Source organism: Gavia stellata, chromosome 3 (assembly GCF_030936135.1).
Source record: "Gavia stellata isolate bGavSte3 chromosome 3, bGavSte3.hap2, whole genome shotgun sequence".
NCBI classification, from domain to species: Eukaryota; Metazoa; Chordata; class Aves; order Gaviiformes; family Gaviidae; genus Gavia; species Gavia stellata.
In genome coordinates, this window is record NC_082596.1 from 66,453,294 (window position 1) to 66,741,651 (window position 288,358).

The 288,358-nt window shown below is 42.1% G+C and overlaps 2 protein-coding genes across 2 annotated transcripts; both read left to right on the top strand.

Moving 5' to 3' along the window:
- Nucleotides 1-37,765: 37,765 nt before the first annotated feature.
- CARMIL1 (capping protein regulator and myosin 1 linker 1) lies at nt 37,766-238,575 on the top strand. Its single transcript, XM_059836225.1, has 37 exons — nt 37,766-37,805; nt 41,844-41,941; nt 122,220-122,270; nt 126,688-126,747; nt 129,016-129,137; nt 131,126-131,223; nt 131,580-131,650; nt 131,780-131,853; nt 136,996-137,071; nt 139,648-139,736; nt 144,723-144,817; nt 148,573-148,659; nt 152,406-152,509; nt 154,095-154,172; nt 154,288-154,364; nt 155,317-155,421; nt 160,307-160,376; nt 164,683-164,764; nt 166,105-166,204; nt 166,292-166,346; nt 173,858-174,030; nt 176,349-176,417; nt 180,789-180,882; nt 183,168-183,266; nt 185,706-185,834; nt 186,098-186,229; nt 191,564-191,739; nt 193,801-193,888; nt 196,520-196,669; nt 214,390-214,456; nt 214,754-214,950; nt 218,996-219,102; nt 220,481-220,895; nt 225,864-225,873; nt 229,039-229,206; nt 231,907-232,041; nt 237,578-238,575. Exons 1-37 carry the CDS (start codon nt 37,766-37,768, stop codon nt 237,712-237,714), a joined length of 3,978 nt encoding a protein of 1,325 aa, XP_059692208.1. The 3' UTR covers nt 237,715-238,575.
- An 11,246-nt stretch (nt 238,576-249,821) lies between these two features.
- SCGN (secretagogin, EF-hand calcium binding protein) lies at nt 249,822-282,560 on the top strand. Its single transcript, XM_059815597.1, has 11 exons — nt 249,822-249,894; nt 250,625-250,695; nt 263,615-263,707; nt 263,984-264,073; nt 264,749-264,805; nt 267,898-267,975; nt 278,342-278,397; nt 279,894-279,939; nt 280,057-280,116; nt 280,992-281,060; nt 282,432-282,560. Exons 1-11 carry the CDS (start codon nt 249,822-249,824, stop codon nt 282,558-282,560), a joined length of 822 nt encoding a protein of 273 aa, XP_059671580.1.
- The last annotated feature ends 5,798 nt before the right edge of the window (nt 282,561-288,358 follow it).

Here is a 288,358-nt window from a genome sequence, read left to right on the forward strand (position 1 = left end):
GAGTAGAGAGCAAATTCAGGAGAGGGGCTCTTTGGGGCTGTGCAGAAGGGCAGCTCTCCCGTTCTTCTTCTGTGGAAGGCTGTGCGCCCTCCCAGAGCACCCCCTCCCATGGGTGCACCCGCCGGAGCACCCTGCTAGCCCCTCAGTGCACACAGCACCTGCTGCCAGCACGTCCACCTCACTCACATTACTGTCATACCTACACACCGAGCCCATGCTGGAAGAAAACTTAAGCTTAGAAGAGACATGAAATCTGTTGTTGCCACTGTTTGGTTTTTTTTTAAAGTAAATTACATTTAGTGAAAATACCTGAGACATGAAGTACCTTGCTTTCATTTTAATTAGCAATTATGATTGCTAATTAAAGCCATACCAAAATAATTGTGTCATAGTACAGAAGTAATGCACTTATTTCTCTGTGCCAGAAAAATAAGATTATGACCTCCAGTCATAGTTTCAGGAGAGATAATGCTTTACTAATACCTTTACAGGCTTAATTCAACGTGCATATGAGAGAGAACTGTGTACCTTTTGATGTATGGTGCAGGACACTATGTCACGTAAAGATGCAGAGAGAGATCGCAACAGTCCCTTTTCTTAGAGTTGCAACACAATCAGCCAAAGAATCAGCTTCAAGTGATCTCACATTTCTCACTTTCTTTGTTTTTCAAATCTTCTTTGTATTTTAAAATATAATCTGTAATTCTGTTAGCATGGATTTTCTTTGCCTAGTGCCTTCATATAGACACATCTTTGTTTTTCAAATCTTCTTTGTTTATCAAATCTTCTTTGTATTTTAAAATATAATCTGTAATTCTGTTAGTATGGATTTTCTTTGCCTAGTGCCTTCATATAGACACATCTTTGTCCGTTTACTCAGGGAAGCACTCATTGGACAAGACTGATTTCCTGCAACCAACTAAATAGTCTTTTTTCAAGAATAAAAGAAAGGCATATCCTCCACAAAAGCTAATTCATGTGGCATGACTCTTTGAATATACAGTATAGCAATACACAACTGTTGGAAGTGGCACAAAGGATCCTCGAAAACATTTCTAATTGATTAATTCAGCAGGGTAGCACAGTGGAAATGATTGATCTTAGTCTACCAGACCTCCCTCTGACCTTTTCAGAGACTCTGTTGATTGGTACTTGAATGGACGAATTTGAATACAAATGGCAGTATGACAATAGCACCCAATTCTTTAAAGTGAAGTTTTCCCATCATTTTCATGTATCAAATTGACTGCAACAGGTTAAAGATGCCCCAAAGACCAAAGCATTTTTAAAAAAATGTATCTTTCAAATAGTGACAACATTAACGTCAGTAGTAATGACTGATCTCAAATGACTGATCTGATCGACAAGTAATAGGTGACTGTGTTGTTAGACAATGATGAGGCATAACAAACACGTTCATAAGGACTATTAGAAAGGGTAGATGAAAGCACAGTAGTAGATTTTTTTGAGGTCATCAAGTTAGTTTCCTGTTTTAGCTGGATTTGATACAGCCTTTGCAAACCAAGGGTGTGTACATCACCAATGCTTACTTAAACTTAAGCTGCCCTTACTTTGCTAATCAGTGTAAAAAATATTAGTGATATGGCCCGATATTTCTGCTGCTCAGCTGGAGTTTGGGGGGCAGGTGATAGCTGCACTGATGACATACAATTATGAAATACCGAAATGAGAAATGAGAAGGACTATTTGTAGGTGCTTGATCCTCCAGGATTGGCTCGGCTCAGGCAAGCTCTCACTGCAGCTCCGACCCACCTTCAGAAGCCATGCAGACCTGCTGCAAAGAGAGGTGGTTTTACTGCCCTTCCTTCGGCAGAATAACGTTTGAACACAGCTCATGACTTTAGAAATAACCATTTCATTGTGTTTCCAGAGCATTTATGTGAAATATTGACATGCTGATGGCAAAAGGAGGCAGGCAGTGGCTGTGAAGGAGCCCCTCGCTCCATGGGAGGATGATCACTGCTGTCTCCTGCTCTGAAGGAAACCTCTACTTGATGAACTTACGGCTTTTTGGAAGCTCCTTGGCTTCCCTGCACCCTTGTCCTGAGCCAGGGCTGTGGGGGTGACATGGATTTCACACATGGACATCTGCAGGGGCAGTTGAGCAGTTGAGGGCTCAGCAGGGTAAGCAGGACACAACCTGGCGCCTGGTTTGAGAGGGAAGGCAGCTTTTCTCCTTCCTGACATCCCCAATATGAAGTTAAATACATGGTTTGCTTGTGCATGGTGGGACTTGCCTAGATTGCCGAGTGCTGCAAAAGGGGAAGCATGCAAACTCATGCAAAGGTACTTAGGTACCTTCTGCTGGTATTTGCAAAGGGACTTTGGTACTTTGACATCTTTTGAGGGTCTGAGCCTGCTGATGTGGTTTCTCTTCACAGCTTCCAGCGGTCACTGGCTTAGATCAGCTCAGCAATCAGACCCAACCCGTGCCATCAGGCCCTGAAACTGTGGAAAATTTCACTGAACAAGTTACAGGTGTTTCTTCAGATATCGTGGTCGGGACTTATTCAGGCTGGCTGGGACTCAGTTTTACATGCATTTGTTTGTCTCAAAATTTACCGACTTGTTCTCTGCAATCTTAGCTCATATTTACATATGTATTCAAAATCTCTTCACCTTGTCACTGTAACATAAACTGTGAAATTATTCACAGAGTGTAACCAAGCAACATCTGCCTAAGCTATGAGCTACTTGAGGGAGGTATCAGTACAGACGTTCCTGGTGAGTACCAAGAGGTCCTCTCTCCGCTGCCCCACAGCCTGCAGAAACACATAGCTATGGAGGGGAGAGGGTCACCTTGTATGCAACTAAAAATGTTTCCTAGCAAATGACCTAAGCAGGTGGCATTTCACTTTGGAGCAGAGTGTCAGCTCCTGGAGAAGTCCATCCTTCCCCTCCACCAGCTGGCCCATCAGTCAGAAGGGAAGGTCAGCACAGCAGGTTTGCACAGGACTGCTCCAGACTGGGAACCAAGCATCTCCCGTGGAGACTCCTCCCTGCACATCTGCAGCCTTTCCCTATGGCTATTGGTCACCATGCAGGGGGTCCACATAGCCATGATGCTTTTCTCCTTATCCTCCACCCCTGACAATTTGCAGGTTTTTGTCTGCGTGTCAGAGGGAGCTGAGTCCAGTTGGGCAGGACTGATTAGCTCTGCATCCCACCTGTGTATCGCATAGAAATGGCATTTTTGTGCAATCCCCCTTCAGTCTCTTCTGCTAGGGCCGTGGCAGCACACCTCTCATTATTCAGCATCTCTGTCTTTTTGAGGTAGCAATAATTTCTTTTTTTCCATTACAGGTGCATAGGAAGCACCACAAATGTATGCACCTAAGTGAAGCTCCCAAGTGTTGTTAGTCCCTGTTAGCAGTCAGACACATTCTTGAAATTGTACACAGGGCAATCGGAAATGGCTTAACCAAGCCTATTACCACAAGCAGAGCATTAATGAGCAATAATTAGTTCACTCAAGAGCTGTGGGCTTACCTCGTGCTAAAAAAGGAGTGGGTTTCTAATACAATGCCAATTTTCATTACAGAGATATCATCAGCTAACGCTCATCTCAGTGTCAAGCAGATGCTGCAGTTTCTCAATTCCTGCTGAAAAACTTGCTGAAATACTTCGGTGTTTCTAAAGAGCATCTGGGTGCATTAAAAAGACCCCATATGCATATGTAGGTAAAATATTAATTACTTAAGTTTTGAGCCATACTGGATTTATCCAGCACTCTTGCAGTAGAAAAGCAAAGGAAATACAAGCAATTACAGGCAAAGTGAATTGCCCTGTCTACATTCTTCTTAGAAGTTTTTTTTCCCACTTCAAGGTGATTTGACATTTTTGGGTTAGACTTTAGGAACTCAATGCGGGAGCCTGGCTTTGTACTGCCGCTCCAAACAAGAAATGATTCAATTATGCATCAGCCCACCCCTTCCCCAAAACTAAACCCTCTCAGATCCTGAACTCCCTTCAGCACAGGTTTTAAATAGAAAGGGTAAGTAGGATAAAGCTGGTTGTGGGAGCAACTTTATCATCTTCCATATTTTCCATCAGATGATTCCTCTGACCTGGCCAGGCTCTCAGGTCCATGGCTGTGTTTTCTCCAGCTGGGAGATGCCAATCTCCTTGTGATCTGTGGATGATCAGGAGTGGGAAACGGGGACACTTCTGCACTGCAGAGCTCTCCTACATAACTGTGGGTCTATCCACCGTTGTGCCAAGATTTGGTGAATGCAACAGATGTTGTTTTAATATAAGGGTTCAAGTTTTATCTCAGATTTTATATTAAATAAAAGGGCCTAGTTTCACTGAAGCATGGTTGGTGAAAGCATTCTAAGGCTGTTCATCTTATGCAAAAGTATAAAACAGATACTCCCGCTAAGCAATTTTGCAAATGTGGTGACAAGCTTATTGCTATTATTTTACTGCACACTGCTTCCTTAATACTTGGAATATGTTAATCTTTTTTCCGTTTTGTCTTGGTGTCTAAAATCTGGATGTTAAAAACAAAATTGGAAATTTGAGCTTAATTTCTTTGTTGTTATCCACCCAAGGGTACTGAGGGAGCTGGCAGAGGAGCTTGCCAAGCCACTCTCCATCATTTGTCAACAGTCCTGGGTAACAGGGGAGGTCCCAGACAACTGGAAGCTTGCCAATGTGACGCCCATCTACAAGAAGGGCCAAAAGGAGAATCCGGGAACTACAGGCCTGTCAGCCTGACCTCGGTGCCGGGGAAGATTATGGAGGGGTTCATCCTGAGGGCGCTCACAGGGCACGTGCAGGACAACCAAGGGATCAGGCCCAGCCAGCACGGGTTCATGAAAGGCAGGTCCTGCTTGACCAACCTGATCTCCTTCTATGACCAGGTGACCCGCCGAGTGAATGAAGGAAAGGCTGTCCATGTTGTCTACCTGGACTTTGGTAAAGCCTTCGACACTGTCTCCTGCAGTATTCTCCTGGAGAAGCTGGCAAATCGTGGCTTAGACAGGTGAACTCTTCGCTGGGTTAAAAACTGGCTGGATGGCCGAGCCCAGAGAGTTGTGGTGAACGGAGTGAAATACAGTTGTCGGCCCGTCACAAGCGCAGTCCCACAGGGCTCAGTTTTGGGGCCGGTCTTGTTTAATATCTTTATTGATGATCTGGATGAGGGGATTGAGTGCTCCCTCAGCACATTTGCAGACGACACCAAGTTGGGTGGGAGTGTTGATCTGCTGGAGGGTCGGAAGGCTCTGCAGAGGGATCTGGACAGGCTGGATCGATGGGCCGAGGCCAATTGGATGATGCTTAACAAGGCCAAGTGCCGGGTCCTGCACTTGGGTCACAACAACCCCATGCAACGCTACAGGCTTGGGGAAGAGTGGCTGGAAAGCGGCCCAGCAGAAAAGGACCTGGGGGTGTTGGTTGACAGCTGGCTGAATATGAGCCAGCAGTGTGCCCAGGTGGCCAAGAAGGCCAATGGCATCCTGGCCTGTATCAGAAACAGTGTGGCCAGCAGGAGTAGGGAGGTGATCGTGCCCCTGTACTCTGTGCTGGTGAGGCCGCACCTCGAATCCTGTGTTCAGTTTTGGGCCCCTCACTCCAAGAAGGGCATTGAGGTGCTGGAGTGTGTCCAGAGAAGGGCGACGAAGCTGGTGAGGGGTCTGGAGCACAAGTCTGATGAGGAGCAGCTGAGGGAACTGGGGTTGTTCAGTCTGGAGAAGAGGAGGCTGAGGGGAGACCTTATCGCTCTCTACAATTACCTGAAAGGGGGTTGCAGAGAGGTGGGTGTTGGTCTCTTCTCCCAAGTGACTAGTGACAGGACGAGAGGAAATGGCCTCAAGTTGCGCCAGGGGAGGTTCAGGTTGGATATTAGGAAAAATTTCTTTACTGAGAGAGTGGTGAGACAGTGGAATAAGCTGCCCAGGGAAGTGGTTGAGTCACCATCCCTGGAGGTGTTCAAGGAACGTGTGGACGAGGCATTGTGGGACATGGTTTAGTGGGCATGGTGGTGTTGGTTGATGGTTGGACTTGATGATCTTACAGGTCTTTTCCAACCTTAATGATTCTGTGATTCTGTGAAATATGCTAGTTTGCATCCAGAGAATTTACCCCAGCAATTTGACTTCTGCATCAGAGCAAGCAGTGTAACGCTTTTGAAAGTGGAGAGTTCTGATTGTCACAAACATGAGAGCACCTTTTGGTGGGTATGTTGGAGAATAACTGATATGAAAATTAGAAACGAAGAGCTCACTTTAAAAAAAATTTGGCAGCTCTAAGTAAAATGAAAAGTATTTTTCCATTTTAATAGCGCAATGGTAATATTTCACTGGAGGTCTGTGTTCCTCCCAGAATTTGTGTGATGCATACTGATATTTCCTATAGCTGTCCATCACTTAAAAAGTAGCTGCTTTCCATTATTTAATACAGACACTTTACAAATACTTCTGCAATTCCTTTTCTCCTCAAGAGAAACACCCAGCTCTTGCAGAGCTACTGGAGTTCAGCCGTGGGCGACTACAGCCCACACCAGCTTTTGAAGGTGACTTGCAAAGAAGACCTCAAGATCCAGTGGCAAGGGATTAAAAACCATTTCATCATAAACACCATGCCACAGCATCTACCCTGATGACATATTTATCCTGCTTGGGTTTAAGTCTTCATCTGACAAAACCTAAGTTTGGTTCTTTCTCATCTTTTAGTTACATGCTTTCATCTGGAATTCTCAAACTAGATGCTCAGGGTAGTGACCACTCCATGCCCAGTGACTGTACTATTGCTTTTAAGGTTTTTACGTGTCTTTTGCATTACTTTAGCCCTGATGTCCTCCACTCTGTGCAGGCATAATCTGTTGTTCCTTTTCATCACTTTCTCTTTGCTTTCCAGCTCAGTTTCCCAACATGTCACTCCTTACTCAGATCAAAAGGATTAACAGAGCTAAAAAGCTTAAGTAAAGCAGTCATTGTATTTGGCACAGGTTTGCTAGTGCCTATGCTGTGGACACTGTAACCACTCTGTTTAAATGACCAACTTTGGACCACCTCTTTTTTTTTTTTTTCAGCTGACTGCTAAGTCCTTACCCCTTTTGAAAAAAGTTAGGGTTGAAACCCTCTTTAGAAGATCACTAAGAGTGGGATTTATCTTGACTAATTTTATCCATCTAAAAGTTTTGGGACTAGCTTAAGCCCATACCGTTCTTAGGGAGGAGAGGGGAGGAACCGAGGATCATCAGCGGGGTAATTCAGCAGGAGGCAGTGATATAGCAATACAATATGTCTAGACGGCTCCATTCCCTTTGTCTTCAGAGCAGGAGCCGAGGGTGTTACGCTGAGAGACGGAGGCCGTGCTGCACCCTCTGCTTGGGAGAAGATGCTCCGGGGCAGTTCCCATCTCCCCAAGGCTCACGCACCTCCTCAAAGTACGGTCTAAGTGGGATTTAAGTGAGATTGGCCCGAGGCCCACTCGGGCATTTAACTCCTTGGATTTTAAGTAAGCAGTTACCAAAGCTATTTAGCGCAAGGCATTAGGTAATGTAGCCTGCTCTGAAGATGTGGGGCTTGTGGGTTTTGCAGATGTTCAGCAGAATGGTGAAGTTCTTGGTTTATGAACATAAGAGTTTTAATGCAAAAAAAAAGGGAAACATTTGGCTGTTGGACAGAGTTGTATCCTTACACTGCCCCCAGTTTTTGCCAAGTATTGTTTTATGACCAAATGAAACTTGTGGTAAGTCCCACAAGCGGTGGACGAAGTTTGGTGGCAGAACACCTTCCTTTCATTCAGCAATTGTCTCCTAAGGTCAAGGCATCTTTGACAAGGCTTCACAGAACATGTGTAAACTTTGTTATATGAGAGTGAGGAGCAGTAGTGCCGTTCCAGCAAGGGCTATTGCATCAGCATGATACTTTTTAACTGATGCTGAGTGTGAGACCGCTATCACTCTGTGTGAGAGTTATCAGATTTGCTGATAATTCAGCTGAGAATTGCTAAAGTTTTGTTGTGTCCAAAACAATGAAATGGAGAAGGGTTTGTATGCTAAGTCTATAATTATAAAGCAGAGTATAGACCTCCAAAGGAAGGGGGAAAACACAACAAACAAAATAACTATTGCTACTCGTTTAAGTTACAAAAGTTTTTGTCTGTCTTGCTCAGGCAATTGTAATTATCACCCGTTTCCTAGGAATTCTTAATATCGGCACCTGTGAATTATTGCATGTTATACAAACGTATCTACTACATTTTCATTGCCAACTGCCCTGCCAGGGGTCTGCTGCAGCCTCACCATTAAGCTGTCAGGTTCCCTGGTTGTAATGAGTAATGACAAAGCAGTTCCAGCTTCTCTGAAATGCACCTAAAAATGAATGGTTGGGGAGGTGATATTAAGAAAAAGAAAACAAACCATGCAAATGTTCTTGAGGTTGTTTTCAAAGACTTATTGATGTGAAATTCTCAGGATTTTAATTGGCATTCAAAATGTACCTAGAAACCCATTATGATTTTCCAGTCACTGAAGTATCGAGTCTAAGCATCGCATGGGTACAGCGCTCACAAAGGCTCAGTGGGAAGAGGTTTTGCACAGCAATGGGTGACCGTTAGTCATACTTGCATATTCTTCCTTCCACACGTCAAAGGTCTGTGAAGACAAAGAGCTGTGCCTTGGACGGTTTTGAAATCCATCAATCTCCCTTGGTCCTGAATGGACCCCTCCGAGTGGAAAGGCTTTTTGCCCATGCAAGTATCACAGTGCTGCATGGGGCATCATGCCTCCGGGTACGTTACAGTATGTTTTCCAAAGAACACTTCCCTCAGGTAAGAGGCAAAATATAGCTCTTGTATGCGATATTGCATGAATTCTACACCTCTGCAGGAAACCAATCTCCTCCTCCCTTCCCAAAACAAAAACACCATTTAAAACTACATTATTACCAAGAATGAGCAGGACAAACAGCATACTTTTTTATTGCCATTTAAGGGTAGTTTAAAGCTTTCCCTAACACCAGTGACTTGTATAATTTTTTTTTCCTCTATGAACCGATTACATGTACCATGAAATAAGGTAGGTTTCAATATTGTGTGAGGCTATGCAGTTCATGTACAAACTGTGCTTTTGCTATTTTTCTTTCCCAGATGACATTTTTGCTCCTGGTTTCTTGCTTTTCTCTGACTTTTGGTGGCAATTGACTTTTTTTCACTTTGAAACAAATCAAAATACACAGCAGACATTTTCCTGTCTAAATTGCACAGCCAGTTTGCAGCAGAAACAATAAAGTGCTGTTCACAACACTACTCTAGTAGGCCTTGCTGGTGAGGAGAAAAAGTGCCTGACAACAAATACTTAATGAGATTTGATCAAAGCTTGCCATTGATTCCTTGCCCTAAAGGTTATGGGTTGTGAAAGCTACATTAGCACCAGAAGGATATAGCTTTTTAGGCCCGCCCTTGCTGAGCAAATGCTACGGCTGGACCCCTGATACCTGGCAATGCCCCAGGATGGGTTTGTGGTGGTGATAGGCAGTGCTGCCAAGGGCTGGACCCAGACCTGGACCCGGACCCGGACCCGGACCCAGACCCAGACCCAGACCCAGCACAGTGCTGCAGGTGGCCGGTGCTCATGGTATGAGAGTGTGGATGGGCACCCCGTGTCTTGCCTCCCAGGCCCAGCTGGGATTATGGTTCTAAACAAGTTGCTTAATGTTTCTGCTGCAGCTTCCCCACTTCTTCCCTTTCACCAAATGCTTACAGTGGTATGTGAAGTGATATGGACGGGTCCAACCCAGCAGAACAGCTGCAGAGACCTCCCAAGACCAGGGGCCTCGCAACCTCTGAGCACCAGGCTGCCATGGCAAGCCAGCAAAAGCCATCCAAAATGCTCCTCAGCCACACAGCCAGCAAAATTTCCCAACTTGCCATCCTGCATCAGGGACATACAATCCTTTTTCTTCATGTGAAGTCTTAACCTTTTTTGTGCAAACCCCATCTGTTAAATTTCAGGAAAACCCAGAGAAACCTCCTCCTCACAGATCTCCAGGGCTTTAACATGCGTTGGTGGCCAGAAGCCAAGTACATTTTGGGGAGCAACAGCAAACAGCTGCTTTTCAGACTTCCCAATGCAGTTTTAATACTTGCTCCATGCAGTTATTACTAGCATGATTCAAACTCAGCTTCCAGCCCTGGTGCGAACAGGACCTTTTAGCCTGCTGTCCTAAGGGAACATTGTACATGTGACGACGCTCTGATCAGTCTTTCCATTAGTATTTTTGAACCCACTGGCCAGCTTCAATCAAACCTAGCAGCCAGGAAGCAGTCTTGGAGACTCCAAGTTCTTACAAGTTTCATGAACCATTTGTGGCTGGGTCAAGGGAAATGAAAGAAAAAGCAGGTCAACCTGTATGAGACCCCAGATTGCCCAGGGAGAGGGAGATGCTCTGGATGCCCAGCTCCAGGAAAGCTTCGCAACGTTTTTCATCTGCGTGGACATGGAAGCATCCTCTGCGTGGACATGGGAGCATCCAGCAGGAAAGCAGATTTCCTTAGTTCCAGTATTGGTTTTTACAGCAGTATCATGAACTTATGCTCCCTGTCCAATGTCTCCCACAGTATTGGAACCAGCCCTTGCTGTGAGGTGAAAATGGAAAGTCAATTTTGCGAATGTCAAAAGCATCTCAGAGGGCTTCTCTGGTGCAGTTGTTTTCCCTCGGCCGGAGGGACAGCCACATCCAGCAAGGCAGAGAGGAAAGCATCACTCTCCATTTGAAAACGTGCCTTTGCTCAAAGCAGCGCTTTTGCCATGAGCACAGGTCCCTGCAGGGAGCTTCCTTCAGCGACTCAGCTGTGAAATGGGGCCACAAGGACAGGCACAGAAGGACTGCAAAGTGCTCCGGCTGTTCCTTTGAATGACTGCTTTAACAAGAAGGTACAGTGACAGCCTGTGCTCACAGGGACTTCAGAAACCAGCCGGTTTCCATACTAGATTTTTTTTTTTTCAATTCTAAACTGCACATTAATAAACAGAAAAGCAGCGCATCTCCTGTAATAGCAGCAGTTTTGCTGCAGCACCTCAGAAGAAGGCAGCTAGGGGGGACAAGTTGTGTCTGGACACGAGGAACTTGCAAGGACCAGACCCTTACGACTGGCCCCAGCATCGGTCACAGAAAGCCGTGCTCCTTCACTGATGCAGGCTAAAGCAATCTAATTAAAGATGCCAGAAGTTATTTCTAGTAACAAAGCCAACAAACACTCTTCTAAGTGATTAGCATTTTTCAGACTCACTAAGAAATAAAAATAAAAAATCTTTATCCCTCTTTTTCTTTCTGTTAAGTGCTGCAATGTTTCCGTAAGCCAGAGGCCAGATAAAAAGAGAGGCGCTGAGAGATGTGCAAAGATAGCACCATTGTCAACCAAAGAAACCTCCTTCAATTATTCAGAGTATCTGCCGTTCTCAAATTTCCCATTCTGACAGCTTGAGCTAAGTGTTGCTGCATGCATTTGGCAGTAGTTCTTATTAAGTCAGAAGACAGCCCAAGTAAGGAACATATGTATTCATAGGATAATTAATGTTTAAAGTGAATGTTGTGGTAAGAAGTTTCCATATACATTCCCAAACTATCTGCCAAATATGTATTTGTGGAGAGTAAGGGACTTCAAATGGAAAAGATAAATGTAATCCTAAGTAGACATGAAACAGAACTGCTTCTTTTTTCCTACTTCATTAACGACCAGAAAATTGATCATAAAACTGTGGCACACCAAAATACTCACAAAACTGCAAGCATTGAAAACCAGTGAGCAACTGAGCACAGTCAACTGACAACTAGGAAAATCAGTCTTTCTGACATCCACCAGTAATATTTTGAACCTGAAAGGCAAACTAGAGTTGAATTCACAACAACACGATATTTAAGAAGGTAACTGTGAAAGCTTCGTGTCTATGCTGCAATGCTATGAGTTAGAAAAATTCAAACAGACCTTGGTATCTCCATGGATAAACTAGGATAGTGAAATGACATGAGCTCTGGACAGAGGTGTTGACAGACAGCATGTTCATTTTATCATATTTATCCTTTTGCAGTGTGCTCTGAATGGCATTCTCATTTCAAAATCCCTTTTACAATGTATCACCCGCTTGACAGGGGAAAGGATGCTTCAGTTTGCCAGCCAACCCAGCCCATCCTCCCGAGCCACTGCACTGCATCTTCTTAGGAGCGATTAGATGCTACAGTTGCCTCAACCAAAGAAATCCCCGCTGTTTCCCCAGTTTGTCATGGATGCATTACCCTTGCTGAGTCTCTGCAGAACCACTGGCAGCATTTCTTTCCGAGGTGCCAGCTGAAAGGGAGCCTGAATAAATCAGCTAGAAGTGGCTGGATCTCTGTACAGTGGCACCCAGTGCAATATATAAGGACTGTCACAGAAAGCGAGTGACCTACCTCCACTAAAACCATGCTGAAATGGTGACTAATGTACTCCATCAACTTCCAGCAAGGCTATATACATATTAGTTCAGTGATGTGCACGGCTCCTACCAGCCAACGGAGCAGGAAGGCTCAGGATGTTGTCTGCACTGTGACATTTCACAAGCCACCCATCTGGTTATGTACTTTTCAATCAAACTTTTTTGATTCATGCAGCTGGTCAAAAAAAGAGGGCCAGGTATTATTCTGCATTTTTCCATATACCCCTTCCAACACACAAACCATCTCCACTTAAAACTCTATTAGAAATGTGAAAAAGTGCCTGGGTGCGTTAAGAAGGGACCCTTTCAAACCAACCTCTCCCAAAGGTGGTACACCAGCCGCAGGGCTTTGCTCAGCAGGGGCTCCCCTGTCTCAGGGCTGTAGCGGACAGATGGACTGCCGTGGCTATGCCCCTGCCCTTCCACCGTGTCCTCAGCGGCCAAGCAAAGAGCCTTGGACCCAGGGTGGGCAGTCATGGGGCTCTGCTCCCTGCTGGTCCCATCCATGTGTCAGGATGGGTGTGAGCTGGCGAGGGCAAGGGCATGGAGGCAGGAAAGGGGAAGGGGCACGGGGGGATCAGACGCGACACTTACTGCAGAACCGCCGCCGCCTGGCCCCACATCGCCAGAGCCGCATTCGCACCCAGCGCAGGCACGGGGAGAGGTCCATGACACGAGGGGCTGCCCGCCCTCGGGGCTGCCTGGGATGCCCTGCTCCCCACCGGGCAAACCTGCGGCAGCCCAGGGCTGCTGGGAGGATGCGGTGGGCAGCTGCCGAGGCCCTGCCGTCCTTCTGTTGCGGTTGCCATGCCATGTTTTATGCATCAAGGTGACGGCACGTAATTTCATCCTGATTCTCTGCGCCTGGTGTGTACGTGAGCTCCTGCGACATGGAGGAGCCATGGCATTGGTCCCTGGGGAAAGCAAACTCAGGGGGAGGCAAGGATCGTGCAGCGCTCCCAGGGTGGGGGAAGGTGCCCATTGGAGAAACGGGGCCTTTTTCAGCCTCTGTGGTATTGGCTGAAGTTCATCCATCTGCAGGTCTACAGGTGCTGCGCTCTGTGTGGACCCCAGAGCGAGAAGGGTCTCAAGGATATTAGGATGCCCTACAGAAACCCATGTGCACTCCAGTCACAAAACCATGGCCTGTGTTTGAAACCTCAACCCTGCTGCTGCAATGTGAGGAAACGGGTGCTGAGAGTGTTTGAGCGCGATAAAGCTTTAGCGTGTCCATGTCAGTACCGGACTGGTAGGGGTGGTCAGCATTTCTTACTTATATTCTAATTTCACTTTTGATATTACAGTAATCACCAGATTGCCACTCATAAACCCATCACCGCTGTCCGAGGCACTTCTTTTGTAGCGTGACAAAATGTCCTCTCCACCAGTAAGTTGACAGTTTAGGCCCCTGGTCTCATACCTATAAGCTTTGCCTCAGCAAATACATTTGCGGTTTTTACCTTAAACGTTCCCTAGATCACAAGAAAGAGGTTACCGTACACACACACCCCAGCACACCCTTTACCAGGCAAAAGCAAAGCTAAGAAGTGGATCATGTGAGCTGTGTTGCAAATGCATAGGCAGTGCCCTCCCTGCCAGGACCCCTGAAGCCTTCCCCTATGGCAGATCCTGCCGTGAGACCGCTGAAGGCTGGACTGGAGGGCGGCAAGCCCTGCCACACGCACCGGCGTAACTGGAGAGCGGTGGCTGGCAGTGTTTCAGGTTTCCTTGCCATTTGAATCTCATACTAGGGTCATCTAAAGGGCTGTTGTTGATTTTTTTGGTCTGATGCAGGCAGGTAAATCTTGCGCTCTCATTGCAATGATAGATAAAACCCAGCAGATGCATTTGAGCTTCATTTTAAAGTTCGTTGGATTCATCCTGGTCTGGACTGAGTAGCGTTTTGAATCCCTGTTGGGCATATGAAAAAACTTGGTGATATCTGCCCCTGAAGTTTGTGCTAAAGCCCATGCATAGCTCATCCTGACTGGGAATTCACACAGGATTCAGTATGACAACCCCAAACAGTCTGGAAATTTAAAACCAAACCCACAAATCACTGTCAAGGGAAGATATGAAATTCCACAGACCCCCATTAAATTTTGCCAGCCAACAGTCACGTCAGATTATTCATTTGGAGCTGATCAGAAATGAAAGTAATGGGTGGTGCAGAAACACTTTGAAAAACATGAAGAATTTGCTTTGAGCCTTGAGTCATTGCGCAATAACTTCATTTTGAGACCAGTCAGAGTGAATTAGCTACATACTGTGGTGGGCAACACTGCTGGCGTAACAGGGAGTAGCTGACCCAGGTTGTTTTCTCCACTGACAAGCTTCTGGCATTTCAATGGGCACCATCACCTATTTCTGTTCCTGTCAGGAAGGACTCATCACATGATGCTTTGGGTCTGCTGAAACCATTGCTGTACCAGACTGGAAGAGAGTCCTGGGTCACCACGTCCAGTCTCCAGCTGCCTTAGGCAACCCCAGCATATTTCCAGTCTTTAATAAATTATATCTCAGAATTAGGCTTCCTGTCCTCTTTTACTTGAGGAATAAGGAAATACGGGCTGAGGGAACTTTAAGTGACGAAGAGTCACTTTTTGATTAGAATTCAGCTGTGATCTCAGTGTCACCAGCTACTTGCAGTGACTCTGATGCACATAATTTACAGCAATAAATGAGATATAACAGCAGGTACGTGTGGGCTGGAAATAGAAATTAGATCTGAAATGAGAAAGGTATGATGGCTTTGGTGTATTTTATGCTTAAATAGTGCTTATAATTGTCTTTTTAGAATCATACAGACAAATAAATAAGAATCATGTAAGAGACTAGCTATGTAGCATTCAATTTTGCTTGCTTAAGGAAAATACATTATGATAAGTATATTTGTGCTGATGATAGCTTGTTTTCGTCAGTATTTGATGTTTGTCCTCCTCCTTTTTTGTTCTTTTTTTGAACGCAAACACACCTAACCTTTGAATAAGGTATTTGTAGATATATTTTTACCTTAGAGTGGGCAGAAGTCATCATTTTTACATTTGATTTCTTCTAATTCATTATTATTTTCTTCATAACACTCTGGGTGATTTGCATGCAGTCATCTGACACCAAAGCACAAAGGAGACGTTCAGAAAAGCTTGATTATGCATGTCATTTTCTACCCCTCACCTTCAATTTTCCTCCAATTCATTTTCTGTAAATGAATGAGGACATGTCAGAGTCACAAGGCAGGGAACCCAGTACATATGTCTTTCTGCATTTTACTTTAAAATCTTGGTGGAGAGGAAGAGACATGCAGTTGCGCAGTAGAAATAGGAACCGCTGAGCCTGTTCGCACCCAGTCATGTTGCTCCTGTAACTCCAATCAGCAAGTAAAACCTTGGCAACAGCCAACGAAGGCAACAGCCTTCAGTCATCACAGAGTTTCCAAGGTTAAATATAACCACTCAATCCGATGCTCATCATTGACCTCCCAGCGCAATGTGGTTTTCTAGTGGCTGCTGCGATTCCTCCAGAAAGACCTCCTGCAGATCGTGATGGCCACAAATTTTGCCTCAAGCCCTGACATGTGGCTCTACTAGTTTTTCCCTAACATGCTGCTGACAAACAAACAGTTAATGAACCTTTCCCATCAGCAGAAGGGATCTGTTGTGGGGCTATGTTCCCCCATGTCTCTTAAAGGCTTTGAGATGCTCTGATTGCAATATAAGCAACAATTTTTTCAAGTTAGCAAACCACAAGCCTGCTAAATGTCAGAGCATTGTAATTCAGCATTTCAGATGTCTATTTTGACATACAGTGGAATTTAATCTTATTTAATGCTTGAACGCAGTTCATAAGGTGTAGTGATGTTAGCGGATGTCAGGAGTACACAGTGCACTCAGGGATGGAGTAACTAGCGTTTCAAGGAGCACTTCGACTTAAGCCACTCACTCCCTGTGATTCAGCGCAATGATTGAGTTAGTTAAATCACTGGGTAACGGGGTTTAGAAATACTGTAGGGGAAAAAAAGTCAGCATTGATGGCTCGGGATACAACCCCGGTGGCTCAGCTCTCATACTGCAGCACAGTCCTGTGCTGTTCTTGTGCCACCTACTGACCAGTTCCTCCTATTTTTAAATGCAAGTATTTGATGTTGGATTTTGCCCAAGAAATTAATAGCTAGTGAATACAGTCAGTCTGTAACGATAATAAGCTCTAATTTAGAGCTGAACCACACCATCCTGCACCTGCTGGCTCAGTAGAAGAACTGGGTGGGATGGGATGGGACAGGATGGGACTGGGTGGGATGGGATGGTCTGTGTTATTCAGCATGTCAGATCCAAGGGTGCTTTCTGTCCTTAAATACGTAATTCCCTGCTGAAATCATTACGATTGCACAGATGTTCAAAAGCAGAAGCTACCTGGAGAATTTGCTGTCTGTCCATAGGTGCTTTTCCTGACACAGCTGAGCAACGGCAAGGGGTTGACCTCTCTTTCCCATATCAGAGGGAGGTACTGAAATGCAGGCTGCAGGTCCTCAGCCCCAGACAGAGAAGTGCTTTTCTTTTGGCTTTCCAACCCCCTGAAATCAGGAACTACCCCACACAACTAAGAAAATACTTTCAACTTTGTTATCAAAAGTCAAGGCAATCGCTTGGATGTGTGTCCCGTACCTGGGACATTCCTGAAGTGCTTACAAGGTGGAAAACACATACCCTATTTTAGCTGTAAAGCTATGTGTTTGCACCTATCTTGGGTAGATAAACCACAGATTGGCCTAACACTGTGAGTTGCTCTGCCAGCTGGTGAAATGATGGCTTTAACAATTGTCAGTAGGCTGGGTATTGCCATTGTTCTGCAAATGTTTCTGACAGCTGCTGCAGCAGTTAACCCTCTGAAGCGTTCAGGTTAAAAAAAGTTATTCCAGCCCCCATCTGAGAACCGACTGAAACCTGTAAAGAGTGGTATATGGCTGTGACAAGCCTGGGATTGAGGGTCTTAGATGACTGTGGCATCAATAAATAATTTCTCCAGAATAACAGCATCAGTGGACTATCCAGGCTGCTATTAGAACGGGTAGTCCTTCCAGAGCTTCTCATAAGGAAAAGGGTGATCAGAATGGCACCCTTTTCTACACGTGGTCTTAAATGATCACTTCACTGTAGGGCCAATGCAACCTTGGCCAGGCCAAGGCGTGTCCCAGGAGAAGTTACTTCCAGCTGCAGCTTCTGCCTCCCACTTGTGCTCTCCTCCAGCTGCACATTTCAGTGGGGCCAAAACCTCGCTGTGTATTTTTTAAAATATGTGGAAAATAAGCTTTCAACGTTCTTCATTGCTTAATGGGCTGCCTCTTGCAACTCTTTATTCAGTAGAAATGTAAAAATCAGAAGATGGGGTGATAGGCTTCTTCACCCTAATTTAAAGGATGGTGAAAATTTCTTACACTCTTTAAAAGCGATGATGACAAAGGGGTCATGCATAAATTTTGTGTTTGGGGACACAATATTTTCTTTTTAATTATCTAAAGTGCAGCATGTGATCTTAATTATTTTTTTCCTTGCATTTTACTTGTTGGCCTGTGGGCAATTTCTTCTAAAATTAATTGGATTAATCGTTCCAGAAATCTCAACCGGATGATCACGTATTTACTAAATATTTTTAGAAATGGTTTCAGAGATTGGCAAGCATTTGGATTATGCTATCTGTGAACTTGGCACGTGGAAGAAAGTTTTTTAGGTTACTATGATAGCTTGCTTGTTCTATGCTCAACTATCCTACAGGACCTGCCACAAAGCATCAAGCGTTTAGGATTTAGAAATAACCCAATGCTTCCCCCTTGCATACATAGATTTGGGTCAGGAACAGTGCAGAAAGCTCACCTGTGACAAAAAAGCTTTCAGAATAGATTGCTGGCCCAGAATAACAGCAGGAGAGATAGCAGTTATACCTCTTGAAATATTTATCTTAGCATTTTCCCACCAAACACTGAAAATACAGCTGCACCACTTATGGGTCAATAAATAAATATTGTACTCAAGGCACAGTTCTGTTGTTCCCTTAATGTTTTCCCAAACTTTCTTGTTTTCACTTGCAGACAGCTACCCGGTGCAGTAAAGCCAGCTCATTAAGCCAGGTTTTCAGGCTACTCAGACTTCCACAGGTGTGAGAGCTAAACCCTTTCAGATGGATAAACTCAGCATGGATAGGATTACGTTTCTGCAAAGGAAGTTGCCTAAAATGGGAGCTGCTGTGAGAGTGGAGCTCATATGAAAGCTCCCAGCATGACTTTACCATAGTCTTTCTCCTTGAAAAGGTGCACCCAAGCAAAACACTGAGAAGTACACAGAAGATTTGTAACTGTTAAGAACCTTTGCAACAATTTATTACAATGATATTGCAGCTATGCTTTAATTAGATAAGTAGGTTTCACTGTAAAAGCCTCTTAATCAAGAATAAGTATGCTTTTTAAGTGATAGCCATTCCCAAATTTACTGAGCTGCTTTCTGTCTTTTCCTTTGAAGCCCACTCCCCTACTTACTCATTTAAAGTATCATTTCTGATAGCCCTTTTAATTATTTCTACTAATTTTGTCTCATATTTCCTGGTTTTAGCTCTACTCAGTATCCTCCTAAATATTTTTTCTCTTTTTTTCTTTTTCTTTTTAAATACATGGAGATTGTTAACACATTGCTATTTTCCATAGCCCTGACTATTTTTTTATTATTCTGAATCTTTCTCTTTGAAGTTACTTTTTGGCAGTTGTGACTCCCGCACCAAAGGAGTGCTCCAGGAGCTTCACAAGGACTATATGGGCTGGAACTTTATGTCGTTTTGTGTAGTGATGCTTTTGCAATTGCCTTGGTATATAGCCCCATATCAAAAAGGAACCCTGTTTGTTTTTCAGTCTTCATAATTGACTTTCTGTAAGTAAATTTATTTCTTAGGATTCTGATTTTGTATTTATATAAAAGTGATTATTACTATGCTTCAATAATTTTTAATAATATGCCATAAAATAAGGAATGCTTAGATGTCTCATATAACTATAACATATCTGGTTACCTTAAACCAGAAAGAGAGGTAGAACTTTTAGACTACTAAGATTTTTAAAGATGAGTTATTAATTTACCTTCCACTACCCCTTAAGATAAATTATCTCTTCTAATAAGCCTGTCAGAAGGTGCAGCTCACCTCTTGGAATGGACTGTTGCAGCTAATGTTATTTAGAGTCCCAGGGCAGTCATTTGCCTTTGTGATTTCTGACTTTGTAAAGCTGATAGGGACCCTAACAGCATGTTTCAAAGCCAAAAAGAAAAGTGTAAAATTGTATCCTAACTTATTGTGTTTTCAAACCAAGGATGCACAAGAGATCTGGTAGGAGAGAAATACGTTCAAATTACTCTCTAGTCTGATAGAAAACTTCTCTTCCATTTGTTCATGACTCAGATGCTTTTACTTACCGACTGTCTGAGAAAAGCTTGTCTTATGAAACACTTCTGGGCATTGCTTCTTCCCCCCTCCAAAACAAATGACTTTTTTAAAAGAACCTTTTAGGCTTATTCCAGGGACTACTGCAGAGCATCAAAGACTTTAACTCAGTGCACTGCTGTGAAGACGCAGCCGTTGTCATCCAGAAAACACAAAAAAACCGTTAAGCCTGTAAAGTCATGTTTCAAAAATACTTTTCCTCAATTCCATAGACCATAGGTACATCCATTTTCTTTTGAAATTCTGAAACTTCCAGGCTTCAAAAGCTGAAACTTGAAAATTGTATCCCAAATACTTGTAATAAAACTGCAAAATGAGAAATCCTGTATCTCCAGTGGAGATGTAGCATTTACATCACGATGTAAATAAAATGTGAGTTAGGCCTGAGCTTCTATTCAAAGTGAAAGACGCTGACCACGACTTTGTTGAAAGCTTTCTAGTCTGAGGCTTGGTTTGACATGTCACACAGCTTGCTGGGATATCTATAACTTGGAGAATGATAGAAAAACTGAGGTTGGACAGGGCTTCTAGAGGTCACCTGGTCCAACTCCATGCTAAAAGCATGGTCAACTTCAGAATCAAGTTGGGTTTCTCAGAGCCCTCTCCAGCTGAGCTTTGAAAGGATTCCAACAATTAAGCTATGAAAGCAGTGCCAAGTACCTAAGATCCTCTGCCTACATTAAATAAAGACAGGCCCCCAGATTTTCAGTCCTGAAAACTAACAATTCCTGGTTCTTGTCCTAGACCCATTTTCTGAAATGCTAGGGCTCCTTGCCCTTCAGGTTTGGCCATAACCAAAATTATACCCAAACCTCACATCAGTACATTTTCCCTGGGCTGGTCATCAAGAGGTGTCTCATCTTTTGTCCTCCTTTTGGAGCATAACTATGTGTGACACCTCTCCTATGGGGCACGGTAGCACAGCCTCGGGTGCATTCTGCTGCCGCCAGCTAGTTTGGTGCTGAATCAATGCATCTGACACCCTCTGGACAGACTGACAGAAATATAGTTGTGCATGCAAATCCTACAAATTTACATTGACATGAGATTCAGCATATGCAAAAGCATGACCCCTCTCACACAGCGTTGGAAACGTCCAGTTCATTGCAGCTGAATAGCCTTGTGCTGGCATCAGCCTTTATCGGAGGCTCCAAAATTTTAAACAGCTCCTGAGCAGAGGTAGCTCCAGCCAGGAGGACTGACTTGGTTGATGCGATAGCAGTGGAGAAAGAGCTGACATCACCTAACAGAGAGAAAATAAAGGGCATGACATGCAAGGTGATGCACACAAGACCTGCAGACAGAGTTTTTACTGCTACCAACCTGGTTGGTGTATACTGGGAGGACACATGTCCAGGAAGGCTCCTGCACAAACTAAATGTTCATGCAAAGCAAATTCTCTGAAACTGGAGAGTTCAGAAGAGGCATTGGTCTTCACTTAGGAAAGAGGTTTACATGAGACTGTCAGCTCTTAAGTTCATAAAGGGTCACACACAAGTGATCTTACAGCCCATACAGCAACAGAGCTGGGAATTTGTATCACTCGGGCTTCAATTTGTTGTATGAGTTAAAGTGTCTTTGACATTGTCACCATGGGCAAATGGTCATTTGCATCACTGTAATGGTGAAATGAAAAGGTGAGTGAATGTTTTTCCTGGGCATCTTCAAGAGATGACTGTTATACTTTGTGAGAAATTGTGCACTCTGCACAAGCAAAACAGACTGACCTTGAGTCAGGTAACACTTTCATTGCGAGCCTCTGAACTAGCCCAACTTTTCAAGAGCAGGAAGATGCTTTGCATTTCCTTCCTCACTATCTTCCATTCTTGGGAAAAGCTTTCAGTCAAAATCTGACATCTCTGCTCAAAATTCACCTTTCCCTTGCTGATATACAAATTCTCATCTGACATCACCTAAACTCAGTGGATGAGCAGGAATGTCTCTTTTTTCCCCCCTTTCACTCTATTGTCTTGTCTTCCCAGCTCACATCCCTGCCTTTAATCTATTTTGCCTAGATGATGCTTCTCCACTATGTAGAGAATGAGGATATGAGGCAATGTCTAACTACCCTTTGAGTGTTTTGTTAGTACAAACCCCAGCACATTTAGTTTCTAGGAGTTAGTGCAATTTAAACAATAAAAATAAATCTCCATGTAGGAGAAAACATTGGGTTGGAGTGAAGGGTGTTCCAAGCCCCTTCCACTTCCCTTGAGCTACAAGATTTTCAGAATTTTGTTTTTTGCTAATATGGCAATTAAGAAAGCAGAGATTTTAAGAGACTCTCAAAGTTTATGTGAAAGTTTTATGGCAGAAGCAGAAACAACATCCTGAAGTAAGAAAACTCATCCTGTCTGTAAATTATGGTGGCACTTTCACACAGTTCTTCTGCTCCCTATGCTGACGTCTGTCCTGAAACAGACTGATGTGGGGTTGGGGACACATGGCTAACAGTCTCAGCGTGCAAGATCATACTACTCATGCTCGCCCAGGTCTTAGAATGCTTCCAGTGGAGAAAAATTATTCCTCAATTTCCAGCAAGGGATTGGGGGTGAAGTCTCCCAGTGAGATGATCCTTGAGCTATCCTCTCCCTAAAGGGTAGTCTGGCTGGAGCAGAAACCCCCTACCTGGCTGCTAGAGGAGCAAATCCTCCAAAGGTTTTTTCTCTCCCTGGAAGATGGGAAGTTTAGTCATTCTTAGCCATATAAAAACATAAGGGAAAGAGAAGAAACCCATACTTATGCTGATATTTCAGTCGCTCTTTAAAGAGTGAAATAAATGATGGTTAAAGAAAACTTTGCCCTATAGGGAATGGCCAGATGATTCAAAATGTAAGATTATTTTTTCTTTAGCACTCTCTGGCCACAAGGTGTCAATCCTTACTCACAAGAAGAACTAATGGCTGGTATATTATTCTCAAGCAGAGCTGTAGCAAAGTTTACAGCTTTTCCAGGAGCAATGGCAGTTAGGGAAATAGAAAATGAAAAGCCAGTAAATGCAAAGGATGAGCGTAAACCTCAACTGCAAAGTCTTCTCCTTTCATCTTGTAAGGAGAACACATACATGCTTTGTAGTATTAGATATGCAGCTGCACCTGCATAGCTAATGGATTAAATCAAAACTCAATTCCATTATTATTTTTCTACAATATTTCATTTTTGATGAGATACGTTAAAGAGTTTTACTCTCCTCAACATGTTTCTACTTAACGAAGATGTGAAAAAGATCACCAAAAAAGAGAAAGCTCTAGGGAAACATCCAGAAACACTTAACACTTCTGAATAACAAGTGACAGAAGAAAAAAAGTGAGAAAAACGAAAAGGGAAAGCCAGGCTTTCAAAAAGCTCAGCACCATTTAAATGTCTGATAAATAGCCAGATTTTTCAACAGTGCTTTAATAATGAAACACCTCCTTGCCAAATGATGCTGTATAAACAACATTTTTGTCTTAAAAAATCCTAGTACTAATAGTCCAGCTGAAATTTAGCAAAGACATTTTTCCCTTTTACCACAGCTAACGGACATTGAATTCTCTCTGGGTTCCCTGGGTGAATTTTGTTTGCTCCAAGTGGCAGTTCTGCATTCAAGTACTCACCCCGAGTGCTAGCGGGAGAGAATAGTGCTGATTTGCCGAAGAAGAAAAATACAAATTACATGGCACATGTAATTTAGTGGTATTCTGAACTGTCTCTTTCAGCGCTGCTATATTATTTTTCCCTGCAAGCAAGATCATGTGTCAATATGTATGAATTTATGCTCCATGGTGTCATATTAGGGGGGCAGGGAGGCATTTTGGTCTCCCTTTAGGGATTTTTTTTTTTCCAGGTTTGGAAAAAAATGAAAACTGGAGAAAAATCTTTGTGTCCAGTTCACAGCAAAATAATCTCCTAGTGCATCCACACTCCGAAAAATTGATTGACTAAAGACAGCACCTTTTTACCCATGTGGGTATCTCCTGACCTTAGTCAGTTAGTCCTTAGTACTTCTCTATGCTGCTTAGCACTACTCTGCAGCACGCATAGCCACCAGGTCTTCAGCTTCCATCTTCATTGCAGTGGGTTTCCCCATGCGACTGTACCAGAGCCACCGGAGCCAGCAAGCTGTTGCTGAGAGTGTCAACTGATGGTCACACAGCGGCAGCCGGGGACCACAGCTTGTCGGCAGGACCCTTGATTACTAGTGATGTTGCTTAAGATGGAAAAAATCCAGCTCAGCTGCTGGAGACTTGACTGAGTTGGCAGCTCAAGAAAACACTTTCTCTTTCAAACCAAGCCTACTTCATGTTGAAATCATCATTAGAGAGTAAACACCGCAAACTCTGTGAAGGGTCTCTGGGGAGAGCAGAGCTGCAGTTCAGCAAGGGAATTTGCAAAAACTAGGTGGGTCTTCCAAGGGAATGAGAAGAAAATTATAATTTAATGCCCTTGGAAAAAAGCAAGGAGGCTCCTAGGTCTGGTGAAGCAGGGAGTGGCTCCAGGAGGGATTGCTTTGTGTAAGTGCTATAAGGAACTCAAAAGATGTCACTGGGCAGCTTCCACCCCCTGCCATTTCCCTCTGCCCATAACTGGCCACAGTCTCCATGCTTGGAGGGGTGAGCATCTCCTGCTGCCTCACAGCTTTGGCACATATTGCACTCAGTGCTCTGGCATGTGTTGCATTTAATACATTGGCATGTATTGTGTCTCCCCAAACTAACTGGTGTATGTAGTCTGCTAGTGTCTGGGCTGGTCCCCTTTCTGTGTGTGGCGAGGACATCTGGCACATTTTCCCCGACACAGAGGCAAAGGTTTTGTGGCTGAACATCCTTGTTTTGGAAATACGGCATCACGGGAACCTAATTCCTTTGCTGAGAAAGGAAATGAGTCGATTGGGTGTGTGCAACTGGGAAGAGTGAGGAGGAGTGAAGTCTTTGTGTTTGCAGCAGTTTTTCCCCTTTTTGTTGAATCACAGCTAAATAAATAAATCAAACAATCCAGGACAGCCATGGGACAAAATCTGAAGAGCACTCTTAGGCGCAGGTGAAGCATAAATGAACTCTGCCAAAGGTCTAATTGTATCTGTGTTCACCCTGAGATGCTGACAACACACATTTTGCTGCTTATTAAAGAACATTAATTTCAGATGCCATCTGATGTAAAACTGGAAATAGATACAGCTACTCCCAGGGCAGCAGCAATAAACTAAAGGTTCACAGAGCTCCTAGTTTGCTGGGAAATGTGCCTACAAGACTTCCCTTGGAAAGGGCTGCCCAGCAGCCAACCCGCTTTGTGTCAGGCTGTTCCTTCTCAGCCCAGGGGAGGACGTGCCCATACCCCTCTCCGGGAGCCCTGCAACGCTCCCTGGGGTGGCATGAAGCCATGATGGCAACTGTGGCTGCTCTGTTTGCCGTTGGGGTAGAGGCAAGCTGGATCTCCTCAACATTTTCAAAATACTGGTTTTCTTTCTCATGTGTACCTCTCCCCCAAACGAACAGGTTTCTCTTCTCCAAACCCTGTCCTTGAGCGTCCTGCTGGTTTCTCCATCAGGGCCCTGACTGTGCTGAAGTGAATGCTGAATTAGCTCTTCAACTTCTATTTTCACCCCAAACCACAGTTTGCCACCTCTGCTTCCCCCCAGCCCTATCTGCAAATACTGCAGTATGCATATTGTACTGCATGCTTACTGTTTGGGATATTTTTAACAAGGTTATTTCCAGCTCTCATTCTCCATATTTTGGTTTTGAGTTATTGCAAGTTTCACTCTTTGTATTTAAATGTGCTGCAGTTGAAAGAGAGGTAGGAAAAACCCAGGACCATCTGTCTGCTTGCAGCATGAGGAGCAGCACTGCCAGCTTCATGCTGCCTTGAATTGAGCTGGTCAGCCCAGTTCTGCTTCAAAGCCTGGGCACCTCAGTGGGGCCAATGCAGCCCCTCGCTCTGTACGCACCCCCTCCGTCAGCTACCAGGCATATTGAAGGTCATATTTGTAATCTGCCTGTACACCCACCAGAAACGCAACTGTGCTCACCGAACAATTTAATGCAAGTTGTCTGACAAAGATTTTAGGCTTCTGTTATGCTGAGTGAAAATGAGCGTGTGTAACACTGACCAAGGTTGCCTGTTGTGAAGCTACCTGAGGATAAGGGAACTCACTTGTCTACCCAGATAAGCTCATCTGTACAGAAAACTGAATAAAGCCATGCCTTGTATACAGAAACAGTGCAGGTACATATTTTTTCCTATTGAGGTACATAATATGTTATAATTTTTTACTGGCCGCATGATAGTGTATCAAGTCAGTGTGAACACCTTGTGGATGTTATAGAGGTGACCTTTACTATTTGCATCAAGTTAGGTAGGTCTTGTCTCCGCTAAGATTTTACATAGATTTGGCTGCTAACTTGTAAAACCAGATCCTTTTACACTTCAAAAAAGCCTACAACAACATTTAGCTATCACTTTTTCAAAGCCAGTAAAATGATGCCAGGAGCCTCTGTGTGCACACTGAAACAAAGAGGGTTTCTTAAAAGCAGTAAAAAAAAAAAAGGCAAGTAATCAACCAGGCAAAGCCTGTGGTAGACCACAGTCCTCTCTAGGAAAGATTCTTGGCTGCCTGCATCACTTGGGATCTCACAGCAAACCCTCTTCCCTTGTGTGCCACCTGAGGCAACGGCCTAGGTCTTTGACATCAGAGAGCAATGGAATTTTCCAAAGAACAAAATTTAATGGGTTTTTACAAAACAAAAATCGGGTTTGACCTCTTGCTGAAGAATGGGGAACTAATGCTTTCTATCAGCAGAGAGCTGTTAATGCGTTGAAAAGATGACGCTGATTCCTTGATGGTGGCACAAATGAATTAGAATGAGGGAAGGAAAATTGTCATCTTGCACTGAGCATCTCATAATTTTGCTGTCAGTTGAAGAGCTAAGATTACTGTCAGCAGCAGATAATACACAGTGAAAGGAACCAAAAGCATCAAGTTGCAGAATAAAAAAAAAGAGACGAACATGTGTGCAGTGAGGCAGGGAAGGAAGAAAGGGTAATAAAAAACTGTTCTGAGCAGTAAATTAACCACTTAGGGGCAGACTGAAGACTGCTGAATGCTACTGGATCCTTTCTGTTGAAATGAAGATGAAAAAATTAAATATGAACTCATCCCTGACATCCCTTTAGTTTACTGTACATAATCATAATAAACTGACATATTTGTGCTTTGAGAAATTGCCTTACAGAAAATGACAGCCAAGGCTGACGACTGGAGAAAAGGCTTCCAAAAATCTCTAATCAAATTCATGAGTAGATTTTGAGTCCACTGGGGGAGTAACCATTTCGTAATTGTTTTCAGATATCATTTGAACACTTGAACTTGATGAGAACTGGCGCTCGTATGCTAAAAGCAAACTTCAGGCTGATTGTGAAATATGCTGTTCTTGTTGTGCTAGTTTATTATGTAAATCATCCAGAGGGGGAACAGAAATAATACCATTTGACCTATATCACTGACTGAAAAGCACAGCTTGCAAATTGTGACTGTTACAGCCAGCCATACAGTTCCCTATTTGCCATCTTTATGTCCCAGCCTAGATAATGTGGTCTTTTTTCTGCTCTCCTAGCTGGGAGGCATCTGTAACTGAGATCAGAATGTGAGCTGGAGATTAGAAACTGCAAATAGTTATTCATAAAGTTGTGCTTTGCAGATTGCTGATTATTTTCTGAAGAAGTATGTGGGTAATTCTTTTTTAATAACAAATTCAGTAGGTGTGTAGTCTTTCCAAGGTGATTTGAGATTAGACAAATAGAACAGTAGTCTAAAGCATTCACAGCAAGTTAAAATATCAGCTGTGATTTTTCTGGAGCATCTGCCTTTTATGAGTATGATCTCAATATCATGATATTCTGACTTGGTTTTCTCTTGGATCTTCTCACTTGGTTTACAGTACAGCCCTACAAAGAGTTGTAATGGCCCGCTGTTGTGCGTTAACCCCAGCAGGTAGCTAAGCCCCACAGAGCTACTTGCTCACCTCCTGCCATAGGATGGGGGAGAGAATAGGAGGGGCAAAAGTGTGAAAACTCATGGGTTGAGAAAAATACAGTCTAATAAGTAAAAAAAGGAAACAAACAAACAAACAAAAAAACCAAAACCAAGAAAAACAAGTGATGCAAAAGACCGCAATTGCTCTCTACCAGCTGACTGATGCCCAGACAGTCACTGAGCAACAGCAGCCCTGGCAAACTGCCCCCCCAGCTTTTATTGCTGAGCATGTTGTTGTATGGTATGGGATGTCCCTTTGGTCATTGGGGTCAGCTGTCTCGGCTCTGTTCCCTCCAAACCTCTTGCCCATCCCCAGCCTACTCGCTGGTGGGGCTGTGTGAGAAGCAGAGAAGGCCTTTATGCTGTGTAGGCACTGCTCAGCGATAGCTACACATCCCTATGTTATTATCAACACTGTTTTCCTCAAAACCACAAAACACAGCACCGTACAGGCTGCTACAAAGAAAATGAACTCTGTCCCAGCCAAAACCAGTGCTCCCAGTCAAGTGACTATGAAATGTGGCAATAGGGTGAGCAGAAAGATCTTAGGCTGGTTTTGTTGATGGCATACCATGGAACTGCAAGGCAAGCTTTACTTCTGCGACCTCCTCATATTTGTGGCTTATCTCAGGAATTTTACAAGTGTTTTTCCTTCTACTGTTCTCAAAGTGCTCCTTTGGCACTGCTGGCTTGAGGTCATTGCCTCTGCAGCAAAACATCCAGTTATTTCATTGTGCTGGAGAAGTTCTCTGAGTACCCTTCATCACACAGGGGAGGAAAGGCAGAGCATGCTGAGGCTAAGTCTATACTTGAGAAATAAACTGTGCCAGGAACCATACCCAGCCCCTGGAAAGCAAACATCTGCACTAAAAAGCTGTTCCCTGGTGTGAGCCTGCCGAGTGCCACCTAGCAAACAACTCTCCATCACTGCATAGTAACTAAGGTGCTCCACGGACACCTCTGAAGGCTAAAGGAGCTCATTAGCACAGATACAAGCTACACCATGCTTATCATCCTCAGCACCCAGCAACATCACTGGGCCATTCAGTTTACTAATAGAAATACAGCATTTCTCTTCACGTACCTGGCGTGGCAGTGTTTCTCCTGCTTTTTTAAAGCTACTGATGTGAATTTTGCCTCTCCTTTGCTGGGGAGCAGAACACCTAACTGGAGTGCAAATTGAGGCTAGTCTGTTGTTGGTGGGCTTCCCTGCGGTACCCTGAGGGCCACAATGAATGGCAAGAACTGTTTCTTGCCCCTTCAGCAAACCAAAACTTCTCACCACATTCGGTTCAGTGGTGGCATTTGCTCTCCGATACCAGCCAATTTAGGAATTAGAAATAGGGCTTGGAATTAATAGTCTAAAGATACTAGTTTTCAGTAAGACTGAGTAAATGGCCATACATGGAGGCAAATCTACGCAGAGGAATATATGCATGTACACTGATGAAAGGAGGTTGTGTGTGTTGGTGATAATCTTATTGCACAGAATTTTTCTTCAGATCTGAAAAGTGATGATTTGAACCTAAAAAGTAGCACTTCTAAAATAATTTGCTCCAAATCATTGGTGACATATACACATCCAGAAGAAGTGGTGTGACCTCAACTTTGCTGTGTTAGCCAGATCTTATGTTAACATCCTGTTACGGCCAGCCCCAGAAATGGCAACCTCATTTTGCCAGTAAATTCCTGCTACATTGCAATATCACATCTGATGCTGTTTTATATTAGGGTGAGGTGGGTTGACCTCGGCTGGACGCCCGGTGTCACCAAGCCACTTTATCACTCCCGTCCTCAGCAGGACAAGGTGGGAGAAAATAAGAAAAAAACTTGGGGGTGAAGGTAAAGGCAGTTTAACACAGCAAAAGCAAAGGCCGCACATGGAAGCAAAGGAAAACAAAAGATTTATTCTCTACTTCCCATCAGCAGCTGATGGCCAGCCACTTCCCAGGAAGCAGGGCTTCACTACACGTAGTGGTTGCTCCGGAAGACAAATGTCATAAATAACGAATGCCCCCCACTTCCTCCTTCTTCTCTTAGCTTTTATTGCTAAGCATACGTCATACGGTATGGAATATCCCTTTGGTCAGTTTGGGTCAGCTGTCCTGGCTATGTCCCTTCCCAAGACCTTGCCCACCTCCAGCCTACTGGTGAGGGGGGAATGTTGGAGAGACAGCCTGGATGCTGTGTGAGCACTACTCAGCACTAGCCCAAACTGGAGTGTTACCAACCCCTTTCTAGCTACCACTACAAAGCACAGCACTACGAGGGCTGCTGTGGGGAAAATAAACTCCATCTCAGCCAGACCCAATACATAAGGACATGCAGCTAGGGTGTTCATGCTGTTTGCTCACATTGCTTTCCCTGCTTGCTAATTCCTCAATATGTTATTTGTAAAACATATGGGATGACTGATGTTCTTTATTTTACAAAACATCTAGGACAACTCTGGACACTATGGAAATGGCAAGGAAATTCTCTAGAAGGATCTCATCCTCACATGGAGGACTCACATGGAGCTCTCTTGAAGTCGGAGGTAACCGTGGATTTCGCAACGTGGGTGCAAGCCTGAGTGCAAAAAAGTGAGTCTCCCAAAATAGTACTGAACCATGCCTAACAGTACTCCAGTCTGTGAAAAAAAGACCAACAGGTTTTTGATCTTGAACACCATTCAGCCAAAGCTCTGTAAATGGTTTATCAACTTAAATGGGTACAGGGTCTCCGACTGTATTATGCAGGAGAAAGCTTCTGCAGAGGGAGCAAAGTACCATACAAAATATTACTGCCACAGCTCATATCAGAGTTCACATCTTCTGTGTGAAAGGGGAGTCCTGCAGTTTTATGTTCTAGACATATCCCAGTCTTTTCCTAATGGTGGCTGAAATTCAGAAGGCTGGTATCTCAATGTAGCTAAAAAGCTATTTGGTATTTAAAATTCACCTGTAATTGCTGCCAGTCTTCTCTATATTTACCATATATTAATCTTTTTCTGCTCCCAAGGCAGTATAGTCCAAGAACACTTTTCCTCCACACTTCTCACCCTCTCTTCCCTGTCTCTTGGGCTACCATGTTGTGAGCTGGAGGCTTATGTGTCTTGCCATTTAGGCTTAGCACACTCTCTTAAAGACTCTTGTTGACATACCACATGGTCAATGACCTCTCCAGAATGTGCTGCTTCTGAGAAAGCTTTATGAGATCTAAAGAACACATTTGTTGCAGCAGAGGTTACTAGGTTCAATGAAAGGTGTTGGTATTGATGAGAGGCTGCTAGTAGTTTCTGGGGGGGGGAAGTCGTAAGAATAGTAAAGGCTGAGAGAGAAGCTCAAACTTTTATAAAGGAGAGTGAGAATCATGTTCAGTTTGAAATTTAGGTCAGAACTACTCCAGAGTTATTTTTGTATGGGTTCTTTTCATCTTCTTCACTGGCCACAAATAAAATCTGACTTCTTCTTTAGTTATTTCAGACAGTCCAAAAAATGTCTATGGAGCATGTTTCACTACCTCAATTCCAAGGGGTAGTTAATCTCACTTGGCTGACAGAAACCCAATCATGGCATGTTGTTTGATTAAGTTGGAGTCAATGGTAAGAAAAAGAGTCTTGCTGAGACATCTGACATAATGAAAGCCTCTAGTGGAGAAGAAATGGGATTTCACAGACCCTGAAAATGGTACAGCTTGACTTAATGACAGGTGAGCTGAGGAGCTGCAACACTTGTATATCTGTTCTAAATGCTTTAAGATGTTGCATTTCCATTTGGTATCTTGCTAAGTGTATTCCACATGTCTCTAGTAATGGCTGGTAGAGAACAGAGAAAACTAGGATGCCAGTTTAGGCTGCATGTTTAAGACATGTCTATATGTGAAGTCATAAAAATTGTAACAGTTTCTAACTAAATGTGATGGGATATGCAGAGGATTATGCTTTCATGTGAGAGCTAAGTAGCAGAAGCAGGTGAGCTCTTAAGAAACAATGATCCTGGTTTTATGCAAATATTCCTGCTAAAAACATGCGGGAAGAGGAATATGGAAATAGATGATATAATAATACAGTAGAGTAACCAGAATTATTCTGAATAGATTTCTCTTATTAAGATTTTCATGAGGCATCAGCTGCTCTTTGTAATTCTCGTCTTAACACCACCATCAAAGTATGCCTTATCAAAATATACATCTTTGCTGCTGCATTTATATTCACCCTATTTAAAATCGAGACAAAATAGGTTTTTTTGTGCAGGGTACTGAAATAATCATAAGAGCATACAACAACCGAGAACAGAGGGTTTGAAAAGACTCAGTCACAGATAAGAACAGGAGACTACTTACAAGTATGCCATTTCTTTTGCCAAACTAGCGATTGATGGAGGACACACACTTTTTCCTATCAATTTTGTCTCAACTGGTGAATTCAAAAGCGGGCATCCAATCATTCAGCAATATAAGATGTAGTTATTATTGTGCATTTAGCTAGCTACTTGTTTTCTGCTCTTTTTCTAATTAATGTTTCATGTCAAAACATCCCTATGTCCTGGAACATCTACAGGTTTCTGAATAGATGTGATCAATGTGAAGGGCCCAAATATCACATTTAATTATATCACCACACACAGACAATGAACACAAAGATATTTACTGGGTAAAAATAATAACAAACAAACAAAAAAATGGAAAGAAACCAAAATTGGAAGTGCTGTAAATTATTGTTAAGCTGAGTGGCAATAAAGCTGGCATGGATGGCTCGACTTCATGAACTTCTGAGCTCAGCCGTAATTGGAAACATGTGTCTTAATTGTACTTGACATACTTCCACAGAGTGGCAGATTAGCTGCCTCTCAGTCTTTAAAATACCCCTAATAATTGCAGTGATTGAAAAGTAACAGTTCCTTAAACCATACCGCTCTTGGAAACGCCTGACTGGCTGGTATTGTGGCATATGAGACAGTATGGCCCCATTCTGTCTGCATTCAACCAGGGCAGTAAACAGTACCTATGGGGTTGCAAAGGCATAGCTGGGGAAGCATTCACCCCTTTGAATTTGTTCTTCGAAATGCAACTGGCCAGGCTGGGTCATTTATATCGAGAGCTGCTTTCTGTTCCATCTCTCATGACACATTCTGAGCTTTTGCTGCACACTGCAAGGCAGCTTTGCAAATCAGATTTGATCATCTGGTTCCTCCCACCATGATGCTGCTCTGCAGCAGGATGACTCCAGGGTGTGACTTGAATGTCAGTCTGACACCTGCTCTTGGTAACCAAAATCTTTTCACTGGCTGCAGCAGGAGTAGGAACATGTGACTGATGACATAACATTGATGACATCATACTACTGCTTCTCAGGAAAAAAGACTGAGATTCTTCTCTGCCAAGTGGCAGAGAAGTTGGCAGGGAGGACATGCAGCAGTTGAGACTACGAATACCCTACCTTATGACAGTGTGCATGGCTTGGCACCAAGTCATATTGACACCTGCCTTATCTGCTGGAGAAGACAGGATTTAGGCTGAGAAGGACAAGGGCAACAGACAGGATGGAAAACACAAATATATTATACCGCATGTCAACACAGGGTGTGAGGTGCCATGATAACATAGACCTGTGAGAGGTGATCAGAAGCTCCTCAAAAGTTACTTCATGCAATTAATGGTTAATCTTATGCATGAAGGCTGCAGTTTTGAGGACGTTTCCCCCCCACATGCCTTTCTGTGTCAAATATCTCCCCGTTCAATGTCTTCTGAAGCTCCTAGTTCGCCCCTGCTCTGTTACTGTCAGTTAAATATTAGCTGTGGATGCTGCAACGTTCCCTGCAGCCACCTAACTCACACACAACCCAGCCCACTACTCTCATCAGTATTTCTGTCATTCCAGAAACTACACCAACTTGAGCAGTCTTTAGAGAAGAAATATCTCCAACAAAACCACACAGATCCCATTCCTGTGGCAGGCAAATTGGTTACCCTTTGGATGATTTTTAAAATGACTTCATAGATTTTTCACTCTGGCAGAAGACAATGTAGCCGCTTTCCATTCTCCACATGCCTGCTGCATGTGTGATATGCAATGTTGCACTACTACTGGAGCGTGATCCTAGCTAGGGCACCCAAGGTGCGATCATTTGCACCAATGCAGGTAACGTGAGGTTAGGAGGCCCTGCTCACGTAGCAAGGACTGCTCAGGAGCAGCTCAGGGCATGAGCTGCCCCAGAGAGTTACGGGAATGCCACTGAGGTCAGGCAGGAAACCCAGCTGAGTCTGCCCCAGTTGTCCCAGTTTAAATTGGGCACCTCTGTTCTCCTCAGCTGTGCCGATGTGCCTCTATCAGTGGTCGAGGAGGGATAAAAGATGATTAAAATTCAGTTACTGAAATGACAAAAATCCCCTTTCTGACCCTCTTCACTGAATCAGGTTACAAGACAGTATCACAATTTCTCACACTGGCACAACATGGCAAATGGTAAACAGCCACAAGCGGGTACAGATGACTTGCTGTAGGGGGCTGAACGTCTTCAAGTGTCCTTGCCGCTGGGGAAGATGTCTGTGACAACTGCATCCCTGCTGAACTGACTAGTGGAGAGTAAGGATGTAAGCAAAGGATGAAAATCACACCTCCTTACAAAGCCAGCAAACTCCCCACGGTGTGGCTTTGCCTGTAAACTGCAGAGAAGAGTCTCAGTTCAGGAGGCTCTGGGAGTCGATTGTTTGGGAACCCTGAGAAGGTGGTCCAGCCCTCTCTGTGCTGGGAGGCAGACCCTTGGGATTGGAAACACCCTTCTTTTCACAGTGCAGACTGACATTGTGATAGCGCCAATATCTAGGCATTACTGTAGTTGGAGGAGCAGGGAGCAGCAGCCTGCTTCGGTAATCAATGTTCTGCCTTCTGTCCAGGGAACAAGCAATGGGAAACAATGCATTTTGCTGATTGAACCTGGCCTTGGGAGCACTAATCCACCTGAGTTTAGTCGGTACCTCCCCTACCTTGAGCCAGGTCCAGTCTCCTAGGTGCCAAAGCAGGAATTAGACAGTAGCCTTGGCAGTGCTACTTCATTAGCCTAGAGTGCTGGTGATTAAAAAAAACCAAACCAAAACAAAAAGCCCTGCCTGCTGCCATCATTCATTGTTTTTTTTTTTTCCCCTTTACACATCCTGGGCTCATGGTGCTGGCCAGCTCATGTGGTAGGAAGCTGGGTGGGAGGAGGTGCTAGCAGTATGCCAGCAGAATGCTGCAGGCGGGCAGGCAGGCAGGTGCAGGCAGGCCTGGAAGAAACACATCGTTTTTGCAGCTGATGCCTGCTGAGAGGCCTGTGGTCATCTGGCAGCAGCCAAGGAAGCAAAGTCCATGCTTCAGACACTGTTTCAGACAGAAACGATGCAGTGGTTTAGTGCAGCATGAGAAACTGTCATGCTTCATGTATAAGCTGTCATGGATCCAAAAATGTACATTTTTTGCAGAGCAGGTGAATAGTCATGGAAAAGAAGGTATCTTTCTGGAAGTTTTAGCTGAACACAGGGCATTAGACTCAATACGGAAGTAACTGCATGAAATTACATGGACTTTCTTATACAGACTTAATGATCTGATTTTTCCCTCCTGGTTATTAGAAAAGATGTGAACTTCTCAATTATTTTTTCATTTCCTGATGAAAGATGCCCATGTTCCTCAGTGGAAGTAAGCTTGCGTGTATACAGCGAACAAGAAACGCAGTTTTCTGCTAAGCTGTGAGGAAAGATTGGCAGAAAGGAAAGGAAGAGGTCAGCAGGTATTCTCCATACGTGAGAAAAGGGTGCAGATTCAGTAAGAAAAAGAGAGCAAAGGACTGTCAATGGAAAAGGAATACAGTGCATTCTATACATAAATATATATACACATTCACATCCAGATAAGATTTGATTGACATTGCTATATATTAAAAACAGCTTCTTTACTGTATTCTTTTACTAATATATTCACTTTTTGTTTATTTTCTTTAAAGGATATTCTTATTTGTTACACGTAAACAGCAAACTGGAAAGAGAGCAAATTGTAGCCTTTTTGTTAGCAATCGTATCTGTGTTGGTAAAATAATCTCCGACATTATTTAGAGATCTGGTTGGTGGCATGGGGAATCATAATAAAACTGTTTGACAAGTCACATCAATTTCAGACTGCTAGTCATGTTTCTTCTGAAGACCAGGGTATGCAGTAGACCTCGAGACACAGAGTGCAGCAGTATGGTATTGCACCAGCAAAATAACTCTCCTTGGACTTACGTTGTTGCTCTCACGGAATACTTTTCAGACTTCTTAATTAAACATAAATGACTTTGATCTCCCAGATCCGTCACTCACTTGTAGAGTGCTTGAAATATGAGGTTTATGCAGTAATCCACCCCTTTAGGATGGAGGACGACCAATCACAGTCCTGCTGCAGTGAAAATGATGCTTTCATTGAAACTAGGCATCGCTACCAGAAGCAAGCTAAAGGATTTCCCGAGCTGCTGAGCCTCTTCCTTCGCTCTCATCCAATAAGCATCTTTCTGTCCTTATTTTTATAGGCGCAATGAGGCAGCTCACGTGCTGAGTTTCTGTAACGTGGCCGTCACCCACGACAAAAATTCTCAGCAGTAAAGTGCAACAAGCAAAACGCTGCCATTTGTGGATTTTTCTTTGGTCTTGGGAAAGGAGGCATGTTCGACTCCCTTCCACCTAGCACAAGCTCGGAGACTTGCCTCTCCCTGCAGGAGTTTGCTAAGCAATCTCTAGCCAGGGCGTTATCTCAGAACAGGTGCTGAAGCGGCTGCCGTCCCTATGGAGATAAGGGGGGGGAGTGAGGGAGAGGCAGATAAGTTCTGGATCAAAGGTTACCCTCTTCCAGGGCTTGAAGTGATCCGGCCTGGGCAATCCCCTTCCCAGGCAGCGAGGACTGGCTTGACGATGACAACCACCCCCTTCATACCGTGCACCTTTTTTAATGTCATGAGCCCGGAGGAGAATTCCCGCGGTGCAAAGCCTGATGGCGCGTCTGCGAAAGGCAGAGCGCTGAGGAGGGCTGGTGCTGGTGCTGCTACCAGAGACCTCGGCGGCGGCCGGGGCCTGCGGCGGCGGGAGGGCCGAGCCGGGCCGGTTGAGCCGCGCCACTCGCGGCCGCCGGCAGATGGCCCCCGCCGCCGCCCTGCCGGGCCCGCCGCAGCGCCGGGGGCTGATCGAGCGAAGGAGGGGCCGGCCTCGCCGCGCTGAATTTCCCAGCCCGCTGCCCTCCTCCTCCTCCTCCACCTCCTCCCGCTCCGCGGTGGGGCGGGCGCGATGGCTGCCTGAGGGCGATGCTCCCGGCCGCCGCCACCTCTTCCTCTGCCGCCGGGTGCTCGGTGGAGGCAGGCGGGCGGCTCCCGGCGGCTCTCGCGAGGTGAGGAGGCCGGGCCGGGGTGAGGGCGCCAGCCCTCCCGGGGCGGGGGCAGCCGCCGCCGCCTCCTCCCGCCCGCGCCTGAGCCGCCGGTGCCGGGCGGGGGGAGCCGGGCGGCGCGGAGGGGCCGGCTGTGTGAGGGGGAAGGAGGGAGCCGGCGCAGGGGCCCGCCGTGAGCCCGGCCCCCCGCGCCTGACGGCTGCCTGCGGGCGGTTGCTTCCCTGGAAATGCCCCTCCTGGCCGCGCCGGCAGCCGGGGGCGTCATGTAGCGCGGAGAGAGCGGGATCCGCGGGGCGGGAGAAGCTCCTTCCCTCCGTCCGCGCTCACCGCACGCACGCCGCAGAGAGGCGCACGGCCGGCCCTCTTCCCCCGCCCCGCTGGTTGCATGCCCGCCTCGCCTGGCGGAGGGACGGCGCGCCGCTGAAGCAGCCCCGCCGCCGGGCACCCCCGGGCGCCGGGCAGCGCCACCATGGCCGAGGAGAGCTCCGACGTCCCCAAAGAGTTGATCGGTAAGGGACGGGGCATGGCGGCGGGGACGGGGGTGTCCTGGGGGAAGGTGTTGCGGGGGGGGCAAGTTTGGAGGTCGCCGTGCGCCACCCCGGGCTGCAGCGCTGCTGGTGGGGGCGGTGTGGCGGGAGGCGGGGGGGCCGCGGCGACGGGGGGCGGCCTGTGGAGTTGGGGGGAGCTCCGCGGAGGCTGGCTGGGGGAGCCGAGGGGGCTCTGCGGGTGCCGGAGGGGGCTGCGCGGGGGGTCGGGGGGGACTCTGAGGAGCCGGCGGGGGGCGGTGAGGCCGCGCCGCCGGCGCTTGGTCCCGCTGTTGCCTGCGGGGAATGGGCGGGGGGGGGGGCGGTGCTGCGGGCCTGTGGCGGGGAGGGGATGTAACCGTGTAACCGTCCCCGGGCAGCGCGGGGCTCCCCCGCGGCCTCCGGCTCCGCGGCGGGCGGTGACAGGCGGCCCGGGCCCGACGCCCAGTGTGCCCGCCCTCCGGAGGGGTCTGCCGGCGGGCAGAGCCGGAGGGCATTCGGGGCCTGCGGGGGCTGGCAGACGGGCGGTGAAAGTGCCCCGGCCCGCCCGTGCCTCCCGCACCACCGCGCGGCCGGGGCAGGTCCTCCGAGCATCTCAGCCTGGCGGCACGGGCTGAGGCTCCCAGCTGTAGCTCCGGCCGTTTGTTTTTCCCCTGGGCTTTCCGGGGTTTGACTCATTTTCCGATGCGTGTACAAGAATGCAAGGATATTTGTAATCAAAGTTTCATAGCCACATGCACGCAAACCCCCATGTTACATGGTACACGCTTAGGAAATCGTAGGTGATGGTGAGGTCCATGAAAACGCTGTCATCGCTATTGGGGAGCCTTCGATAAACGGATCATTAACGTGGTAACCAGGGTCATTTAGGGGTAGCGGGTCTGATGCTTTAAGGCCTGGTCCTCAGCTACCTTGCTTAGGCCATACTTCCTTTGGGTTTAGTTGCAGTTTTGGTTGTTGAAGAGAGATCTAAGGCTCTCACTAACATTAGAATAATTTAAAGTCTTGCCTCGATGACAGATGGGAACAGAAATTTGTCAGGCAACAAGGTACACGGTGTGTTGAATACAGTCCTTACAAACCTCTCCTAGTTCATTTACACTGTTGCATTTCCTTGAGTTTCATCAGCCAGTGCTATTGGTGGGAACTGGTTTTAACATTTATAAAATATTGGTAAAAATCTGGATAGAAAATTGCAGATGTCACAGATTTTTTTTCTGTATAGACAAAATAGCTCTATTTTGCAATCCTTTTAGTGCGCAAACCGTGGGTTTACTAACTTTAGTCTATAGCTTGCTACTAAGAAATGATGAGCTGGGAAGTGTGCCAGGAGTAGCTATGGTCAAAACTGTGAACCTTTTTTAAAATGGCCAGGTATGTTTTAAGTGCTAAATACATGGTACTTCTTACTGTGGATCTGCACTGTACTGTAGTGTGTCGTAGGTGGGGTGCGATGCATATTACGGGGAAGAGCAAAGTAAGCATCTTCACACATCCCATCCCCTGGTGGCTTTGGATGATTTTAAGAATTACCCCTCAGTCCTGGCGCCCTGCACCCACCCAGCTTGCTTTGTCAAGGGCTCTTCTGGGGCATATGGATCTGTTCATGTAGATTGGTTGATTTCAAGCAGTAATTTCGTGTCTGCATGTTAAATTTTAACCTTTTAAATAGACTTTTTGAAGTGACCCTACATTTTGAGAACAGGATGAAAGGATGTGCCTTAGCACTTAGTGACTGGAGTGTGGAATAGGAGTAGTGATTGGGGTAGGCGTGTTTGAGCTGCAGTTTTTGTTTCGTTACTCACTTCCCGTGCAACCTTTGTCAGGTCTCGTAAGTCATAATCCTGAAAAAACCCTCTCTTACTGTTGGCTTACCTGGATCCATTCCTCCAAGGTGTGGGTGTTTGAAGGCAGGCACTCACAGGCTGCAGTGTTAAAAATGAATGAGCACTTGTCAGTATGAACCTTAACGTTGTGTTTCCAGCTCTCAATCTGAAAACTGCTTTGCAAGTCCACTTGCCACCGATGTGTAAGGAAGTGTCCTCAGTCACATGGGGAATATCTATGAAATCTGTATCTTAACTCTTTGAAGAAGCATTTCTAGCCCTTTCTGGCAGATAGAGCCTTGGAGGGAGCTGACATCCTGACGCTCTGTGGAGGAGTCTCGGGCCCCAGGCCCCTTCTCTGCCTATCGCTTGTTGAAGTACGAGCGCTGGAGCTGAGGGCCTGCGGTCGTTCCCACTGCTGTTGTGTGGGACCTGTGAGACAGTGAAGGGAAGCGGGTCTCCCTCACGCTGGCACCTCAGGAGGAAGTCCCTTGCTGGATGCAGGCACTTGGAGCTGTTTGTGGGAGAGGAGAAACCAAAAGGCAGAGGCTGGGGGTGGAGGTAAAATAGCAGAGACAGCTGCAATACCTTTCCTTCTGCAAAGTGGTAGGACTTTATGAAAAAGACTGAGTGGTTACTTGCTTCTGGGTTCCCAAGCAGGGACAGAAAGACCAGAATTAGTCATTACCCATGGGAGAGGAAGCCTCGGGAAGACAGTTCACATCGGGCTGGACTTTCCCCGGGGCTTTGCTTACCTGGCTGCTCAGGGACCTTGCAGCCCAGCTCTTGACCAAGTGGTTGCCTGGGGAGCCGTCTGCGCTGGCTGTCTGCCACGGGGCTGCCGCGGCTTGGGGCAGGCTTCAAGCGCGCTGCTACCGAGGAGCTTTTGTTTCCTGATAGGAAAATTAAAATTCCTGGGGAAAACATGCCGATTCTGCAGAAAGAGCTCTTTCTGGTGGAGAGTCACTCTGACCAGGCGTGTTTCTGACTTGCACACCCTCCTGCCCTGCAGGCAGAACGCCGTGGTCTGGGCAAAACGTCCAGGCTTAATAAATGGTGTGTTGTTTGCACTAACACATTCTGACTACTGGCTGAAAATTGCGCAGAAAAGTGCTAAACAGAGCACTATAATTAAAAGTCTTGGGAAGAGCCAATTATCTTCAATTTTAGCCTTTAAACTTTAGCGTGCATGAGGGCAAAGTGTGTGTGTCTGGGGAGGGTGGAGACTTGCCTTTTGCAGATGCCAGTTGTAGTGCTGGAAATAGGTTAATGTGTTTAAAAGATTGCTTTCTCATTCCTTTTCTGTGGGGGCTGGGGAGTGGAACTTAAGGAAGGTGCCAAATTGGCTCTTCTAGATGAACTCCTCTGTTTATCTCCCAATTACATCAGTGTCAGTAGTTGTATAAGCTTTCTGACAGGGTTCTCTGTGTATGTTCCCTTCAGGCCAGGGTGCAAACATTTAGGGGGAAGGCTGGTTCATTCATTTGGTACTTGACAGAGACTGTGTATACATGTGTATGCATATATGTATTAAAACATTATGGCAATTAATGTAACTTTGGTGTTGGCACTATGAGGTGGATACATTGTCATTGGGACTTGGACCCAGACTTAATGTTGCCTTCCGTAGCATCCACTGAATAGCTGCCAGGTGTTGGTATCTGGAGGTCTGCTCAGTTTGCTTTCCAACTTAAACGTGCAGAGTGCAAAATGTGTGAACACTGGCTTTTCCATTATCTGACCCGTTTAACCTTCCTGATACTAATAGCAACAGAGTAAAATTTTTGTAGTGCAAGAAGCTAATTGGCTTTAGGAAGCTTTTCAGGTACAAATAATAGCAAGTGAGGAATTTGTTATATTTTCCCAGAGTAGAGCTAAGCAGTGCTGGGGCTTGTCTTGGGAATGCTTTTGATGTGTAAGTAGCACTGGAAAGAAATACCAAATTATGTTTAGAATTCTGGCACATGAAATCGATAATCCTATCATAGCAGACATAACTTATTGTGCAGATGACATACTTAGAAAAGTTGTACTTGTGTTAGGTTGTGTTTAGTACTGGTGTGTGTGCATGAGACTTCTATGACTGCAAGCGGTTGAACAACATAGCTCTGAGTCTTCCTGAAAATGTGACAGTGGTGACTTTCTTTCTCATGTTGTCACTGAAGGTATTTAATGAAGGTATTTTCTTTTATTTCAGAAAGTGTCAGGGATGTTATTGGGAGGAAAATCAAAATTTCGGTTAAGAAGAAAGTAAAGCTGGAAACCAAGGGAGATAAAGTGGATAACAAAATATTGGTAAGTATGATTGACTGTGATTAAATTTCTGGAGGAAAAGCCAATATCTTCTCAGAAGGCATTAATTCTCCTCTTGAAGGATTCTTTGAACTTTGTGTGTACCATGAGATAGACATATCACTTATTTTCCTACTTCCTTGCTATTCTGCACAGCGAGTTGATGTGCAGGTGTGCACACGTACATGTGTGTTTATTACTGTGTTACTCTTCAGAGTTTAGGGTTTTGTGTTGTGCACTGATGCTAAAGCAAGATATTATTAGAGCCTGTTCTAAAATAATTTGCTGCCTTTGCTGGTTAGGTTTCCCGTTTACATCTGTAGGAATTTGAGTGGACAAGAAATGCAAAATGAAGCATGTAGAATTACTTATCTTTTGAGAATCTTTGAAAGCTGTTATGCAGTGAAGAGTAACAGTAAAACTATTGTGCTTTTTGAACTCAAATGACTATTTGTACTTTTGAGTATTCTCTGTTGTCGCACATCTGCAATTTAAAAGAAATGCTGTGTGGGATCCTCCATTGTCACTCCTAAAACTGCAGTGGAGGCAAGTGTCAGATTAATCTCACTTAAGTATGCTTTCCTGTTTTCTCAAGAATAGTTTTGCTGGCCTCTCTTGATAAGAAGCAAGCTGTGGTAATGAGTTGGTATGCTTGCATACTATCTTGAATACTTGGATATGGAAAAAAGAGATGAAACTTTATTTCTTCCTTCTTTTGATACCTCTGTATCAGGAGAACTAGAGTAACACAAGTAACTACAGTGCTGCTATAATATTTTGCAATAACTACAGTGCTGCTATAATACTTTGCAAGATATTTGAAATTTGGTGCTTTCTGTCAGTAAGAATACTATTGCGTATTTGAAAGTTTCATTGCCAAGACTGTTGTTACAGATTTTAGGTACATTCCCTATGTAGATATTCTATTTTGTCTTTAAAAACTGCAAGTTATTAATCAGTTCTGAATTATCTTCATAAAGTACATGTTGATTATCCCAGGGTAGTAAGACTGTTGATAATGGTCTACTTTTCAGCGAGAGCAGCTACTTAAGGAATTTGAAATATTTTCTGCATAATATCTACCCGTGTTATATGTAGCTCCTAGGTTTACAGTTCCTGTTTCCCTACTGGAAATAGGTTGAGTATGTGAATGTTGATTGATTGTCTCTATTTGAAAGCCATGTTTATAGGGAAGGCTGACAGTTTCACTGAAGCAGTAACACTTGATTGAGTTTTTGACTTACACAGAATCATTACAGTTATCAATAGTGAAATATACTGTGGAAGTACTGAAATACTGTTCTGATCTGATGGGACCAAAAGAATGTCAAGTTTGATTTGTGAGTGAAGTTTCTGAGGGATGTACTACTTGGCAGTAAAATGCCTAAATGTGATGACTCATGTTTTTTCTCTCCTGAGCCCTCAGGTGGGGGACTTCAACCTTCTATGACTGAAGAGGTACTGAAAGGGAGGGAACCTGCTTAAAGGGTTCACAAGTTAGTGAGCAGTTCTTGTGTGAATGCATGTTGTCTTCAGCGTGCAGTATAAGTCTTTCAAGGGGATGAATTGCTGAAGGGGGTGTTGTCTGGTAGAACCATTTGTTCTTTGATGCAAAAATGCAGAGGATTTATATTGCAAAAGAAGAGAATGTTTTCATGGTTTGGGAAATTGACTGTTGACTGCCAGGGTTGGATTTTGTGTTTTCTTCTGTCACAGATGAGAATGCCTTGTGTGAAGCTATGCAAATCACTAATGGCATTTTTTTACAATGTTTCTCTAATTGCGTATGTGTCTTTATTTTATGTGGGGTTTTTTTGCAGAAGTGCTGAGTGTGGTCTGCTGTGGCAGAGGCCAGTGGAGACTGTGGTTCCTTCCGAGGATGCAGAGTCCTCTGAAGTGCAGAGCACTCTGAAAAACTTGACACCAGCGACACCTTAAGTTGGGTACCTCAAATTAGCGGAGACTTTTTGGCCTTACTGTGTCTACATGCTCTCATTTCTTACCTGTGAGGTAGAGGAGATATACCCTCCTCTCCTCAAGAGTGATGCTGTAGATAAATAACTTTGCTTCAGAAAAATGCAGGTGCTTAATGCTAAACACCACAGGAAAGCTGCCAATGAAATTAAGAATTTTTGTCCAAGCTGGGACTTAACAGTATTCAGTAAATAACGCATATGGCCGCATTCTGAGCAGGGTGCCTAAAACTGAATGCTGAATTGCTATGCCTTGGGTGAGCATGTCAAACTCAATGCTGAATGAAGTGTTGGTGACAAAAGCAATTTAGTAATTAAAGACTATACCCTTGATTGCATGCACCAGAGGGCTCAAATGTGATTGCATGGGCAACCTTCATGCCAGCACTCCTGGACTTCTGAGAGCTTAGTTTTGAGATGTTAATGTTCTTCTGAGCAGTCTCTTGAGTGCACGTGTAGCAGTGAATTGTTTTGAGACTTTGTTTTAAATTTTATTAGTAGTTGGGTGTTTACAAGCAAATTAGGTAGCATGCATTGGGTCCAGCACTTAATAAGGAGAAAATACCAGTTGCTTTCAGTCTAGGTAACCCCAGAGCCGTGGTGGAATGTGCTTAAGGTTTTAGAGGAGGTTGATCGCAGAGGTTGGCACTGAACCCTGACACCCAAATCTGTGCTTTAATTAAATGATCTCTCATCCTTCCTTCCTTCCTTCCTTCCTAGGAAAATCCAGCAAAATCAGTAGCACTTTGAGAAATGGAGATTATTTAAAAATGACTGTACTTGGCAAGTAACTATAAAAGCACTTGACCTCTGGCCCTGTTGTTCAGTGTATTCAAGGTGCAGAGTACTGGAATATAACCATCTACTTAAGTCACTGTGCTCTATGAAATTCCTCTGATAATTAAGAAGGAAATTGGAATCTGAGACTAAAGAAAAAACAGTGCAAAAAAAAAAAAAAGTGTTGCTTGAAATAAGGTCCCTATGTTAAAGTGGTGAAATTGGTAAGTAAACTGCATACTAGTCATAAGCTGCTTTAGGATCTCAGCTCTGGATGCTAGAGTTTGAAAATTATGACTGGGTTTTGATGTGACAGATTCTTTAGTTTTTTTTTCAGTCTGCACAATAAGCTTGCTGCCTCAGTAATCTCAATTTGCAGTTGTTTAGTTTTTCAATTAGTCATAATGATACAAACCAGTAAATGTGGGGAGGTGCTCAGCTGCCTCTGGTCTGCTGGTACCAGGTCTCAGGTGTGCAGGCAGCAAACCGGTATCCAACCCTGAAAAGCCAATAACCAGCTTGAATGGGCAGAAGATCAGTCCTTGAGTAATGAGAGCCAAACCCCACCCTTATCCAAGTCTTCTTGATATTCTAGCAGAGCAAAGCTGCCATTAGGGAGGGTGAGGAAATACCCAGGCATAGAGGAAACCTTGAATGGTGACAAGTCACCACGGAGGAGCTGCCCCATGGGGCAAGGGGGGCAGGCATTGCAGGGCTCCCCGATGGGGCGCAGGCTCACTGTGCGACCGCAAGGCAAGCAGAGCAGGACTGGGGCTGGTAGCTGGGAGCAGCTGTGCTCTGGTGATCACCAGCTGGGCCATAGGGCCGAGGCAGACCTGAGGTCGAGCCAGAGGGTTGGGTCGGTGGGGCAGGCTCAGCCAGGAAAATGGCTGGGCACAGGTGTTGCTGTGCCATTGCTGAGGGTGGGGCTGAGTGCTGGAGCCCTGGAGCATTGTGGGGAGCCCCAGTTAAGGCTTCTCCCAGCTCTTTGGGTCACAGACCTGCACCATGTCAGAGCTGGCCTTGGGTGCAGGCAGCCAAACTCCTGCAGAACCCTTGATGAGCAGGCCACCCTAGCTGGCTCCCAGGTGACCCTCAGCCAGAGGCAGAGTACCACTGCAGTAGTGGACCCCTGTGTTTGGCTTCGGTATGGTTCTCGCAACAGTATTCTCATTGGGTTAAAATAGATAAGGTCCTCACTATTTTGTAATCAGGTCAAGGATTGCTTTGGTTTTATGGGATTGTTTTGTTTAAACCTGATTTCTTATGAGGACAAGCCTTCAGGCATCATGCTGAGTGGCTGCTGTGTTCCTCCTCACACTGACAAAGTCTGATCTTGGCTGGTTTCAATTTAAGCTGATGGGTATGTAGAGGTCTCAGTTGTAATGATAATAGGGCCCCACCTTTTGGCACCATAAGTGATCAGATGGAATGCCCTGTCCATGAGAAAGATTTAAGTGTTTTGTCTTGTTTTTTAACCTAGAAGCCTCGGTGATTATCAGATTATCACCTACAGACAAATCCCAGTAGGAAATGGTATTTGGTGTTTGTGGTGCTGCTTTTTTCTCCCCAAAACACCCAAGATATCTTTATCATGTTTTTCTGAATATTTCCCATTGCAGTTTCTTCCTATCAGATTTATTGTAATTAGTAGCAATCATTGAGAAGTTGAAATTGTAAGATAAAGGCAATAGGTTAAATACATCTGACCAGCTCATTATGAAATAAAGATGTTTTCAGGAGTGGTTCATGACAGGCCAGAATTCCAGGATTCCTCTTACTCTGTTTCTTTACTTTTAATAAAAGAGAATACTCCTAGTCTACTTGCCTTTCACATTAGTTTTCCTTTCCAAAATAATATTATTTGTCTAAAAAGACATTAAAGATGAGGAAATATTGGCATCTCATGGTTGCTGCAAATGACCCTGCTCTCTATATGGCTGGTCTGGGTTCTTTTTGCTTTGTTGTTTTTTTGGGTGTGTGTGTGGTTTTTTTATGTTTTCATAACCTTAAGGTCATAGAGTAGTGTAATGTGATGTAGTGACCATGAGCACTTTATTAGGAAATCCCACTGAGGAATTTTGGTTACGCTGCTGCCTTAGTTTTCTTTGTTAAAATATCACAGTCCTACTTCTGGAACCGGGACAGTTGCCTTGGCAGGTGGCTCTCCTTAAAATGCACTGTATGCCCAACATGGATTTGCTGGGAGTAATTTGTATGACCTTCTCACTTTCTTTGGAACATAGGTTTCCATGGGCTTTTAAAACAAAATGTTTAGTTGACTCCTGTCAAATAGGTTTATATTTGTTCTGTGCACATGGTCTGAGATTTCATGTTCTGCTTCTAAGGACTTACTTATAAAGACTGAAATTCTGTTTAAAAAAATCTATCTGTATTTACTTTTAAAGGAGCAATTATGGCCATCTTGTGCACTGTCCATGTGGCTGCTGAATACTGCTTGAATAACCTGGCTGACTGTACTGAAGCAGCTGAGAAAAGCATGTATGAGCTGCTGCGCCTGTTCAGCTATAAGGATGGCAGTCTCTGGGTAGAGGCAGTAATATTTTGCACTGCCAAAACTATTTTGGGATTAAAAGCTCTGGCGCTTGTTTTCCATTGCTCATCTTTTGTCTTGATTCATCCATGATATTCTGTTCAAATAAATTTCTGCGTCTATCTAGGTGCAAATGTATTGCCTTAAAAATAGGCACGTGTATTAAATCACTAAGAGCATGAAACTTACAGGGTCGTCCAAGGTTAGTTTTGCATAAAATGTGTGCAATCTCACACATTATATCATGACAGCTGGTGTGTGATAATAATGTTAAATATGGACATTCTTTTAAAATAATGGTGTTTCCTCTTCTCTGCCCAGAACACTGAGTGTTATGACATATCTCTGAAGTGTGTGTTTATGAAGATGAAAGGAAGTGTTGGTACATCCCTCATGTTAGGAAATCTAAATCAATTGAGGTAGAGTAATCAAAAATACTTATATGTGAAAACGTATTTTAATACATTTACAAGGTGCTTCTTAGAGAGCAGTTGAACTGTGGCCAATAAGATTGCTACAGAAAACTGTAATAATAAGAGCACTGCTGGAAAAAGAATTTATTAATCCAGTTATGCAGTTGTATATAGTCCCAAATAGGAACTGTTTAAAAAAGATACTCATTTATGTGCAATTTTTACTGAAATCTACATTTGTTACACACTAATCTATAATGCTACTTTTCAACCGGTGGGAGGATTTACAGATTTAACATTCTGATGCTGTGATGGTGCATGCAAATGTTGAAATCCTCTTTGTTGAGATGTTTTCATTTCTAGGAGGGCAAACTGGCCATCCATTGGGGGAATTAACCAAGCTCAGAGTAATGCTTCCCTCTTCTTTGGGTTGGTGGGGTTGGGAATTGCTTTTCTTTCCTCAATTTCCACTTCCAGTTCCTACTTCCAGTTTTCCTTTTCCTCTTCTCCTTCCTTATTTCTATCCTCTCCCACACTCAAAGCATCCATTGCAGACAGAACCTTGTCTTGTGTTTAAATGGCTGTTGACACACTTTTTAGCATAATAATAATAATAATACAAATAAACTCTGAGGCTCCTTTCCTTCAGCTTGGCTGCATAAAGGGTGAGATCTAATCTACTCAATTAAATTGGCCTTTGACCAAACTGTAACAGTCCTCTTTCGCTGGCTACCCAGGCAAAATATAGATTTTCTATAGTCCTGGCACTTCTCTGTCCTTTTAAGAGCAGCTCTGCCCAGAGTTCTATGTTCTCTTTGTTGAAGCATAGAACATTTCTTGCACACTGAGAGTATAGCGTATTCTTTGCATGCCTTGAGAGGACAGTATAACCATTACATCGGAAGAGCAGCTTCCTTTCTCTCCCTTGCTTTAGTTTTGGGCAACTGGTACACATAGGGAAAGGTAAAATGGGGTAACTCGTCTTTTGGTGCCCTGAGAGTACCTGCCTTTGTTCTGTCTAATGTACTTTGCATGTGCACGCCCACCTGCGGACCTATATATCCTTATCTGTGTTCAGGAAGGAGGAAATGTAAACATTATCTCCCTCTTAGCGGCTTCTGGTTTTCTGTTCACAGCTCTAATAGCTATCAGGAAAAGGAGGTTTGGGAGGCAGGAATCTACTCTCTTCTGAATTGTTCATGGGATCTTTCCTTCTGTGAATTTTCCATAACCCAATTAAAAAATTTTTTTTAAACTATCACACTCTTTCTACTTCGTTTGCTGAATATATAATGGACCAAAGTGGTTTGCTAATGTACTTTTGTTTCTAGAGGGCCTGACTCCCTGCCACCATTATTTGTGAAATGGAGCCTTCCTAAGCAAGGATTTGCTTTGAAATCTGTGCATAAAAGTGGCAGAAGACTGACTATTACATATAATTTCCCAAAAGCTGGAAATAAAAAAAAAAAAAACAAAAAACAAACAGAAAATGAGCATTAGGGTCAACTTCTTGTCTCAGTCACTCTTCCCCACTGATGGCTTTTTTCCCCCCCTCCCAAGAAAGAAAAGGCTTGGAAGGGAACGGAGTATGTGTTATTTGGTAGACCAGTATAAATGCAAAAACCTTGTCCATATTTGTTTTCTCTTTTTTTCTCTCATGGCTTGTTTTGTCTGCCTGAAGATACTTATTCTAAGAAAAGACTTCTCACACAGGGAATGTGGTTCACTTCAATGTAAGTGGTGTGGAGGAGGACGCAGTAAGCTTGAGAAAAGCTGCAAGGGCTGCTAATTGTGAAGTTAATGCAGCGTACTGTGAAAAATGTCTCTTGTTGCTCAGAGCCCCTCTCTTCAACCATTGTTGTGGTGGAAGATTGGTGAATGTCACTGATTTGTCCAATTATTAAAATACTTACTTTGGATCACCTACACTGCTGCTTCATTTTTTTTCTCATGCTGGTTGTAATTTAATTCTGTGTAAAGTAATTACAGGCCCAGAATGTAAAATTATTCTTTAAATATAACTGTTGCTAACTGTGCTTCGTACTGCTACGAGAGTCCCCAGGCTGATTTCTGCCCTTGTTCTTGTGTAATCTCTCCCTGTTTCTGGAACACCCACTCTATGGCAACTCACAAGTGATATCTTTTTGTTAATGATAGCTTCCCTAATTTGATCATTTAAGGTGACACACTATTATGATGCAAATTTAATTATAAGAGCCAGAGCCTTAAAACCCAAGATTCCTGAAACAGACCTAACCAAATTAATTGGCCTGCTGGGTGAGGGAAGAGCTACCCTGGCTTGGGTAGTCGGGGTATCAGAATAAGGTCCAAATAGCTGCGGGATGTGATTTTAACATTAGCAAACTGAAACAAGTTTCTGCTAGTTGGTACAAAGTTTGGAGAAGAAGGTGAATCGCTGGTGGTGAGCGTGGTGGAGAGGTGGTTGCCTGGCCCCATGGGGACCAGGGCAGCAGCTTCTGGGAGAGTGATGGATAGGTGGGGTTTTAGCAAAGGGGAAGTCTTCCCCCCTCAGCTGAACAGTATTTGCTCATTGTTATATTACTGCCACTCTTCAGGGGGCTTTGCAAATGAATCCTGACAGCACTTGCCCCTCTGACCAAATACAAATTAAAAGGGTCCACGTGTCCTGTGTGGCTAATGCAAAGGTTCCTGGAGGATAGAAACTGTGAGCAAGCAAGGAGCTGCTCTTACTTGGACAGGTTATGTTTCTGGATCTTCTTTGCAAAGTGACCTTTATTAAAAAAAAAAAATAATTGTAAGCTGGGCTCGTGGGCGCTGGACATCGTACGGGTTATTCCCTTCGCTGACAAGTGGTGTTTGTATCCCCACGTACAGTAGAAGGTCTGTGTGACAGCAGGGTGGGCTTCAGAAAGTGTGTATGTGGGGATGGAAAACAGAAGGAGAGAGCCTGGGTCTATTTTCTCCTTAGGATTTCTGTCCTGCATTGGTTTTTCAAGTGATGTTTGTTTCTGTGCTTTTTAGGTAGATCGATAACTAGATTTAAATTTTCTCCCCTTTCTGCAATTACAGCAGTGGTTAGCAGTGAGCTGCCTGTGAGGTGGGCAGCAGTGTGGTTGGGATGTCTGGAAGCAGTCTAATAGCCAGGGCTTAGGAGGCTGAGGCCACTCAGAGCAAGCCATTTCCATTTCGTGCTCCTGAGTGCTTGAAAGATCCTTGCCAGAGGCATGTCCTTATGGAATAAGCACTTCAGGTACGTCTTTTTCTCTGAACACATCCTCAGTTCTCTGATTGAACAGCAATCCTCCCCTTGTACCTAAAACTTTGGCAAACCACTGCTTTTGTAGAGCTTTGGGAAACTTTGAGGATTTCAAGTAAGTTATCAATACCCGCTTATTCTTGGGGCCTGGGAGGAAACCAAGAAGGTGATAGAGCTGCTGTGGAGCAGTTTCTACTCAGATATGATTAGGGGAAGTGAATGGTTGTTGACCCTGATCTGAATTGGGAGACAGGGCACTGCTGTGTTTGTTCAGGGTCAACCTTTGAATGAAAAGGCTTCTCCCTCTCTGCCTTCAAGGCCATTAGCAAACTTCATACAAAACTATTGATAAAGAAGCAGCCTTTCAGAGGCTCATCTCTTAAACCCTTGAGCCTGGTGCTTAAGAATGATACTGTCTTACAGCCATGCAGGTGAGCTGCTACTTGGTGAGCTTTGATGCAGAGCTCGAGGAGCCTTAGGTGTGGGGCAGTGAAGGATGTCTGGATTTCTAGTGCAGCCAACTTTAACTGAAGATCTTCTCTTTTGGTTTACAATGTTGCCAGTAAATATTTGAAGACGCGCTAGCTTTGTTAGGTACTGATGCATTGAGGACTAAAAATTTCTGCTGTCTTGGTAAGCTTATTCATATTCCAAATCTAAACTATGTATTTTATATTATTATTACTTAAAAAAATAAAACATGGAAAATATATTTTAAATATTACAAGCAGTTTTCTTAACTGTGTCACTGTTCACATTTGCACCTTGCAAGTGTCAGAAAAGCCTAGTGTTTGGGCTTTGGGCTCTCTGCTCCCTCACCTCAAGGTGCTGGAATGCCTGCATTTCTTGTGAAGCATATCAGCATATGCTGTGTACACTTGTTGCATACAGTATGGGTATCTTTATGCTCCCTTTCCTAAATTTCCATTTGCCTCTTTGCTCTCCTGCCATCTTCTGTGCTTCAGCAAGTCCTTGGAAACTTTCCTATGTGTAATTACTGTCAGGACTTGGATTTGCTTTTTAGTCTACCCCTTCTCTTACACTGTCGAGAAAATGGGGATGCTAGTGTATTCCTCCGCTTCTGTTTCCTTTCCTTACAGAGGTAATACAAACATCCCCAAAGACCTTAGTATCTCCACAAATACAGGGATGATGAACAGAACATAATGTTGCTATGCTAAAAAATATTAATGGCTGCCATAAGTTTCTTCTTTGTTCTGTGTATGATTGTACCTGATCCTGCTAGCCAAGTTTTCTGCTTCTCCAATTTCATCAAAATCTGTGCTAGATCTATGTTACTTGTGTCATGGAAGCAGTTTGGTTCATGTTGGGCATTATGGGGCTGTTAGTATAATTGGGCTTTTGGTTCTTTCCACCTTTGCCAAGGCAGCTTTCTTAGGTTAAAAAAAACCCCAAAATACTGCTAGCATTTCAAGAGAGTACTGCACAAATTACGGTTGTCCTGAGGGGAGCCAAGATAACTTGTGTCCATCACACTATCTCTAGCATTGCTCTCTCCGTCCCTCTAGGTAGATGAGCTGTTGGGTTGAAAAAAGGAAAAAGTAATAACAAAACAAGTAAAGAACTGTAGTATAAAATGGCAATTTAAATGCAGTTAGCTGATGTGGATAGTGCCACAGCAGTATAAAATATTGTAAAATAGTTTTAAAAGTGTGTAGTCTATGAATACAATGCTGAGTTGCCCAATTTTTATAGTTTTCTCTTTGCTTTGGGAAGACATTTTCTGAGAGATTTGACTCTGCAGATGAATTTAACTGTTATCCTATGCAATCTGTGCTATTTCCCTCATATTGGATTTCACATCCACTTTTCTACCGTTTACTTGCTTAGCTACACCATGTAGGCAAACTGCAGGAGAAGCTGAGTGCTGACTCTTCCTCCTTAGACTTCTGTGTAAGTGTGTCAACTAAAGCTTGGAGAAGCTAGTTATCTGGAGAAGAGTGTGTTTTCAGTCTTTAGCCAAATGCAAACAAAAGTCTTCAGGAGCGGCCTAATACAGCAGGGACGTATGTTTTGTTTCAGTTGTAAACTGTTACTGTTTTTTTGCTTTCTAATACTACTAAAAATGGTAAGATGGGCAGGGCTCAAGTCTTAAAAGTTGCATATTCAAGTTAGAAGGATTTTAGGTGGTTTAGGCTGACACTGAAAACACGTTGCCTTTTTGCCCTCCCATTGTTAAACTGTGATCTTTGTTGGCTGGCAAAGATTTGTTAAACTTAGCACATGCTTATTTTAAGCCTTAGAAATATTTTTTTGCCCTGTTAAATATTTTGAAAACATTTTAGCAAGAAATACAAAACCTAAAGATGAGTTAGTTTCATGTGATATTTCCAGTGTTATGCTATCCTTTTAAAGTATTTCCTGTAACATTATTAGATGGATCTGCTGTTGTTTATATGTGCGTGAAATTGTGTGAAATTAAAATCCTGCAGTTTTTTGTATGATATTAATTTGTCACAATATAGCCTTAATGCAATTTTGTTAGGTCTTTGTTCAGCCTGAGTGGTTAAGTCTGCCCAAAATAGATTATTCTATTTTATTTTTTCCATTTTTTCTATGTTTTATTTTTTCTATTTTTATCTTCCATTGTTTATTTTAGAATATTCATTATGGTTTTTTTCCTTTTTGGAGGGTCTGTTTACTCTCACCATAAAGAAAATATTGCAGACAATTGGTTGAAATTAAGGCTGGCCTTAAGGACACGCGCGTGATTGAAGGAAACATCAGCAAGTCAGCTTCTCCACCTCCCCTTTCACCTTTAACTGCTCCAGTCTTCCACTGCTCTCAGGGGCATGATTCGTATGGTGCTGATGGTGCCTGTCCTTTCTGCCACAACCAACATTAAGCTTGTGTGGAAGGGGTTAGTGAGTAGCGCTTGATACAGAGCACTAGGGACTTCCTTTCCTCCGCCTTCCCAGGTGCTGCCTGCTTGGGAACCAGAGCTGTCCGCTGCTAATACTCTCTGGCTCTGAGTAAATGTAGTGTAGCGTCAGGGTAGCTTAGATCCTAATGACAGGAGGAATTGCTATCATGCTTGTACCTTGAGATGTGCTGCAAAGAAAGCTTTACTGTGGAGTAGCCTGTGCATTGCAAGTTCACAGCGTGGCTGTTCCTTGTGTAACCTTGTTCATGTGCCAGAGCCCTTTGGAGCTGGAAGAGGCTGGGCTACGCTGGAGGAGGAGGTGTCTCTGCTTGCACAATTCCTTCTGTAATGCTAGACCTTTCTCTTGCCAGATGCACAAATCTGCATGGTGCTGCTCAACTTCAGAACATGATGGGAGGAAGGGATTCACTAGCTGTTCTGCTTCTTTCAGTGCACTGAAGCATGAGAGTAAGGGAGTTGTATCAGAGGGACTGCTTACTCTCACCAGCCATCTCACTGTACACATTCTGTGAGGGGCCAGCCTCAAAAATGTTTTCCCAGGTCATCTTCACCTGCTAATTTTTTAGTTTTATTGATAATACTTCTAAAAAACCTCAGCTTGTGCAAAAGGGGATATGCAGCCTAACAGAACAGGCAAAGAGGAATAACTTTCTCCACCTCCCTATGTCACTGTTTCTGAAGTGGTAATAGCAGCTTTTCTTGGAACATAAAGAGGAAGAGCTGGCAGGGACATGAGACGCTCAGTCAGATGCCTGGCAGGAATTAAGCAAGCTGCCTTACTTGTTCTTGTGTTTTTGTGTTCTCTTGAAGTGTATTTTCCATGGACCAGGCAAAGGGACTGGTTATAAATGCTGCACCAATCTAACTGGGCTTTAGTTCTCAGTAAAGTAATTTGAGATCCTTTGGTAAAAGATGTTATTTTCATACATTTATTTATTTATGCCATTGCAGTTACCTTTGAAAGAAAAGTTGTTGTAGTATCACAAATTGCATAGGTTTTGTTTCTGTAGGAATACCCTTGTGATAAATGGAGCAAATTGACAGAGGATTGCAGAAGTGTTTTAAAAGACTTGTTACAGTGCATGGACATTGCTCCCCTTTCCTTCAAGACTGTGTTTCAACCTGTGCATTATCCTTGAGGTCCAGATCTCTGAATTAAGATTTAATATAATAAAATATGCTGAGAAAATCCTTAAATATGTAGGGTCCAGACGCATCTTTGGGAAGGTAGCTGAGTTGTTTGGTGCAGTTGGTTCTTACCACCTAGTATCTTGAAGGACAGCTGAGTAAGTTGGGTAATCGACTTTACGTTCATGGATGTTGGATGACCCTCCCTTGGGGAGCAGAGAGGTTTTCATAATTGATCTTTGGATAATCTGATGGAGTTGCCTAAGAGAACAAACAAAAAAAAATATGTGGTCAGGTGGAATTTTTCTTGCCATGTCATTTAAACTTGGGTGGTGGAAATCCATTAAACACCGATCTGTTACATTTTTAGGCTGTCTGAATAACCCATCTGTTCAGTTATGTTGAACTGTATCTACTTAAGATGTGACCAAAACCTGATTTTGGTTTCTTAGCTGTAATCTGTCGTGGTTTCAGTATAGAGCACTCCCAGGTGGCTTTTGGACCCCACAATTGCAGGGTGAAGAGTGGGTTGGATTGTCCTGTTCAGAGTTTCTTGCACAGCCTGAGGATTAGTGGATCTGTTAGTGTGTGGTGGAGTCAGGGCAGTTGGACTAGCCATTCGGTTAATGCTTAGGGCATTGTGGATGCATTGACATGAGGAAATTTATTATCTGGGTTACAGTAGCCTCCGGCAGTAGCGTTAAGCTGCTACTGTAAGAAAAATACTCCTTTTCTAATTTTTTTTTTTTTAATTTCCCCTGTAATGGAAAAATCTGACCTGAGCTGATTTTAGCATTACATGGAGGTAAAAATTCCTGGTGGTTTGCAGTTATCGCTATACCACTCACTGTGTGGTAAGGTTGCTTTCAAGCATCTGTAATGGGGATATTGATGTTTTTCCTCTACTGTAGGCAGAATTCATGCGTAAAATTAATGCTGAGCTTTTAAGCGTGTTTATTAATGACCCCTCCCATGAACATATACCAGTGCATATAATGTTGCACATACTGATGCTTTAGATAGGTCTGTGACTTAAAGAGGCAGTTTGTTATATATTGCCTGATATATTACAATTAAATTGTAAGCATTTCAAAGATTATTATGTTATACTCTTATTTTAAGGTCAGTATAGTAACTGAAACAAGAGGCAATAAAATCAGATCTTCTGAGCCTAGCATGCTGCCTCTTGCATCAAGATGATGTTCAGTTGCTAAATGTATTTTTCCCAGACAGCAAGTGTGTCTGCAGATTCTGCAATGCCCATTTGTTTCAGCCTGAGCACACTCCTCTGTTGACACTTGCTGTGAAATACTATAGCGTGGTTCACCTTCTGTGCTGCTGAGTTCTTGTAGCTTTATCTGCTTCGTTTATTCATTATTAAACGTGTGCTTTCTGCTTGACAAGTGCTATAAAATCCCTTTCACTGTGGCTGAACCCAAGAACCTCCACTGAGAGTCTAGAAGGGTTATTAATTTTTTTTTAATGCAAATACTATGCATTTCTACTTTCCACTGAAGTGCTTTTCAGACCAGACTACTTAACAGGCTGGTAGATTCTTTAAACTGTGGAGTCATGTAAAAATGAAGTGGTAGATTTTTCCAGATATCTACTGAAAATAGAAACAAAAATATCTCATGTGTTTGAAAATGTTCCTAGAGGTCTGATAATATAACAGGTCTACATAAAAATGAATGTTCATACTATGTAGTATGTGTGTTATTGTATGTACTTGTGTATTAATGTAGCTTTGTATGCAGACCCCATTAAGAACACACACAGAGCATAAAACTGAAGGGCATGCTTTTCTGACATGAGTTACAGGGGTTCAAACTTTCTGAAGTTTAAATCTTAAAGTAACTAATTTTAGACATCCAGTGTTAAAGTTTTTTTTGATTGATTTTAACTTTTATGATCATTTGAGAACAACAAACAAATCAAGGCTTTGGGTTTCCTTCCTAAGCTCTATCTTGTGTAACCACCGGCTTGTCTTTCAATTTTTATTAAGCATGTTCTAACTTGTTTTTATTACATTATATTTTACTTATCCTTTCTTAGATGAGCATTCCAGTGTTTGGGATCTATAAACATACCTCATACTAATCTAGGGCACCAGCTTTTCCTCTAAAGGGAGAAGAACAGAGTTAACCACTAGGTCTTGGTTTGATAAAAAGGTCTCTTTCCAAATACAGGCTTTTTGGTTCTGATTCTTAGAAAATATAGTCATGGTAGATTTTAGCTCAATCTTCACCTATATGTATTTATTTGTTTGCTTTGAAAGTAACCAATTTGGGACTGTAAGATTCTTTCTTTTTTTCTGTAAGATTCACGTCCTGGGTCAAGAGAGGTAGCTTCAGGACTTCTCATGCAGTTGGGTGTAACACCAACAGTGACCTGGCACACCAGTTTTGCTGTCAAGATAGCTAACAGTAGAGGAGCTGACTCTTCCCCTAGAAAAGAACAAAGAAGCGGATGGGAGGCTGCCTGAAGAATATTTCAAAGAAAGGCCAGGGAAAGGGAGATCAAGGCCAGAGGAATTACTCACTGTTGAGTGAGTCTTCCTCTTGCTCTCTGTACTTGACAGACCATAGCTGTGAACCTTGTACTCCTGCACACAGCAGAAGGCCTGGAAAGGAAGGCATAATTTTTTTCCGAGTAGTGATCAACTAGTGTTTCTCTAATTGGGTGAACAGAAGCTGTGAAGAAAGCGATGGAGCTCAAGTGGCTTTGGGGAACTTGATCAGTCTACATGCTATGTGTTTTTTATGGCCATTATTAGTAAAGGAGTCCCAGGAACTGAGCCTTCCCATGCCTCAAACTCTTGGGTTTTATCTGGTCTCAACTGTGATCATCTTAGCTGTTCCATAGCATCACTCTTACCTGGCCAAGAGGCAGTTGTACATCTGTCCCAAGCCCTGTAGCTGTTGAAATAGCTGTAGAGTAGGCCATGAGCAAGTGGTGTGCAAGTCTCAAAATGCTGTAACCAAGCTGGGCACCAGAAACCAGTTTCTTCTGACTGGTAGGCTCTTGGTCCCTCATCCAGTGTTGAAATGGTGGGGTAATTCCTCTGGGCCATGGTACCTCCTCAGAGGAGATATGCTGGATTTCAGGATATGTGTGCAGCTGAGGACTCTGACCCTTGGTAGATATGTGGTCAGTACTGGTTTAGCACGAAATGTACCATACCTCTTTCTAATAAGGAATGCTGTTTCAGTGCCTTAAGTGTGATTATCAGGTGCAAGTTCTTCCTTTTCAGTAACACTGGATCTGCTGAAATGCTTCATTTCCAAGGCATAGGATCAAACTTTCCTTTTTGTTTTAGTGCCTCAAAACCCATGGAGTTTGTGGGAGTGCTAATTGGAACCAAGTGTGTCATCTGCAAGTAATAAATAATTAGATAAATTTGTATCCTTACCTCCTCTGTCTGGTTATGTGTTTACAAAAATGCCATGGTGTTTGTTTTCTAGGTGGGTTTAATACCACATCCTTGGAAATATCACACAGATGTGCAGAGCCCACTGTTGCTTGAGTCTGGCTTATTGGCTATTTCTTTGAACATTGCTTCCACACCCAAATTTGTGGATGCTGGAAGTGTTTCTGGTGTGACTATTAATGTTCGTTTCCAGTGAAGAGTCGAAGGTGTTGAAGCCTCACTATCATTTCTGTGGGTGCTTTTTCAGTAAACTCTTTCTCAAACATTTGTGGAAGGAGCGAGTGCTCACGTTTGGGAACGCTAGCCTACGGCTGTTGGTGCTTGCTGAGAATGGTGTGTGGTTGTTGGCTTAGCCTTGCTCTCTAAAAACAGTGCTTTACTGAGTTTTCTACTGCTTTTCTTCTGTTCTTTCTGCCTTTTGTTGTTTTTTGGGAGTGATTGTGAACAAATCTGAACTTGAAAATAAAACTTTCTGATGTCTGACCACATAACGTTATATCAGAGTACACAAGGATGGCATTAACTCTGAATTGCACTGAACTTCAGCTGTTGTGTTTATGGGTGAAGAGTTAGAAAGTTGGGACCTGTCACGCAAGCATTTTTAACAGCAGTTTCTAGTGACAGAAAGCCGGAAGGAAAATCTGTTACCTCAGGTCATATCGACAGTCGTGTCTGCTATCACATTAATTTCTTTGGATTTAGCGGTAATAAAAATTCCTGAACATAAACTCTGAGCAGTATATTGATAATTGAGTAAATGATAAGTATGATTATTTAATAGTGTTAAATACTTAGGTGCAGATGTATAAAAACATCTAGTCAGCAGCATCCAATAATCAAGTGGGGTTGTCAATTTACTGTAGCCATCACATAAATCATCTTACACCCATTCATGCTAAGCGTGTACCTTAGGTCTTCCCCCACATCCCCAAACCAAGACAGATAAAATCAATGTGTTTTTTTTTCCCTACCTGATTCAAAAGGTGATTATTTGCATGGAGTGAGGGGGATGGTTTAATGACAGGAGGATAAGATCTTGAATCCTGGAGTCGTAAATGATGTTGGGAGCTTTCAGCAGCTGTCTGTTTTCATAAGAAGGCAGACTCTTTTGGAAAGGCTCCACTCTGCAGCTGGGAAAACACATATCAAGCAAAAATGCAGTTTGAGTTGGGCTTGACAAGCCAACTCTTTTTTTAAAAAATATTTTTCTTCCAACATCATCTCTGTGCTGTGATCCTGTAAGTGATTGCACTGTAGTTTTGGTGCTTCCCAGTTTGTGCTTCCCCCCTGAATTCCATGTGATAAGCACTCCTGGACTAGTGTTGCCTTTGCAGGCCAACTTAGTGTCCTTGAACTGTATGATGAGCTCTGATATCCTGGGAAGTTGGAGGCAGACATAGCCACTGACTTGGACAAATAAATAACAATCTATAGTTAAAAAAAATTTTCTCCTACACTAATGCAGGCTATTCCTCTGTTCAAAATGCTAATATTTTTTGAGATCTGTATAATTTGCTTGCACATTATAGCAAGCTAAGTATATTGCAATATATTTGTTACTAAAGGGAAAACCAACCAGAAGGGAATTGTCTCAGAGTCTGACTCCAGGGAATACCACCTGTAACTGAGATGTAAAGCTCTTCCCTGAAGTGAAACTGCATGCAGGCAGATTTATTGTTAGTAAGTAGGGAAAAAAACATATTGCGAGGCAATGCAAGCATTTAACAGATTTTAATAAATACACAGTATGCAAGGACAAGAAAAAACATTTATAGTATTACAGGTCTGCTAATTTTTCAAATGACCTTGAAAATATGCAAGTGCAGCTGTTCGTGTTAAATTAATGTGAAAGGATGCTTCTTAGGAAAAACATGAGTCTGGTGGGGACGGGGTCAGATCCTTGCAAGTAAAAATCTTGAAGATAGTGACTAGTGATATTAGCATCTGGTTTGACTGAGTTGGAAATATCTATGGATTTGAGGCAGACTTTAGGAAGGTGTGTTAGGATTTGGGAACCATCCCTGAGTATTTATCTAGTTTTGACTGATCAGACTGGGAAAGGGATATCTTTGCCAAGAAATGAGCTTGAAAGCAATGCTGCAGCTTTTAAAGAGGAGCTATTGCTCTTTCATAGTTAAGTAGTGGATGTGAGCTACTTAAGTTGCTGGAGAAACTGGAGGTTTTCTAACTGCTTAGGCCCAGTTTGGTTTTGGGATTGATTCCTGAAATAGAAGAGGACTAGGATAGAGACTACCAATTCGATTTATGTAATTCAGTAGAAAGAAAAGACAATATTTACACAGCCTGGGTGGGCTTTGCCATGGGATGAGGATGGAGAAGGGCCATGTTGAATGGTTTTCAAGTGTTTAATTTCTTTGCACTGCTCAGTTGTCTGTGTGTGTACTGAATAAACTGACTGACCTTGAATCTTCGTGATCTTGTAAGAAAAAGTTGTTTAGTTAGGACTTGTTGAATGCTGGATAGGATTGAAGTTTGACTCAGTCTGGAAACTCTTCCCTTATACAGAGGATTATGTAGTATAATCCTTTCTCTAGAAGTTAACTAGTTTCCATTTAGAAGGTCATTAGTGTTTAAAAATGTATTTGGAAAGTTGTTTGCTACTAACTTTGAGAAGTCATATGCTGTCAGAATTTTTCTGCTGATCTACATGAGGGATTAGACCAAGTTCTCTGGGCTCTGTGACAGTTTCTTTTCAGTGAAGAAGCTGCTTCACTTGATTTGTTTTCCTGTGTAGAGGAGTCCGTTGATCCCTCAAACTTGATGCAACAGTTGTTGTTTCTTTCTATGAAGAACTATTCGCTTCCTGCTTCTCATTTTCTGAATACTCAGCCCCTTCAAGCAAGGTATTGCACTCAGGTTTATAATCCACAGGACGCTTTATCAAGGGAAAGATGCTTATGAAATTGGTGGTGATGTGGATGGTTTTATGACCGCAAAGAAGTGTCCTGACTGCAAAGAAGCCTCCTAACATCAAAGCCATACTTGGCTTTTGTGGATTTTCTCTTACCCGGGTTTAAAAAAAAAAAGTGCCAATTTCTTTGTAATCCCTCCTTGCCCCTAATGAGAGGGAGAGCAGCAATAGCCTATGGATGTTTCAAAAGAATAAACCCATAGCAATCACTTTGAACCCTCTCTTTGCCCTGGAATTTCCTTTGTTATTTGTTATGCTAGCCATAGGTGAGACATGAAGCTCTTTGTGGTGGGTTTTCATGTTTCATTGGAGGCTGGAGAAGAGCAGGGAAAAAGGCTTTCCAGCTAGAGAGCCACTGCCTATTACTGTGGTCCGCTGTGTTTTCCTGAGTGACCTGCTGTGATGAGTGAAGTGACAGACAGTGAGTAAGCTGAGGAGACTCAGGCTGCTGCAGGGCAGTTCTACCTGTTAGCGTAGACAGAAACCAGGTATCAAATCAAAGCGCAGTGGAATAGCTTTTGCAAGCTGTAGCTAGTGGGCTTCATGGTGCTGACAAGAAAAAAGCAGATGGAACCGTTCAAATGCGTTTCTTCCCTCCCCTTCCCTGTCTCTTGGATCTTTTATTTCAGTCAGTAATGGAAATCTGTGCTTGGAGTTTTGAATGAACAGCTTACACTGCGCTAGTTTTAAGTACTTAATGAGCCTCACTTCTCAAAAGATCTTGCAGTCTGCCTCAGTTAACCCAGCTGCTTTTTTTAGGAGTACTTGTTTTGGCAGAGGTTTTTCTATGTGTATGAAGAATGCACAAATAAACCGTTGTGCAATTTGCAATTAAAAATGAGGTTGTAGGGAATGGGAGGTTTTTAAACTAGGAGATCAGAGGCTGCAGAGCCAAGTAAAACAATTGCTCAGCATGACTTAGTAGACCCCTGTCTCAACAAGACCTGTGTCTCTGCATTGCCTGCTGAAGAGAATGGAAATGTGAGTCCACGCTGGAGGAGTTCTGCAGTGCTTGTCAGGATCAGGTCCCAGCAAAGGTATTTCCCCCCTGCCCCCAAGGGGTAATTGCAGTGTGGCAAAATCCTGCAGAGCATGTGCAGTGATAGTGGTCAGTGTTATCGTTGTTAAAATGAGTGAAACTAGCAACTCAGGAAGCTTGTACTTTCAAGGACTGTTTGAAAGGGTACAAATACATAAAACTAGAGCTCATCCACAGCTGTGGAGTTGTTTTGATTCATAGATGCCAGTGGTTTAGCCATAAGAGTAGCTGTGCTAAGGTTTATCCTTATGCTAAACTCAGATTTCTGCACTGATTAGGTTAGCTTTAAGCAGGAGTAGTTTGGTCTGATGTAAATTTTATTTGGGATGAAAAGGGAGGAGGGCTGTTGCCTTGGTAATTGCATCACATCAGCAGTTCCAGTGATGGCTCTGTGTTGGCCAAAATTCCAATTATAAATGAAGTTTTGAAGAAGGACCTGTGTTTTTCTTCTTCCTTTCGTATAGGGGTCTTGAACAGCTGTCATCTGGGTGTGCTGCTTTAAAAATCTTTTACCTTTTAGAAGTATCTGGAATATTGAAGCAGGTGTAACTACACAGGTTAAAAATGTCAGCTGTGGGTTACACAAACAATTGCCTGAATTGCTGGAGTTCAGATGTCTAGCATATTTGCTACAGCTGGTGTTTGCCTGTGTGCCTGCTCTTACTCTGTGGTAAGTCCTGGGTAACCTACTTGCTCTTGCGCAGCAGTCAGCTTTCCACGCGTACTGCCATGCTGCCAAGATATGCTGCTGAGTAAGTAGCATGCTCTGCATCCAGGTTCTTGTGATGGTGTTTTAACTTTATGTCTCCATCTTACTTAAGACACCACAGCTCAGTTCTTTGCTAGTCATCTGGGCAAGATAAAACCTGCTGCACGTTTAGCTGGCTAAAAGTAAAGGGTTTGTTCTCTGTTAACTTAACTACCTCAAATAACAACTCTGAAATGTGTGGGGTGAATCGTCCTCTGTGAGTAGAGAGAGACCAAAGGAGGCACCTAAACTTCAGCTTAAGCTAAATCTCTGTCTTTTAGATGGTTCAATTTAAACAAAATAATTTTTGGCTTTGCTTTGCTGCGCTTTGTTTTCATATTTGCGAAATGGAAGAGTGTCTCGGTGCTGCCTTGCAGAATAACCACCCTTTTGCCTGAACAGTGTGTCCCGCTGGCATGCAGGATGCCTTCGCTGTAATGGGTTTCCACGAATGTGTGGTACTTGATCGTGCTGTTGACCTCTCCATTTGTCTTGCTGTAGCATGCTATAATTGTGGCTTCTGGTCTTCTGCTGAAGCCTGTAATGGTGTGTGGGGACACCTTCTGTGGGCTGCGGCGATGCATTTAGCAGATGTTTTGTGGAGTCTGCCAGACACCCTTTCCATGTGATCTTTAAAGTGTGTCCAGCACTGCTTTCCTCTCTCCATTGCTTAAAGGCAAACAGGACTGGAACATGGTCACACAGAAGTTAAACACGTTCAGAAGTGTAGTATAGTACTAGAGTACTATCGTACAAACAGTACCCCGCATAACACTAATGATGTGTCACATACTGGTTGTGAGGAAAAGAAGCTGTTGGGAAGTATGTTCAGAGATGTTGTAGAGCAACCCTGAACAACTGTGGATTTGATCAAGAACCGTTTGCTTGGCTTGCACCTGAGGAGGCTCTCCTTCACCATCTCGATGGACACCTTTGATACTATCCTGCCCTGGTATGTACAGGAAATGCAGCAAGTGCTTTGGCAGTCCCCTTCCTGTGGCCAGGTTGGGCACCTCTTCTGTGGTTCAGGCCTGGCTGGTGTCTCACCTGGTGCTGGAGGAGGGAGGTGTGCCTTTCCCTTTGAGACAAGCACCTCTCATTAGGGGTCTCCAAATGCCTTTGCTCTGACCATGATACCAAAAGTTTTCCCTTTGTTTCTGAGAGCAAATTTTTCCCAAAGAGCCAAAGATCAGAATTACTTTAAATAAAACAAAATTATTTAGAAGAGCTGAGGCAAATGCTCTTTAATCAAAGATGAACAGTATACAGTGTTGTCTAATCCATCACCAAAAAACAATTTAACTATATAGCAACAGTCTTGAGGGGACAATCTCGCAGGAACAGTGAAGTCAGTTCAGGGAATAACATAAATTTGTCTTCCTCTCCTCACGCAGGAGTTCCTTGTTACAGTGCTGGTAACAGGCCTCTCAAAACGCAGCCTCTGACCTGGTGACTTGCTTCACTCTGATTTAATATTATCTTGGCGGTTTTTGAAAGTCCAGCTGTGAGTCTACTTTATTATATTAACCATGGGATCCTATTTGTATTCACGGAATGTTTGCTTAAACGCAATATCCTGGGAAGGGTAATAATCCATTGTAAATATGGTATCGCCACTAAATGCCTTATTTCATGGAGCTCCTAGTCTTTTTCCCTTCCCCCAAGAACTCTTAATTATTTTTCTAGGCTCTTCATGCAGTTACTCTCTGTAAACATGTGGATTTATTTCTGTCTTCCCTCCCTCCTTTCCTCCTGCTGTTTGTTGCACTGTAATGTCCGGTCTTAAATGTTGAAAGCTTTGGGGGACGATGCCTGTATTCAAGCACGACAGTGGACTCTCAGTTCTAAAAGGGTTTGTAGCTGCTGCTTGAATGGGAATAATGAAATGGGAAATGTTTATGGTGATATGTTTAGTTTGGGGTATAAAAAAAGAGAGAAGTTTAATGACTAACTACTAAAAAAATCCTAGCTTACACTTGCAAAAACTCAAAATGTCTGGAATCCAGAGCATGTTTTCTTGTATGCAACATTTCTGGCTTATGTTTCATCAACAGCAAAAAATGGGCCTTGAGCTTTGCTGTTGTCCCAGGTGGTTGGCAGATGGGACTGTAACAACCAGAATGTCATGGTCCTCTGTTGAATGGGGCAGCTGTGGTTGTTTGTCAGATGATCAGCAAGTCTGGGCAACCTGGGTGACTGGATGCCTCTGCTAAGCTGAAGTGAGCCAGGCTGTTATGAATATGCATAGTGCCAGGAGATGGAGAGACCTTGGTGTCTAGGGTTCTGCTTGCCAGGTGTGAGAGGCACCTGAACAAAGATGCTTCTTTCTGTGGACAGATGTGATCTGCAAGGGTGCCACATACGTAGACCATTTATATAGCAATTGATCATTGCTTCCGAGTACTTGAAATAGGTGTCTGTTCCTATGGAAGTACTAATAAGCAGCTTGTAAAAGTTTTCTTGTATATATGCCCTGGTCACAAAAGAATTATCACTGTATTCATAGGCAGCTAAGACTTTTTTTGTTTGCTTTTTCTTTACACCCAAGTGGCAGATGTCGTCTTTCTCAACAATTTATTATGTCTAAAATACAGCATCTCAGCAAATGATGTTCCAATACTTCATCTTACTTTCCAGAGGATTTGGGTTAGAATGAGCAGGTATCAAAAAACCCCAAAATCCTACAAAACCCCCTGAACCCTCTAACCCTTGCGGAAAAAAGAGCACGCAGCAGTTTGTATGCAGTATTCTTGGCTGCTTCTGCCTGGCCTCTGCCCTAACAGGACTGCAGTCCAATGGAGAAGCTGTTGTTTGTTTTCCTTCCTTGCTTTTGGAGAATGACTTCCCAAGGGTAGGTCTGTAAAGGCCTGTATACTCCCTCTCTTGAAGCTGCCTAGGGTGATTTGATCTTTAGATGTCATTCTTACTGCGAGGAAAAAAGCATTTTTCTTCTTTCTCAGTATTTCTTGTCTGTCTTGCATCGTTTTGAACAGATACAAGCTGCAAGTGGTGCTTGATGCAGTTTAGTAGAAATTGTAGCCAGTTCCAAACTAAACTAATGACAAACTTTTTTAATCTTCCCAGTATGAAGTGTAAACGCACCTGAGATAGTTAACTCCATAGGAGTGGACCCTGAGGTCTGGCCCTTCAGTGTGACTGCAAGTGTGCCTGCCTCTTTGTGGGTATGTCAGGTATGATGATTTCTAACCCAGTGTTTGTGCTCCTGTTATATGTTGTTGTAGTCCTAACAGGACAGGTGTTGAATAAGTGCGTGGCATGGTCGGGTGAGAGACAGTGGCTTTTATTTTAAGCTTTTTGATTCCGCGAGTGATGTGGAAGGTAAAAATGAAATCAGGGAACTTGCTGCTTCTGTCCTTGAGTCCTCCTGCGTGGCTCCTGTCTTCTGCCCCTTGCTCTGCGGTGACCCTCGCTGAAGGGGAGCTCTGGAGGTGCAGGGGTTGCACTGCAGCCCAGGGCAGGGTCCCCAGGGGAAGAGCTGCCAGGCGAGTCGCAACACAAAGCAGAACTGGAGTGAACTTAACTAAGCCTGCTTTGTGCTGTCCCACATCAGGACTGTGTATCGATACGGGGGCAAGAGGCCAACCTGGCAGGTGTGTGGGAAACTGTGTTGCTCACTGTAGCAAACTGGGATGGCAACAGGGGGGTTGCTAGAAATTGCACCAGAAACACTTGAGTGTCCAGTGGCTCTGTTACAGCTAGGCCTAACATAGCCTAAGGAAGCTGGGATTTATTGGCACAGGTGTGGAACTGGGAACAAGGATTGAAGCTGTTACACAATGCTAAGTTTTAAAAAAAACCAGTAAAAATACAGAGTATGTATGCAGTGTTAATAGGCCTCATGTCTGTTCTAGTGTGTGGCATTGTATAGTCCCACTAAAATTAGTGGCCACCTCCTATTGGTTTCTGTGATGGAAAATTTCATCTTTTAAAGTTGTATACAAAGGTGCTGTTTTTAAACCTGAGCTAGAAACATAGTACACATCTCCCATTTTTGTTTTAAATCTGGAATATCTCAAAGGACGAAAGCTGTCAGGAAGAGAATGCATCTGTGTCCTCAAAAAGGCATAGTTAAGAATGAATAATAGACAAATCATTTAATGCCCCATCTTCCATTAATTTGTCAATATTGAGCCTATGGGAAGACCTTAAAGTGTTCTCTTGTTTGTCACCTTACCTCTCTGAGTGCTGGTTAAATCCTACTTTTCTAATTTATTGACATATTATTTTCAAGAGATAGATATGTTAGATTTACTGTATACTCCAGTGGAGCAAACTAATAGGATCACTTTCTTTTCTGTAGATGTGTTTCCTGTAGAAAACAAAGGGCTATTAACTAAGCAATGACATTAACTAGGTATGGCAACATGTGTGGATAGGACTTTGATAGCAATTCCACGTTTCTTGCTGCTTTAATTATTTTTTAAAATAAGGGTAGAATTTTGAGACTTTTAAAGTAAAGGGCATTCTGGACCTAACTTGTCTAGACCTTTTGAAAATCTAGCTTGTTCCATGGCTGCATTTATAAGCCTCTGAATACCTTTGAAAACCTGCCTGATAGCTGGTAACTACTGGAAAATTAGAGAAGAAAGTCCATTAATTTGTATTCTTTGTGAGGATCAGCAAAGTGAAAGATTTTTTGGGGAAACCGCATTTTCTGCATTATTTTTGCTATGGAGTATTGTAGGCAAGTATCACGAGAGGATGTTTGTAGTGATGGTTTTGTAGCCAATACAGTGGAATCAAGTCTTGCAAACCAACACTCGTATTATTAGTTACTTATTTATTGTTTCTTTGACTTCTGAGATATTTTAGAAATCTTGTACATCTTTCTGAAAATATTCATATAATTGTGATAATCAAAAACCAGGAAAGAAAATGAACGTGTTTGTGATAGAAGGCTAGAGTAGGAGGGGTAAATAAAGCCACTCAACTTTAGTCTGGTGAGGCTCCCTCTGTTATCAGTGTATAAATATAGGGCTTCTCCAGACAGTGACTGGGAGAATCCAGATTAAGCTCTTCTTCTCAACCTCTTTGTGGAGACTGCTGTATCTTTCTGTTGATTATAATTTACCTCTGAATTCAGATATTTAGTTACCTGGCTGCATCTAAGCAATATGAATATCCTCTGCTGCCATGAACCTGAAGAATGTGATTTGGAAGGGGTAAGGTTGTTTGGGAGGAAATAAAAAAGAGAGTACTACTCTACCACTGCACAAGTTCAGAATTTCAGTATACAGTAAGTGTGAGGAATAGGTGTAGGAAAAAAAAATATTTCTTACAGTGTCAAGTGCAGGGGCTTTAAACTTTCCTTGGAATGTTTTGCCTTGACAGTTCATTAGTTTTATTGCTCCAGTTTTGGCGGTAACCCAGACACGGCAGTATTATGCCTGCATGGATAATGAAGACTTCATTTATGACTGTTAGAATAAAAAGCTATCACTGTAATTTAAATGGGCTGTATTGCTAAGTGCGGTTCTCCATCTCTGAAACTGCTTGGTGGATCTATGTTAACACGCACATCAAGTCCTTCTAGAAGTGTGTCTTTTGCATATCACTCAGTGTTGCTTCCAGAAGGTATCTGTTCTTCTAAATTTGTGCTACAGTATAGGCCCTCTATAGAAAACGTTGTGAGGGGCCACATGTGTTTCGTTTGGGCACTCATTGCACTCCCAGATGACAAAACGGTCACTTGTCAGTATATTGCTGGATGACCACATCGGAGAGGAATGCCACCACAGGGGTGGGGGAAGGATGTTCATTAACCAGTAGTGGCAGAAGTGTGGGAATTTCAGAATTGAAGAGAAATAGACTAGTCTGATATTCCCTTTTCATGTTTATCATATTAAGAATTGAAGTATTAGTCCCCAGACACTGTAAAGTATATGAAATATCTTCCCAGTGTATTAAATATTGTTTATTCCCCCTCTTACCTTCTTTTTTAATTTTTTTAACAACTAAAAAAAAAGTACATTCCATTGACTGGCTCAGTGGATTTATAATGAAAAAAATTAATAGCTAGATAGGCCCTTGTTTAGTATTCATAGTATGGTGTTTTCTAGGAAATGAGATTAAGCTGTTAAAGCATCCAAAGAGGCACTATTTTTTTTTTCTTGGGACTTGCCCTTACATTTAATTATGTATTTTTATCCTTACCACTAAGCATGTCATGCATCTCTGGCCTCAAACTGTATCATGTGAAATATTAGTTATTTTTTCATGACTGATGAAATCAGCAGAGGCAGATTCTCTCTGGCTGTAGAAAACTGGTGATGCTCCCTGCCCTGTGTAAGCCAAGGAGACTGACCTAATGATGACCCATCAAGCGGTATAATGATCAGGTGTTGTGTATCCCAAAATCTGAAGTTTGCGGCTGGACTGGGTTACTCATGAAGGTCCTGTGGGGTTCCTCTCCTTTTCCAGTCTTTGCCCAGGAAAGCATCATGCCAAGTTGCTAGAGTGGATGAGGCTGAGGAATGTTATCTTGTTTTGCAGCTGAGATGCTTGTTTTTCTTCAGGTGTGGTAGCTGTCATTTACATCAGATAAAGGCTGTCTGGAATTGAAGGGTTTGCAGCTTTTTGAGGGTGATGCTTCTAGTCACTTTTTCTTTCCACATGTAATTAGTTATATTTAGGTCTTGAAACAGTGCATGCTTTTAGAGTAGAAAACTTAATAAAGATGGGAAAAAAATAATAAGAGGGAACAACAACAAAAAAATTTTCTTTTAGAAGGTGAAGCAGGTTCTGTGTGATGGCTGGGAGATAGCAGTGGGTTACTGCCTTGTAGGCGTGGTTAAAAATAGGAAGGATGATTGTAGTTATGCAAAAGGGCAGGGTGTTGGCAGACGCTTAGGAATCCTTTCATTGGGTCCCAGGGAGGGACAGCAGCATGCTAGGAAGGGGACCATGTGTGCCATGTATAGGAATGGGCAAATTAGAGTTTTGCAGGAGAGCACCTTGTGCGGTCTATGCCCACAGCTGTTTTATCTGCACAGGGAGAAGAAACACAGTGCTTGTTTAAATTTTTTTACCATTGAGATGTATATTTATCTGACTGGAGAAAGGTTGGATGATGCTCTCCGAAAGGAGTATGATGCAGTTGCAACTGGTTCCTAAGGCTTTGCCTTTTCTAATTTATATGAGTATCTGTTTAACCGGCCAGCTTCCTGGCAGACCTTCAGCTCTGTATCTCTTGCTTTTAATAGCACATTTCTCAGTTTACTGAAGTGAAATAATAAAGATTTTAAGGCTTTGTTTACCACAGATTTGCAAAAAAAGTGTTATGCTGCAAGGGCAATTTCTTATCCTGATGATTATTTATAAGGCTAAGCTATACTATCCAGGAATTGTGTGGGTTTTCACTTGATTCCAAGGCTGACACTGATGCTGAATACCAGAAGCTTGTGCATGACTGCCATCCCATGAAATGGGAGTGTTTCATGTGACTCTTCTCTTAGAAGATTGTGCCTTGCATTTTGTAGGGTTACTGCCTTGTATTTGGCGTGTGTGGGGGGGGTGTTTTTGCCCTATATTGGTGCTATGAAGCTTCTGGATAAAGATCTTTGTTCAAAAGTTTGCGTGGGCTGTGTTAGAACCTGTGAGTTTGGGCCCCACAGACCAGACAGGGTCAGATACCATATGGTTACACGTATGCAAACATGTAAGAGTAAGAGGAAAAAATCGTCCACATCATTATCTGCTCCTGTTTTTGTTCCATCTCTCCAGGCAGCTGGGTGCAGAAATGCTGCCCATGCCACCACAGCACGTGATTGGCCAGGAAGTGACGCATGCTGGTGATTAACACCGGGCGGCCAGAACAGGACATTCGGATCGTGAAGGGACACTAACTTTTTTCCTTTTTTTTTTTCATCTGCTATTGTTTAAAACTGACCTGTTGTTTTCTTAGCTGGTGTCATTTTTCTAGAGGAATGTGAATTCTGTGATTGTAACTTCACAGCAAAGAAACAAGTAATAATTTCATAATGATGAGGAATCAAAACATAACTGTTAGGATGAGGAACTTTGCCCCAACAAGGGGACAAAATCTGTCAGTAGGGTGGACAGTAATAATGTATTCACTGTCAGGTAACTGAACTTGAAAGCAAGTCTCTGTTTATGCTTTATTTTCATATTGCTGGATTGGCTCCTGATTTTCTACCTTTCACTCATTAGCACATTAAACCAAATGAATATACTCTTTGTTTGGCAGTTAATTCCTTGTTTCCCATCGCTTTGGAATATAGATGTTCATACTGCTCTTACAAGAAGTCCATTTCAGGGAAGGATTCCCCCATTCTTAATTAACTTTTTAGTGAAAGTCACTGCTTATTTATTTGCAACTCCTGTTCATCAGTAGGCACTGCTTTCCTCTTAGAAAAGAAAGTGCATTTGTATGGCTTTGCACTTTGTATCTTTGCAGGTGCCTCAATGTTATATGTTTCTGTTGGAATACATGTAAAGATCAGCGAGTGAAAAGAAACTTGTATTTGCTTTATAACAATCTCTGGCTTCACATTTAAAACGTAGCTCACACTGAGCAGTTAATCTTTACTTCATTTCGTCAGGATCAGGACCATTTTTATGTAACATTAATACAGCAGGACTAAAGGGATGGTGATGCTCTAGTTCTGAGGCTCTGCAGTCATTTGACAGTAAATATGTAAAGTTAAAGTCATGTGTTTATGAACTTAGTTTCAGCTTTTAAGTTGTGATTTAATGTCATTATCTGAAGTAGTGCAACCTATGCCTTCTTAGCTTTGCATGGTAGGAAATTTCCCTGCCTCCTTCTAGGTTGCAGGGGAATCTAACCCATGCTGCTACTTCGTTATTAAATCAGTCAATGCAACTGCCTGGTGGAGCTGGCAGATATTGTTGGGAGATAAACGAGACTCGAAAGGTTGAATGACTTGCTTGGGAATGTGCTGGCAGAGGAGAGAGAGTTCAGGCATCAAGGCCAGGTAGACTGTAGAAGGTGGGACTGGAAGATATTGTTTGTGCCTTGGGACAGGATGATCTGTTGTGAGATGAAGGATGGGCATTTGTCCCAAAGGTGAGACTTGTGGCATGGACTAAGTGACTTGTCTGAAGTTAGTTAGAAAGGAGGAAGTGTGAGACAGTTCCATACTTTGGACTAATGTCTTAGCCCCTGGTATCTGAGATTCCACCCAAGGGTACTGAGGGAGCTGGCAGAGGAGCTTGCCAAGCCACTCTTCATCATTTATCAACAGTCCTGGTTAACAGGGGAGGTCCCGGACGACTGGAGGCTTGCCAACGTGACGCCCATCTACAAGAAGGGCTGAAAGGAGGATCTAGGGAACTACAGACCTGTCAGCCTGACCTCGGTGCCGGGGAAGATTATGGAGAGGTTCATCCTGAGGGCGCTCACAGGGCACATGCAGGACAACCAAGGGATCAGGCCCAGCCAGCACGGGTTCATGAAGGGCACGTCCTGCTTGACCAACCTGATCTCCTATGACCAGGTGACCCACCTAGTGGATGAGGGAAAGGCTGTGGATGTTGTCTACCTGGACTTCAGTAAAGCCTTCGACACTGTCTCCCACAGTATTCTCCTGGAGAAGCTGGTGACTTGTGGCTTAGACAGGTGCACTCTTCACTGGGGAAAAAACTGGCTGGACGGCTGAGCCCAGAGCATCGTGGTGAATGGAATCAAATCTGATTGGCGGCCGGTCACAAGTGGAGTCCCCCAGGGCTCAGTTTTGGGGCCAGTTCTGTTTAATATATTTATCGATGATCTGGATGAGTGCTCCCTCAGCAAGTTTGCAGATGACACCAAGTTGGGTGGGAGTGTTGATCTGCTGGAGGGTAGGAAGGTTCTGCAGAGGGATCTGGACAGGCTGGATCGATGGGCCGAGGCCAATTGTATGATGCTTAACAAGGCCAAGTGCCGGGTCCTGCGCTTGGGTCACAACAACCCCATGCAACGCTACAGGCTTGGGGACGAGTGGCTGGAAAGCTGTCCGGCGGAAAAGGACGTGGTGGTGTTATCGGCAGCCGGCTGAATATGAGCCAGCAGTGTGCCCAGGTGGCCAAGAAGGCCAACAGCATCCTGGCCTGTATCAGAAACAGTGTGGCCAGCAGGAGCAGGGAGGTGATCGTGCCCCTGTACTCGGCACTGGTGAGGCCGCACCTCGAATCCTGTGTTCAGTTTTGGGCCCCTCACTCCAAGAAGGACATTGAGGTGCTGGAGTGTGTCCAGAGAAGGGCGACGAAGCTGGTGAGGGGTCTGGAGCAAAAGACTTATGAGGAGCAGCTGAGGGAACTGGGGTTGTTCAGTCTGGAGAAGAGGAGGCTGAGGGGAGACCTTATCGCTCTCTACAATTACCTGAAAGAGGGTTGCAGAGAGGTGGGTGTTGGTCTCTTCTCCCAAGTGACGAGTGGCAGGACAAGAGAAAATGGTGTCAAGTTGCACCAGGGGAGGTTCAGACGGGATATTAGGAAAAATTTCTTTACTGAGAGAGTGTTTAATCATTGGAACAGGCTGCCCAGGGAAGTGGTGGAGTCACCCTCACTGGAGGTGTTTAAGGAATGTGTAGACGTGGCATTGTGGGACATGGTTTAATGGGCATGGTGGTGTTGGGTTGATGGTTGGACTTGATGATCTTACAGGTCTTTTCCAACCTTAGTGATTCTGTGATTCCTGACTTGGTTCCATAAAATAAGCAGTATTTTACCTGATTAGTTTGATTGTTTGGTAAGGTATTTCCCCTCTTCCTCTGGCAGAATATTTATTTATTAGCAAACATTGCTGGGACAGAAATGAGTATCACAACTGCTTGTCAGCACTGCCTGTTGTTGCAGGAAGACTGCTGTTACCGGAGGAAAGAAAGTAGCAACCAGTGTCTGAAATGGGCTGACTGAAGGTTTTCCAGGTTCTGCAGATCTGATGAGTGTGGCTTGCAAGAGCAAGGCACTCTCAGGTGTTGACTGCCAGCGTTACCTCTGTCAGCTTTGCAAGCTGGGTGTTAACGAAGGGAGTCCCCTCTATACTGCTGTGCCATGCTGAGGAGGGGTCTCAGCCAGCCTCTGCCACCGGCTCCCCAACTGCCTCAAGTGACAGTGCTGGCTTATTTGTGTTTAGGCTGGGCTGCTCCCTGCGGCCGACTGCAGCCACCTTCCTACAGGCCTCCTGCCTCCTCCTAGCCGTGCCTTCTCCAGCGCTCTGTGCTCAGCCAAAGCTCACATCTTGACCTTGCAGGAACTCTGTAGGGAAAGGCTTCCCAGGGAGGACAGCGCTTTCTCATTATTACCATAATCAACTCGTATTTATTCAGCTAAGAGGCTGGATTGTAATAAATGCTTCAAAGACTTCAGCAGAAATGCTGTCGATCCAAAAGCAGTAGGAAGAGCTGATTGCTTATGGGCAATAACTATCTATGGCATAAATTGTCAGTGTGCTTAAATTGTCAGAGCTCTTGAAAGAGAATGGGAAGTTAGTTGTGTCCTACACCAGGGCTGGCTTACTCAGCCTTGCAGGGAGACAGGTAGAGATGAACACAGCAAACAGGATTTGTTTGAATAAAGTGAGTTTGGGTACTCACTCCTAATACATATGGAGTTTCTGCTGTCACGCTCCGGCCATTCACGGCCATCATGACTTCATGGGTTGTTTGGCAGTTTTTGCTGGAGCAGCAGTGCTCACTTCACATCCTTAACTCTCGTGGTGAGCTGCTGTGAAAAGTGCTGTGTTTTCAGAGGAGACTGCATGTCCGTGAAAAAGCACAGTTTTACATATCTGGGTCCCAAACATGTGCACATATGACTGCCTGGACTAATTATATATTGAGCTCAGTGGAACTGTGTGTGCATACGGTGTTTATGTATACATGCTATATGTAAAATAAAGCTTGTGCTTAAATGTCTTCTAGGATTTGGTTCATAAGTTGTTAATCAGTTTGTAAAGCACTCGGTAAACGTACAAAGCATTGTGGTTTTGCAGAACACAGATGTGACTATACTGTGAGACAGGGTAATGACGAGGTCATTCTTTGAAAATCAAGGTGTGTAGCATCCTGCCTGGGTGCTTTTTGACTCACTGGGGTAGAAAGCTTAGAAAACTGTTCATAGGTCTGTAAGAAGGTTTGAGAAGCTACAGAGAGAGTTTTAAATCTGTAGAGAAGATAAATGACTTTTATGAACATGCTTCAAATGGTTCTGAGGCATTTGGGGAAAATACGGTGACTTTTATTTCCGCCCCACACTCAACAAGATACAGCTATATAAAAATGTTGCACACAAATGTTTTCAAGTTGTTATTTAGATGCTGGTGTACTGTACTTTAGTGTCTGGAAGGCATAACTAAAGCAGTTACATCATATTTTCTGACATGACTAATACTGTACTGGTAACTGCAACATCCCAATAACTGTTTAGCTAACCTAGAGTATTTCCTAGAGAAGAAAGGGTTACACGCATAAGTATTTTCCTTAACTGTGTGAAACACAGAGGCATCTATAAAGAAAACAAATGCCATGAACACATAACCAGAAATTGAAAGTTCATGCAAGGTACTTTAAGGTTAAGGCAGGAATCGGGCTCACATGAGCATTTACAAAGCAACTCCTGCTTGAAGTGCTTCAGCCTTCATAGGGTGCTGCTATTTCTCTCTGGAGGGTCCCGAAATCTGTCACCTTTCTACTCCCTTTTGAGAACATAACACATTCTGGACTAAATAATGAGACGCACTCTTTGGAGGCCCATTCAGTAAAGGGTTTGAAGATTTGAGCCAGAGGACAGAAGACTGTGTGCCATAGGAGCTGCGTCAAGGGATCCAGGGCTTTGGTGGATTACGTGACTGGTAGTATCGCTTACTGAAACGTTAATCTCCTGTTTTGAAGCTGGAATAAAGCAACGGAACAAAAAGCTTACACTAATGACTTATTTTTAATTCTCTTTTTTTTTGGCATTGAGAGGGTGCTGTGCAAAATCGTATGCAGCTCTACAACTGGATGTTTTTGAACAAAAGAGTACATATACCAAGGTTAAATAAAGCTTGCTATTGAAACAAGACAGTTGTAATATTACAACTTTGGGGAAGAATTTGTGCTATGATGAGCTACGACAGAAATGGGTTTTGTTTCTTACATTAGTCTTTGACTTGTGTGCCAAAACTGAATGAGTTGCTTAATGAACCTGCTTTTGCAGCGGTAATGCCTTGGGCAAGGTGAAAGGAGGTGAAGTATTGCTACAGAAGGCAAGGATGTGAGAGGGAGCATCCCAAAAATCAGGAAGAATGGTTATAGGGACATAATAGCTGCACGTGCTTAACACAAGTTAAAGCATAGGTTGGGTAGTCTTCCCAGTCCCATTCTTACAGTAATGAGCCTGATGCCTCAGTCTTGCTTCCTTTTTACCCACTGAGAGTCTAAAGACTGGCTGGAAGAAATGAGCACAGCCTAGGAGGCTAGCTCCAGGAGCCTAGGCTAAGAAGGGCAAAAGAGAGAAAAATTGAGCCCAAGTGCCCCAGCTGACATGGAGAAATTGGCTCAGGAGTTTCTACCGAGCTTACTGTTTGAGCTTGCATCTTGTGTATATGGCAGCACTGATTCAGCAAACTCGGGCAACTGCCTGTGAAAAGTCCACTCAACTGCTGAAGTGTGTTGGGCTTGACTCTGAGGAGCAGGGTGCAGGCACTGGCTTTTGCTGTCCCTCTGGATCAGAGGCAACTGGGCAGCAAGGACCGCGCCTTGCAGGCGGCACATGCAGACCTGCTGGACTTGCTGCTGCTTCATCCCTTGCCCCTTCCCTGCTGTCTGGGAGTTGGAGAGTTCCTTTAACTCAGTTTAAATGCATTCCCCTTTCTGTTTAGCTGAGCTCTTGTGTATTGTCCGAACAAACACCCTCATGCAGTTCAGTGGGGAAAGTCCGGCCTCTGAGGTGGCAATTAAGTGTTTCACTGGCTTCAGCAAAGTCTTTGAATATCTCTCTGAACAAACCTAAAATAAGCGTTCCTGTTGTAAAGTGAGCTGAAATTCACTTAGGTACCCCCTCCACTCATGTTTTCTGAAAGCATAAAAGAAACCTTGTAAAGACGTGCAATGTGATAAACCCCAAACCGTTATTGCCCATTATCTCTCCAGCAAATTCTCTGGTGTCTGTAATATTTGATGGTATATGCTGAAGGCTGGGAACAGCAGAGAAATGAGCTTTTGGTGGTTTGCCGTGAATGTTCCTCATCATGAGGCTTACTAGTCACAGTTACTGCCATTCATCATCTAGTTTTTCTTTTCTTTAACAGTTCATTCACAAATCTGACATCAAGTTTTTAATTTTGAGAACCAGCCTCTTCTAGTTTGTATGTAATACATCCAGTGATACTTAGCATTGCTTAAAAAGCTAAGCTTAAATATTTCATTGAAGTATTTCTAAGCTGTAATGGAAAGACAACTATTTAACTCATAATTTAAAAACTATTTTAAATAATCTTGTGCTTGGAGTTATGTGCTCTACTGACCTTTTCATAGTTATTGCTACATTATTAGCCATTACTAGAAAGTCTTTTAAATATCACATTAATATTTTTTTTCATAATAGAAAGCTTTTCTCAAAGAGTTTCAATGAATTTCTGCCTTACAGAGGACATGGAATATTAGCAAACTTTGTAGAGCATTAGTGTAGCATAAAAGATTCAGTTTTAATTGCAGTAAAGAATTAGTTTCTATAAACCACAATTAAAGAATTTCTTAGAATTCAAATTAGGATTCACATTAATTTTGATAAAATTCAAATAAAATAGACATGTCAGCAATAAAAGAAGAGAGAAGACCATGATCAAACGATTTGTCAGATACAAAAGAAGACATTATTCCAAGTTCATCAACTACTCAGTGACTTTGAAAATTGTCCTATAAAATGTTGATTGAGGTATTAGGGGGTCAACAAATAATGCTGCATTAAATATTGGGGTTTTTTGGTTGGTTGTTTTGGTGTGGTGGTGCTTTGGTTTGTGGGGTGTGGGTGTTGGGTTTTGTTTTTTTTTTTTTCCCTGAAATGAACTGAATATGTGCCATTTGCTGAGCAATTAAAGTGATTTTGTTTCCTAAGTTTTCTAGGTCTATCCAAGGCTTTTCTTGACAGGGAAGTTTTCTAGGAAGTGTCAGGCTTGTGCAGTGGTTGAGGTCCATCTGTGTTAGGTAATTCCTGTCCCTTGGCTGTGAAATAGCATTCATTCCTGTTCTGTGGCTGCCCTGGAGTCCTTTCTTCTGTTTGTAATGGACTATACTGGTATTTTTTTTCTCCTGGCCTTTGGGATTAAGGTATAAACCTTTCTATTCTTTTCCATTGTATGGGGAGTTCCTCATAAACATTACTTGATCCTTTTGACTTCACTGCAAAGAAAGAATATTTTGCAAATGGGCAAAGAACAAGACTCCTCTTAAACCCAGTGAGTTGGTCACAGTACCATCCAGCCTTCTTGGGCAGTCTCTATCATGATCAGCAGGAACAGGGAGGTGATTGTCCCCCTGTACTTGGCACTGGTGAGGCCGCACCTCGAATCCTGTGTTCAGTTTTGGGCCCCTCACTACAAGAAGGACATTGAGGTGCTGGAGCATGTCCAGAGAAGAGCAACAAAGCTGGTGAGGGGTCTGGAGCACAAGTCTTATGAGGAGCGGCTGAGGGAGCTGGGGTTGTTCAGTCTGGAGAAGAGGAGGCTGAGGGGAGACCTTATCGCTCTCTACAATTACCTGAAAGGGGGTTGCAGAGAGGTGGGTGTTGGCCTCTTCTCCCAAGTGACTAGCGACAGGACAAGAGAAAATGGCCTTAAGTTGTGCCAGGGGAGGTTCAGACTGGATATTAGGAAAAATTTCTTCACCGAAAGTGTTGTCAGACACTGGAATGGGCTGCCCAGGGAGGTGGTGGAGTAACAGTCCCTGGAGATTTTTAAAAGACGTGTAGATGTGGTGCTTAAGGACATGGTTTAGTGGTGGACTTGGTAGTGCTGGGTTAACGGTTGGACTCAATGATCACAAGGGTCTATTCCAACCTAAATGATTCTATGATTATAATGTTTAGTAATTAAATTAATTTAAACTAAATTAATTACCATCAGTAATTAAAAGCAGAGAAAAGAATCCACAATGATTCTGGATGTTCCCCCTTCTTCTCTCTTCTTTTTAAATATAGCCTTTATGATGTAGCTATGCTGAACATGTTTAATCTGCAATAGAGGTTTCTATGCAAAGTTGTCTGAGCCATACAGCTTATAGGTGTCAATCTGCAGCAGATCCCAGACTTGTGTTGCCCTCCAGCAGTCTTGTCTTCTGCCTAAAGCTGATGTGTCAGCAGTGGTATGCTTGATTTTTGAATTAATTAGGCGTTCTGCTGCTGGGCATTGGGCTTAGTTGGATTCATGAATTAATAATTTTGTGATTTCTCTGGGGGAAGGAAAGTGATATGTTGGCTGTCCAAGAGTGGTTTTTTTTTTTAATTTCTTGCAAGTTTAAGTTACTGAATGGGTGGCAATAAAAGCACTGTTGTTGTGTAAGTATTGTATAATTATGTTTATTTTCTGAATTAAATAGTTCCTTCCAGCTCTCTTCCCTTTCTACAGTAGTATTTATTTTAGAGAGAGGTTTTCGATGGCTGTTTTAGTGGAGATTTGATTTACATGTTTTAACTCAGTTGGAAAAAATTCTATGCTAAGAAAAAGCCTTTTTTCTTTTGCTGTCTCTCTTCCTGTTACTGTTTTTTATACTCTTTACAGTAGCACCCAGTGTTTAGTTTTTGAAAGCTGCAAGCACAGAGCGAAACAAGTAGGGCTTAGAGCATTTTCAGCATTCGGGGTAGTAGGGGAGAGATGGAAGGGTGGCAGGGAAGGATTGGCTGTTGGGACCGCAGGTTTCTCATTGCTGTGGCTCGTGGGTGTTGCATCGGGGAGGCTGGACATGGGCATGGGCCTTCTACTCTGCGACCCTGTTTTCATGTTATTTTCAGAAGGGAGAAACAGGTGCAGACACAGGATAACAAATCCTGCTGCGCACCTGAAGACCTTTTCGGTACGTGTATGTGCCTGTACAGAATACATAGTACAAAGTGAAGGAAAATAGGGAACAGCTGTGAAGTGCTATGATGTACAATTGTTACAGTTTATTTTGGAAAGTGTAAATCTCTTGGATGTTCCTGTACAGCCATTTCAGACTCTTAAAGTAAGTTTTTCTTAACTGTTACACATGCTGTGTTGTTTAGATCTTTCATTTTCCCAATCAAGTGGCAAGAGTGCTGCAAGAAACATACCAAATAGGCTTTCAGTGAAGTTAATCTCACTGTAAATTTCTTTGTACTTCCAGTTCCTAGCAGATTGTCCACTGTAAGAATAAGAGCAAGTAACTTCCATTTGAATCCCTCAGAGTAAAATCAGCCCTTTAAAGTGTATCTAGACAGCAGCTGCATTTGCTGGGATGGCCATACCTCCAGTAAGGCTGCATGTCGAATCCCCAGGAGGAAATGATGATTGATCTTTATTTGTTCAAGCTCGGACAGTGTATCTTTTTTTTCCTGCCACTCAGATGACATGGGGTGAACTGCCTGACTTTGTATGGACATATTTTGTGGAGAGACCATAGTCTTCTAGTTTGGACCTTTGTTACAGAGGTCTTCAGGGAGGAGTAAAACCAGGAGGAAACCCTTAGGGATGCAGTGAAAGAGTGGATGATCAATAAGGAACCTTTTGAAAGAAGGTGGTGGTGAGTAGCAAGATGTGCATCATCTTCCTGGCTGGTCAGGACTGGGATGGAAATCACCTTCCTTGTCTTCCCGTATTACAATTTTGTACATTGAGTAGCAAGCTGTTAGAGCTTATGAAGTAACCATGCTGGCAGGTTAAAAAATTATCAGAAAATATATTACTAAATACATTGGGAGTTTATTGAAATGGTATTTTATTTAAATAGAAATCATTCATGAAATCAGCAATTTTAAAACTTGTTTTGCTGCTCTTCAAGCGTCTTTTTTGAGGCAGGAGTCCTGCTTTTTCAGGCTCAGCATTCAAAGCATAAGTCTAAAACATTGCATTTCTGCCAAAGATTGTGGCCTTTTCTTGGGAAAGGTGGCATTGGGTAGAAGTGCTTTTTCACTGACTTACAGTACATTTTTCCATATGGCCTAGGATATTTTTACATTTTTGTTTTTTAAGCAAGCAATAATGTTGAGGAATGATTTAGGGAAGCTGAAAGCCAGGTGAACTGACCGAATAGAAAATTGGACTGGACCTTTAAGGTATTTCTTTGGTTTTCATGCCCGGTGCCAGTTATTGCCAGCAATGGTTAAATGGGCTTTAGTTGACCTCTTTCATTTCTTTGAAGGTTGTTTTTGACTGTTTTTTGTACTGATAGAAGAGGAAGTTCCTGAACAAGTTTACGTGATTTACATTGTGCTACATATCCCTCCTTGTTTCTTTTTCCTTAAACCTCTGACTAAAAGTATGTGACCTCATGGGGTGCAAATAACTTGCAGACCTTGTAAATCAGTGGCAAGTTAAATGTATGCTAATGTTTCTTAAATAGATGCAGATATCTCTTTTAGACCTAAAATATAGGAAGCTTGGGTTTCTAATAAAGTACATGACTTTTATGCCAGACAGTTGTTTATATAATACAGTATAAAATTTTGAGTTATCTGGGCACCATTTCAGCAAAGTAGGTTAGCACACGCTTGAAATCCAGCTATTCAAGTAGTACCTATACTTCAGCATAGGGTTAGGTAGGTGTTCAAGTGTTTTCTCAGTCAAGAGCTAAAGAATTTTCAGCCTTTCTTTTTTTTTTTTTTAATTTGAAGAGAGTCTGTGTGACTACAGACTTAGTTGGTATAAATTGTTTGAGGTTTATTCTTGATGTCATACTCAGTAATGTTTGTTTGGGGTATTTTTTTTTCCTGTGCAGTTATTATCTGAACATTGCCAGTCTTAGGTCTCAGTTAATAATTGACATTTTGTCATCGAGCAAACTTGTTTGTGGGCAGATGGAAAGAAGCCATTTGTTCTCTGAAGTGATTGAAGCCATTTGGACTTATCTGTTCAATTACTTTTGGACAGACAGGAAAGGTGTGTTGGGTGATCCTGCAGTGGAGTTCCTTTATGGATTGCTTGATGCTAGGAAACATCAAATACTGCCTAAAGTCTGCTAAAGCATGTTTCCATCTACTCTGGGTTTTTGATGGTGACGAAACCCGGTGTATAACCAGAGGTTTTCTTTCTGGCTCTGCGTCAGAGGATATTGGTGGTGTGAACTTCCAAAAAGCTGCTCAGAGAAACCATTTCTGAGGCACAATGTAAACTCAGAGAAAAGTGGGCATCCTGGGGTTTCCCCAGATAACTTCTAAAGAGATGAATTCCGGAGGACTTTGCCTGTTAGCTTTACAGTCTGGCAGGGGTCAGACAACTCTGGGTGACTTTTGGCAAGCTGGAAAAGAAAGTCTCAGGAAGGGAAGAACTGTCCCAGCCTGGGGTATACTGATGGACGTTTTGTAGTCAAATGGTTTCTTTTGAACATTTGTGTCTGGAGTAGTTTCAAAGGGGCACTGAAGCTGTTCACAATCTTACAGCATCTGTGGCATTTGTCCTTATACCATTTGCTGGACATCTGCAACATTAAGCCTGATAGAGCTGTGTTGCACCCTAGATGCCTGTGTGTCACACAGCTGCTTCAATAGCGTGAAGTTTTTCTTGTGTGCAGCATGTGTGTAGCCATTGGCTTTGCACCTTTTTTCCCTGGCGTGTTAATATCTCATTGTGTAAACAAGCTGTATGAAGAAAGAAAGTTGTGCTCTGCTGTCAGAAACCTTGATGGGAGCTACTGTCTTACGGAGACATGCGCAGCAGGAATGACAGCTTGCCAGAGAAGTGCTGCGGGGCAGGAAAGGAAATGGTAGCTCCCAATGGCTTTATCCTGGCCATGGCACATGCTGTGCAGCACTGGATCTTGCACCCTTCAGGTGAGCAACTGTTCATGAGGTACGTGGCCATGTTCACCCAAATCTTAGTCAGCCAAGGTTGAAGGCTGTTGACAGCTGTTTTATTAACCTCTTAACATTCAAAACCAGTTGCCTTTAATTCTCAGTGAGTTGGCTAGGATCTCTTGCACACTTGTCGGTCCCACATGTGTCTTCTTCAGCGGCCAAGCCTTTTTGAAGAGTTATGTCGAAATCAGACCAGAAAAGTCGTAGACCTTTCTGTTTGCATATATGGGAGGTACTGGCTATGATTTCAGTATTGTCCAGTTTCTTAAATGAGGGATTCTTTTCTGTACTGCTAGTTTTTCAGCAAACAAAAGACCTGCAGGATTATTAAGTAATCCTCAACAAAAATTTGTGTCTGCAGTTGTATTTTGAGTATTTCAGATTGAATTCTCATCTCTGTACATGAAAGTACTATTTCTACATGATAGGAGAGAATCTTACCACCTGCTTGTTCAAATTTCTCATTGAAAAAATCAGTGTGATAAAATATGAAATAAATGACTGTTACAAGAAGAATGCAAAACAGTAACTAAATGAGATCTGTATCAAAAACTTTCTGAGATAATGTTGTGGATGTTAACTTTGTCTTTGGGGGAAGTTTCTTTTAAAGACCTTACTAAAAAACCTCTTTCTTGTAAGAAATTTGAATGGTAAACACTTGTGGGAAGCCATGCTGTCACACCTCAAACATGTTGCGAAGTGATCTAGTAACAGGTGAAGAGCTTTTAAGTTCTATCTCTGTCTTAGCAATGCTGAAGTTCATAGGAATATGGAGAAAAGTCATCAGAGGATAAAATTAATAGTATCTACCATAAGTAATAATTTTCATTTTGCTTCATCAAACAAGGCACTAATTAGGTATGTTCTAAAACAAGTCATGATTCTGTTATTCTCATGGTAGCTTTTTGTTTCTTGTAACACGAACTATGTACTTGAGTTGATTACAGTAGAGCAAGAACAACTACGGTAATGGTAATCATATCTTATTACTTTTAAACCCAGTAGTACTCGCATGACAGAAATCCTGCATTTATTTAGTTGGCTTCCTGAAGATTTAATTCATATAACGATTTGTAATATGCTTCCCCAGTGAAGTATGACAACTTGAAATACACCGTTCCAAAATAAAATTATTCCCCCCCATCTCTTTGTGGTTATTCTGTGCCTGTTTACTGATTCACTATTACAGAAATCAATAGGAAAAAATTGTTTCAAATGCCCTTCTTGCAAAATCTCAGTGAATGGAGGAGAGAGAGAAGTGGGCTCACTATGGGTTGTGTAAAATTAATCACATCTGTAGCCTGTGTGTTTAAAAGGTTGTAGGTTCAAGACATTCCAATAATGTGAGATAGAAAAAATAATGTACAAAACCAAAAAGTAAAAAAGCAGTTGTTTTGTATTAAAAAACATGAATAGAGAATGCTCTTAACTTTATTCCTAGTTCTTACTGCAGGAAAACTTTGCTGACATGTCCAGAGAAATTTAGTGACTGTGTCATCTTAAATAGAAGAATTTTTTTCTCTACTATCTTGTATTTCCAGGAAGCAAGCAATATTCTTAAAGTTGTAAAATCATTTCTTTAGCGGGGTAAAAGGGAAGACACAGAAAGACATGCAGTTTTAAAATACATTAGAAGATGGAGTTTTTGAAAAAGGAAGAAGGGCGGGTTGACAGTTTTGCACTTTGAGTCTTTTGATTGGGGGTTCCTTTGATGTTTGAAGTTAGCAATAGTGTCTCTAGGATGAGCAGACGGTTTTAAAGGGACAAGTGACAAGTGCTAATATTGAAGATTGATTCTGTGTGAGATTTATGCATTTGTTGATGTATTAATGCTGGCATTTGTTGATGTATTATTTCTGACAACTCTTAAACAAAATCACTAACCAACTAAAAGGTTTTTCATCCTTGTTTAAACTCTTAAAGACTTTGAAGTGGCTTTCTCAGTGAGTGGCTACACAACATGCAATGGGAAAAACAGTGTGCTAAGAACAGGTATTTTAAATGCTAGCAGAAGAGTCAAATTAAAAAACCCAAACTACACAGCATTATTAAATTGTCCAAATGTAGGCCTGGCCGCCCACAACCACAGCCAAGTTTTAAATTCCTCAAGTTAAAAAATGTTTACAATGAGGGTGCTGATGTACAACAAGCTCAGCAGCTCTTCTGTAGCAACCAATAGATGGTAAAGCCAATGCTATAGGGCTTTCTTTGAGATCGAGCTGAATTAGCCAAAAAATATTCCCTCCCTCTTCTGCAGCATAGGAGTGCACAGATCCTGCCCTCTTATGTTTTTCAAACTGGGCTATTCTAATTTCAGTATGCATGCTGATATTCAGCTGGTTACAAGTGTCTAATTATTGTGATTATATGCATGCAGACTTCATCACTTTTTTTCCTAATGGAGCTGGCAGTGCAAGAGAAGCTTGGCATTTTATCTACTGCATAATTTGCTTGGTTTTATGCTTCGTGTAACAGCTTGCGGAATGAGTGCTAGAGTGAGACATGGATAAACAACACGGGGAGGGTGGGCACACAGGCGTGTGGGTCCCGAGTGGTCATTGCATGTACTCAAGAAGACCTATCAAGCAGGTGATGGGAAGGCCAAAAAAGTGAGAGGAAATTAAGGAGTAACTTCTGCTGCTTGCACAGATAGACCTGTTGACACCTGCGTCTTCAGATTTTCCCTCTGGGTGGTAATTTCTCTGTGAGTGAATAACATCGGCTACTTGAAGAGGCCCCCCATGGTGGCTGGGTGTGTGCTCAGCTGACGGTGTTTCCTCATGGGTACAGCAGTTCCCGGAGCTGGCTCTTTGGGATGTCCAGGGGTGCATGGGGGGGATATCCACTGCTGGAGCTCGCATGCCGCCATCCATGGTTTCTGGGGTGGAGGCAGCCAGGGACAGTGACATTACTCCACAAGCAGGACCTGGCCGCTAGCCGGCCACCGGGGCCACTGCAGGCTGGTTTGCTGAGAGGTGGTTAGCACCAGCTCTGTGAGAATCTAAGATGGCTTCATGCAAAAAGAAATACATAAATAAAGTCCTGCCCACCCCACTGTGGCAGAGTGGGAGGCAGAAGCGCCCCAGGGGTAATCTGCTGTCAGGACATGGCAGTGGCTCCTTGGGCATCCTGTGGTTGCACTAGAGGAGGGGGCTGCCTGGGTGCCTGGCCTGGCCCAGCTGAGTGAAGGGCAGGAGCCTCAGCAGCCCTCGCCGCCTCGCGTCTTCCACAGCCTGCAGTTACGCAGCAGCCCCCATGCCTCTACAGCCACACTGCCCATTGTGGCATGTACACTTGGCCTAAGTTTTGCGTTTACTTCCGTGGGTAGCTGCATGTGGTTTACGGTTTACATGGAGTAATTTATTGGAGGCCACTGCTGTGTTCATTTTAACAGCTTTCTTCTCCCACAGATATCAGATGACAGGTAAGCACTAGATGCCAAAGGCTCTGGTTTCAGTTCCTAGCCCCACAGACAGCTTGTGACCTGTCAGCATTGACAGATGGGGCCGTGCTAGAAGCAACTCGGATCAGACCAGGTGTTAATCCCAGCCAGTGCCTCAAATAGGTGTGAATGCTCTCCATGGCCATGCTTGCTGCTGCCGCCCTTGCGCTCACTTCAGGGAGCCTCCCCGCCGCTTCTCCACTGATTGGACTCCTCATCCACCTTCCCTCTGCTTTGCATACACCAAGGCTGCGGGCTGATGCAGTGAGATCTGGGTTATCTCCAGACTTGGCCAAGCTGTTTACAGCCCGAGTTGTGACAGGGAAGAATTCTGTGTGGATCAACTTAACTCCTCGAGAAGCTGGCTTAGTTGCCTGGCATGGGGTCTGTGGCAGGCCAGGAGGCAACTTCTGTGACCTGCGCTAAATGCTTTTGTACACTGCTTGTGTGGTTCAGTACCGCGTGGGTGTTTCTGTACTGGACCACACTCTAAAACAGCTTGCCAAGGGCTGTTGCAATCAATTGATGGTAGAGGACTTTACGAAAACGGCACATTTCGCCTGCTCTTTTGGGCGTGTCCCTTGGCAGAGCAGATGGAGCTGTGCTAGGAGCCTTCTTTCCCTCACCAAGGAAAAGCAAAGACTTCAAACCTGTGCAGCAGGACCTCCTGAATTCTGTTTTTCCACTTGACCTTTTTCTGGGTTTTGAGTTGAAAAGCTTGTGATGTTTGTGGTTGTTCTTAAAGCAGTGGCTTGGTTTTATTTGCGTTCTGATTTTGTAGCTTTTAGAGTGAACTTTGGTAGCATATCCACGTTTTTCTTTGCAAACCTGAGGTCCGTGCTAAGGTGGTTTTGGAGAATCAAATGGACTCTGATATTACTCTGATACTGACATCAGGATGTGGATTTACAAAAAACACTGGATATTATGAGACTTGGCAGTAAATGGTGAAACGTAGGTTAACATCCTTTCATAATGCTGCCGAAAGTGAGCTCATGAAAATTCTCAGTTACCTCTAAAAGGTCACTAGGTTGCAGTAGGAACCATTGGCTTGTGAAACTATTGTGGTTTACTCATACTTTGTTCTTTTGGAAATTCTAGCATTGCAACAGGAAATTACTGTTTTCTTATCTGAAATTGAAAAAAACCCCAACAATATTTTTGTAAGTATTCTTAAAATGAGAATTTGGAAATACTATTTGGGGGGTGCATTGAAATGTTAAACTTCAATAATGGTGTGAAACTTTTTTTTCAATTAATAGTTTAAGGTACTAAATAGAACTATGGCACATGTCCACTCTTGTGAATAAAGAGATAGAGGGCAAAATAATTGACATAGAAATGTCAATGTCATTTTAGTTTAAAATGCTTTTATGCCTCTACATGTTTCCATGGAATGCTGAGCTCATGACAGTGTTTTTGTGTGGGGCTTTTTCTTTTTTTTTTTCTTTTTCAGTAAGGTATTAAATTGAAGTATTTTTAACAGTCAGTCTCTTTCTCTTTCCTGCCCCCTCTCCCTTTTTTGTTTTTTTCATCTGCCATATGCTGCATGTCTTCTTGCAAGATCACTGGGGATAGATGATATCTAAATATACTTTTTCTCAGTTTTAGCACAGTGTGGCTCTGATCCTGACTGGGACTTGAATGTTCTTCAGGATAAAAATGTTAAGGAATATGATGCCATTTGTGAAATGGGCCCTTTCTGAATATGGGAGGTGCTTTGAGCCTTCAGCAGAATCAGCATTTCTCCAAAATGTCCTGATATTTCAGCTGAAGTAGGTATCAACCAAACCCACAGGATATTAAGTAATGGGGATATAAAACAAGTCTTTCTGCTTTTTAATCACATTTCATATATATGGTATATTCTCATGTTCTGCTATAAGTTGTACGTCCCCTGAATAAGGATTTCAAGACAGATACATGCTTGGACTGGATTTAAAAATCTGAAGTTGAAATAAGGAAAAGAAAATTTAGAGATATAATAGACACATCCAGACTGCCTTTTAAACTTTCTTCCATACCAATAAAAGTTCCTCCCATTATGCATGGTCTCTAAGTATCTCTGCCATGTTTTAACGCTGGCACGTTGAAGGAGCCGTGTCTGTGGGAAGTGTCTGGTTTAACAGAGACTGCCCCATGTGCAAACACTTGTGTTTGCACTGTGCTGTGTTTTGATCTCGAGTAAGACCTGTGACCGTCGTGAGTCCCTGAAAGCAGATGAGCAGGAGTCATAAACTGAGGTAGCAGTTGGAATTGCTGGGTGAAACCAGAGTGGCGCACGTATGCTGCCAGGGTATTTCCTGGGAAGATAAGAGTAAGCAGGATGTTTGACTGAGCTCTGTTCTGTCCCGGTCTGAAAAACCCAAGATTTTTCAATACGATCTGTTCTGTTATTTTTAATTATAATGAGGTCTGGAAACCCAAAAGCAATTAACCACAGTATTCAGTGTAATGGGTAGGGATTCTTGGGCAAACCTAGACCACGCTAGCTTGGATACTAAAAGCTGTATAGTGCAGAAAGGAGAAGGTGATAGCAGCAAATAGTGACTTCACAGTAGCATAGCTGGGCTGCTTCCTGAGCTAGTTCAGGTTTTTCTATATGCTGTAGTTCATGCCATCTGGACATAACTACCTATCGCCCAAGGCACTATCCCTTCCAAAAGCTTTAAAATAGGCAAAGTAAGGAAAGATTATGAGCAGATACTCTGAAGTAAGGGGACTTGCTTGGGTTTACTGGCAAGGTCCTGAAAAGACTGAGGTCTCGTACGTCTCCATCAGGCTCCTATCTGTTAGACAATACAGCCCCTTTGTAGCTTGTTCCCTAATCATTCAGTAGATGAAGGACATGAGGGTAAATAAAGTAGTGCAGAAAACGATAAGCATCTTGACAGAGTGGTGTGGATAGTAGTTTGGGGAATGGCAAGCAACTTTCCTTTGTCCTCTTGTTTTTTGCGGTATGCTGCAAATCATAGACTATGGAAAGGAGAGCTTTCTCTGTGAGATCCCAAATGCAGCCAAAAATGCTTTAAAGTCTAGATTACGCTTATTGCAGCTGGATGGAGGGAAGTGTGGTATATACCTAGCATTATGGCTAATTTTGTAGTATTTCTGTGTGTGCAGAAGCACTTATATCTGGCAACTATGTGCTGTTAGAGAATGCACAGGACTGATTAGATATTAGCAGCACTAATAAGAAATAGAAATCTACTTGCGCTTACTAGTTGAGCATGATTTTCCCCTTTACCATCTTGCCTTTTTAATTCTTTTGTTAGTGAATGTGAACTATTATGGATTTGTACAGGTTCATTTCATGATGTTACAGTTTCCTGGCAGCAGGTTTTTATGTAGCAGAGGAGTCTAGAAGGATAGCAAGCTTTTATTTTAAATATTAGTAATGGATAAATAAAAATTACTCATGTCTTTTAAAGTACACATTATTTCCATGTAGAATTCTGGGCTTAGTATTTATATAAAGTGAACAATAACTTCCAACTTGGGAATGTTATTGTTCACATTACTGCAAATTACTGGAAGAAGTAAGATCAGATTTACTGACTTGTCATAAGGGTATTTTGATTCTTCTTTCTAAGTTGAGCAACTGTTGTGGGTTTTTTTTGTTGTTGTTGATTATTTTCTATTACTGCTCACATCTTACTTGGCAGCTAATACTGTGTCCCTTACATACCATGCTGTTCTGGATCCGTTGCTTGTGGGTGGGTGGTTTTTGCTAGCCATTTTTCCATGGCTCGTATTAAATCTTTTTCCTATCTTTACATCTACCTTTCTTCATCTTCCCAATGAGATGCGTTAGTGGGAACACTCTTCTATAACTGAATTGGGATAGAGTAGTTTGCTTTTTATATGTATCTTACATGAATTCTATAGATTCAGGAGGTAATCTGTGAGAACTGAATGCACGGCTGGACCTATGTGCATCAAGCTGCAGCTAGCTACACCTACAGACTTGCAGAGTCCCATGTGTCTTTTAGGATTGCACAAGAATTTAAGAGCCTAAATTCCACCGGACTTCCTCTGGCTAGTCGTAAGAAAGATGGCCAGATAGCAATAGGAAAGGATAATCTGTAGGGAATAATAGCTATGGGCACGTAAGTAGAATTTAGGTCTCTGAGTCTTGCAAGAAAATCCAGGCCTTAAAATGTCATTATTAAAATTAACTTTTGCTAATTTTTAATAAACCTTACCTTTTCTCCCTGAAGTCTGCGATTGTTGCGTTTCAGTTGTATGATGTATTAACTGGACTGGTGCCACATTTAGCTCTGCCACTTTGCGGAGAAGGTGTGCTGAATGTTGCTGCTCTGAACCCAGTCCCAGAATTTGTTCCCGCAGAGATTGTCAGTGCCTTTGAGACTTGCTCAGAGCAAGGAGGCATAATATTGTTTAAAACAAACAAAGCCATTCTCCTTCCCCTTCAAAAAGTGGAGCTTTTCTGGTATTGTCACAGTGTAGGATATGTAACTGAAAAGGTAGTGCAACTGCAATCTTGAAGTCTTCTGGCAAACATTACTGTCTGGCTACTTTTTTAATAAGCACTCGTGAAAGAGGAAAGACACACCTGTGTTAAAATCTGTTAAAATATTGATGAATGAAAGAAAATGCATTTACAAACACCCCCCATCATACAACAGTGCTCATATATTAACCAAGCTCTATGTTTAGGGTTTTTGCCTCTGCTGCTCCCATCTGATGTCTTGCTTTCCTGGTGGTGAGGAACCTTCCAGTTTCTGACAGAGATGCTGTCACAGTTGTAAATCCTTGTAAATTTAAGTAGTTCTTCTCCTTTTCAAGATTTACTGAATAAATCAGAGGGACACTTACAGTCTCCTTAGAATGCAAACAGACTAAGCTATTTCTGGTGTCCCATCACAAGAGTCGTTGTCTCTGCCCTCAACCATTTACTGGTGAGGCCTTTAGATTTAATGCTGAGGATTTTTGTCTCAGTGTCCTAGGTGAAATGTTGACTTATGTAGTAGTCTGGTCTTTGTATAACCCTTGTTTTGTCCCTTGCAGCAAGTTTCCTACCCACCTTAAAGTTCTTAATTCCCACCTCCAGTGTCCTAAGCAACACTGCTGCATGCTGTAGGGTACTCAGCTGTGTTAGAGCTAACATATTTCCTTCATCTAGAAAATGAGCTGCTATGTTGAGAAAGAATGTCATGTTGGTCTGGTGTGGTTTTGGTGCTGGCAAACTGATGTGTTTTATTCTGTTTTCCTTTAGCCCCTTTCTTTAATTATGCCTCCCTTTTACAATGTGTTCCAATGCCATATGTTTCTACCGAGGTGATTTTTATGAGCAGTATTTGCCTGGATGCCTTGTTTTTGTTTGCCACTTCCTCTGCCTTTTTTTTTTTTTTTTTTTAAACCTAGTTACTGTGTTGTTGAGTGTTTACAGATCGTATACCACCTTATACTTAATAGTTTTATTAAAATCCTTGCACCTAGCGATGCAATTTCATTTGCCAGTTCTTTAAGAATCTGTAGATGGAGATTACTGAGGTTTTTCTAGCTTTGAGTGGATTAAGCTCTGAGTTTTGCTTCTGTTTTTATGCTCTCTGCCTCATAGGCATCTTGGATTTCCCAGGCTGTAAAAATAAGAAAGTTAATTCCATTTAGAGGGTGTTGGAAAGTTGCCTGTAAGGCATGTCGATGTTGGATGCTCTGCACAAGTGTTGTGGGATGCCTAAGTGAAATTTCCATTTCATTGTTTAAAAGTAAGGGTAGTGATGCTATGGAAAAGTCTAAAACTGTGTCTTGATTTCTTTCTTCATACCAATGGAGTATTTTTCCCGCTACTCATCTACACTGCTCTGTATGCTCATTCATGCTGGCTGGGAGCAGTGGTAATTCCTCTTCCCAGTGCTCGCCCCATCATTCAGTGATGTACCATTCGACAGGCAACCCTTCCAGGCACCTTGTGCTTTTGCCCAGGAGGAGGGTTGTGCTTCTGCTGCTGTTATGCTGAACTCTGTCAATAAAAAAGGAAGCAATTTCTCTGCTGCCTGTCAGGATTTTGCAAGGACAAAAGAGTCAGAAACACATGGCTGGTTAATGAAATGTGGTATTTCCGAACAAATGATAGACTCCAAAAGATGCTCTCGGAATGTGTGTAGTAAAGCTAGGAGTAGGTTAGATGTGCATGATGGAAGGAGCCAGACTGACTCACTTTGGTAAGTTTAAATGGTTTGTGCAGTTTCCAGTTCACGGCGTGTTAAAGTCCATTCAGATTCATAAACAGCATTTCTCCAGCTAGAGCAGTGAGTGAACCCAGCTTGTCTCTGGTTTCAGTGGGGAACTACAGAGCAGGCAAGAACAGGTAAGAAGGTAAAGCCACCACAAAAAATGTGTGTTTTAGGAAGGGTTGTGACTTTGTGTGGCGGTTCTTTCACTAATGACTTATCTTAAAATAAAAACATTTAAAAAAATTGAAGCTCAGCAGATGGCCATGTAATCTGTTGTTGAGACTGTAAAGATGGAGGCTGAGGGGACTTCTGGAAGAACTTGACATATCCTGACAGAGGAGCAGTACAGGGCGTTTCTCCTTTCCTCTACTCCTGCCTTCCCTTCATCTGCCCTCCCCAAGCCCTAGAGAGCAGATACAAACCCGATTAAATACAGGCTGCTGTTTACAGGGGGAGGCTGGAGAGCTTCGAGCAAGTATGATTTTTGAAGCTCATGAAGCATCAACTCTCTAGCAATGGTGTTTTCTCTTCCTTTTTCCCTCCTGAATTCCTCTGGGGGCTAGGACTGAATCTTAAAAACTTTACAATTTTAGAATTTAAGATTTTAAAATGTAGAGTTTTAGAATCAGCAGAAGTGAGGAGGCAAGGGCTGTCATTCTGAACAGGAGAATTTATGCAGTGGGGATGATGCTATTGCTTAAACAACTGCCTGCCCCAAGACCCTTCTGTTTGGATTGCTGTTGGAGAGGCTTGTTTGACTCTAATGTTCTTTGTCATTGCCAAGCCAACTTCTTTTAGCCTTTCACAGAGCAGAAAAGGAAAGCCTTGCTCACATTTTGAGGAGTATTTGAAACCTACCGTTGCCTCAAGCTTTAGCTTCCTGTGCTTTGCTGTAGAGTGTCTGATAATGAAAGATGAAAGCTTTCTATTTTTGTCATGTGAATGTAGCTCATGTTTCATGGGCCAGATTGGTTGAATTTTGTGAGTTCCTTTTCAGTGTCGCCTTTATCTTGGGGAGGAGGGAAGGAGGGAATAGCGACCTCACTGAGATCCTAAATTTAGAGCAGTTAGAAAAAGTGAGGATGTGTATCTGAGGCCTTTCCAGCTTTTCAGACTCAAGGCACCTGAAAAGGCTGATATGTGACCAAGCATGTCAAGTTGAAAGGACAGTGCCTGGGCACCAGAAACCCTCTTGCCCTTCACCCATAATAAGTATGACAAGTGGCAAATCTATGCACCCTGTGACACATAAAGACAATCTTTCTTTGTTATTTGAAGTATACGCTGCAGAGATACCTGTCGGTGGTGTGTTCTGATCTAGACAAGCTTAAAATACACATTAAAAAAAATTATAATTGATTTTGGGTGTGTTTTAATTCTGTATGCCTAGTACACTAAAGAGCTTGATATAATAATTTTTATTTACATTAAAGTATTCTCAAAGATTGAGGGACAGCAGATTTGTGGGTTTTTCTAGCTGTGCAAAGTACAGAGATTATGTTAAATGGGGAGGGGAGAGTGCAAAAAGAGGACATAGAGGAGAGGCCATGATGTTCTGTGCCTTGGCTGTCACATATTTTCTGCCTTAGATTTATTGGGGAAACTTGCTTATCTGAACTGTAGTTACCCAAGTACTTTTACTGTATAAGTATAAAAACAAAATATGGTTTGTATTTTCTTTCTCTAAGACCGGTAGACTAGCTGTAGAATTAATATTTTTTCATTATAGTTGTGCGTATTGGGTCGTTCTCCGACCTCACTTTGTTCTCAGATGTTGATATCTCCACATTCTTTTTTAGAGTGATGGATACCTTCATTAAAAACATGTCTGCACAAGTATTGCAGAATGAAATACCTTCTCTATTCACCGTGTTTTCCTGCTGTAGGATTTTTTCTGTGGAGACAGAAGCCTGCGTACTTGTGCATCCAGTCTGAAGTGCCCCAGAGCAGATGCCACCCATGTTCTGCAGGAGGATGTAGTCCAGGATGCAGTTCTGGCTGCAAACCCCAACGAAGAAGTTCTATGGCTCAGCCTTCCCTCTCTTTCCCCCTCAGCTGTTCACTGCTATCCCTTTTCAACCTGCCAGCGTAACTTCTCAGCAAGTGTGATCCGCAGGAGAAAAATAACTGCCTAGGCTGTTCTGGCAGAACTCAGGTTAGGTGAATGCTACTGCATTTCACCTGCTTCTCAACACTGACACACCTGGATGGCATTGCATACCGAGGATGGCTAAGATCTGCTGCAATATAGTGCTGTTTTCATTACAGAATAGTTAGGGTTGGGTGCTGCTTTTTGTGATGGTACACCCAAACTACAGCTTCAGAGTCAGAATGGCTAAGATGTTCTGTACTGTGCTGCCCTGTTCATGATGAACTGACAAGCATCATTAGCATATTTACAGTAGGTCCTATTTTTTGTGATGGCATTATCCAAACTACCATCTTGTGGAGCCAGATTACAAGTTTTGTCTTTTTAGAAATCTCCTTGGTGATGCTGACATAAGGCAGCAGCTTCCAGGTAAATCTGCTGGGTTGCAGGTGTGTGTGAGAAGAGTTTAGCTTGCGTATGCTTTCATACAGCGTTAGTAGCTCCTTGTCAGGCCTTGCATGTGTACTACAGAAAGAAGCGCTCAGCTGTTTGGGCAGCCTTTCCTTCTGAGAGGTGGTGTTTTGTGGAAGAAGCTGTGTTTCACATGAAAGCGTCTGGGAAGGCTTTATTCAGCTCCCTAAGCTTACCTTATTTTCTAGAAAGCAAGAGCTGCACTAGGGCATATGCAGTTGTCAGAGTTTTCCTTGCTTTGAGTAAGTGAGAAGATCCACAGTGATTTTTTTTTTTTGGACTTTTTCTAGACAAACTCCAGGACTAGGAAGATGAAACTAGAGTACAAGTGGTGAACAGTGATGCTTTGTACGAGAGCTAACTTCATGTTTGTTCTGCAGTGTGAGCTCAGCGCTTGTTATGTGCTTGTGCCTGGTTATGAAAATATGAAGATTCTTATGTTTGGTTATTTCATACTTAAAAGATAGCATAAAGGGCATCTTACAGGGTATCCTTTTGATCCTGCTTGTTACAATTCAAGGTACTGTATTCAGAAGACATACAAAAGTACATTTTAATCCAAATCAAAATAACGAAAAGTAGTATATGTTGGAGAGCTACATTTGGAGTATACTTGAAGTGAGTTGCTGCTTTGTTCTCCCAGTGCTCTGAGACAGAACAGGCTGTTGCTGTTATACGAGACTTTTGTACAGTGATTCCCCACCTCTTCCCAGCAGTTTAGGAAGCTTATGTACCCTGGTACAATACACGCTTGAACTGGCATCTTGGTAAGCAAAACAGGTTATGTCGAAGTCATTAATGGGAGCCAGAGAGGAAGAATTAAGGGCGCGCTGTGGCTTGTGTGGAGGATACAAATACAGGAGGACCTGTGCCCTGCTGTGGAGGGAGCCTGTTTATGAGTAACTGTGTGTGCATGAGTGTGCACACATGCGTGCATGGTCATGAGTAATTTTCTCTGTGAAAGGAATTGCAGAAAGCTGACTAGATGTCTGGCTAATCTGGTTAAGCTATTGCAGGTGGATCATTGACAAAAATAATCAGTTGTTTTCAAAGAGTTGGTTATGTCTGCCCTGCTTGTTTAGTATGAGGTAGGGAGTTGCTTTACAGTGCATTGCAGGCTGGTTTTGTTAAGCTTTGTACCTGCAGCTGTTACTTTTCCACATGTGCAAATTTTTTCAACGTTGCTAGAACTAGATGTTTTTTCTCTTAAATGAAATATGTCCACAATTAAAAAAAAATTCCTTGGTGAGCCAGGTTGCTGGTGGCCATGGGGTTGCTGGAGGATGGCCAATGGGGCTTGCCAGCTGCAGTAAGAATTGGAAAGTGGCAGCATGTAAGTCTAGAAATGGGAAATGCTGAATCCTGATGGTACTTGGCTACATGCAGCTAGAACCGCTTTGTGAGCAGAGTCTGAGTACCATAAAACAGCTGGTGACACGTCTCTATTTGAAAGATGGTTTTGGCTTACAATCCACTCACCACTCTGTGAGTTACAGAGCAAACTTCAATTGATGTTTGCATTTTGTTTGGTAGATGGCTCTTTTTTAATGTTGCTTAGGATAATTTGTGCTCTTCCCTTTTTTTCCTGTCTTCCTTCACTCTTACATTATGTGCTGCAGTTGTTTCTCTGCAGTCTTACTGTTCCCTGTCAGCTTTCTTCTCATTCTCCTGCTTGCTGTTTAGGACCATAGGGAAGGGGATTTGGCTCCTCCACCTGTATGCTGTGTCAGTAACTGAAGCTGCCTCTTCAGAGCAAGGAAGGGAAATGCTGGTATCCGTAATGGTATCTATAAACTCAGAAGTAAGCAAGGTCCCACGCTGCATCAGTGTGATGTTTCCATTGTTAAAAGGGGTTTCCCAGAGCAGGGGAGAGCCCTGTTGGAGTCAGGTTTAGAAGCAAAAAGGGCAGCGTAAAACCACAGGCAAGTTCTTAGCAGTCAATACCTGTTTGTTAATGGTTCCACCTTTATGACAAGTTAGATTTGTGGAGAGAGGAATGACTATAGGAATCAACCGGGAATTACTTTAAGTGGAAACACCCACACTCATTAATGAATTTTCAGTGTATCATGTCTTTATTAAAGAAAGCATCTTCCCTTTTTCTTTTTTCTAAGAGGCAATAATAATGAGCAGCAGTACTTCTAATATTGGATAAAGAGTCTAAACGAAGGCAGAAACCATGTCCAGCAGTAAATTACTGCTTTGTTGGGGGTTTGTTTGTTTGTTTGGGTTTTTTTGTTTGTTTTTTGTGACATCCCTGGTCCTGTTTGGTATTGCAAATCTCCGTTGCTGTTTAAATGTTTTCCCATAGTACTGAGAGAGAAATCATGACAGTTCAGCAAAAATGGATGCATGAAAAAATTGAAATGTGTATTTAATGTAAGACCGTTGGAAGCACTTCCAGATGGAGAGATAGTGCTGCCTGGAATACTGGTGCTGTCTTTGTAGGAAGGAGATTTTATTGCTGCCCTATTGAGGAGTGAGGTTTTCTGAAAGTTGTCAAGTTTTTGAGAGAAGTTTTGCATTCCGTAATGCACAGTGGCAAGAAGCAAAGAGCCGAAACATTCTGATGATATTTTATAGTTCACAGAGACACTTTATTTAATATCCTTGCTTAGCAAATGTAATTGTTGCTGATGAAAATTGGAAAGTTAATACTTACATGGCCTAAGGCAAGCAACTTTGAAACAAGCCCATACCTGAAGTTTTCAGTTTTAGCAGATGCCTCATTTCAGACAGAACTTCAAACGCCTATGACTCATAGCTACCAACTAGAAGCGTTTTGTTGTTCCTAAGGGTACAAATCAATTTCTTTTATATTCTGGGCAGTAAGTCATGGCTGAAAAGCATATCAGTAGTGCTTCTAAAGTTAAATTGGTTACAGTGATTCTGTGGGCAACATCTGGAGTTCAGGCACCGTTACTTATTTGTGGGGATGGACTCTGGTTTGCTGTCATGGATTTACTCATAAAAGATGACCAAGTGGTTCATAAGGTTTATTCTGCTGGTGTCTTTGACCTTCTCTGGAGTCATTGGTGGCAAAGAACTGTGAGCTTCCACAGTTTGATACTGGTTACAGGTAGATAAGACTGTTGATGGTTATGATTTAATGAGGCATGGGATTGTGCAATGAGCTGATTCAGCATGCTCTCCCGTTGTGCACGTATCAGGATTTGCAAAACGTACAGACCGCTATTGCCTCCACAGTGCTCTGTTGTACAGTCTTGGGTGTCCAACATCTCCAGCAGGCTAGCTCAGGATCCATGCCATCAATTAGCATCCGTGGGCTTTCTGACTTCTTGTTGCATTTAAGGTAAAATGAAAGTGTGAGCTAACCTGAGAACAGCTCAGCCTCATGGAATTACAGATATTTTTAAAAATAAAAAGCCCCATTTCCCTGGCAGTAAGGAAGGTGATGGCAGCACTTACTGTGGTGTGGTAGCTGTGGATGTGGGAGGAAGGCATTGTCCTCACATGCTCTTCCAGGAGAAACACTTCTGCCTGTGCATAGTTGGCAGTGGCAGTTACTGATTCGAGCTGCCTTGCCTGCCTGCAGGTCTGAAGTTATTTCTTCCTGTGTTGGAGTGAGTTTTACGTTCAGGGTTAGTACTCTGGCTGCACATGTGTGACTGCCTCTCTGTGCTACCCTCAAGACCAGAGGTGAGTAGGGCATTTCAGCTTCCCAAGCTGCCCTGCATGGGGTTTGTCTGGTTTTGGTAGCATCTAGATGCAAAGGTGTGGGGACTCGCACAGCTGATCCCAAGTCAGGAGTGAAAGTGTAGCTAATAGTTGGCATGTCTTTGTAACTTCTCCCTGGGGAGGGTCGGGGGGGCAGCTCTTCTTTGGTCAGGGCAGTGGGCATCAAACAAGCAAAAGGATGGAAGTTACATGTCCTCTGGAGTGCAAGTATCTCACTGTTTGTGGGGCAGCTGGGCAAATGACTAAGTTCCCTGGTGTCTACTTCCTCAGAGGCATGGATTTGATATTGTGAAGGGTGTGTGGGCTGCAGCTGACTTCCCCAGTGACTCTGCTTGTCTGCTGACAGTGTTGCAGATGGAAGAGAAATTGCTCGTCATTGCAATATGACAGCTGCCTAGAGAGCAGAGTAGGATTAATTCCTGAAGTTCTTCCTTAACAATTTCATTCACCTGGCTGGATGTTCACTACTGAATTTCTAACTCCTTCACAGTGATGAATAGTAATATAATTATCTGTCTTGTTCGTTTCATGTACGCTTAGCATCCTAGATAATACAGCTAGTATATTGTTATTTATTTCTCTTAGGAAAAAACCCTGGATTGTTAAATTAAGTTGGTAATGCAGTCTTACTGTATTTGGTAGAGGCTATAGCCTTGGGGTATGGCTTATCTCATTAACCAGCCATGAAAACCTTGCAGTTTTCCATCTTTGCTCTTCATCAGGTATATTACCATTCATATTATGAATCTACAGTTTGTTCAGGGCGGTAGCAAGTAGTGTATTTCTGGGGGATTTACACAAGGCTGCTCTCTGATGATTGCAGACTCCGGAGTTGGGTCTTTTAACGCGTGTGTTGATGTACAGCTGCTCTATAATGAAGAAAATGCCCTATTCTTTCAGCAGGTAGGTTTGCTTACCTTGTATTGTGCCATTCAGTTACCTATTGAGGTGTTACCCTGTTAATGTGCTGTACTAACAACAAACTGTTGGAAAAATGGGTAGCAAAACAATAGCCTGAAATAAGATACTTTCTGGAGGCGTCTCAAGGGTGGTTAATAGACAATTCCTGAGATTTTAGCTGTTAAAAGTCTGCTCTGAGCTCCAGCCGGGTTATAAAACATGTTTTGTCTGGCAGTAGTAGGGATCAGTGAGTGAAAGGGTTATGAACAGTTAAAAAATCCTTTCTGACAAGAGTTTGGGCCCTTGTTTCAGGAAAGCTGTTGAGAGAGTATGAAGGAGGTAGGGTTTCTCCTGGGTCTGCAGCCACAGGAGTTTGATAGTCACTTAAGTAAGCAGGGTTTGCAGTGTGTATTTGCAGTGTGTATTTGTTGTTTCAAACCCATATTCCTCGAGTTCTACTGATGAGATTCAATATTGGTTGGAGAAGTCTGCTTAGCCATTCAATTTAGTATGGCCACAGCCTTCCAGGAGGGAGAGGACTTGAGTAGAGGGTCCCGGGGGAGGGGCTGGGGAGATGCGGACACCACGGGCTGGGATAGGGTCTGAGCAGGAGCAGGCAGGGATGCAGCGATAAGCTTGGGTGCTCAGAGGGGTGCGCTGACAAGGACTGGAGTGCAACCCAAATGTGCAGACTCCACACAGTGACACTGTGGGCACCTTTGCTGTTTTTATTAAAATTGTAAGTCGTGCTTTGTGAATGTATAAAAAAGAGACCCTGGAGAACATTGAGTATTAAAATGTCTAGTTCTAGGTTGTAATTTATTAGAGTATTTTTCTGAAGAGAAGAGTCAGTTGTTTTTTTGGGTGTCTTTCGTTTGTTTGGGACCTTGAAAGGGAAAATTCTTTTATGAAATGAAACCTCGTTACTGCGTACAGTTCTGAGACAGATGCTGTATGTTGTCATGTTGCTCTCACTGGAAAGCAAATGTAAATATAGCTACAGCAGTGTTAAATGCTGTGACTAACCGAAGATACTCTATTACATACTGTTTAAGATTTTATGCAGCCAAGCATGTTATCTTCCGCTGAAAGAACATTTGCTACAGTTTTATTTTAGCAATCTGTAAGGGGTTGCTGAGTGTACATGACAAATGGATTGCTACCTGCAGTATTGTGAAGAATATTGTGAGAAAATCTTGATAATGTTTTCTGCTCCTTTAGTACCAAAGAAGCCCTGTGGAAAAATGCCTGTATATCCTTTTTGTGGATTTTCTCCCTCCACTGTATACCTGTATGCAGGTATCTGTATGAAGGAAAAAAAAAACCCACTGAAAAGTATCTTCATTTTGTTTTCCTCTGTTTAATTGCTGATTACTTTAGAAGTAAGAGGACTATCAGGTCTTACATTTTCATGTTTTTCCCTTTCTATTTCACCAGCTGAATAGCTAATCTATACTTCTCTTTGTATTAGATAGAGGTTTTTTCTTCTTTTACTCTACATAGACACAATGTCCTCTTTTGTGATGCTGTGGAGGTTACTGTGTACGTGAGCTCTGCTTTTTTAATTTGCAAGCAAAACAAACTTTGTGTGAGCATAGTCAAGCATAAGTTTTTTCTGATTACAGTTTATTTTTTTAAAAAACCAACATGAGCCTTTTAGAAAACTGCCTTAAGTATGAATGTGTTTATCTTGGCTGATGCGACAGCTAAATGGAAGCTGAAAGGGCTCTTTGGAAACCACTTGTGTATCTGTAGATAGCAGGAGTGACGGAATTACAGCCAACTTGACCAAAATTACATGCTTTATGTATGTTAGGGCATATGAACGAAGCATGCTACCAGGTTAATTTGCCCAAACTGGGAGCTGATTTTACAGTCAACTCATTTCTTTGCTTCAGTCTTCTGGAGTTTGCTTTTTAATTCTGTGAATTAGCATCAATACACGTGGGAGGACATTTTCTTTGGATCCCTCAGTAAATTATTCTGAACTGCGTAGAAGCCCTGACAGTGAGAGGAGTTTAATGTCTGTCTCCTCATCTATCCTCTTAATGGCCTTTTCACTGTGTATTTTTGCACCTATTTGAAGCAGTGATATTAGTCTTCCAATTACTGTTCAAGCTCTTTGACTGTGCCGTTGAGCAGTTATGCAACATGTCTGAGCTGCTTCCTTTTTCCCAAGAGTGGGCAAGGATGGGTAGGGCAAGTATTTGCTTCTATGTGCAAGTTAACTCTTGAACTGAAATTCAGAGCTCAACCTATAGATACTCTGAACAGGTCCCTTATAAATGAGGATGAGAGGCTGCTAGCTATTAAAGAATGGATGCTGTGGGCTAGCACAGTGTCAGGAGAGCTGGATTTTTGTCTGGTGCTTCTGAAATGTTGAGTGCAAATTTGTGTAGCATTTTCATCTTTCATCCATTGTAGGAAGTGATGATTTTTAAAAATTTATTTAAGGTTAATCAGCGCAAATGGCACTGATTGTTCTAATGTAGTGGTTAAACAAATATATGGACCCTCATGCGTGGGCTTGTTACAGTGCTGCTCGGTGCCCCACTGATCTGCCCTACCAGCTTCCCCTTCAGGAACCTTCACCATGCCTGTACTGCTGCCCTTTGAACATGGAGCAGCCTTGCCAGGTTTATGGGCAGAAGCATCTCCAAATGTGTCTAGTAGGATGCTGTGGGATGATCTGCCAGGTGGTAATTACTGGAGCGGAGGGCTGCCAGGGCTTAGTCTATATACCTAAATCTCAGAATGACTCCGTCATCCAGCTGTGGGGCATCATGGGGTTGTCTGGATGCTTAATTGCATTGCCCTCCTTCTGCTCTTTGCTACAACAATAATACACATCTTACGTCTGATCCTTTCTAAAGAAAAGTTAGGCTAGGATTATCTTCTCTTTTTGGGAGTTTCTCCTGTTGACGAAAAGCAAAGGGCAGCAATTAAAATCATGGAACTTAACCAGCTCTGAGGGAGGGCCCTCCTTCCAATATGACATGACCAGCAAGCTCTGACTGATCCAGCTGTGCCAATTTTAGGAAGTTTCCTTTTCTGTTTGCCACCTGCCCCTTTGGCAGAGGTTACCGCTCCCCTGACTGGGTCGGTGGTGTGGACATTGGCATGCATGCCTGCATCGGGTGCTGGAGAACTGATTAGGTGTGCATGCATGTGGATGAGTGACCTGAGCAGCTGTGTGGCATTGCAAGTGCGTGCAGTGTGGTTCAATCTGCGGGAGAGTGGGCTCAGCCTCTCGGGGATAGCCCTGTGGTTATGCTGGATTAGCCGTAGTACACAGCTGCATCCTAAGACTGCATTTTGGCACGTGCATGGAGGCTTTGCACTTCTAATTGATTTCCCTCAATTTCTTTCCTGCTTCATGCAAGTGTGACCTTACAACATGGGGTGCCAAGGCTGATGCAGTGCTCCTTGTACTGCAAGCAGTTTTATGTATTATTACAGGGTATGATTTTAGTTCCCTTTTTTTAATTATGAGATTTTTTCATCTTGGATTGAGTGTTTTAGATTTCCTGCTGCTTATCAATGGTTTAGTGGATGTAGTCCGATCTTGGAAAAGACCAGTTCATAAGCATAAACAGGGAAGAAAGAGGAGGTGGATCCTGCTTCTAGTGCTGGTGGATCATCTTCAGATATTTCTGCATGGCTGTGTGGCTAGAAAAAAAGGCACCATGTATTTGTGTGACTGTTGTAAAGCTTGCTGTCTTTTTCTTTAGTATCCCAAACTGTGTGTAGCTATTGCCCCTGCACCACCCATCTGCTTTACTTAATAACTAGGGTAGGACAGAGAGGACTGTTTAACTCCAGACTTTTTTTTTTTTAGTGTTATGTATATGTGCTGGCTGTATTTTGATAACAAAATTGACTTCTGAAGCTATGCCAGTTCTATGGGCTGGTGAGAGAGCATTAACTGTCATTTTTAATTTTTTTTGGTTTTTGAAAGACATTACTTTTAAGTCTTATCCTTTCTTTCATAGTTTTCAGAGAACCTCATTTGTTTGTGATTACAAAAGATTTCTTTCTTTTCTGGAAATCAGTGAATTAAACACAAAAGAAAACAGTATGGGTTTGTTGTTTCTTTAAAATTGTTGGTTACCTTGTATTTTTAGTCTCTCTGCATTTATTTATTACAATGAAACAGAAAATAATACTTGAGTTAATGGTCCATTACAAAAGCAGTACTAAGTTAGGGAAATAAATCATAGGAGTATATGCACTGCAAGGGATGGTATTTTGAACTAATAATCTGGAATAGAACACTGCTGTCGTCTTCAAAGGAAGTGTGGTTCTGCAGCTGTCTATACATTCGCTGCTGAAAAGGGGTATGTTTATAACATCAGCCGAGTGGATTTAGAGGATCAAAACATGTTCCACGGTAAAAGTGACCTGGAGAGAAACATTTTCATACAGTTTTATGTTGTCACTGTTTTTTCATTCATTACAAACAGACACGCACACGTCCTTGGCTGAGATGTTCTTTTAGTCTTGTTTGTTGGTTTCAGAAGCCTCCTGGCTTTTCCGCAAGAATTATTTAGTGTCCCAGATCTGCCAGTTATGAGCTTCTCAAGCTTTGGGCACAGGAGCAGAGGGGTAAACCTGCAGGCAGAAACCTGGTGCAGATAGCACTGAAGCAGCTGCAGACAAAAGGGCAGGCTGTGCATTTGATAAGGTAAGAATTGAGGGCACTGGGATTGAAATGTAGGCATATGAAAGATGACGTATTTAGCCCAGGGTAAACTTGCCTTTGGGAGAGAGCTCAGTCCCTAGTAAGTGTCATGTGTTCACAGCTTTTAAATCAGGACAGCTTGACTTGGCACAGATTAACCCTTTTGTGAACCCCTAGCCTCAGTCTCTGCAACCCATATACATTTGGGTTTCTTTAGTCATGGTATCCGTTTCCACGTGGAAAAAAAATTCTGGGTGAAATGTTGAAGGTATGGTGCATTTCTCCTGGATTTCCAAGCCTGTGGTGGTCCAGATGAAACCATGGCTCTGAAGAGGATGCTGGACATCTGGACATCATGGTCGCATCTACTCTAGGTGTATACAAACTCAATAGCCCGAGTCAAACATGTCTTGCATGTTTGCATGAGTTGCATGTTTACAGTCAGGAAGCTTAATGTGTCTCAAGCATGTTGGCTTATGAGCACAGCAGCTATCATTTGTAGCCAGTAGAGCAGCCCAGGCTTTCCAGAAGCATTGGACTTGCTGTGTGTAAGTTTAAACTTTCTTGTTTCTGTGTAAAACAAATCTTCTAGAGCCACAATTGAAGATGTTGGTCATCTTCTTCCAAGTTCTTCAGTTGGCATGTTGCCAACAAGCAGCAACTTCAGACAGTATAAATCAGAATTACTGTCCTTACTGCTGAAGTTTTGTGTGGGACGTTGTAGTCTTTGGACTGGTAATGCAGCCTTCCAGAAGCAAAAAAGTGGCAAAGACTGGAAATTGAGTGCAGAGGAAAAATTCACGTGTTAGTCCTTGAAATTGGATTACCTTGACATTTGTCAGTTCTGTACTGTTTTTGCTTTAGATTAAAACCTCTTTCCAGTTTGATTGCAGGGAAGTATTCCTTTCATGTTCCCCTCACCAGGGATGATACCCAGATTATGAGAGCTGAGGCTTGGCCCTGTCTGGTTGTGTCTCACATCACATGTCCATTTGGTGACTTCACTTTTTCAAGGTTACTAAGCCTGTTGGTTTGTGGTGGCCCTGCCAAGCTGTTACAGCACTGGCCCTGTGCAGGGCTTCTAGAAGCCTGTGTTCTACAGGCATTGACCCCTTTGGAGGGAGTGTTATTGAGTACCAGTGTTTCCAAACAGCTGTGATTGATTCAGCATGTGTTTATAGTGACATGATCGTTACAGCCAGGGTCAGATCATAAATTGACCCCAAAAGTGACCCTTGAGGAAGAGGAGAAAGTTGTGTTTTCCTAGCTAATTTACTGGGATTCAGAAACTTCATGGAATTAATTGATTTATGCCACGACTTGGTCAATGATGTACTTTGAAAGCTCTTAACGGATTTTCATGTGGCTCCAGGAAAAGTGAAACTGCCCCCGTTACCACTGTTGCACATTTCAAAGCAAAATTCTTCAGACTTTTTATTAGCAACAACAACAGGTGCTGAGCTTCTGAAACTGCTCTGAGGCATCAGAGGAGCTGAAGTTACGGGCCCCATGCCGATATTGTTGGATGAAGCACTGTGGTCTTTGTCATGCAAAGAGTGGGCATAAGGATATATTAATATAAAACTAAAACCCTGGTATTTGGCATCTTTTCTTGAAAGGGTTATACCTACTTGCTTCTGTGATGGGCATTTTTAAATTAGGGCCTTAATCACATGTCTGTGTATGTTAATAGGTCCTGGGGTGGGAGTGGCCTCATTAAAAAGTGCTTTGTGATCATGATAATGTTACTGTTTGAGGTGAAAAGCCGGTTTTTATTTTTTATTTTAAATGCATTGGGTAGTGAGTGTCCTTGCTTTTTTAGCTTGAGCAAAGTAATGTCTCCTGGAGCTTCTTTATTCAGCCAGGAGTAGATGTCAATAGAGCGTCCTGTTGTTTCCATCAACCTTGACCGCAACCTTGGGAGAATTCTGTACCTGAGGACAGAAGATCTCTTAATTTCTCATCTAATTTATGACCAAGTATTATCTATGAAGTCATGGCTCTTTCAGAATTGGTGGGAGCTCTGCAAAGCAACTGAATTTGAAAAGTCAAAATTCTACCACAGACATATGGACATAGATGCTTTCTTCTCCTTCATTTCTTGGTGCATTTGAGAAATGGTGCATGTGAGAAATGCTGGGATTTAGGAAAGGAAAAGAGGAGACATCTGTATCTAGTCTGCAAGAAAATAAAAAATGGTAGCATAGACAAATTGAGTGATTGCAGGACCCTGACATAGAAGAAATGGAAGATAGAACAAGGCTGGGGGGTTGTTTCAGTGTTGCAGTTGTGGTGGGAGGTTTTGGGTTTTGATGGCTGTGCTTTATTGACATCATTAATGCTCTCATCTGAATAGTGAAGTTAATAGTCCAATAATACAAGTGTTTATGTGTGGGCAGAGTTCAAATCTTCAATGTATCTGATGTTCTGTTGGGTGCAATTTTCTGCAAACCTGTTAACAAGACTGTGATCATTCATTTATGGTGTGTTTGGGAGCTTATCCATGTAATTCAAAAACCTTACGGTGATTTTTTTTTTTTTAAGTTCTAATTTTACTTGGACAAAACTTCCGTGTTGATACAAGTATCAAAGCTCAACAGAAGGAAAAGAAAACATTTAGAACCTTAAGCAATGGAAGATCTTCAGAAGAGTTGATAAACAATAAGTGTGTTGAAAAGTCATGATTATATACATTAATCAGCCATTTAGGCAGCACAATTGAATGATATTTTCTTTTCTCACTTGTGTGAGAAGACCAGCAAAATTGACTGAATCCAGGTGATTTTATTTAAGTAGTTGATGGATTATGTGTAACTCCAGCAATAGTTAATCAATGTTATTGTGAACTTAATTAGGCTAAGGATGATAGTCACATTAGAAGCAAATTTAGCTAAACTGGTGTGTGTATATTAATACCATACTTTATAACTGGCATAAAAGTGCACTTAAAATTGCACTTGCAAGCCTTGCTTTTACAAACTAGACTTAGATGGACTGTCCTTTAACCAAACTAAAACTTAACTTGAGAGATCTTGCACCATTCACCAACATTAAGAATCAAAGAAACCACAACTTAAAAAAACCAACCAAACAAAAAAGGAAATAACAGCAGTACTTCATTGAGATGTTTCAAGACAATTTTACCATGGGTTTTGTCTCACTTACCTTGGCTTTGAAGCCGTGATGAACCCCAACATGTTGGGGTTAAAGGTGTGTTTAAGGGTCTCTCTGTAGTAGGCTGAAGGCCTTTGGGGTTCTGTTTTTTTTAGGAACTGCCTACCTTAAGAACATAATAAAGACACAAATTGTGTGTGTAAACACCCTTTGTCAGAGTTGAAAAGGTAAAGCATTGAAAAGATACAGCATGACAAATTTTGTCTATGATGTGTTGAATTTCAGCTGAAGGCTTCCTAGCTTTATTAAAAGCAGCACATCTCCAGTGGTAGCAGAGTGAGTGGTTTTTCAGCCATGCTATTGAATAGGTGTAGTTAATAGGCCTGGGGATCCTGTGCTTAAAGGCATCCCGGGTTCTTAAAGTTTTGTCTATATTAATTTTTCCTCTCTGTTTCCATCACTAGTGGAGCTGTGTTGATGACAAGAGCATGGTGGTGCTTGCGAAAACAGAAGCCTAGAAAGGGCATGCTATAAACTGCATCCATGCTGCAGGATACCTTCTGACTTCTCTTGTCTTAGAATAGAACAGACTAGAATAGACTTTTAAAAGAATTAGGATAGGATAGAATCATTTTGGTTGGAAAAGACCTTTAAGATCATCACGTCCAACCATTAACCTAGCATCGCCAAGTCCACCACTAAACAGTGTCCCTAAGCGCCTCATCCACACATCTTTTAAATACCTCCAGGGATGGTGGCTCAACCACTTCTCTGGGCAGCCTGTTCCAATCTCTGACAACCCTTTCAGTGAAGAAATTTTTCCTACTAGCCAATCTAAACTTCCCCTGGCGCAACTTGAGGCCATTTCCTCTTCTCCAGGCCAAACAACCCCAGCTCTCTCAACCGCTCCTCATAAGACTTGTGCTCTAGACCCTTCACCAGCTTCATTGCTCTTCTTTGGACACACTCCAGCACCTCAATGTCTTTCTTGTAGTGAGGGGCCCAAAACTGAACACAGTATTTGAGGTGCGGCCTCACCAGCGCCAAGTACAGGGGCACAATCACTTCCCTACTCCTGCTGGCCACACTGTTTCTGATACAGGCCAGGATGCTGTTGGCCACCTGGGCACACTGCTGGCTCATATTCAGCTGGCTGTCGATAACACCGCCAGGTCCTTTTCTGCAGAGGAGCTTTCCAGCCACTCGTCCCCAAGCCTGTAGCATTGCATGGGGTTGTTGTGGCCAAAGTGCAGGACCCGGCACTTGGCCTTATTAAGCATCATACAATTGTCCTCAGCCCATCAATCCAGCCTGTCCGGATCCCTCTGCAGAGCCTTCCTACCCTCAAGCAGATGAACACTCGCACCCAACTTGGTGTCATCTGCAAACGTGCTGAGGGAGCACTCAATCCCCTCATCCAGATCATTGATATAGATATTGAACAGAACTGGCCCCAAAACTGAGTCCTGGGGAACACTACTTGTGACCGGCCCCCAGCTGGATTTGACTCCATTCACCACAACCCTTTGGGCCTGGCCGTCCAGCCAGTTTTTTACCCAGCGAAGAGTGAGCCCCTCCAAGCCATGAGCAGCCAGTTTCTCCAGAATACTGTGGGAGACAGTGTCGAAGGCTTTACTGAAGTCCCATTAGACAACATCCACAGCCTTTCCCTCATCCACTGGGCGGGTCACCTGGTCATAGAAGGAGATCAGGTTGGTCAAGCAGGACCTGCCTTTCATGAACCCGTGCTGGCTGGGCCTGATCCCTTGGTTGTCCTGCACGTGCCCTGTGAGCACCCTCAAGGTGAACCTCTCCATAATCTTCCCCGGCACCGAGGTCAGGCTGACAGGTCTGTAGTTCCCCAGATCTTCCTTCTGGCCCTTCTTGTAGATGGGAGTCACATTTGCTAACCTCCAGTCAACTGAGACCTACCTAGTCTTATTTGAATAATCCTTAAATTTCCTTAAAACCAAGATAACTTAAAGTAGTGTGGAGCTCAGTCTAGCCTGAAAGACCTGCCCATGGGATGGGGAAGTTGTTAGGCAGTTAGCTCACCTAGAACACCATGTTTCTGTGGCTCTGCTGCTGTTGGTAGCTGGGCCATATTGCTGCTAAGCTGACCTAGGTTTGTTGTGATCACACATTTGCCTGCAGAAGATGCTGCCTTATGCTGTGCTGGGCCCATCCGGTGGTTCAGCGCTGGTGGCACGTGGGGCTTAGGCTATGGGGGGATCTGGTCTTACCTTGATTGGGCTGCAGTGACCATAGTGCAAACCCTGCTGCTAAGTCAGGTGGGTGCTTGCCTTCCCTTCTTATCTGTGGTCCTGTACCAACATCGTCTCTGTTAGGAATTTCTTTAAAAACAAAACATTGATGTCTCAATTATAGTTTTTGAATCTGTCTTCTTTCTCCCAAGGGTGCATGCAAGAGTGGCTGCTTGAGATTGTAGCCTGGCTTGCAGGAAGCGGATGTCAGCTCACGAAGTGGGCGGGCTGTGCCACCAGCTCCCAGGGGCTGCTCTGGCTGCTCAGCCCGGCCAGAGCTGCTGTTCCTCATGCTGCTCCACAAGCCCCCCATGCCTCGCATACCCCAGCAAAAAACTCTGAAGAGCAGGTTGGCTTGGTCAGCAGAAGAACTTAAGCAGTTCCAGAATGGATTGGGGAAAGACTCGGCTAAGAGAAACCAAAGGCTTGGCTGGCTGGAGAACAGGGCAGAGAGTTGCCTGCAAACCTACCATCTAAACAGAGCAACAGCTGTTCTCAGGTTTACTTTTCTTTTTGGCAGACTGTACCTCCATAGCAAAAATTAGGAGTCTGCAAATTGAAGAGCTTGTGAATCATGATTCTAGATAAAATGATAACGCTCAGAAGGATCTAGTTAGCTTTACACTTTTATAGTTTGCACTGACAAGTCAAATCAGTTGTTCAAGTTCACAGTAGTGAAGTAACCTTTTAAAAGGTCTCTTCTCTGAGACTCTTGTGTTCTGAAATAAACAATGATTAAGGAGCATCAAGCGTGTGGCTCAGTGCTTACAAAACCAAAATTCACCCACAAAATTGTTCTGAGAAACAGTTTGACTTAGAAGACCTTTGCATCAGAATCTCATTAAGGTTTTTTGGGGAAGCAGGCTGAATTTTTTCCACTTTTTCAGAGGCAAAGATCATTTACAAACTGTTGGAGTCTTCTGCATAGCTAGGAGTGACTCCTTACTGAGCGTTGGGTAACAAGTGTAACAGTTGTACCTGACTTCAAAGTTTGAAGAGCAGAGTTATTTGTTGCTTTTGCAGTGGATTGTAATTTCCACTTTTAGCATGGTTTCTGCCATTTTTTTTGAAGTTTAATTTCCATTTGGCTGTTAGAAATTGATGTTCTTGTCAGGTAGTTAGGGATATTTCCTTATTGCATGCATTTTGTCAGGTTAATATACTGTATAAGAAGCTGTACAAGTAAAACACAGGCAATATAAGTGTGATACATTTAAGTAAGAATCCTTACAAAACCAGAAAGTATTAAAAGAGCTTTTTTATTGGACAGGAACATACTCATTTTTAATAATGAACAGCATTAGATAATTGACATCATATGACTTAAAAATCAGCACAAAGAATAATAACCCTCCATCAATGGTTACTTAGTGGGTTTTGCCCAGTGCATGCAGCTTGTACTTCTTAGGCAGACAAGACAGCGTGCATATTGGGAGTGGGGTGAAACTGCAGGTGTTTTTTTGCAGGATGTTGAAGGCAAAATTGCTTTCCTGGAATGTGGCAATTCCTGAAGTTCCATCTAAGGGGAAGCCAGATGCAATCAGCTGTGTCACTGCCCAAAGCCAGCCTCGCCTCTGTTTCCTGCCTTACAGCTCTCCCTGCGCTAGATGCAGAGTGTAGGCAGGGGGAGGGACTGCAAGCTGGAATTTATGATCTGGTGCAGAATTTCGTAAGAAAGAAATCCATCCAGCAACATGCACCTGCATGATGGGGGAGTGGGGATGTTGTTCACACCTTGTTTTTTTTGGCTGCCCTGGCTGTAAGAATGAAGTACCTGAGGGAGAAGCTTTTGTGTGTTTTCCCCAGGAGATGCTAGCTACTAATCAGCTAAGTTGCTGGGTGGGTGGTCAGCCATCTTCAGCTCCCTCCACTTAAATAATGAAGTATGGGAGCTATGGGAAAGGAGTTGCATAGGGGGATGGCAATGGGCAGTGAAAGGGAGGCCTCTTCAGCCCTGCCTTCCTATGCAGGCACAGGGGAGTAATTTGTTCTCTTCTTCCCATTTCTGGAAGGTGTTTTAAAGCTCTGAAAGAAAAGATTTTTTTAGCTGAGGGGAAATGTGATACACTAGAAATAAAATAGCTGTAAAAGAGATAATTGTATAAAATTGTAAAACAGTATAACAAAAAATCCGAGTTTGGGGGTTGGGAATATAGTGGTGGCTTTTAAGGATTTTAAACGACCAAGTGGCTGGTTCCAGCAGTTAAGCACCGTTCCTCTCTTGAAAGATTCATGGTCTTAAGATATCAAAATATAAAAAGATGAAGGCTTGCAGCATACCTCAGGTCATTAAGGTTGGAGTGGCTGTCACAGTCATGTTAGTTCCAGTGGGTACTTTGTATTTTACAGATGATAGAGATGGAAAAAGTCTTCTGTGGGGGAGCAAAAGGAGGAAAGGGAAATCCAAATGCACCTGAGGACTGCAGTGAGGCTCCTGAAGTGATGTAGAGGAGCAGATCCTGACGAATCCCCTCTGGACCTAACGGGGAAGAGGGTTTTGTCTTGCACCTGTAACAGTGATTTCTTTGGGAAAGAGCTGCCTTGGCTTGGAGGTTTTCATAACTCTCCACCCATGGATTTGGTTTTGTGTTTTCATTTGTATGTGCCATGGAGAGGACAAAAAAGACTTAATTTTACAGATTTATTAAGCTGACATCCTTCTCTGGCCCTTAGCTCTCAGGGCTGTCCAAGGTCAATGTTATTGAGACTGTGGTTTATAGCAGTGGGTATTGAGGAAAATTGTTTTACCGTGCTTATTTATTTTATTTTAATATTAAGCGGAGCTAAGTGCATTGCACTTTACTAATTGCATCTTCATTTAATTGTTGATAACTAAAAGCAAATACGAAGGGCTGTAGAAGAGTTTCTTATAAAATGCTTGCGTTATGGATCATATTGTGTTTCCTCTGTCCCTGAAGTTTTTGTTTTGTTTCCTGGTCTTTAAAATTTTGCATTATGGTTGCATGTGACATACTTCGAAGATAGCAAACCCATCACCAAGGAACACCACAAAATGTTTAATCTGGCATTTCTAAGTGACGAGATTAAAGAAGATAAGAATAAAAGCACTGCAATAGCAAAATCTATTTCCAGCTGCTTCTGCATAGAAACAGCATCATACACAGCACACCAAAATGCTTCCAGTCTTACCTGCTGTCCGTAAACCCAGGAAGAGGCTCCATGTAGGAAGAGCAAAGGTGTATGGATGTCTCTTAATATTAACACCAGGAATAGGTAGTAGGAGGGTTTTTTCTAAAGGGTATCTGTACACTCTTTTTATGATGGAGAGAAGTAATGTGAGAGCATAAAAAATTGTTGCAGAGAAGATGCTGGAGGCCAGGGCCTTTCAAATTACAAGTCAACTGAATGTTTTCAACCTATTATTTAGCCAAGTATCAAGGGCTAGAACACCGTAAAAGGCTGGTACGTGGGAAGGTATCCCGCTGCAGCGCTTCGTAACCTGAGTCGGGGCAGTGAATCTGTGTAACAGCTTTATACAGAGGAGAGCAAATGTGGGAAAAAAATCTGAAATAAAGGTGTATTAGTACTAATGTGCTAGTGACCTATTTATGTGTAACGTAGATGTAGAGAAGGAAAAACTCCTTTGGGGTTATATGCCTCACTGATGAGTTACAAATGAATGTATTAGGTTCAGCCTGTACCCTTCCCGCTCCCCTCCTCTGCCCTGCTGGGCTCAGCCCAGGCTGGGTCCAGTGCCATGGAGGGAACTTTGTGTCAGTGAAATGCTGCTGCTGTCTGTTTCCTATTTGTATGGCTCAGAGCAGGCTTAAATAACAGACTAGTTAGGTTTTCTGGTATTTAGTGCTTTACAGCACTAGGGTTTTTTGTTGTTGGGAATTGTGCAGTGGTGAGAGGAATGGCAAGGCAGTTTTGCAGTCTGCTGGGGATTGCCTCGGCTTAAGCCCTCTGTGTTGGACATCTCTCAGCAACGCCATGAAAATCTGTTCCATGACGGTTGGAAGAACAAGGGAGCCCTATGCACATATGCAATAGATGGCTGCCCCTCCACAAGCAGCTCTGCAGTTAATGGAAATGATAGGTTACAAGACAAAATTGTTGAATGTGAGTACGGTCTCTGAATCAGGGGAGTCCCAGTCTGCACCACTGGTGACCACATCACAAGGTACTTCAAGTGACAGGGGCTGGCAGTCGGGGTGCCCATGGTTCCGCTTGCTGCCACCAGCGGTGTCCGGCCAAAGGTGAACCCCTGCCTCAGCATCTTCTGAAATACCGCCTTTACTGGAATAGCTGGGTCATTTGCAAGTTGCAGACAGGGTTATAACAAGTGTTTATATTTGTGCTCCAGGTATTAAAAAAGCACACTTTGATTCATGTGTCCTTTACAAAAAATTTACAGGGCTAGGACACTGCCTAAAGGTGATAGTAGTAGTATTGTTACAGCTGTTGGAGGAACTAATGAACAAATTTGGTTTAGGCGGGAGATTTTGATTTAATTTGCTGATAAACCTCCAAGCTACATTGTTTCCTCTCTTACTCCAGAACTAGGAGCCATTTACTCCAAGCCTCTCTTTCAAGCTTTGCAACTTCATTTTGTTTTAGGCAAATCTCTTGGTTTGTCCATGCCTTGGTTTTTGTCGGTTTTAAAATGAGGATACTTTTTCTTAACTATCTTCCAGGGAGGACTTGTTCATTATTGCCTCTGAAGTAGAAACTGCTCTGCGTATTGGAACAGCTCTCCAATGGCTAAATAAATGTTTCTATTAAAAGGGTCCTCTCTAACTTAGACTGAAAGGGAAATTTGAATGAAGCACTCCATTGTGCCATCTCATGGTGTCCCCTGTCATATTCGGTAAATTAATTTGAAAGGTGCTTCTCTATCCTTCTCTCTCTCTCCCCTCCCCTCTCTCCTTCTCTCTCCTCTTGAAACACAGCAGATTTATTGCCAGCAGTTCTGATATCTGACCCCACTTTTTTGTAAAAACCCATTTCAGCTAAAAGCTGTTCTCCATACCATTCTTTGCTGTCCAGAAAATATGGAACATGGTGGGCCATACAGACCAGACTTGAGTTTTTAATGCAGTATGATGGTAGTAAGGACCATTGAAAACCTGTGCTCCATACAGCATGCCAGTGGCAGGGCAGAGGGCAGGTAGGCAGGACACCTTGTTGAGGAAGCTGTGGTTGACTTCAGGAATGATCATAGAGAAACATGCAGTAGAGCAGTCCTTCATGGGGATGACCGAGGTTGTTACTTGTGCTGCAGAGCTTGCCCTCATCTTGGGCAGGAGAGAATGGTACTGATGCAAATAACAGAGAAGTAGTCAACATGGATTCACCAAGGGGAAGTCATGTCTGACCAATCTGATAGTCTTCTATGATGTCATGACTGGATGGGTAGATGAGGGGAGGGCAGTAGATATTGTCTACCTTGACTTCAGCAAGGCTTTCGACACGGTCTCCCACATCATCCTCATAGGCAAGCTTAGGAAGTGTGGGTTAGATGAACTGACAGGGGGGTGGATTGAAAACTGGCTGATGGATAGAACTCAGAGGGCTGTGATTAGTGGCACAGACTTTAGTTGGAGGTGTGTAACAAGTGGTGTTCCCCAGGGGTCAGTACTGGGTCCAGTCCTGTTCCATATAATCATCAATGACCTGGATGAAGGGATAGAGTGTGCCCTCAGCAAGTTTGCTGATGACACAAAACTGGGAGGAGTGGCGGACACACCGGAAGGCTGCGCTGCCATTCAGCATGACCTGGACAGGCTGGAGAGTTGGGCAGAGAGGAACCTTATGAAATTCAACAAAGGCAAGTGTAGGGTACTGCACCTGGGGCGGAATAACCCCGTGCATCAGAACAGGTTAGGGGCTGACCTGCTGGAGAGCCGCTCTGTGGAAAGGGACCTGGGAGTCCTGGTGGGCAACAGGATGACCATGAGCCAGCGATGTGCTCTTGTGGCCAAGAAGGCCAGTGGCATCCTGGGGTGCATCAAGAAGAGTGTGGCAAGCAGGTCGAGGGAGGTTATCCTCCCCCTCTACTCTGCCCTGGTGAGGCCCTGTCTGGAGTACTGTGTCCAGTTCTGGGCTGCCCGGTTCAAGAAGGACAGGGAGCTGCTGGAGAGGGTACAGCAAAGGGCTATAAAGATGATTAGGGGACTGGAACATCTTTCTTATGAGGAAAGGCTGAGGGACTTGGGTCTTTTTAGTGTGGAGAAGAGAAGACTGAGGGGGGATCTTACTAATGCTTATAAACACTTAATGGGTGGGTGGGTGCCAGGAGGATGGACCCAGTCTTTTTTCAGTGGTGCCAACTTCCTATGACAAACTTGGTCATAGGAAGTTCCTTCTAAACATGAGGAGGAACCTCTTTACTTTGAGGGTGGCAGAGCGCTGGAACAAGCTGCCCAGAGAGGTTGTGGAGTCTCCTTCTCTGGAGATATTCAAAACTCGCCTGGACGCATTCCTGTGCAATCTGCTCTAGGTGAACCTGCTCTGGCGGGGGCGTTGGACTAGAATGATCTCCAGAGGTCCCTTCCAACCCCTATCATTCTGTGATTCCCTTACTGATGACGGTCTGCTCTGGGGTGTGTTTTGTGTAGGTCTTTGGCTGGCTGCACAGGCACTGACAACTTAGGCAAGCCTGGGAATGTGTTCAACTTGGCTAAGGTCAGCTGAGGGAGGGAGAAATTCTGGGTTTTGTGTGTGAATGCCAAGAACTGAATGGTGCTAACCCTTTCCCGAAGGATCTTCCCCAGCTATAAAAGACTGCTTTAGTGCTGGTGGACAACTAAGTAGGCGTTTGGAACAAGAGTGAATAAGGTTTGTCAATGGTTTTATCACAGATGACACTTTTACAGCAGCTGAGACCAAATGATCGGACTCAAATTCTGCCTCAGACAACTGAGAGGGCTGTGGGTGAAGGTGGTGGTGCTGCAAGCCCTTAGGTTGGGGCTGAACTAAGCCACTTTGCCGGTGTCAGTGCTCTGCAGAGAAACTCACTATGTGCCAAGTGATACCACCATTTCAGAAGCAGCATACATGTTCGTGTTGTGCCTGAGCTAATTAGCCCTCCAAAAAGACCTCCAGGATGTCATTAGCCTCTTTGTGTAGAGAGGCTCAGTGCTTTTAACAGAGACCACCTCGCTTGAAACCAGCTCTAATATCTCTAACATGGTGCTGAAAGGGGCCTTTTATCTAATCGAACTCCAGTCGCTTCAGGATGGAGCATTTACAACATCAGGCATGCAACCCAGGAAATGACCCATGGATCCTATAGGGACTGAGACGGGATGCTCTAAAAAGGAATTGATTCATCTGTATTTTGACAAAAAAACCCCTGTATTAGTGCTGCTGCTTTACCTCACATTATTATGTGTACATTAGATACTGAATCGGTAGTAGTAATGGAAAGCTTATGATAGAAATCATAAAGCAACTAGTAAGTATGGAAACTTAAAAAAAAAGATGATACTTGAATAATAATGGTAATGAATAATGATAAAAATAGGATGGTATAACTAGGAGGTATATAAAGAAAAGCGATTGTCTTCTGGACTTCAAAGAATTCTCAAAATGATAGATATTTAGATAGGAAAACCTGTCACAAATGCTTCTTTCCTCAAGTAAATGGTAATAGAAGAGACCAAAGCAGTTTGAGGCTGACAAAATGGCAAGTGCTGGGAGGAAAAGAAACTATAGTGGAAGGAAAGGATCAGAAAGTATATTTTAAGACGTAAAACTGCAACAGTTGATCAAAAAAGTACTAAGCTTTTTTTTTTTTAAATATCTGTGTCAATCAGTTTTCATCATGAGAAAAACTTTTAGCTAATCCATCATTATTTTAAGATTTCAGCAGAGGGAAGTTTCAAAACATCTGTGCTAGTGAGCGAAGCTAGCATCATGCGACTTCCCGGGGCCCATGAAGTGCTGGGGTGGTTTCATTTTGTTTTATTTTGTCACGAAGACGTGTATGCTCACTGTGTTTTCCAGAACTCTTTATTCCTGGGCATTTTAAAAAAGGCTGATGATTTTTAAAAGATTTCTTTCATTTGCCTCTGAATTTGAAACCGCTTTAAATACAGATAAGGTGACTGGAGTTGATGTGATCTCTCTGGCAAAATAGATGCAGTTAGCACTGAGCTGTGTTGCTGAAATGATCTTCCCAAGACTGACTGTCTTGTAGAGTGGCTGGGTTAACCCAGTGCAGCTCTGTTAATTTAACTTACAATGCTAAAATGGGTAGTAAGGCTAGGATTTGACAATAAATCATGAAATGCATCTGCATGTTTATGTTTTGTTGATATACTCGCTGAGGATCTGTGTTCACATTACTTTTACTTACTGAAATAGATTATTTATTCTGGTAAATAGAAGATGACCTCATAGGCCATGAGTCTCTGGAGAAATAATTTACAGGGTATGTTTTTGGTGAATGTTTCCAAATTAATTTCAAAATTTTAACTTGTTTCATATACATTGTGAGCAGTGTAGAGAGAGTCATGGCATTTAGAGTAATAAAAAAGTTAAGAAATCATCAGCTCGGGTATCTGTGTGTGTGTAGGAGTCATTTAACATTCAGATTATAATCTTGTTTTGTGCTTGAAAAAAGGCAGAGTAGGAAGACAGGCTGAAGCTACTGTAAACTAAATATAATTCTTCTTTATTGTCCCTTCCATGTAGCAGCAGCAGCCAGGTTATGTACTTCGTATAAAATTTGCCTGGATGTACTTGCTGCCTTCACGTCAGTCACTTGCAAACCTTTTGGTTTACAGGTGTGTTAAAGCATGAATCTGCTCCTGAGTCTCTTTCTTTATTCTGCATGTGCTTATCTTTTGATGGGATCTTTTAACTTTATTAATGATTGAATACCACTTGTGACCAAAGAACATGATTATGGAGGAATGGGATTATGACTTGTTGAGCTGAACATGTGAGTGTTTCCTTATCAGAAGATAAGGCAGGTTGTACACCATGCCCAGCTGACATTCCTGATGGGTTGTGAGTGAGGGAGCGCTTTGTTCATAGTTGTCCCTGGATGGGGTCTGCTCCTTCGAGTCTCTGGTTTTCAAAGTGACTTTGACCATGACACTCCTTCTCCTGTACTCAAGGTTCCCTGGGGGCAAAATAAGTTTGATGGTGGCAGAATCTTTTCTGTAAGATGCTTGAGAACTGCTAGAGAGTAACTGGTGGCTACTTTTGCTTTTTAGTTTCTTTGTATGAAAAAATCAACAACTCCAGGAAATCTAGAATCTGCCTATTCATAAATCCCAGCACTCCCGGATACTTCTGAAAACCCTAGACAATTGTGCAGTTAAGTACATACTCATTATTCATGTCAGAGGAATGCAACAGAGACCTGGGACTTCCTTCACAAAAATAGCTCAGTGCTTAAAAGGGGAATTGAACTGTCAGTGTGAAAACACCTCCGGTGCCTCTGTCTTTGGCGCCAGCATCGTATTTTGCAAGGGAAGGGATAGAGTGATATGTTGTTTTAAGTAGTCATAATACAAGTTCTGTTGCCCTTGCAAGTACTAACAACCATGCAGAATCCTATTGACAGAGACATGGGTGAGCTGGTATCTTAATAGTCATTATTTGTTTATGCACTGCAGCCTTATCAGGGAGAAGGAGGTCACTGAAAACTGTTCATGTTTCGCAGCTTATCCAACAAGTCTCAAGTTGATTTGGGGTAGAGGCTACTGTGTTTCTAAATGTGAACAAAAACGGTGATGTTAAAAAAGAAGATGTTGCATAAAATGTTGAAAAGATTGAAAAAAAAAATCAGAAAGCAGTAAACTAAAGCTGATCCTGTCAAAAGGTCACGATGCATACTCATGGATTATAGCAGCTAAAATTGTGATAAATGCCAAGCCTCCTCTTGGCCAATACTGTCATTGTCAAAAAAAAAAAAGATAACTAGTCCTGCTGTTGTTGAGATGGGACATTGATTTTGCAGTAGTAGTTGACCTTTTCTTCAGTTGACTTTATGTAAAAACCGAACTCTTACTTGTTTGTGACTGTGGAAACTGTAGAAACCTCAGTGTTACTGCATTAGAGGGGTCAGGCTTTTTTGTACCATTGCTCAAGAGTAGTTTCTTTACCGGCTGAGTGGAGAGTATCGTCTTACAGCAGTCCTCTCCTTTGTATGTAAATGCATCTTCTTAAGGTAACGGGTACTTCAGCTTTGTTAGTTTTAGCAAGATCACTTTGGGAGCATTGGTACATCTACCACCAGAATATACACTGACATATGCTCTGTTGGAACATCCTTTTCCAACATAATTGTGTTACAGCCTTCTGGTTACCTGTTTTGCATTTAACTTTGTTATTTGGACTGCTCATGTGTACTGTAATCATGTTAAAGGGACCCTGTCAATGCTCCTGAAGTAGCTTGAGCCCATATACGCAGAAAAATGTTTTATAACAGGACTGTGACATGATTTTCCTGTAACCAGCTGTCCCACTGTGGTGGCATACACCGAACACTGGTGTCTCTAATGTTGTAGGCCACTACCTAGAAGATAAATACAAAAGCAGCTCTTCCAAAGCTGTCCTTTCCCCTGACTGTCTCACTTCTACACTTGATGTGGTGACCAGAAGCAGATCAGGAGAAGCTGTTGCAACTGCTCTACCTACTGCTCTGGAGGCATTTTGCTGGTGGTGCTGGTGCAGGGAGGGTTCCTGGTCACCTACCCCTCTTCAGAGCTGGGCAGCTTATTTGTGGGTGTGATGATGGGCAAGAGGGGGCACTCTTCTTCCTGATAGTGAAGCTTTTCTTTTGAGCACTCAGGGGTGTGACTGAGGGTGTGATCCTCCCCAGAGGCTCCCAGGAGAGTGATGCCCACCTACTGTGGGTGGCTGCCCTGAGGAGGCAGGTGAGGGAGGAGAAAGAATCAAGATTTCATTACTGTGAGAGAGAGACGCTGTTGGGCTGGGGAAACTGTCGTTGTGCAGTGGTAAAATCCCTCTGGTAGACCCTTCCCCTTTCTTTGCGTGCCAGATTGCAGAAGGCATACTTGTGATAGGCACAGCTGGGAGGAGAGCAGGAGAGGCTATTTCTCCCCCATGGAAGAGTGCAATGGAATGAGGCGGGTCTGTCTGACAGGGCCTGGAAGTGCCAGCCAAGCTGCCGCAGTTGCGTGCCAGCCAGCGTAATGGGCCTTCGGTGAAGGGGTGAGCCTTACAGGAGGCAATGTTTACTATTTCACAACAGTTTGGCTCTGCATCTCTGATAACCAGAGCACTAGGTCTGATCACGTCAACCCTGAAACAGTCTGTTAATATCCAACACAGTACGGCATTTGTGCTCTTAGGTTTTAGCAAGACGTGGTTCAGCTGAGATACTGAAGCTGAAATCCAATCTCCAAAGCATTTGAACGGTGTTTGGAGCTGGGTGCTGGGTTGCCTTCTCAGGCTGGTTCTCCTTCTCCGAGCGAGGAACATGTTTTATGTCAACCTGCTCACCTGGAGATTGATACTTACCAAACAGAACTGGGTTCATGAGATTCTAGCCATGTGAAAAGCTCTGCACGTGCTGTGGGATTTTGATCCAGATGTTCAAATTAAGTTTGTTGCAGTTTTTTGTCTGGAAAAAGATAGAGCCAGCACGTAAATCAGAAAACAATACTCTAGTTTTGCAAAATGAGTCATCCCTTTTGCAAAGTGTAAAATCTGTGAGTGGCATGTGCTACTGAAGGTTGGAGTGGTACTTTTATGTATCATTATATTTTGATTGTCAGTAACTTCCAAAATACTTGTTTCATCATGTTTTCTCCCCAGAGTCACTGGTCTCATGAATCTAACTGTGTTTTTCCATTGTCCTTGCTGGAGAGGAAATGTAGGTGGTATCAGTGAGAAATCTTTGCATTGTTACTCTAGAAATGCACTGAGTGTGTCCAAAAGAAAATGTTTGCTTATGGTCTTCTATATGACTAATAATATCATGTTTATCTTGGATATTTTTGTTATATTTAAGTACATCATATGTTCCTGGTAGGACTTCTTATCCTTGCTTCTTTTTAAAATGTCACTAAGATTGCTATTAGATGCTCTTGAGAGATTGATTGAATAAATTTCTTCAGTTCGATGCTGTACTAACTAGCTTAGAGCTGATCAGATTGCAGCAGTCTCTTCACTGTGCTCTACTGGATCTGAGCCCAGTTTTGCTTCCTTCAGTGTATGACAGCAAAAGGAATCGACAGTCATTCTACTAGAGGCTTTTTCCCTCTGGTTTCAGCATTTTCCTGGAAAAGAATCTTTAATAATATTCCTGATAAATTAAATATTTCTTACAAATTCTGTTCTTTTTTTTCAATAGGTGTTGGCATCATGTCGGGCATTTCTTTTAACATCTCGGATTCCCACCAAGGTAAAGCCACTGTGTTTCTATAAATATTCTGGGTTTTTTAGGTACAAATGTAAGTTGCATAAACTTAGCATATTTTGTACTTGTACATCTGTTTAAAAAAAATTAAAAATTGAGGAATGGTATGTTGCATGGTGTTGAGTTAGAGTGGTGCTTCTGTTAGTGTCTGTCTTAAATGGGTTTATCAATCTATATATACTGTTTCAGAGGAATTTTAACTTCTAGAAATGCAGGGGGGTGAAGAATTATGCTGGAAACACAACTTGAAGAACTGTGAGATGAGCCTGATGACCTTTGTAGTGGGACAGTTTATGTCTAAACAAGCTGATGGCATTATTCCCTCTAGTGTTTGTAGTGTCAAATAGGAATATATTTGATTTGTAGACAGAAATTACGTTCTGATGATTTCTGTGGTTCATTTTGAAAAGCGTCTTGCCAACCTGCCTTACCAATGCCAGTGAATTATTTTTTTCTATTCCTGTGACAATTCATAATGATTGTTGTAGCAGAGAAAGGTAATTTCCATGAGAATGAAAATGACTGATGTGGAAGAACATCACCTGTCCAGCTTGGAATCAGTGAATGGGAATTCGGCATATGTTCTATTTTGTTGTGTTTTACACATACATATGTGTGTGTTTTTGTGGGTGTGTAAGCATGTATGTATATGTCCGCTTTGTAGAAAAAACAGGATCAATAAATGGAACGATTGATCTCAGGTTTTCAGTTGTGATCACTGGTAAATATGGCCATCCGTTACCTATAATTTGAAGATGCTGACTGACAGGATGACTAGTTTGAATTTCTGTTGAAATTTATTTCCCTTAGTTGATCACCCTGTCCCTGCAGCACAGATATCTTTAGTTGGTTATCTGTTGACTTTTGGATCACTGCAGTTTGCAGCCTGTTTTTAAGACAGGGTTTGGTGGCTGGTTGCATGGAAACATACAGCCAGTTAACAACAGCTCAGCCATCAGTGCAATGGCAGTATGATGGACGGGTGGTGATGGTGATCTTGTTAAATAATAGCAAAGCCATTGTAATTCATCAAAAAGCTCTTGAAGGCTAGGGCTCAGTGTACTAAGGAATAGCTTTACTTCTAGTTTAGTATTACAGACACTTCTCAAAACTTTTATTAAATGGATTTACTTAATTGAAAAACTTGTTTCTGTTTTATTCATGGAAGTCTAGAATGTGTATGTTGTACCAACAAAATTATTACTTTAGTGATAACACATGGAAGAAAGGTGATCAGAAGAAACTGCGTCTGCTCATGGTTTATGCCAAAATTAAACTTCGTATATCTGAGCAATTATTAGGACATTTGAAAAGGCATTTCTTTTTTAGCAGGATTAGTGAAACTTACTGAATTTTCTAAAGTCTGTACTGTTTTCAAAAGCTGTACAGAAGCTTTCTGAGCCCGAGAACTTCCATATAACTGGCACATAGTAACTGCTAGCAAGACAGCTGAGAACATGCAGGAAAGACACTTTATTCCTCCAGGGACCTCTCACAAAATTGAGTATGCTGAGAGATGGCCAGTTCTGAGTGACTGTGTTTTACTACATCTGATTCCAAGCTTCACTTTTCCTTAAACAATGCTGTTGAGATGTATCTACTAAACAAGGATCAAAGTTAAAAGGAATAAGGGTTGATTAACCATGATATCAACTCACACAAATATCCTAGAGCAAGGATATTACGATAGCCACCTCATAACTTTACACTCAGGTCCAATCAGTTCACTTCCACTAATCTAGATGGATCGATAGGAAAGAAGTGCCGTACTTAAAGCCTACTAATTCTTGCTACAGTCTATATAAAATGTAGTTGCAACATTAGTAAGTGTTAGGTGTGTCATCAAGCCCACAGGTAAGTGTATGAAATGTTTGTGGGAGTGTAATTCAGGTTTGTGAACATATTTCTAGTGCCAGCTTTCAGTAAGTTTTGATTGAAAAACTGGGAAACTCTGAAATTAGCTGGCTTGCTAACTGCAGGGTCCCTCATAGCCTTTTAAGAGAATTTTTTAAAAATACAATTTTAGGTAATAAATGAGATTATGCTGTTTAAAACCTTGTAAAAATTATTTCATAGTTTCAGGTAGATGATGTGTAGAATGTGTTCTATATTTTTGCTGCAAAGCAAGGACTGTAAATCCATGTTTTTAAGTAGAAGAATGAACCAAAGTTGTACTATAGAGATGTGGCCACATTTCCTGGTATTTGTTAATTCTAGTCAAGAGGATTTCTGCAAAATGAAGTCTTGAGTCTGGTTCTGTGTAAACTTTTCTCAGGAGTGGAAAGGTATTTTTGCACATACAAAGTACGTTAGCAAAAGCAGAACCTTCAATCTGGTAGGTAAAATAATTTGCAAAATAGGAAGGATTATAATCATAGAAACTTTTCTCTAAAATTTCATTATGATTTCGGTAAACAAATGTTAGATAGTCTCATATGTTTGTTTAATTTGACTAGCACTGGAGAAAAAGCCTTTCATTTCTGTACATGTAGTCTGGCTTACTCTGGTAGCCAACAACAAGAGCTGCTATGGATTTTTTTTCTTTTTTCCCCTCCTTTCTGGCCTGAATGAACTGCACGAGGCCGTGTACTGTCATCACAAAAGATTGCCAGTCTTAGCTTAGAAATAAGGCACTGAAGAGGCCTGAAGAGAAGTGAATGTCTTGCCCTTGGAAAAATGCAAGGCGCCAGTGTGGGCGCTGGGAAGATGCTTGTGCTGGTTCTGCCTCTCCTGCCTCTGTTCCCTGTACACGTTCGCTTTGTAAAACAGCTGAGGCTTCGTAAAACAGCTGTGATGGCACCCCTGTGGTCTAAAACTGCCTGTTTGCTGTAGGATGCTGCCCCTGCAGCAGAGTAGGTGAAGCAAAGCATGTGAAGACTCTTCAAAAACCTCAGAGTAAAGTCTGGTCACTAAGTTAGGTCTTTAGTGGAAGGTGGACTTTGCACAGAAATGGCTGAGCGGTGCTTATATCTTGTGATGCTGTCAAATCATGTGGGCAACTGAAGGGAAAAGGATTCAAAAATAGGCAGTAAAGAACAAATAGACTGCAATAACATCTTCAGTCTCTGCAGCTATGAGTGGACAATGTAGCTAAGTGCTTAAAAAAGGTCTTCTATTTCATTAAACCCCCTAAATGTCAGTGTATTCTAAATCATAACTATTTTAAATGGAATTTTTTGGGCAGCTTCATCCTGCAGTAACACTGCTCATGACTACTTACAGATTTGCCAGTGAGACCTTGGCGTTTAGGAGCTCTCCCTACTCTCTTGCTGTTTTCTGGAACACTTTTAGGTGGTTCTTATGGTTGGAAACTGTTACATTCCCAACTTCTGTGCTGTTGCAGCCTTTGCAGAGAGGGAGTCTTAAGAGCTGCCATCTGGGTTCTGAGCACCCCAGGAGTCGTTCAGGGTCATCTTTTAAAAAGATTGCCACAAACACAGAAATAGAATAATATGGTGTTTGCCAGTTAGCCTGGGAGCACCCTGACTGTGAACCTTGGATAAGATAAAGTACAGGAAACTTTGTGCAATTCAAACAGACTGCTCAGTTACAATGGTTTTAATGATAAATAAAAGGAAATGACCATGCTAATGTCTTGCCCTGTAGTTATGATTCAGTCCAAGAGGTTTCTTTCTTTCTGCATATCTCAGCTGTTAAGATGTTTGTCTACATAGTTGTGAATTCAGATCTTAGCATGCTCCCTGTAGCCCTAGATTTCTCCTTGGAGAAGAGGACTTTCCTGCCACCTTGTAAGCTTCCATTTGGATTCAGTATGTTCACTCCACTTCCCTGCCTATCCTGACTGTCGTCCAGATAACCCACTTGGGCAAAGCTAATGTATTATTTCCTCTCGGACTTTTAGATATGCTAAAGCAGTCTTGAGCATTTATATATCTATATATGGTATTTTTATTTATATACGTATATATAAAAATAGTGTGCGCATGTCCCTTCAGCTTCTGTTCAGTAAAATTTTTCACATCTATGATCAGTGTAACTAATGAAAGAATAACATGTGATGCTGTAAGTATTGTAATTAATGATTATTCAGTCACAAGAGTACACATCAGTAGGGTATTGTATAAATTATGCTTTTTATGGTAACATTTTGTCATAAATTTTATTATAAGCTTATGTGCTTACAGCTTGCAGTTAAAGGTCCAATGTGGTATTCCTATAACCTCTAATAACCATTTGAACCTGTAACAAGCCAATGTAAGTGTTCTTTAGTGTAAAATGCAATCGGATAAGATACTAACAAATACTTAGTGTCAGTTACAGAAATTGATGTAAAACAACAGTAGCCTTGCTCAAGGTTTTCTTAACCTCATTGAAAAGCATAAGTGCTCTTTAAAATAAGATGATGTTTGCACTAATGTGGCATTTTCTTTTTTAACTACAGTTAGAACTAACTTTCAGCTACTTGGAAATCCAAGGAGTAACTTCCAGTAAACCAGGTCAGGTGAGTATATTCTAGACAAAAGATACTAGTTTACTCAATGCTAAATCTGTTCCAGTCAAGGAGATAATGCTCTAACATGCACTTGTGTCCCCCCCCATCTGGTGAGCACACAGTATGTTTGCATTCTTATATTCATGATACTTTAAAGTCTTAACAATAGTGGTAAGAATTTAAAGAGTCAATTTTAGGAATGTGTTCTGCAGGTGGGATGACGACAAAAAATTTTTTTTCCTAGTTCAGTGGTGCAAGTGCAATATGGTGCAAGTTTTAATTTGTCTCGTGAGAGAATATTTTTCTCTGAGATGATAAAACAATGACGACTGCTATATCGCCATGCAAGCTTGAATGGCTTCTGTGGTGTATACTTCTATGGTGAAGCCAAAAGCTACTGCTTACGTTGCAGGCTGAAATGGTTTGCTTCCAACTATTCTTGGTGCCATTACTGTATACAACACAAAATATATCTGACAGCAAGTTATGTGCCCAAAAAAGTGAATGTCAAAGAGAAGGTGCTGAAAAGAAGAATGCCTTTAATACATTTTTCATTCATAAGATGAATGTGTTGACAAGATTTGACAGTTCAATTGTATCAAAGTCTTCATGTGTTTCATGTGTTTGGCTTTTAAAGAGCTTTTTAAAAATAGGAGCGTCTGACACTTTATTTGAACTCTGAAAAGCTCTCGTTGTGTTTAACATGTCATCTTTTTAACCTGGCTTTTGAAGCTTTCCTTAAAGGAGAAAAAAAAGGTCCAGGTGTTTACTATTTGAATGGGGAGACATTTAGTAAATTCTGTATATGTTTTTGTGGCTTTATTTATTTAAGTTACTAAAATGCCATGGTAGCTAATGCTAATTATTCCTGGACACATAGACAATCACTGTTGTAGCACGGTTTACAAGGGGTTTTCAGCAGCCTCACTTAGCATACCATTTTCCTAAAATATTTTTTAAGGTTTTGCATGTTTACATTTATTTGTGTTTTAAATGTGTAAGGCTTATAGCTGAAGGCAGGCAGAATCCTGGTTATTGCTTGCGGGGCAAATGGTATTGTTGCAGTTTTCCTGGAAACAACGTGTTACATCCGTGATACCTGAAGGATGTAGTCTTGTGCTAGGCATCTCATAGAAAGCCATGAAGAGCTTCCCACTGTAAGATAAGGGAACAAATGGACAGATTAATATAGGGAAAGGTTGTGTTAATATTGGTGATGATGAGAAACAGTAGTAACTTGCCCACTTGCTCATTCACCTTCAGGGAGTGACAGAAACAGGTTCAGAAAGGAGTTGAATTGGTGGGAAAAGGTGGGAAGATTCTTGGTGTGCTTTTGGGATAATACAGCCTCTTTGAGGGTTATCCTGGTGATGACCCTAGGTATGAACTGGGAGCCAAAAGAGTCCAGGGAACCAGTTTCAATAAAAAACAATCTTTTGTAGCATACTACGCAGTGTCCCCTCTTGTACTGTCTAGCTACACTTCTTATTTATTCCTAATGTTAGCTTCTTAGTGTGTATGCACAGCCTCTCATCTAAAAGAGTTTATGACTTGGGCTGTGCTAAATATTCACATTGGAGAAGACAGAAATGTTACATTGCTTCCTGTGATGCAGCTGGAAGGAGCAGCAGACCTGATGTGTCAGTTACACAGTGATCTGATTTGATTCTGAACACTCAATGTATAACAGAGACGGGTTGCAAAAGGCTTTAATTTTCCTCCTTGCTGAAGCACGTATCCCCCAGACAGCGGGACAGTTACATTAGCTGAGTTACCACTTCATCTGAACCGAGACAATATATTACCATAACATTTTCTTAAACGGCATAGATCAAAGCATTAGAGCTTTTCCAGAGGATCACAGCCATTTAAAGACTTTTACTTTTTGCTGGAGGAAGCAGGCCTTGCTTGTTCAATAGTTTCCTGTCAGGCTGCGCTCAATTCTCCTGCTGTTCTGGGACGTGTTTCAAAAGAGGACAATGCTGTGAAAAGTTCTTGGTTTTCAGAGTGTCAGCTGAGGTCAAGATCTTTTGAAACTTTTATTCCCGTGGGAAGCAGAGCCCTGTTAGGAAAAGCAAACTTTGAGTACGGGGATCTTGTACATTCAAGAACAGCTTCCAGAAACTTTACCTGGAGCATTGTCGTGTCATGTCTTAAAGAATATCAGATTTCTACTGGCATGCAAAGCATTTAGCTGGCATTCAAAATGCTCTCCTTTTTAAATGGACATGAATTATTTGAAACCCAGTTCCTGCCCTCATGCCCTCTTATTTACAGTTGATTATGGAAACTGAGAAATGCAGCATCTCCATGAAGATGGCATGCTCGGAGGATGTGAACGAGGTGCTGGCGCACATTGGGACCTGCCTCAGGAAGATATTCCCTGGACTCTCGCCAGTGTAAGTGTCTTTTAGGGCACCTCTAGCGGCAACAGATTGTATGGAAAGGGTGACAAGCCACCACTTTTTGTCCACGGGTCTCCCCACCCTGACCTCAGAAATGCGCTGAGGGTATGAGAAACACCTTGAGGCAAGCACTAAGCTTTTATGCAGGTATATGACAGAACCAGGAGGCAGTGCAGAGCATAGGTAGGCTATGCATGCTCTGTAGGGTCAAAAGAGCCTTTGTTTTAAAGGGGCGATGCAGGTATTTGGAGTCTTTAAGTTTTCATTTTACCTTATTACTTCTCCAACCTCAGGTGTTGGCTTTTTCTTGTTAATTTACTGCTTTCCCCATAAGCAGCTATGATATTCAGTGGGTTTTTTTGTTTTGTTTTGTTTTTTTCCCTAGAAGTAAAATCTGAGTTGGGAGAGGAGGGAAAAGTTCTGTTTACTTCCAGTGTTTGTGAAATGATGCACATGATTGGGAGCCTTGTTCTTCAGAACTGAGCCCTGGGCAGTCTTGTCATATACTTTCGATGGCATAACTGGCTCCTTCTCTAGCTTTTTTGCTCTACTTCTTTATGCATTGTTCTTGTGTTTGTTTTTTTTCTTGTATCTGTGCCTGTATCTGAATTTTGTCATCTTGCAGCAATTCTCAATAGTTTTTCTTCATTTTATTTTATTTCTTCTCTCTGTCCTTGCCTCATCTTCATCACTCTCTACCAGATCATGCAGCTCTACTGTTGCTGTCTTCAGCTCCTGGTGTTCAGCAATAATTAGAGAAAGTGAACTGTGCAAAAGAATTTTCCAAGACACATTGATCGAAGTGATCTTTTTCAAACAAATGTTAGATGTGAACAGTCAGGCTAAATTTACGTGGTTTATTTTGGGTGCATGTCTTTATTAATCACCTTTCCTGTAGGTGGAGTAGGAAATCAAGTTCATAAAGTCCAGCTGGCATTTTCATTTTTTTAACTTCCAGTTTATCTCTGTGGCAGTATTATTAACTGCCTTAATGGAGATCAAGCTCTTCCTTCAAAAAGCACACATACAAGTGAATATTTGTGAGCAGGTTTGCCTTAAAACCTCAGTAACCATGTGAGAAATGTAGGCAAAAAGAGTAGAGTGAAGAGGGCTATAAGGCTGTGCATGTTTGTCTAGGTGTCTGTGAAGGCCTTGAGACCTATACATGTTTTCTCTGGGCTTTCTTGAGAACTTTGCTGGAGCATTTGGTGTAGCTGTATGGAGAGCTTGGTTCCCAGAAAAGAGATCAGATTTCTTGCTCTCTTCTCAGATGGCATTACTTTCCAAAATGAAGGCATTGGAGTTATGCAGATCATGTAAGACCAGAGCAAGCAAAAAGGGGGAAAGAGGTTTCTCCCATTAATATCTTTTATTAATTCTTTCCCTCTGTTTTATGGAATTCTGCAGTTTATGAGGCAGTCCTGTCATTCAAAAAAACCAGATAGTTTCAGTTCTTAAAAGGTAGGAAGGGATTGTGTTTTTATTTAGGGGAGGAAGAACACTACCAAATTACAAAGACTGGAGCTGCGTATCTAGAGTGCAGCCTAGAGGCCACATGTAGCTACTCAGCATGCTCTGTGGCTCTTTGCATTTTTACTGCATAAAAGCACTATATAAACAGCAGCGGTTTCAGGGTAACCAGTAATACCATGGCTCTCCCCTATTTTGGGCATCTTTGAGTTAGTCGAGGGCCACAAGTCTCCTTAGCTTGAGTGATCCTGTCACTCAGGGCTCAGTTGCTCCACTAGTCACAGGGTTAATTATTAGAAAGAAAGAAAAGACAAATGTTACTCCTGCTTGGCAGCATCATGATGTGTGTGACTTTTAGGCAGAGAAGTGAGTTGTGTTAAAGATGGTAATTCTTCCTATACACTCATTTAAAATCGTACTTGAAATATAGAAGATTTATGAATTTAAAAATACTTTCAAAGTCATGAATTATTTTCTCTGCCCCCCCCCCCCCCCCCCCCTTTTGCATCTAGGAGGATTCTGAAAAAAGTAACTATGGAGCCTTCAGAAAGACTGGCTAATCTCCAGGCCCTGTGGGACAGTCAGACAGTGGCAGAACTTGGACCTTGTGGTGAGAATGAATTTAAAGGCTGAAATATAAAAAGGCTGGAATTGCAGTGTCAGGAAGTTTAATTCTATTTCTGGCAGAAGCTTGTAAAGGTGTAATTAGTTTTAAGGTGTAATTAGTATGGAGCAGACTTCTGATTGGTAAGTGAAGGTGCTATTTTAAGCTTTCTTGCAACCTGCCGGGCAAAGATAGGATGGTCTCAGTTTCTTTCAGCAGCACAATGGACAGCCTTCTGAGAGAAAAAGAGAGTGAGTTTTGAGAGACTGGATCTTTAAGTATAAGTATTGAAGTATCCTTTTAGATATTTGTTTGTTTGCTTGTTTTACTATTAGTTAAATACTCTCTCGGGTTGTTTTTAGGAGGCTTTTCGCAGATGTATGCCTGTGTTTGTGATTGGCTTGGATTTCCGTATAGAGAAGAAGTACAGTGGGTAAGTACACGTCTTGTTCTGGAGCTTTTTTCGACTAACTGTACAAATGATGAAAGAGCAGGTAAATCATAGTACTTGGAACAAAGCAACAGTTCTGTAAAGATGTATTTGGTTATGTATTTTTAACAGGATGTCGATACGATTTATCTGACACAAGATACCAGAGAGTTGAATTTGCAAGACTTCAGCCACCTTGACCACAGGTAAACAATATGCAGTAATCATGCTAATATTTTGCAAACTTTCCTTGTTCCTCCTCACAATAAGGTTTGCCTGCCCTTGCTGAAGTGGGATGGTCCCATAGCTGTTACTTGAACGTGTAGACCTCTGAAATGACCATCTGTAGCATTTCTAGTTTTCAGCAATGCTGCTATTTTTGCACGAAAGCCCCATGGAGAGCACATTTCACTGAGGACCCTGAGAAGATAAATATATTTTGCTGTTGGAAGCACTCCAAAAAGTTAGCAGACAGATACTTTTCCTGTGATGGCAGATATAAGAGCTCAAATTCTGCAGAGAAAACATGCAACTACATCTGGTGGGCAAGGCAAAAAAGGAAAATATGCAGTCTATACTTAATGCAAAATCTTTTTCTCATGGTGTACACAGTAAAGGAAATTATTTTTGTCAGCAAGTCAGTAGAAAGTTTGAGTTGTTCAGCTGAATCCCAGCCTGTAGTTTCTCCACTTACCATAGATGGTATCAAAAACATGTGCTTCCAGAAAGGAACTAATTGAGAGTAATTTTACTACAAGATGCTGAAACTTAGCTAAGTGTTGTATTTGGTTTACTGAATTTAGCTGGCTGAGAAAATTGGATTCTAAGAAAGTTGAACCTGAAGATATTTAGTAGGAGGAAATGGGAGGAAGTCTTAACTAAAATTCATCATTATACAAGGAAAATGTCAAATTTAAGAAACTGTAAACAAGATAGAGAAAAAGCATTTGTTTTTTTGGGAAAGCCCAGTAGAAGAATTAAGAATCTGTCAGAGGTACAATGTTGCAATATTGTAACAGGAAGGCTGAACTTGGAGGTAGGTAATTAAGAGTATTTTGCCACAGCATTCTTTGCAGCTTTAAGCTATCTAGTATGTAAACTCACAAAAAAACCCAGTCAAATACTTGCTCAGCTTCTGTGACGGATTTTCACAGTCTGCACTGAATCCCATGGCAAAGTTACTAAGCTGTACCTGTGGTGGCTAATTCAGAAGTAACTCCAACAAGACTGTAGAGCTGCAACTTAGTGCGTGATGGATGTAGCCAAAGACTGGTTGGTTGGTTAAGCCTTGCTGAGAGAAGATAAGGAAAGCAATACTATTCAGCACAAGCAAATGTGGGACAAGAACGTAAGAATGCTTTAAACTTATTGCAAGGTGGAAGCACTGAGAAGACCATGGGGCATTCTTGAGAAAGTGACTTACAGATACCCAGCTTCAATAGAAATTAAATGTTTGAACAATTTATTGGGAGTGAAAACTATTACTTCTTAGGAAAGAGTAGACAGAAGAAGTGTTTTAAGTATTTAGAATATCTCAGCTGGTTTAAATGAGATGGCTTTCGGAAAATGGAATAATGGGTTTGTTGCTTCACAGAAGCTTTTCACTGAAGTATACCTTACAAAATTGACATCGCTGAGGAAATATATTTGTGGTCTTAATAGAAGTCTTTATTAAATGTCTCATGATTATGTAAGTCCAAAGATTGAAAACAATTTTGGAGCCATTTACGTGCCGTAGAATCCATCTTGTGATGAGAGTTTCTACATGTTGAGGACTGAATTGAGAAAAAGTTTTTGGATTGAAATTTCAAGAAAACTAAATTTTTTTAGGAAGCCAAAACCTTATGTTATTCATTAAAAATACAAATTAGGATCTGAGATCCCAGTCAATTCAAGAATGTATGCGAGTATTTTGTGATATATTTAGCACAGTGAGAATGCTGTAAATTAACAATATGCCATCATGCTTTGGATTTTGAGAAACTGTTGTATATCTTGTCCACCTAATTTTTGGGATTCCTGAAACAATATACTTCATGTTGTGGAGTAGCTCTGAAGCGAGGTAAGATAGGTGCACCAGTTCTCTAGATACAGGGGCAATGCATTGCAAAAATAAACAAATTGTGGTTTTTCTAATAAAGCATTTCTGTTAGAGGTCAACATAAGATGGCATGAATTATAGATGAATTTAAGTTCCCAGAGTGTCTGACACTTAGAGTGCACAGCATGGCTTGCCGCATGGGAACATGACTTCTGAGGTTTTATCTGAAGTTACGTTGTGCTGTGAACCATATAATTGTTTAACAACAAAAAAAAGACTCAAAGTGAACAGGGCTTAACTCAGTAGCATAATTTTCATCTGTGTAGCATATGTTTTAGCATATTTGGACATTCAAAAAATTCTCAGAAAAGTGTGATTGGTTAGATTTTTTATTTGCACTGTTGAGATTTCTTGCCATCTCAGATACACTGGGGGATAGGGATGTTGGGAAAACATGAAGGCATTAGTGAAGCTTGAATGTTGTTGAAGCTTGGAGAGTTTTTCTGCATTCCAGAAGAACAGAATCTGTTTCCATTTTAAGATGTCACAGATTTACGTTTTGTAAATCTGACTTTATTCTGGATGGTAATTTAGTAAACAAGCTAATAAATATAAGCAACTCAATATAACTCAGTGAGAGAAAGTTATGAGAAGCCCCTGCTTTTGGAAATGGGCATTAGCGTTCTTTCAAAGCATATTGCAAAAGAATTCAGATCATTGTTAGTTCCACATCTAGAATTTTGTAGAATAAAGTGAATAAAGCAGTACATAATTTTAAAAAGGAAAACTCAGTAATAAGTGCAAAGAGGTTAGGCAAGCTCAAAGCAAGAGGAGGAGTAGAGGTAAATTCCTAAAGGTCAGAAGCACCTTCAAAAATTTGAACAAAATGAAAAAAAGACTAAACTATATAGTTTATCCTTAAAATCAGATGGTAGAATCTGATGAAGGAAAGTTTCTAGACAGTAAGGCTACTGCAGAACAGGCAGAGGTTCCACTGTCTTCAGGCATGTGGGGAGGGAGGGGGGTGTGTGTGTGTGGTGTTAGCAGTTGGTGTTACTGAAGTGTGCCACTATCTGTGCTTGTCTAGGGTTTGAAGAAACAGGCCTTGAATACTGTGGAAGACTAAATTATTTGAAGATGAGAATTTGCAAATCAGCTGGGTCCATTTGTTTTAAAATATTCCTGTCCTGCTGCAGCAATGTTTCTTTAACTTCTTGAAAGTGTGATGGTTTTTCCACTAACTCTGAGCAGGCCCTGTCCTTCAACCATTTCCCTCCGAGGCCTGGGGAGGAGAGGGGAGAAAGGGATGGCCTCAGGCAAATTCTGCCTGCCGCCACTCTTCTGCCTAGAAGGTACTGAGCTCTTGCCAGCCCTCCAAGCCAGCTTACCAGCTCCCTGGTAGCGTAAACGCTTGCAGCCAGTGATCACCGATCGTTGTCCCTCTGTTCCTTTGGAGGAACTGGTGCTGCTGCTGCTGGCTGAAATACATCTGCTGGTAGTGCCTTTTGCCTCTTTTGGGGGTGGTGGTCCACAGTGTGAACAGCTCTGCTCCACTAGTGTGATGGTGGTACCGTCAGCCTGTCCAACACCTGCCATGCAGGATTCACCAGCTGTGGCTGGTTACTGCTGGGTGGATAAACCAAAATTACACCTGAAAAATGGCTCTCATGTTCATTGCACTTCCAAGGCAAAGGCACTGGCAAGAGGGACATCAAAGCAGTTAATTCAAGCGGAAGGCAAAGGAGGAACAAACCTCTATGTGGACATTCCTTACTCCATAGCAAGGTTCCTGCCTGCCCAGCCTCAGGGGAAAATACCTCTGGGTTGTTTCCCCCCACCCCCGCCCCCAACATTTCACTAGTCAGTTACTGCTTTACATGGAGTTAAAGTGTGTGTGTTTGTAGGAACAAAAACAACTGTGGTGGACAGAAATAAATCTACATACTTCATGAAGCTGATAAGACTCTACTGTGCCAGTGAAAATGAATTCACCACGAGACTTGATGTGTGCTGTGAACAAGATGGAAAACAGGCTTAATCTGTGAAGGGCACCACACACTAGTTCCTCTGCAGGACTGTGAAAACGGTCTATTTGCATGAGTTTCGCAGTTGGTGGGCTACAGTCTTTTGCTGCAAAATGCTGCACCTTCTTACTGTTACCTTAGTGATGGGCTTGTACTTCTAAATCTAGCAACGGCAGTTCTCAATATAGCCTGCTGAAGGCTTGTCCATATGATGTTGCCTTGTCTCCTGGCTTTCCAACGTGTTTAACAACCACCCTGAAGTGTCTAAATGTTCTTGGAGGAAAAGTGAAGGAGAGGAAGAAGGAAAAGAAGATGTGAGAAGGGTGCTGCTTATTTAGTGCAGATCTGTGCCTACCTGCATATGTCCTGAATGAAAAGCTGGGGGGAGGGCGGCGGGGGCTAGCTTATAAAAAACAATACTTTTAAATTTCTCCCTGTAAAAGCTGAGGCTCGGATGTCACTATTTTACTGGTTGGGTAAGTTCATATATGTTACAGCTTTTCTGTAAAGACAGGGGGTTTCTAAGTAAAGTCCAAGTGTAGGTGTATATATGTATTTAATATGTTGTGTCAGAAAGATCCAAGTGCTGTGCTGCTAAGTTGTATGCTAGTGCTTGATGGAGGATTCTGCTGGGGGGTAGTGTAGGGACATGACATTTATCAATGTCTGTTATTGGAGAAACTTAACAGAGGGAGAGCAGATCATATTAAGAGGCTTGGAATGAAGAAAATGGGAATAATTTAGAATTTCATTTGTGAAATCCCTTTTACAATTAAGGAGGGTTTGTGCTGAAAGTCGCATTATCCTTTTGCAGGTCTCCTGCTTCCTGGGGGAATTTAACTATAGAGATGAGACAAGGAGGTGTTCTTTAGAAGCATTCAGTCATGGAATTATATTAAATCATCAGACTGCCAAAAAGCTTTTTAGCATCATGCTCAATTATAATTATAGTTGATTAAGAAGCTTAAATATGTCACAGGCTGAAGAAAAAGTAACGCTAAAAGTAGGAATGGCAGCCCAGACAAATTCCTGGATTAAAAATTCATGCTAGAATGGGTGTCAGTTGGCCAGACAAAATTTTGTATTAAAATACGAGAAAGACACACAGCTGCTGGTGATGCTCGTTTTTTTAGAATGCAGAGCTTTCTGTAATGGTGGTGGTAGGCAATTAGCATTGCAAAAGCATGGGAAATTAGATATGGAAGAACACTTACAAGATTGTTTCAAATGACTGAAGGCTATAGTTACATGAAACGTGTGTAAAAGTGTTTTTCTTTTTCTAGAGACTTAATACCTATAGTTGCTGCTCTGGAGTATAATCAGTGGTTTACAAAGCTGTCCTCCAAGGATCTGAAATTAGTAAGTAATAAATTGAAACAGTATACCTGCTCCTACCAGGCTGTGCTGTGTTTTAGAGGATGCTATTACACTTTTCAAGGTGATCTTTTTTAGGCAAGTACAACTGGGCAATCTATTGAAATTTTTTCCCCCTTAATCATACCAGGAAAATATAAACTGTTGGATAGTTAATTCATGCCGTAGAAACACTGCAGAGTCAGGTCTTGTCGAAATTCCAAGTGAATAAAGTTTTCAAACTTTGTTGGGCAATAACAGTAGCCCATAAAACTACTTCATTAAGCGTTGCTAGCTCTCTCCGACAACATTGGGTGACTAAGTAGGAAACTAACTCTAAAGCAGCCAGAAATCTCAGTTGCTTTTTGGAGGTGGACAGAAAATATCAGGATTCTGGTTTTCTTCTCACATATAAAGCAGGTTTTTCCTCATAGTTTTCATTGCAACTTGATGAATTTTTCTCCCAGTTGTCTGAAGCTAACCCTGTGTAGCAATAAGTATGTAGTGATGTGTGACGTTGATATTCTTCCATGTCAGTTTTCTTTCTGAAAAGCAAAAAGGGGGCAAATCTGAACAAGTTGGACTACTGAAGATAGGGACAATAAAATCAGTAATTAGGTGACTTTTTAAATATATCAAAATAAAGTATTTCTTCTATACTTGAAAGTTTATAGTCACAGGTAGAGTTAGTGGTTTGAGAAATTGCTCTCACACTTATATCCAGAAGCTTTTGTCCTTAAAAATGAAGGTAGAGCCTCATCTTTTTAAATTGATGCAATTTTATTGATCTTATTGCATTCCTAAGCTATCATTTTCCATAAGCTAGTTTCTACTGAACTTTTATGTGATTCTTGGCAGAAGAATAAGCAAATAACTTTTCTTTCTTGCTGGGACATCTTACTCGAAATTACGCACGGAATGAAACTGAGGGTATTTTTAATTCTGTTGTAGTTCACTGTTAAAATCACCATTGTTAAAAGGTACAATGCAATTAATGAGTTTCTGCTTCTCAATGAAATGAGATAGTTTGCTTAGTTAGAAGACTGGCTGGTGTAGTTTGCTTAGAACAAGAACTGGCCATATTATCTGTCTGAGATATTTTTACGTGAAAGTTTTTTGGAATTCTTAGCAACTTGTCTGTGGAAAACAAATAAACTTTGTCAGCCTTGAAAATGCACCAGTTCCTTAAAAAAACCCAAACAAAACAAAGCAAAACAATTTATCTTCCACACATTCCATTTTCAGTCAAAACCACCAGGAAAACATAAATTGTTGGACAGTAAATCTGTGCCATAGGGACACTGCTAAGGGTCATTATGAGGTCAGACATATCCGGAGGCCATTGAACGCTTTGTGCTTCATGAGTCTCGCTCCGACATTGTGTTTGATAGATGGTATCCATAGTGTTATTATAGTACATGCATGAAACTTTCCACTTGCAATCACACTGCAGTAGAAGCAGTGATAATAATCTGAATTATTGAACTATGGAAGGCAAAGGTAGAATTGGGAAGATGGCTGAGTTGACGGTCTTTAGAAAAAATTGTCACCTTTACTATGTAATGGATTAATAAGATTTTATGTGTGTGGTAGATCTGTTTTTTTTCTTTTTAGGAGATTCAATTAGTTTAAAATTTTAAAGATCCTAGAAAAAGTCAGGCTGTCATTAGAGACACGGATGTCCCAGGTATGAATGTCTCATTGTTTTTAAAAGCAGATAACAGAATTGTTTCACCACTTCATGGTCATAACTGAAATTCAGCTTTGGACTTCACATGAATGTTGGTTAGTGTGTACTGTGGGGGGAAAAAAAGGCAAATCCAGAAGCGAAATAAAAGATTATAATAAAAGGTGATGAGGTAGAGAGTTCACTGTATGGGTTTTGAATCATTAAGGTTTTATCTCTCTGTTTGAATGAGCACAGCAAACAAACTCTTGTTATCATGTTTTATGGTGCTTGCAAATGTCTATGCAAATTCTAAAATCCAACCACAGTAAGATCATGAGATAGGATTTACTTCTATGTAGGTTGGGGGAATTCATACTGAAATGCAGTGACCCTTAAGCGGTAGTCCTTAGCAGTCTTTGGAGGACCTGTAGCTAGAGTGCTTTTGCTCTTGAGGTTTTTTTTTGTTTTTTTCATCTGCCTTTATAACATCTTTCTTTGTGTTTAGTTGTCATTCCTGGTCAGGCTTTATTCTTTGCACTAGTTGCCACTTTTTTCTGAAAGATTAGCATGCATCTGAACAAGATTTCTTTAAAATTTAAGGGAGCATTTTTTCTGACTCACAGGGTTTGGGGTTTTTATTATAATTATAAAAATTCTGCCCCCTATGATTAGGTGGCCTGCTTCAAAAATGACTCCCTTTTAGTCTGCCTCTCACTTCCCTGAGTCTTTTCCAGAAGTCCTCTGTTGCCATCTGACTCTCTCTCTGGGATGTTCCTGGTATTCTTACTTACTGTTTATGTATGACAAAAAGCTGATCGTGGCCTGGATCCCATTATGATGTACAGCTTGTAACTCAATAACCATCTGTTTCATGTTTGTGTTCTTTAACGCTGTTCTGTCTTTTCTGTGGCAGTCCACTGATGTCTGTGAGCAGATACTGCGAGTGGTGAGTAGGTCCAATCGATTGGAAGAGCTGGTATTAGAGAATGCCGGGCTTAGAACGTAAGTAACTCCTTTGAAATGTTGCATTAGTTACTGCTTACTCCCAGGAAAAAGGATGTGTGATGTGTGTTAGCTAGAATAAGCATTAAAATCCATCGTGCTTGATATCTACCTTGTTCTGAGGAGCCTGTAGTCACAAACTTCTTGTCAGTTTTTTTGGAGGTTCCTTATGTCCAAGAAATCCCTTTAAACTGATGGTTTTTAAGATTCTGCCTGGAGAGTTGCGTTATGTGCAGCAAAATGGATTGGATAAAGACATAAGCCCTAAATCAACTCGCACTGTTCCTCTCCAAATATTGTTGCCAATAGAAGTATGAACACCTTTTTGTCCTTTAAAAAACAGCGTTTGAGGTTATCTTAAAAAAGCATATTACTCCATCTCACATAACAGATTATTGTTTTGTTCTCAAGCGAGCTGGTTTTATCTTCTGTAGATTGCAATTAGCAACTTTCTTAAAGAAAGAAAGTAGATAATTAAGTTTAATGCCTTGCCATAGCCTTAAAAGAAAGGTACATAGACGTAAGCCATACAATTTAATCCTTGCATATGTTTCAAATACAGTAAGTTGTAGTTAGTTACTAGGTATTTGGGTTTCTTCCCTTCACAGGAAATAGACACAAAATTCAAGGTACAAACTAGCCCAGTTGGAATTATTTGTAGCTTGTTTTAGTGTTAGAGTAGCATCCAAGACCATGTAGACAAGATAAAGTCTAGCGCTAATGAATTTTTATGTTAATAAAGAAAACAGTGGAAAGTTGGGAAAAGCAGAACACGATACTGAATTAAAATAAAGAAGGGAAACAAGCACAGGGAAAATATTTGGTGGGCTTTACATTGTCTCCTCTTCCATTGTTTGGGTCTTTTTCCTCCTTTTAAAATGGGTTTTGCATTGAAATACCTTTAAAAGAAAATTGCCTAAATGACACAGGAAACTTGAGGTGGAGTTTGGAGTTACACCTGAACTTTTTGATCACCAGTGCATTGCCATTAATAGCTGTCTTTTCAAACGTAAGCACCTGATTTTAATCTCATTTTTCTTGTGGTATGTGCCATGAAATCCAGTGATAATCATAGAATTGTTTGGGTTGGAAAAGACCTTTAAGATCATCAAGTCCAACCATTAACCCAACACTGCCAAGTCCACCACTAAACCATATCCCTAAGCGCCTCATCTATATGTCTTTTAAATACCTCCAGGGACGGTGACTTAGCCACCACTGTGGGCAGCCCGTTCCAATGCCTGACAACCGTTTCAGTGAAGAAATCTTTCCTAATATTCAATCTAAACCTCCCCTGGCACAACTTGAGGCCATTTCCTCTTGTGCTGTCATTTAATGAATATGAAAATGAATTTAATGGATCATGAATCTTAGAAGATGTATTGACTACCTTTGCACATTGCCTACCTTAACTTACCGCAGTTGGATTAACTGGTTTCGGTTTTAACAGGACTTGACAGATAATCAACCTGTGACTTTGGCTTTCATGTCTACATCTACATGCCTTGGTGTGTATCTGCTCCGATCCGCATTGTCTGTCTGTTTTTGTCAAGGACGCATTTGTCAGTTTTGCCAGTTATCATATCTGCTTGCTAGGAGGAAATCCTGTTGTTACTGGGTATCTTCACGTAGCTTATAGACCAGTCATTTTTAATGAGCTGTGACAGACTGCCAGACCAGGGTTAGGAAAGAGCTACCAAGAGCAATGCTTTGAGAAATAACCTGAACAGCTGCAAGAGCATATTTCCTCTTGCAGCAGAGTCAGTTTAAGACAATTCCATTCTTTTCTACCTCCAGCCACTCATTTCTGTGATTTTGTTTGGGACATGGCCCCGTAAACACTTGTCATCCTCCTAGCTGATGAGACAGCAAACTATTGTGCAGCAGTAGTTGTAAGGACCCAGGACGAGGGAATTGTGGACTTGCCGTTGGGGAAAACAGGTTCTCAGATGAAACTCCCTGTCTGATAAGAATTGTGACAGTTTCGACGCTCTTTAAAATTTTATCCCCATTGCCATTTCTTCAACCAAACATAAAGGGTGCAGTCTAGATTATTTTGGATGGCTTTAATGCGTAAAGCAAACACTAACGTTTTGGTAAGTGTTAGGATGCTAACTAAGGTAGGTGATATCCAGATTTCAGGGAAAGGAGAATAGTTCAGGATGACCTGAACAAATGAGCTTGAAAAGAGAGTTACATCCCTGAGGTGTTTTAGAGGAACGGGATAATATGTGTTAACCAGAATATTCATTTCCATGAAACTGCAAGATGGATTCTTCAGTCTGCAGAAACTTCTTTGCAGGAGCTGGTGAAAATGATCTATTTGTTGTGCTTGCATACTCTCTGAAATCTGGCAGGCAGAATGTCCCTGCCGCCTTCTGCACTGTCCTTTGCAGCCCTGTTCCAAAGGGAATGGCCAGCTACAACAGAGGGGGAACAACAGAGGTGCCTGCTGCTGGTACCCAAAGGGCCTTTGACAGTGACATTGCATCTCATCTTCCCCTTCTGGATGGGCTGTGAATGTCCTTAGACCTAACTGTGTTAGTTCCTCCGACACACGCCCTCTTTTCTGTTACAGGGATGTTGTCTAGACAGATCTTGAGAAATTGTTTTGTTTGAGATTTCCAGATCTGTGGTATTCTTACCCTTGGTGAAGTATCCTTACTCTGCCTTATGTGTGGTTAAATTGAGTCTCTTTTGGGCTTTACCTCCAAGCCTGAATGTCCTCAGTTCAGGCAAGCATGGCTGTGCAGTGCATACAGAGCAAGTTTGACGCTTTATGGAAAGTGTCAGACTTACATTGCATGCTGTGTGCCCAAAGTGTGCAGCCAAAAAAAGCAATAAATTTTAGGACTTGAAACAGAGTGAACAAAGGAGGGGAAGCGATGTTGCCCAGTGAGCAGAGCCCAGGTGCCTCCATTTGTGGTAGAGGCTGTGCAGGGAGTGGGGAAGTTGTATTAGTTTTTTCCAAAATGAGCCTTGGGAGCCCCATGCACCCTACGTAAGTAATCCAGTGCTTTCTGGTGGCAGATGATTTATTGTGCCTTTGCTAAGTAGTTCACACACACCCCAGTTTTTCTGGTAATCCTGCCTGTATTGGTGGCAAAAGCTGGAGCAGAGTTTGTAAACAAGCCTGGAGGTGTAGACAGAACACTGTAAAGACAAGAATCTGTTAGGGATGAAGGAAGAGGAGGAAAGTCCCCATGAAGAAAGGGATTTTTGTTTGTTTTTTACCTCAAAACCTCATTTTTCTTGGCTGGACATAAGGAGCTTGATTCAGTTGCCTAAACACAGGCATCTAGTACCATTTGAAATGCTGGAGGGTATCTACAGAGTGTTGGCAAATGTAACCAAGGACCTACAGGAGATACGTAGTCTTCTGCAGCAGCAGCTGGTAGCAAAGCAGGATACCCTAAGGCCTGTCAAGTGGCCCAAATTCAAGCCCAGAATTTCTTTTCGTTGAATGTTTGTATTCACATGCTGCTTGTATCTTGGGAAGAGAATATCCTTTTCCTAAAGGGAGCACTTCATGCATTTGCAGCGCTGGAACCTGGTCTGCCCCCAGGGGTCCATCTAAGGACATGAGATTTCAAAGGGAAACTAAACTTTCCTGGAACGTCTGTACTCAAGTGGACCTTGCGATAACAGAAAACCAAAAGCTATTGAGACGATTACTGTCCAGTCTCCGCTCTTTTCCAGAGACTGGAAGATGATGCTGCCTCCACTGCTATTCTCAGTACACAGGCAGATCGCTTTTATGGTAGGCAGGATCTGTCCCAAGGAAGATGGGCAGTGTTAATTAGCACTCTTCTAGCAATGAAGCTGGTAGTTCTGCACCACTGACCTACAGGAGGTAGGATACTGTACTACAAGGCAGAGAGAGAAAGAAGCTCTGTGAAGGAAGCTCAAGGGGTATTTTTGATTTCTACCTCAGTATCTAGGTGAAGTAAGAACATTGAAATTATAGTCTCAGTTTAACAAAAGCACACAGAAGGGCTAGTCCCTTAATACATGAAAGCTTCCCATGAGGTGTAAGAACAGAGGATTTGTCTTAGAGCTGGTAGCAGCCAACAGCCTTGTGACTTAATGCAAGGAACGTGTCTCCACCTGAGTCTGACAGTGTGGTCGTGTAGGAAAACCCAAGCTAGCTTTGAACTTAGTGCTGTGGGTGGTGGTAGTCCAGCTGCAGCAAAACACTCTGATATGGGGCAACATTTCCTTGCCTCTCAAGTGGATTTGAAACAGAGGTAGGTCATGCTACTACAGCTGCCTACCACAGTTGGTTAAAGTTAGTTCAAAGCTGTCTGTGCTACCTGGCCTGGCTGTTGTGAGCATTATAGAAGTGATATGCCGCCATCTCTCTCGGGACACGTTGCTAGGACTGTGGTCAGCCGGTATGTACTTTGATGCTTGTCACTGTAAAAAGAAGCAAGCAAAGACCAGTTCATCAGTGTGCTACTGTTCTTTGAGAGTGTTATTCCTGCTTTTTTATGAGGTCAGAAATACATCTGGTTTCTTGACCTTCTGGATATGCTGCAAAGCCCATCTGTTTGAGCGACTGTTGGTAGAGAGCTGCTGTAAGTGGGGGTTGGCTTGCGAATGAAGGAGGTAGTGGTACGCAAGTTGATGTATATATATCCCACCCATGCATGGCATGGAGGAGATGGAAGATGTGCTCGAGTTTTAAGTTATTCTGTATAACTACTTTTTTATATCTTCAGATCTTTATCAAAAGGAGTTTGAGCTTTGATTGTGTTCCTTTCAGTCTCTTAGGCCACAGAATAAATAAATAATAAAATAACCTGCTTGGAAAGATAGCAAATTAGCCAGATAAGCATTGTTTAAAACTGTGAAGAATCAGTTACTGCTCTGCAGTAGGATAGGCCACTTATGTCTAGTAATCCCTCAACATTTTTAAGCCTCTGAATGTGCTGTTGATACAGGAGATAACAGGAGTCTGTCTTCCTCTCTCTTCTTTTCTTGCAGAGATTTTGCACAGAAACTAGCCAGTGCCCTAGCCCATAATCCCAACTCAGGACTCCATACAATCAACCTTGCTAGCAATCCACTTGAAGATAGAGGTACTGTAACATTTATATTTTTCTCTTTCTGCAACTGTAGTAGGAGGATTACTGCTTCTTTGTTCAGCTTTGCCTGAATAACAGATTATTGTTCTGTGTGTAATGCTATTGTAAATACCTGTTGTTCACAAATTACTGAGAATCTCTATTCTTTTTTGATTTATACATATCCATTAGTTTGTTGAGAGATATTTAAATGTCTTAAACCAACCATGGATTTAATTAGATTTCATTACATTTTCATAGACGGTTCTTTTAAAGGAGGATAGAACACAGTGACTGTTTAGGACTAGAGAGTAAGTAAAGTGGTGTGCATTTTTAAGGATGGTGTAATCAGTTGAAAGATGAAGCATGAGGCAACTTTGTTGCTTGGATTATATTTTCTTGATGGTTTTGTGTTTTTATTTCAGCCATAGTTCCGTACTTACCTTCAGTATTGAAACTATTGCTTTTTTCAGCTTTGTTCTAGTCTGTCATGTTGCCAGTACTCGGCGGTGTTCAGTAGTACTGGCATAATTGGCATCCCTATGGAGCAAAGTGTTGTTGACTCCACAAGATGGAAAAATCAAGCTGAACAGCTCAGCTTTTCTCAGACTAGGCACCGCTAGACATTACTTCAGTACATATCAAGTCAAGTCATTATCCTCCCTTGTCGACTCTCTTTTCACCCCAGAGGCATTTATTTTTAAAATAAGGTTACATTATTTCAGTCTGGAGTTGACCCTTCAGCGCTGCCCATGTGTGATTTCCATTTGCTTCACTTAATGCATTCCAGGCACACAGTGTTCTGGGATCACACTGTCTTGTGCTCCTGTTGGGCCAGAAGAAAAATAAGAATTTTAAAACCAGTAAAGGTTCACTGTGTATTTAGTTTGTTTTGGGGAAATTTTCCAGTCTTTTTGTTGTCATGATGCAAAATGGAAAAACTGTTCATTTTGATTACAACTTGACTGACTCAGAATGTTGTTAACACAGTTTTGTAGGTATCTCTCCTTTCCCGCTGTTTCAGCAAGGAAGATAAAATGGGGAGGGTTTTTTCCCATCCTCTTTTGTATTCCTCTTCCTTTTGACTAGAAGCAAGTATGAGAATATTGTTGTTTTTAATCTATTCAGAGTAGTTTTTTATTTAAAATTGTTCAAATGAATTTATTTAACTTTTCTGATTACTTCTTGCCTGCTGATTACTGCTTGACCATATCATGTGAAAGCTGGTGTTTTGCTGAAGAACATTATTCTTACAATGTGCTGTAGGCCTAGCTGCATTGTACAAAAATTTCCGTTGTAAGTTGGAAAAAAGGCTGTCACACTATTGATTCTGCTTTTGAAGAAGTGTATTTAGATTGTGTTACATGAAAGGTTTTTTTAAAAGGAACTCATTTTTATCTTGAAAGCAAAACAGATGACTAAAGCACTTGGTAGATATACAACACAGGGGATTTTTTTTTTTTTAACATATCAGTGTGGGTACTTTCTTTGCAACAAACCTATAGATTCAAACCATTCTGCAGTATCCACGTACAAGATACAAATGAAATGCAAAAACCACAACTTGGAGAAATTAGTAGGGTTTTTTCATTATCTCAGTCTCTTCTATCACATATGCAATTAAGATTTGACCTTTTCATTAGAGAATTAGGTAAGTTATATGAGTACTTAAAAAGAAATTAGCTATAATTGCAATGTGCAAATATTGCAACTTTTCAGTTTGAGAAAGATTTACGTGTCCTGTGATCTAATATTCACTGAGTGCAAGGTAGATTTGACTTTACTAAACTGAAGGGGCAGAAAGCATTTCACAAGGAAAAGCTGGCATAATGGAGATATACACTGGATTTCAGAAAATATCTCTTGAAAAATCACCTGCAGGAGCTAGAAGTTCAACCAGATTATTTTGAAATTATAAGGGAAATAACACAGAGTTGTGTGAATTATGGGGAAGAACATATCTTTGTGCCTTGTTTGAACACAAATCCACCCTAATCTATTATATGTTATTAGTAGCAATAAGTAAAGACATTATATTATTACATTACTGCAACTGTTTGTATTCCAGTAACATGGGAAGTGTGTTTAGTTTAACTAAGGCATAGGACCTGGCTTCAGTTCAAATACAAAGCAGTGTTTATATAAAGTGATTTATACTGAGATGAGTCTGTTAATTAGTGATTGGCTTCCCTTGTGGTACTGTTAATGTTTGTGAGACTAACACCTGGAAAGTTTATATCAATCTTGGCTTTAAAATCTAGCCGTGCTAAAGCAATGGGAGTTTTGCTTTTGGCTCTACGAGGATCAGAATTTAATCTCGTATTTTGTTAAAAATAATGTAAAACAAACATACTGAAGCCTAGAAATACTTAAATTCAAAACTGTGTGCCTGGATGCAGTTAACTCTACTTCTGCCATTAGAGCTCTCATCTCTGCTAAGAGGTTAGCAAAAATGGGTGGCTTAAACAATATTGAAGGGCCTGAGTGACCAGAAGCACTTTTTCTTTTCTGCACCTGATTCTCGTATCTTATAACTGGGTGGATCCTTAACCCCCAGTGCTGGAGGTTAAAATAGTTAAAATTTAAAATGTTAAATTATTTATTATAAAATTATTTAATTATATTATTATTTAATGTTTAATTAAATGTTTTTAAATGTTAAAATTGTTCAGCTTGGCTAGAGTAAACATATGTATGTGACATACTAGTTGACTGTTTCATGTCTGCATATGTGGAGAAGGGTATCAGCTTTTTCATTTACTGTGTTTTGAAACAAGTAAAAGACTTTACCCCCTTTCTTTTTGCCCTTTTCTCTCCAAGTGAGTTGCTGTATAGGACTGTATTTTACACCTCAGGTTAAGCCTGGAGTTTCTGTGTTGATTTATTCCTCTAATAAATATTTCATGGATCGGTTCCATTGTTATTTAGGATGTGCCCTCTTAATCAAATTTCAATCTTTTGCTTAAATGGGGGAATTAAATTTATGGAGTGTGGAACTTGGATACACTGAGAAAGGGCTTTAATGAAAAGTGCTTTTTTCCCCCCCCCCCCCCCTTTTGTTGGGTTTGTGCTGAGGTAGTCTAGTCTGTGTCAGCATCTTAATAGGTTTTTGCTGTTTGGGATCACAAGTGGTTGTAGCATTTCGAAGCCTGTGTGCTGGCTGGCAACCTGCAGGCTACTGTAAGGGAATTAAGTGGCCAGTACGACTCGGTGGAGATTTCAGGCTCCTGGGGTTTACCTCAGAAAGAGAGGGCAGCGTTAGCTAACATGGGTGTCTCTCTTGCCTTGACAGCCTTTTCTTTTAAAAGAAAATAAAAATAGTTCAAAGTTTCATGTGAAGAGTACCATTGCTGGGTTTTACTATTGTGGTTCTTTTTTTATATTATTTTTTTTGGCTGAACCATAAAGCTTCCAGATTTCCCAAGTGCTGACTATTTGACATGTGTAATTATCTTCCCTTCGACTCCTTCTCAAAAGTATGTATATGTGCATTACATAGTTTTTAAACTAAGTAAGGTGGCTCACTGATCGTTAACAGCAAAGTTCTCTGTCTGTTCAGTGGTTAGCAAAGAAGGGATCTTGACTACATCATTCATTTCAAAGACTTATGGTCATAAAAACACAGAGTCATTTTGGGCCCACCCCCACAGTGAGTGCAGTGCCTCCTGTAGTTCCAGCAGTGCAGTTTGCCCCTGGTGCAGTTGCTGGGAAAACTTGAGATCACACAGTTAACCTGAAAACATAATTTTTTTTCTTTGCTCCTCCAACAGGTGTGTCATCTTTGAGCATCCAGTTTGCCAAACTTCCAAAGGGACTAAAACATTTAAACTTATCTAAAACCTCCTTGTCACCTAAAGGTATGTTTTCTAAGTATGCCTCTTTTTCTGTTCTAAAAGTTTCAGGCTTCCATCCTAATAATACCTTTTGTTACCAGAATAGAAAGTAATTAATTCTGTAAATGATTTACATGTGTATTCTCAACAGCGCAGCTGCTTTTTTGCAGTTCTGGGTTGCTGAGCCATGGCTGGGTTCTGTGTCCCCTTCAGTGCTTTGAAAAACTCTTACTTGCTTCTGTAAGCTTTGGGCTTGAACCTGTATTGTAAAGAAAGATTGAATTTAGAATTGGCATAAATAATATGTTTCATACATGTTTCAAAAAGTTGTCTGTAGCAAAAATGTTTTCCAAACATTTTGCACATAATTATTTTAGAAACCAAGTGTTGTGACAATGGCTGTTAAGTGGTTTGCTCTGAATAAAGACTTCTTTGTTTTATAATTTACAAATTTCCAATTTCGTATTGTAATTGAAATGTATGTATATTTCAAAAGCAATAACAGTACTGAAACACAAGTCAGAAGCTTTCAGGGTTTTTTGCATTGCTGTTTTACAAATAATAGACATGTTGACTACTTAAACAGACTGTACAAAGCCAGGGTCTCCTGTATAGAACGTGAGTGTTAAAAATACAAAAAATGCACTGACATTATTGCAGCTTTTTCATGGATGTTGATGACCTGGAAAAGATGAGTGAGTTACGGTCTATGAAGGACTCTAGTTGATAACAGATAGGAGCCGTGCTCTTTTATCCTTTTAATTATTGCTCTGTGAAGTGCAGATTCTGTGTTCTTCTCCTAAGCTTTAAGGGTTGCCCTGGGGGGGAGTATGGGTGGGGAGAAGGATTTTTTGGTTTTTATGAGTGTTCTGTAGCTCTTGTAATGCTTAAGTAAATAGTAAATCCTAAACTGAATTTATTCAATCATGATTTTCATTAAAAAGACTTCATTAAGCTCTGGGGTTGTTTTTTTCCACTTCTAACTCCATTTTTGGTGAGAAGCAATTGATTAAGAATCCTGACTAACCTTATGTTGTACTCTTGAGATTAGATGTTCATGAATTTGACAGAAATTCATGCAGTTCAGGTGTATGTTAATTTTCATCCTGTGGTTTCCTTCGTGTGATCTGAAGGATTTCAGCAAGTGCTTGTGATTGTTGAGTCACTCTAGCTACACTTCAGTCTTCGTAAAGAATAAATGCCAGCTTGATGAAGTTCATCCACAAAACTGTTGTCAGTAAAAATGAATTCTGAGGTTATGAAAAGAGTTCGGAATGTTTTTAACAGTTTTTTAAGACAATCTTTAAACAAAAGCTGAAAATTCATTCCAGTATGTCTAATACTGGCCTAATGTTGAATCCTAGTCCAGACTGCTTTGCAATGACTATCTGTTCTCCAGAGACTAACATGTCACCATGAATATTGTCCCATGGCAGCTCCTCAGAATTCCTTAAAAAAGTATATGTGATAATCTTAAAATTGGTATTCTTACAATCCTCTGGACCTGAAGAAACTCAGCTTCACCTCTTCGGTTGTCTGCAAAGCTGTCTGTCTTAGCCAGTTTTCCTTTAACTTAAGAAGACAGTACTGAATTGGGTTTAACTTGGGAAGCTGTTTTTGAAATTGTAATATTGAGGGGGAAATATTGTAGTATTTTCTGTGGGGAAAGTCTAAAGGAGACCTTGGATCTTGGATTCAGTAGACTCCAAGGTGCATGGATTTTTTTCCAAGCCTTTTTTTTTTCTTCTTCTTTTTCCCCCTTTTTTTCTTGTCTTTTTTTTTTCTTTTTTCTTGTCTTTTTTCTCTTTTTTTCTTTTTCTGATTTTTTTATTTTGAGCTTTTCAGTTTCAGAAATTCTGTACAATCCCTCACTGGTTTTGACCTTATTTAAGAAACGCTTTCTATTCAAGAGAAGTTTCTAAGATTGATAAGTCAAGTTCAGGAAGTAACTTCCCAGCTGATCTTTCTTCAAATATTGTATCTCAAAGTTCCTGAGAGCTCTTAACACTCTGAGCCTCCTGAGAGTGGTAAAAGAGCATGAAAGATTGTCTGCAAATGAAAGTGAGGTTACTGTTAGAGTATAGTGTGAAGTACCTGAAGTTCAAACAAGAATGTATTGATTTGGAGATCCTGGTTAAATGGAAAATTCTAGTATACTCATTCAAAGATAGGGCTTGCTTTTCTGAGCCCGAGCCAAAGGCTAATTAAAAAAAAATCCCTCATTCACATTGTTTGCCTTCAGTGATGTGGCTGATTTTGAGCAGTTGGCCCTTATTAAACATAAAACAAGCAGCAACGTTACGGATTGTTTGATAGGTCGTCTTGTCCCCCAGACTCAGACTCTGCTCCTAAATTCCCAGAATTGGTTCTTGACAGTATATGTTGAATTGTTGGTAGTACACTATGCTCATTTCTACTTCTTCTTGTTGCTTATAAATGCTGTTGAGAAGACTCGCTAAAGTGAATCCAGAGCTATAAGCTCTAGTGGTTAAATAGAGCTTTTAGATCTTTCAAAGTTTCAAAAAGTATTTGTTTGCAGTTTACCTTTGTAGATAGGGTGTGGATTCAACAATACAATGTTAAGATAAAAGAAAAATTACACCAGACAGAAACTTTTTGAGACTTGGCAGAGATGTCACTGTGTCACTGATACTTTTCAGTATCAAAATCTCCCTGAAACCAAGAGCCGTACTACTAACATGGGAGACTTTCTTAATATTTGGAAGTTTGGAAGAGTAAAGCACTGAAGTGGGGTATTTTGGTCTCCAGTGGCTTGCTAGCTGCTTCCTCCACATCCTCACTGATAAATCCATTTTGTAACAGTTTTTGATCGAAGAATGGACGTGCTCCATCCATTGAATGCCAGTCCGTTTTCACTGACCAATAGCTTTGAGAAGTTGTCCAAAATTACGTAGTAGATCAAAACACATGCCTACTTTATAGCTTTGGCCAGGCACTTACAAAACACACGCATGTAGTGCTTGAAAGGCAGCAATAGCCATCTACAATAAATTAAAAACTTGGTGATAAGCTACAGAACCCTCAGATGAAAGTTACATTTGCTGGAAGTAGTCACATCCTAATTTGTATTTGGAAAAGCTGAAGAATTTTAGAGGAAGAAAGCTCTGACTGGTTTGCTCCCAATATAAGCTTTTTAATTTTAGTGTGAAAAATACGTATTTGTTCTAATCAATAATTGAGAGTCTTTATGCATCTCTTCATATTTGAATTGACTATTTTTCTGAAATTATAGGCAAATATATAATTGAAATATTTTTAATTTCTAGGTCTCTTCAGTTGCTTTTGAAGTTCTGGCAATTGTAGTTGTTAATGTACTTGGTCTTCCACAGATACTTTCATCTACTTCCACTTATACTTTTTATCTAAATATTATTGTTTGTAAGAAGACACTGACTTAACATTATGGAGTAAACTCTGTTTTAAAAATCTGTTTCAAAATGGGATTGCACTGTTAAAGCCATTGCAGACCACAAAAATACCTCTTTCCTGGATCCAGGACCTATAACACACTGTGGCTCCATCAGGGCAGCTGATGGAGTGTGGTCCAGGCAAAACCAGGCATGCTGTGGCAAGGAAGAGTCTCGTATCTGCCTGGTGATCTATCTTCCTGCTGCAGTACAGTGGTGGTAACAGGAGGTCATTAAACATTTATGTATGTCTGTGTTCACTGAAATGGTGCACTTTCAGGGACTGAGGTAGTTTAGTCTAGAGTTGGCTAAGTTGAGTACTAACTTTTTTTTTTTTGGCAGGGGTGAATAGCCTTTCCCAGTCACTGAGTTCCAACTCGCTGATCGCGAACACGCTCGTCTATCTTGACCTCTCAGGGAATGCGCTCCGCGGTGATGATCTTTCAGTAAGCACTTTCTTCTCATTTGTGAGTTAATGAATGGATGTTTTAATTTATTGTGAAGAGAAGGGCAAAGCTGTTTTGTTTAGATCCTTTTTTGCCTTTATTTCAGTACAGTTCTAGTCGGGGTCGAAAATAACGTTTTGATCTCTACTCTTCATTATGTACTTTGAAGAATGTAATTATTTTTGAAATTCCTTTGTTCAGTTTATCAATTGCCATAGAGGTGCAGCTCTATTTTCTCCATAACAAAATCCACTTAGTTCTCAATTTGTATGTATTCACTTTTTGACTGTTACATCTGTATTTTTCTCTCACATAAAAAGTTGTGTGCATGTGTCAGGTTTTGAATTCTTTAAGTATTGAGCATCTAAAATATGCAACACTAGAGTCATCTAATCTTAATCATTTAAAGTGCAGTCAGACATGACTGTGTTACCTTTTCACAAATCTTTCTAGTTTCAGATTCATCAGCACATTCAAAGCACTAGTCTTTTCAGACATGAGGTGAAAGTTTCAGTAGGACAAGAGGATTTTAAAGGTAGCAAACAAATAGTGAAATGTAAATAACCACACAGAGAATTACTCTTAAAGAGAGAATAACATAGCAAATAATGTAAAAACAAAAAGTAAAATAAAATGTACAACTTTGATAGGCAATGCTTAAATCTGATGTCTACCTACAATATTTTAAGGGATATAAATACAAAAAGTGGGGCTTTTCTTAGCCTGCCAGAGAGAGAGGTGGTTCAAAGAAAAAGATTATTAATACTTAGATCTCTTAATGTGTGGAAGTTCTCCAACAGGAGTAAGGAAATCCTGTTATTTAGCATTTAAAATAAACCCCAGCAATGCACAGGGATTTTTAAAGAAGGGACCTTTCTTGCACTGGAGATATAGGGGCTAAATGACCTAATTTTTAGAAAGATGAATGTATTTTAAAAATGTTGAACATGCTCTGTTTGGCTGGATTTCGTGTGAAGTTGAGCGTTCCACGTTTCTGTGAATTAGGTCATAGTTTTATCTTTCTGTGTTGTTCTCGGAGACTAAAAAAAGCCCAAAATAAAACAGCGTCTAGTAAGAAGTTTTACATATGCTAACATTTGCATGACATAACCTATGCATTACTGAAGCCACCAATATTAAAATCTTGTTACCTGTTCTGTATTCTCCCTTAAACCTTTAATGCACTGCTGATATTAAGAAATAACTATGGGCTTCAGATGCAAATTAGTTGCTTCCCTCATGCTTAAAGGGGCTGGCTTAAACTTACAAACCAATTAGCCTTTCTGAAATGTAACAGCAATCTGAGTGAAATTCCAAGGTATTTATAACTAAATTATCATTTGTTGTGAAAGTGAATTGCAAAGAATAATGTCTGGTATATGTAGTTTGAGCACTGTTTTTTCCCCTGTTGTTTTAAGAAATGGTAGCCTTCAAAAGTAAGACAGGTTGTATTGATTAGGTGAAAAGAAGTTTCAGACACAACTCTTGTAGTACCTAAAATGTAATGAGAAGTAGCGATCCAGTAATCGGCGTCATAATATCAAAATTAACATGGATAATTCTTTTTTTTCTCCATGAATTATAGAGCCTGTACAATTTTTTGGCCCAGCCAAATGCCCTTGTTCATCTGGATTTATCCAACACGGAGTGTCCACTAGATATGGTAAAGAAGTTTTTTGTGGAGATTCAAATACCAAGGAAACATTCCCCACCTTCCATCCCTAGATACTTATCTGGATTAATATAAAGTAAAATCAATCTTCTTTGTTTTAAACCAGGTGTGTGGAGCCCTCCTTCGTGGATGTCTTCAGCATCTAGCTGTCCTTAGCCTCTCTAGGACTCTCTTTTCTCACAGGTACAGTTTAAATGTAATTACTCTCAACTTCTGCAATATTTTGTTTTATAATTCCTTGCTTTCATATTGCACCTTTCTTTTTAAGAAGAAATCTAAGACTTTATAAAAGTCTTAGAAGCCTTAGTTCTCTATGAAATAGGTATTATTTATCCAAGCAAAATATTTTCTTTCCCTTTCCACTCTTTGCTAGATGGTTGTAAAATAAGCTACCTTGTCTAATACTTTTTTTGTGATACTGATGTATCCAGAAGTCTATATATATATCTCTTGTCTCTGAGAGGCATAACATCAGTCTTTGAAGTCTGAATGACTTGACTCCTCTTTAAATTTGTTTTTTAAATTTTTTTTTTTCATGATTTGATGATGGTTACAAATGCTTTTTTTCCTTTTTGTCCTTTTCTGTGAGGAAGTTTTGAAAGTCTTTTTCAAAAGGAAGACTTTTGAAAGTCTTTGAGACTGAATATTGACTTTGTAGAATACTTGCATTGTAGGAAATATTAACATTTGCTTCCCTTTTCAAGTCAGTGTCTTGGGTCCATATCAGAGATGATACCTAATTGGGGGTGAGATACTCCAGCATTGAGTAATTATTTCTAGTGGTGAAAAAGGCAATTTCAGGGTTTTTGTAATGTCCTGTTTGATCTTCTACTTATAAGATACAGGTAGTTCACTATTAACCAGACCTAAATGATCATTCTTTGTAGTTCACCAAACAGAAGCTAGATAGTATTGTCTTCTACGCAGCAGTGCAATGCTGAGGATTGTTTGTTGAATCAACATTTTGATAACATTATATTTCTAAGCTAATTGAGAGCCACTGATTACAGAGCTGTCAAAGGCAGAGCAAATTAAACATGTAAACGATCATTGCAATTCTGATGACTTGCATTCACTATTTATTGGAATGAGGAGTGTCTCGATACTATTTCTTAATTAATTTGTTTACTTACAGAAAAGGAAAAGAAGTCCCTCCCTCCTTCAAACAGTTTTTCAGCAGCTCACTTGCTTTGATGCAGATTAATCTTTCGGGAACTAAACTCCCTCCTGAGCCTCTAAAGTAAGAATTTCATTTCATTTTCTCCTGTTTCCTGAAACCTAGTTTGCATTGTTATTATATGAGTGCCTCATATTAAAAATGCAGAGGAAAGGATTTTGCTTTTTTTTTTTTCCGTTGTACATTATTGATATTGCAAGAGTGAGTTTCATAATGATCACGCATTCAAGAAATGTTGTTTCCATCTCACAGTTGAGACTATTAACCATATTTTGTTCTGTGGGAATGTTACAGCTGTTTAGCTTCCATCAACATTTTTTGTGATATATTTCTTACGTTGTGGCTTATGAACAAAACTGTTTGTTTCACAGTAAAATGAGATTATATACTTGTGTGAGTGCCATTCCTTTGAGGCTGCAGTATTGCAACAGCCGTTGTGAAACTGAACCAGTTGCAACGCTTGGGAGGAGAGACCTGTTGCACAGAGCTATGCCCTCCTTTCAGGGGGAGAGACAATGGCAGCAACTTCTAGGAATGCTAAGTGTAATACATATCTTTGCTATTACGTCACCCATCCTGTGGCTAACAGGTTCTGGTGATGTGGATTGGGTACTTCTGTTGCCCACCCAACACTGGAGAGAAACCCCTCCCCTAATGCAGGCTGGGGGAAATTGTGTAGTACTGTGTCACCCTTCCTGTGTCGTGTGCAGTTTTGAACTGTGTTGAACTTCCCAGACATAAAATTTAAAGGTGTGTTTTAAAGTCAAGATAGGTCTAGATAGATAGGTCTAATCTAGATATGTCATTCTGTGATTTTGGAAGAACCCTTGTGTTTACTGAGCTAAATTCAAGAAAGGGGTCTTTCCAGAGTGTCAACTTGCTAGCTGATATGCATTAAAACATACATAACCCTATCTGTAGTAGACGCCCAGACATGTTCACTAACCATGTCAGGGAACACACCTCCAAAATCCTAATCTGGACACAGATATAGATATATATGTTTATGCATGTATATTCATGTGGTTGGGAGCCTGCCTCCTGAGGGAGAACAGGGAAGGAAAGTGGGCAGTAGTTTAGCAAGGGAGTAGCTAATGAATGGGAGTTGATGGCAAAACCAGAGATGTGGGGTAATTGTTGAGTACCAGATGGAAAGCTTTTGATACAATCTGGGGGAAGCAAAGGGAGAGAAAAGTGACAAGTGCTGCACAGGAAAGAGTAGTGTACATTGTTTTGGGATATTTTTTCTTAATACAATTTGACATTGGAGAGGACAGTACAATATGATGCTTAATTAGTACAATAGTACTACTAAAATTTTTTTCTTAATACAATTTGACATTGGAGAGGACAGTACAATATGATGCTTAATTAGTACAATAGTACTACAATAGTACTACTAAAAATAGTACAATAAGATGCACTAGACTGAAATCAATATTCAGCTGCAGGAGCCTATCATTTTAGCTCTGATCTTTCACTCTGTTCTGTGTCATGCTCTTGGTTGCTGTCTTGCTTGCTTAGACTTTGCTAAGATTAGGAAGGTATGGTACTAATGTGTTTTCGAACAGAAGGTGATTATTGAGAAACATGATGGTTGATTCTGATTAATTTAGGGCTGTTGATTCTGTGGTGGAAGGCAGCAGGGAGCGATGTTTAATGAAGCAAGAAGAATGGAGAATGCATGTGACTAATACACATGACAATCTTATCGGTGCAACAGGAAAAAAAGAATGCTGTGAGACATTGAATGTATTTACACAGATTAGGAAAGGTGAGAAGCCCCAAACACTAAGGTTCATGTTTAGCTCTTCTCCTTGGCATGTTGAGTATCTCCTGGGGTGTGAGGAGTTTTGGCAGGTGAGCGATCTACAATTATCTGTGCTCATGGAAGATGTTATTGTACTCATTTATCCCAAATACTGTGACCCCTTGATCTGCCAGCTGTGCAGCGAATGAGGTCTTCCTAGTCTTTTTCAGCCAAAGTGATCTCTATTAGCAAAAACCTATTCTGTTGATAATGTTTAAGCTAATCTGGCTCAATTTGACTGAAATGGGTTAGAGGGAGTTACTCACATGACTGGTGTTGGTGGAAGTAAAGAGGCAGTGTTGGGTAGCATAGGATGGGCTAAGAACAGTAAACTCTTCTGCCAGCACAGACAGCTCCAGAAAGGAGCATCTGTCCAAAGTCCAGCTGGTCGTGGATGGTCTCAGAGTGTCCCTACCACTCTCAGCTGGCTGGCGTTTTGGCATGGGCTTCTCTTGTTTTGTTCTAATGGCAGTGTTCACCTCTGTCTAGGAGGTAGGACAGAGCTCTTAATATTTTTTGGTAGTTTCCTTAATGTGCTTTTTCTCTAACCTGAGATTTTTCTTCAGTCTGAGCTGAGTGTATTATACAACAGTACAGAGAACTATGGTCTGCAGTACACCTTGCTTTCTCTCTCAAACCCTGTATGGCTTAACTAATACACTTGAAAAGCATCCTGTGGAAGTTAATCTGGTGTCAAAAGGACTGAGATGTGCTATATCCTGGGGCAGCTGCTTAGCCTTTTGGTCTTAACTGTAAGAAATTACAAAACTTCTGCAGAACAATGAAGATCATAGGATTTCTTAAAGACAAGAAGATGGAAACACCTTTCTTCAGACAGACTTATTTGTCATTGCCAAGATTGCAGTAGCACATGAGGGATGATTTCTAGAAGGAAAAATAAAAATGATATAGTGTACAACAATAGTACTTCTCTGGCATCTTCGATCAATGCATGTCAAAAAGCTTTGGACAACATGGGCCTTGGAACTGTCCTGTGACAAAGCAGAAACAAGTTCCTGTCTTGTGTCTATGAACCAGAGGTCACAGGGTTGGATGTGTGATTCAAGATCAAGCCTGCCTATGGAAAAAATATACATAAAATGCAAATATCCGACACTCTGAGTCCTAAATTCCCCTGATTGTTATTTGATTTCTTTCTTACCAACTTCCTTTAGATCAACAGTTGTGGCATGTTTAATCGCATATGCTAACTCAGTGAGTTTAAAGATACTGGTTAATCAGTGCACTCAGGAAAGAAGATTAACTTGCTTGTACGGTGATGGACCTGTTAATAAAGTCAAGCCTTCAGGGAAGTGATGTGCTAATAAAGCTATACTGCGAGGATGACACATAGTGGGTGGAGAAAGGATGCTTTTAGTTCTTGTACATAGTTAATATGGTAATGTTCCATCACAGCTCACGCTTTTTTTTTTTTTAACTGAATGAAGCTGTTTATACTCTCCTTTCCTTGATTAAGTGTATGTTGGTGGTTTTGTTCATTTACAGACATTGCCAAAAGTTGTATTTTGATCTGTCAGTGCTCTAACAAGACAAGTTTCTGATACACTTCTCATGCGAATACTAATTACAAAGCCAGTTCTTGCATTCTGCATGTACCACAGTTGACAAGACCTTTCCATGTATCGCCACGTGTGTGATTTAAACATAGCGGTGAAGTAAAATTATATGTCTGCTTTCAGTGCCTTTGAATGCTGGTGATTTTTCATGACAAAGAATTGAGAAATCACGAGATTTTCTTAGGGTGAGTTTATAGGAAAGAGGTTAGGGAAAAAAAAAAACTGTTTTTCTTCCTGTGAAGAGAGTGCATTTGAAGGACCACTGTGTCTCTCTTTTAATCTGCTTTTTTTGTGGTTGCACTGTATTTTTTAGGTTGCCTCAAAATGTTTAGGAAGTTCTTTGTGAAGTTAACATCAACCAGACTAACTTTGAAGAAAAGCATATTTGGGAAGGAAATATAGACAAGGATCATCTAAAAATATGTAAAAACTGTTGCAGAGCTCACATTTTTTTCAAAATGTGCATAATAATAGCTTAAGAAGTAAATAAGCACAAGATATTTGCCTTTGTTAACAGCTACGGTCTGATTAACATTTATACCTGCAAGGCAGTTATAAACAGGTTTAAATGAAAAACCTTCCTGGGCTGCACACAATTTAAATGTGTCTTTTACACACTACTTGCATAGCAAGTGTAGAGGCAAATGGCTCAGCAAAATGGATTGTTTTTTATCTCCATGCATCAGTAGCTTGGATTCTGTTAGCTTGCTTTTGGCTGAAATGAAGTTTGGGGATGAAGTCCTTCTGTTTCTCTGTTCAATTACTAATTCAAAGCAGCATCTATTCTAAAGATACTAGAAGGTATACACAGATTGTGTTTGCTCCTTCTCGAAGACATGTACTGTTGTACTTTCTGATTTGGCAGTATTAATACAAATGTGATATTAACACTAACTTCTATATGTGGAAACAAACTTCTGTAAGGCTTTAAAGGTGGATTTATGAAAATCATCATCAGTTGTTGCTACACTTCTCTGCCATTCTGCCTAGAGGCAAAGGATACCATTGTCTGTGAATATAATTTTGAAATCTGTAAATATTTATTGAGTTGCAGAAGTGGAGAATTGTGTGATATTTGAACACGATCCAACATTTGAGTGTTAGAGGCACTGTGCCTGGCGGAAATGGCTGGCTGCACTGCATCTTGCACATATTAAAAACCCCATTTTTTCCTGAATTTTTGGAAAATCAGAGAGTTAGTATGGTCATATAATAAAACACACCTTTTGTAATCATTTGCTGCTCTTTGAAAGCAAATGTTGAAGAAAATTAATCTCTGGTGAATGTTATTAAATGTCGATGTAGCATTAGCTTTATGGTTTCTTTACCAGCCTTGCATCCCTGCAGTTTTTGAAGCTGCTAGAGTGTTCTAAGTGTGGCAGGTTTGTGCTGCCATTGTCATTTAAAAAATAACTGCTCGGCTGGTGTGGTTTTGTTTTGAAATGGTTCTTTGCATTATAGGTGTATTAACCTGTGATCGCTTAGATGATGATGACAATGATGTAAAGCTGCCTTTTTCTTTTTTTTTTTTTTAAATGGTTCTAAAATTGATCTTTTTCAGAGCGCTTTTATTAGGCCTGGCTTGCAATCACAATCTGAAGGAGGTGTCTTTAGATCTCAGTAGCTGTGAGGTAAGGAATATTTATCAGGATGTGTTCAAAAGATGCAATGATATGGAATTAGAGTTCCTGTGAAATCCACTGGGCAAGATATTCTTCCTCTGTAGTCAAAAGTTGTGGGAAAGTTAGAACTCAGAGAAGGAGTTGTGGTAAAAATCAGCTGCTGTGTGTTACAGCATCATCCTAAATAATGAGCACAGAGGTTCAAAGCACGTGCAGCACCTGATTGGCAAAACCCTCCTTGCGGTGTAGCTGTTCTAGATACTGAGCCAGCGTGCTGTTTGCTGCTTGGCAGCTTCTACTCTCTGGCGCTGTGATTACTCAGGACCCTGCAGCAGGACTTTCCTAGGTGCCCAAATTTGAATGGGTCAGAGGAAGCTGCATGCCCTGAAGGCTTGTCTGTGGTTTGATTGTCTTCCTTCAAAACTGGAGACATGCTTCCTGTTCTGCAGGTTTGCTTTTTTAACCTTGGGAGAAATTCTGCTTTCCTAATCAATTCAGGCCAATAAGGAACTTTTACCAAAGTTGATTGAAGCACGCCATTAACTTAAGAGGCACTGTGCAAATGGCTTTAAATATCTCAAGAATAAATAATACCAATTGTGGCAGCTTGCTTTGCTTTATCTTGTTCCCTCTTTCTTCTCTGTGCTTTGCTGTGCACTTTGTTTCTCAGGTTTGTCCATGCTCTTGCAGGATGATACCTGCGTGGCTACAACTTAGGACAAAAGATTAGCCAAGACCCTGGGGAACCAGTGAGGCAAAGTTACACAGAGAACTGTGTGGACTTTTGCCAAAAACAACATGAACCAGCTTTGGCTCAGGCATTATGTAGCTGAGCAGCCACCCTTTCCTTTTTAAACTGCAAAGAAAGCCTCTCACTTGTTAGGCAGATCTTTCCAAGTCCATCACCTGAGCATTAACTGTTTTGGAAGTGCCTTTCAAAGGCAGTGGTGTCCCTTCAAGTAGAAAACATGCAATTTGATGAACATGTTGAGGTCCTTGCCTTAGGTTCATGGTTGATTGCTTTTGGAATGTGCACAGATTTACTTCTGAAGAAAAACCCGAATCATTGTGAACGCATTTCATAGTTTGTTCGGATATTTTATACTTTTTTAAAAATGGTGTTACTTTGAAGAGCATTACATGTAAATTCCAAATAGAAAAGCTTTCAAGTCAAGTACACATGCTTCTGCCTTCCGAGTAGAGAGATCAGACGAATGTTAATTTTTCTTTCAGAGGGAGGAAGGAAAAGGGAGGAGTAATTAAAGTAACAAAAATGAGGTCCTGTAATCATAACCTTAAAAGAATAAATCAATAAAACTTAAACATAAGTAATGAGAGTATACATTAGCATGTAAATCAACAAGGGCTGACAGGAATGAAAACATAAGCCTTTCATTAAATAACTCCCAGGATGGGATACAGAGGAGCCCTTTGAGGGGCGAGCAGTATTGGCCACCAAAGCACAAGTGGTCATGGCCAACTCATGACAGAAAGGAAGGAACCGTGCCCAACGCGCAGTGTTGCGTTCCTATAGCTCGTTCCTCCAAACTGACAGCACTTCCTTAGATCCTTCCCTTACCATTTTTTCACATCACTGAGCTTTATTCATTCTCATGTGCTTTGGAAAGAAGTTATGCTTCCACCATCAGGGGAGTTGATGTGCCAGGAGCTGGGAGTACTCTCAGTGGATTCAGCACCTCAGGATCCTGCTCCACCTCTCCCTGACCCTCTGCAATCTGGGCAGGGTAATCTGCACTCAGAAACAGCTGTGGGAAGCTCAGAACCAGTGACCTGCACTACTCCCTGTTCCTGCAAGCACACGCTGTTAAGAGGCTATTAAGCTGATGCTTCAGCTTTTCCCTCCTCTTTCCTACATCAGGCAAGCTGTACTCAACTATGGAAGGATAAATCTCTCTGTTCCTTCCCTCTCCCACCACTTTTCATTTGCTCTCATGATTTTCCGGTATATTAACTCCAAGCTTAATCATTTTATATTGCTTGTTTGTTTGTTTTTTATTATTTTTACTATGAAAATTACATTTTTATTTCTACCTGCTCAGCACTGATGTATTTCACTCTTTTCCCTTCTGCTTCCCTTAGCTTGGTCACTGTGTAAGTACTCTCCATGCTTTACCTTAATTGTTAAATCAGTAAGCAGCTTTATTTGCCCTTCCCATATTGGTACCTCATAGCTTTGAACACGCTTGGCATTTTTAATTGTTGATGGGTTGTTCTTCATTTTCTGAATAAGAGCTCATATTTGTAGTCTTAGAAGTATGTCACACAGGAGATGTTACAGAGGTGGGTTTTTTCAGTATCACAGTCCACGCTGACAAATATCCCTTAAATTAATCTCTGCTTTTTATATCTATATATATGTCTGTATTATTTTAATACAGTTGCAATAAATTTTGATCGTAAAAGTCAAGTTGTTATCATCACCCTCAGATTAAATAGATATCACCATTTTTGCACATGAAATGTTTGTGTATTTAAGATTTTGAATATAGAGTTATCAGTACAAGATTGAAAGCTGCTCCTGAAAAATTGTTCATTTCAACCCTCAGAGTATATATAGCATAAGCATTTGGATTCTATTGTGAGTATAATTTTAGTGTTTAAAACTTTTACCATACCAACCACCAATCCAAGACTGCATATAATCTGCCAGTTCCGTAGATTCTGCAATAATAGATGTGACACTGTATAAAATGGTTGTCTTGTGGTGGGCCGTGCTGAGAGAGCAGCAGAGAGCAAAACTGATTTTGGCATTCATACGGCAAATACTACAAATGCTCTTGCAAAAATAAAGTTGAGTTAAAAGTGCACCACTTCTGGCCGAAATGCAGACTTTAACCTGACCACTTCTTGAGAGGATAGGGTGAAGGATAGGTAGGCTTTGTTTTATGCAGAAGGGGGAAGGTGCCTTATATTCTGTATCTCTTACACTTCCAGATGTGACTTACGATTTAGATGTTGTCTTTGACCACCACTGTACTTTAAATGCTCAGGCCAAGTTGTTGAGCTGCTTGTTAACCAATCATATATCTCAAAATTTCTAAAAAGTGCCAAATCAAGTCTTTATTGAGAAATACTTCTGAAGGCAATTGTGGTTCCTTAATTATAGCATGGATAAAAGAGACTATTCACAGAAATATCAGCAGGTTGATTGAGAATATTTAGCCAAGTAAGTTGACTAAGTAATATATTACTCATTTTTTATGCACAGGAGGTAAAAAGGCTATTTCATGTTTGAAAAAGCTCTCCATTTTTTTGTAGAAAGGAAAGTGAAAACAGAAAATACAAAAATACAATTTTTGTAGAGCTTTTCCCCTCTTTTGCTTAAGTCTTTTTCTGGAGGATGTTCATAAAGTGAGATGCGCTTTATATAGTTAGCGTAGCTGCAAGAAATAAGAAAATGCTTTTGTTTCTTTGGAAAAAAAATATTTTGCATTGTTAAATTCAGTAGCATTAGTAAATAAGTGTGTAAGTTTTAATAACTTTGATTCTTAATGTTGATGTTTTCCCCTAGGCTATTTCATTGTTTTTGCATTAAATCCTGACTTTTCTTTTATATTAATTTAATATTTCAGATTAACAATATCATAATTGATACTTTCCAGCTAGGCATTTTTGTAATTGTTGCTGGTTTTCTCTTTTATGCCTATTTTTAAATTAAGAATAAGGTAAATCACTAATTTCTTTTGTTTATGGTCCTTTGTGGCCATTTTACAATTGGATTATTTACATTTTCTTTTCAGTGACAGGGCAACATAATTTCATTGGTTGGTTTTTGGGTTCTGTTTTTTTAAGTTGCTGCTCATCTTTGATCTGGGCACCCTAGCATTGTGCTAAGAGTTGAAAGAAGATGCTTACTATAAGCCTTGACTGTAGTGGAATTCAAGGGTGACAGTGTTGCATGCTTATAGGCTAGGCTAAGTTTATTTTTTTCTCACTGGATGTTGGAAATGTCCCGGCCCTTTCATGTGGAGAACCCGCACCACTCCTGTAGTCACTGCCTGGCACAAGTGCTAAAGGATTCCTTGTGTCTGCACTGTTTAAATCTTTCCCTGATTTAACCGATGAGCAGTAGTTTTAAGAGAAAGGGAAGAGAGTCCCTTTTCTCATTTATATGCAAATAGTGAGAGCCAAGGTTGAGAATAGTAGGAATGTGTGCATAGGCTGTCATGTTGATGTTTGTAACTTCTTCTGTTGCTGTTGTTTTTGCTGCTGGTAGTGCCTTCTGTATTCACAAAGCTCCTACCACTGTTTTCTGTGTGATCTTGAAACCAAATGGATGATGTTTTGTCTCTAGTTAAGATCGGGAGGTGCACAAGTCTTGGAAGGATGCATAGCAGAAATACACAATATCACCAGCCTAGATATTTCAGACAATGGTAAGTACCCAGAACAGGAATGGAGGGTCGTGCAAGTCCAGAATCTGAGAAACACTTTTTCTTTCAGGTCACAGTGTAGTCAAGGATGGTTACTCTTGCTTTATGATTATTGGCCATATTGGTTATGGAAATGCCTCAGACCAAGAACTCTTACTGCTATAAAGAAATATTTGTAGAGTAACTGTACCCTCAGAAGTTTACGTTGTTTGAGATAAACGTAACACAGCAGAATAAATTGATGGAAGCAAGCATTGTATTAGATCTAGAGGAAATTGGGTTTAAGTACAAGAGGATGAGAAGCCAAATGAGAAATGAAAGGGTAGTGAAAGAAGGAAGGGAAAGTCCAGATACAGAATGAAGGTCGTGATACTGAAAAAGCAAGAGAGGGAAGTTTGGAGCAAATGGTCGACCAGCTTCAGGACAGAGAAGGCCTGTTTGAGTCTTTGGAAGAGTCTTGGACTATTCGTGCTTTGGAGGTCCTGAGCATCTTAGCTGGGAATACCAGCTGGCTTCTCATCCAGCAGACTCAAATTGTAGATGCATGGAACGGAAGAATTCACCTGCTGAGTTTGCCCCTCTGACAGCCAAATGCAGAAGTATTTCAGAAAGAGATTCCCAGTACAGTTGAATGCCCAAGAAAGGTGCGATGGATTGGCAAGTGGAAAGCTTTGGGAGCTACTGACTCAGTACAATTATGTAAACAGATGGATTGTTATAAATACAGATATTTGACATCTAAATTATCCTGTGGATCTGGATCCTGAGTCATTGTAATCTAACTAGTGGATTCTTCAAATACACCACTAGTTTGGGAATACAATGCTACAGCAAGTTATTTTTCTTACTCAAGAATAGAATAAAATTTGGCTTGTTTTTGAGGTCATTTTATTCGTAGTGTGTTAACGTTAGCCTTTTTGCACTTGAAGGCTTTGAGACCTTGTTGGTACACAGCTCTACTAAGACTAAATAGCAATTAACATGGTCTCAAAATTATCAAAGGAACTTTAAACTCTGCCTGACAATGCGAGGAACTACCCTTGTGTGGTTGGACTATGGATAAGGGACTACGTTTCTCTTCTGCGTTTCTGAGAGGTGCCTTCAATGGCTGATTAAGATGGAGATTTAAAGGGCTCATTTTAGAGAAAGCATTTATTCTCAGAAAAACAGAGACAAAAAAGAGAAAAATATTTAAAAATGGAAGAATGGAAATTTTTTTAGGGCTCTTGGAAATTACTACACTGATATAGTTACTTGAATGAATATGGCATTAATAATTGGACCCTGTCTGGGTCTTCTGTGAAAATGTGTTTTAATTCTTGATCTAATGTGATTCTTTACAGGCCTAGAATCTGACCTCTCAACCCTTGTAGTCTGGCTTAGTAAAAACCGATCAATAAGACACTTGGCGTTAGGCAAAAACTTTAACAACATGAAATCCAAGTAAGACTTTTCTTTGTTTTAAATAACAAGAGAATGGATGAGGAGAAGCTGCTGATTTCATCGTCTTCCTAACTTTTCTTCCCTCAGAAATCTCACTCCAGTACTTGATAATTTAGTTCAGATGATTCAAGACGAGGATTCAGTGAGTATCTTTCTGCCTGCTATGATCATGTGTATTTGTACCTTCACAGCCTATTTCTGATAATTTTCTTCACTATGTTAATTTGCTGCATAAGATTTGATCATGATCCTGCACAGACACATCCAACATTTTGGGTTTTATTTTTTCAAATAGTAGCAGTGTAGCATGTAGGTAAACGTTTCTTAGGATAGTCTTAGGATCCGTGCTTGTTGAAAAATACTCACTCTGAATAGCTGGATGTGCTTAACCTAGTTGCTTTAGGTCTACATTATACAGCCCTGTAGGCACAAGTTTTCAAAACTTTTGTGTCCTGATAGGAGATTACAATGGTAGTTCTCTGGGTGGTGATACTCCTTCAATAACAGAATTTTTATTTTTCATTTTTTTAATTAATAGAATGCACTATTTCCTGGTAGCTGTTCTTGGGTATTAGTAGGTTTTTTGCATGACAAAATGCAAAGTCACTACAGTGATCTCCCAGAACTCCTTTCTCCTTCAAAAGATGCAAATAAACTGTTCTTTACTTCTCCTAGTACCTTAATCACCGGAGCAATTTCATAAAACCCTTTCAGAGTGCCGTCCTGGGATCCTTGCCCACTTTCTTCATTTCCCTCTCTCCTGATTCTGAAAGACTTTTGTGGTTGGGTTTGTGTTCTTGCCTTACTTGGCATCCTAGTTTTGGCTATAAGGGTATCTTAAGATGCTCTCTGTTACTCTCATGCTTGTCAATCTTTATTCATCTATCCTTAGTCCTTTCTTTCTCCTTCATTCCCCATACAAGTAACAAGCAAGCTCTGCTTTCCTCATTCTCCAGAAATAACTGACTGTAGACTTCAGTTGTCTGAACACCTGCTATTCCTATTGTCTTTATTGTCTCACCTGCAAGTTCATGGTTTCCACACTAACTGCTTTCTTATTTTCTCCTCCCATCTGTGTCTGCATCCTGCAATTCAGTGGAGCAGTTTTTACCAGGGTTTCCGATATCTCCTTCCACACAGTGTCATTAGACCCATATTCTGTGTTCATCTTTTCTTACTACTGTGATTTGTTAAACTAGTCCTCTCTCTTCTGTGTCCTCCTAATTGGGATTAGTGGTACTGCTTTTTTCTTGATTCTTTGCCTACCTCCTCACCTTATTCTTTAAAATATGGGATGTCAGTGTGACACAGTGAAGTGCTGCATACGGATACCAGAGCTGATTCTAACTGGGTTAGCACCTGTAATGAAAGCACTAAGTCCTTGTTTGCACAAGTCAGATGGAGCATTGTACTAAGAAGTGTATTGGTAGATCTCTGTATTACTACTTGTACCAAATTAGCCTTTTCATTTTGTGGTGTGTGACCACCTCCTTCTACTCTGTCTCTTAAGGGAATGGTGCAGGGCTGTCTTCCCCTTCTCTCCTTTTCTTGTTGATACCATACTGAGGGATGGTATCATTTCATCAGATAGCACCTGTTTCTTCTCTTTGGACATTTGTCTCTGTTCTGCCCTGTTTCTCATGCTTAATCTTTCACAGCTATTGTGAAGACTATTGTCTCAAACCAGATTAATCACAAGCAAATGTAATTTAGTATGTTTTTTCTCAATTTCCTTCATCCCTTTGCTCTGTTGCAGGTGAACATTTCTTCCCACGCAGGCCATATCCTAAACCACCTCTTCAACACACTGTGTGCGTCCTTTCAGTATTCAAACCATCTTCTCAAATGTGCTGTTGTTTGATATTTTTTTTCCTATTTATATGACTATCCTGTTCATATTATCTGTTTGCAAGGATAAAAATTCCAACTTTCACTTTATTGTCTCTATTAAGTGTTACAAACTTCCATTTATCTTTCCTGGCTTCTGTTTCTGAAGCTTCCAGGACAGAGAAAATGTAGCTGCTAAATTTTGGATGTATGATTCTCACAGGTCTCCCTCCCTTGCATCATCAGCTTCAAATTTTTGTGCTCCTTTTGTTTTCAGCCCATAGGCAATGTCAGCCATCATTCCACTTTCTGCCTTTGCCACAATCTAGTGGTCAGATGTGCTCCTGTAATTCTTACTCACCATGTCTTTCCTTAGCTAACCTACAGAATATGCTCTGTAGTCTCATCCTGTTTTCAAACAGGATGTTTGAACAGTGTAACAATGAAATAATCCACCAAAAAGTAGTAGGTACTTAAAATAACTGTGTCTCCCTCATGTCATGCATTAACCTTTGGGATACAGCATGTGATCCTGTTGGTGTTAACCTGTCTCTTCTCTCCCTATGTTCCTTTCTCTTGTTAATGCTCTTCAGGGAAGGAATCTTGTTTGGGTTTATTTCATCAGGTCCTAAAATCAATCTGAAGCATCTCCTAGCAGCTAAAGAGTTAAGGATGTACACTCTGTAGCACCATGGGAAAAGCATGTGTTGCAGATAGCTGGATGGTCCTCACTCTACGTTGAGATAGTACAATCCTTAGAAAATTATTTTAAGTTTCTAGTCATTTTTGTTTGGTTTTGAATCCTAAATGGGATGGTCTTTGTTCTGCCATTACTATGCATTTACTGCCACAGGACATAAAAAAGTAAGGGTGGAACTGGAGAGACCAGAGTATGATGTTTCCCAGAGCATGCTGCTTGATCAGTATTGCGTGCAGGCTGGTACAGTTTGGGGACTGTGAATTATCTGTGTGAAAAGCTGAAGCAAGAGGCTGTAATCTAAAATAGTCATCTGCCAAATGCTTCTTCATGTATTTACACACCCTTTAAATAGATCCATTGCTGTGTTAATATGAGTCATGAGTAAAATGATTTAAACAATCAGTAGCTTGGTTTTATGACTTTAAAAATACAGCTAGACACAAACATAATTCTACACAACTTAAAAACAGTAGTAGTAGTAACCTAAACAGCAAAATTTCCCAGGTGTTTAATATAGACAAGAATGTAATATTTAGGTTTGGTTTTGGTTTGGGTTTTTCTCTTTTTAAGTAGATGCTGTACTGTGCAGGCTATAATAATGTATTCTTATTAGTATTGTAGGAAGTGTCTGAAACTGTATGCTTACTGTGCCATTTCTTTTCTTCTTGCAAAAATAGATGTTACACTGCAGGTACAGTGTACCATTACTCAGAATGGTAGTCAGTCCTGCATAGGTGCAGAGAATTACTACAGTGCTGAATATCTTTAGTTTTTAGTTCAGTGTTTGTTGCAGAATTGGCCTTTTGAGGGTTTTTACAGCATTATCGTTTGTAGGAGAACAAATTTAGCTCGATTTAATTCTTAAATGTTTTCCAGCAGGAGTATGATAAAATCAATGAATACAATCATACAATTTCTAATTCTGTTCTTTGCTTTAAGAATTCTGCTTCCTTAATAAGATTGTGTTAAGACATCTTCACTGTATTGGCAAAGTATCTGTTTTCTGCAGCAGGGACACAGAAGTGCTTGTCAGACTTCTGTTTTCTCAATATCCAGCTAAAACTATTAAGTTGTTAAAAGAAGTTAATCATAGAATCATTTAGGTTGGAAAAGACCTTTAAGATCATCAAGTCCAACCGTTAACCCAACACTGCCAAGTCCACCACTAAACCATGTCCCTAAGTGCCTCATCTATGTCTTTTAAATACCTCCAGGGACGGTGACTTAGCCACCGCCCTGGGCAGTCCGTTCCAATGCCTGACAACCCTTTTGGTGAAGAAATCTTTCCTAATATGCAATCTAAACCTCCTCTGGTGCAACTTGTGGCCACTTCCTCTTGTCCTGTCACTTGCCACTTGGGAAAAGAGACAGACACCCACCTCACTACAACCTCCTTTCAGGTAGTTGTAAAGAGTGATAAGGTCTCCCCTGAGCTTCCTCTTCTCCAGGATAAACAACCCAGTTCTCTCAAGCACTCCTCATCAGACTTGTGCTCCAGACCTCTCACCAGCTTCACTGCCCTTCTCTGGACACACTCCAGCACCTCAATATCTTTCTTGTAGTGAGGGGCTCAAAACCGAACACAGGATTCGACGTGTGGCCTCACCAGCGCCGAGTACAGGGCCACGATCACCTCCCTACTCCTGCTGGCCACACTATTTCTGATACAGGCCAGGATGCCGTTGGCCTTCTTGGCCACCTGGGCACACTGCTGGCTCATATTCAGCCAGCTGTCGACCAATACTCCCAGGTCTTTTTCTGCTGGGCAGATTTCCAGCCACTTGTCCCCAAGCCTTTAGTGTTGCATGGGGTTGTTGTGACCCAAGTGCAGGACCCAGCACTTGGCCTTGTTGAACCTCATCCAATTGGCCTCTGCCCATCGATCCAGCCTGTCCAGATCCCTCTGCAGAGCCTTCCTACCCTCCAGCAGATCAACACTCCCACCCAACTTGGTGTTGTCTGCAAACTTACTGAGGGTGTACTCGATCCCCTCATCCAGATCACTGATATTAAACAGAACTGGCCCCAAAACTGAGCCGTGGGGAACACCACTTGTGACCGGCCACCAACTGGATTTAACTCCATTCACCACAACTCTTTTGGCCCGGCCATCCAGCCAGCTTTTTACCCAGCGAAGAGTGCACCCGTCCAAGCCATGAGCAGCCAGTTTCTCCAGGAGAATGCTGTGGGAAACAGTGTCAAAGGCTTTACTAAATTCTAGGTAGACTATATCCCCAGCCTTTCCCTTATCCACTAACAGGTCACCTGGTCATAGAAGGAGATCAGGTTGGTCAAGCAGGACCTGCCTTTCATAAACCCGTGCAGACTGGGCTTGATCGCCTGGTTGTCCTGTACGCGCCGCGTGATAGCACTCAAGATGATCTGCTCCATAATCTTCCCCGGTGCTGAGGTCAGGCTGACAGGCCTGTAGTTCCCCAGATCTTCCTTCTGGCCCTTCTTGTAGATGGGCGTCACATTTGCTAACCTCCAGTCAACTGGGACCTCCCCAGTTAGCCAGGACTGCTGGTAGATGATGGGAAGTGGCTTAGTGGGCTCAGTAAGCTCAGCTTAGTGAGCACCCTCAGTACCCTTGGGTGGATCCCATCTGGTCCTGTAGACTTGTGGGTGTCTAAGTGGTGTAGCAGGTCGCTAACCATTTCCCCTTGGGTTGTGGGGGCTCCATTCTGCTCCCCGTCCCTATCTTCCAGCTCAGGGGGCTGGATACCTGGAGAACGACTGGTTGTACTACGAAAGACTGAGGCAAGAAGGCATTAAGTACCTCAGCCTTTTCCTCATCCTTTGTCACTATGTTTCCCCCTGCATCCAGTAAAGGATGAAGATTCTCCTTAACCCTCCTTTTGTTGTTAATGTATTTATAGAAAAATTTTTTATTGCCTTTTAAGGCAGTTGTCAGGTTAAGTTCTAGTTGGGCTTTGGCCCTTCTAATTTTCTCCCTGCAAAAGCTCACAACATCCTTGTAGTCTGTATATTTGTAGGCTGTGTAGGGTATTGCCCCTGTTTGTGGGGGATTTGGTTTTGGTGGGGTTTTTTGTTTGTTGTTGTTTGGGTAGTTTTTTTAATGTAGTGGTCAGATAATTTAATGAATATTTAGCAGCCTGTACATTTAATTCTACAGACTTACATTCTGATTGTAGTTTGTATTCAGAGCACCAACTGAGTCCAGAGGTTTTTGCTTCTTGCTCATTGAGTAAATGATAGGGATAGCTGTGCGATAAAACTAGCAGTTCAGCCACTTCAAAGATGCCGCTAATATTACAGGTGCTTTACTGTGCTATGTGCATATTTCCTATGTGGTAGTAATGATGTATAGGTATCAATCCTTGCAGAACACAGCATAAAAGCGATTTCAATCGCGTACGGTTTTGTCAGAGTATTGTAATGTAAGAGGTGAGAAATTCTTTCCTGGGAGGATATTTGAGGTTTAGAAAAATATGTATGTGGTGGCAGCACTTCCAGCTAAGTTACTTGAATGACCCTTTCTAAAATGACACATGAGAAACAGAAGAAATTTCACTTTCACAAGTTTATTGGCGATTTCTCTCCAAGTGCTGCATGATGCTGCTTTTCTGCAAATCTGTCGCAGGAGATCTTCTCAGACTTGCGCCAAGAGCTCTAAATGTCATTCTAATGTGATGCTAATATTCTTTAGGGTACATAATGTAATAAAACAGGGAAACACAGACAGATTAAGGTCATTAACATAGTAATTTAATACCTTCCATTTCAAATAAAACCAGCATGTGGCTTGTGTCACTGTTAGACTTTAGGAGGCACAGCAGGTTTATAATTAAAATTTTTATACATTTCCTCATTTATAAGTGCATTTCTTATTGTTGCAAGCTTTTTGGTTATCACTGTAATCCAGTGGTGTCTGGAGGCTAGAGTCCCAATGTGTAGCAGGTACCATGCAAGCATCTTGGGCCCTGGAAGGTGTGCACAGTTCAGTTGGTTTATTTATATTAATCTAAGCTGTAGGCATCTGATGTAGGTGCCATGGTTCATCCTTACAAGATGTTGATTTTCCCATACTGGCAATTTGGAGATTTTAGGGTCCTAAAATTCATCCTCCAATACATGCCTGAGTGGGTGTATAATGACAATGCAATCCTCTGTATGAACTCACATTTGAGGAAGGGAAATGTTTTGTGGAGTTATTGTACATCAGCAAAGATAAATCACAATTTTGGCAGCTGTAATACCTCCACAGGGTATGATGATTGATAGACTGTAGTTCTTGAGCTCCTGCAGTTTGAGTATTGGGACACTGAGAATGGAGGGAATACAGGCATTTTTAAAACAAGTTTTCTTAAGGCTTAGAGTGTGACTTGCAGGAGCCCAATAAAGTAGTTTCAGCTTAACATAGTGTGTGTGTGTATATATATATATATATAAAGTTACATAAAGATACTGCAGTCACAGATGTCAGAACACCACTGTGAATAATATCCATTGACTTAGTCATTTTAACAGATACTCTTCTTACTGTTTTAAATTTCAGACCTGCTACAGTTTTCTGTCTCTTTCCTCCCAAATGTCCATGCCCTTATTTGAAGGAACAGATATGCAAAATCACTTCTAAAGTTAAAGTAACAATAATAAAACAGTTTAAAGGAATTGTTTTTGTTTTAACAATGTCTCAGATCCTAATATGATCTTGGATAAAGCTCTCAGTCTGAGGGAGAGAAGGGGAGTGCTAGATATTTTTATTTCTTACTGGCAAGGAAGCATGCTGGTTAAGCAAAACCCACTGGACCCTAGAGGTTGTCTTGTGAAGCTGGTTGTTGCTATCTTGCCTCTTTTCAGGTTCCCGCTGTATTCTGTACTTAATAGGACACAGGAAACTGCAGGCAATGTTGCTTAAAAACTTTTTTTTTCAGGGTGTTGCAACTTAATCTGTGTGTGTGTTTGTGTTTGATACCTGTGTCGTAAGTTGTTGACTCCCAGTTTATCATGTGTTGTAGGATCTGCAGCAAACACAGAAATAACTCTTTGATACTTAACACTGTCTCCAAGAGTTTGGGGAACTTGTAACTTCTTTTGGTTGATGTTTGAGGAACGAGTGCATTATCAGTTGCTGTTATCAGTGCCTTTTCTGTGCTCCACAGCCTCTGCAGTCATTGTCCCTCGCAGATTCCAAGCTGAAGACAGAGGTCACCATCATTATTAATGCCTTGGGCAGCAATACTTCTCTTACAAAAGTGGATATTAGTGGAAATGCCATGGGAGATATGGGAGCAAAGATGCTGGCAAAAGCCCTGCAGATAAATACCAAACTCAGGTAAGAGAAACGTATTTGCAGTAAAAGATAGAATGGCTTAATAATACTGAAGTTGTTGGCTTATTCTCAAGCTGTTTCTCTTCAGAACCCTTCTAGGTACAGCCACTTTATAGTATCTCCATTTGGAAAGATTCTCATCCTTTTTTCTTAAAAATACCCAACCAACCGAACAAACAAGAGAAGCAAATTTTCTCTGCAAAAGCATTTCCATAACTGAAACTGGAGAAAATTATATTTTCTAAATTTAAACAGAAAGATCTCTTGTTGGAGCAAGAGAGCTCTAAATTTCCTAGAGTCATAGAAAAAAAAATTTACCTTGTTATAGAACTTTGGATGTTATCTAATCCAACGTCCTTCTCAAAGCAGGGCCAACTTTAAAGCTATATGAGGTTCCTCAGGGCCTTGTCTATGCAGGTTTTGAAGATCTCCAAGTACAGGGTTTCCACGCTGTCTCTGGGAACCCTGTTGCAGTGCTTAGCCACTCTCTTCTCTTCTGCTCTCTCTTTTCCACTGGAGGCCTTCCCAGCAGAGAAAATTCTGGTACTTGGGTGGAAAACTGAAGTATATTATTCTTTGTCTTCTGGGGTATCAGTCTGTAGGAGGACTAAGAGCATGTGGAATTCAGAATAGGTAGCAGCATGGACCATCCGTCCTTCCCCTCGCCCCTACCTACAGTACTGATGGACCTTGGCATCTCTTCTCTGCAACTTCATCCGCCCAACAACTTCACTGCTTTTTAGCACATGTCTGGCACTGATGGCTTGAGAGTATAACTTTTTTTCTATCCAGCATGTGATTAGCAAACAATAAAACCTTCAATCAGCATGAATCTGGATGGGGACCTCTAAATATGTCACTGTCATTAGACAATCCTCGCTCCTCCTCTTGTCAGACTGTGCAGATGAACCTGCCTCAGTGTGTTGTCTGTGTGAAGAGACCACTTTGTGCTTGGTCTCCAAGCATTTGTTCCCTGGAGGGTAAGAAATTCCCCAAAACAGTCCTGGCTATTTTGTTCAGAAGTGGGGAACCTGGTCTTTGTGTTGCTATGCCCAAACTGAATATAGAAAAGGTCAGGAAAACACTGGAGAGTTGGCTTAGGTTTATTGAATGTATTAACCTGAAATGACCACAGTACCTGAAGAAATAAAGCCTTGACAGCTTTCAGGATGGCGGACTGAAGTGTTCCACAGTACGCTGAATGTCACAGTTGACATAATGTCACCACAGTCTGTGGTGTGATTACAAACTGAATAATGCAATGGTAACTGTCTCTGCTTAAAATGTTACAAAATCACATCGGGAAAGAAATATAAACACACTTTCCAATGACAAAAATATCCAAGATTTGACCCTAAGCATATCTGATCTTTGCAGAGTGGGTGTAGAATCTCTCTTCTTCTCTTCCTTACCTCTATCTTTCCATCTAAAAAACAAAGGGATAATTCTGCAACAGCAGAAGGGTGTCAATACCTGTGAAACCCTGCCATCTATCTTTTTTTTTTTTTACTTTCACACCAGAAATCTTTGGGTTTGTGCCTTTTTTTAGGAACAGCTACAACTAATGCTCTTGCACAAGCAAGATTTATCCACTTGACTGTCTCTTCTGACTACTAATGAGATCTTTGAACATGTGTTCGCAAATTGCCAGGCATTCTGCTTGAGTTGTCTAAACTGGGGGAAGAGGGGGAAGGCTTGATCCCTCTTATCACTATTGTGTATTCAAAAGAGCTGCAATTTATGCACCTAACCTAATGGCTTATACTGGCAGCTAGTTATGTTGCATGTGGAATCACAGGAACTGTGTGATGTACAGGATTGAATATACACTAGCCCGCAAATTTTGACCACCAATCAGCATAAATTTTTTAAATACCTTTTTCTATAACTGTAGCCTATGTAGATCAGAGATTGATCACTTACTGCAATTTTCATGTTTTTCAGTGTGGGCTTGCAAAGCAGACATTTGAACTTTATTTTTGATGCTATTCCTGGAAAAAGCTGGAATTTTATCTCCAAATCTTTCTATTAACTGTATTTTAGAAAAGTTATGTTTTCATGTTAATGATGAAAAAAATAGTACAGAGTCCCCTTTAAAGAAAGGGAAACTGAATTTTGTAGTATTTTTGCCCCTAACTTCTGTCATTTCAAGGTTTTAGCATATAACTAAAGACAGGTTTTTAAAATGTTGCCTTCCACTATACAATTTTGATCGTACAGTGCTGTGTTATTTCAGTATGCAAAGTTTCAAAATAGATTTATTCGGTGGTTTTTGTTCACCATTTTCTTTTTTCTTTCTTTCTTTCCCCCCCACCTCTCAGAACTGTAATATGGGACAAGAATAACATCACTGCACAGGGCTTCCAGGACATAGCTGTGGCACTGGAAAAGTAAGTTCTCAAGCAGCTGAATGACTGATGAAGACTTAGATCCAGAATGATCTGAGCGGCTTCAGTTCTCACCACAGTCAGTATGATTTGAAGATGCTGAGTGCTCTCAATTTTAAGCATCAGGGTGCTTAATGTAAAGGAAAATGTATGATTTCACATCCTTCAAAAGGATGGGAAGAGGCTCTGTGGCTCTTTCAGCCATACTCTGCTGTCAGAATTAAGGCCATTGAGTTCTGCTGTTGGAGTTAAAATTCTGAATTTGAGAATATTTTCCCTTTTCTTTATTCTCCTGTGTTGATAGCATGCAGAACTTCTACTCTAAGTCAGTGAATGAAGCTGTATATAATAACACAAAATTACTGAAGCATGCCTTTGTGGTCTGACTTGTTTTTCTTTCCCCCAGCAAGTTGAAACTAATAGTGATGATCTCAGAAACTGAAGTAGTTCATCATAATCACTGTGGTCTGGGTCATTTTGCTTCCCTGAGCTTACTCACAGTTGGGGCCATTACCAGTGAAAGATGCTAAATGACTTTCATCTCTCTCAATCTCCATTACGTTTCTCTATATGTTATTACTTTTCTTAAGAGGGAAAAATTACAGATTTAAATTAAGCAGCAGTTGCAGTTGTTTCACGTCATTAAATTCCTCAGAGAGGAGCAAAGGCTCTCTTTAGAACATGAAGGTAACGTACAATTGCTAGTTTCTGGACAAGATGTCTTGCAAAACTGTATAACTACTTTGGGGAGTATCTTAACCCTCGGAGCGGTCATGAGGCTAGAGCTTATGAAGTTACTTGTTTTATGAAACTGTTGTAGTTTATATACTTGGTTTCAAAATTAATTCAGTTGCACTGATGGGGGAGATTATATAAATTAAGTATAATTAAGCAAATCATCTTGCAGTGATTCCATTGATAGTAGTGAATAATAACTTGCAAAGGTTATTTGTCAGCTTGCAGACATTTCTCTTTTAGAGAGCAATAGCGTGTACATTTATGAGAAAGTCTGGTAGAAAAGAAAATACACGTATTTTTTGGTTAGCATCAACTTTACTTTTCTGTTCTGAAGTGCTTGGATAAGTAAATAGAAAGGAGGGGGAAATCCTAAGGCAAAAGCAAATCATCTAAGCAGGAAAAAAAAAGAAATGCTACAGATAATTGTGTGACATTGCACTTTGTTGAAGCGACATCTCTTTTATTTAGCTTGGTAGCTGAGGTCATTTTACGTCTCCTCTAACATTTTAAAATTGTTAAACCATTGATAATATCACAAACTAAGCCACAAGCAACAAAGGTTTAAACTTGCAAGAGACGGACTGTCAATATTGGCTGACAACAATTAGCCTTTAAACAATCTATCTCAAAGACATTGAGAACATCTTGCACTGTATGTTTCTTAAAAATAATGAAATCATCACTATTCTGTAGAAAAGAATTGTTGCTCAAAATGGAATGAAATATGCTGAAGATGCTTGGGGGTGTGTCTCTTGTGTGTGTTGGTTTCATTTTGTTCTTAAGGAAAATAGTCATATAGTAAACCACAAAAAAGAAGAAAGCTAGGCTTTCATAGTATGATGAGGAGGCTGAGGAGAATTGGGAGGGATCTGAAGTAATCCGAAGATTGTTTTTTTTCCCCTTCTCCCAGCTTTTCTTCATCTGCTTAAAGTTGTGTGAAAATGTTGTTCCTGCAAGGGAATTCCAGGAGCTTGGCTGTTGGCAGACTTGCCCTACGGGTGTCCCAGCCAGCCAACATGAGATGCTGAGAGGATCTTCTGTGGAGTCCAGTACAGGTGTCAGTTCGGGAGAGCACATGAGAACAGTGGACATCCTGTTCAACCTGTCTGTTAAACAGGGTTTTGTATCTCAGTGATTTTGATGTGAAAGTAAGCGTGTGCTTTGCAGCCTAGAGCCCACTCTGTTGTAGAACTGTACAGTATTACCCCATATTCATTTCTAGAATATTTTTTTTTTCCTGTATGGAGAGACTGAAGAAATAACGCAGGTTCTAAAATCTGATGGGAAATACTGGGATTTTCTAGAGACATTTGCAGTGACATGAAATTCACATACCCAAGCCTGCAAAACAGATGATCTTATTCCTGTTTTTGAAAAAAAGGCAGTAAAATCATTGCTCTGCAGCAGAGAGTGTTTGTCATGAATAGAGCAGAAGTTACTACAAGGGAAATAACACGTGATGAAATGTAGGGTTGTTGTCACACATGCTGTATGTAGAGGGAGAGACACGAGGTTTCTCACACATTTTTTCCAGTCTCTAAGGGCCTCTCCAAAATTTAACATCCTTTAAATATAGGTATTTTGCTGAGAGTATTAATGTGTTGTGAAATTACTGGATTATTGAGTTGGTAGAGAAACATACTCCATTACAAGAAACAAGTGGAGTGTTACTAAAAAGAAGAATGGAGGAATATTTTAGACTTAAGAAACGGAGAAAAACGAACTGTGAAGATAAATGTTGCTCTGATGATCAAAGTTGAATTTTTTTGCCCCTAAGAGCTGGTTAATTCTTAGATGAAAATAAAGTAGCATTCTGATACAATGCTGTCTGTCTGGAAGGAAACCAAGTACAGAGCCTTCCTGAGGGTAGTGGTCTTCTAAAGTTCTGCCTCTGTGACTGTGTGTCCATGATATCTCCTTGCCTTTCATTTTCTCCCCTTTCTGTGTGCGTGTGTCTGTGTGTGTGAGGGAGGGTGCACTAAGCCTTTGACTAAATTGAATTTAGCATGTAATTACTAGCATGAGAACTGGCAATTATAGATTTCAATGAATGTGATGCATTAAATGTCAAACAGCTGCAGAGATTCTTAGAAATTTACCTTTGTTTCTTTTTAACTAAATAAATACCCCACCTGCCAGGCAGTAGTCAGGCAATCAGCAAGTTCTGTAATTATTATCTGTCTTTGAGCTCAGTATCTTTGACATTTAAAAATCGTCCCATGCTGGTGGACAGCCAATTATTTGCTGTTTAGTGTTACATGAGGACACATAACAGGGCCTGTATTGTAGGCACAGTACTTTTGAAGGATAAGACAACTAGAAAGAAAAGTTAATTTTCCAGCTGTGATACAGTAGGCAGTTGGACACTGTGGAAGGAAAGGGACCTTGCTGACTCAATGTGAGTAACTGCCTGCCACTGACAGCTATATATCGCCATGTTTACGTTGGGGAAGAAACATAGAACTCTTCCATTATCATTTAAGGTAAAATGTTGGGTAGTATCAATGAGAAATCAGTGAGTTTGGCAGTTCAAAAGACTGCTGTCCTTCAGAGAGTGGTGTTTCATGTGGCTAAGCAACTGGTGGGAGAAGAAGTGAAAGAACCTTGGAGTTTCACAGTAGTTAAGGTATCTGCTGTTGGAGTTAGCGCATTTAGTGAAGGATGGGTCCATTGAAGTCAATGGAGTTGACTCAACTGAAATTGTCAACTTTTAAGTGCTCAAAAATAGATGGTTCCAACCATATTTATGTAGCTCTGGATGGAATAGGAACAGACGGTTAGTGGGATGTTTGCAGACAGCTGAAGGAGGAGGAAGAGATGTTTGCAGGAAATTAAGGCTAATTGAAAATAGGAAGAATAATTTCCAGGTTTTAAGAACTTCCTGCTCTTTTTGTTTTCATTTATTCAAATCTGAAGGTGTGGGGACATACCACTGCATGTAGCATTTTAGGTTTAACTGTGTCATGCTAGCCAGTTTATGTTCTCAGAGTTTAAATACAATTTTGACTCAAGACCAAAACTGTATCTTTATTCTCATATTGCAGCAGATGAACAAAGCTACAGAAATATTTTGCAAACAGATAAGTAAAATGCAGGGAATGATTGTTTGCATAAAGCAATGTGGAGATGCTGTGCTTGTTTTGTCAGCTTTATTAAAAATTCAGCATCTTAAAATTGTTGTAAACACAAGAAGTTATTAAATAGTCAATTTTCAAAACTCAGTGTCTTAGTCGCTATTTATCTGCTACTGACTATTTCCATTTAGAGTTATATCTGATAGAATTGCCAGCAGGCACTGACACTCCCTGTTCTGTTTTGATATAGGAAAAAGTAATCTAACCTTGTGCGCAAAGGTACAGAGGACAGCTAGGCCTTTAATTGACAGCCACTGGCCACTTAACTGCATTTTTTGCTTTTCAAAATCTCCACCTCTATCTAGTGGCAAAGAAGAATTAGCAGCAAAAAGGAGCATGCCTGCCTCCAGTTAGTCCACTTACAAATGTGAAAAATACATTCTTGGTACCTTCCATGGACAAGCTAGATGCATCTTATTTCTCCCTTCTAGTTTATTCTTCATAAAGGGGTACAGTAATTAGGTTAACTTTTACTATTAAAAAATATTTTATTTTTCTTTAGGAATTATACTTTGAGATTCATGCCTATACCGATGAATGATGCTTCCCAAGCACTCAAAACAAACCCTGAGAAAACAGAAGAGGCACTGCAAAAGGTATTGCATATACCACCAACATACAGAAACAAAACCACTAAAATTAATAATTTTCAATGGCTGTAATTTCATGCTTGGCTGAGTAAGAATTCTAGGCTAGATTCATTGATTGTTTGATTTGCATGGGCATATATGTGATAATCAAGTGCTGCTAGAACATATAAGGCCTTTTATTCCAAAGAATGGTTGGAGTGAAGGGTGATGGAATCCAGTGGTGTAGTATCAAAAAGTCATAACTAAATAAGTGCAAGCAAGACCTTGTATTGCTGTATGCATAACTATGGAAAGGAGAGTTAGAAACTGGCATGTTTGTTACATATGTGCTTGTGTGTATTTCCATATGCGTTAGAATTATTGGTACATGGTTTTTATTTTGGCATAAAAAGTGCAGTCAGTGCTGTACAAGACAAAAGATGCTCTTTAATTTGGGGGAGAATAAAAACATTTACTGCCTGTGTTTTATATTGTACATATAAAATTCACACACTGTGTTGCCCTAAACAAACAACTGCACCAACATGTTCTTTTGGAAGAGGTGTTGACAGTATCTGTAGCTGTTCCACTTGCATGAGTTACAAAATTCCCAGCTGAATTTTAATCTAGTTAAATCTTGCAAGCTCCAAATGAGCCTCCTGCTCAATCAGAAACCATACAGTTCACATTTCTTTAATGAGTAGTTTTTCTTCAGCCACAGTGAGGTCATAAAAAACTTATAAATAGTTCTTACATATAACAGTGATTAAAAAGCAAATGTCTATGATCCTTATTAGTAAAGAAATTTTCAGTAAAGTGATTCTCACAGGGAAAAGTGCTTTTAGTTAGTGCCTTTTTCTTTGATCCATGAAAATGATCTAAATTCTGCTTTAAAAAATGAGAATCATGGGGGATGGACATATTTCTTACATCTCGTTTAATATAATTGTAGATAGGTTCATATCTAGAACAATAGATGCATCTCTGAAAAAAATATTGTGACGCTTCTGGCCATAGGGATTTAAATTCTATGTGTTAATTAGGCATTATGTACAAAAAGCATTTTCTTTTATTAATTTCAAAGTTGCTAAAACTGTTTGGCCCTGAGTTTGTTTTAACATGTGTGGTTCAAGCTTTCTTTACACAACACAAGGAAGTTCTCTCCAAAAAAAGGTAACAGTTTCTGGAGTGGTGCTGTGAACGCAGCTAATTCCATGAACACAGCTAATTCCATGCATGCAGGAACGCCTGCCCGCATGGACTGAGCTGTTGTGCCCAGTGCAGGAACACATGAACTGACTAATGTCTCGGGACAGTCCATAAGCTTCAGCGCACCATGGCTTGAGTACAATGAGGGTGCTTCTGGCCCTGGTCCAGCACCAGATGAACATAGTAGCTAACCTCCTGAGCTCTGCTATCTTTGCAGCAAGCTTTACTTACAGTGTGGGCAAACTCGATAAACCCTGCATTACTGTGGGGCATGGTCAGACTGTTCCAGTTCTTGCTGCTGATGCAGGTTTAGAGGTGGCCATCAGTCCCTGTTAGTCTCTGCCTCACAATGTGCTGGCCGCTCCATCTGTCCTTTTCCCCTCTCTTCCTTTCAGACCAGATCCATCACCTTTGACCATTAAACAGTTTACTAGTAGGGTTTTTTGACTTGACTAAGTTCGATAGAGCCAGGTTAGGGAGTTACTCTATGTGCCTTTAAGCTGGCTGATGGTAGGTGTTTACTGCTGGTGATAGTGTGGTGGGCTGTAACCAACAGCTGTGGGTAGGAATCACTTGTCTTTGAAGAGCACTTACGTACTGCTTAGCCATAAGTAACTTTTGAACTGAGGCTCCTGTATCAGTTAGGCACTTACAGATATTTTATCTTCTTTCCAGACCATACTGCTATTTAAATCTGTGTCTTTACAGTGGGCCGAATGCATCTAAAAGAAATGAATCAACTATCTTGTGTCATCATGGTCTCTGCAACAACACTTTATGGATAGAGTCCCTTCAAATATTTCTTAAACCTGCATCTACTCCTTTGTCAGCGTCACTTAGTAAATTGTTCAAAATAGAAGACTAATTCAGAAAACAGTGGCAAAAGCATAGTGTTTAATGATGTTTCACTCGTCTGTGAGGGAATGAATATTTGCTAATGTGATTATTAAGCATTGAGACATGCAGAATAACGTTCGCAGATAACAAACAAATACTTAGGCAGTTTTTCCTGTCAGTCCCCATTTCTGATATGGCAGCAAAATTGAAAGCAAATTACAATGTGGACAGTCAAATTAGTTTCCTAATCTGGCTTTGTTTTTTAGATAGAAAACTACTTGCTTCGTAATCACGAGACCAGAAAGTACCTGCAGGAGCAAGCGTACCGGCTGCAGCAAGGCATTGTCACTAGTACCACTCAGCAGGTGAGAACTTGTTCCTTACTGGTACTTCTCGGTGTCTAAAATCTGCCTGGGGACAGAGTTCTCTCTCATTCTGTCAGAGTAGCTTAAAGCAAGATTTGCCTTGTGGGTGGTACTTTGTTTCTCAAGAAACAATAATTATCAACGGTAATATTTTTGGAAGGAAAAAAAGCTTTTGTGAGAGGGAGGTCTTATGTATAGTAGTACTGTGTAGAGAAAGACCTAAGCTATTTCTGGGTGAACTACTGTTGGAACCAGGAACAGTTTAGTTCATTCATGCTTAGGAGTCTGACTTTTCCGCAGTGTGACAAGCATCATCATAAGGCTTTGCCAGTTCTGGTGTCTGAGTCAGTTCCAGTCTCTCTGCCAAGCACTGAGCAACCATGTAAACATGCCCTTAAGTACTACCAGAGCAAATAGCCTTAGAGAGTAAGTCATCGTCTACTTTACACCTTCAGAACTGTGGGTGTCATGGGAAGCTTTACTTAGAGGGGGTGAGCAAAGGAAGGTAGAAGTCTTCCGTGTTCTTTTATAGTCTGGACAGCTGAAAAGCCTTCCTGACTAACACAGCCCAAAATATTGCTTGAAGCTGGGAAGCTGTTGTGTTTTGTCAACCACTTCCAGGTTTCCTAAATGCCACGTGTTGTTCTGGGATTTTTTTTTTCTTTCTCTTCAGAGGACTACAAGCATTTTCTGTGGTAGCTTACCATTCTCTCTGTTCTAGCACCTTTCTTGCCAGTACCCCTCAGGACTGTTTTCAGCTCCAGTACAGCACTGAAGCAAGGTGGTGTAAGCAGAATAAAACTTGTCACAGCCTTTGTTTTAAATTTACTTCCATGTTTGTTTGCACCAGTTGTGTTCCCATGCAAATGGGAGACTCCAGCAAACAGAAGAGGAATATCTGACCTGAGCCAATGAAATTTCTCTTTGTTTTCTGCATTATTTTTTTGGTGAATCTTAATTCAAAGTGGCCTTTTTCTATCTGTGTTATTAAAATTTAATGGAACAGAGTTTTATTACTGGAATCTGAAATTATAATCTAACCTCTCAGTAGAGGAAATTGTACGTGGAGGTGTACTGGCACTAAAAACTGCAAGAGCAGCATCACTTTATTTTATTTTAGTAATTTATCTGTTCCAGTGCCACCTTTTTTTCCCAAGTTAATAATCTCCATGTGAATTAAGTTTAGATTCTTTTATAGCTTGGTGGTTTTAGTCATGCTTTTCTCCAACAACCACACGCACATCAGGTTTCAGTAAATGTAATTTATTGTTATTTTTAAAGTAGAGTAAAATTACTCATTTCTATATTAAATTGTGTACAATAAGGATGGATTTTAAAAACAGTTTTAAAAGAGAGCTGGAAAAGATTCTGTAGTTAGTATGGCGGAATTGCATTATTATTCCCAGAGTGTTTTTTTCTTTTAGTCCAGATGTCCCAATGAGACTTTCCACTGTCTAATAATTAATTAGCTTTTTGTACTTATATAAAAAAAAAACCCACCCAAAACCCTTTGAAGAGGAAGAGCCATGTGGAACAGAAAAGGAGCATGCTGTGAAATTATTTCAGTTCTCATTGCTAATGATATAAGATGCTAGAACTCTAGACTTTATATGATGATGACACGTGCACTCAGATGTTGCTTCAAAATGTCAAATAGCCAGTTCTAATGAATGCTATGTGAGCTGATAAAGACTTTTAACTATTATATCTCCCTGCCCTGTATATCTTAATCAAAACTGACTCTATGTCAGGCGTTCTTATTGGTTTGTCTTGTAAGGATACAGATATACCACCTGCCCTGTATTTGCAGCATGTTGAATGAATTGTGTTGCAGATACAGATTAAGTTCAGTTTATCCCATGGTGAAAGGTCTGATGGAAGCTTCTGCTTTGGTAGTTATAGTTCCCTTGCAATTAGGAATATTTATATTTTGAAAGAATATCCCAGAAGCCTGTGCAATTGCATTTTGCTTAGACAGCAGAAATCTCTATTGGTGTTTGTTGAATTGATAGTGACAGAGCTTTCTTTTACTGTCTGAACTTCTTAACAATTCAGGGACCTTCAGAGCTAAGTGTTAAATATATCGACAACGTTTTCAGCATTAAACTTGCTCCATAAAACAGAACAACACTTGAACTGGATAACTTCTTGGTTATTTGCAGTTATCCTGGAGGTAATTGTGGGGGTAATATTCCAAAGGATTTTTTTAAATGGTAAGGAAGTATTTGTTTTTCCAATGTTTAGGTGTGTCTTTATGAGGTATAATGCTTTCCTTCAGTAGCATTGATATACCTCCAAGCTCTGATCATGCATTTCCGGATTGTTATATTGTCACTACAAATCTCACCATGCTACTATTGATTTGCTACCTGGATTGAATTCGGTTTGTGTTGGACCAGCATTCTGATGTTTTATCTTTTTTATTTCTTTTCTAAGTAGATGATTGACAGAATATGTGTAAAAGTGCAAGATCATCTTAACTCTTTAAGAAACTGTGGTGTGGATGCTGTACAGGAAGATGTCAAATCTGCAGAACGGCTTATGCGGGATGCTAAGAACTCGAAAACAGTAAGCCTTTCCCAGCATGCTGGTAATACTGATAGCAGTTCGGTGTGTGCTTGCAGCTTTTCTCTTTTGGGGGAGTTAAAATAACAATGTGTCACAAAAGAGTATTTTCTTCAGATGATCAGCTGTAGGTAGTATTTAAAGTGACAAAATAATTCTGATTTATAAAGATTTCAATTTAACAGAGAGATTTCCTCCTATTTGTCTGGATTTGAAGACAGGTAGTGATGAGCCTATTTTCTGAATACATTCTTTCTGTCTTACAGCTCTTACCAAATCTATATCACCTTGGTGGAGCTTCTTGGGCAGGAGCAAATGGTTCACTCTCCAATCCAATCCAAGAGACGCTTGAATCCATGGCTGGAGAAGTCACAAGAGTTGTGGATGAGCAGCTTAAGGTCTGTGGATAGATGTGTTATCATCTCACATGCAGAAATAACTAAAACTGAGATCTTCTGTTGCTAAATGCAAATGTGCCACACTTCCCCCCCCCCCCCCCCCCCCCCCAGTATATTTGTATGTAAGCTATCTTTTAATTATTAGTTTCTTATAACTGTGTTCCTTATTATCTGGATACTTGCCCGGTTGGAATGAAAAAAATTGCTTTAGTGTTTGCAGTGGGCAGAAGCAGCATATACTGTTTATTATCATCTTATTTTATCTTCTAGAAGGGGAAGACTTACCAATTCCTCCTTAGGCCCTTAATAAAGGCATCTCTCAAGCACCCTAAAAAGTCTCATGCCCTGGACAAAAGTACTCACTAGTTAAGGTATCCCGCTGGAGTGAAAGCTCCATTGCAGAATTTTTTTCCCAGTGACCACTTTTGAACCTGGTGCAGAATTTCCACTTTAACTGTTTGGTTTGGATAACTTGTATGTATTGAGAGTGCCGCAAGAATTAGTACAGGCAGCTTTACAGGAAGTTTTTTCACAAGTTGCCTCTCAAACCTCCGTTCTTGAAATAGACATCATTGATCTGTAAATTTTCTCACCTGTGTGTTCAGCCAGCTCTTGCTCAAAAACTTCTACCTTCAATTTTGTTAGATCTTACTGTATAATAAGCAAGGAAGGGTAATCCATACAGCATGTATAAAGGTATCAGTCCAGGAGGAAGTCAAGGTGGGGGAACATCAGCAACTGTTGGGATCCGTATGGAAGCTGATGAATTTAAGAATATGGTTCTGAGGCAATTCAGATCAACTTAAGTTCATGACTAAGCTACCTTGTCTGTGTTTTGCTACATTTAAACTTATCAAAGAATCTGAAAGTGAAGGTTGAACTTTCAGTTGAAACAACATGAAAATGCTTCAGTCAGTGGGAATATAATGAAGAACAATAATAATACTACATTATTAATTACTGTCTCAAAATTAAAAAGTTAATGAGGAGGAAAATGGTGCTGAATTTTTAGTGTTTTCTTCCCTTTCCCCATTGTATGAAATAAAGTGAAGATTCTTTATCAGTTTTAAATTTCTGCAGACATGAAAGTGATTTATCCACAAGATTCTTCCCAGTGGAGCTTCTAGGCTATTATTGGGACGCGAATAGTCAGGTCAGCCCTTTGTGCAGGGCTCATGCACTTAAATAAGTCCTGTATATTTTGGAGAGTCTTATAGAAGGTGGGGGGAAAAAAGCCTCTTCAGCGTTTGGAATGTTATTTATATATCCTGGCATAAGATTGAGTTAATGGGTCTTCCATTTATGCTTTTACACATTTACAGCAAAATGCTCTTCAGCTCATCCATTCTAACTTTTACATTTACTTTTGATTTGTGTGGCGTTAAAGTTTAAGTGCCTTACAAGAAATTATAAAGTTATAATGCTCGTTGTATATTGTAACACTAATTTTTATTAATTTTATGCTCAAGGCTGAAAGGTTTTTCTTTAAGTCCTATGGTGTTGTACTTTGCATGGAGGAGAAAATGTTGAAAATGGATTAGGATTTTTTTTTTTCCCAGTTGTTTAGGTCAATTCAAAACATCATATGCAGTTTATTTGTGAAGATAGATAAGGGAGCTCACATAGTACAGTTCTTTTTGTAATTGTTGGGGGAAAAACATCCTATGTGCTGTAAGTGGAGTTTTGATTTTTAGCTTCCATAGCAACCAGACCCTGATTCTAGAAAGAAGTGTTTGGAAATTGGGTAAAGTCAATGAACGCTCTTCAGGCAAATAAGAGAAATTATTTTTTTTTTACACTCAAAGAAGGGAATTGGGGGAAGAAAGAGGTTAGAATAAGGAAAAGCAACATCTTGGAGGGAGCTGAGTATGCCAAAGGAGAAATTACAGCATGGCCCTTGCATTTCTCTTCTCCTGCTGGTGTCACTGTGGACACAGAACCCAGAGATGCTTTATTTGGTTGGCAAAGGAAAATCGTAGGCAAGACAAATGGTGCTTAGTCAAGGGAAGATTGTTTTGTAAGGACAGGAGTACTCAAACTATTCCTCCTAAATTCTGTCCTAGTGCAAAGGGTTTGTTGGCTCCATCACCTGTTCCATTTTTCCATTAGATATCATCATCCTCCAGTCCTTTTACTCACTGTATCTTTCTCCTGAATGTTAAGAGTCATTAACTGTGGGCAGGACTTTGTTCTCTTCTTTCTGCACGCCTGCTGATTAGCACTTGTGGCCTTGTGACTGAAATGTTTGCCCCTCCACAGTCACTATTGGTAGCTGTGAGTTTCCTTCACGGAAAGGTTTTGGGATGGAAGTAGGAGGCGGGGAAAGGTTTCTGTAGATACAATAATAGTTACGTGAAATCAACAGTTGAAATCCACCATTGAAGAAATTATGTTCAGTTGTGCACTTAAAGAAGAGATCTAAACTCTATTTAACTTTTAAATTGCACATTCTCCGAGTATTTTGAGTAAAAATTAATTTTGAAATTTTCAGGTAAGGTCTTTAGTCTTTCCTCCTACTTCCTACTGACACCTTCATGCATCATTTCTTCACATGATCCGTTTTGAAAGACCATGCTTAAACTGCAATTGTAATTCAACATAGCAAGTCTTTATAACTCCTAGGATTGTGATCCATTGGTAACTCTTGGGAAGCTGAGTGTCATTTTTCAAGGTAGGCTACACAGTTGCATCAGTGAATAAATGCCATGGGTAAAAATGGACATGTCGGAAATTCTCATTAGTAGTTTACCTGGCTCAGCTGTCTCTACCATTGAAGTTCTTCATCCTCCATGTGAATATGGCCACAGGGGCTTGAAAAGCTCTTCATCAGTGTTACAGCCCCAGAATCTGCTTGGGGGTTGAAGGACGGAGTGCAGGAAGAGTCTTTAAAGTGCAGAGAGCTTGGGAACCCAGAAACAAGCTCCATATTAGCTATAATGGCAGTTGTCTCTTATAACTGTAAATCAAAAGTTGTAAAGATCAGACTTCTCTGTATGCTGCGGCTGCTTCATGCTGCTGTGTTGTCCTTGTGAATCTACACTTAAAAATCAGTCAATTAAGAGCTACAGACTGAAAGATGCTGCTTTGGATCATTAAAATTATTATGCAGTAATGGTGTTTTTGTTTCTTACTCAGTGTCTACGTATGAAAATTGCCAGTTATGGTAGGCCTATGCAAAGAGAAAAAAAGCTTTGATAAGATGGAGTTCAGCCTGAGGTCACTTACCTGTGAAGTGAGATTGAGAAGAAAAAGGAAATCGGTAGAGTTTTCAGGGGGTGCAGTTCATTATTTTTGTACAATTTAGAAGCACCTAGGTTAGAGCTAGGCTTACCTAGCATACCATTCCAATGAAACTGTAATTTTGTTTTTTCTTTTTTTACTTGTAAGTACCTTTTTCTGTTTGGTTCTCAATCTTCAGTCTTAACTGGAGACGACTTGGCCCGTTTCAGTAAACTGGGCTCTGTCCTGTTCCTCTCTTCTTTCCACCTTCCTTTGGATTTTAAAAAACTGCTCAAAAGTTGCACGCAACATGGCATATGTTGAAAAATCTGACGTCTTCTAATAGTTGCTGCTTGTCCCACTTGTTTAGAGGATTCAAAGTTGGGGGAAATGGGTCTTGCATGTACACTGAAGCATGAACCAAGGACAGCGTCTTTACTCTCCCTGCCACTCTGGAAGCACCGTAGCCTGAGGAGACCCTGCGGTCACTGGAGTGCAGCAGTGTGACAGCTTCAGCATGCAGAGGGACCAGCCACTAGAGAGAACCATCTCCTTGCTGATCTTTTCTAAGTAGCACTTCGTGCTGGGAATGGACAAAGAGAGTTTGTTTTCAAATCCCGTGCTGATGAGCCTTGACCTCTTGCAATCTCGGAAACAAGTTATTTGATGGGAAATTAATTGATGGTTGAACAGCCTTCTGAAGATAGGTAAAATAGATTTACTGAGCTGCTGGGACTGGAGATGGAGTAAGGTGGACGGTGGACATAGGAGAGAATTTGAACAAAGAGCAATTTCCAGTCTTGTCAGAAAATACTGCTTTGTATTAATAAATAAATCTGTTTTACTGTACACAGGGTACATATGGGCATGTAGATAAAACAGTATGAACTTAAAATTTAGTTTTCCAGATAACCAGCTGATTGTTTTATACTTTCTGTGGTCCTACCTAACCTTTTTGGATACAAAAAGTGAAAGCAGTTAGAGGAAAGATGTTTCAGTGATGTAGGGCACTAGTAGTGTTTCTATGTCTCATCCTGATCCCTGTGTGTGTATATTAGCGCTTTCCTGCACTTTTCGTGACACAAGTTCATATGCGCATGATTATGTGAGGGACTGTGAGCCTTTACCTGTGCCTGTAGTGAGGGCTCTTTAGCCTTCTAGTCAGAGCTGGGGTTTGGAAAAGAAACCAGTGGGTGATAAAACAGGATTTAAACTAAACTTACCTTTTCTCACAGGCATAGATAGGAGAGAAATCTAATGCAATTGAAAGGGGCTTCATAACATAACTTCACAGCATTGAGGTATATATGAAAGGTTTTTCTAAGAGAAAGTCTAAGAGGGAAGAAGTTGGCTTTATATCATCAGCAGGGGAGACCTTATTTTAAGAAAAAGAAAGTTGAGGGGGTTGGGGTGTTACACAGTCCTGTTTCTGGAGTGTATATGGTTTTCTTCTGTCCTGGTTTGGGGTTTTGATCAGTCATTAAAAAAGAATAAAAATTATTGACTGCACCTAAGGTTCACTGTGGACTTCCATGTATGCAAATGAGATCCATATATTAAAGGTTTGTATGCCCACTGCAAATCATACTTGTAGCTACTTCTTAATATTTGGATAGTATATTCCAGTGCTGTACAGCATGCCAAGTTCTCATGAGTCTCCTTTCTTCATATACTGATGCCCCTTACAAATTGGAAGGTCTGGAGCATTGATGAAAATTGCTGATTCAGGGCACAGTTTAGAGCTAAGGCAGCTGCAGTAGAGCATCCACTACTTCTGCAGCATGCAGACGCAGCAATGGTGGATGCACAAGGGGAGGTAATTTATTGTTCTGACAGTTAAACGCACAGAGATGTAAATGTTTCATATTTGAAAAGGCAAACAAGTACAGTTGTAGGTTGTTTTCAAAACAAATATGTTGTTCCTCCTTAGCTTTATTTTGTAAAATGCCTTTTATATTGCAGCTGGATTGCAAAATGGATTGGAAATTAGGAAGAAAAATTGTAAAAATTACAAGTCTAAAAGTGTCATAGTGTTATGCACCAGAATAATGCTTTGATCTTCCAGCTAGTGAAAATCTCAGTACCTGATCTTAGCTTTTCCTTGCTGTGCTGCAGACGCTCCTTGAGTCTATGGTGGATGCAGCGGAAAACCTTTGCCCAAATGTAATGAAGAAAGCTCGCATCCGTGAAGACCTGATTGAGGCTAGCACTGAGAAGATTTCCATCCCACGCACTTTTGTGAAAAACGTCCTCTTGGAGCAATCTGGAATTGATATCCTCAATAAAATTAGGTACTTGAAAAGACTAATCTAACAAAATTGATTATAGAATTTGGATTTTGGATTGCATGTATGTGTGTTTGTGTAGTAGAAGATTTTTTTGAATGCTTTTGTGACTCACAAGAAACTATATTAAGGCATTCAAAGAGCAGGAAGTTGTCCTACAGGTCTGGTGAACTTAGTTCAGGAGATTCAAATATTTGGAATCTCCAGGGATATTAACTTGATCATTAATGCATGTGCTTCTGTAAGAGTTTTAAAAAGTTTATGGTACACAAGTAATATTTTCATAACTGATACATTTTTTAAAAACCTATTTATATTCTCAGGTAACACTGAATTACTGTAATAGAAGGAAACTGCAATTATTTGCTTTGAGTGTTAACAGTGCTTTGTCTGTTGATGCATTTGGTCTTGTCCCATAGCTGTAGCAATCACTTTAAAACTTCTTGTTTGTGTGGGAGTTGTGCACAGCAGACAGACATACTTAAAAAATGGAAACTTGGTTATTCAAACCACAAGCCTGGAGCAGAAACAGTTACCCTAAACGACTCTTAGTTCGCTCTTTAAAAAAAAGGGGGGGGGAAAAGAGGCTTTTACCTGACCTTTTACTGCATCTTTTTTTCATATTAAATATATACCAGAGAATATATTTTTTATATATATATATATAATAGAATATTAGAATAAAGAGAATATAGTATAATGTGGTTGACCTGTACTTAAACTTTTGCAGTTGCCACCATTTGGCTAAGGAATTCTTTCTGCTTGATGGAAAAGCATGTCATTTTGCGTTGTGATACTAATATATTTGCAGAAGAAGAAAACAGTAAGACTTAAAATGAGTTTTGCAGAGTGCAGCAAAATTGGCAGCAAAAGGTGTTGAAGACTTTAGCTATGCCTTCAGAATGTTTTAAGATGGTTCAGGGAATGAGTTTTCTTCACTTCAGTCCTATCAAATAAATCTTAGACAGTAGTGCCCCTTCCCCCTGTAGAAGCTGCATCTGTCAGTGGGGTGAGGGTGCCACATTGTCACCCTTCCTGACTTACATTATTTGAAATTAGTATGTAGGTAACTGAGGGAAATCCCTTCACTCTCATTCTCTTCTCACTGTGGCTTGGCCACCATTCTACCGCCCTATAATTGCATTTCCTTTCCGAGGAGTTTCTTACCTTTTTCCTCAGGCTTTCTGCAGCAGTAGTGCTAGCCCCAGATAGAAATAGCTCTGTTAAAAACATTTAAAAAAAAAAATCATTTTGCATGCTGGCAAGTGTCATCTGAAGCAGGTGGCCCTGAAACCATAGAGGCAGGAGAGATCAAACATCGGGCTGCAGCTCAGGCATACATGCTTGTCAGCTGCAAATCAGCTGCCCTCCACAGCCTGAGCCTTTTGCACTGTGGCCAAAGACAGGACCGCAAGGGAGCAATTCAAGGTACAGATTTCCTTGATAGGAAGTTACCAGTGAAACCTCAATTCAGTGTATGGGGTATGTTGGTGTGTTCCATGTGTGTCTGTGTAATGGGAATGGCTGACATGAAGTTCTTGAGACAGAAAGTGGTTAACTAGAGCAAAAAAGAGGAAGTGAAGTTGTGGTGGCAAAGACTGGAGAACCAGCATTGTACAGTTGTCCTTCAACTGGCAGACAAACACAAAAAGGAGTTGAGGAAATGAGTGGATTGTAGTTGTTCAGTGTAGTAGTGTTAAACAGGCAGCACTGTCCTAATCCCATTCACCTGAGATTTGTGTTTCTCTGACTTCAGTGGTGGAGTGTTTGTTACTGAGTTTCACATGAGGTTTTTATTCAGCTCTCTTACCCAGATGTTTTCATTTCAGCTCTTAGAAAAAGGTTAGAAGCAGGTTAAATATGGTACAGAGGCTCTTGTGTTTATTGTGTGATTCATGAGTTTATTTCTGAAACCTGCAGTCATGTTATCCTGACACCCTCTAATGTTTTCCTTCAAATAAAGTGACAGCACTGTGGATAATCGTCACACTGTTGAACGTGTAATAAAGACAAAATTCTCCTGCGTGAAGTAAAATTTTCTCTGTCTTGTTTTTAATCTTCACACAGTGAAGTAAAGCTGACAGTGGCTTCTTTTCTGTCTGACCGAGTTGTAGATGAAATCCTGGATGCACTTTCCCATTGCCATCACAAACTGGTGAGTATTTGCATGGTTGACATCTGAATATGCCAGGTATCTTAATAATGCCATTTGCATTCATAACTTGTTCCGTTTCTCCTTAGCACAGCTCTATTTTGAAATTGGTCTTATTTTCATTGGCATCACTGACATCATTTGAAATATGATCATGGGACTCTCGCCTCTTTGCTTTACAACCTTGGAAGAGGCTGCATTATGAATTTGTCCTATGATCTTTTGCACTATTGTCAGATCTAAAACTAAAAATGCCACCTGAATGCAACATTGAGTCATTAATTAAGAACAGTGCCAGTATTTGTCCTGGTGAGATGGTAAAGGTTGGTTGCTTGTGAAATGAGGGGTAAAATTTCATTCTTCCCAGGAGGGACTGCTGAGACCTCGTTCCCTGAATGAGTAGATATTGAGGCTACCTCAGAAACATAGGTATCAAATTTGAAGAGAAAGGAGTAGAAACGTAGGAAAGAAAACACTGATTGTTATTTGAAGGTGCTGAGCTGTCAGGAGGCACAGTTATTTATTATACAGGTACTTGCTTCAAGAGTAGAAGAGATAAACAACTGTGTATCCAGAGAAACATTTTTATTTCCAATGCAATGGGCCTCTGTAAGGAGAATCCAGTACTGTTTTTTTAAAGAAGCCAGTGGGTGTGTAAAGTTACAACCTCTGGTCTCAGGAGCCTATGCAGCAGCATCAGCCTGCTGTGTGAGTGGCCGCATTAATGAGCTCCAGTTGGTCCTGGAGCAGGCTCAGCTGGCATGAGCAGTGGGCTGTCTCTGTTCAGTGGAATTGCACAACTTGGACATACCCCAGCTCTTGCACAGTAAGTAATTTTCTCCAGCCATTGAGTCACTTCAGTAACAATCCTCTGCCCTTTCTCCAGCTGTTTTAAAAGCCTCTTTTAAAATTATGGTCCCCAGAACCAGACAGACTATTCCAGTGTTTCAACCAACACCATATATAGCAGTGAAATTGTTTTTCTCCTGATATTCTTTACTACTCATATTTACATAGCCAAGGAGATAAGAATTCCTTCCTTTTGTCAGGGTTTCAGTGGTAGCTCATTTTCAGGACTGGGTTTGCGAGATCTCCCTCCTAGTAATGGCTTCTGGATGCTTGACACTTGCTGCTTTTCAGGATTGTGTCCAAAGCTACTTGCCAGTGCTCTTAGTTCCTAAGGAATGATTGTCTGTACATTTGATTTGAGTTCATTTACTTTGTGATCCATTTTGGCCTGCATTAGTAACATGTCCCTTTTACTGTTTAACTCTCCCATGTTTCTGTTAGCTGGAAATTATTTCTGATAGTGTAGTACTGATGGAAACACTGAAGAGTACGGATCTCAAAAAGGCTGGTAGAGGAACCCCTGTCTAATTTGTCAGTGTTAATCTTCAACTGACAGCTGCAATCTGAGAGCTGGCAGCTAGTTCTTAATACAGCAAAGATTAAATGCACTGATATAGTTCTGTGCGAGCTCCATAAATTGGAGTGTCACGTACTACTAATTCAGCCACCTACAAATGTCTGTGTATGTTGCATTGACACAGTAACGTTTGAGGCAAATTTGAAAAATAAACCTTGTTTGACAAGACCTGAGTTTGCCTAATGTGATGATGATTAGCATTACTTATTATTCTAGCCATTTTAGTGTGATTAAAGATAAATCTGTAACTGCTCTCCATTTGTTTTTCCTAAGTAGACACTAGACTAAGTGAGCTATAATTGACTCGGGTCATCTGTTTACCCTTTTTGATGGTTAACAAAACTATAATCCACTGGTTGTCTGGAGTCATGCTGATGTTAAGCAGTGGGCTACAGCTCTCCCTGACTGCCTCTTTGAAGGCTTCTGGGACTAATGGATTTGGGCCAGCTGATCTTCAAATACTTGCTCTTAACAGGTGTTATTTAATATTCTCTTCAGTTACCAACAGAACTAGAAAATATTTCATCATTTTCCTGACAACATGAACCCACTCCATTGCAAGTACAATCCAGGGTGGTTTATATAATATTCTCTGTGTTCTTAGTAACAGTTTTTGCTATGCAGGTCTAAAAATGGGTTTTGTTACTGTTAGAGGTTTTCCTCTCTGATACTTTAAAAAAATACATCTTATCCCATAGATCTATAGTAACGAATTTTTTTCTTTTTATGGTAACCCCTACCGATTTCTTCAGTGAAATAGAACTGAAGTATTTAACAAAGCAGTCCTGTTTTTTGAATAGCAGGTGTTAACATTTTGGCCATCTAATAATTATGAATATTATATTAGCTGAAATTGTACATGTCTCTGTATTATTTAATTTTTAAAAAATACTATTATAATACTATTATAAGTCAAAAGTAGGATGTCTTTTTATCTGACCTTTTTCCTTTTCTTTTTTCCTGTTAGACTTTCCCCTTCCGTCTCAGAATGTGTCATGAAAGGGGTTTTCCATCCAAAAAAAGAGAAATAAAAAAAACCAAATGAAAACAACCTTGTGTGAAGATTAACACACACAACTGAGCTTTGCTTTTGTAATTAGCCTTCTAGGATCTGTGATCACTTAAGTTCTGTAAGCTTTCTGGTTGGGTTTAGTTTGCCTTTTTTAAGAGTTTGATTGATGTGTTCCTGTCTTTATCCTTGCCTCCAGGCTGACCATTTGACCAGACGTGGCAAACCTCTTCCACAGCAGGAATCACTGGAAATTGAGTTAGCTGAAGAAAAACCAGCTAAACGCTCTATCATCACAGTTGAGGAGTTGACAGAGATAGAACGTTTGGAGGATCTGGATACTTGTATGGTAATACACATTCCTCAGCCCATTTGATTAAGCACGCAAATAAATGGAACAAAAATGTTTTTCAGAATGTCAATTGGCAATTTCATAGTATCAGGAAACTGAAGTTAGCAGTTGGCTTCTAGCAAAAAAAAAAAGTTAAGCTTGTGAATATTTTGTCTGAGTTGCATATTGCTGTTCAGCAAAGGAAAAGCTTTTCCCTTTTCTTCACTACTTCTTTCCTGGAACCTATTCAAGCGCCTTTCCCTTGCATACATTGCTACAATCAAGCTAATAAAATAAATGTCTCTTCCACTGGCCACAGTTTCACAGAGGTTCAGTTGCAGTAATAAATTGGACCATGCTCTCCTTTGATAACGATGCTTTCTGCCTTTTGTCTTCATTCTACTTGACATGGATGCTTCTGAGCCATGACAAAAAATGCTTCTGCCTGGAAGTTCTATTATTGACCATGAAGAGAAGCTGATTTTTTTAAAATTAGCTGTTGAATGTACGGAAGAAGTCTTAAAACCTTGAGACTGGGCTGTAAGTGATCCTGGAGAGCAAGCTTTTCAAAAGTAATTGAGGTAGGAGTGTGAGATTCAGTAAAAATACTGAACATAAATCACTGAAGTGCCTTATAAAATCACATACGTGACTTTTATTATAAAGGTGGCTCCATGCCTTATCATGATTCTTTACGAGATGTAAATCCGCAGAATTACAAATAAATGGGTTGCTAACCGTTTTCAACCTCAAATCGCCCTCCACCAGCTCAGTCTGTTGAGGAACTCTACTGTGGACAGGAACTTCAGGGAGCGCTTCTCTATTACAACTTAGTCAGTCTAATAGGTGGTCACTGCTGCAAGGGATGGGCTTTTTCCTCTGCCCTCCTACCTGGCTCCTTGGCCATGTGCTTTCACAGGAAGCCAAACTGGCAGAAAAATTGATTGCATCTTTTTTCAGAAGTTTTGTTGATTCAGCTCCCTGAATAGGCTTACTGCAGAGTCAGACAAGTACAGCTCAAGAGAAGGAGCAGCAGGGTTGCTCCTTTCTGCAGCAGCTGTCTGTTGGTGTAGCTTAGCTGTAAAACAAAAAGCACATCTTCACTGGAAATATCAGCTTAAAATAGTTTTCTCTCCCTTCCAAATCTCTTTCTTCACCAAGATTTTATTTGATGCAGTATTTGTCTGAACATCACAAATCCCTGTGAGGCATGTGGTGTTGATGGCATCATCTGGCTCATCACTGGTACTATCAAGTTCCAGAAGCTTTCTGTAGCCAACATTCAGTAATCATTTTGAGCCCTAGATCCTATGGGACAGAGACATCCCAGTAAAGTATGTGGCATCTGAACCCTGTACCTGTAAGTTAGTTTTTGCATGCTGGCTTCGTATACAGAAAAATAAGCTAGGCACTCATTTTGACACCCACCCTCCCCCTTCAAATTTATTCTTGCAGCCTGTTAAGAATAATAATACTGGAAATTTAAAAAATAGCTCCTGTCTTTATCTCATATCACCATGGTTATATGAAAGGATCATATCGCTGTGCTGTTATCTTTCACTTTGGTCATATTAAAATAATGGAAATGTGCTAAGGCTTACACTGTTTAAAAGATGCATTAGATGCTAACTGTACTTATCTTCAGAATTGTTTATATCTCTTCATTCTCTTCCTTCACTCTCATCTTGCACAGAGATTCAAATACCTTTGTGACCCAGATTCTCATCAATATCTAATTTCTGAAGAGAATGAAGCATCAAATAAACACGAGGCAGTAATCTTAGTGCTAAAGAATCCATTTATTAAAAACTGTAATCCGTTTTTAAGAGCTGCTTTTTGCATCCTGGGTGCAAGTGATGTTGGTTGCTGTTGTAAAAATATATAGATAAATAGATAGCCCCAAGAGGCTGAGTAATACAGGGATTTTTACTGAGCTAGTGTTCTTACTGTGTTTTTTGCAAATAAAAGCATCTTAAGAATGGATTTCTTGCATCTTCTGGGTGGAGTTAGTAACTTGAAAGGTAGTGCTTTTCAAGTGATGTATTTTAGCTATGGGAAAATCCTACAGATTTCAGATACTGTCTTGGAAAAATTAACCTGATTTGTGGCAGCTTTTAAGTGTCATACAGATATTTGCATGGAAATGAGGAACCTTCTGAAAGCGGCATCAGTGAATGCTTTGTGAGCTGGTCAGTGCAGGAAACTGATACGTTGCTGAAAGATTTTATTAGAAACAGAAGCATATGTTTTATGAACTATAATTATCAACCTAATTTCCTTTGATTATTTTTAATCTTAAATGAGGAATAGCTATTTAGATCCCACTTCCAAAATGGCATTAGTCCAGAACACTGCCTTGTTTGGCCATTGGAAATCCCAAAGCATTACAAAGTATGATGATAAAACAGATCATAGCCTTGTGAGTAGATAATGCACCTGGCTGTGTATTCTGCAACCCTCAAACCTGAAACCTTGAATTGCAGCTTGGTGTTGTGCATGTTTGGGAGTCTAATCTCCTACTGCCAAAAGAATATGGAACTTGGGATGCAGCTGATTGTGTTGCTGGGATGCCAGGAAAAACTCACCTGTTCTAAGCCCTGTCTATCAATCTGTTCCAGCTAGTTGTCATGATGTAGGGGGAAGAAGAGATTTTGGTCTTATAGGTGAGGCACTGAGCTTCGACCACCGTTTTGGGGGAGCTGGTTTTTTTCCATTTGTAAAACTTGTATTCATTTTGCAAACCCATTATCTTCAGTGAGCCTCTTCTCCGTTCTTGTTTTCTTCAGCAAGCCTACCGAGGATCAGTATTCTGGCTAAGGCAATTTGTACAACAGTGTCTCCCTTGAAGCTGTATTTGAACAATTTGGGGAAAAACTGGATCCAGGTTCAGTTTTGACTCTATGGTTACAGGTAGATTATATAACACTGAAGCTAGGTGAATGACTGAGTAAGGTAGATGTATTTGTAATAAAATACTTATGAGCTATTTGTTCTTATATGTGGTTTGAAAGTGGAAGACAGGAAGGTTTGTTCATAAAACCTGGGCTGGCAGCATAGGGATCTGAAACCTCCAGTGTTGGTGATAGAGCGAACAAACAGGCACTGGTGTTTTTCACAGCCTGCCCACCTATTTTTAAGCAGGGTGCAGGGTGGCTGTGGCTGGGAGGATTCCCCTGCCAGAGTAGAGAGTTGCCATCCATGCGCTTCAAAGTTTGGTATGTGTAAACAACACAGACAAGACAATGAAATACCACAAATGGGCCCATGAAATGCACCACTGAAAAACAGACTTTTAAATGTTATTTCTAGTATTTTTTGTTGTGGGAATTAGGACTTACTAAATACTAAACTGTGCAGTTAAAGTTTATTAGCTTCAGCTTAGGATATGATTCTCATCCAGCCTTTAACGGTGGCCTGAAAGCCCATAATATGAAAGATTTGTCAGTCATACCAGAGTTTGCTAGTATGTTAAATGAGTTCTGAAGAATGCTGGGATTGATTGAGTGGTCCAGTGTAGTATGCGGTAGCTGGAACATTATGGACCTGAGAGTTTCTGATCTCCCTGAGCTGCAGTACAGTAAATTGATGCTTCCCTAATCTACAACTGTCTTAGTTGTCTATGTTTAATTCAAGCTGCTTTGATGGTAATAAGTCATTAGATAAAAGTTGCATGCAAGTAAGATGGAAAGAAAAATCTTTATGCAGAAAATTACTTGCTGTTCTCAGATTAAAGAACAAACCATGGCCTGCTTTTCAGAGGTTAGACTCAATCATGAATTAACTTCATAAAATAGTATAGTTTCTCTAAATTTTCCCATGCGTATATGATGAGTGACACATTTTAAACTAATGCATGCATTATAAAACTAACTTTAAATAAAGCACCCTTTTTTACTGAGGCTGAATATCATGTATCTTGGTATGTGTAATTGTGTAGGTAGATACTAACTGATCTAATTTTGCATACTGCTTCTATTTGTACTTTATCTTTTATTTTTTCATAGCCATTAGTTCTTTGCAGAAGTAAGAGATATTAAATAGTGGTCAATTCCCCACCAAAAGGTAATGGAGCAGCTTTTGTTAGATTGTGTTTAACAGTTACATTCCAAAGCTTTTTTTTTTTTGGCTATTTGATTGTTACTTTGGCTTCCAGAATACTAAAAGGAGATCATCAAAGTTGAGCAACTATTTAAAGAACAGTTTTGAAACTAATAGCTTTTTTACTAGAAGTCCATGTACTCATCATCTCTAAAATACCTATTTCAGCAATATATTTTATTACTATAGGTAGTAACAAGCATACAGCCAGGATAAGTATTGTTTTTAGAGCAAAGCAGAGATTATTTGCATTATAAAGAGGTATGGTACAAAATTGTTTGAAACATGTAAAGGAATTGTAGGTTGTAATACACAAGTCTGCTTTATAAATCTCTAAAGCAGTGGTGAAACACTGGAACAGGCTGCCCAGGGAGGTGGTGGAGTCACCATCACTGGACGTGTTTAAGGAACGTGTGGACATGGCATTGTGGGACGTGGTTTAGTGGGCATGGTGGTGTTGGTTGATGGTTGGGCTTGATGATCTTACAGGTCTTTTCCAACCGTAGTGATTCTGTGATTTTCTAATTCATTTCAGTGTAAGATTGAAATGCATGGATGGTAAATTATGTGTTTGCAAAAATGCTTGTAGCTGATGGAAAAGGACTGCCTGTGATGAATATTGAATCTTAGCCATTTCTCATCTATTTCTAATTTTAACCATAGAGATGGTTCTATGACTTTAATGGAGGAAAGTTTAAAAAAAAAAATCCCATGAGCAATATATTAATGTTTTAGTCTTTATTGAACAATAGATTTCACCTGTACAGTAGAGAAGAAAATTTGCAGAAGTAGCAGAACACATGTAGATTGGTGGTGTATGTGTTCCTGGGAATGCATGAACTAGCTGTTGTCAAAGATTTAGCACATAGTCCAGTATCCAGGTGAAGATTTATGAACCCCTGAGTTCTGAAATACAAGGAGTGTATGGACCCTAGTGTTTTCAGAGAAAAGGGAGAAGTTGTGCTCACCACATCAGAGTTAAATTTATTCTTTAAAAAAAGAAAACTCATAAAGCACCACCTGAAAGCTTTTCTCTCCCCACCCCCTCATCCAAAACAAATTAGAATTAAAACAACCCCTTCAGTTGCTTTCACTGGAGGAAGAAGAAAATCATGGTACAGACTCATGTACATGTGCACTGATACTGTAGGAAGAAAAAATAAAGTAGATTCTCTGGTATGCACTGACGTACTACCACATCTGATTCTTGTTGCTCTCTATTTACCTGCAGCAGAATTGTCTCAGGCATAGATAGTCAGCTTTTTGGATGAAAGACTGAACACCTACTGCAATAAAGCCCCAGCTCCTGTTCGACCCTGTATGTTCTCCTGTGCTATAAATAAAGCTCTAGCTTTGTGACTGGCTTAATGCAGCAAAAATCATTGCTCTTGCTGAAAAGAGTGTTTCCACTTTCCTGTGTACACAGCTTGCTCTTTCCTGCCCGCACCCTCACACATGTACTGGTGTTCACACAGCCTCACTGCAAACTGGGTGTGGGAATTGATTCAGCTGAAAAGTAAGCTTTTTATGGAGGATTTCTTTCCCAGGTTAGTTTACAGACTGACTAGTCCTCTGGTTGAGTTCACAAAACAAATCCTGAGTGACAGGAACAAGCAGGCAGGGATGAGGGCAAAGGCAGCAGCCTGGATGAATGCCGGATTAAATTGATTGTGACACTTGAGTTTCTCTCTTGTATGCATTAGCAGAAATGGGCCTTTGATGTGTAGTAAATACAGCACTCGGTGGGAAGCTAGGAATTGGCATTATGGTATGTGAGAGTATTCTTGGCTTCTGAAAAGGCTCCATCACAGGCATGCAAGCAGATTTACTTCAGTGGGAGGCCAGTAATATTTCTGACTCACCCCGAACTAGGACAGTTTATGAAAACATCATGAGGAGGGGCACAGCACAGTGCCAGCATGCTCCCTAAGCCCTTCTCTACACATGCAGTGCTATGTCTAGAAAGTAAGAGACAAAGGGAGCCGGTGTGATAATTTTGCAGACCCTGTGAATATCTTGCTTATTTGCAAGTTGTGTGTTAATACTAATGGCAAGGCTAACATATAATGTTTACATTAATTTTAATTGTGAATATTTATAACGTATCTTTTCCTGGGTTCCTTTATATATAGTTTTGCAGTGGTCCTTATCTGTGTTTATTCAATGCCTTTTACATGTATAGACTACAGACTACAATCTCTTTCAGGCTCATAAGGGGTTACGTGTTCCCAGCTGAAACACTTTAAAAGAAACCTGGCTTTCAATGTCTTTTTCTTGGTCTCTGAGTGGAAGGAGGTGATGGATAATTGATATATAGTATGTTTTTCTTAAACCAACTGAGATTTCTTAGTCAGAGTTCAAAGCTGTTCCTCATAATCTGGTGTACATTATTGGCACAATATGAAGTAAATGAAGAATGTGATAAATGGCTTCTAGTAACAGCACTGCATGCTTGGTTAAGAAAAAAGGTAGTGTAAAATTGGAGACTGTTTTCTGCTTAGGTTAAACCGAGAATTGTGAAGTGCAGCTGCTGGGTATTCTGTTTGCATGGTGGCACTTCTGTATCAGGAGCTTGTCTTCCCATAATACTGATGCTTTGTTTTGCCTTAGTAGACCCAGATTTATATTGGGGGTGGAGGAGAGGGTGTGTAGTTATATCCTTTGTGGCAGTAGTTGTTGTACTGAGTTTCCGTCATTTTATTTCACGTGTCGTGAAAGAGCTACATTGAAAGGAGAGTTCAGTAACAAAGCACTCACTGAAACACTGGTCTTGACAGTTTAACTTCCCTGCAGTGGTTTTAAGAGGGAGTTTACTACTAAGAAGTTAGTCTGTGGCAGACAGAAAGGTCTTGAACATGTAGCTATGCAGTCTATAGGTAGTGCTGGCCCCGGCTGCTCAGTCCCACCATTCGCCACTCTGCTAGTAAGAATTTGAATGCATAGGCTGCAGATGGAGTCATGTCAGCAGGCACCAGCTAGCTGTTGCAGGCTCTAGCCTGCTGGTGGACCACCACTTGGTGAGAGAAGTGACTATCCCTACCTGGGTTCACTTGTCCTGACAGCCAGCACTCGCCCATACAGCCAGCAGCAGGGATCACCCAAGCGCTCACTTACCTACTTCAGGTAAAGTTAACAGGTTATGAGGACAAAGCCCCTTTGCACAGGCTGGATCAGGGGGCACTTGTGTGATCCCTTTTGCCAGCAGAGCTGTGGAGTCAGTTGATGTTCAGTACAAATAGATAGAGAATTCATCTTTCCACAGCCTCTGTTTGTAAGAACCTGCTCATTATTTCCCATGGCAGATTAGCAAGAGCTCTTTTGGAGGAGTTCTTGCCAAAATCTAGACTCTGTAACCTTTGGCAAACGGATGACAGCAAACAGCATGGGAATAACCTCTAATAGTGCTGTTTCTGTAGCACACATCTGTCTGCAGCCATAATGCTTCTTGCTTCAAATAATATCTGGCAAGTTGAGGTTCTCAAGTGGTTGAGGAGTTTTCTGTATAGGTTGCATGGTCCTTTCTACTGCTTTTTGATTCTTCCAGTGTCTCAAATAAGTAACTTGACATGAGATACTTACCTGTGTTGTATGGAGGAGTCTTGTTTACTCTGAAATCTGGAGAGCGTGCTGAAAACAGCACGTGCACAAGTCTGTCTCGCTAAGAGTGTGTCATGGTTCTCGCTTCACCCAGAAGAACAGGAAGCTTGCGATTTTTTGCTCTGTAAAATCGATACCTCATATTGCAGGGATACAGAGTAGTTGCTCACAGGAAGAGGGGAGAGGAAGTCTTTGTTAGGGCAGGCGGTTATAGAGTACCATTAGATTTTGCTGTATTTTGTCAAGGAAAAGGAGGTTAGGATGAGCTGGGTTTCTGGATTAGAAACTTTTAAATAATTAACTAAATAAAATCAAGAGTGCATAGTGCCAAAAGCCTAGAAGACAGCTTCCGAGTCATCAAATCTCATCCCTGCTATCACTGGCAACTGCATCACATAATCCTAATCATAAATTTGTCAGGCTTCCTCTCAAAACATCTCTCTCTCAGACTAGAAGAGAACTTAGAGGTGAATGGATTCTTTCTTCTGCTGTTATTCAGGTCAGCTAAAGCCTCATTGTAAAGTGGTCGGTGTATTTCTGCAGTAAGATACTACTTCATGTGAGTAAAGATCAAATTACTGTGAGTTTTCGAGGTCAGTAGCAACAGGACTGGAATACTGATCTGAAACCAAAAGTGCTTAAACTGGTGGAAAAAACCTTCAAGTAAGCAGATGTTAAAGAAAACTAAATGAAATGAGCAGGATAGAAAGACAAAGTGATTGAAAAGTCAGGGTAGTTTCATTCAAAGCTGATTGGAACCTCTTTTTATCTTGTACATTTTAGCTGTGGGTCATTTCCAGTACCATGGTGTTTAGATACTTCAGGGGAAGTTTGTGTTGATATGCTCTGAGAAATGGCAGAATCCAGTGCCTTGTTGCCAGCCAGCACTTAATTCAACACTTGCGGGTGCTTTGCAGGCTAGGCATCTTCCTCTTTCATGGTGTTTCTGTCCTTCCTAGGCTTATGTGCTGTCCCATGACCATCTGACCAAGCAGCATTATTTAAATCATGTATCATACTTAGGAGCTGGCACTCCATAGACCAGCCTTTGAGTTTTGCCATCCTCTCTTGGGTAATGATGATTGACCCTTTCTATCAGTTTGTTTTAGAGAAGAAACTCAAATACTCTACTCAAATATTGCTGTTTCCCATACAGTGTCTTAAAATATTTGCTAGTTGCCTATCAAGATATCTCCTGTTTTTAATACGGAGACGTCTTCATATAGTAGTTCCTGACAGGACTTAAAATTCAGAAGATTGTTTGGTTTTTTTTAAATGTTTAAGTTCACAAAGTATATCTCAAAGGGCCTGAGGGGTATAAAGATTTACTGTGCATGCTGGAAAGATGCCTGAAATAAACTTCAATGAGAAAAGAGCAGCAGCTCAAGTATGCCTGGGTTTTCAGGGGTAAAACTTCCTATCATAATTCTGAGCAGGGAGGCTACTAGTCCATTTCCCTTTACAAGGTAAATTGTATCTGATTCACTGTGATGAGTCTCCCTGTAGTGTTTCTCCTTTGAAATGTCACTGCTTCAGTGCAAGCGATGCATTGTCTGCCCCCAAAGGGTCTAATGATTGTGGGAAGATGACTGGTGGGTTTTGCCTGGATGACTGCTATCCTTTTTGTAGCTGTTCACTTCAGGATGTCGGAAGGAAGGAGGGATGCAGAAGTTGTGTTGGTTCTCAGTCCTGGGAAGCTGTATGGCAGGGAGATAAAACAGTTCCCATTCATAAACTCATAGAAAGGTTTGGGTTGGAAGGGACCTTTAAAGATTGTCTAGTCCACCTCCCTGCCATGGGCAGGGACAGCTTTTGCTAGATCAGGTTGTTCAAAGCCCTGTCCCACCTGACTTTGAACACTTCCATTCAGGAGTACCTTGCCTCAAACTTGCTTTAGTGATGTTATTGCCCGGGGCACCTGATACATATGGCAGCTGTCTTTAAAGAATTGCCTAAGAACATCTTAAACGGCTGTCCACCCTCCATATTTGCTGAGTTTAAGAGCTTTTTCTTCTTACTATGTGGAAGTTTAGGTCATGAACAAAGTAATTTTTGCATCAGCGTTTGCCAGCTGAAGGTAATGAACAATGACAAGCAAGCAGGTTGTGGTGGCTTAAAGAAATAGTTTGTGCCATCTGACCTGTAGCAGCTCTCCATTCTACACTTAGTTTTTAACTAAAATAAATTAGTTGGAACCCTCCTCTTTGTTCCTCTTAAAGCCCAGCTGCTGTAGAAGATGCTGCTAGCCTCTTCATGAGCAAGTAGAAAACAGAACTGATGATACTGAGAATTGCTTTTCCTCTTGGAGGTGGTAGTTGCAGGCAGAGTTCCTTGCAGGATACTCTTCAGAAGATGAAATAAAAGATTCAGTTTAACAGTTATAGGAACTGCTTAGTTTAATTCATGCATCCGTTTTTTACTCTTCGTAATAAAAGCTTTGGATATTTATATGCAGAAATATTTATTAGCAAGAATTTTACATGATTTGAAAGATGCAAGCACAGAATTGCAAATTAAAAGAATGTATTGAAATACTGTGCAAAATATCACAGAGTACATGAGCCGCATATCAGCAAGTAGAAAAGCAAAGGTTTCTTGGCTAGAAGAATGAAACAAGCTCAAGGGCAAATCTATTGAGCTTATCTTACTGCAGCGCGACTCCTTTTCTTTCAGAAAATGTTGCTGTACAAAGTAATTCTAAAGGCCAGGCTGGCTTAGATGAGACTAATTGAATTAATTCTGAACCACAGCTCTTCTTCTAGAAATTCAACTCTTGAGGAAGGGAAGGAAATAAACAAACATGTGCCTTAAATTAATGTATGGATTATTTGTATGCCATATTTATTTACAATATCTATATTTATATATAGTATTTCCATATAGAGGACAGAACTCTGAAATACAAGGTCGGACTAGATCCTCCGCTGGTGCAAAAATGCGTGGCCGCTACATTCAGGACAGTTGTATCAACAAACAGCAGCCTATCACAGTTTGGCCTTGGTTTCTAAACGATGTGTTAGTGGCTTTGCTCTCCTGTAAAATACTCCATTAACTGTCATGGGATTTTAGCATTGCCTTTAACTTTCCAAGGACAATGGCACTCGTGGGGGAGATTCTAAGGATGGTGATTCAGGTTACCATCGCTGCTGGTGGGAAGTACGTAGCTAAATTTCTGCAAGCCATGCTGAGGGTTTTAACCTGGAAATCATGTTATAAAATCTTCAGTAGTTGAAGCAACAGCAACTTTCTAGTTTCTAAGGCTTTCTATACAGATGATGAGACACCTGTGTGTCCAAAGATTCATATGCAAAAAAGCAAAGTTGGTCAATTTACTCATCTGCTTTATAAAGAATACCTGAAGATTTTTTTTTTTTTAATTTTTAATGAGACAACAGATGTGTGACATCTCTGTCAAAGGTAGTTAGGAGACTAGAAGAAGCATGGGAAATGTCGATTGACTGAAATGGTGTCATGGCAGCTTTACAGTCAGGATTCCTTATAGCAAAAGAAAACAGCAGGACTTGTCATAAAATGCCTTGTTTTCTTATGCCTCTTTCTTAAAAAGGCATACCCCACAAAATACATACAGCTGAAACAATTTAGCACTGGTTTAACAATGGTCTGGAAGAATCCTTGAAAATATTTTTTTCTGACAGCTCATTCCCAGTTGGGACATTGTTATGATTCACAAATCCAATTTCTAGTTTTGCTTGGGTTAAATTTGGTTGGGATTTTGGTTGTGGGTTGGCAATTTCTCTTTAGCAATGGCCCATGTACGCTGGGAGGCAGACTGCTTTATTTTGCAATTATGCTGAGAGCAAATGAAGAGAAGGGTTGGCCTTATGGTCTGTAGTACTTCATGGGTCTGAAGACTGGTTCCCTGTAGAGCAGCCAGATTCATTGGTGACTTCAGGCAAGTCCCTTAGTCTTTGCTTAATGGTGCTTCCTTGTCTAACCTGTTGCCTGCTCAGTGCCTCCCTCTCCTCCGTCTTCCTCCTTACTCCCCACCCACAAGCTGCTTAGCACCTTTTTACTTTTAGGTGGCTCAGTAGTCACACTCACTTAGTGTGTGGGACGTAGGAGTTTCCATAAGGCCTTGCTGGATCAGGACCGTAGACTAAACTCTCCCAAATACTGAGATTGCTTCCTGTTAAATATGTATTGCTTTGCACTTTTGTCCTAATCACATTTCCAGCTGCTTGTATGATATAAATAACTTCCCTGCCTATGCAATAAATACACAGAACACACGGGAGTACTACCACAAATGCTGTCTGAAAGAGAAACGGTGTTGCAGATTGGTTTTTTTTTTTTTTTTTTGAAGGGTGCTGAAGACTTTTATTTTTAAGATGGTTTCATTTTTCAAGATGTTTCTCAATGGCTTCTGCAGTCTCTGCAGCAATCTCAGAGCAGCCCTAGTGAATGGTAGTATAGAAGAAGTAGAGAACATGGATTCTGGCAGGGAAATGGAATAAAAGTGTATGTATGTGTGAATAGCATACAAAAATGAATCACTGTAAGATGAGAACGCCTGCATAAAGCCAAAGTTTCTGAAGGTAGAAGAAAGTAAAAATTAAAAAAAAACCACAAAACAAACAAACACCCTGAGGAAAGTAAGAAAATAAAGGAGTGGAGCTGTGTGCAAGAACACTGTTCTTGCTATTCAAAGATAGCCCATAGTATCTTTAAACTTTTAGCTACAGTTAAGCTTAAAAGTATGAACTGTGACAAATGGATTATTATTGTTGAAAATGTCAAAGCATTGAAAAAACTGACCTTAATATCCCTTCAGCGATTAAACTATGAACTTCATGTTATGTGCAGACTGTTTTCACTGCTGATAATTAAACACCAGTGCAATATCCATTTAAAAATGCAGCATTTTCTTGCCGAGTTTAATACAGACCATGACTATTGACTTCTGCCACAAACACTCTGCTAATACCTGCAGGGTTGTTACAGCAGCAGTTCCCATTCAACTTGAAGACAAAACCGCACTTCTAATAATTGTTTTTTCTTACTCTAAATTAAGGAGGAGTGTGATTGGTCATGTGCCACACAAGAGATGGGATATGGCATTGCTTCATTTCATATGATGGCTGTGCTGCTTCCTTTTTTTCTTTTAATTTTTTGAAGGGGAGAGGAAAGGTCATGCTTTATTAGTGGAATAGCATTCTTCTAATGTGCCAAAAGTGCTTGAAAGCCTGCACCTCTAAACCTCCTTATGGCAAGGAGAAATACTGTTGCTTTGGATTAGGTTCATTTAAGCCTCAGGAGAACAGACTTGCATCCCTTTTCATTCTTTCAAGAGAAGCTTTGTTTTGTTTTCCTTGCTCTCCTGCTTTTCACAACACACTGCCGATTTTTAATTCAGAAGCTTCCTTCAGATTAGGAAATAATAGAATTACAGTTTTTTCTCACTGCTGATGCCAGCAAAATGAAAAAACACAGTACACTGGGACAGCAAGTGGTAGGTTGGCACTATTGGCAAGTGCCATACATTGGAAACAAACATCTGAAAACCTGAATTGGTCCCAAAATAGATAAAACAAGAGAGATCACATCCTTCTCTGGTTATCCTCTGGAAACATGAAGTATATAGCACCTCCAAATGCAAGGGATTTTTACCTCATTCTTGCATGTCACCTTTCCTGCTAAGACTTCTAAGTGTTTTGGCTTTAGTTTTCTTTATTTTGGTGACTTCTGGTTTTGCCTCCTTTCCTGAGAACTGCTATTGCTTTGTCTTCCCCATTCATATTCTTTTTTCTTTCTTTTTTGCTGCATGGAGACTCTCTGCTGTACAAGTGTAAGTATTTTTTTAGCTCTGCTGTTTCTGGCCTACTTGTTTACATTTTTGTGCTCCATTTGCCTTTGTACTGCCTTGTGAGTCTCCTGGGAGACTGTAGTGCCATCCGTCTGCACCTACAAATGAAATAGGCAGTGGTTCAGGGATGAGATTGGATTTTACAGAAAGGTTCAGCTAGCGTAGCATCTGAATTTAAAGCATCCCTTGGCTTTAAGACCAAACCAAAGCAGAGTGCTGATGTTGGAGGTATAAGCACAAACGTTACTGCTCAGAAAGAAAATCTATTGATTTGGTTTTATATTCAAGCATCATCCAGCTTAATGAAAGAATGGCTTAAAAATGGGCGTAAACTATGACTTTCTTGCCACTAGGGTGGAAGAGATGTCAGGGGTATCTCAGTTTGGTCAGTTGTGTTTTCTTAGTCTGGTTGAATCACCTTGAGCTTTTGACTGCTGTTTTCACCTTTTTGTGCTGTTGCCCTTAATGCGTTCTTGAAGCTGAAAACCCATACGTTGTTTTGCAGGAAGAAAGGTTGAAAGGAGACTGGTTGGGGAGCTGAATTTCAAGAGGGAAGGGGAAGTTGTTAATTAGTTTGTTTGATATCTTTTGAAAGGGAGGTGACAGGAGGGTCACAGAGCATCCCTGTATCTAATAGGATTGAATATAAGTTACTTTGGAGGAGGAAGAGAAAAACACTGAAATGAGCATATCCCTCGGCACGGAGAGTAATTTCAATTAGCTGTATAATCAAGGAATGTAGAGTATCTGAGACCCTGTTGCTAAAAGCACAATGTTTTCTAGCACTCAAAACAAAGTGATTTTAGTTGTTGTTTTAAATTCCCAAGATACTAGTGTTCTTCCACAGTTGGTAACATAATTTAAGAAAACTCAAGAGAGCTCAGATAGTTTTGTGAGGAAGGGAGTCAGAAGGGAGGAATCTGGAAAAGTGATCATCGGAAGAGATCCTGGGAATTTAAAGTTAGCTTAGACACATGAGTGTGTCTAACTCTAAATAAGCCCTTATTTGGGACCGTGGTGGAGATGTGCTGGCTCCCATCTACTGCAGAGCGGTACCTTCATGGAGCCACCTCCGGAGATCTCAGTGGCATAGGTGCATGCAGACTTCTAAGAGGGCCTTCCAAGACCCAGAGATGCAGTTAAATCTTTTTATCTGTTCTGCCAGGCAGCCTACAGTGTGCTTATGGAAAAGTAGGCAAAACAAGGAAGAAGTTCAGGAGGTGGTCTGCTAGAATGGGAAGTCCCTGGAAGATGTGGAAGAAGTGAAGGAGGGGAGGTTGATACTAACAACTATTCCCCTGTAAAGGCCACGAGTGAAACATAAGGCAGGAGAGCCACGGTGTGCTTGTGTGGCCAGAGGTGGTGGGAAGGCAGAAGGTCCATGTCTGCCAAACCTGAACTGCTTCCATGAACTATGGGAAAAGGGGCTCAGGCTGGGGAGAGGCAGAGATCTTTCCCTAGGAGTTCAGATATCTCCTCTGGCAATGACATGTGCTCCGCTGCTGCTGCATACTGCACGGTGGCGGAGATACTAAGCTGAGATTAAGTCTAATATTTTGTAAAAAGAGCACACTGGCCTATTTAAATTAATGCTTTGACCCATTTTGCTCTGTGTGTGATCTAGAAAGTTCACTTGGCAAGAAGCCTTTCATCTGTGCACTTCCTAAACAGCCTAGAAAACAGAAGGTTTTCAAATAAAAATGTATGTATAGCTGTTATTCGTGCTGTTAAAGCAAAGGGGAGGCATCTCTACCCCTCTGCCTTTATCCCCAGAAACCAAGCTGTTGATGAATCATGCCAAGCTGGTAGTAAGTTATAGCAGTGATCCAGAGACTGGCTTATGGTCATCAACACAAGCTCTGCAGGGTCATCTGGGGGCATTTTCTTGTCTGGGAAGGAAGATGAAATCATTCTGTTCCTGGCTGTTGGGGATGTCTTCAAGGGTTTAAGTCCCTGCACAGGATCCTCAAAACTTGCCCTGTGCTGTTTTGCATTGGTGCCCTCGGCTGATGCAGTTCTCGGCTTGTCTGTGTTCATCCAGGAGCACTCTGAATACCAGCCGAGGCTGTGAAGTTACTGAGTGATCAGAGGTCTCCCATCAGCCTTGTTTTCTGTCCTCCTTTCTGATCTTCTTTAGAGCATGAGTTGCTGCATTATCCTACTAGATGTAATTTCCAGTTGCACCACCAAAAAAAAGTGGCAAGCAGACCAAAATGCATGCAAATATACATTAACAAAAGAAATGGGCTATGGCTGGAAATAAAACCAGGGGACTACTAATAGTGACTCCTACTTGCTGTCCCCAAATGCTGAGCTGCTTCAACTCTTCCTTACCTGAGCTGCAGATGCCTTTGGTTGTTTCAGGTTTGGGTGGTAGATTGGCAGCTGTTGAGGTATGCAGTTCAGAGGCTGCCCAGCTGCCTACCTGTTCCACAATCCACTGCAATTTTGGCTGAAAAAGTTCAGCACCTCTCCAGCCACTTGCCATCAAATCCGTTGCATTTAGTTTGTTGGTAACTCTGAAAGTAATGTCTGACCTTTTGATGCAGTAACACTTTGCCTGCTCATTAGTTTTAGCGTAAGTCTGCTCAGGTGGCAAGCTATTTCCTGGCTGATCTTGAAACTATTGTTTTGTTTACTGATGCTTGTCAAATGTGGAAGTGGAAACCTGCAACAGCTGAAGGTATCTTTTTTTTCCCCAGCGATCTGCATGGCAATAAAAACAGACCTCTGTTGCCCAGACAGTGCTATCACTGCCCGCTCTGTAGTCTGCAAGTCCTTTTCTGGTCTTGAGAAGATAGGTAATAACTTTCCTGTTATGAAAATCTGTCATAACCCTGAGCATGTGAATACTGGCATGATAATCCTCCTGACTACTTTGGATAGGAATATGAATTCAGCACCTGTAAGTCTGTGCACTGAACTTTCCATATGTAAAAACTAGCAAATGTTTACCTTAAACAATTCATGGTTTGTCTGAAATGTCAATGCCAACTATGTCTTTTCTGGCTCATATAAAATTGATACTAATAAACTTGATACTACTAAACTTGATACACAGTTCTGATAATGAGTTGTGAGCCATAACAGCTTCCTGACTGACACTCCAGATGTGAAGCCGCTAGGCTTCAAGACTAGCAAGTAAATGGAAGTATATGAATGTCGCTAAAGCCAGCATGTATGACTCTACCACAAAAGGAGCCCATCTTTGCAGAAGCTGAGTCATTTTAAATTAACTCTTTAGAAAACTTGCAGGTCAAGTTTTTGGTTCAAAGTCTTACAATGCTGAGCTATGTTAAGAGGTTCGGAATTGGCATTTCCTGTAGCAAAACTGTCTTTCTTGCCATGCAAACTTTCAGAAGAGTTCAAGCAAGAAAATAGGGCAACTTCCAAAAATAACAAACTTGGGTCTTAAGTCTGGGTATTTGTACTCTTAAGGCAACATACTCCTTTCTTCCGGGAATGTGAAGATGAGAAGAGTAATAGTGCATAACTTTCAGTAACTACATTGAATGTGTGCCAAGGTAACTTTCCACCTATTCTCAGCATACCTAAAGTCCAGGGAAGTCATGTGTTTGCTGGAGATACTGCTAACACTGACTCGGTATTTTTGCTTTTTGAAGAAGGGCTGTGTGTTCCAAGACTGCATTTTCCTAGGGAAGTTTGGTGAGCTGTGTGGTGGTGTCCAGAGGCATAGATACCTGAATTTTAATAATTTCTAGTAGCATGTCACTAACAAATGAACTGAGGAGGTGTATTTTGTATGAAAAATAAAAGCCAGAACAAGGGGGAGACTGTCCCTGGTATTGTCATTAACTGTGCAGTACTGGATGCAGTAATTAAGTTTTCTGTGCCTCATGATCTCAAATGCAGAGGTGGGGTTTTAATAGATCCCTTGTTTTACAGTTGGGGATTAGCAAGTTAATGCTTGGACAATTCAAATAATCATCCTGTGTACAGCGTACAGTTTTAATGGGAAAAATAAACTACCTCCCTGATTCTGTTCAAAGTCAGTTGAACAAAATAACAATTTAGAAAAAGTTCTGAATGTTTGAGAAGGGGAGGAAAAGACCCCGTTCCCTCCTGGTGTTAAGCTCAATCAGATCTGGAAATGACACATAGATCTGAAGAAATGATTTTGTTGGATAGAAAGGAAAAGGTGTTCTTTGTAATTTCTTCTGTCTGCTAAAGTGATTTTTGTTTTGTTTTATGTTGATAGATGACTCCTAAATCAAAAAGGAAAAGCATCCACAGTAGAATGCTCCGACCGGTCTCCAGAGCTTTTGGTGAGAATTTCTTAAAATCTTTTTGCTGTTTTGCTTGCCTGAGATTCTTCTAGGTAGCTCTTGACTGAAAAGCCCAGGTGACTCTCCCTCCCTCTGGATTCCATTTGAGGCCACACTGGTTGCTCTGTTTTGTGACTCTGCTAGTGTATTTGGTAGTAAATATTTGGTCACAGTGCTCTCTCTGCTCACAAACATGTTGTGGCTGGGTTCTCTAAATGTGTTTATAAGGAGGAATGGCATTGTCTTTTGTTTTAAATAGCATGTTAAATCTAATTAGAAAGTTTTGATTTCTCTTAGAAATGGAATTTGATCTAGATAAAGCACTGGAAGAAGTACCTATCCATATAGAAGACCCACCGTTTCCTCCCAGCAGGCCGGACAAACGAACTTCTGGATTCATTTCAGAGCTGCCATCAGAAGAAGGCAGAAAACTAGAACACTTTACAAAATTAAGGCCCAAAAGGAATAAAAAGCAGCAGCCCAGCCAAGCAGCAGTGAGTCTACATTAAAATATTGCTGGTGATGTCATCTGTTGATTGGTTTTTGCCATGAGTCAGGTCTTGCAATGTAATGGGACAATTGTTAAAGTTTCAAAAGCCATAAGCAACTATGTAATTTTTCTTCTGGTATTCATGTCTTTCAATGTGCAATCCCTATTACAAGCATTTTGTCTTCTTTCACACAGCCTAAAACCAGGATATGTTTTATCCTTTTTTAATTTGCTCTTGGTTTTTCATGGAAGCAAGTTCTGGAGGTACTTGGAGCTTTCACAGGAAATGCACAAAATATCAGGAGACTTTTCAATTATATTGCAAGGGTTCGTTAAATCTTAATCCTTTTTTCTGCCTGCATTAAGATGTGGTAGCTTGGCATGAATTCTTATTTCTGTCAGCTCTCGGAGGAGCTACTCTGTGACACCCAGCTTCCCACAGCTCCTTTACTAAAGATGGTGTTTGGGCCAGCAAATCTGCATAGTCACAGATCTGCTTTTCATGCTGGAGCCTGCCTTAGAAAAGCAAAACAGAAGAGCACTGTCTGTCTACGAAAGGCATGGGTGTGAACCCAAGTATATGTGTGTGGAGTTCCCACAGTTCCATTTCCTTGGCATACCACATCAATAAAGATTTATTTCTGTGATGGTATGTCCTCAGGGTATGTAAGGACAGATCTGGAGGAGTTACAGAGCTATCTCACCGCAACAGAGCACAGCTGATATGATAAGTAACCCTTATCAAGGGGTGGCCATTGCTTCTCTGAGTTACGGTGCCTAGTAATGAATGCCTGTGGCCTCTTCTGCTCCCTGAGGATTGTTGGCAGAGAGGACCCTTAAAAATTTCCCTAATGCTGGGAAAGATCATATCAGGCAGTAGAGTGCTTTTTGCACCACTTGGAAATGGAGAAACCTTCAAGCAGAGGGGATATTTCAGCCAACTTTCCATTCCCTTGCACTTTACAGGGAAGGGTAGAAGTAGCAGAAGGACGGACTGGTCTCTGCGTTGTAGTGAAAACATGTCTGTGTTTACTTCTTCTAGTTGCAATTCTGCAGAACACACATGTTTTCCCAGTTGCTAAATTTGCCACTCAACGCATCCTGTGCCATCTGCACAGGGGTGTAGAAGGACTGGGGACATGAGAGGGCAAGTGCTTCGCTACCAGGCATGGAACTAGGACATACAATGTCTTGCTCAACAGAAACAAAAAATTTACTTCTTGTAGAGGAGAAGTGTTACTTCCCGTGATAGTGCAATGTTGTGGGAATGCTCATCCATACTGAATTAATTAGGAAATTAGGGGTTTATTTAGTTGCAGAAATCAAAAGGAATTTTTTTACTTAAAAACAAAACAGGGACAAATGAGTTTGTGGGCCTTTTAATTTCTTACTAGTTCTGACCTCATAACAAGTCTAAACAAATTTATGAAAGACTTGAGATGTTTGCTTTGATGCTTCCGAAAATGAAACCACCAAATTTTGAAGGCTAGAGTCATAAGTGGACTGTGGCATTGTTCACAAAATTGATTTGCTGTTGGTTTTGCCACTTTGAGAATACAGAAAGCAGTGGTTAGGAAAAGCACGTGAAATGTGACAGGCAAAATCTTGACCTTTTCTACCTCTTAAAATAAAGCAGGTCTGTTGGGTTGTTTGCTGTTCCCATTATTTCCATTTAGTAATTTAAGTGGTCTCAGGCAGTCATAGCTGTCCTTCTCTGGTTCTGCTGGAAAACAGATTTGTTCTTTGTAAGCTGAAAAATGTAGGGAAAAAAAAAGGAAAAATGGAGAAAAAGGGAGAAATGTAAACTTTTAACTTGGGGTGGGTGGGTGGGTAGAAGAAAGAGTTACAGTTTTGTCAGAGTTTTTACTGAAATGAGTACTCGGGGGGGGGGGGGGAAGAAATAGAGGGGAAAGAAAGAAACCTTCAGCACTACCCACCCACAAGTAGCTTTGAAGCAATATGATGAAACAGTTGTTTATCATTTAAATTTTTATGATGTCTTAACCTCATGAGTTCTTCCATCATGTGTGAAGATTTAGTACAGCAGAGGTGAATCTCTAATGTATGAAAGAGATTGTGATTCGTCTTACTATTTCTGCTTCCAAGTAATTTTTTTCCTTAATAAAGAAACATAAAAGGCACACTTTAAACTTAGGCAAAAAAAAAAAAAAAAAAAGAAAACTTAATTTTTTTTTTTTAGCATTAGGAGCATAAAACATGAAATAAGCCAAAGCTCAGTTTTTTACATTAACGTTGATCACTAAAAGGCATTACAATAAACATCTGTAAGAAAATCCTGTGCCTTGAGGACCTTATTAGGCCCTCAAGATGCTTTTGCTGCTCTTTCAGATGCAAACTGTTTTCTTTTTTGAGGTAGATCTTCTAATTTATTGTAGAACATTGGATTCTTGCATTACTTCCCCTTCAGGAGATGCACTTGCCTTTGATACTTACATGTTTGTTCGTACTATCTGGAGGGCTCCAGTGTCAATATTAAATGGTTTCTCATTTCTGTTGAAATATGTCAGCCACTTTTGGTTGACATGTTTCGGTTGAAATATCAGTGTCAAATTTTTTTGACTGAGAAGGTAAATATTTACATTGAGACAATCAGCACTGGTGTAACTAACTCAGATGTTAGTAAATGCATTGCTGCCTGGTGTTAGATCTTCCAGCTAAACAAGTTCTCTGCAGAAGACCCCAAAGGTGGCAGAGTTGGAAGTCTGAGAAGTCATTGTGTTTCTTAGAATAAAACTGTTTTTTATAGAAAGTGTGCAGTTTGGCAACAAAGCAGTCGTTACCGGGTAGGCTCTTTTCAGATCAGTATTACATTGCTACAGAAAGTATCAATAAAATATTAACTATTATCTTTGATAATAAAGTAACTACTAGGCTTCTAACAAGGGTCAGCCATGGAAAGTAAGAAGTTTCATGGATGTGTCAAAGCATTAGTTCATATGCAGTCCGTTGTCCTGGCTTAATGAGGCTGGGTTTGACATTAACAGCAGCACTTAAGAGTATTTATTTTTCTTTTTAGAGTCATAGAAAAGACTGTATTCCAGCTAAAAAGGGAAGCTGGGATTACTCTGAGTTATCGTGGCAACTAGGAGATTCCTTGATTTAAATTGTTTCAAATTACAAACCCTGCTATTTTGTGGCACACTTATTCGTGGTCATTAGTACTACCAAGAATACAACTGGGTTGGGTCTTGTGGAGTCCTCTGTAGTCACCTAAAATGTTTCCATATGACATTTCAATTGAAGGATGTCTCTCTACTGGTGATAGAGCTTTTCAACATCAAAGCCATGTACGAGAGCTAGACCACATGAGAAATCCTCCCAGGAGATGGTGTGTTTCATCTTCAGGAGGCTGCAGTGTCACCAGCTAATCTTCACAGGGCCTTTGTGGTTGGCAGATATTACTAAGTCAGCCAGGTTTAGATGCCTCCAGTCACCCACATTCAAAACGCGGGCACTGAAACCAAAGAAAGGGAGCAGGTTTTCAGTTTCAGACGCTCAGCGAAAATCTGTGTTCGGTTCCTAAAGTGAAACACCTGATTCTGTATTTAGAGCCTCTGTTTTCGGAAGTGCTGGATCGAATGAATTATAAAAGGCTCTGTTAGCCTGCTGGAGCTATGTTTCTAAATCCAAAATCCAGAACATACGTTTTTCTCAGAACAGGGAAACAACTGGCTGTTGAAAATACTTTCTCTTCAGGTCACCACCTGATCAGGATTTAATTTTTCCTTAGCTGCTTTTTTTCTTTTCTAACTGGACTAGTGCTCTATTCTCACAAGGCTAAGGCATTTGATTCATGGCCTCATGCATTGCAGTATCCAATTTGTCACTGGTGTTTTGGGTTACTTTGTGTTTGACGTAATGCATCAACTTGGCCTGACTAAAGGGGAAATTCCAGTGGTGATTCCATTGTCTGCACTGAGGTTTGGTTGGCACACACAATTTTCATAATGTCTTAACTCTTAATTATTATCATTGAAACAAATATGCTTAGATCATTATATACCAGAGAGAGTTTTTTCTTCTGTCAGGTGTCTGCTGGAGTGCCTCCAGAAGGGGATCAGAATGGCCTTATGGGGAGAGTGGATGAAGGTGTGGATGAATTTTTCACTAAGAAAGTGACAAAAATGGATTCAAAGTAAGTTGAAATTTAATTTTTAAAAAAACTAAATAAAAAAAAAAAATCCATCCTGATAGCTGGGCAAGTAGCACTTCCCAGTTGTATTTGAATTCTGTTCCCAATATCTAGGGTTGCTGTTGTCAAAGTCAGAAAATACCTTAGTAGTCAAGACATTGTGAATTCAATTACTCTCCCTTAAAAATTACTACTTTGAAATAAATTGCTTTAATATACCATGTGGGGGGGATTATTGACTAGTGTGTATTTTCATAATTCTGTTGACTTCATTTTACCCTTCGGTGGAGCTCATTAGAGCTGAAGCAGAGCTGTATATTGGTTGAGGATCTCATCTCCAGTGCTAGTAGTACACACTGGTGTCTCTGTCTAGTAAGGACTGCTGTTGGGCGCAGTGTTTTGATGAACAGTGTTCTGACAGGACAAGAGGAAATGGCCTCAAGTTGCGGCAGGAGAGGTTCAGACTGGATATTACGAAAAATTTTTTTACTGAGAGAGTGGTGAAACACTGGAATAAGCTGCCCAGGGAGGTGGTGGAGTCACCCTCACTGGAGGTGTTCAAGGAACGTGTGGACGAGGCATTGCCGGACATGGTTTAATGGGCATGGTGGTGTTGGCTGATGGTTGGACTTGATGATCTTACAGGTCTTTTCCAACCGTAGTGATTCTGTGTGATTCTGTGATAGACAGTAGGCTTGTGTTGTTTTAGAAATATGTTAAAGACGTGTTTGATCAATTTGTAGTATTCCAGATTTAGGCAATACATTCATCTGAAAGATACGTCTCCTTCAGCTTTGAGTAAGGGTTATACAGCTTACACAATCACTTTGTAGCTGGCTGTATATTTATAGAACCATGCAGGTAGATGTTCTTGCATTCATGCATGTTCATGCACAGACACACACACAAATACTTACATAAATAAATGAAGAAGCTAGGGGTGATTTCCAGACAACTTGGAATGACCCCTTCTGTGCTGTATGTGATGTCCATTAAGGAAAATGGTAGGTGTTAACTGGTAGATAGCTGTGGCAGGAAAAGCAAATGTTTTAAAGTCACTGTGAGTTATAAATATCTATAGTGACATGTGAAGCCATGTGTGATATACTATGTGTAGTGGTAAAATTATAGTAGCTTTGAAAAATGGATTAGCCAGGTTAAGTTCAGGTTGGTCACAGACTACTGCATCCTCCTGTGCCCTTGGGCACCTGCCAGCTGCTCGTTTCAGATGTCCCTGTGAAATTGCACTGTCCCTGTGTGCCTCAGGCAATGTATGGATCATACAAAAGATTGGCTTTGCCCAGGAGTAGTCATTTGGTACTATTTAAAAGAGGGAGGAGGGGAGTGGAGAAGAGTTTAAAATGTCTGTGTCTTTTATTAGGAGACCATCAACTAAAAGTTCAGACAGCAGTGAGCCCAGTGAAGCAGGTGATGAGAAGAAGAAAAGGGACTCAAGGAAGAGTGGCTTCCTTAACTTAATCAAATCAAGAGGCTCCAAATCTGAACGTCCCCAGACTGTGTTGGTGGCAGAGGAGCCCTCCTCACCCAAGGTTGCTGCAAAAAGTCCAGCTGTAGACACAAGCAAGAAGGAGGTAAAGCCTGCAGAGCAGAATGGTGGTACAGAACGATCCGAGGAATTAAAGACGCCAGACTCACTGGAGGAGGCACAGCCAGACGATGCAGCAAAATCTGAGAGAGGTGACAGCAAAGGAAGCCCACAAGGAGGCCGGAGATATGGCGTGCAGGTGATGGGCAGTGGACTTCTCGCAGAAATGAAAGCCAAGCAGGAGAAGAGAGCAGCCTCTGCTCAGAAGGTGAAGGCAATTTGATTTCTCTTGAGTTGTTGGAAAAATGAGCAAGAGCTAGGTGTCGTTGGGGCAGTGGGTTGGGTCTCGGGCTTGACACATCAGTCCTGCTTTCCACCAGGGATTATGGTGTTCCTGCAAGAGAATTGCTCTCTGCTGTGGTGGTTGAACCCAAATACTGTGGCCAAGGACTAGGTTGCACATGTGGAGCAGGAGATGCACCCTTAAGCCTGCACTTTCTCTCCTCTTGTGGAGGAGGTGATACCAGCTCTTGCGCTTGATGTCAGGCCATCAAAAGCACAGAAGAGGACATGTAATTGTTTGCATGTATTACCGAGTAATTTTGGGGCGACTAATAAGTACAGCTTGGTTGTCTCCACTCCATATGATGTGTGGTTTGTTCATGTGTAATATAAGTGTGCTTTACAAAAGGTAAAGCTAGGACAGACTTCTTACTGTGTGCCCCCTGCACACTGGTACCTCAGATGTTTGGCAGAGTTAACTACAGTGGTCGCTATCTGTACTCTTCTCTTTTGGAAGGTGATGTAGAAAGGTGGAGAGCTGTACTGTATTTTAAATTATATATTCCATGCAGAGAAGTGTATCTAGCTTTCAGACACTGTTTACAACTATTCAGCTTATAGTTGTTGCATTTCTTTTATTTTTATGTCCTTTTGTACCACACCTAATTATTTTTATGCCTTTGATTTCTGTATTTCAAATACTAACACTCAAAGAAAATAAGCATACGTTAAAAAAAATTAATCTATTCCCAATCATTTGTCAGGATTCCCTTCGCTCTCTCTAATTCTCTCCTCTGTGAAGTGCTGATGCTGGGCAGGAGCCCTGCTTCACTTTGCAAATGTGTGGAGTGAAATATCCATGTGTTGCTCCAAAGCATTTTGTGCAGACCTATTTTGCCTAATTTCCCATTTAACTTCCCTGGTATCATCTCCTGCTTCTTCCCAGCTGCAGCTGGCATGTTTTAAAGTTACCAAAGGATCAGCCTTTTTTCACTCCTCTCTTCCTCTTCAGTATGCAGGGCGCTCAGATGCTATCCATTCCCTACCATTATCCCCTGTAATTTGGAAGGTGTTACCTTACCAGAAAGCTCATCTGCAAGCTTTGCTGTGTTTTCCTTCCTTTAACACATTGCAGAGTTGTCTTGCTGTGGCCGAGCAAGGCACCCAAAGTTCATTTTTACCTTTCTTCATAGTCTTATAGTGCTTGCCATGATGTCTGAACCATTCCTGCAGACACCAGAGTCCTGTAATAAGCAGATTCAAATTAACACTAATCTATGGCTCATTCAAGGGATCCTCAGCATAAAAACGATTTTTCTGAAGAAATTACCAATTCCTACCTTTCTCATTGGTGCTGAGTAGTGCCCATGATTTCTGCCCATGATGTCTCACTGATTTCTAAAACACCAAGTTTTCAAGTAAAATGCCATATGATTTTAAATAAGTGTTATGCTCTGCCTGTAACTTATAAAATACCAAGCTACTCCAGATTATATACATTTTTACACCTGCATAAATGGTGTATGCTTGACATACTTGTCATCTAAAGTTACTCAGATCTGGAATGATGCGACTTGAGGTAGAATATTAGCATGTGTAATTTTTTTTTAAGTGGCGAGAGTAAAAGCCCTCTTCAATTGATGCACTTTCATAGCATTGATTGAAAACTTGAATTTAATCTGTCAAAAAGAAAAGCTGTTGCCTTTTCTCAGTATTTTTTTTCCACCCTTTGCTTTTTTTACCAGTTGGAAAGGTTACCCCTCTTCTTTCATGTTTAATTTTCAAGAAAATAATTTTATTGATTTTATTTTTTTGTTAGATTTTGTAAAAATGTATATTTATGTAATGCAAAAGTAGGTCTATTTATTTATTTATTTAAAGAGAGAGAAGAAAACTGAATTGAAACAGGAATCTGTACACAGCGGGGCACTGAGTTATCCATTCTTAATGTTGCCTAGACCACACAAAATTGAACTGCTGTTCAAAAGAATTTTTCACATACTTAATCCTGGATCGCAATATTGAATAATTTAGGTTTGCACTTCTATTCATGATATTCATGAAGGTGAAAATCATACAGTATCCTGATAGTTGAGCTACAGAAGACAGCATCCCACTGCTGTTAAATTATTTAGGATGGGTATGACATCAACTTCCCTAACATCTTCGAATTTATCAGAATTCCAGTATGATAGAAAATTGTATTTTCCCTTAAGGTACAGATGGCTGCTTACATTCTGAGCTATTTTACACGAAAACAAAGCCAGAAGGAATTTACTATTTCATTCATACCCTACCACAGTTTTGTTACAGATACAAGTGATGAGCAGGTGCACAGTAGATGGAAAGATGGTAAATGCTTTTTTGCTTTCTTTTGCTTAGAATACAACATGCGAATTGGCATTAATGGTAGAGAGGAGTATTTGCAGATTAGTGTTGCCCCTAGACATACATAAAAAGATCTTTTAGCTCCATCTAGTGTTTACAGACTGAATTTTTAAATACCTCGAGCAAGACCTATGAGCAGACCAAGATCATCTGTAACCTGTTTATTCACTCTCAATGGCACCCAACTCTGTAATATCACCCAACCTTGCATGAATTCCTATTAAAAGTAGAGCCTGGTCATTATTTATCTCCATGATAAATTCACCTGCATTTACTCTGCTTCTCAGAGTAAATTTTTGCAGTAAGTGTTTAGAGTTGTCTCGGGACCGTAAGCAGTTTGTAATGTGTGTACAGTAGGTAGTCAAACATGCTAACATCCTAATTGCATTTTTCAGTACTACACTAATAGATGCCAGCCCTGGCTTTTGTACTTGTCCCTGTATGTGGTCATATTTCCCCAGTAGTCCCATAACTAGGGAGGGAGGAAGGAGTTATAGTGAAATTGGTTTTCATATTATCATACAGCTCTCTTAAAAGTCATTTACTGTAGCTAAGTGTTATGCATATATCTTCAGTATTTACATAGGAAAATGAGTATTTCAGTGAAGTTTGTGAGAATTCACATTCCATGAAGAAATTGTTGGTAAATTTAGTTCTCAAAGGGTTTTTTTCCAAGCTATGGAAGAGAAATCTGGGAAGTGGAGAGTGGTATTCCCTTCAAAAATACACAGCCAAGACAGTCTTACAAAGAAACATGTGGCTTTAGGAGGTGGAGAGGTGAGAATTTAGCCAAAATATCAATGACAGTCAAGAAATGGGAATAAAAACTGAGTTTTCACCTAGTGATACAAAGCATAATGTTCCTGCCAGCTTTGGAGGGGACTTTGTTTTGTCCGTACGGGCATGGTAGCTTGCCATTCTGGCCCTACAAGTCATTGCATTTCTAGAGTGCTTCTGACCAGAAGACTTTGTTGTTTGGCTTACACGTACTTTTTAACATACTGATTATTTTATTTTTGAAGCCTGTAGAAATCTAGTCCCTTAGAGTGGGAACACCCTGTAACTGGGTAGTTTTACAGCACAGGAAGTTTAATGACAATTGTAATAGCATTCTCCTTAATGCATTGTGATTTTAAGTGCACACCTGTACTTAGTGGAGAGGTCAGGAGGTAGCATTAACCTGCCAGGCTTATACAGGAATGGCAGGCATTCAGCATCTCCATCCTTTTCTTTGTGGTATTAAAGAGAGGCTTTGTTTTAGGAGCTGTAAGATTACCTGAGCAAAATGGAGGTACTGGTAAATCTCTAAGGCCAACCACACTGTTTTCTGCATCGCTCCCCAAAATCTGCTTCTCCTGAAATGCCTATGTTGAATTACACCACAGGGGAAAGACACGTGGCCAGTGTGGATATTTAGAGATCACTCCTTTATGTTTATATTTAAAATACTATTTTCACGCAAAATCTGTCAGTTTTTCTGTAATTCATATGTGCTCCTGCTACTTGTAACCATTCTCTTCCTTCCTAGATTTGCTGTTGTCCAATTTTTATCTATGTGCTATATGTAGGAGTCTTTTAGATTGTAAGCTCCAAAGAGCAGTGATCATGTTTGACATGTGGTAGAGGCTTCTGAACACTATGGGACAGTCAGATCCCAGCACGAGTCATGCAGAGTTAGTGTTGGAGCAGTGTAGCAGCATCCTGAACATGTCAACATGACTTATGCATGGGTATATAACCAAGTGCAATGGTCGTCAGCACAAATAATTTGCTTTAAGTCATTTGCCACACTGTCTTGAAATAACAAATCAATATCAAGATTGAAGCTGCCTGCAAAAGCCTATCCCCACTTTTCTTGTTTCAAAAAAATCTCACTTTTTTTGCCTGGTCTTATCTTTATAAGGCTTTCTGTCATAGTATATCCTGCACTTATTTCTATGCACTTTTTGTATCCTCCTGTTTATCCTTCTGCTTAAGCTTTGGTAGCAGGGAAGACACTAAAAGGAGGCTGGTTCTTCTACAATCACATAGACTGTATATCTAAGCTTCTTCTGGTGAATACACAGGTTTCAAGCTCACTTAGGCTAGAGCTATGCTATGACAAAAGTCTTTGCACCTTTTCTTTTGAGGCCAGGATGTTAGGAAAGCTATTTTTGAGAATAGAAGACTTAGCAAGAATATCAGCACATAAACAAGAAGCCCTCTTTCTTTAGAGGTGCTGAGCATCCAGCAGTGCTTGTGATGGGTAGCTTTAAACACCTTTCAGTAAGTAAGGTTTGTTAGTTTTTAGAAGAATCCTGTAAACATATGAGTGCTGCTACTTCTGTAGTTGCAGGTTTATCTAAAATAAGAAGTTATTCTCGTATGTGGAAGAGCATAAGATTCATTCAGCAGTCATATTCAAAATCTAGATCTTCAGAAAAAGACTTTTTATTGTAAACCTAAACAAGGGATTTTTAAATATGGAGCTATCTTTGGAGAAAAGACTGTTTCCATCTAGCACCTTCAGTTTCAACTCCTGTACATTAGGAGACCTGTCACTTAGGAGGCAGGGTGTTGTTGCAGCTTTGCTAGACGTGTAGCAGTATTAGTTACAAATCAGCATAGTTTTCTTTCTGCTTAGATCTCCAAGACCTGAAAGAGAAACAAGGAGAGAGAATCCACTGTTTATTACTATCACTGCTTTCTCTGCCTTATGTCTTTCAAATTAGAGCTTCTTTTCCTAACAGAACCACTGAGTTGTATTAATTACAGATATATTATTAATATGAGAGCTTTTCTCACTCTTTCAGAAACTTGTGAATGACTCAACTCCCAAAGAGTCTTTTGACACGGCGATGAGCTCAGAACGACTGGATGGAAGTGCTACAGGTACATCTTGGGTTTTGTGCTATAAACTCTTTCCAGAAAATGCAAAATGCCTAACCTCAAAATCTCACTTCCCTCTCCAGATTGTGTGCCTACAGTTGCTTAAGCAAAATATGAGCTTATGCTAAGTGGAAAGAATTGGAAACAAAGCTCACTTTTTGTACTGTGTTTGACAGCACCTTTCATGAAGTCAGCTCTAGGGCTGAGTTTACGGCTCAGCTTTTACTCTTGTGCTCCACGTTGCACAGGAGGGAAAGTACTCGGTGCATGTACCTGGGGCGCCTTCGAAAGGGTGCTGACTTACAATGGGATCAGCAAAGCTGAAGCTGAACCCAGGAGCCAGCAAAAATGTCTGCACACGAAGAAGTGAAACTCCTGAATATATCTGATGATCTAAATATGACCAATTTGCAAGGTTTATAGTAGTCTGTGCACCAGCTTGAGTAGTCCTGGCTTTCAGCTGTTAGAATAAACATCTCATAGGCAATGGCAGCTGGCTCTTCCCAGGGTTTAGCCGGCTTGACTGAATCCAGGGCTGTCTGCAAAGCTGCGGAGGCGCCTGGACACTGCACACATACACAAAATGACTCTGCATCATGTACAAAGTGGAGTCCAGCCTCGCAGTGCTTACAGCACCGATTCCTCTGCACTTAGTCCTGATGTGCCCTTGTCAAGCTGTAGTCCTGGGCCCTGACATGGCAGTGCCTACAATGCAGCCATCTCAGGATAAGATGAAATTCTGGTCTCTGTGTATACTTTTGGGACAGACCAGTGAAGTGTTCAAAAGGGATTCAACTCTGGTGGTTTGTGCGTACACCTTCACTGGACTGAAAGGAGTGGGCTGAACTAGGGAATCCAGGTCTGATTTATCAACAGCGGTGGTAGGTATCCTGAAAGCATGGCATATAGGGTTGCCAAAACATACAGAAGCAAGGCTGAAAAAACAGGCTGAAATAAAAATCCAAATGTGGCCATCTTTGTTGAGCACTTCAGAAATCGATTTTGAAGTTTTATACCTTTTTAAAGCTAGTTTTAAAAGACAGGATATTCAGAACATGCTGAACTCTATAAATCAGCGCTTTTAAAGCCTGCTTATCTTTTGAGGAGGACCTTGTGTACTATATGTGTCTCCTGATACCATCAAACTGAAGTCAGAGGAACAAGAATAGTCTGTGCTTGGGGCATTAGAGTAGCTGGGGGTGTCTGACCCCAATTTTTCTCTGGTCCTTGTCTTTGTATATGACATGTTTCACCCCCACCTCACTGTACTATGCATGCCCCTTTCTTTTGGCCTCCAGCTGTCAGTTCTTTCTTTAGCACTCTTGCTTGAGAGCTCCCTGAGGCTGCTCTTCGCTGTTGTGACTGCCGTTTGTCTTTGTTTTGGGTTAATTTATTTTAACTTACTGGGTTCTAATGATATTAGCAGGCCTGAGGTTAGGAAGGCAAGAAAGAGTTAGTGGAAGATTGATGCTGAAGGGGAATAAGGTTTTTTATTCCTTGCTTCATGTCTGGATATTGCATGCTTTTTTTATGCACACACACAGGTGGAGAAGGTGTCCTGCTGTTTCACTTGCAGCATGAAGGTCTATTGCATGCATCTAGACATGAACTCTCCCTGTCACGCACTCACACAAATATATGTGCGCTACACAACTCTCTATGTTTTGCCAGAGTTTCACTCCAGCTGGGCTGAAAAACAGCTACATAAGATGGAAAAACATATTGGAGATTGGCTTGCAACAAACTATATCAACACTCCCTCCCCTCCCACTGCCATTAAAATGTCTGTGCTCAGTGCTTTTGTAACAAGTAGGATTTCTGAATGGGAATAGCAGGTAGGTAGGTCAAGTCAGCATCTGTGAGCATGTACTTGGCTTTGCCAGGTACCAAGGCCACCAGTCTGCATTTCAGTTAGTCTGTAATTCTCTTCTGAGAATAAGGATGTGCCAGTTGTTGAAAGTCCCAAGCTAGCATACAAATTCCAAGATTATAATTTTATCTGCTTCATAAAAGCCTTCAACCTTCTCAAAGCTGCAAAGAAGGAAAGTAGGACAGGCATTTTGGTTGTTTGCAACCTACTGTCCAGCAGGCTTTCTACCAACTTGCACAGCTGGATAGGACTGATTTATTGCTTGGAAGTCAGCATAGCTTTATCTGTAAATATCTTGGTCTTTGGGGTATATAGTATGTTGATAAACTTGCTAATGTGTGGAAACTGTAATCCATATACAGTGTTACTAGATAAATCAAAATATTATATAAATATTACTTTGATCTTGGCTAAGTTTCAAAATCTCCTCTAGAGCTTGCTAAAAGCAACAAATAACAAGATGTAGCCTGCTGATCACACGTTTGGGATTTATTTTCTGGGCGAGGATTTCTCTGTTGATCTTGGATAGCCAACCTTTTGTCTGTAGAGGCACAAAACAGCCAAAGGCTGCCTTTTCCGCTGACCCATTGCTGCTTTCTCAGCAGGTAGGCTGTACCATCTGCTCCCAGAAATATGAAGGGAGTATAAGTTCCAGCCAGCCATCACCCCAAATATATTAAGAAGGGGAGATGCTATCACCTCTGAGGCAATTTAATTATGAAGTTTAGCACATGCAAGAATTGGTGGGTTTAGATGCTTTTCTTGCAGTGATTTTGAATGAAATACTAAGGATCATCTTACACACTCACACTGCAATGCAGCAGTGATATGAGCTAATGATATTTTCTACACGAGCACACCTGTGCATAGAGCCTTCTGTGTTGCAGGAGACTTTATTTTACATGTCTATTTATTTTAGTGCCTAAACTCCAGCAGACCCTTCCAGAGAGTCGGTTTGCCTCGAATAAAGGTGACTCCATCTCAGCATCATCAGAAAAAAATTCAAAAGCTGAACCAAAGGCAGAAGCTGGTGCAAAGGCAAGAAGTTCTTCCAATACGCCGACCAGTCCAAAACCCCCACTGCAGTCAACAAAGCCCAGCCTGGCAGGACGACCCACGGTGCCACAGAAACCACGCTCTGCCTCTCGTGCTGGTGAGGAGTTCTTCCGGGCATTCGTTATCCCCAGCTGGGTACTTCTGAATGGTGTTTGTGTGGGCTATGGAGGAGACACCCATGGCCACATCCTGAACAGAAGTTAAATGTAGAGGGACAGGTTCTTCAGTTGCTTGCTCTTGACTTGCATCCTTCTTTTCCACCTCCCTCGGCCCTAATTCAAATAAACTTATTAAAATGGTTTAATCTATGATCCGCAATAGTAAAGCCTGAGGAGAAGCAATAGCAGCAGAGCTGTTTTGAGTTAGCCTGCTTTCACGGAAGAGGTGAGCATAGAAAGCTACTTCAGCATCAAAGCCCTGTTGTAGTAGCACTGACAAAAATAACTGTGTTTTCTCTAAACACCTGGCTCTAAATACTAAAGTCCTTGGGGTTTTCTGGCAGGCTGCTCTTAGCCCCTCAAGCAAATGCCTGTTATTCTTAATAACTTGCACAAACCAACTGTCTCTCACTCCCTTTTTCCTTGTTTTGCCTTTGTTTCTTTCCTTATTGCTTTTATAACCCTGCCAGACTGCCGGTTGAATGACTATTAAATTCTGCTCTGTCCTAAACTCCTGCCCTGATATTATCTCAAGGTTTCCAATAGTGGGAAATATTTCAGCGGATCTCCCATACATTTGTTTGTCTGCTGTTTAATAGGCCAGTGTCACAATGCCCTCTTCCCAAAGTACAGCCACTGCAGTTGAGGGGAATTAAATGCTAGTTACTGACTCCCCCAGTAGCTGTGGCAAATACAGCTTATTAATTGCTAATGACTTAAAAATGTGAGCATAGCCATCTGTAAGAGCAGACCTCTAGGCTTTTCCCATACTCACTGTTGACCTTAGCAAGATGTCATTTCTGATGAGGACGAGGGGGCAGAGGGATATTGCAGCCTCCTCCCTGCCCTTGATGTGTAACCTGAGTATTACATAGTCTCTGCACTCCAGTGGGTAGAATGTTGTTCCAATACAGAATCACCTTCAGGTTTTAAATGGCTTTAAATTTATTTTATTGACCATTTGAGAAATGGTCATAAAATTGAGAGGTGTTGGGTAAGATGCTCACAAAGATGACTACAATAGGAAAGCATGGCTTATTTGGTGATGCTTAATCTGTAAAATAGGCAGTGTGTTATCTCAAAATCTTAGGTATCAGAAAGACCTGAGCTATCTCTTTCTGCCAGCATCTATTTTTTGCAGAGGGAGCATACTGTGGGTATAACACAGAGAGTAATTAATATTTACTCCAGCTCCTTGGGTGGCAGTAAAAGCAGCGCCATCTCAGTTGCAGTCTAACTTCTATCCTAGTACTTGTAGCAACCTGTTGGCTAAGCACACCCAGGTGACATGATGAAGCAGCCAAGCAATAATCCTATTTACGCTCTTGCTGCTGCTGTTGTTTCCAGCATTGTGGCCAAACTAATGGTAATAAATTTTTGCTAAGTAATCTGAGGGCAAAGGAACACAGCTCAGGTGTCCACAAATTATCAAAGACTCAAAGGGGTTCCTTAATAAAGCATATAACAGCTTTAGTTCAGAAACCTATAGCTGTGTTTGCCAAGCACTGTTCTCATCCATATGTTGATACCGAGCTTCCCAAAGCAACTGGCCTCACAGGCACATCAAAAGCATGGAGAAGGTCCAAGAATTGGTGTGTCTGTTCAGATCGAGTTGAATTTGGAAGGTCATCACTTTCCTGTGCTGAAAGTAAAAAGATTGACTCCTTTGTGGTGGCTCCTCAACAGTGAGATAAATTCCTGTTATTTTCCAGCATGCAACTGGGTTAACTCATTGTACAAATATGCAATACAGGTGATACTCCTGAGTCCCTTTTTTCTTCTATCAATACTAATGTATATTCCGAGTTCCTCTGTTGCATATATATGCCACTGTTTACTCCTTGGGAAGCAAATGTACAAGCAGTTTAAGTAATTCATTGTAGCTGTACTTCTGTACTATCCAAATGAAGGCTGTCTAGTGTAAGACTGAAAAGGTCTTCCTGTAAGGAATGTAAAGATGGTAGTCAGCTTTCCATACATAATGCATATCCAGCCTTTTAGAGAAATTAAGATCTCCAGATGGTTTAAACTATGGATTTGAATTTAAATTCCAGATTTCCTCACAGTCTAGAGGACAAAGTATTTTTTCTATTTAGAAGATCTTTGCAGATGCTATCATGTTATGTACTGGCAATTTATTCTTGGAAGTACAGAGTTCTGTAGACTATTTATGAAATCTGTTTCCCTGGTTCACTTTTAAGACTTATAACTGTGAAACAGGACATGTAAATTGATCAGTTCATTATGTTCAAGGACAATAAAAATATAAACGGAACAAATATTTCCAAAAATCCATCCAAAATAATTTTCAGCTGTTCTTTATAAATTGCATACGTATGTCTAGCAGGAAATTCAGTTGCTCCCATCAGATTTCTATTTGTGCTACAATAGCAGTACGCATTAAAAATGCTGAAATTGAGATCTTTGCTTTGGCTATTAAAATTCTTTCACCTGGACTGAGGGCCATCGTGCGTTCTCTTGACATAATGTAAATTCCTGAATCCTTCTTTTTCTGACGCAGATTCTAGCTGTTTCTTGTTTGTGTATTGTGTTGAGGTTTGGCCCATCATAACAGCACCATTTCTGTGAGCTACAGCACAAATATAATTTCTCACCCTTTCGTTCATGGTACTCCACAGAGGATGTGCCGGAGTCTCCCTCAGGCCCCAGTTCCCCAAAAGTTGCCCTGCTTCCACCTGTGCTGAAGAAAGTTCCTTCTGATAAAGAAAAGGATGGTCAGAGCAGCCCCACAGTCAGAGCGTTTTCTCAAGAAGGTAGGAGTGTTGGTATAACTGTTGTTCCAGCGTGCTTGTCTTCTACTAGAACTCAATGTGTCATTGTCCCCTGATTTGTTTTGCACTTGGAAGGGAAGAGCATTATTCATTTGAAGTAAAAAAGAGCAAGGGAAGTGTATCTGGTCCCCTGTTCCTCATCTCTTCCAGCTGTGGGTTGGTGCTCTATATTTTCTTCCTTTGATCAAACCAAGTGCAAGGTGAATCCCTTGGTATTAATAATGTAGCTGAACAATTAAGGGACTCTTGTGTTGTGTGTATTATGGTTTAGCTTGATCTGAATCGAGATGCTGATTGATATTGGTCACACACAATAATGTGAAATGCAGGTCCATTCAGCACATTTCCAGGGGAGCAGCCACGACTTTGTTCCTTGCAGCCAGCCTGTTGCTGTGTTTGTACTCCTCCTTTCTGTGGCATCGCTGCACGTGACTGAGTTCACCTCTTCCTCAGGCAATGAGTCTCTGTGTGCCAGGACAGGGCTTGGTACCTTTTACGTACAACAGTAGGCTGCTGCCTTGTCTTTGCTGCTTCTCCTGTGTGTGCTGGATTTCTATTTTTGCTGATACATTTCTTTGCCCACAGTTGGCTCTTAGAAGAGCTAAGGCTTCCTCTGATAGCATAGGATACATGGAGAAGTAGTCACAGAAATGTTGCTCAGCATAGTGTTAGCTGGCACATACAATGTCTGAAATCTGGGGGTAAGACCTCTTCCTTCCTGGGACTGTCCTCAAGAAAGACAGTGAGTGACCCCTGTTTCCATCCAAGCTGATTCCCGTCACTTCAGCTGTGAGACAAAGGGGTGCCCTTTCAGGCTCTGCCAGTGGTTTTTCATAGTGCGGGATGGGGGCAGATGAGTCAAGGCAGGTGTGTAACACTGGGTTGTGAAGACTGAGCAGTTGTGCTGCCTACAGAGCCCACCATTACCCTCTAGATGAGAGGAGGGGCAAAGCCATCCCCAAAGCTGGGTGGTCCAGAGGTATATTTTGAGAAGCTTCTCCATTTCTCTCCCAAAACTACCATTTCCTTTATGAAACAACTTACCTCACAGTCTGGGTGTGGCTCTGCTTGGAAGAATGTTGCTGTGGTGGCTACCATTTGGTGCCCACATGTCAGCACATGTGGGGTATTTGGCTACAGGTTTTAACTCTCGCTTCAGCCCCCTGTATGATGCCATTGGGCTGCTCTTGTGCCATAAAGGTAGCCCAGCAGAACCACCACAATCTCACTGGATTATGTAGAGCTAGCAGGGCACCACACACCCAAGGACTTCTTCTGTGTCTGCAAAAGGCTGAGGGTTCAGATGGTCCGTGTTGCCAAAAGCTGCTCAGGGTCCGGAAAAGACGGCAGGGTGTCTGAAGTGCCTCCTGGTGGCTGTGGCATTACGAGGGCTGCAAGGCCCCGTAGAGCCTGTTTATTCTCCTGCCTTTAGTCCCATCAGAGCCTCTGTTGAGACAGGTGAACTGGGCTACAGCTTAGGGAATAGACTCGCTACACTGGTGCCATCGTGTTGAGAATGGTTGCAGTCAAAGGCTCTTGCCACGACAGACTCTCTCAGATGCTGTCTGATAACTGCATATGCTAGAGTCCTTGTTTTCTCACCAGCTTTTCACCAGACTGCGAGAGAGAACTTGTTACTACATAACTAGAGAAACACAATGTAATGGGTCTTGTTGCAGGTACGTTTTAATGTGGGGCTAACCTCACCGATTCTGTGCTATATGCCTTCTCCATCTCCCTGTCATGAGAGGGGATGTATTGGAGAAGCAGGGAATATGGGATCGTAACTACAATCCTTTTGTGGTACAGCAATCTCTAACACAGCAGAGATTTGACAAGGTTTTGTAGTTTGTGTGTCATGTTGTCACATGAGAAGAGGGACAAAATCGCTTTCTTTTTAAAATGTGTTTGCTGTTTGCAAATCCTTACACAAAAGGGGTTAGACACTGTGCTTTCCTCACTCCTTGCTCTCTCAGACAGATCTCCACAGACAACTTGGCCAAACACAGCGTTTTGTAGTTGCTGCTACATTGCAGTGTACGAATTTTATCAATAATAATTTAGAATGGCTAAAATTGGGTTTCCAGGTCCTTATGGAGCTGCTGTGCTTTGCAGAAGATTGATTGGGAAAGAGTAAATTCTGTTTCTTTTATTTTTTTTTATTCTTTTTGAGGTTTTCCTTTATTACTGTTCCATTTCCTCACTCAGTCATTCCTCTGTCCTTGCTTTTTGCTGCCTTTCAGGCTAGCATGCTCAATTTATTTCTGCAACTGGTAAATCACTGCAAATCTACCTAAGTTAGTAAGCAAAATTATATCTCCTGCAAAAGAAAGCTGCAAATTAGCTTATGCTTGAATATAAAATTTCTTTATGTTAATGAGTTTAACTGTACTTGGCGTGACGATCTCAAAATACGCTTCTTTACACAGTGTACCTGTAAGATTGGGCTGCAGTTACCAACATAAGTAAATATCTGGACTAAATTTAAGCAAGCATCTGGCATATTGATTACTATTCTTTGAACAATTGATTAAATGGGATGGATAAGTGAAATTATTTATATAACTTCCCATATGTGCGTCTACAGAACAGCTTAGGGGTATAAATGAATGCTTTTCCCTGCTAGAGAAAACAGGAGATTGTCAAAAAAAGAGATACAGCTCATGAGTGTGCCAAGCCATCTGGCGATGTGAAAACCGCTTCGGGGCAGTGTTCTACCAGTGCAGAAGAGGAAACTAATGTGCTTGGGCAGAGGAAGGCACAGCCAACTTCTCATTAGAAGTTCTGATTTTTCACTGAGACTGTGCTTGATAACTGGCACTAACAATCGTTAAGAAACGGTAGTAGCAAAGAAGCCACAAAAGGGTGTGGGTGTGTCATTGGATTATGAGAAAGGTAAAAATCTCATGGGATGCTAATAATCTTTCTGTCCGCATGGGAACTACGTGGTGTGAAAAAATTTCCAGATAAGAAATGCGTGTGCATTTTTCCTTCGTGGCAACATCAGTGACCAGTACTATATAGCACCTGCAGCCCCTCTGCAAAAGAGGGCTCATTACAAACCATGATTGCTCATTGCAGTGATGCTGGCACACTGCTGAGTAAGTACGCTGCGGGTAGACTGTCCGCTGCTTTGTGTGCTTACGTACCTTTCCTTCTTAAGATGCGTGCACTGAAGTATTTCAAAATACACTTCAGCCTGAATATTGGTAGTGCCAGTTTCAGTACATCATTCACAAAACCACTTGAGAACTGGGTAAATCAGATTATTTTGACAGAGTACTTTGATTTTCAGCTGCATAAACAAACAAAAAAAAACCCAAAAGAACCCAAACCCAGCGCTGTGCTGCACGTTTAAGCAGCGCTTCTGAAGAGCAGCTTTGACTTATAGTGAACTCATTCAGTAGGCTAAAAAATGTTTGGTCGATCTATGTGTTCTTAACATATAAAAGCTCCTGTTCTCAAATTACTCAAATGCTTCTCTTTACCTCTTAACTGGTTTGTTTAAAGAATGATCCAAAATTACTTTTTTTCTGAAGTATTTTAATGAGGTATTTGAACATCTTATGCAATTACATTTACCCAGTTTTTCTGTTTATAAGACATCATGTGTCCCTTTTGTAACATCCTCAGCCCAAAATGTATAAACTGATTTCCTTTTCATATTGTAGAATCAAATTTAGCCCACCCAAACTTGGAATCTCTCCTCCCTGTCATAATCAAATTATTATATTTCACTTCATTCTAAGATATCTCTCTGATAAAGTAAGTTTCGAAAGCTGAGATGCTGCCGCAGACCTACGCAGGTCAACTGTGTATGGTTTCATCGGGTCAAGGGTAAGCTCTTGTGGCAGAAGCCTGCTTGCAGTATGTGGACTTAAATGCCTGATATATTTTTCAGGCATTTTTAGGGCGACCTACCTGTCTTGATTTATCAGGCCATAAACTAAAATGGCTGCTGCAGGATGTGTTCTGGGTTTTGTTTGAAGAGTGAACGGAGGCTCAAACAAAGGCCATGTAATTATTAGGAGGTACAAGTATCGAGAATGGCTCAAAAATTTCCAGGCACCTATTTCTTTGAAAAGCAGTGGTGTTTGGGAAGGTGGAAGTGCCCCAATTTTTTTTTTACAGAATTTAGGTATCTTAATCCTGTCCAATTCCATTAAACAGCTTTAAAAACTTTTCTCAAAATCCTTTCCTCTTCTTCCCCAACTTGCAAAGCTGGGATAAAAATGCAGCAAGTGTGTAGCTGCTGACTCTCATTTCCTCCCATATTTTGGCTAGCACAGATAAGGAAAAAGGTATTTTGGACTCAGGAGAACTACTTGGGTAGCAAATGAGCCGTGTGTGGAGGTGGGGTCTCCGCAAGGTGCGCGCTGGATGTGTCCATTTTGCTTTCATCATGGCAGAGATCCAGGACTGGGCAATGTCTGTGCCAAATGAAAACGAGCCAGAGCTTTCTGTTGCTTGTTTCACGGCCTGTTGGCACGCACCAGCGCTGCCTGGGGAGTCGTGCTGGCCCCCCGGGGACACAGGGAGCATCCCTGCTGAGGCTGCCTCAGCAGCATCAGCTCCCTCAGGATTCCTCTCTGCATTTTCCACAATCCTGGCAGACCCTAACACAGCCTGGCACAATTTGAAACAGCCACGGAGATGGGGCAGCAGCAGCCTGCTGCTTGTCTGCCCCTGCTGTGGCTGGAGCTGCACACTGGTGACAGGGCAGGCTGTGCCTTGCAGCGGTGAGGCGGTAGGCGGGGAAGGAGAGGTGGTACTTCATGGCCACCTCGGCTGCTGGTGCCTTGTTAAGAGGCGTGCACAAATGTGAACAGGCACAAGGATCATTGCGAACCAAAGTTGGACGTCCTTATCTGAAATGGTGGAGCAAAGGAGGTCTCGTAACTGTAACATTTAATTTTGTGGTGGTGAAGTGAGATGACTTGCCATGAAGTGACATTTAAGGGCCTCCATGTGTTTAAAGGTTCATTTTAATTGGAAGTATGAGATTTCTAAAGCTATCAATCCTTTTGTAATGTCACCCCCATTGATGTGTATAATAACTCTCTTGTTACCATAGCAATTGTAGACCACTGATTAGATCAGAAATCTTAGCAAGGTTTTACAACCTTCTTTCCAATTTATTTCAAACCTTAAAGGTTTGGGGAAAACCCTGGTCTTACTGAGGTTTTAGAGTGCTGGGCAAGAAGAAAGTCTCCAGGCCATTTCTGACTGTAATGTTTATCCGTGTCACAGTGAAGTACTGAGTTTCATATTTCAAGTTTGCCTGCTTGCCAACCAACAGCAGAATAAAGTTTGCTCAAACTCTCTCTCTTCTCTCTCACCTTTTTCTGGGTTGAAGAATTAATGGACCTATGCTACTCCCACCGGTGCAAATGAGTTCAGTGGGAGCAGGAGCAGGTCCTGTGTGCATGAATGATATTTTTTTATTATTATTATTATTATTATTTTTCTTCCTCTCTCTTCTACCATCACCAGTAAGACCTATTTCTGTTTTATACAGCTGCAAAAAGAAGCCCTGGGCAGCAGTCTCATGAGTTTCAGGAACTGAAGCAGAGGTCCTTAAGTAAAGACGGCCATCAGGGAAGCAAATCCAGTGACTCTGGTGAAGAAGCAGATAAAGATTTTATTTTTGTTTAGCAATCAGTACAAGTGTTTCATAGTGCAAGAGCTTTTTATAACAATCAGGGTACAGCAATCAACAGCCCTTCTAGCCAGCTGCTCTTTCACCACAGGTACATTTCCATGCAGAAAACCTGATCTTCCAATTGTGATTTACAGTACACTCACTTGGCATTGATTCAGTCCTTAATTTCTGTTCTGTACAATGCAGACATTCCTTTCCATGCCTTTGCTAAAGCCAGCGATTCTTTCATGTATTCTACTTGAATTTCTGTGAAGCAGCTACAAAGAGTGCCCTGCATTAGGGCATTTAGGAAGCAAAGCAAATTAACTGGACACTGTCTTACACTAATACACTGTACAGCAGGTAATGTGTTGTACTGCTGAATGTAAATGTGTCAAATCTGCACGTGACTTACCTATAAATATATTCTTGCGGTATGCAATTGCACATTGTAATTATATTAAAAGAGCACACTAATAAAATAATTTGTATAGATTATATATATTAAATGCTTGGGTATGGTTTTTACATTCTCCCATAGGGACCTTCTTTCTCCCTGTTCTCATACTGTACATAAAGCTCTGATGCATACATTTGTGTACTGTCAAAAAGCACAACAGAGAAGGATTTGGATGACGTATAATCATGGTATGCTTCCACACTCATATATTAATGTATATAGTTGATTGGAATGAGGGCAATTGAAATTTTATTAATATTGGTGTTTTCTAGAGGCCTTCCTCAGTTCTGTCTGCATATTAGCTTCCTTTCAATGTGTAATTCTACGAGAAAAATAGTTTGACATCTGTAAAAACATTTCAGCTTTTGGGGGAGGGGTGCAAATTTCACAGCTACCCAGTTACATTACAGGTTGAAGGGATTTTATTCATATGTATATTTGTAACAATAAAAAATGATTTTACAACTGAAATACTAATCTTCATTTTTACGGCGCTATTTTTGGTCTGATGGTCTCTGCTCTTTGAATGATGGCATTGTGTCAGGTAGACAAAGCATGCAGTTAAGACAAAACCCATATAATTTTTTTTCTGCTTCTAGTAAAATGTCTGTTCCTGCTGAAAGGGACACATACATACTGTCTTCGTAAAACTACTGAAAGAAGATCTCTTTGCTAATCTCCTCCCTTGGGATCTCCAGCAAAGCAGCCTTCAGATGAGCCAGAAACACCTGCTATCTAAATGCTCTGTTTTGGTTCCATAGGACAGAACAAAATTGGTTTTGGTAACTCTCTCCCAAGAGCAATTGCCCTGACCTTGCTGTGGCTTCTTGCCTGGGTAGAAATGCTCAGATACAGATACCTGTCCATCAGGTGACCTTCCATCTAATTCCTGTGCACATACGCACTATTGCCACTCCTCCTATTGCAGTATAAAGGGTTAGTATGTGAAAACAGTAGCCTTTTATACCAGAACCTTTTAGAAACACTTTGTAGAGGTTTAAATCTCAGAAGTAACATACAAGGCTGTGGGAAAAGAGGTCCTGAGGGCTGGGGGTTCGTACCTCGGTACCACACGGTTTGCACTGTCTTGAAATTCTACACTCTTCTATAATCATTAAGAGAAGGTTCTTCATTTTCACATACATATATTCTTGATCTATTGGCCATCAGTGAGAATAAAAGACAAATGGCAAAGGAAAACTTGAGATGCTTGTATTAGAAAGGAAAAATAATCCAGTCATAAATAGTCCACTGCAATTTTCATTCCCATATGACACGGAAAAGACAACTGAGAAGTGTAAGTATACAAGAAGGGTTGCCTGATTTGTTGGCTTTGTGAATTTAAGACAATTAACAGCAACATAGTATTAATAAAAAAAAAAATACTCTGACTTCCAACTGCTGAGAATTTCCCTTATTTGTGCTTGATGTCCTTCTCACCAGTCACTTGAGGTATTGTACTGGTCCTGCTGTGAGAAATCACAGCTAGTGTGCGCCTATCACCCTGGTATCAGTAAACCAAAGACAGGGATGTCTGAAATGCTGTAGAGAAAGTATGTGTTTGTGCTGATAAACACGAAGAAGAAAAGCTGTAGTGCTGTAATAGTTGTCTGCTGGAGTATAAGGATTTTATTAGACAGCAGTGTTTTTCCATGTTAGTTATAGAAAGCCTTTCCAGTCTTTAGTCCAGCTATCAGTGTGTTGTGGGCAGGCTGAGTGGTGGAGAAATTACTTTAGGGGTGTGCTAGTGTGAGCTCTTGGAGACCTGGGGGTTGTTTTTGTGTGTGTGTGGTTTTGGGTGTGGGGAGAGCAATGATTTTAATTTCTTTACTATCTTTCTGCCTGGCGAGCCCAGCACTGTCAGACCAATTGGAAAGAATTCATGTTGCATCCAGAGCACCCTCATTGTACCTCTTCTACATTTAAGAAATAGTGACTTTCATTTTCAGTATCTTGAGCCCTTAGAGGCCTCAGGTAAGTGCTAGTGTGTTCCAGGGAAGTAACAACCACTGTACCCTGATGCCAAGCCAAGCTGGTTGGGAGGTTTTGGGGGAGTCATGGCTCCAGGGGGCAGGGGAGGCCCTGCCTTTGCATGACCTGCGGGCCCTCTGAAGCAGACACGGAGCTGGAGGAGCCCTCCTCATTTCTCTTGTTGCCTTCCCTGCTGTCTGAGCTGCCCTACGGATGCTCTGCAGTTGGTCCCCCGTGCTCCCTGCCTGTCCTGGGAGGGTGAGGGGGCAGAGCCCAGAAGCCACATTCAGCTGCTTTGGTGGGATGCCAATGGCAGAGATCCCTGGAGCTCCTGGGAGGCTGAACAGAGAGATCAGCTACTGGAACAGAACATGTACTGTTACTTGTTCTCCCAGGGTATCCATAGTGTTTTTGAGTACCACTGATGCTCTGCATTCCTCCCTGTCCCACACCCGGTGCGGCACGAGTACCTCCAGCTGTGCCAGCAGCGGCGAGAGCAGAGGTTGGCACAGGAGGAGAGGCAGCTTGCTCCCAGGCACACCACTGGCCCTCCTCTTGCAGCCGAGGGTGTCTCCTGTGCAGCAACACTGAGCTGCACAGTCTGGCCACTCAGAAAGGGCTCACAGGGTCCAACTGGGGTTATGTCCAACATGATGGTTCAGTCCCTGGACCGTGGCTGGTCTCAGGCAAGACAGCAGCTGCGTGTTGCATACGCCAATTTTGGAGGTAATAGCGAGAGGCTGGCAGCAACGGCCTCTGCATCCCTCCATGCACACAAGCACGTGTACTGTACGACTAAATCGGAGTGAAGGACCCAGCAGCCCTGGTCACCCAGTTAGAAATGCTGCCCTCAAAGGGGTCCTAGCACCGGCATCTCCAGTCAGAGCTGTGCCTACCTGATCCAGCCTTGGGAAAAAGGGGTGAGAAGCCCTCTTGGATGGAGCTGCCCTGCCCTCTTCTGCTCCTAAATCTGATTTTCAGGTTTTGCCGTTGAAGTATTTCACCTGTGATACACGTAGCAGGAGCGCTTCCCCATCTGACAGACGCTGGAGAAGGGCTGTGGCTGCCTGCCCGGCTCCAGCGTGAGCTCGGAAGGCTCTACACCACCTCTGCAGGACCTACGTCCCGCTCCCTACTAAAGGAGGTTAAAATCTGGCTGATGTTAGATTTTGAGAGTTTTAAAGTATTCCCTGATGTGCAGTAACAACAGTAAATAGCTGCTTCCTGAGGTGGGAACAGCAATCGTCTTGAATTCTCCCTCTCCACCAGAACCATCCAGCCGGGCTGAGACAATTTGGGAATTAATGTGGCCCATTAGTCACAAATCTGTGCGACCCACTGCACTTAACTGAGAGCTGCCATCGGCGCAAGCTCTTGCTGCCGCTGCTTATTAATTGATTAATGTGGAGATGATGTCTCTCTCCTGATGCATAGAAAAAAAGCTACTGAGAAATATTTCCTAGGAAAATACCAGAAAGCTCTGCTGCTGTTTGAAAAGATGCTTTCTTGTGGTCATGAGAGAGCCCAGGGATGCTAATGCTGGGTGGGCTGTGCCTGAATCCCACCTCTGGAGATCATCCTCTGTTTGTGCTGAAGGTGGGGAGAGGTTTCAGGTAGGGACACTGTCTGTCACTTCTCCTGGAGCTGCGGCCCGGAGAACCTCTAACAAATACAGTGCAGGTGAGTACCAGAGATTATCCTTTAATGCCAGACTCTAGGTGATCAGGCCTGGAAAGCAGAATGATCTTTCCCTGTCCTAAGAAAAAGTCTGTAAATGGGGAGGATGAAAATTGCTACGTAAACACATGGTGACGATCGTCTCTTTCCTTCAAATGTAGGACGTGACAAAACCCAGTTTCCTGAATCACTCCCTCTCAGCGCCATCAGCCCTCACCCCCTCCCTGTCAGCCCTTTCTGTAGCTCCGGGCAGGCAGCTGGTGAGCCCGAGCCCAGAGCGTTGCTGCCCTGCCCATGCCCAGCTGAAACCCTCCCAATTCCTTTGGATGCCCCAATGGCATTGCCAGCAAGTCTCTCAAGGTTGCAAACTGCTCACTGGGTAATTAAAATGCCTTCAATCTGTCACATAAACATTAACTTGTGTCCTGCTGAAGAGAGAAAAGTGCTGCCTTGGGTTGGCCTCCACCTCCCCATCCTGGATGTAAGAGATCATAGGAAGATCTGCCAGGCACCTTCCCAGCTTTCCTCCTCATCCCTGTGCCCATCCTCCTGCAGTCCCTCATGCCTCTTCCCAATGTGAGCATCTCGCCAGCGCCACAGCAAGTGACTCTGCAACGGAGCCTCCACCAGCGTCCGACATTTCCAGCACCATCATGACCACAGCCAGGGCAGGACTCCGCAGCGGCCAGAGTGACTTCCCTGGGGAGCAGAGAGGGGTACATTCATTTTTGGTTGAGAGCAACCAGTTTCACCAAACAGCCAGGGCTCCCAGGCCCTCCGGCCACAAGTGCGCCTCACTTTAGCAGGCACTGCCGCCGGCTGGCAGCTTAAAATGCTGCTCTGATCATTGCACGTGGAAATCTTCTTTTCCCTTCATGAAACTGAGGTTTCCCCAGCTTTGGAGGACAGTTTTCCAGCCTTGAGGCTTTGCTGGCAGCATCGAGGCTTCAGTGGATTTTGCCGTGGGACTCCCGCCATCTTGTGCTCCCCTCCCGTGCCCCATCCTGATCCCTTGAGACACAGAAACGGGCAGAAAATTGTCCAGAGCACCTCAGCCAAAGGCACTGGGGCTGCAGGCTTGTCCTCACAGGGCTGCTCCTCGTCCTGGCACGTGGCCGGGCTGTAACAAGGACAGAAGGGCTGTGGGATGTCGAAGGCAATACTTCATCTTGGAGGCAGTGGCTTGTTTTAGTCATTTACTTTGGCTATTTATTTTTTGGAGGTTATTTGGAGAATTGCTGAAAGGCTAAACGCTCTTGGGTCGTCCTTCTGAGGCTCTGAGAGAGGGAGCCAAGCAGTGCCAGCTTCAGCAGGGGCTCCTGCGCTGAAACCCGGTGGTGCCTGGCAAAGGACCTGGAGCCACATGTCATGTGCCATCGGGAGCTCCCTGGCAGGGTTTGTGTGTTCAGGGACCCGGGAACAGGCATCTGAATGGGGTGAAGAAACGCAAAAGTGAGGTCTCGCGGTGAGCTGCAGGGCAGTGAAACAAGTCAAGCGGTGAAAAAGCTGACCACAAGTCCCTAGAAAGCAGCCTAGGGGGGCCACATCCAAGCGCCCCTCAGGGATGCGAGACATCCCAGAGGCTCCTGGGTCACACACGGTGAGGGCAGGGGAAATCCCAGCTGCTGGAAAGAGGCCGGTGCAGAGCAAGGGCAGAGCTCCTGCCTCTTGTGTGAGGCTTGGAGAGAGAGAAAAGAGGGAAGGGATCGGCTTCTCTGTCTCTGCCAGCTTAAATGAAATCTCTTAAAAACGAGTGACTCTGGTTTCCTCTGTGTTCCAGACAGAGCTGTCAGTTCTCCATCAGCACACAGCCAGGGACAAACTGGTCCGTGGGATGAGGCACTTGCCTGGGCAGAAACCAGGACCAGCATCCTTGCCCTGCCCTGTGGCAAATCCCTTCACCTTGCCGTAGCTGGGGCTGCCAGCTCTCCCCTGCCCCAGGACATCCCACCCGTGGTTGCTTCTGCTGCATCGGAGAGACCCCGCAGGGGCAGAGGCTGCCACTGCCCTGGGGGGTGCAAAGGCCCCTGGTGCCAAGTGCAGCAGAGAAATTGCTGTAAGGGAAGCGATGCTTGTCAGCGCCAAGAAGCTAAACGGTGAGACCCTGTATTTTCAAAAAGAGAGAAATAAAGTGTGAGTCTCTGCCCATCAGATGAAGGGGAAAATGCGCTTTTTAGAGGTGTCTTTGCAAGGACTGTGCTGTCACAAAACTTAATTTCTTATGCCATATCCTGCAGCAAACTGAAGAAGAGGCTCTTGCTGATATGAGAATAGTCTCTTCCCAACATCAAAGCCACTCTGCCTTCGACACCCCTACATCAGCTGTCCTGGGGTTTTATTAGATGTGGGTTTCAAGCGCCTGTGTTTGAGAAGCCTGTGTCGGAAAGCAGAGATGCTGCCGCGGTCCCTCCCAGCCCCGTGGTGGGGTCCTTGCTCCAATGCCACTGTGCTGTCGCTGCTTTGGCAATCTGCAATGAGCTCTGCCAGCTGACCCCAGCCCCGACCCTTCAGAGCCTGTTTTTTCTGCTTTTCCAGTAAGTTGAGTTGAGGAGAAGAAAAGCTGCGTGGGAGAACGAGCATTTTAATTTGATTGATACCAGCCAGAGAAGGCGGGAGAGGGGCTGCTAGCTTGGCAAATCCAATTTGGTTTCACTGAATGGAAGGAGTAAAGTTAACTCTGTAATCTCTGCTCAGCATCGCTCTGGGGGTGCCTCCTTCCATTCCTGTTTGCTTAGGTGGGTAAGACCCAGCAGTGGGTCGAGGAGAGCCCCGTGGAGGCTGTACAGCCCCCACTTTATTTGGACAACATTACATTCTAGCAGAAGACTGAAATAATGTAAGTCATTAACTGTAACTGAGACTGCAGCTCCTGGCTGGATAGCATCAAGCAGCATGTGGCTGGGGGAAATATCAGCTTTTCATTTGGGAAATCTCTTCTTAGATCCCATCTGATTGCCTGAGTCCTGACCCCCTCTTTCCAGCAGCATCCTGGTGGGAAGGGGTTGGCTGCTCCCTCGTAACACTCATGGGGTCCCCATTGCTGGTCAAAACGGAAACTAGGACAGAAGAGTGATGCCTTGCTGTTTGGGGGGCTGCATGGGGAAGGCTGGAAAAACCTGGCCTTGGTGGGAATCTGTGGATGGGAACATCTGTGGGATGGTTGTCCTCCTGCCACATCACATCCGTCGGTACTGGGACCTGAAATGGCAATGCATCCCCATGCACCCCCGCACCCACACCCCCTGCACTAGCTGAGCCAGAAGGGATGGAGCCAGCATCCAGCCTGGCACAGGGATGAGGGATTTGCTGGGCAGGAGGAAGGAGGGAGCAGGGGGGAGGGAGGAGGGCATCTGCCTTGGAAGGTGGGGGTTGGGGTCTGCCGCTAATAAGCAGCTTGTACCCATCGGAGGATAGGGTTGGAAAAAAGAAGAGTCTATTTCTTTTCCGCAGCAGACAGCTTTATCTCTGACTTAATTTCCATGCAAATAGTAGGGGGATTCACTGACTCTGTTATTTGCACTTTGTTTCCCTTTCAGTTTGTCTTTCATCTGCTTCTCCAGCATTTTCCTTTGCTGGGATGCTCACAGACCCCTTGCTGGGCGGCAGCACATCGTCCCCACCTTCCGCAGCCCCAGCTGTGCACAGCTGCTCATCTGGCTCCCTCGCCTCCCATCATGCTGAGGAAAACTGGTCACACCGAGGATCCAGGCTTGGGCTTCCTGCAGGACTCACCCGTGCAGGACCCAAACCACCTGCAAAACACAGCCTCAGTGCAGGAGGAAACGTGGTGGAGGGTGCCAGCGGTGGTTTCCTCGATGTCTCCGGTCAGTGCAAAGCTGAGGGTAGCTGAAGCCATTTGATGAGGAAAATTATTTCCGTTTATAAATCCATGTCTGTGTCTATTGGAATTACCTTCTGAAAAAGTGAGTGACAAAGTAGTGCCAGAAATCCAGATGCTGATTTTTTTTGGTTCCCTATTCTGGTCATGGAAACCCAAGTGTGTGATATCAGTACTTTGAGTCTGGCCCAAAGAAGGAGGCATTTGTTGGCTGCTCCTTTTTCTGTTTGCAAAGCAGCAATGTGCACTTTCACGCATGTTTTCCCATTTCCAGTTGCTTGATTAAGCTTTTCCATAAAGCTAGCCCAGCCTGGGGTGTGGCCACGTCCTCCTTACTCTGCTCCTTACCTTGAAAAAATTGCCATTGTTTAAATTTATTATCAGCATCAGCTAAATAATACGGCGTTGCTGGAGGGCTCCCCGACCCACAGCGGGGCCACATAATGGCCATGCAAATGCTTCCAGCATCAAGGCACCTACTGAAGCACATTCATTTAAGAGCCAAATGCCACCGAAGTCAGGGTGTATCCGGGGTATTTTTTCCTCTTTGTAGAGGAGAACATCTTTGTTGGACTCCTCAAGGCAGGATTTTGGGAAGGGTGAGGGGTGCTGTAGAAGAGAAGCGCCTGTCAGGGGGTCCGGGAAAGTGAAGAAGCTGGGTCGGAGGCTCCCTGAACGGGAGAGCGAGGGCTGGTACCCACCAACACAAGACTGCCTGAGCTGAAAGGGGGAGAGAGATCAGGAATAGGTTATTCATTCCCACTTCCTAGGGAGTCTTACTTCTCTATATCCCAAATTTTTGGTTGCATTTTTCAGGACCCTTGCAGATCACAGAGAAAACAAGTTTTCTGGAAAAATAGCTATTTTTGTACTTTTTTAAAGCTATTTTACACACCCAGATTCACATTAAAAAAAAAGCGAAGGGACATTTTTTATTCTTTGATGTCTAATTGCCATAATCTGAAAATAAACCAATAAAAGAAACATCTGAACTAATGATCTGCCATCACAAAGCCTTAATGGAAAAAATCATCCTGTCAAGTATTATTACATTAAAGCCATTTCTGAACTTAAGAAAAAAATAATGAGACAGTGGTGTGGTTTTCAAAATATCTATCTTAAAAATCTATAATGCTCTGAAGTAAAAGAATTCAATTGCTTTTTTTTTTCATTTTCAGCTTTTCAAAACACAGATTTGAGATCTTCTACCTCGAGCATTACTGCACAGTGCAAAGCCAGAGCCAAAGGAGAAGTCCTTAATCAAAAGTATTCCCTACTTTTTAAAATACTGCCTGCCTTTGATTCTTATTTATTCCTTTAAGGAAATAAGCCAAGGCAGAGAGGGTGCTGAGTTTGGTACGTGAGCTGCACACACAGCAGTTATCTTCAGTTTGTTGCTTAAATACTAATGGCAATAGATCCATAGTTCAATACGCTCCTCTAATTTATGGTACCCTGCAGAAAGCCCTGCCAAACCAGTAAAAGTTGCTTTGAGCTGTTTTTTTTTTTCATTCATGCTTCACTGAGTCACCAAAATCAACTGGAGAAGCCAAACCCCATTTTACCGAGGCAGTGGGGCAGCCGGATCCTCACCGCAGGCTGGGGTTTCTCTCAGCTTACCTGGTTCCAGTCACTTCGAGCTAAATTTCTGCAATTCCAATCCTAAGACCCACAAATCCATCTTGTGTGATACATGGGGAGGCAGAGCAGCTAAGCTGTGTGTCTATGGGGTGGCCCCTACATCTATAGGGTATGTTGGTGGAGTGTTTTGCGGGGGGAAGCAAAGGCATAGCTGGTGCAAACAGAAGAAGAGGACATAATCTCTGCTCCTTTTTTTTCCCTTTGCAAGCATGCTCTGCTGCTGTGTGAAAGCAAAGCCTCTCCCTGCCAGGGCAGACAGCTGGCACTGAGGGTGCATGGGAGGACAGGGATGCTCAGACGGACGGACACGTATCATCCACACCCTCATGCACAAGTAACGATGTGTTTTTGTGAGAGCCCATTAAGCTTTAAAGTCCTTTTTTATCTCCAACCTGGACCTGGTTTCAGTGAGGTTGTGTGAGATCCTGAATAAATATTGGCAGTTTAAATGATGTGATGCTTCTTGCCTGCTCCTGTGAGGGCACGGGGGAGAACCAGCTGTGACAAGCTCTTAGTGCACTGAGTTCTGCATCAGTTCCCATAAAACCTCGCTGTCTCTGTCCCTGTTATCGGCAGGGTGCTTCCCCTTGGAAGTATTTCAAAACATGGGTAGTATTTCCTCTTAAGTTAGTTTCATTAAGAATATTTTTAGTAAGAAACTAGTTGTCACGATCATACTACCAAGGACCCTTGTTGGTAGGAGCCATGGTGATGCTTCCCAAAGCCAGGTTACAAACCTTGCTAGAAACTGATGGGCAGCTCTTTGCTAAAAACCTGGATCAGGATGCTCCCTGTCTGGGGCAGATGGGCTCTGGGTCCTGGGAAGAAAGATGGGGCCAAAACATGGCCTTCATGCCCCACCATGCCATGGAGCAGCACCAGGTGACCTCATCCCATGCAGGAACTCAGGCAGCTCCCATGGGGCAAACAAGGTCACCGCTGCTGGGGAGCCGTGGTGGGAAGCACTGGGGAGAAGAGGCTGCAGGAGAGATTCCATGGGGGAGCCATCACCCCGGCGCCAGAAATGTCTTTTGGCGGGGAGGCAAGGATGGGTCAAAGAGAAAACGGCGGAGCAGCAGGTCATGCCAGCAAAGGACTTGTGCAGGTGTCCTCTAAAAACTTAGACTTCCCCGTGTGTCGTTACCTATTGAGCGTAGGCTCCTCTCCTGAGCTGGGGTCCCCTGTCTGAGCACGCTCATAAAACTCGGGGGTTGCTTTTAGCCTTGCAATTGCATCAACATCTAGATGATTGTTTTTCTGGAGTCCGAAGGTGACCCCAGGCTGCTGGCCAGGGAACCCCTGTGCCGAGCTACTCACACGCTGCTGCTTAAAGGCATCAGCTCTGCAGTGTCTCCTTTTCCTTTGCAACTGGAAAAGCTGGATATCGTTGTTATGATCCCTCTGAAAGAAGAGAGACCTGATATTTCCCAAGTAAAATGCAACTTTTAGTTCTTCAGGTTTGGGTTTTTTCTTAGATCAAACAGAAGCCTGCTTCAGGGCAAACATTAAATACTTTTTAAAAGCCTTTTCTGCTGTGCTTCTGAGAGCCTGTCTAAAGCAATCGGTATTTGCATAAAATCAAAATATGTATATATCAAATCAAAAGCAACCTGGAAAAAACTTTCTGTAAGGGATCTCAAAGGAGATAATAAAGTGGCTAGCAACGATTCTGGGAGCACACACAAAGACACAGAGCCCAGGCCCAGGTACTTGAAATCACTGCAGATGACTATACAGGTGACATTCAAATCACATGTAGTCGCAAGCAGGACCGTCATGAATAAAAATATCAGGCTTCTTCTACCAGCACTGAAACCTCTAACCGCAAGGTTTCTTCTTTTGATTAGTAGTACAGGAGGAAGAGGGTGTAGATTTCCATCTGTCTTTATTCTGTGGCTCTTCGTTCCTGCGAGGGAAACTGTCCTGACGGCTGGGAGGGGTGAGGTGAGAGATCCCTGTCTGCAGCTGCTTCGTTTTTATAAACTGGGGAGGAGGGTTACAAGTTTTAGCAAACTTTTTTTTTCCCCTAAACACCACTTCTTCTCTCAAGTCTCACGTTTCCCTCGAGCACTTCTGCCTTCGTCCGGGGAGTTTTGAAACTTTAAAGGTTGTCTGCTCTGCAAGGGGCGCACAGCCCTTTCGAAGCGGTGGCTGCGGGGTCGGGTGTTTCTCCAGCCTACCTGGGAAGGCTGAGATCCGTCCTGCCAAGACCTGTGCCCAAGCACACGCTGATTTGGACACGGGCCTTGCTCCGTGGCCGCCCGGGGCACGCGCGACAGGTGGGATCGCGGCAGCCAGGCGGCCCCGCGGGTGGCGGAGCTGCGGCAGCGCCGGCAGGGCGGGCGCGGCGTTTGTGGGGCGGGCCCCGCGGGGCCGTGCCACACGCGTGGGGAGGGCCTTCCCCCGCTCCCCGCGACCCCCCCCGGGGCGGGGCCGCCGCCCTCAAAGCCGGGGCCGCCGGCGGGCCGCGGGCAGAGCCTGCGCGGGGCTGCGCGGGGGCTGCGCGGGGCTGCGCGGGCGCCGCCGGCAGCACCATGGAGAGCGGCGCCGCGGGGCGCCTCGACGCCGCCGCCTTCCTCGGCGCCTGGCGGCGCTTCGACGCCGACGGCAAGTGGGGCCGGTGGGGCGGGACACGCGGGGGGGCGTCCACGGCGGGGAGTCTGCTGGGCGGGTGGGTGCCCGCCTGGGTGGGTGACGCTTAGAGGGTGCCCACGCGTGTGGGTGCTGGGTGCGTGTGTGCTGGGGTGGACGGGTGTCCGTCTGGGTGGGTGCCACATAGGGGTTGCCCACGCGGGTGGGTGCCACATGATGGGGAGGGCGACCGTCTGGGTGGGTGCCTGTCTGGGTCCGCGTGCAGATGGGTGCAGTGTGGGGTGCCTGGGCTGTTGTAGATGTGGACGGGTGCCTGCACAAGTGGGTGCCTGCCAGCGTGTCCAAGCTTCACCCCCAAGGGGTCCCGCAGGTGATTCAAAGCCCCTTCTTCCTCCTCATCATGCCCTACTACCAGGTCTGAAAATCCTTCTTTTCACTCCAAAGTTTTTGCCTTTTCATCACCTCCCTGTTCCTTCTGCTGTTCCCTCTTGTGGCAGTTCGTGGGGTTTTTTCCTGAAAAGTTTTCTGTAAGGAAAACTCCTAAGGGAGCCCCGCAGCACTGTGCCCAGCACCCACGTAGAGGTGAACTGATCAAATTGAATATCAAACCTCCCGAGCGGGCAGGCAGGGCCCCCAGCTGAGACCCCTACCATGCAGCCTTGGGCTCCCTGCACGCAGCCCACAACATGGTTCCCAGAGCTCAGGCAGTGTCGCCTGACTATTAATATATTTGACTTTTATTTAGACAATGGTTACATAGAAGGGAAGGAGCTTGACAATTTTTTTCACCATCTTCTGGAGAAAATGGGACCAGAAGTAAGTACCGCGCCGCGTTAGTTGTGCATCAAGTCCAAGTAAATAGGTGATTACATTGAGAGATGATTTGTATTTGTTGTTCTCTGATTGCTAGCTCCCTTAGCAATCCCTGAGGTGAACAGCTTTTCTCTTGGCAACAAGGTGGCATTTAAACAGGTATGACAACAAGTGCAATCACCTGAGAAGTTCGATCGTTTGTTTTCAGCCCAACAGCTGCTGTCACGGTGAGACTGCAGTTGGCACTGGCAGAAGGGGCTGGTTGGAAGCGCAGAGAGAAAGTCATTTACTGTGATTGAATAGCAAAAAACGAAAAAGCACTGGCACAGTCTGGCAGGGTGAGGGGGAGGACAACGGTGATGGTTTCTTCAAGCGAGTGCTGATTAGTTTTTTTAATATGATAGGTTTCTTTCCAAGGTCAATTTTATAACAAATACGCTGTTATTAATTTTAAATGGTGCTTAGGAAGAAAATGTACATCAATATTGCTGAAGATAGCTAGAAGCCAAATAGGTGTCAATTCTGTGGCTCGTAAGGTCAAGACCTGGCTCTCAAGTGTTTCTGTTTTTCTCCCCCGGTTTTCTTTCATATTTTTGGCAGCATTTCCCCTCTCTCACTTTCTGCATCTCAGTTCTACCAGAAGTTACACAACAGTTCACACGGCCTGGTTTCCTTAGCTCCAGGTCATACGTTGCCTTTGACTGTCACTGTCAGTGAAGGAGAAATCCTGCCACTCAGGTCAGCTGCTCAGAAGTGCATAAAGAATATATTCTGATAACGGGCTTAATATTTTTGCTACACAGCATGTGCCCAACTAGGAAGAGAAAAGGAGTAAGCATCTTCCAAATGGAAGGAGAGGGTGTGCCAGAAACCAGACATGAAACAATTCCTTTAAGCAAAAGGTAATTAACTAAAAGGGAAAAGGTAGCTGATAAAAGGCATAAATTCATGAGTATCAAGTGTAAAATCAGAATTATATTTACAAGCCGGTTAGGATTCTTGTATCTTTGGGGCTACAATAAAAAAATAGAAGCTGTGAATAATTTTTCAAGCATGTTTTTGTTTAATTTGCAAGTAAATTTGGATTGAAATATTGGCAGTTTCTGCAGAAATGTCTTTCTAGAGCATCGATGGTTAGATGAACAGATAGGCACGTAAAAAGACATTAAAGCAAATCAAAAAAGATTCAACAATAAGAGCTAAGAATCATTAGGGACACAGAAAAACTGATTTGAAGAGAAATTGAAAAGCTTCTGATTGTTTACCCAGGAACAAAAGATGAGATTGGGAGCTGCCAGTCTTGGGGTATTGAAACACCAGCGCAAAGCACACTCAAACGAACCCAGTGACAGCAAACACAAGATGTTGAAGGAGAAGCTTAAAATGAGGCTGCCGAGGTCAACACTGCAGCGGGTCACTGAAGCAAGGGACCTCCAAGTGGGGCTCTCTAGAGTGAGCTGTAGCTGGTGATAAAACGAAGGTTTAGCCAGGGATCTCACACTGCAGGAAGCTTCCTAATGATGAGAGGTCAAGAGGAATCTTCCAGCCCCACTCTAGCCCATAGCTGCCCTTGCACATCCCTCACATGACACTTTGGAGACAGCATCACACCAGCTGGGTTGCAAGCGCGGTGTGTTACAGCAGTTTTTGTATTCTTGCTGATATCGATGTGAACTCTATTATACTGTGTCAGGTATCAGCACACAGAACATGCAAAATGAGGGTGTTCTAGCAACGAACTATTCTGCTTCGAGAAATCAAGAACAGTTTCGCTGATTGCCTAAAGTCATTGCTCAGATGACTCCAGCTAAACCAGCACCCTCATCTAGCTTGCATCTCCTTTGCTTCTGCTGTCTAGGTTTTGCCATTAAAAGAAAAAGCTTAACAGAAGTTGAATGAAGAAAGAACCAACTCCCTCTCTCCCTATTAAACAGAAGAAATAGGCTAATTCTGGAAGACAGTACTCACTAACTGCCAGGGTGCTCAAACAGGCTCTCAAGTGTTTTTGGCTTTCTCCTCTGGTTTTCTTGCCTATTTTTGGCAGTATTTCTGCTCAAGCAGTATTACCCTGAGTGATAAGATGACGTGCTGCCTTGTTCCCCTTTGCCAGCAATCTGCTTTCGGTTCTCATGGTTGTGTAGGGCCAAAACGGTCTCCTATCCAGCAGGCAGCAGGCAGAGCAGTCTGCCTCTGTGACAGAAAACCCAAGGGGATCTTTGTCCTGGGAGACTGAGAGCAGTCCCCTGCCCCTCTCCCGTAGGTATGGGGATCGCCTGTAGCGCTGCATCAAATAAAGGTCTCTGCTACCTTCACACAATGAGTTTGTCTAACAACACTGAGTGATTTTTCTCTTTTTCACGTAATTTGTGTTGCACAGGCTTGTGGTTATAGTGGGAGGGGTAAAGAATCCCCTTTGCGCTGCTTTTCACCATCCTACAGAAAGAAAGTGTCCTTCATGATACAAGCAGTGAGCTGGGACTGAGCATCTCTCTGCTTTAGTGCTCTTTTTGACCTTTACTTCTTCTTTGGGCTTTTAACGTCTCTGTTTTCCTTGCACAGTAAAAGGGGGAGACAGTAATACGCTGGCATACCTTCCAGATATTTCACAAGGATTAATTAGTGACTGTGTCTGAAGTGCTATACAAGTGATAAGTAATGTTATCAGCACTGGAAGTTGTCTTTTCTTGAATAGCAAATGGCTTCATAATTACATTTTTTTCAGCCTGCATTCTCTAAGCTGTTATTTTTCTTAATGACCACTGTAGTCCTTCAGCTCTGTTTTTCTTCCCAGCTACTCTGCAGCATCCCCAGCTGACACTAAATGCCAGGGGATGGGAGCAGCTGGGAAAACAATGCAAAAGGGAGCCCGTCGGTAAGCTGAGAGGCACAGATTTTCCTGACGGCTCTGAGTGAGGAAGGAAACTTGAAATACCATCCAGTGAGGGAGGCTAATTAATCATCTTTTATTGAACCATCAAGAATTTGGGGGGGGGGGGGGGGGGGGGGGGAGGAAACTTTGCAACAGAAGTAGACCTACAATAAACCAACCCAAATCCCAGATGCTGCTTTCTGTCTGTCCTCCTGCAACAACAGGCAATTGCTGGAGGCATTTGGACAATGCCCTTAACAACAGGCTTCAACTTTTGGTCTGCCCGAAGTGGTCAGGCAGTTGGACTAGGTGACCATTGTAGGTCCTTTCCAACTGAAATAGTCTATTATTCTTCTTCTCTTCTCTTCTCTTCTCTTCTCTTCTCTTCTCTTCTCTTCTCTTCTCTTCTCTTCTCTTCTCTTCTCTTCTCTTCTCTTCTCTTCTCTTCTCTTCTCTTCTCTTCTCTTCTCTTCTCTTCTCTTCTCTTCTCCTCTCCTCTCCTCTCCTCTCCTCTCCTCTCCTCTCCTCTCCTCTCCTCTCCTCTCCTCTCCTCTCCTCTCCTCTCCTCTCCTCTCCTCTCCTCTCCTCTCCTCTCCTCTCAAGAAAATGCCTTCCATTTCTAGGTGTGTGTTACATATCCATAAGGCTTCAGTGAAACACGGGGGGTTTATGAGGCTAAAGTTTATATAAATTGTCCATCAGCTGGAGGGACTTCTGTGGTTTGGTTTGTTTGGGGGATATGAGGCAGAATCAAGCCTAAGTCAGCCACACACCGGCACAGGTTTGTGAACTGCTGGCATTATCCGTCTGCTGCCAGTATTACTCCTATGACTTCTTTCTAACCCTTTGAGTCTCCAGCTTCCAACCTGCTACTGCATGGCTGCTGTGAACTGCCTGCGCTCTCTTCTTCTGCTCACTCATAAACCTCTTTCTTCTACATTATGGACACTTTTCCATGCATTTTCTAAAAGTTTTTGTACTGAGGTGAAAACTTGGTGAAAAGGACAGTTTCTTTCAGCACTGAAGAAGTCATTTTCTTGGAACAGGAACTACAGCCCCTGCCTTTCTCTCTTACATTGCTGTACATCTTTCTTTCTGTATAGACATCATTTAGGATCTTCCTTGCTTGCTCTTTGCTATAGTTTTAATGAAGCTCTATGTATATTCTCGTAATAATTTGACAGGAAGAGTTTTGTAGATGAATGGCTATAGATTTTGGGTTTGGATTACTGAAAGTTTCCATAAAACCGATGATGTCTGGGGAGATACAGAGGGAAATGCACATTGCCATTATGCTTGGAGGGCTTTCACAGAAAGGTATTTCACTTCGCTTAAATTATACTAAAATCAGACAGAAGACTTTCAGATAAGAGTCAGTTGTCCTCACATAACTGTAAGTGTGTAAGAGACCATGTGTAAAAATTTTTGAAGTGTAAATTTGATCAGGTAAGACAGGTATCAGCCTTGTTATAATCTCCCTGCCCCCAAACCACCAGGATAGTTATGACTGGAGGGGACTGAAGTTAATCTTCAGGGGCTCCCCCTGAACAGCCATAAAGGATTTGTCTTTGCTTTTTACTTCCAAAGAAGATGAGCAGCCTCCTGCTACTCTTGCACTTCATCCTTGCCTTGCACAATGTATTGTCTATCTAAATCACGTGTTTAACTTAGTATGGTCAGGAATGCAGCAGCTAGTCATTCAAACAAAGTTTTATGGCCAAAATATCAGCCAGCTTCAAAGCCATCCAAAGCAGACTTCCCCTACGTTTTACCACCCCAGGAGACCTAGGATCACAGACCAGGTCTCTGGTGACCAGCAGGTCAACAGCAAGAAGATCCCTAGCAGAAAGCATTCATCTTGCATCCTCCTCCAGATTTATTCAGAAATCGAAATGCTGAGTTGATCCTGATTATTTAGATATAAGGAAGAAAACTTTTACTGTGAGGCTGCCCAGAGAATTTGTGGATGCCCTCTCCCTGGATGTGTTCAAGGCCAGGTTGTATGGGACTTTGAGCAACCTGATCTAGTGGAACGTGTCCCTGCCCGTGGCAGGGGGGGTGGAACTAGATGATTTTTAAAGTCCCTTCCAACCCAAACCCTTCTATGACTCTGATTATTGCCAAATACAGTTATTTCTTTAGGCGTGGCTTTTGTCAGCCTTGATTAGCCTGACCAGTTCCTATTTCTGTTCCTGCGCATTAAGGCAGGGCACTGCAAGCACCTGGAAGTATCTCTAAATGCAAACTCAACATGCCTGTGGGAAAAACCCAGACACTATGTGTTTTCATTGCCCAAAGGCATGTCATAAAGCTTTCAGCCTAGCGGAAAGGGCAGAACAAAGAACCTGTCTAAAGCCTAACCACAAAACTGTGATGGCACAGGGAAGGCTGTAATAGCCTTTGTTGGATGCTGTTGTCTTCTATGTGAAAAAATATTTCTCACGTATGTGCTGATGAGAGCTAAAAAAAGAACCAAAACACAACACGGGATGACAGGATAAGTGCTCATCTATTGTAGCATGCAGGATTACAGTAAATCCTAACCAAAATAGAGGGCCAAATTCTCAAGTGATAGCATTGCAGTTAAGTAAGCAAGATTGGCCCAAATGAGAAGTTGGCCCAAGAGCTGTGGCGTGAAATCCCATGCTAATGCAGGCAAACCAACATACAACTGCATGGATGAAATGAAGTCATTCATGTGATTAATTTTTTTAATGCTGCGGGATTTAAAGAAGAAATGTTTGGCCAAAAAAAGATTCTTCTTCTAAGGTCAAAGCATATGTTACTGATGTCTCATCTGGTCTTTGCTGGCCTCCTGTCTGTACTGTGTGGCTTTTGGCATGGTAATAGTTATTGAGTTTGTTTTCCAACTAGCATTCTTGGCAGCCATAATTTATTTTCATAGATCTTGTAGGAACTTGATATCTCTGGGACCCTTTGCCCTTCTATCAAATTTGGCTGAAATTCTGTTAGGAGAAACATGTGCTCAAGCCAGTATTTTGAGATAAGCCTCATTTTTTTTCAAGAAACAGGCTATAATAGTCACTTACTTACAATTAGTTTCTTCTTGCTTTTTATACTCTTATCAATATAGTGGCTTGCTTCCAAAAGTCATGTCAAGAAGAAAAAAATAAAAAATTTATGACAAGACTGCCTTGATCAGCAGGAATTAAATGAGACATCCCCTTTCATCAAGTAGGAAAGTCTCCACACTGCTCCATACATTCACTTTTTTCCCCCAAAACAAATGACTCAAAGTTGTGTTTTCATCGAGGCAAGCTGCTGCCAAGCACATGGATCCCTTAAGGAGCAAAAATTTAATTAGAAAGCACGGGGCAAGAGTACGACAATATAAAAGGAATGGGTTAACAAAGAAGACAGATTACAGCCAGGTTTCCAAAGAGTCATAACCAACCATGACAAAGAAGTTGAATGCTGGGCAGATTAAAAAAGATGTGAGCATGCCCTTTCCATTATTACAAACAGTATTAAAAACCAGAGTACCTTTGTGGTGCTAAATACTTCTAAAGGGTTTTCGCAAAAGGGAAGACGGAGACTGGACATGGAAAGGAGAAAGCGGAAAATTCATTTGTTAGGGCAACTTGAAGTATAGAAGCTTTTCCCTGCAAAACACGGTGGAACAGCATCCGTAGTAAGAGATTTACTCCTTAACCCTGAGACATACATGAACAAAACCGCAGCAGTGTTTTAAACTGTACTTTTTTGAGGACAAAAATGACATGGCCTCCTCCTCATGGTATGTAGTAAGGACTTCTTCCTTGGCTGGACAGTGAGAACACACAACGGCTCTTGGAAACCATGCAGCATCTGACCTGTGAGGGACCAGGGCAGCTGAAGCTTTACAACTCCTACGAAGTAATATGAAAAGGGGTTAAAGCATGCCTCTGCTCCAGGCTAGCTCCCATCATCATTATAGCCCAATGAAGATCGTATTTCACGGAAATTAGCAGAAGGCTGTTTGGTTTTTTCCCTTAAATGAGCATCAGGAACGATGTTGCTGGGGTGTTCCTTCTGCTGCAGGACACTTTCTTGCTTCCCAGCCAAGCACTTGCTCTCCCAGCAACTGCACTCTTCCTCAGCCAACCCGGGGCAAAAGTGGAGGCAGGTGCTAGTTCAGATACGTCCTCCGGACTGTGGCAGGGAATCCTCTTCATTACACTGTTGATTGATGTAAACGTGAGCATCTCTATAGCTGTTTCTGCCTTAAGTAGGCAGCAATTCAGGGGAAATCGTGCTCCTCTGTCAATTAGGGCTATTACCTCTTGATTAAATTCTCCTCCAGAAACTGAGGGAGGTGTACGCTGCAGGGAAAACAAGGAATGACAAGAAAGGCCTCCCCATACAGACAGCTACGAGAAAGGATGCAAGAGCATTTGTTCACAAAAGGGAATTTTTATCTAGCTGCTAACAAATCTGCAAAATTTTAGTCCAAGCAGTAAACACTTGAGAAAGCTTTGCCAGCCTTTGAAACTGGGGAGGGATCTGGTGCTTGAGATGTAGTCAGAAGTATTAGCTCTGCAGAGAAAAGCTGTTCTCAGTTACAGCCGTTTACTTGCTATGAAGCCATTTCCCCTGCCCCAGCTCATAGAGACAAGAGGCACAAATTTGTATCCTGCTATTTGTATAGTTGCTTTCCAGAGCAAAAAGGTGGTGTCTTTTTTTTTATTACTCCCCCTGTAATTCATAGCACTTGAATAAATGGAGCATGAGCCTGAGGTGTTTGAAAGCAGGGCGTGTTTGGCTTTTAGGCTTTCCTGCTTGTTGCGATCTGTAGTTGAACAGTGAGTTAATAATTAAAGTGAAGGAAGGAAAAACAAACTTCCTGGGGAAGCCGGTGGCCATAGCACTCGGCGCAGCACCTGTGTTGCTGTGTAAACGCCGTACGTCTCTGCGTGTGCCTGCCTGGAGGTCTCCCCTCCTTGTTCTTCAGATCTTTCTCTCTCTATCATAGGACTTGCCCCGATCTGGGAGGCAAGGAAATATTTGTAGGAGCCCAAAGGCAGAGAATAAAAAAACAGGCCTCTTGACCAGCGAGCTGCCAAGCTTTTACCTTTGGTCTCCCCTCAGCAGCCTCATCGCAGGGTGGCCGAGGCAGCGAGGGGGCCCCTGTAGCCCCCCGGCCCGGCCAGTGCCCCTGTGCAGGCCATCAGTGCCCCGGCATCCCAGCTCGGCCCGTCGAGAAATGCCCTCCCACACTGCCGGATGGTTGCTGGATCCCTGCCCAGGCCGTGCCTGCAGAAACTGCCTCAACTGTAATGCGACCATGAAATGATAGAATTCTCTATTCTTGGCCAAGTAAGGAGGGGGGTCAGCAATACCACTATGATGGACTCTGGAGGGCAGACTTCGGCCTGTTCAGGACATTGATTGAGAGGGTCCCTTGGGAGACGGTCCTAAAGGGCAAAGGGGCCCAGGAAGGCTGGACCTTCTTCAAGAAGGAAATCTTGAAGGCGCAGAAGCAGGCAGTCCCCATGTGCCATAAGAAGAGCCAGCGGGGAAGATGACCAGCCTGGCTGAACAAGGAGCTTTTGCTGAGACTCAGGAAAAAAAGAAGAGTTTACTACCTTTGGAAAAAGGGGCAGGCAACTGAAGAAGAGTACTAGGATCTCGTTAGGTCATGCAGAGAGGGAATTAGAAAGGCAAAAGCCCATCTAGAGCTCAACCTGGCCACGGTTGTAAGGGATAACAAAAAATGTTTTTACAAATATATTAATAACAGAAAGAGAGCCAAGGAGAATCTCCATCCTTTACTGGATGCGGGGGGGAACATTGTCACAAAGGATGAGGAAAAGGCTGAGGTACTTAATGCCTTCTTTGCCTCAGTCTTTAACAGCCACACCAGGTATCCTCAGGGTATTCAACTCCCTGAGCTGGAAGACAAGGATGGAGAGCAAAATAAACTCCCTGTGATCCAGGAGGAAGCAGTTAACGACCTGCTATGCCACCTGGACACTCACAAGTCTATGGGGCCTGATGGCATCCACCCAAGGGTGCTGAGGGAGCTGGCGGAGGAGCTTGCCAAGCCACTCTCCATCATTTGTCAACAGTCCTGGTTAACAGGGGAGGTCCTGGATGACTGGAGGATTGCCAATGTGATGACGGTCTACAAGAAGGGTCGGAAGGAGGATCTGGGGAACTACAGGCCTGTCAGCCTGACCTCGGTGCCGGGGAAGATTATGGAGAGGTTCATCCTGAGGGTGCTCACAGGGCATGTGCAGGACAGCCAAGGGATCAGGCTCAGCCAGCACGGGTTCATGAAAGGCAGGTCCTGCTTGACCAACCTGATCTCCTTCTATGACCAGGTGACCTGCCCAGTGGGTGAGGGAAAGGCTGTGGATGTTGTCTAATGGGACTTTAGTAAAGCCTTCGACACTCTCCCACAGTATTCTCCTGGAAAAGCTGGCGAATCGTGGCTTAGACAGGTGCACTCTTCGCTGGGTAAAAAACTGGCTGGATGGCTGAGCCCAGAGAATTGTGGTGAATGGAGTCAAATCCAGTTGGCGGCCGGTCACAAGTGGAGTCCCCCAGGGCTCAGTTTTGGGGCCGGTCTTGTTTAATATCTTTATCGATGATCTGGATGAGGGGATTGAGTGCTCCCTCAGCAAGTTTGCAGATGACACCAAGTTGGGCGGGAATGTTGATCTGCTGGAGGGTAGGAAGGCTCTGCAGAGGGATCTGGACAAGCTGGATCTATGGGCCCAGGCCAATTGTATGAGGTTCAACAAGGCCAAGTGCCGGGTCCTGCACTTGGGTCACAACAACCCCATGCAACGCTACAGGCTTGGGGAAGAGTGGCTGGAAAGCTCCTCTGCAGAAAAGGACCTGGCGGTGTTGATTGACAGCCAGCTGAATATGAGCCAGCAGTGTGCCCAGGTGGCCAAGAAGGCCAACAGCATCCTGGCCTGTATCAGAAACAGTGTGGCCAGCAGGAGTAGGGAGGTGATCGTGCCTCTGTACTCGGCGCTGGTGAGGCCGCACCTCGAATCCTGTGTTCAGTTTTGGGCCCCTCACTACAAGAAGGACTTTGAGGTGCTGGAGTGTGTCCAGAGAAGGGCAGTGAAGCTGGTGAGGGGTCTGGAGCACAAGTCTTATGAGGAGCAGCTGAGGGAACTGGGGTTGTTTAGTCTGCAGAAGAGGAGGCTGAGGGGAGACCTTATCGCTCTCTACAACTACCTGAAAGGAGGTTGCAGAGAGGTGGGTGTTGGTCTCTTCTCCCAAGTGACTAGTGACAGGACAAGAGGAAATGGCCTCAAGTTGCGCCAGGGGAGGTTCAGACTGGATATTAGGAAAAAATTCTTTACCGAGAGAGTGGTGAGACAGTGGAATAAACTGCCCAGGGAAGTGGTGGAGTCACCATCCCTGGAGGTATTCAAGGAACATGTGGACGTGGCATTGTGGGACATGGTTTAGTGGGCATGGTGGTGTTTTTTGGTTGATGGTTGGACTTGATTCTCTTACAGGTGTTTTCCAACCTTAGTGATTCTGTAATTCTTACCTGCCAATATTTATTTTGTCCCTTTTAGGGATATCTGAGTCTTATATGTACAAACCACCAATACTATTGGAAAAAAATCTGCTTAATATATTTACATGACTGCAATAGCTTGCTATATCTACAAGGCTTTTAAAAATTTTAATAGTTCCCATATTGTCTCTCTTTATTTCCCTGCTGACTGGCTTTGCTTGCTATTTGTCTCTGTCCATCTCCTTTATTCTGAGCAGAGCTTGGAGTCCCAGCTGGGGTGCCCCCTCCTAGGAGGGGCAGGACATTTCACCAGTACAAATAAGACCAAGGACAATATGTTTGGTTAGTAAAAGCCTACCTCGGCTCCATAAATCCTGGAATATTACATAAACAATACTTTTGTCCGAATACTTTTCTCCCTCTGTTTCTGGAGCATGCTCTTGTCTAGGTGTGAGGCTCCTACTGAACCACACAAGCTTCCCGGTGTCACTGCCTCACTGTAGCAATGCCATAGCCCTGATCTGGAGGCAAAACCATACACAAATAAAATCTAAACAAGCTAGAGAACTGAACTTGCTCCCTAAGCCTTCAGGGAGGGCTCAGCAACTCCAGCCATCTGCCCCACTGTCCTGGTTCTGCCCTGTAGCCTGCCCCGGCTGCCCCACCCCAGGCTGCAGATCTCCAAAATCAGATTAGAGAGTCAGCAAATACAGCAGGAGTCTGCAGTTCGCAGCCTTGCTTGGACAAGGGGAACAAATCATGCAGAGTACGTGCAAGGCTTTTTCCAACCTTTTAAATGTTTTTGGAATGGAAAGGCAATCAGAGCAAGCTACTGCACCACCAGCAGGTCAATCTTGGAGAGCAGGTCTCCCAACCTTGGTTTCTGCTTGGAAGTGGCATGGCTTATTTGATCTTTTTTCTTTTTTATATCTCTGGGATTGGGGTTTTTTTGCTAAACATAAAGGTCACCTTTGAAACCTAATGGTCTTAAACCAAGATGTATAATTCTCAGTGTAAAAATTTGTAATATACAAATAATTTTGCCTTGAGCACGCATTTTGGGGAAGGAAGCCAGTTTGTTCAGTATCTTTCATTTCACTTTTATTCTTTGGAAGTAAAGGTTGGGGTTTAGTAGATCCATTACCACTTGTGTTTCATAAGTACAATATGAACAGAGAGAGATTGTCCAATTTGAAAAATCCACTGTAGTGTAACGCATTGGACTAAAAGCTATTGGAGCTATGTAAATATTGTATGTTTTTTGGGTATTTACTTGATGGATCTCATCATTTAAATCAGTTAAAAACAAAAAAAAAAGGAGGCAAAGGAGGCACTCCTATTTTTCTGCAGATAACAATGTTCCTGTCACACAAAGCTCAATGAGTGGTGGTTAATAGCTGACACGAAGTTGAGCAATAAGCTTTCTTAACAAATGACTGGTCTGAACTCCACAGCACACTTTTCAAATATCAGCTATGATTATTGTTTCAGAAATAACTTATCCTACTGGGCACAGAGGAGGATAATTTCAGAGTACTTTGCAAGCCTATTGAAGTCAGCAACTGATAGGCTTGCCTAACACTGGGGAGGTGTCCCAAAGCATCAAGGTGCTGTCGGAAGGCAATTTAAATAGCATGAGGGTGAGTTATAATGCCAAGGGGAAAGAAAACTGTATGTGTGTGGTCAACGGTGTGCTATGTCCCCGATGCCCGCACGCAGGGGGGCCGGCAGTGAGCACCACCCGGGGCAGTGGTGCAGGCACCTGGCCATGCAGCCCACAGGGCTCACTGGCCACCACCACAGGGATGGAGCATCCTGCAGCCATGCCCTGGGACCTACTCAGGGCCATCACCAGGCAGGCCCCGGGAGGAAGACCGCTGCCTCGGGCATGTCCCTGCAAGATCGCTGCTGGGACAGCGATACCCCAAAGGTTACTGCTCAGAAAAAGAAATCATGCCTCATAAACCTAAGCATTGTATTTCACCTGTCACAGCAATGCCTGTAAAAACATAAAACCTGACAAGTCCTGAAAACTCCTCACTATGTATACATTGATTATGCTGTTGAGCAGATGCAAAGCGAATGCCAATTACTTGAAATATGATGCTATTAACTCAGAAACACTGACAGGGCTTGGTGCCAGGTCTTGAAACAGTTGACAGGCAATAATAAGCAACAATCTAGCTCCACTGACACCTTTGAAGGCTGATGATCTAATGAAATACAGGGATATAGTTGAAGGATAAGGACATCTTCCTGAACAGAACAAGATGAAAATGAGCAGCATGGAAACTGCTGCAAAACCAAATCCCAGTGATACAGTGGGAACAGCTGGCTAAAGAAGCAGGTGTCACTGAAATATTTTGGGGTCTCCAAACACTGGTCTTCCAACTGAAAGCTTAGTTGCTACAAAGCTATGCATAGTACTAATTTCCAAAAATTCATCTAAGGTGGTGTGTTTGTGGGCTTTTAGAAGCATTAGCCCCTGACTGTAAGGATGCAATGATCCTGGTCGTTATCTGTGAGTGAGGAGACATTTCATGTGCATGCTGTTTTCCCCATGGCAGAACACTGTTAAAGAAGAAGAAGTTCAGAGGATGAAGGAGCAATTCATGTCTGCCTACGATGTCAGCACAGATGGATGCTTGCAAATCCAAGAGGTATCTCTCCTCAGCCCAGGATTTCTTTTACAGAGTGAGGGAGAATTAGGATCTAGAGCAGACTTGGGAGATACGGGAGACAGAGCCTGGGTGGGGAGGAGGTGAGTCATGTAGTACTACATTAGCCAGATCTCTTGGTTTGGGGTTTATTTCCAAGGCAAAACCATGCCCAGCTTGTACTTCCCATACTGGGTCAGCAGCCACCCAAGTTTTTTCATATCTTTACTTTGACGGTTTGGGTTTGTTTTGGGGTTTTTTAATGCATTTTTTTTCCAGCTTGCAAATATGATCTTGCCGGATGATGAGAACTTTCTGCTGCTTTTCCGACGGGAAACTCCCTTGGACAACAGCGTGGAATTCATGCGGGTCTGTATCTCCATATTGCCTCTTCCCCTAGCACACCAACAGCTTCTATACCATTTTACCCTGATGCATTATCATTTTTACAGTTTTACCGTTATTACCAGATTTTACAGTTATACCATTTTACCCTGATGCATTATCCCGGCAGGCTGTGGGGTGGAAATCTCCGTAAGCTGGGCCAACTGAGGAGCACAAACCCAAAAGGTTTCCTTAACCGTGCCCAATCTCCCTCCACTTTCTGCCCCTAAGTATCCCAGCACAGAATTTCAGTTTTTCCAAGACTGCCGGCAGTTAATTTTATTTCACACCCAAACTAGGGACTTCTGCAGATCAATGGCCATCTGTGTACGGCCTTGACTTTTACTCATGGCAATAAGAGAAGCTGCATGTACAAATTAGGTAAGAAACACAGAGCGGTTTCTTAGTCTTTTCTTCCTTTTATAGACAGTGTGTCTGCATTAAGTATGTGATAGCAGCATGTCACATGTACAGCATCCAAATGCGAGTAAAAGCTATTGTGTGGAAAGCTTATTTTTTTTTGTCTACAATTAATTAAATATTGGATAATGCAACAGCTTGCTCATTATGAAAGTCCTGATGTGAATCTTTATAATCTGTCACCCGAGCAGATGATTAACTGCAATATTTATGTGGTCGCATCAATCTATCTCCATTCAGATCTGGCGCAGTTACGATGCTGATAGCAGTGGATTTATTTCAGCTGGCGAGCTCAAAGTAAGTTATTCTAACAAGTCCGTTTGGGCTTGATCTACAGCTCACTGATGTCAATGGGAGCCTTTCCATCAGCTTTACCAATTTGCTGCCTTTTTGTGAGGTTGACAAATGACATTTCTAGGTTGTTCATGGAGAGTTTAAGGACTGGGGACCCTCCACCCTCCTGGCACAGCTGCAGGGACCCTGCCAGGAGGGATAGAATCATAGAATCATTAAGGTTGGAAAAGACCTTTAAGACCATCAAGTCCAACCATTAACCTAGCACTGCCAATTCCACCACAAAACCATGTCCCTAAGCACCACATCCACACATCTTTTAAATACCTCCAGAGATGGTGACTCAGCCACTTCATGGGCAGCCTGTTCCAATGCTTGACAACCCTTTCAGTGAAGAAATTTTTCCTAATGTCCACCCTGGCACAACTTGAGGGCATTTCCTCTCGTCCTATCACTTGTTACGTGGGAAAAGAGACTGACACCCACCTCTCTGCAACCTCCTTTCAGGTAATTGTAGATACCAATAAGGTCTCCCCTCAGCCTCCTCTTCTCCAGACTAAACAACCCTAGTTTCCTCAGCTGCTCCCAATAAGACTTGTTCTCTAGATCCTTCACCAGCTTCTTTGTCCTTCTCTGGACATGCTCCAGCACCTCAATGTCCTTCTTGTAGTGAGGGGCCCAAAACTGAACACAGTATTCGAGGTGCGGCCTCACCACTGCCAAGTACAAGGGGACGATCGCCTCCCTACTCCTGCTGGCCACACTATTTCTGATACAGGCCAGGATGCCATTGGCCTTCTTGGCCACCTGGGCACACGGCTGGCTCATATTCAGCCGGCTGTCGATCAACACCCCCAGGTCCTTTTCTGCCAGGCAGCTTTCCAGCCACTCTTCCTCAAGCCTTATGGGGCTTCATTCTGCTCCCTGTCCCTGTCTTCCAGCTCAGGGGGCTGGCTACCTGGAGAACAACTGTTCCTACTGTTAAAGACTGAGGCAAAGAAGGAGTTAAGTACCTCAGCCTTTTCCTCATCCTTTGTCACTCATGTTTCCCTCTCTATCCAAGAAAGGATGGAGATTCTCCTTAGCCCTCCTTTTGTTGCTAATGTATTTATAGAAATATTTTTTATTGTCTTTTACGGTAGTAGCCAGATTAAGTTCTAGTTGGGCTGTGACCCTTCTAGTTTTCTCCCTGCATAACCTCACAACATCCTTGTAGTCCTCCTGAGTTGCCTGCCCCTTCTTCCGAATGTGATAAACTCTCCTTTTTTTCCTGAGTTCCAGCCAAAGCTCTCTATTCAGCCAGGCTGGTCATCTTCCCTGCCAGCTCATCTTTTGGCACATGGAGACGGCCTGCTCCTGTGCCTTTAAGATTTCCTTCTTGAAGAAGGTCCAGCCTTCCTGGAGTCTTTTGCCCTTCAGGACTGCCTCCCAAGGAACTCTGTCCACCAGGCTCCTAAACAGGCCAAAGTCAACCCTCCGGAAGTCCAAGGTAGCAGTTCTGCTGACCCCGCTCCTTAATTCTCCAAGAATCAAAAACTCTGTCATTTCATGATCGCTTTGCCCAAGATGGCCTTCAACCACCACATCACCCACAGGTCCTTCTCTGTTCACAAACAACAAGTCCAGTGGGGCACCTTCCCTAGTTGGATCACTCACCAGCTGTGTCATGAAGTTATCTTCCACACACTCCAGGAACCCCTGGACTGTTTCGCCTCTGCTGCACTGTATTTCCAGCAGACATCTGGTAAGTTAAAGTCCCCTGTAAGAACAAGGGCTAGTGATTGTGAGACTTCGCCCAGCTGCTTACGGAATATTTCACCTGTCTCTTCTTCCTGGTTGGGCGGTCTGTAACAGACTCCCACCATGTCTGCCTTGTTGGCCTTCCTCCTGATTCTTACCCATAAACACTTGACCCTTTCATCACCATCACCAAGCTCCAGACAGTCAAAACACTCCCTAACATACAGGGCTACCCCACTGCCTCTCCTTCCTTGCTTATCCATTCTGAAGAGTTTATAGCCACCCATTGCAGCACTCCAGCTGTGCGGGTCATCCCACCATGTTTCTGTGACTGCAACTATATCATAGTTTTCTCACTGCACAATGGCTTCCAACTCCTCCTGTTTATTGCCTGTGATGCCCTTCAGTTGGGCCTTTGATCCCTCTGCTTTTTTTGTGGGAGAATTCCTACCTGACAGTTCTCAGGCACTTCCGTGGATTCTAATACATCAATAACCCTTGTGACTTTGCTGCCGCATGGCTCTCCATCCCCTACCTCCACTGAGATGGCAGATGGAAGGACCTTGCTAGCACACCGTCCCTCAAACATTGATGTGTCGCCCCCAGGCTTATCTCTAGCGAGCCTGGTTTTATCCCTTTCCCCCTTGAAATCATGGAGGATGCTTTGCTGTTGCCCTTACTGTCCTGCTTCCCCCTTGTCTTGTTGCATGACCCCACTTACTCGGTGCCTCCCGAGCACCCAAGGAGCCCCCCAGTCATGCCTCAACTTGACTTTGCACATGTGCCTCTCCCAGCTAAGCAGAGCCAAAGCCGTTGTGTTGTATGAATGGCATTTCTTCATAACCTCTTCCCGAGCCCGCAGATTTTCTGAATGCTGATTTCTTTTTAAAGCTCAGGCTACTGAGGCAGAAGCCTGTTCAGAACAGGCCGGGAACAGAAGTCCATCCCTGGGCTGCAGACCCTGCGCCGACCTCTCAGCCTGTGGCTTCAGCCTGAGCCCCACCAGAGACACGAGCGGATGATTAAGTGTTTTGCTGAACAGCAAATATTTTGATTTAAGATCAGTGAGCAAATATTGCAGGACTTACGTTATCTTTTGCTTACTTTGTGGGTTAATTATGACTTATTCCAGTATGCCTGCTCTGGGGACATTTGGTTATTTTCTAATTTATTTGAAAGTAAATTGGTTTGTTTCAGCTAAGAATATGTGAACTTTATGTGAAATTGAAGACACTGTTACTAATCAGGAATGTGAAATTAGGTTCATGTAACCCTGCTGAATTTGGGTCAAATTTCTTACTGTTATTTCTTGACTTTACTCTAAAGAGTAAACTTTGTCTCTCTCCTTACTACAGGATTTCCTGCGAGATCTCTTTCTGCAGCATAACAAGATAGTTGCTGAAGTAAAGCTGGAAGAATATACTGATACCATGGTAAGAAAAGATAGTGTCAATATTGTTTAGATTATAGTACTGCCTAAAAAAATCTCCTTCAGGGTCAATGTCTATAGGGCCATATATGCCCTCTTAAAAGGTGTATCTTCTCCAAGACATTCCTGTGGGAAGTTAGCCCGTGCTGCTGCTGGTTCTTTGCACTGCACTGGACATCAGGTGTGAACAGCATTTCATATATTTTTGTTTTGAGTTGAACTGTTTATTATGAGAAAATAGCTTGACTTTATGGCAAAGCAAACTGAGCCCTAAATCCATTTAAAAAAAGTAGTTGAGGTGCATCCTTCTTCAGGGTATGTTTAGCCTCAGCCAAATCGCCAGCTCCTTCCCTCCCTCAGCAAATCCTTTTGCTCCCAAGACACACAAGTATCCGGCTCTTCTGCTCTGCAAAGCCCAGCAAGCCTTGCTGGCTCCCTGCTGCTTCCCTGAAAGGCTGGGAGGTTGAAAGCTTCAACTCTTCCCCTGCCTTTTCACAATATGGCTTTTATCCTGCAATCAGCAACATAATATTTGGTGTAAGTTTAGCATCAGTCACCTGGATTTCAGAGCAACTTACTATATCTAACCATCTAAAAACAAGAAAAGGGAAAAAAAAAGCTCATTTCTGATGTCATTCTCAAGGGTATCATTTGAGTTCCACTAGCAGACATCTACCATTTCAATTTTCTAAATGATTTTCAGATGGGACTGCCTTGATTCTTGGCACAAAATCTGTGTTTGTACCTAAAGAGCAGCTTGGTCTGCAAGCAAACAAGGAGCTGCCCACACATTTTGCAGTACCATGCTATGTATGCATGACGCATCTGTGCCTAGAAATGTCACCCTTCAGAGCAAAGTGAAAAACTGTACCATTACAGAAGAGTGTAGTCTTTTTATATTTATAGGACAGTGAAGGGAAAGGAATGCAAGCTACTGAAATTATTTTCCAACTGGCAGAGTTAAAAACAATAAAACCCCATAAACTACAGCTGGAACAAAAACCTTCCTGGTAGTGCTTGCAGGTAGCAAATAGCTTTTATGCTGCTCCATTAAGGTTTCCATCCCCAGTGGCTGATATCTGATCTGGTGCTGGGGACTAGACAATCTGAAGCTTGTAGACATTGGGCGGTTCGCTTCCTCCCACTTCTTTCCCCTTCCAATAATTTCCCAAAAAAGATCTGCAATTTCTACTGCCCCAACACAGCTAGATATCCATACAGCCCGGGGCTGACAGCCAGGAGGTCTGGTCTCTTTTCCCGTGGTTTTTTATAGGTTGGCTTTGTATGTTTGGAGAGGCAGTTTAGTCTCTACGCTACAGGATAAGATTTGATCTGGGAAAAGGGATGCTTTGTATATCTGGGGAAATCACAGAATCACTAAGGTTGGAAAACACCTGTAAGAGAATCAAGTCCAACCATCAACCAAAAAACAAACAAACAAAAAATCCCCAAAAAACCCAAAACAAAACAAAACAAAACAAAACCCCCACACCACCATGCCCATTAAGCCATGTCCCACAATGCCACGTCCACACGTTCCTTGAATACCTCCAGTGAGGGTGACTCCACCACTTCCCTGGGCAGTTTATTCCAGTGTGTCACCACTCTCTCAGTAAAGAATTCTTTCCTAATATCCAGTCTGAATCTCCAAATCTGGCTCCTGAGGACAAAAGTTTGCAAAGCCACAATGCCGAAAGAATCAGAGATATTAATGGTTTATTAGAAAATGAGGATATGGCAGATTATTTTTTTTCCTTGCGATTCTTTGCTATAAACTGAAGATCAAGGATGTTTACAAACACACCTGATCCCAAGAGCTAAGTCAGGGTGTGAAATTACAACACGCGTAAACTTACCCTGTGATATCCTCTAGTAAAACAGAGGATATGAATTCTGTACATCACAGCAAAGTATCCACATGGACAGCATCTCTATAGTAGCAGATGCGCTGCACGAAGTGATTGCATGGGAATTTATCTGAAGTAGGAGGGCAAAATTACAAGGAGGGAAGAAAGATTCAGTCTTATCTTTGCAGTGCTGGATTAAAAAGGGAGAAGTGACTCAAGGAGCCAAGAGCAAAGGTATGATGTCAAGGCCCAGGGCAATGAGAGCTCATTGCTTTCTCTCTCTGCTTTCTACATGGAGTGGGGAGCTGCTGAAGTGCAGAGTCCCAGTGGGACTCTGCCACCATCACCACTGTCTGGGAAAAGAGGGGGACAGTGGCCCTTACATTTCATTCCTGAGGCTTTCACAGACTTTCTGTGGTATCATGAGCAACCAGCAGCACCAATCACTTTACTGCAGAGTGGAAATACTTCTATTTCTCTCCCCTATTACTTTGCTCCCACCCTTTTCTCCATTTAGAGCGCAAAGTCTTCAGGACAAGGACCTGTTTCTGCTGCACACAGCTACAGGGTCTCTCAGGGTGGCCCAACTATCCCACTCAGGGCTTTCAAGTGCCAATGTAGTTAACATTCATATGAAATAAGCTGTGTCCCAAGGAGCTGTAAACCCACCTGTCTCCATAGGACTTTATGGATCTCTGCCCTCTTTTCTGTACATCCACATCCAGCTGCACACGTCTTAAGCAGCTACTGATATACTGAGTGGATCCTAGAGCCTTCTGGAGATAGGGATAAAGGGGAAAAGACAGAAACTATCATTTTAAAGAAGCTAGCCCAGGTATGAGATAAAAATAGAACAAAAACAATTTATGATTCTGTGCTGGGTATTTGCACTTTTAGCTTGTGAGAGGTGTGAGCAGATATCATACCGACCAGGGCATGCTAAATACTTGCCACTTACTTATGCTGCTATGAATGATCTTACACCACAGTAAAAAAAGCTGGGAAGAAGGAGAAAGTATTTCTTTTGGAAAAGATTGCATGTCTCCAGAAAGGAACATCACTTCATCAGGTTGCTTAGAAGCTGTTTTTTAAGAGGCTATTCTGTTTCCTTGTGACCTTGACATCCTCTCTTCAGAGAACGCTGATATAGATCAGGGATTTGATGAGCAAGTAATGAATGCTTGGGAAGAAAACAGGTAGGGAACGCGTTGGCATTGCACAGGCCCCATAAGTCTGCTAAATCAAATCTAAAAGAGCACTAAAGCCACTGGAGAAAGTCACAAAAGAATAACATTTGAATTCTCAAGACTCTTCATGAGGAAATTAAAGTATCAACCCCGTGCTGAGGAAGCTCCTTTGCAGGCAAAGTTCTTGTTAGTTTTCATGCCTACGTACATATATGTTTGTTTTCATATTCATTAAGTGTGTATTAATATTTATTTACATGCACCCACTTGCATCAGAAGATGCATAGTCATGTGTGGTTCTGAACCCTTGAAAACAGTCTGTAGGTTTGTCGTTTTCCCGTGCACATAGGCCAAGAGCTGTTGGCAGGGAGCTGGTGCATGGAGGCAGAAGCAAAGCCTTGTATTGCTCTGAGCTTCTCTGGGCCATGAGAAGATGCCCTAGGGGTCCTGCAATGTGTGTTCCGGGAGACAGGGTGGGCATAGCTGAAAATGGAGGTTTTTAAGAGCATGGTAAGAATATTCTGCCTTCCTGAAGTAACACAAATTGGAGAAATGAAAGCTTGCCCCCTTACTGCTTCATGATGAGAAGGCGGCTGTGGAGGATGACAGCAATACTAACAACTTTCCCAATCCCTTCCCACCTCCCCTCAGCCCCCAGAGTCAAGCCGTTATTAGGCTTCTGGGTCCTGGTGAAGTTTCAGCCCATGAACACCCACCTCACACGTGCATTCGACCACATTTTGCCATGAATGACAGCTTCCATACCTGTGCATGCACATAGCTGTGTACTTAAGCAAATTATTGTAAATTAATATGAACCAGATTTAAGACATATTTTCTGATGAAATTAAGTATTCATCCTTTTTTCTTCTGTAAGAACAAAATTCTCACTCAGCTTTTCCATCTTGGCATATGTTATTACCTTATTCATATAAACACTGATAGTTCATAGCTTCCCAGATAGCAGCACACTACTTCTAGTTTGTAATCCCAATGTATGCGAGCCACATGCAGGGAAAGCTCATTACTGAGGCAAACTTAGCAAATTAAGTTATATATACTGCTGAAAGAGTTGCACATGCAACACTGACATTCACTTTTTGCATTGCCTTATGTTGATAATGTCAGACTAAGCATAAAAATGTCCTTTAATTTGAGCATTATTATATTTTAGCCAAATGTAAAGGATAACACACACCCCCCCCCTCAAGCCAGCATAGCATCTTTGCCCACCACAAGCTAAAATTCTAGAGAGGCAATAATGTAAGTGCCGTGACTAATAGTTCAACAAGCATTTGTCATGAACTACAGCATTTGAAAATTAGCAGAGGGAGATGGCTGAGGATGAAATCTTAGCCCCAGAGAAGTCAGTATAGAAATCCACCCAGCTGTAATGATGCCAGGGTTTTGCTGTACTTATCTGCAAAGGTTCTCCTGGGGACTGAGCTACGTACCCCAAGCATGCAAGCCTGCAGCTGGCTAGCTAAGGGCTCCTCGTCTTCTCAGTGCAAGGGGGAACAGGTTGACTTCTCCCTGAACTTGATCTGTGTCCAAGAGTATGCATGTAGACTACCTTTATTGTACGTTGCGGGGATTTCTGATGCTTTTGTGGCTGCTGCCTGTCCCGTCTGCGAGAACAATACTAGAGACTCGGTGTGGTCACATCTTTGGCTGTTAAAGCCTGTCTGTCTGTGCTCAGTGCCAAAGCCAGTGTATTTATGTAGGGAAATAAAGGTCAGAGGACAGAAAATCCAGGTGATTTAACCCCTTAACGCCTTACTGGCCAAGCTAGCTTATCTGTGTTAATGAAGTCTCTTATGAACACCGAAGAAATGGTGTAAAAATGGGAAGACAAATCTTTGTTGTATTGACAAAAGCCTAAACAGAGTTTGTTATCTTTGTTAACACACTGAGCAAACTTCCCAAAGCCCTAGAAATATGATAGGAGTGGAGTATAGCCTGAAAGACTCATTGCCTGAAGGACCAGTCTTTGTACATCCCTTCTCCTGGCAGTGGTCCATGCTGGCGTACCTCCCAGGCAGCTCCGTAAGGATGCCATGACCCCCAAGAGACTGCATCTCCAGTGATGCACTGACACTGCAACGATCACATCTCCTAACCCCAGCCACCACTACAGGAGCCCTGCCATCCCCAGAGAGCTTAGTCCTGTCTGTGGGTGGGTGCGATTCCTCTCATTGCTTTGCTGTGTGTGATAAAGAGAGGACCCACACAGCTGATGAACACAATGGAGGGAAATCTGCCTCCCATGTCCCTTCTAGACTTAATCCTGGCAGTGCTGTCACCTCCAGTTTTGCGCTACGCTTGCTGTAGCATAAGCCAGGGGAAGCAGAAAATCCCATTTAAGCTCAAACTTAATTTTTGAAGATCAAAACCAACAGAACTGAGGAGTCTCCAGGCTTTTGAAAACCCCAGCAGATAACGCCTTGGTCTTTTAGGAACCAAAACTCTCTTAGAAATCCTGCACTAAACAACTCATTTAGATTACACAGACAATCTGGTCACACAGGGCATTGAGCTTTTGTCCCAAGGGTAACTTGCTGACCACAGGGCCCTCCTGTCGCTCTGTGAAAGCCTTTGTGCTCCTGTCCTTCCCTAAGGAAAGAAGCCATAGGCAGTCCCGCAGCCTGGGCACGTGCCTCTCTTTATATATGCCCAATAACTTTTGTACTCACTGGCCAATTTTAGTTACAGCTGTCCGGTATAAGTGCCCTCAATGTATATATTTGTGAGAGTAGGCAGTCAGGCAAGAGCCGACTCTTTGTGTGTCCCACCTGAGAGATAAAACACTTTATTACACACAGAGAACCCGTACAGAATGAGATTTAAAAGCAGGCTTTAGTGACTCCACTGATCACAGAAGCATTTATTTTGGTTGTTTACTTCTCTCCTTATCTCTGTCATGGAAAATAGTTCAGATTTATAATCTTACATTGCTCTTCAAAGCATGCATGTGTTTGTCATTTCCTGGTGTTTCAGTGGCCTTCTTTACAACACTGGACTGGGAAAGCAGAGATATTTCCTTTGCTGAATTCAAAGCCAGTGGCAGTTTTGATTTTGCACTTAAAAACCTGAGATGTAACAACTCTTGTTTTGCAAACCCAGCTCTTACTTATGCTCTGTCTGCCTCAGAGTACAGGGACTACATTCAAACAAACAGAACTAAGACTTCCCTGGTGCACTGCCATTAAAATGTCAGTGAATTAATTTGTGCAAACACTTTAAAACACGGGGTAGCTTGACAGTAAAATAAATGCATCATTTCATAAAGCATACTGCTGGATGTAACAAAGCTTTTAGTAAAACTGAGTGCTATTTAAACATGCCAGACCTTATCCTTAACCACAGCGAGATGTTTCGTATCAGCTTGGCAGCATAAATATACCTTTCAAGAGTGTAAACTGAAAATCCATAAAGTTTAACATATCAAGATGGTGTGTAAAGGCAAAAGTTTGAATTAGAAACAGTCTCATAATGATTCCAAATATCGCTTCTCCCATGATGTATACTTTGTCATATGGGGTGGGTACCCTCTGTCATTCTTTGTGTACTTATGTACCCGATTAGCAGATCAGATAAATCTTGAAGTTTGAAAGTTTAATTAATAAGCATTTCCCCAGGCTTTTCCTGAGTAATGCAGCCCAAGATTGCCATGTAGTGGGTATGCATGAGCTCCAGTTGTCCAGATAATAGGATTAGGTTTATCTTATTAGCTGTGGTACCTGACCTAATTCAGTGAACACTATTCCATCTTCCCTACATGTTTTCCATCTTTCATGTAGAATTCACTAGACAAGAATTGGCTTGGCCTAGCTCTTCCACCCAGACTTTTATTTTCTCTCTTTTGACTAGTATGGACAATCAAAATATTGCATACCTTTGAAAATTTTATTCAGGATACTTGTTGCAGAAAAAGGCCAAACAGTTTGAAAACACAAAGATTCTCTCTTGGTATTGCAAAAGCAGAGCTGAGTGAAGGAGGTCAGAGAGGGGAGCTGGTTAGCTGTAAGTAGACATGGTCAACCACTGAAACTTTAATGTTAAGCTCAAAGACAGGGTGCAAACGAAGCAAATTGACTGAAGATGTCGCTTTTCATTAAGCATTCCACTAAGGAAAGTATTATCTCTGCAGTTAAATGTGTTTTAATGGGGTCTGAGCTACTGCTGCAATATTGTAAAGGGTTCAGAAATGGATAAAGTTGAAAACCACTGGCTCAGACAATTGATAATGAAGCAGAAAGACTTTCACATCTAAACCATCACCTCTTATCTAGCCTGTTTCATTAAGGGTGCACAAAGCTCTTCAGCTTCCCATGGCTATTTGTGACTTCTGAAACGGTGAAAACTTGCTGCACCCACAAAGTAGAGCAAATGCAGGGCAGGTGGGACACTCAAAGTCCCAAGACAAGAATAGCTATGCTAGGCTGCTTATTTATTTATTCTGTGGAAAAAAAGATGAGGCTTGAGATGTTTCACTGAAAAAGAAACTAGTAGCTTGTCTCAGATAGGCTTATGTGAAATGAAAAATGGGCCTCTGTCTGCCTCTTGGATTGGGAACCACGAGGTCTGTCCTGGTCCCAGAAGCTGCCATCACAGTCAGCATTTATAGGTGTTTATCAGTGAGCTTGTACGGAGGTCAGGACGTCGTGATCATGGAGCTGAACTTCTCTCAAAACTCTGTGTTTGCTTTCCTGAGGCATCACAAAGGGAAAAACGTATCTGGGACTCTGAATCTAAGGTCTGGGCTAAACACTGGCTTTTAGTCTCAAGAGAATACTTCTGAGACGTGCAGAGAATGAGAAAAATAAAAAAAACTTTCAGAAACTCAGAAATGTAGGCGAATCTTGGTGAAGTTCAGAGAGTGCTAAAGGCAGTAAGTTTTACTGTGTTTTGGTAAGGATGTTATATCTTTCCATGAAGAAAAGTCTAGTGCCTTCAGCCAGAGCTGCCCTGCCCTGGGCAGCGGAGTTCCTTCCATCTGCAGCAGCAGAGAGCTTCGCCCCACGCTTCCCACCGAACGCTGTCCTCTCCCACCACGGCAGGCATGCTGCCTTATGGTGACTTCTTACAGACCGTGTGGGTAACTAATGCTCCTCGGTGACCTAGACAGAGGGATTTAGAGTGACATTTTCAAAAGCGCTTAGGTTACTGTAGAACCTAGGGACTATGGTATTCCCACCACCCAAACGTTGGCACTTTCTCTAGCTGGCTAAGTGGGGGTTTGTCTCCATAAGCTTCCTTTATGGAGTATTTTTCAGAGTAACAGCATAAGCTGGATGTTGCAAAGCCACCTGCAGTGGAGAGTCTGCAAAAGTGAGCCAATAAGGGTATCTCCCTCTCTCCTCACACAACAAACAAAACCAGGTTAGGCACTGATGTCCCATTTGGAGAAAGGCTTTTAAAATCTTACCTGGGATGATTTATTTCTAGAAGGAACACTAACCATTTTCTATTGCCTGCAGAATAAGTCCTTTATCAGCCAGGAACTGAAAGCTCAGGTTTGTCTCTCTGATGGCAGCAGGAGGCTGTCATTGCAAGGACATTTCTCCCCTTGGTGGCATCAGCAAAGGCAGCTCCCGCTTCCATCCCTGCCTCCAGCCTTGTCCTTTGTGGCTCCAGGGAAAAGTCCCCTATTGCAGTGGGATCACTGATGGGGCAGAAGGCAGGATGGAAGAAGTTAGATAAGCTGGACTTGGACTGACGCAGCGTGAGAGAAGTCCTCAGGACGGCTCATCAGCTTTATTAATCTCTCCAGCGCTAGGGCAAAGGAAGATTCAGAGCTCTTTCTTCTGTTATTTAGTAGATCTGCACAGAGCACATGCTCAGCAGAGACCAGTGAAACAGGAAAGCGGTTTTCCTCGTGCTACTGAACACCTGCGTCGCTCTCGGGATGTCATTTTTCCAAAGATCGCAATATGGTCCTTCAATCATTCACACTGTCTTTCAGTGGGAGGAAAAGTGGGCCCATACTTAGTGCTCTTCAAAAATCCCATCCAAACCTCAGTACTGTAAAACGCTCAGAATAATTAATGGAATAAAATCCTGTTGGAGAATCTTTCTTAAACCAGGGCTGCCGTAGACTTGCCATCCTCAGCATAGCTGCCTTCCCTTGAGCAAGGGGCAGGGAGGAGGCAGCGCTGACAAAACAGGCATTGTATTTATGCAAGGGCTCCCTGAGGAATGACAGCTCTCCAAAGAATATCTCTCCTCATGCACGTGTCAGGCTCTGCCCCAGTTTCACAGCTGGGAAGTGCTTGGGACCTGCCACTGGCTCTCCCTGGAGCTCTCACATGGTCAGGCTGTGTCATAGAGGATGGTCATCTCCCTGTAAATCTCCTGAGATGGGGACTGGTATGGGCCTTCTCCAGTAGGTGTGCAATTACACCAAACATTTGTGGTGACCTAGTTACTTATAACCATTGAATAAGCAAATGAGATTCTTAAAGGTAAGATTAATGCTTATTCCATTACTATCTGACAAAGAATGACCACCCATCTTAGTAAAATATTAATATTTTCTGCCCACTACAATGTGGAATACAGTTTTTCTAGAGCTTTGAGCCATGAGTTATTCAGGTTTGCAACCCATTAAACATGTAACATCCTTCCTGTTTTCCTGTAACAGACTCTTATTTGTGCCTTGCAGAGAAACACAGTACCAAATACAATACAATAAATAAATAAATAACATCTGGTGGTGACTCATCGAAAAGATTGTATTAAGGAAAAGATAATATTAAGGAAAGGATAAATTTTGTAGTCACACAGATTAACCTCTTGACATTGGCAGCCTGAATCTTCTTCCCAGTCTTAGCACTTTCCGACGGCAGGCTTTGAGCCAAGCAAAGCCCAGCTGCTTTAGAGGCATAAAACCCTGACTTGAGTGTCTATCAGAAGGTGACATTTGCACCTCAGCTGCTTGGTAGCCACAGCAACAGTCACAGATAAGGATGGAGTTGGGCTGGAAGTATTTAGAATTCCCCCCTTCTTTTGGCATTTTTTTGCGGGGCCATGGCAAGACCAGTATTTAGTTTCTTAAGGCGCTTGCTGGAGGCCTGTCTTTATCCCTGTGTAAGGAGGGAAGGGAGCGGTGCTGGTATTTGATTGCTTGGGTTGTCGCTGTCAGAAAGCAGGAGGGTTTTGCTCTTGTGCCACCCTTGCACTTGGTGCTAGCAGTGGACACCGTGCCTCCGGGGGCTCGGGCAAGCACCCCCGCCATAGGTGAGGTCACCAGGCAGAGTAAAATGTATATTGACTTTTTTGTATGTGTGTTCTCTTCATGGCCTATCTATTTTATATCTGTCTTCTTGATTTTTAGATGAAAATCTTTGACAAAAACAAAGATGGACGGCTGGACCTGAATGACCTGGCGAGGTAGGCTGTAATAATATTGATGGGTTTTTTCAGCTTGCAATGGTAGATCCAGACAAGGTGATGATCTCCCTCTGGGGATGTGCATTTGAATCCTACCTCCTTTCAAGTGAAATCAGGCACTCTGATGCAGGTATCACAGGTCTCTAACACATGGTCCCCATCACAATAGTCCAAGAACCTAGAGCCAGTGACAGTGAGCAATGCTGGGACCTGTTTGTGCATCACCAACACGCTCTGGCATGATCCGTGCTACCTCTGCGATGCTCCTCAGGAGGAGACGAAGTAGCCAGTGGCACTGTATCTCCAAAAGAAGGATGGCAATCCCCTTCAGCAGGGTCATAGATGTGCGTTTATTTCACGTCATCATGCGCAGCAGGGATTGCAAAGAATTTTTGTTGCTCATTTGAGGAATAAAGGCACCACCACAAAGGAGTTTTTGCCAATGGCAGTAAGAAAGGATTTGGAGAGACAAGGTGAAAACGCTTGTGAATGAAGCTGGGGACTCAGTCACAGGCCTCTGTCTTGTTTCTGTCCTTGATACCTCAGAGGCTTTTATATGATTTTCACTGCATACAGATAGAGAGTATGCCTCTGTCTGTAAATGTATGTGCAATGACTGGATGGGACTTTAAACATGCAGGTACAGTCTTAAAACACTGGTTTGAGGGACAAGAGGAGAAAGGTGCTGGTTTGCTACTGTTACTGTCTGCTCGGGATCACGACGAATGCCAGCACAAATAACTGCAGTGCATGTGGCAGTTTGCTTTGACCACTGAATATACGAAAAGAAACAGAGGCAGAATGGAGAATAAATGGGTTTGCCCTTGTGTTTTCCTCTTAAATACAGTTCCCTACCATCCCGTTACCCAAGGCAATTGAGGCTCCCCTCTGGTCTGAACACATTTCTCACACCCCAAACCCTTCAGTGTGCGGTCACAGCTTGGCACGCCTGGTGTCGCGGGCTCTAAAAGCCTCCGGATTGGCAGAGCAGATGGAGAGACAAAAGCTTTTATCAGTGCTATGAGGGCCTTTGAGAGGGAGGAGGGGAAAGGAGAGGAATCTGGCCAGTCTCAATGCTCAGGCCAGCACTTTGTCCTTTACTTTTATAACCACCAATTCTCCTTCCGACGGAGAGCGATATATTACTCTTTCCTTTAATGCAGCGCAGCAATCCAGTAATGAGGAATTATTGTCTGGTAGCTCTCGCTTCGGAGGCTGACCACCTCCATTGCGCTGGACCACCAGAAATGCTCTGTGAGAAACAATGGTGCTAACAAACACGTTTGCAGTCAGCCAAGGGCACCCGCCATTGCCCATCAGGTAGGGAGGGAGGCATGTGTTCCCGTAACAGCCCTCCATAAATAACCCCGCAGGCAATTTTCTTTTGTAAAGGCCTATAATCTAAAATCTTTTTGCTTTACGAACCAGAATAGTTTAGAAGAGTTTGTGTGCAGATGATAAAGCAGAAAGATCGTAATTTAAATCTCTCTATTCAGGATTCTGGCGCTCCAGGAAAATTTCCTTCTTCAATTTAAAATGGATGTAAGTAGCGCTATTTTTTGATGCATCGATCCCGTCTCTCTCAGCTAAGATAACCTGGGCCCAAACTTGAATCTTTTTCTTTTTTCTTTTTCATTTGCTTGTCCTCTCCGCATGCAGGCTTGCAGCACGGAAGAAAGAAGGAGAGATTTTGAGAAGATCTTTGCACACTACGATGTTGTGAGTCCCAGAAGCCATTCCCTTGCAGTGTTTAAATGACACAGATTTAACATACACTGTTCAGACTTCTTCCTCCTGGTGGGTGCCATGGGGGTCACTCAGGAGCTGCAGCTGTGGCCGAGCCCATGGGCCAGATTGGCCCAGGTCCCAGACTGGGGGATAAGGTGGGGACAGAGGGGAGCGATGCTCAGAGACCTCGTGGCAAAGGACCCGTTTTGACTTTCTCCATCACCATGGCCAGTGCTGCTGCATTAACAGTCTCTCCCTGCAGGAGATGCAAGGGATGTAGAGGAGGTGGTGGCTTTAGCTCTTGCGGTCTCTGCCAGGTTGGGACCTGCATCACTACCACCTTGAAAAATAAAACCCCTGCCAGTACTGAACCAAGGGTTATTTAGGGAGTCTGACCCAGAACAGACATGACCACCTAACTGCCTGTTAGAAATCAGCAATTTCCTCAGTGTGGTGGCCTGCAAGCCTCTCAAAATGGTGGGAGACGTTGCTCCCATTTGATGCGAAGAGATGGTTTGGGAAAAAGGAAGGGATCTTAGATATTAGCTAGGAGGAAGAAATTCTTCACTGTGAGGGTGGTGAGACACAGGAACAGGTTGCCCAGGGAAGTTGCGGATGCCTTCTCTGTGGAAGTGTTCAAGGCCAGGTTGCATGGGACTTTGAACAACCTGATCTAGTGGAAGGTATCCCCACCCATGCATGGCAGGGTGGGGGTGGCATTAGATGATCTTTAAAGTCCCTTCCAACCCAAACCATTCTATGATTCTATGATCTTTATGCTATAAAGCTCAGTGGCCGGGTGGACCAGTAAACATTGTTGTGTTTTTGAGTTACTGGAGCATTTTGATGTTTCTTCCATCTTTCAGAGTAAAACTGGAGCACTTGAAGGCCCAGAAGTGGATGGGTTTGTCAAAGACATGATGGAACTGGTCAAGGTAGCTTCATGGTTCTTTCTATTTATTAATATCCTATATTTCCAAGAGGAAGGTGATTGTTTTGGTAGAACTCTGTAAACAGAGAGCCTACTGAGAAGGTAGAGTCAAATTTCACTTTGATGAGCAGCAGAAATGAATGTCATGGCCTCAGCGTAAACATTGTGGAGCATTTCACCATATCACAGAAATTGTGCCTCACAAATTAATACACCTTCAATCAGCAACTGTATTTAAGAAAGGTCCGTTCTAGCTTGTACTCCGGATTAGGCAGATGTTACAGCATCACAAACTGGTTGACATGGATCAGTCGTCAGAAGGTCTTCTATTTTCACTGTGAACGTGCTCCTCACCAGCATGACCTCGTGGTTCATTAGCTCATCACAGGTCTACACTTGAAAATTACTTGAGCTCTAACTCTAATCAAGAATACCATGTCCAGTGTGTTACCAGTTTCTTACAGACAGCAGAGTCCATCTGCATTGGATTACCTTGAGTTTCCAGATGCAGTCCAAGATACAGTTTTTGATCCAAATATAGTCTGGTCTTTGGCTCCCTCTGAGCCTGAGCTGTTGCATTTCCACGTGATGTGACCTGATGTACAGATGCCTGCACTCCCATGTACGTTTAGCGGAGAACAGACTGCAGCTGCATGATGACGGCTGCGTGTGTATGTACGTTATAGCCATGTGGTGTGAGGAAGGGTGTGAGGCTAGGTAAGATGTTGGATTTGTGCTCTGTGCATGTGTGTCTAAAGGAGCGAAGGTTGTACTTTCCCTAAGGGCTTTCATCAGTATCGTCCTTGGGTCCCACAAGCTGTGCATGTGAATTTGATCTCCTCCTGAGAAAGTGGGAAGCAGAGGAAGCGGTACAGCATTAGGAGCATACAGAGACAGTGTAGCCTGTAAAGTATGCCTTTAGCATTCATTTGATCCACTAAAGGTATTTTTAAGCTGCTGGCTAGCCTGTAAAATAGTAGTCTGCCAACCGAAATGCCACATCACTCCTCATGTAGCAGGTTTGAAGAGGAAACCAGATGAAAGCACAGGTCCAGTAGTGCAGGATCTATTGCACAACTTTCTGCAAACTTTTGTTTGACATGGATCAGATACTCATAACCTTGACTAAGCACAAAAATCATGTTGCATTTCCTTACAGTTACTCGCAGCCCCATACCTCTTCTGTTTTTGCAGGGCATCTTTTCCCCATTCTCTTTTCACTTGCCCACCTCGTATGAGCTGACGTGGGGACAGGTCATTTAGTCGCTCCTCCTTGGGTGGATTTCACTGCTGCTGCATGGCCTGCTGCTTTAGAGGGCTGGGGAAATCCAGAGCTGTTTTCTCTCTCAGCACTGTTTTTCTCTTTTGCCTGCAGCCCAGCATTAGTGGGGTGGACCTGGACAAGTTCCGCCAGATCCTGCTCAACCACTGCGACGTGAACAAGGACGGGAAAATTCAGAAATCCGAACTGGCTTTGTGTCTTGGGCTTAAAATGAACCCGTAGCCAGGAGAGTGCTCGTGGTTGTGTATCCCTTGTGAGATGTGCCTGCTGCTCCTTGTAGAAGTGTGTCCATGCTGCCGTCTGAGCGGTGGGGAGCAGGGGCACCACGCTGCCAGACTGGAGAACGGCTGCATGAAGACATGGCAGAGGGGGATCTGCATGGGGGGCCTCCCCACTCCACCACTCCCTTTGTGGTGTTTGCTCCCTGCCGCCGCTTGTGGGTGACCTTAGCAATGTTTCTGCCCATGAGCACACCAGCTGCTCAGAAAAGGGGTTACTGCTTTTCTCCTGCCCCCACGAAACGCTGCCCTGCCCGTCCCCTAGGATAGGGACAAGCATCTCCTTAAAATCCTCCTGTCAGTGCTCTCAGAGTGCAGCTACTAGGTGCTTCTGGTGGTCGCCTTATGTGTGAAGTCATTACTTTGGTGAGCATTGTGCTTTGTTTGTGCATTTAAAATATTGGATGGACGACAGTGTATTTGTGCAGAAATAAAAAATGGCAGTTACAGAAATTCAGTAACATTGGAGTTGATGTGTTCTATGTGGAAAGCCATCTGCCGCAGGCTGGCAGACCATATGTAGTAGTCATTTTATGTAAAATGCATCAAAAGGCAAGAGGTTTTGTGACACCTATCAGCTGTGGGGTTTAAATCTGCCAGGAAATGAAACATGGTAGATCCTTCTGATGGGGAATCCACACCAGGAAATAATATCACCTCCAGGATGAAGCCACGGAGTAACATCACTTCCGGAGGAAGCTTTTCTTCCGACCCAATCTGAAATAATATACAAGGTTTCCATAAACTGAAAAACTGGAAGGACAGAAGCCTAATGAAAGCAAAGCTCTTAAGCACATGCTTATTTTTTTAAATCAGTAAGAGTTAGTACATACTTGTAACCGTTATTGAACTTAAAGCTTCCCATCACTCCCAGGCCATGAGTGTAATCCTGGAGCCTAATGGCAGCAGCATCATTTATGCCACATACTTCCCTATTCCAAAAGCTTTGACTGCATATTCAGAAGGTGCCACACCTACACTATCACGCCCAAATAACTCTTAATTTCCGATGAGAAAACTGTGGAGGAAGGGTTGTTGGCAAAACTCCTGCACATTTCAGCATTTCTGACTCCTACAGATGAGGGACACAGATCTGACACTGCAAGTGTCTTTCTGGTTATGTTCTTTGCACAAGTCAGCACAATGAAACACTCCCTTTATACTCGGAATCGGAATTAATCAGAAATTACCTTCAGTCAACACAAATAGAGATGGAGAAGCTGATTCAATAAAGCACTTAACAACATACACACCTTTGGCGATATGCTCATTTTCTGTTTTCACTGGTGACAAGCTCACAGACCGAACAAGTGCTGAGCGCATGTTTCACCCCAGCATGGAACTTTAAACTCCAAAACTGCTTTTTATCACCCTGGCAGCAACACAAATCACAACCGCAATAACAGAGCTTTGCAATGGTTTAGATAAACTATAAACAAGGAATCAGGCCTTAGCAGCAGCTCCCCAAGCCATCAGGGATGCACTTTTACTCATGGGCGCTCGCTGCCACCTGAGGGAAGAGCTGTGGTCAGGAGTGCATGACAACAGATAGGAAGCCAGCAGAGAAATCCCACGCACTGCTGTTTGTCAGACGTGCTTTATCTCCATCCTCAAGAATTTGCAAGAAATATAGTGGGGCACATCACCAACCATCTTTTCATCCTACCTCCAATAGGATGTGACTTATCAGCCTAAATAATTATGGCTTTAAGCATATTCTTCTTTTTCTCTGTCTTCTTCAGCCTTTATATTGTTCTCACTGTTATTATTATTTTCTTAAACTACAGTTTTTATTACTTTGGACATGGAAGCAATTTCCATTACATCCCCTACAATACATTACCACCTGTAGAATATGTTCTTTATGCTATTTGTATTTTTCGATGATAACAGGTCCATTCTGTTTCACCCCTGTTTAAGCCTATTGATATCAGTAGAACTTTTTCTCATTTATTAAGTATAAATTCAAGAATATCCTGCCCTGCTTCACCGAAAATACAGCAACTTTTAACCTAAAATGAAAATAATCTTTTAAACACTGTATACAACCATGGCTCTTATTTCAAGAATTATACAACACTTCATCCATCTTTATTGAAACCTTATGCTTTTTACATCCTCTACAGCCAATAGGTTTTTTTCAACAGACACTAAGCAGTAATGAATTTGATATGTTGGTGTCACAATGTATTTTGCTTCTTTTGTACAAATTTGTGGTTTTTTTTAATACTGAGTTTGCTGAAGCCTTCCTCTCTGCAAGTTCACTCAACTAGTTTTATTAGCTTGAAATAAGTGAGTGCATAGCCTTCAGTAAGTGAGTTTACAAGAGCATTTTGCAAAACATCAGCAAAAAGTAATTGTGGAGAGTAGATGAAAAGTTTACATACAGAACTCAGAAGAGGGTTTTTTTTATGGTTTTTTTTATTATTATTATTGTTATTATTTAGTTCTGTTTTCCCATGAGGATGGTTTTTTGTGTCCAGAGCAGTGACTAGACAGTAGGAAAACAGGCATGTACACTGCCTTGTTTGCAGGGACCATAGGGGAGAGCCATATCCCAGTGGGACTCCAGCCCAAGTGAGCTGCAGGTCCCCTATAAGCAAAACAAAATGTCAGGAGATGCAGTGGGATTTGATAACACGTTACAAAGGTCAGCAAGGCAATTATTAACGAGCCATGGTCTTATAACCCTCTAGCCTCTAAAAGTCAATGTTATTGCAGGAGGCAGGCACTTCCCATTGAGAAGACATGTTCCTTGCTTGCAGAGATTTTTTTTCTTATTATTGTTTTCACTTCAATAACGAATGATCTGTAAGGCCCTTTGGTCTCGGGCTCTGGTGATTTCATCCTTTTAAGCTGCTATAGATATATAGATAGGCAACACATTTTGATGAAACATAGCTATTGGCCATTTTACGAATTCAAAGCATACTTTAACATGCAGTGTGAAGTTTCTGATGTACCAAAGCATGAGATACTATTTCACATTTGAATGGTTACATAAAAATACCCATTTTGCGTTAATTATATGAAAACATCTTGCCTACAAAATCAAAAACATTTATACACCATGGTGCCCTCTGTGCTGTAAATATATTGAAGATATGCAAGGAAGGTTTGGGACCGTTTGATCAGTGCATCTCCTGCCAACAAAATTCTGCAGATATCACATTATTTAGGAGCCTGCATCTTGGTAACTAGAATTTGAATGCAGAAAGTGAATGAAAATGTTTGTCAAGTTTATTTTCTCTTGGTATTTTCATGGTTTTCTCTAGAAAACTGGGATTAAGGGATTCACAGTTTTCTATTTTTTCATAATATGCAAATCTACTGAAATCAATTTTAACTGACTTATATAATCAGATTTAACAGATATATTTCCAAAAGACATTTAGCTACCACAAGCGTAGCAGTCAATATGCACAGTGCTCCCAAATGTGTCATTTTGTGGTTGGTTTTTTTCGTTTGCTTGTTTAATTGGCAAACTGCTGGATCTGGAAATCAATGTGTGAATTTCCTCAGAGCAAAGCTGTTCCTTTGCCTCCCTTTTCGCCCTGAGTTATGTGAGGTCACGCCCTGCACTCTCGTCATGCTCCCTGCTCATCTCAGCCCTTCTCATTTTTGGCACTTGACATAGTTTTTTTCTGGATGACTTGCCATGATAACTTCGTTAGGGAGAAGCTGCCTCTGACAGCTTCAGTTGACTGTGTAGATCTGATACCCATGAAAAATGAACATTTATAGGGCTTTTTAACTCAAATCCATCCCTTGTTTAACTTCATTGGTTTCACTGGAAATGATGGTATAGAGACACAATCTTTTCTCTCATCATTTTGAACCTCAACAAGCTGCTTGCTCACCCCGAGCCATCACCATGGAGATCTGCCACTGGAGACCCCCATTTCCTGAGCCAGCTTCACAATTCCAGCTTGTCCCTTGGTCTGTGCAATGTTTTCCCCAGAATAATGAACCCAAATACACATGGTCACCTCATTCCCCAGTCTGAACACAGTCCACCAGTCTCACATCACTGACACCCAAACTGGAACCAGACGAAACGTTTACAAAGCATGACATTTAAGTTTCATCAGTGCTTTTCTTTCAGATTTTCATAAAAGACTCCTCTCCATTTATTCTCCCAAAACTGCTTTAAACAATATGGGTGAACCTGCCTGCACATCTTATGAAAACCGCTTTTTATTCCTACTGAAAGCTGAGAATTGAGCAGGAGCCCCAAAGAAGGGCTCAGAGCATAGGAAACCAGCACAATATTTTGATTAATCTGCTTTTCTGTTTGTGTGGCAAAAGAATAGTGTCAATATTAGTGAAAACAATTGTGACTAATGCAGCCAACAAGACTATCGGAGAATCATCTGCCACATTATAATAGGAACCCATCATGAGAAACACCTTAATTACAGCTATTATTTCCTAAAATGGCTGGGTAACTCTTACATTAATCTGATTTGAAATAGAAAGTTGCCGTTATGTAGTGAGATGTTAAATGGGACTTTGCTGTGTAATTACATGTGGTAAAGTAACTATGGAAGTCATTTTTGTGCGAGGGCTACACTGACTGCTAATGAAAAGCTCTCATTTTCTGGCACCTGTATTTTCAGTAATTCCACAGAGAATTGTGTCTCATTTTAAGGAATATTTGCACATATGAATAGGGGGAGAAAAGAGTGCCAGTTACGACCACTGTGAGAGAAAATAAGGGAACCATTTACCTAATGCCAGGAGACATCTACAGGGAGCACCCACTGGGTCCCAGAGGTAAAACCATCGCCCTGCCCTCTCTTTCTTAGCTGGGAACCACGAATTTTCACAAGCTCATCCCATGGCGATGTGTCCTGCTGCCTGCCTGCCATATGCTCAGTCTTTATGCCAGCTTCAGGCATTGCCCTTCCTCTTGGGTTTGTTCCTTCACATTTGCTGTTGTCCATAAAAAATGCCCTGCTGCTGTGCTGGAAACTTTGCATGGGCGATGGGAGAACTGGAGACGATATCTCTGCCCAGGAAAAAAGGTTAGTGCGATGGCATGTACAGTGCAGACAAATGCTCAGGCTGCATCTCTGGCATCATCTGGCGTCTCTTTAGATGAGCTGTTTCAGGAAAAATTGAAATCGATTGGATTTCATGGAGACACCACAGCCCACGAGAGCTATTATTATTAGGCAACGTGGCTGAAGAACGGCTGTGTGCCCCAGGCTCGGAGATACCAGGTTTGGGGTCCTGGCTATCCCTGGCATCGCAGCTGTGAAGCTCAAATGATTTCAACCTGCTCAGTCTTACCAGGGGAAGGTTTCTGTTGTGGATGATGAGAGCACATAACCACATGTTGAAAATTAGCCATCTTGGTTTGGAAGTGTACTTTTAAGGGATATATCAACAATAATTGCCATCACGTTCCCAAATAAAGGACAGCTAAAGGTCCCAGTGCCCACATGCGGTGTGAGGGACAGCATGGGCTGCACTTTATGGTGAACCTGATCACCCCTTTGAGGTCCTCCTGCACCTGAACCTGGTAACAAAGCCCAGGGAAGGATCTCCAGGCGTTATAGAGGAATAAAGGGAATTTAAGTCCTAAATTAAATTTAAATCCAGCTGCAGCCTGCATCCCTGTCATTAATGTTTGTACCAACTCTCCACGGTTCTGCTTTGTAAAGTAACCAGCACCAGAGTGTAAAGAGAGAAAGATCACCATTGATGGGGCCTGAAGAAATCACCCTTCCTGTGTTT

Excerpts from the sequence above, each read along its gene's own strand:
- SCGN (XM_059815597.1), top strand. The coding sequence starts at position 249,822 with ATGGAGAGCGGCGCCGCGGGGCGCCTCGACGCCGCCGCCTTCCTCGGC. Across the intron at positions 264,806-267,897 it reads TTTCAGCTGGCGAGCTCAAA|GATTTCCTGCGAGATCTCTT; the intron begins GTAAGTTATTCT and ends TCCTTACTACAG. Across the intron at positions 279,940-280,056 it reads TTCTTCAATTTAAAATGGAT|GCTTGCAGCACGGAAGAAAG; the intron begins GTAAGTAGCGCT and ends CTCCGCATGCAG.
- CARMIL1 (XM_059836225.1), top strand. The coding sequence starts at position 37,766 with ATGGCCGAGGAGAGCTCCGACGTCCCCAAAGAGTTGATCG. Across the intron at positions 148,660-152,405 it reads AACCTCCTTGTCACCTAAAG|GGGTGAATAGCCTTTCCCAG; the intron begins GTATGTTTTCTA and ends TTTTTTTGGCAG. Across the intron at positions 214,457-214,753 it reads ACCGGTCTCCAGAGCTTTTG|AAATGGAATTTGATCTAGAT; the intron begins GTGAGAATTTCT and ends GATTTCTCTTAG.